Genomic DNA, 258592 nt, shown 5'->3' with positions numbered 1-258592 from the left:
GACATAAACATACACTTGGAGAAAAGATATCCTCAACAAATAGTGCAAAATTGACAAAAAACTGCAAAGCCATACGTAGTATATTGAAATGGAACCCCTATATCTCACCCTGCACAAAACTCAACTCAAAGTGGATCAAGGACCTTGGCATTAGACCAGAGACCCTGAGAAGAAAATGGAGCCCCTACTCTCTATCACATTGGCTTAGGAACCGAATTCCTCAACAAGACTCCTAAAGCGCAAGAAGTAAAACCAAGAATCCATAAGTTGGGGGACTGGAGTTGTGGCTCAGTGGTAGAGTGCCCACCTAGCATGTGTGAGGTGCTGGGTTTGATTCTCAGCACCACATATGAATGAATAAAATAAAGGTATTGTGTCCACCTACAACTAAAGAAATATGAAAAAGTCAATAAATGGGATTATATCAAACTAAAAAGCTTCTTCACAGCAAAAGAAACAAGAACATGAATAGTTTGCCTACAGATGGGAGAAAATCTTTACCACCTGCACCTCAGATTAATCCCCAGGATATACAAAGAACTGAAAACACTTAACACTAAAATAAACATATAAATAACCCAATCAATAAATGGGTAAAGGAACTGAACAGGCATTTCACAGAAAAATTACAAATGGTAAATAAATAAATAAATAAATAAATAAAATACATGAAAAAACGTTCAACATCTCCAGCAATTAGAGAAATACAAATCAAAACTGAAATTCCATACTGGGAAGTGGTATGGAAATTCCTCAGAAAACTTGGAATGGAACCTCCACTTGACCCAGTTATCCCACTCCTCAGCTTATACCCAAAGGACTTAAAATCAGCTTACTGCAGTGACACAGCCACATCCATGTTTATAGCAGCTTAATCCACGATAGCCAAGCTATGGAACCAACCTAGCAGCCCTTCAACAGATGAATGGATAAAGAAACTGTGGTCTATACCCAATGGAATACTGCTCAGCCAGAAAGAATTTATGGTATTTTCTAGTAAATGGATGGAACTGGAGACTATCATGCTAAGTGATAAGCCAGTCCCCAAAACCAAAGGCCGAATGAATGCTCTCTCTGAATGCAGACGCAAACACACAATGTGGGGGTGTGGGGTGTGGGAGGGGAGAATAGAAGTTCAGTGGATTAGATGAAGAAGAATGGAGGGAAGGGAGAAGGGAGAGTAACAGGAAAGTCAGTGGAATGAATCAGACATAACTTTCCTATGTTCATATATGAATACACACCAGTGAAACTCCACATCATGTACAGCCACAAAAATAGGAAGTCATACTCCATGGATGCATGATATGTCAAAATATAGTCTACTGTCATATAACTAAAAAGAACCAATAAAATTTTTATTAAACTACTATGGGAGTGATACCAAATTTTTAAGAATTTGGTATCACTCCCAAAATAGGACCGGGCTATAGCTCAGAGGTGGAGCACTTGCCAAGCCTGCACAAAGCCCTGAGTTCAATCCCCAGCACCACAAAACAAACAAAACCCACCAAAATATTTTTAAAGCTTTCTCTGGATGATGTGATTATGGATTTTTTTCTTTTTAAAACTTTTGAAAACACAGGCTCAATACTCGAACACAGGGGCACAGGCAAGAACTTTCTCTATAGGACTCTAAAGTTCAGGAAGCAATACCAAGAGTTAATAATGGGATGGCATCAAGTTTAAAAAGTTTCTACACAGCAAAGGAAACAAGAGTGAGAAGAGGAAGCCTATAGAACGGAAGATCCTTGCCAGCTGCCAACGGACAGAGGATTAGCAGCTCGGATATCCTTAAAAAAAAAAAAAACAACTCACCAACAAATAAACCAAATAGTCCAATCAATAAGTGGGCAAATGAACTAAATAGATATTTATTGAAAAAATAGTACAAATTGCCCAGAAATATCTTTAATAATTAAGGAAATGTAAATCAAAACTACCCTAAGATTTTATCTCCCTCTAGATAGAATGGTAGTGATCCAGAGTACAATAACAACAAATGCTGGAGAAAATATGGGAGGAAGCAAACAATTTTACACTGTTGGTGGGATAGTAAATCAGCACAACCACTATGGAAATCATTATGGAGTTTCCTTAAAAGACTAGAAATGGAACCACCGTATGACCCAGCCATGCCCCTCCTGGTATTTATCCTAAAGAGTTAAAGTCAGCACACTACAGTGATCCATGCATACCCATGTCTCAAGCAGCACAATTCACAGTAGCTGTACTGTGGAACCAGCCTAGTGTCTGTCAATGGGTGATTAAAGAAAATGTGGTACAGATACACAACGGAGTTTTATTCAGCCATAAAGAAGAATGAAATTATGTCACTTGCAGGAAAATGGATGGAATTGAGAATGTTGAGAGAAATAAGCAGAACTTGTATGTTTTCTCTCATATGTGAAACTAGAGAGGTAAAGGGGGAAAGGGTGTGTGGGGGGATCTCAGAGAAATCAGTAGAGGAGAGAAGATGGTCCAAGGGAGGAAAAGGGGGAGGGGAAATATCAGAGAATGGTTTTGGCCAAAGCATATTGTTATATTGGGTGCATGTATGAAGATATAAGAATAAATCTCACTATTATATGCTTATCACGCACTGATAAAAATTTCAAAAACTCCCGAACTGTCCAAATTTCCAACAATGAACGTGTCACATATAAATCGGTGTTTAAATTACATGATAATTGCTATTTTCCCAGCTAATAGCTCCCCATCTCAAATTAGTGTTTAATCATTATATCCAATCATTGAAAAAGAAAAGGTTTTGTTCTGCTTAGCAGTGAGCACCTAAAAAAACATCAGCAGATGAGAGAAAATCCTGTGTGGAAACGGAGCCTGATGGCACCTGCTGACCCTGGTGTAAGGAGGGATTGGGGAGCGGCCAGGGGGCCCAGGAGAGAATGTCCCGCACCATCTGTCTTGAGGCTCGTTATGTCGTCATCCTGCACAGGCTTCCGTGGGGGATTCCACATGACCTTTCCAGTCCTTCCCTCCCACCCGGCTGCTGGCTCGTCCTGTGGCTCAGCTCCTCAGCGGCTGGGCAGGAGTTCCAACTCCGCTTCCTCCACCCTCCATCCTCCCTGCTCCTCAGCCACTGCTCCTTACTCTCCAGGAAGGGTCAAGGCCTGGCCCTCAGCTCCTTGCCCTGCCTCCCATGGATCCCACTGTCCTCCATACTTTTTTTTGTTCAACGCACCCCAGTGGGCCCCGAGCATCTGCCCAGGACTGGTTCTGGGAACTCCTACCCTCATACCAAAATTCCAGGGTGCTTACATCCCTGTCGTAAAAGGATGCGGCATTTAAACATAACTGGCACACATTCCTGTGGGCTTTTAAAAGTCAAAATACATTTGCCAAAAATTCATTTTTCAACAGAGGAATTTTATCTATCACATGACTCATGAGCCTCCCTGCTGGTGCATGGGAGAATCATTACCCATCACTAGATTTTTTTTTAATTGCATGCTTTTTTTTTTAATTTTGGTAAAATATATGTAACATAAAATTTCCAGTTTTAACCATTTTTGGTGACCAGTTCAGTGACATGGAGTGCAGTCACTTGGCCGGACCACCATCACCACTATCTATCTACGGAACATTTCCATTGTCCCCCAGGAATACATGTTTAAAAGTGTCTAAATCCCTCCTGTTCCTCATTGTAGAGCTTTCTACTTAAATGTGTATGTGTAGAGGAGGCAGAGGTCGTAAACCCATGACTGTTTACTTCTATGACCCCCTGGAGATGCATATTGGAGCCGTGGTAAGTCCTGCCGCAGACCTGAACAGGACAGCCTCCCCAGCAGCAGCCCCGCCGGCTCCATTTATCTCTAGTCCCAGCTGCTCTGGGCGAAGAAGATATCCTATCTCCCTGAGGTATGTTTTCTGGCTTTTCCAAAAGGACTTTTATGAATGCCACATTTGAAGTCAGAGAATTCCAAACAGACCCTATGCATTTGCAAAAACTCCCAGCCGTTTTCCAGAAAGCCAGAACTTCCTTATAGGCATATGGATGATTCAGGTCTGGTACCTGGCACAGGGCAGGACCTCAACCAGCAGTCAGCATCAGCAAGGTTCACCAGGGAACCCAAAGCAGAACAGCTCTGAAATAATCAGGATTCAAACCTGTTTTGTGCTTGTCCAAATGTGGGACTAACTTTGGATACATCAACATAATTTCCATAGTGTTTAACTACCTGCACTTTTCAACTTGGCGTATTCTAAAGAGATGGACATTGCCCTTGGGTCTGAATCCTGAATCTGCCTGTTGGGACAGGCCCAAGATGTTATAGTTTCATAGCGTACAGTTAGGCTCCCTCGCCAAGGCTTCCGGTGCAATGTGCTCTCCTGGACTCAGGCTTCTCATTTATGAGATGGGGCCAGCCATTCCTCCCTCTCAAGGTGGTCAGAAAAATGAGATAAAGGGTGTGGAGCTAAATAGCAGGCAGGTGGCAGGTGGCTGATAAATGTGACTTCCTCTGCCTGCCCGTGAACGATTTATACAAATTCCAAATAACAAGCACACAACCAGGACTTACAGGATCTGAATCACTTGTGAGAAAAACAGAAGTTTCTTTCCCAGCAGGGTTCAGAAAATAAGTTGGGTGACCTCCAAGGCATGTTTGAGCGCAGGAGCCCCCTCCTCCAGGGTGTGGCCTTGAACTCCAGCACCAGGCACACGGTGCCCACGCCCCTGCACAGGTGTCTTTGAGGTCCCATGGACAAATAGCAAAATTGAACCAAGAAGTATGGACTTTGGTGGACTTGTTTGATAGATTATTTATAAATCAGAAGATTAAAGAATTTTTCAAGAACCAGAGGCAGGAAAAAAATGACTTTTAAATTGGGAAAACTTGCACAGATGCCACTCTGCTCTGAGAAACTCAATTACCAAACTGTATACACGGTTCTTGCAAGATGCATTTGGCTCATGATGGGACGAGGGAAATGCTATTAAGGAGGCAAGAAAAAGGAAATCACCGATTTCATAGTTTGGAGAGCAGACGAGTTTCAAGGTAGCAGATTGGCAAACACAGAAATCTCTTCCCCTTCTCACCAAATTCAAAGAAATCATAGTTCAAAATAGAAAAAATAGTTTAAAAGCCCTCCACCATTCCTAAAGCCACCCCTTCCCAGGCTGCGAACCCCTAGCCCACGGCTTCCTCAGTTCACCACATCACAAGCTCTAACCCCACCCCATACGTGCTGCTTGTGGGAGCAGAGAAGAGGGGAGACAGGGAAGCTCAGGGCCCTGTTAGGAGATTCTTTGTGCAGAAGCTGAACTCAAAATAAGAATGGCAGGATACACTTTAAAAATCCAACTGTTCAAAGAGATTCTCCCCATGCATTCGGGGAGGGCTGGGGGGCTGTGGAGGAAGTGGGGCTGGTCTTCTGCTGGGGGTGCTTCCTCATCGTCACTTCTGGTAATGGCCAGGCAAGGTTCCCGGGCAGAGCTGGAAGGAGAATCATTCTGCACTGAGGATGTGTCTATTTTCCCCTTTATTTATTTGACCACTTATTTATATCAGTGAGGACAAATAAATATGGATACTCTATTCTACTTCATTTTATTACTTAAAATGTTCCAGCTTTGGCCATTGGGAACCCTTTCAGTTGACTCCAGTACCCCTTTGACACACCCCCACCAGGGTAGGTTTTGGTTTTATTTTATTTTAGCACCTTTGGCTTTCATAGATTATAAAATACTTCAGGCTCACCTTGTACCTTTCCAGCCCCAGTCCTAGAATCAGCCCTGGTTTCTTTTACTGGAAATTTTGGTATTAGACACCAAGAACTGGGGTGGGGGGGCTGTGGCTGTGGCTCAGTGGTAGAGCGCTTGCCTGGCACGTGCGAGGCCCTGGATTCGATCCTTAGCACCACATGAAAATAAATAAATAAAATAAAAGGTGTTGTGTCCAACTACAACTAAAAAATAAATATTAAAAAAAAACTGGGGTGGGGGATGGTAAAGGGGAATGAAATGGATCAGTTTGTTATGTGCATGTGCAAACAGGAGACACGATTCCATTTTTGCATATAATTATAATGCACCAATTTGAAAAAAAAAGAACTGGGCATTAGATGTGTTTGCTGCTGTGTTGGTGTCATGACTTTTAGACCTTCTCAGCTGAGAGAGCAAAGAAATATTTATGCATATGTATGAATAGTTCTACAGGTAACCATCTACATATCAAGATCAACTCTGGTTCATGATGATGTCTCCAACTCTAACCCGTCACCACATGGGTCACCCCAGACTCTTTCTCTTCTTTTCTGTAACTTCCCATTCCAAACAGAGAGGCACCTGGCTCCCACCAGCAGCCATCTATTGACTTAATGGTTCAAGTCTGGCAGTTGCACTTGTCTACTGGGTATCTGTAAACTGTCCCCTATTGCATGCTGTGATGTCTTGCTCTGTTGTCTCGGTTTTCAGTGAAGAGACTGTGGCATGTGATAGTCTTAGGGTGGGAGAAGAGCGGTGCTTATGGGACAGGGGGAGAGGGGAAGGTAAAGTATGGACAGCAATCACAAAAGGCATTAAGAATTCAGCAGGAACAGGAAGAGGTCTAGGAAGACCAGAGTCCTCGTTGTCTTTGGAAATTTCAAGAAATGTTTCTAAAGGCTTGCGAATCATCCCAGGAGGTGGGATACGAATCATTTTTCAAGGTTGTATAGGGCAAACCCTGGAATCTCAGTAGTTTCATGCAGTCAATGCTCCACCCAATGTGGGTCATGAGGGTCCCTTCTCTACACGGCCACGTCCTCTCGGACACGTGGAGGAGAAAGAGCAAGCAAACTGGGGAATTCTGTGTCTTTAGGTACCAGGCTTGGAAGGGACTTGCCTCACTTCTACCCTCCACCCATCTTAGCTTTAAGGGAAGCTGGGGAATGTGGTCTCTCTGTCTGCCCCAAAGGGAAAGGAAATACAGTTTGGTTGAACACATAGTATTTGTCTCCACGTGGACTTAAGATTATTTACTTGGCTATTCAAGGAAAACATGACCCAGGAGACCAACAGGCTAGAGGCTTCAGGGAACATGGGAAAGGAGAAACGCCTACAGGGAACAGACTCAGCCCAGTCACCAGTTCCAACTACTCATGGCAGAAAGTCTAAGTGACTCATCTGGACTCTGGCTAAAATAGCCAGAGCCAAGTTAAGGGCAGAGATCCCCTGAGAATTAGATGACCTTCTCCAGCACGGAGTCTGCTCATGGGAGGAGGAAGCAGAGAGGGATGACGGGCACCTCTGGAGCACACACAGGCCAACCTGCAAACCAGAAAGGTGACCCGAGAGGCCATTTCTGAGCCCCTCAGAATAGACCAGAAACGGTTTAACACATCACTGTATCCAGGCACGATCGGGAGAAGGAATAGTTGCAAAATAAAATTACATAACATAAAAGATAATAAAAGCCTTAAAATAGCCTACACACACACACACACACACACACACACACACACACACACACACACAGTGGGGGCGGGGGGAATCTGCAGAGCAAATATGTGGAAAGTATTTCCTCAAACAAGCAATGATTTTAAAAATGGTAAATCGCCTCTAGATTGAATATCACCAGTCCCTTTGCCCCTCAGATCAAAATGATGCTGTCTGCAGGCCACGCCCAAAGACTGGGCCCAGCTCCAGGTCCTCTCATGGGAATGAGAAGTAGATGGAACCCGGGTGAAGGTGACTCTTATCCCACCAGGGACTCTGGCCCCAGGCTGGGCAGACAGCGGGATCCCACCCAGGTTCACTCTGCGTCAAGGCAATTGTGAAGTCCAGGTAGTAGTCAGGCAGCTTTGGGGTACCGGTCCCCTCTTTTTATTTTTTTTATTTGTAGATGGACACAAAACACTTTTTTTTTTACTTGTTTTTATTTTTATGTGGTACCGGGATCGAACCCAGTGCCTCACACATGCTGGGCAAGCGCTCCACCACTGAGCCCCAGTCCGGGTCATGCCGCTGTCTTGGTGATCTATTTCTCTTCACGAATCAGCACTGATGCTGACATCGTTGGAACATGGCTGTCACACATGTAATTATGTGTGGCCATCCACATGGACCTGATACTGTGCTTTGCACACAAGGGTGAGCGTGACATAAAGTGTGGCCTTGGATCTGTTACACAGTCCCCTTGAAGGGACATCCTCAGAGCAGGGGACTCAGGTGCTGTAGCTATAAATAAGTATGCAGGATACGTTGCAAAGTGTTTTTAAAAATTATTGCTTGTGTTTGCTTCTCTAGGACCTTAATGTTTGCTGCTAATAGGATTTCAGAACTGGAATATAACAAAATGTGAAATGCCTTTTTATAGAGAGTAGCTCATGATAGATGCTAATTGGATTTGGCACACCCTTGTAATTTCATATGGCTTAATATTAAAGAGACAGATTTTTGAGGGCCCCAGTGCAAGCTGATCTAGACCTTGAGTGAAGTTCATATTAAATACCATCTGTGAAACCATTTGTGTTCTTGATACTGAGAGGCGTTCCAAAGAATAAAACATGGGATTTCCAGTGTTAGTAACATAGGAGGGGGGTCAAAGACTTACAGATGAGAAAATTCACAACAGTTATCAATAAAGGTAAAAACCATAAGCAAATGAAACATCCAAAAATAGAGGAATCATTAAAAACAGGAAGGTATATAATTTGTAAAATATATTATCGTCATGCACAATCGTATTTTCCAAAAATAAGGCATGGGAAAATGCTCATGTCATAGGTGAAAAAAAGCAGGGCATATGTGCTTTTATCTTACTATAGATTGTCCTCCTCTGTCCCCCACCCACCCATCAGGGAGAAGAGAAGAAAAGCCACTTCAATGCAGAGAGAATGATAGAACTCGGGCAGGAGGAGGAAGCGCTGGAGGAACGGAACCCTCACGGAGGTCAGAAATATCGTTTCAGACCTTATTTTGTGGAAAATCACCCCAGATCTCACCCCGCCCCATCCTTCTCTCCCCAGTCCCCCAAGCCAGCGCCTGCAGCTCCCTGCTGCCCCACGGGCGGCCACAGAAACAGGACAGAAGGACCACAGCACCGAGCATCTCTGGCTGAGGCTGGGCTGCAGGACTTAATGAGCTGTTTCTGCAGATTGAGTGGCTGTGGGCTCAGGGGAACCAGAGGTGGGGAGCCCAGGGGGATGGGGGGATGCGGGGGAAACAGGGTTTAGGTGAGGCCCACCTGGCTCAGCCCCGCAGGCCTAGCCAGCCGAACACCTAAAGGAACCACATGCCTCCTGCCCACTTTAGACTGAGTCTGCCGTTGGCCGGGGGCCACCAGCAGGCCCTGGTGCAGAAATAGGTACAGCACAAGTGCCATCAGGAAGGGACGCGGCTCTTCAGCTTCTCCCCTCCCAACTCAGCAGGACTTGGTGCCAACCACTGAAGCATCCATCCAAGGATTTGCGCCTTTTGGGGGGAGCCAGGGACATATGCTTGGCTTGCACCTATTCAAGGGCTGGGGAGGCCCACCTCCTGCCCAACCCCGAGGGTCTCCCAGCATCCCTCCCCCATGGTAGGCCACTGAACATCAAGGGGTAGCCAGGACCAGTGGAGGCCCCAGCCTTCCTCTCCATAAACGTCACTGGAGATAAGCCCTGGGGACAAAAATAAGAAAGGCTAACACGGGTATCATATTGGCTTTCCATGGGAGACTCCGGTGAGGATGGAAGAAGTAAAGTAACATGCATTCTTCACAGTTTTTATTTTCTATATATTAGGAAGTCTGGACATCTTAAAAACCTTTCTGGATGGGGAGAGACTGTCCCTCCCAGGACAAAGGGCTCAGCTGGAGCATGCCTTAGATACATAAGAGCCACACCTCTCCTGGGGTTCCCCAAGGGACAGCATTCCTCGTCCTTCATGATCCCATAGTCAGGGGCCAGACAACCAGGAGCCACCTCTGTAGTTTAGCGCCCATCAAGATTGGTTTTGCAGATTAACCCATCCTAAATCGCTCACCCTGCCCTGCTGTCCCCAGGAAGCCCCACTGAAGGTCCTGGCGGGGTCTCCCCGGCCCCCCCCCCCGTCCCCCCCCCCTTCTTCTCTGACTCTTAACCTCCCTGAAGCGCCTCTACGTGGCCGGGAATGGCAGGCGATTCCCGTTTCCAGGGCCTGTGAGTAAAACAAACTTCTGTTTTCCTCTCCCGTGTCCTCCTATGGCCACATCTGGCTGACCATTACAGAACAAAATGCATGGGTAGTATTTATGCATTTTTAAAAAATCAAAAGAAAAAGAATTGGTGATGGTGAGATCTCAGATGATTTTTTTCTCTCCATGCTTCCCTACAGTTCTCAAACTTTCTGCAACACACACAAGTTGAGCATCCCCAATTCAAAAATCCTAAATATTCCCAAATCCAAGTCTTTCTGAGTGCTGACTTATTGCCATAAGTGGAAAATCCCACATCATGAAACTTTTTTTCATGCACAGAATTATTCAAAATACTGTATACAGTTACCTTCAGGTTATGTGTATAAGGCATACATGAAACATGAGTGGATTTCATGCTTATACTTGCATCCCAAGCCCAAGGTATCTTATGCATATGCAATATTACAAAATCAGAAAAGATCTGAAATCCGAAACACTTCTGAGCCCAAGCATTTTGGATAAGGGAATCTTCCACCTGTCTTATTTTTTTGCATTTTTCTTTTAAAAGTGGTATGTCCTATTTAAGAAATCCTCACCTTCCCAAAGAATGTTCTAATTGGAATTTTCAAATGAAACTGGCTGTCAGACCATTCACTTGGCTGGGGCGGGGGGGGGTATTACGATGGAGGGTGTCATGCCTGCATGTGGCCCCCTCTTCACCAGGATGCTGTCTGTCCCTCTCCTGGGTGGTAACACCAAGTTGGTCAGCATCATTGTAGGATCATGATGAGGGATTTCCTGCAGCCTTTCAAGCCAAGCATTCTTCATTGCATTTCCCAGGCTTCTAAACTTCTACCAGACATATACGGGGAAAAATATATTCTAACTTGCTCTATAGAGTGTTACCCACCTGGGTATACAGCCCCAAACCTGTGTGCAATGAAATACATTGAGTCCAATTTCAATGGCTGTGATAAGTCCTGCTGTTGGATTACACTAGGCTTCCGACCCCAACAAATAAACATCCATTGAAATGTTCAATCAGAAGTAAAGCAGTGTCCTCAACAGGTGCCTGTGAAAGTAAAGGGTTAAAATAAGCAGGAGTACTTTGAGCCCAGTTAACCCTGTGGTTGGGAATAAGCTGGTTAGCTGGGAAGGATCTAGACTCCTAAAACTACCAGCTCCAGTGATAAATGTCTGTCTTCAAGGACATTTGAAGGATAGAAGTCTATTCACCTAAATGTCTCTTTGGGCTAATTTTTTTTTGATAGAGAAACACCAATGAGATTGATTTTGAGACTGAATGCAAAGATACTACAAAGTGTTTCACATGAGGAAGAGTTTTAGACTTCTTAGTCATTTATCCAGAGGCTAAATTCAGATTAAGAAGCTTTATTAGGCCCCAACTATACATCTGGACAGAAGAAAATGTGGTTAGTGGCCTCGGAGGAATCCGCACATCAACCATCCCGCAGGAATTCAAAACCACTCTGTGTGGGTTAATGGGCACAATTAACACCAGAGTCAGACACCATATGTAAGTAATTGAGACTATTTAACATAGTTATTGACTATACAAACCTCTGGTCTGTGGATTAGGCAGCCTCACAATTCATTAGAGAACATAATTAGCAAGACTTTATTGGATTTCATTATTGGCTCCAGAGCAGATTTGTATGGGAAACACCTTGGTAGGGAGTTTTCTGGGATTGCCGAAGAGCCCATCATTTCAATGTTTGGTTTTAAGCAGATAAATATGTATTTTCAGATACAGAATCAGTTTACACATCCGACCTTTCATCCCGTCCTTCCCCATCCTCTCTGGTGCCCCCTTCCACCCCATTAAATGGACTCTCTGTCCCACTGACAAGATCCTTCCTTGTTCTTCCTATCACTCATGTCACTTTGATTTTTCTGGCATTAGGGCTGGCCTCCTCATTACCCACTTTTAACTCCCAGTTCCTCCATGGTCAGTCACTGGACAAAGAGTCACTTACAGGAAAAAAAGATCCCGAAATGGCTAAAGCCCAGAGGAGAGGGGAGAAGGGAAGACTGTTTGAATGTGTAAGGAGGCCAGTCATGGTGTTGCCATCTCCATTACTATACCAGATGCCTGAGATAAGCAACTTATAAAGAGTCCAGTTTTCAAAGAGTCCAGTCCACGATCCTCTTGCAAGGTACCAAGTCATGCAGGAGTTTGTGGCAGAGCAAAACCAGTCACCTCGTGGCCGTGATTCAGAAGAGAGAGAGACCGAAGTCCCACTATCCTAGCAAAGAGCCAAGACCAAGACTTCTCATCGGCCCCACCTTTTAAAGGCTCCAGCACTAAACACCACAGGTGTGAACCAAGCCTTTAGGACGCGGGGCTCTGGGAAATATTTAAGATCCAAACTATAGCACATGGTGAAAGTTCTCCTAAAATGTAATCCACCTTATCCTTTGAGCAATGGTCTTCACCTTTGGCTTCCCACCAACTAGGACGAGTTAAGCAGATCCACTGCCCAGGTTCACACCTGGAGATTCTGACTGCATGGCTTTCAGGTGGAACCCGGCAATCACAATCAAATGTCTTAAAAGTTCCTGGTCCAGTGGTCTGGGTGAGGCCTGAGAGCCTGTGTTTCTAAAAGGTTCTCAGGTGCTGCTGGTGCTGCTGGTCTGTGGACCACAAGGTGGGTAGTGCCGCAGTCTGGCTGGGCACAATTCAGGACCCACTTGTCAAAAGAAACGAACTTTATTTTTAGAACCACACATGCCAAACAAAACAGCTCCTCAGGAAAACCCCTCAGAGCCCAACTGCCACCACTGGCTTCCCACAAGCCTCTGCACCTCCCCTACTCCTCCTGCTCTTGAGGCGGATTGGCTGGGTTGCGTGGGCGGAGCCAAAAAAAGTCCCCCAATGAGCAGCTCCGTGGTCTGAAAGGGGGGGGGGAACAGCCCAATGAGCATCACCACAGAGGAGCCAATCAGTTGGCAGCTAGAAGTTTGCTGGGGCCCCTTGGCTGTGGCTCTCAACAGGGTAGCAAGGTGAGACTGACTGGTGAAGTTGGAATAGCATCATTTTGATCCCCGAAGAGGTTGAGATAGCGCTCAGCTGCTATTATACGAGTCTCTACACAATCAGGTCATAATGACAATTCTCTATCTGGATAATATAATTCAGGTTTGGTGACAATGTGTTTATGGTAATGTCTCAAACTTCTGCTCGTTGCTCTGTTGGCACATCACAGAAACTGGAGCTCCTTATCTTTAAGCCTCGTCTGATGATTCTGGGCATCTTTGGGATCTGACATCCGTTGGTTCAGCCAGATCCTCCCAAGCTCTGCAGCTCAGGGTCACCTTTGTTCATGCTCAGAGCCTCAACACCATTGCGGGAGGGTGGTACTGTGTCGGTGCCAGGATCTGTCCCACAACCCAGGGGCCCACTCTCAAGGTACCACGTCCCTCTTTTTCTGAGCACTGTCCCCGCCACTGTCCCTCCTCAGCAGGACTTTGTGAGAGCTGAGAGAAGCTGATACTTTATATTTTCCTACAGTTTCCATCACCATCTGCCCTTCTGCCCCCTTTCGTCCTTCGGATCTAGAAGATCCTGGAGGAAAGACGTCTCTCCTCTGTGTCTCCCTGTCCAGGATCTTACCCACCCAGGTCCCTTGGTCCTGCAGTCATCCTCAGAGATGCCCACTCCCTTTTCCATTCTCAGCAACTTGAACAATTTTACGACTTCATTTTCTTGAGCTCCTTTTTGCTCTCATTTTGATGGGTTTCCAGGAACAAGAGGTGGCAAACCCGAAGGCTCAGCATGCCACCCTCAGCCAGAAGACACTGTTGGATTTAATGCTTTCCGATGGCCTTTCTCACGAAGTGGTCATTTTATTTAGTACTTGCTTTTCTTTTCTTTACCAGAAGCTTGTTCCCGGTGTGATGGAATTGTGTATTGATAAACCTCTTGGCGTGGGCGTTTTTTATTCATTGTGCTGAGCACAAGCCCTTTGTCGACTTCTGGGAAAACTTCCCGGAGGTTTTGATAAACTCCTGGAATTCCTATTAGCTGAAAATTGTTCCTCCTGGGTAGACTCATCCCCGCTCCCATCTCTCTCTTCTATCCTGGTATTTTAAAAATCTTTCTGTGAGGTTTCTCCAATGTTATCTCCCTATCCTTAATTTGAACTTGTTGTGCCTAAGCTATTTTTAATTTCCAAGAGGGCTTTTTATTCTCTATTTGTTCCTCGTTCTTGGCAATTCTGGCTTTAGGTAATCAGCACCCTCTCTTACCTCTTGTCTTAATCTTCTCAAGTTCCTCTCGATTTATTTTCTCCTCTGCTGTGCTCATTCTCTGGCTTTGGCCGGCTTTTCCAAATATCTGGAGGTTGCTGTCTGTCTGTGTAGATTCAGGAGTAAGACCGTGTGCACGCTTCATTTGTTAGCTAATGGGTTTCCCTTTGGGAAAATTAGGCCACTTGGGCATTTCTGTAGTGGTCATTTCTCTGGGGCTCTGAGTGACGTGTATATTGCCGAGGTGCATCCCCACATGAGAAGGCAGGGAACAAGAGCCCGCCGTAGGACGGTGAATGTCAGCAATTACGTAGCATTATTTGACACCACTTCCCCAAGATGCAAAGCTATAAGCCCTTAAGTGTCCCCTCCAAAACTCAAGTGGAAAGTTAACTGCCATCACGTAACTGTGGTCCACTTTGTGCTTTGAATATAACCCTTGCTTCTCTGTCACTGCGACTTATATTGGAAATGGACATGTTTCTTTCTCCTCTCCCACTCCTCCCTACCTAACCTCCCCGGAACCCCACCCAATCCCAGGGCAAACAGGATCACCTTTCCTTTCCCTCCAGGACAGAGTTATCTGTCCTGGAGCACCCACCCACCGTAGGGACAAAGTCATCCAGACTTTGGGGATGGCACCAGAAGATCTCAGAAATGACTGTCTCTCAAATTAACAAGTGAATTACTCCTCCAACAGAGAGCACGTGGAGGGTGGCCTTTGAGTCACCTCCTTCAAAGCCCCTGCTCCTGCTGATGGGCAGAATCACAGCCTCTGGGACATCAGGCAGAGCCCTCGCAAATGGATTAATGCCATTAATCATAGAAATGGGTTAGTTATCATGGGAGTGGGTTAGTTATCATAGGGGTGGGTTAGTTATCATGGGAGTGGGTTAGTTATCATGGGAGTGGGTTAGTTCTCTTTGGATTGGGTTAGTTATTGTAGGCATGTGTTAGTTCTCGTGGGGGTGGACTAGTTCTTGTGGGAGCTGGGTCTTGACTGAAAGGATGGGTCCGGCCTGATGTCCGCTGGGTCACACACACTCACCTTTCCATCATGCGATGACACACGATGCCTTTGCCAGAGGCTGGCGCCATGCTCTTGGGCTCCAGAGCTTCAAGAACTGTGAACCAAACCAACTATTGTTTACAAATGACCCGGTCTGTGGCATTCTGCTATAGCTGCAGCAGTGGGCTAAGATGCCACATTTTGCTATCATTGTTTTATCTTGTACCTGTGAGGATCTCTTGAGGGCTGGGCGAGTGCCGTAGGTCTTCCTCCTGGCATTCCTCCACGTCTCAGTAAACTCCTGAGAATGAATGAACGAACCAGCCAAGCCTGGCGGGGTCTCCTTAGACGGCGCACCACAGTACCACCACCCTGAGAACCGTAGAGACCCTCCTGGTCCCTGAGCATCCCCTCCAAGTGAGGCCGCTCAGACCTCCCATGGCCGGGGCAGGAGGAGAATGGCTTCTGCCGTTCTCTGCTCCTCTCTGGGCCCTCGCTGTGAAGCTGACTGTGGAGATGAAGCCTTCCAATACGCAGCAGCCCCAGGCGCCCTGTGTCGCTCGTTTGCATATTTTCCCCCTTGTGATCTCCCCACTTAAGGCTACCAGTCTGTGTCAGCCCAGTCACTTTGCCATCTCACTGCCTCAAGAGCCATTTGTCTTGTGAAAATGTGTCCTCCTGGAGATCAAGAGCAAACACTGGGTGCCCTGCTGTGTCTAGGAACGGACTGTTGTCCCTGGGCTCTCCCTGCACAAATCAGGTTTGTGGAATCTCCCCCATGCCACATAATTGAAATTTCCAATAGGCGTTCTTAAGACTTTTGGGAAGTAAAAATAGGTGATGTGAGCATTCATTATTTGTTTGCATAACGCTAAGTACAATAATAGCTATGGGAAAAGTCCCTTTAGAGACTCGCAATTTAGTGGAGGAAAAACACACAAACATATACAAGCTTGGCAAATGCTATATTGGTACTAACACTTCAAAAATAGTGTTTAGGGGTGGAGAATAAACCAGTGGCTTCTCTGTGGCCTTAGCTGCCTATGTGTGGCGCTTCTCAGTGACCCTCAGCGACAGAAGTGAAATTTCCAGTGAGTAGACTTACCTTGGGCTTCGCTTTTGTCACTTCCCGTTCAGCTCTGTGAATTAACAAGTGGAAATCCGAGTGACAGGCAGGTGTGAAAGAGAACTCGGAGCAACAGCTGCTTCCAGGAATAATATTGAAAATATAGAAAAGCTGTTAATAAATAAAAAGAAGCCCATATGTGTATTTTCAAAATCCCAAACACTTCTTTCCTGGCTTCTTTACAATCCCTCAAGTGTAAATAGATTTTTAAAGTTAACCAATTCCTCCCAGATTCCCAAAGATCCTCAAGGAAGCGTCAGGGAAGATGTGGGTTAGTATGAAGGCTGGCACAATGGCAGCTATCATAAAGGAAAGTGGAGCGCGTGTGGACCATGGAAGGAAAGCTGGGGAGCGAGGCTGGGTTGAGAGGCTGATCTAAAGCCCAAGCAGCCTGAGAAAGACCCCCGGGGGAGCCCGTGGGTGCTCAGACTCCTCTGGGGTCTTGGGCATGGGGGTGGAACAGATGTCACCTCTGCTAGCAAAGACCAAAGCGGCCTAGGTGCCTCCTCTCAGACTGGACTTCTGCATAGGGTTTCATTTGAACCTAGTATTCAGAATTTCATGCAAAATTGAAATGAAGGTAGTGGCTGGGGCTGGGGCTCGGTGGTAGAGCACCCACCTTGCACAGGTGAGGCGCTGGGTTCCATCCTCAGCAGCACATAAAAAAATATTGTGTCCATCTAAAACTAAAAAATATTAAAAAAAAAATTGAAATGAAGGTCGTCATCTTGATACCAAGAGCCACTCAATAAGGTCGAAGGTGCCCCTGTTCCACAGCTGAAATCGAGACCTTGGCAGGCGCTGTAGTGCCAGACAAAGGACAGACCTCGGGGGTCCTGGCAGGAACTCCATACGCTGAACGAAGCAAGCAGATCCCAGCCCTATCCAGGGCTGGGGGGGTGGGGTGGGGGAAGGCAGGACCAACGGAAATCATTAAGGATCAATATTCTCACCTGAAAGGCAATCTCAGTTCCGTCACCCAGAGGGAAGGATAGCGATCCATACAAGAGCCGTGTTCAGAAAGACAACTCTGGTCGATGTTTTAAACATCAGAGAAAAGGACCTTCTAAGAAGAAAGGAAACATCAGAGAGATAAGAACTAGACAAATTTGGAGTTTGCCCTTTAAATGATAGAGGGTAAGAAAGGATGGTTTGGGAAAAGACTTAAACATCGCCAAGAAAGAGGGAGTTGTCACTGTTCCTGCCGCACTGGCCAGGTGGGCTTTGAAGGTTGGGTTGACCTTAGCCTGGCCTCTAGCCTGGACCAGGCGGACCTGGAATTTACCAGCCCTAGATCCCACAGCTGCAAGGACGGGCATGAGGCACACCGCGGGTTTGAATAGGACGGAGGCAATTCTGGAAAAGAAGTATCCAGTGGCCATGGATAAAATAGAAAATCAATGTTTGTAAACCAGACCGTACGTTAGGAGACGCACAAGACCCAGACTTGACTCTAGAGAGAGTTCAGATGGCTGGGTTAATCCACGTGCCTAGCTTCCCTTTCCTAGCAGGATCTCAACAGTTTTGCTGTTGTTGTTGTTGTTGTTGTTGGTACCAGGGATTGAACTCAGGGGCACTCAGCCCTGGAGCCACGTCCCCAGCCCTAATTTGTATTTTTTTTAGAGACAGCGTCTCACTGGGTTGCTTAGCACCTTGTTGTTGCTGAGGCTGGCTTTGAACTTGATCCTCCTTCTCAACCTCCCGAGGTGCTGGGATTACAGGTGTGTGCCACTGCGCCTGGCCTGTCAACACTTACTTTAAAATGACACATCAATGTGTCAGGCATGGTGCTAGGCACCAAGAAGATGGCAGGAGCAACTCTACGTGGTGTGCAAAACTCAAAGTCCAGGAGACAGAGAGTACAGAATGGAGGGCGTTCCAGATGTTAAGGGCTGTTGAGTCACAGGAGCAGCGTGCAATGTGCTGAGCAGGTGGCGAAGAATGCATGGGTCTCAGTTATATTTAAGTAAAAAAATGAAATCCTCTGGATAAGGAAGAGCCTCTGACAGAATCCAGAACCAAACCTAACAAACTATTGCTTAGAGAGACACTAAAAAACAATGAAAGTGATAGGTAAAATAAAAGAGAGGATCAGCCACGTGAAAACATGGCAGATAGATCTTACAGTCCTACAAGATGGAGATGAGGTCCTGCTGTATCAATGCCATGATTCCCCTTGATATGTCATCCAGGTTGATGAGCAGATAGTTTCTACAGAGGAAAATTCAGACATTTAATTATCAGATGGGAAAATGCACAATTTCCCTAGCAATCTAAGAAGAAAGAGAATAAATTGAACCGTTTTCTAGGCACCATTACTCATAGTTTCAACTAACGAAAATAAATTAAGATGATGAAGCCCAAAGCTAGCAATCAGGAGGAGTGTGGATTCTGTTCCTAGTGGCGACGTAAACCGGTTTTATCTTTCTGGAGACAATAACGAAGTGTTTTGCAATGAGCACTGGCAAATCAGCCCTCTCTGTTCTGGCAACTCTAAATCTGAAGGAGATATCCTCCAAAAGAAAACAAGAGCATTTTTTTATAATAATGGCCATATTGGCTTGCTATGTAATTTTTCAAAAAAATGAGAGAAGCCATTAGAAAACTACTATTTAAAATGATTTTTTTAAATTAGAGAAGTATAATTAAGCCCTTAGTGTCTTGGGATCAGCTCAGTAAACCACGGGAGGCGGGGGGTGGCTTCACTGTGGTTTTACAGGGGGACGGTTCCTGCTTCTAGCAGGAGAGTTGGAGTTGGGAGTTTAACTTTCCACCATAGAAACGAGGATAATGGGCAGAGTACAGTGAAAGACGTTTGCAGACGCTTCGTGACAGGCAGAAACTGGCCCTCAGTCCCCAAGAAAAGGGATCAAAGAGCAGGGCCTCCGGGCTGACCCTTCCTGTCTGGAGTTAGTTCCCCAACTGTGACCCCCGAGGGGTCCTGACCTTCTCTCTGAGACGAGATGACACACAGAAGCTCTGAAAGGCCCGGGTGGCTGGGGTCAGGGGCAGAGCCAAGACCCAAGCAAAGGAGCCATGCTAAGAAAGTTCCGGAAATTTGGAGAGAGATCCTTTTGCATCTCAGACTATAAAATCTCACGAGAAGAGATGAAAGCAACTTTCAAGGAAAGGACGTTTGCCGAGATGCTTTGTGTAAAAGTCCCCAGCGGCTGCACAGGGCTGGAGTTATCTGAGTTGCCTTCTACTGCAGTAAAAGACCTCATTAATATTCATGAAGTTAGGTGGAACCCCCCCAAAGGCCACACCTTCCACCTGGAGCTAAAGTCGCTCCAGAATAAAGGCTCCTCTAGGCCCATCCTAAGTGAGTTTAAAGACAAACCTCAGAGACCCATCGAACACACACGTTATGGAATTGCCAGAAAATGTCCAATAGCCCTCAGAGGACCACAGTGAGGTGCAGCACGCCACAGTGTGAAATGAAGTATTAGCATCAAATGAAAAGTTGCCAGGCATACCACACACAACGGCAAAAAATGTCAGGGCCTGGGGTGTGGTTTGGTGGGAGAGTACCGCTTAGGGTGCCTGAGGTCTGGATGCAACACCCAGCTCAAAAAAAGAAAAAAAAAAATATCTGGAGAAATAACAACACCAGGAGCACCGTCCACATCCTTGATGGGATAAGCAGCATCTACCAGAAAACAAACAAAAACCTGAAATGCTTTCTTCCCAGCCAGTTTTATTAAACCTGGTACTGTAAATCATGGCAGTGCCACGAATTAAAAATAAAAGCCTGGTGGAGGAATTATACCGCCTGATTTCAAGACTGAGTAGAAAGCTATTTAGTCATTAAGACAGCATCACATTGGCACGTAGATCAATAGAACATAAGAGCAAATCCGGAGGACACCCACATCTAGGTGATCTCCTGATTTTGACAAAGGAAACAACGTGGAAAAAGTATAGTTCTTTCCACAAATGGTATGGGAGGGAGGGACAGCCATATGCTCTGACCTCTACTTCATTTAACACACAACGTCAGCTCAATGGGCCTAGACTTAAGTGTACGAGCAAATCTTATAACAGTATAACACTTTATCAGAAAACTTTGGAGAAAATCTTGTTGGAGACTTTAGGTTGGACGAAGATTCTTTACATAGGACACGTGTTAGCTTTCCTTTACTGTGACAAAGTACCTGAGGTAAACAGAAAGAGGAAGGGTTTCTGTGGGCTTACAGTTTTGGAGGTTCCAGCCTCTGGTCAGTTGGTCTGTTGCTTTTTTGGCCTGTGCAGAGGTAACATATCAGTATGTGGAGGAAGCTGCCCAGCTCTGGCTGCTGGGAAACAAAGGTCAGATGGGAAGGGTCCAGGGTCTCCAGATCCTCTCCGAGTGACCTCACTTCCTTTCACTAGGCCCTACCCACTAAAGGTTCCACCACCTCCTAATGGCACCCATGGTCTGGGGACAAAGCCGGTAACACATTGGGCCTCTGGGGGACACTTTTCCAAAACACAGAAGGATACAAAAAACCCAACCATGGAAAAAAAAAAAAAGGATCAATTGTAATTCTTCAAAATTAAAAACGTTTGCTCTTTGAAAGAGATTGAAAAGAAAAATTAAAAGAAGCCACAGGCTGGGAGAAAATAGTCACCAAACACATCTCTGATAAAGGACTTAGGACTTAGATCTCAAATTGCCAAAGAATTCCTACAATGCAATAATAAGTCAAGCTGATTTTTTCAAATGGGCAAAGGGTTTGAAAAAACAGGTCCTCAAAGAAGATGTGGAAATGTGTATAAAAATATCTAAAGTGTAATAAATACAAGTAACTGTGTGACTCATGTCTACACAATGGAAAAAAATCAGAAATGAATCGCAGGACGGTTTGTGAGTTCAATATTCACTGGAATCCTTTTATAAATGAGTTTTTTTTTCAAATAGAAATATTTTTAGAAAAGCTTCACTTTATTTAAATGGATAATGGCAGATCATCGATTTTGGTGACAAGATGCTCAATTTCCAACCTTCACCTTGTAAGGGAAGAACACAGACAGGGGTGTAGCCCATGAGTATAATTTTAGAGTCTGCAGCATTTCAAAGACGAAGGCGCATGGACTTTTCTCTCACTGACGGTTCATCGCCCCAGGTTTATTTCTGGAAGGAGAAGAAAGCCTATTCTTTCCTGGCTGGAGCGGAGCAGCCGAGCCCCTCGGTTCTGAAGAGATGACAGGCGCGTGCTCTGAATGCCCTGTTCAGAGGAATCGGCCTTTGGATCCCGTTGCTCCTGGAGACTTGGGAGATGTCAATAGCCCGACGTGAGCGCTCTCCCTTTCATCCTTCCTAGGGTACCGCCCGGTTCTCTGCATCCGCGGGTGAGGCTGCTATTGATGGATGCTTCCCTCGAAGGGCGCCTGGCTTTAGGCTAAACCCTGTCAGCACGCACAGAGGCGGGTTTGGACAGGTGCATTTCAAGTGCAGGCCTGGCCTTCTGCAGTGAGAGCCACGAGGCAGAGGGCTCCGTGCTCCCTGGTCCCCTACCTGTGCTTCTGTCTGAAAATACACACCACTTGTGAGGGGAGGCCGAGGGGTTTCTACAGCAGCGTCTACCCCCATCTCATGCCAGCAGAGCACAGAGTTTCAGCCTGGGCTCCCTCCTGGACCATCTTTGCATGGACTGTCCCTCTGGGACTCGATTTTCTCATCTGTAAAATGGGGATATACAAGTTGACCGCTCTTACCTGATCCCTTAGGAGCAGGTGTGTTTTAGAATTCAGAATTTTTGGAATTAAAAAAAAATACACTGCATGTATCCCTAACACCCCAATAGAGTATGAGGCCCGTACTTTTCATCATAGAACACGTGAACGATTCTGCAGGAAAATGCATGGATCTTCACAGTCAGTGGGATAAATAAAGACTATAATTAGTCTCGAGTTAGCCAAGGTCAGGTTTCGCTGCCAAGTGAGCTTGCTGCAAATCTGTTAAATAGGTTTTGGTTTTTAGGGTTTTGTGGATTTCAGAACTGCAGATAATGAGTGCAGAGCTATTATATCCAGGACCTTTGCTAAAATCATAGGGCTTTTGTGCAAATTAGAACAATATACTTTCTAGGTGGTCACAGCTCCTAGCCCCTTAATTTGGCAAGCAGGGTTAAGAGAGAGAGAGAGAGAGAGAGAGAGAGAGAGAGAGAGAGAGAGAGAGAGAGATTCCAAATTCCTCTCCCCCTTTTATTTCAGGATAAATATCAAATGTCAGCCTCATCCTCAGCCTACTTTTGTGCAGTACACAACCTGTACAACCAGACATGGTGCCCTAATCATACACATCTCAGGGTTGCTGGAAGAATTAGCAAAAAATGTCAGATAAGTCCCTCCCCCAAAGCCACAGCTTTACCTCAGACTATTGTGTGCTCTGTTCCAGAGCTTCTCAAATGTGAGTGTGCAGATGAATCACCAGGGAAGCTTCTTAAAAGGAGGAGGGTTGGTGTAGTACCTGAAACAGCGCATTTCTGGCAACGCCCCAATAATACCCAGCTGCTGGTCTGCAGGCCGTACTGCAGGAGTGAAGTTCTGGAACCACTTATCCATCTCCCCTGGAGCTCCACCGAGGCCCAATTCAGCACACCCAACCCACTCGCCGGCTTCCTGCGACCCTGTTTCCACCTCTGGTTGATTACCTGGCCGTCATTCAAGGTGCCTGTCTCCAGCTGCGGTTTCCGAAGCCGGGAACAGGGCCACCATCACCTCCTTACTTCCTCTTCCTCACCTGTACATCCTTTTGGTTACGAAGAGCCGCAGATTCTACCCTAACCCTAGTCTTTCAGTTCAGGGATTCCCAACGGTGGCCTTGGTGACATTCGTCCTCTGGGGCAAACTCTTCCCTGGCTGAGAACCGCTGCTCGACCCTCCCCCTTCCCTCCACTTCTCCACCTACTGACCTGGGTGGCTTCTGTACCAAGGGGAACTTGGTGTCCTGTCTCTGTGTGGTTCATTCCACTGATTATCTCTCTCTCTCTCTCTCTCTCTCTCTCTCTCTCTCTTTCTCTCTCTTTTTGTACTGGGGAGTGAACCCAGGGGTGCTTAACCACTGAGCCACATCCCCTTTTTGTATTTGTTACAGACAGGGTCTCACTGAGTTACTTAGGGCCTCGATAAGTTGCTGAGGCTGGCCTTGAACTGGGGATCCTCCTGCCGCAGCCTCCCGAGCTGCTGGGATTACAGGTGTGCACCACCGCGCCCGGCCCATTGAGTATCTCTTAACATCTCTGCGTTCTTATTTGATTACGAGTCCTCAGAATTTTCGTATCCTAGGCATTTTGCACAGGGTCTGACAGGCAGATGGTGACGGATGTTTGAAGGGTGAGTGAATGAATGCCTGCCTCTCCTTTTCTGACAGTGCTGGGATGGAACCCAGGGCCACTCACGTGCTTATCAAGCTCTCTGCCATGGGCTAATCCCAACCCTTTAAAATTTGAAACAAGGTCTTACAAAGTTGCCCAGGTTGACCTCAGATTTGAGATCCTCCTGTATCAGCCTCCTCGGTGGGATTACTTGGGATCCTCCTGCCTCAGCCTCCTTGGTCACTGGGATTACAGGCGTGTGCCTGCCTTGAATGACTGCGCCTCTGGAAGGCTGCGATTTCCTGGGGGTGGGGTATGGAGGGGAAGCCCTCTGCTACTGACCTGCCCCAGGGCTAGAGTCCGCCATGGCTGGGGCCTGCTGCAGGGCGCCACCCCACGGGAAGCTCTGCAGACCTAGGCCCATGGGTATCCAAAGCCATTTCTGTCCCTGACCGTCCCACCTGCCAGTTAGGCCTTCTCTCTTGTCTGGTTCCCGTACACTGCTTGGAAAGGCCATCCATCCTAGCTGAATGGCTCTGTCCCACCACTGCTGCCCCCGCCCCAGGGCACACTGCTCAGAGGCACTGTTCTGGGTGAACGGCAGCTTGAACACCACCTCTTTGCTTTGCATCGTTGGTTTTTAATTTTTTTTTTTTTTTGAGGGTTTTGCTAAGTTGCTGAGGCTGGCTTTGAACTTGCGATGCTCCTGCCTGAGCCTCCCCTGAGTGGCTGGGATTTCTGGTGGGCCACCACACCAGGCTCTTGAAGCAGCGCGGGGCTGAGGCTGGAAGCCCAGGTGGCTCTTTTCCTCTAGAGGGTCACCCACTTACTCCTTCACCTGGGGTCTCCCGCCCTCCTGGACACGCCCCCGCCATCTGAATCCCACTTTGCCATCAGCTCGTAGGTGAAGTGGACCTTTCCCAATAGTTGGTGCCAATGTGATGGTCAGTGGTTTTGGAGAAGCTGTTCTAGGACGCACAAGGAGAAACGAATTACCTGGACGGGCTGCCCAGCCCTCTGAGGCTGTCTGAGCTGGCCTGGGCCCTCTGGTCTCTGGCTCTTCTCTTTTAACCTGTTAGTGTCTTCATCTGTGGGCGAGCTGTATTTGACCCTCTCTCTTGTCTTGGTGGCACCCTTGACTCCCAGGTGTAGGCTTCCGGCCTTCTCCTACCTTGGCCCACCAGGGACACTGGGAAGTCCCCAGGACCAGGGTTAGATCTGCAGGGACTTGGGCTAGTGTTGAATCTGACCTTCTACTTCCTCATCTGTGAAGGGTACAAGGCTTTACCATTTGGTTGTTACGAGGATCACGTTTAAAGTACTCCACATGCTGCGTGGCATATCCTGTACTTCATAAAAGCCACTTTCATGGTCAGTTTTCCCTATGAAAATGTTTGTTTTGCCAGATGCGGTGCTGCAAGCCTATGATCCTAGCAGCAATGGAGGCTGGGGCAGGAGGATCAAGAGTTCAAAGCCAGCCTCAGCCACTTAGCGAGGCTCTCAGCAAGTCAGCAAGACCCTGTCTCTAAATAAAAGACAAAACAGGGCCAGGGATGTGGCTCAGTGGCCAGGTGCCCTGAGTTCAATCTCCAGCACCTCCCTGCAGAAAGTGGATATTCATAAGCAAAAATTTCTGAGCCACCTGCAGTTGTGCTCCTGTATGGAGAAGCCCAGCCCCCTGAGGCCTCCTCCTGTGGTCAGAGTCCTTCCTTCAGGCCTTTCTTTCTCGGTACTGTGGCCACTTTGGTTCCAGCCTGCAGCAGTTTCTGGATTGACCTAGCAGGTACAGGTCCCAGGCTGCCCAGCCCTACAAGAGCCCCCTGTGGCTTCTGGCAGGTCCAACCCACGGTGAGTACAAAGCCCTCGCTGTTCTCCCCTCTCGAGATGCTCCAGTGTCTTAAAAAACAAACATTGAGCAATAAAAAAAAAAAAAAAAAGATTAATAGACTGTTTTTCATTCCAGTCTCTTGAATGTGGAACTGAGGGTGCTGGGGGTCTGTGCCTCCATTCTCCCGGAGACCATTGCAAGGAGGGGTCTACACTTTGCTTCCCATCTTCTTTTGGGTGGGAGGGGTGGGTACCGGGGATTGAACTCAGGGGCACTCAGCCACGGAGCCACACCCCCAGCCCTATTTGGTATTTTATTTGGAGACATCGTCTCACCAAGTGGCTTAGCGCCTCGCTCTTGCCAAGACTGGCTTTGAACTTGTGATCCTCCTGCCTCGGCCTCCCGAGCTGCTGGGATGACAGGCGAGTGCCACCGCGCCCCCGACTCTTCCTTCCATCCTGATCTCATTCAGTGCTGTCCCTGGAACTCCCTGGCTGAGGCTGGTCTGATTCCGTGGCTCCCTTGACTGGCCAAGCCAGCTCTCTGGTGTAAAGAGTGGGAGCCACAGAGGAGGCTCTGGGTGGACCCTCTGTCACAGCCAGGAGGACTCAGAGGCCACCTAATGAAGTGGGCCCGGGGAGGGCCACAGGAGTTTAGGGGCCTGCATGACCTGTCACAGCTTCCTACTGTGTCTGTTTTTCACGAACTGCACACGAATTTTTAAAAGATGCTCCTTAAAAAAAAAAAAATTAGAAGACCACAGATAGAGCCCCTGCCTTTTATTGTGCACAGGAGGAAACAGGACCTGGCACAGGACCTGGGCGGGAGGTGATCACGTCTGGGTCACCAGCAGCTCCAAGGTGGGCGGACTGGGGCTGGTCACCTCCAGGGTGCCCGCGGATCCCCCCTGCGGCGTGGTGTCCTCTATTCCTGTGTGTTCAGGAACCGTCCTTGGCCAGCATCGCGTTGCTTCACGCCCGTCCTCTGGCTGTCCTCTGGGCGGGTTGTCGCAGCTTGGGAAAGAGCTGGCCCTAACGAGGGCTGTGGTGGGGGAAGCTGGGCTTTCTCGCCCGCTTGTCTGTTTCTGGGTGGTGCCTGTCGTCGCAGACTAGACCTTTGTAAGTGGCAGTGAGTGCAGGCAAGACGCCTTCCACTTCCTGTGTGTCATCTGGGCTCCACTGGGGGCCCTGGTCACCGGCCAAGTGCGGGTCATGCTCAGACTGTGCGTCCAGAGGAATTTCTGCAGAATTCTGGCCTCTGGGAAGCCCTGCGGGTTTCCCCCCGACAGTTCATGCCCGAAATGCACTCCCGGCTCCCGGCTGGTGGTTCCTGGACTTTTCGGAGATCAGGACTTTTTCAAAAAAATGTTCACAGTGACTTTGGAGAATGACATGAAGTTGCCAATATTTTAATTACTTCCTAGTATCAATTAACGTCTAGCATCATAAAAGATCATTTATTTTATCACTGAAAGTGGAGGAAAGGCGTAACTTAGGGGAGCTCATGCCAAGAATGGGCACAGTGACATCTTGGCTTGCGTTTGGCCTCCTCCTGTTCTGTCCACTTGGTGAGGGATCATGACACTCTCACCCTCTGGCCATGTTCTGGGCCACAGCCTCCTCTGCCTCGGTCCTCTCTGCAGTGTCCGATGGGGGGCACCTGTGAAGCCTTCGGAAACTCCTGAGGATGAGCTGGCCACGGATAAGAGGCCATTCAGCCCTCTCCAAGCAGGTCACAGGGGGCTGGAGAGGGCCGAGTCCATCTTTGCTTCTCATGGACATTCAGTGTCCCAAGTGAGACAGGGACAGGTCACGGCTAAGTTACATCCACTCACTGATTAAAAAAAGAAGTGTTTTCTGTTAATGCAGGTGACTAAGTCCTGTGGTCTGGGCATGTCCCCCAGATAGGACCAGAGAGGAACAGTCACCGTGCAGGAACGAGTGGCAGCCAGACCACTGGGGGAGGGAGTGGCCAGTGAGTGGCCACATCAGAGACCATGTCTGGCACGGATGAGAAAAGCCATAGATCTCCGCACCCAGTGAGGTCGTGTTAAAGTGTTTAGTTAATGCATTTAAAGAAGTGAGAAGATAATGATGAACAACTGTGCGATTTCTTCTTTGAAAAAAATCTGACATTTGCCAACAGAGGTGAAAGATGCGTTCGTGTTGTGGATATAGCTGGGTGCACCCCCAAGGGTTTGTGTGCTAGAAGCTGGGTCCCCAGGGTGGTGGTGCTGAGGTGGTGAATCCTGAAGAGGGCACCGAGCACACCCCCTGAAGGGATTAATGTTCTGGTGGAACGCTGGTGAGCTCCCAGGAGGCAGGCTCCTGAACTTCCCTCGCTGCCTGCCTCACTACCTGCATGCGATTGGCCCCCTTTCCATTTCTCTGTCATGTGGTGGTGATCCAGACAAGGGGGTCCTTGCTAGGACACCAGTGCCATGACACTTGACCCTCCAGCCTCCAAAGCCATGAGCCAAGTAAAACTCTTTATTAAGTCCCTACCTCAGGCATTTGGTTATAGCAACAGAAAACGGCCTAAGGCAGCACCCATGTGTGGAGCTGGAAGGTCTGTGGGGGCACCAGAGAAGGAACAGAACATCGGGGCTTCACGTGCAGGGTGGCAACCCCCTTGTGTAGGACCATGGAGTCACTTAGAGAGGTGTGATGGTCAATGCCCAAAGCACAGGGTTGAAGACACATGGCCCTGGGTTTGAATACTGCGCCACTGAACCCTGGGAGTCTGCTGCTTTCTTTTCCATAGGAGTGCGGCACCACCCCATCGCAAGGCATCCCTCTCCAGGGAATTCATAGACAAATGGAATGAAGAAAAGCTTCCATTCATCCACCAACCAGGATTGGGGTCCACGATGCTCTCTACCGTGGCCGGGTAGAGACGGCTGGCATCCACGTCTCCATCCTTTGATGCACATGAGCCGGGCCCCCCACGTGCTGGGGAGCCCAGCCCAGCCCGCCCCTACAGTCTTTTGTTAACGACCCATGAACAAACTATACACAGAAAGACTTTTTTTTTCTTTCTTCAATTTAATTGAAGTTACTTAGAAAAATAATCAGGCTTGAATGGCTTTTCCTGGAGGAAGGTTCATGAACATTTCACGATTTTGTTGGCAATGTGGAATTCAGCTTTCTTTAACAGTACAGGAAGACACGGGAGCGTTTTCTACAACAGGCCCTCTACTGCATACAGATATGTAAAAGGAAAAAAATCACACCCCACAAAGATGTTAAATTATATGTCCATATGCCACACTGAGCATGCTCATAAAACAAATACAGGCAGCCCCTTCTGTACCTAACAAAGAATAGAGACTGAAATCTGCCTGTTCACAGCCAAGGGTCAAGCTGGTCCTGTTGGTTGTGCTGGGAAAGGCTGGGGGGTCTCTGGTGGTGGGGTTCAGGGAAGCAGAGTGTGGTCAGTCCTGCTGACATAGAGGTGGGGGAGGATGGGACCTGGTCACCAGGATTGCACAGGGCAGGGCAGGGCAGCTCAGCTTGTGTGTGTGTGTGTGTGTGTGTGTGTGTGTGTGCGCGCGCTCATGCACGCACGCAGGGAAGAACTGTCTAGGAAAGTTAGCCGAGACCCTCTGCTTTTTGCCGGGTTAGAAGAGGGACTTTTATAATCATGGTTCCTTGCACTCTAAGTGTGCTAGGGCCTTGCACTCTTTTTCTGGAGTTTTCTATAGCGTGGATTATACCACGTGCTGGCTCGCCTGTTTCCGGGAGGCCTGGTTCTGCTGAAGTTCCCACTACCCTGAACCAGCAGGAGGGGAGGCGAGGGTCACCCACTGGGCAGGGAGGGGGGGTCTCCTCTAAGACAGTCCGGGTTGTTGGGCTGCCCTTCTTCCCAGACCAGCTGGGGAGGGTAGTGGGGGGGTGTCTGGAGAGGCTGCAGGCACCAAACCCACTGCTGACAAAATCTCAAGTTCTCCAAGCAAAGGGACAGGTAAGCAGGAAGGTCCTCGTAAATACAGCCTTGATGACACCTGGGTCTTAAAGCACTGCAGCCCCTTTGAAAAGGGGCCTGGAGCTGGGACACCTGCCCATGCTTTTCTCCAGCTACGCATGCAGTAGGAAGCATCTTAACACATTTTTTTTCTTTAGGAAACACTGACTTTTGTTTCCCAGGCGCACTTCACCCATGGATTTCTTTAGCCAAGGACACAGAATACATTCTACATTCCGCAAAATGGTTGCATCAATTTTTGTTTAAAAAAAAAATTTGTTGTCGTTAGAAAACAAAACGTGAACACAAAACAGAACGCAGAGAAAGAATTTCTCATTTCAGACATGACACCTCGTCCCCTGAAGGACAATCTATCTCACTTAAGAGACAAAAGCCAGTGAAAAGCCATCTGCACACGGCACCAGGCGAGCTTGCACAGGAAGGAAAGACAGAGGGTGCCAACACGGAAACCAATGTGGATTTCCATGAAAACCAGGGGAAAAAAAGCACACAGTGAACAGCTGCAGGCTGTGGACTTGCAGAAGCCTCCGCCAGGGTCGTCTGTTCCCGTGGAGCGACTGGAGGCAGGGCAGTGGGGGCCCTCAGTGGCCTTATGCACTCAGTCCCACCCCTGCCCTTCCGTCCACACCACCCAAGACTTCCCTCCACTCTGGGGGTGGTGCTGGCTGTCCGTGGTGGTGTCCAGGATTAGATCCCTTGCACTGAAGTCAACATTTAATCCTCTGAGACTGGGAACCAGATGGAGACTGGTGCCATTTTGGTTTTGCTTGTTTGTTTTTGGAGCGGGGCAAAAGCAAAAGCAAGGATCAAGGGGGTTGATCCTTGCCGACCCTGGAGGGGCTGCCTGACCCTAACCGAAGCACTCTCTGCGGGACATCAGCTCTGGGAGTTAATATGCAAAATACAGCCTCCTGGTCATGCCAAGTGCAGGAAATGCCTGACTCCCAGATGGCCTTGGGGTTCACCATGCACTTGACACGCCTTCTCCACTCAGAAAAGAGACGCCTCAACTTGGTTTCCCAAGGACATCTGACCACCAGCCTCATCTGCATCACACCAACTCAATGTCCCAGAAAGCCCCTGTCGTGTAGAGCACGGGTTAGGACATGCAGCACGACCTGCTTCAACAGAAGCCCTATCTCTGAGGACACTGTCTTCTGCCTGGAAATAAAGTCCAGACTCTCAATTGCAGAGACAGCCAAGGTCTGTCTGTCACTCTACTTGCTCAAACACACTGCATAGATCTCTGTCCACGAAGGGCAAAGTTGCTGTGCCCGTCACAAAGAGGAGAGAGCCCAGAAGACATGTGATGTTTTATAAATAGCCTCAGCCACCTCCCTGGCACACCTCTCCCTCAAGTGAAACGAAATAATCTCCTCGTTGAGATGCTGCTGCTGCTGCTCACGGAGCTCGCTGTGAGCTTTACAGCACAACTTTAATAGTTTCTGAGAATAAATTATTCATTTCTGTTTAGAATATGCTCACCCCTTCACTCTATATTGCGTCAAAAACCAAAAGCAAAACTTACCCACACCCCATCCCACCCTCCCCTATTATTAGAACTATTATTATTATTTTTATTATTATTATTATTATATACAGTATCTGCTACCGACTCATTCACTAGCTGTAAGAGGGATGTGGCTCAAACTTCCACCGAGAAAGCGCTGGAAATGGCTGGAAATGAGAAGCAGGTTTGGATGTTAATGAGCAAAGAACAGGAGTGGCCAGCGGCCAGCCTTCCAGAGGAAAGGGGAGTGGATTAAGAGGGCGGGAGGCTGTCCTTGCCGCTCATGCTTGGCAGTCACAAAGGTTAGCCTCTGCAGGATGGGGAGGGTGGGCGGGTAAGCACGTGCCCACACACAGCCCACCTCTGATCTTCACAAGGGGCATAAATGCCAGGCTGCTGCAAATCCCCAAGTGTGTACCAGGGCAGCGTAGAAGACACCTCCACCCGGGGATCTGGATGTTGGACTGGACATGGTGGGAGGAGGCATTTGAGGACCTTCTCCTTTCCTTACCCAACCAGACCTCAGCCACAGCACTCTTCCACGCTGTGCCTGGAGAGTCCCTTCCGGGGCTTCAGGGCACAAAATAGGAAATATTTTTGCTATTTCTTGTGTTGGGTAATGACCTTAGATTACTCACTGAGTAGCCTGATCCAAGTGTGTGGTTTTCAAATTTGGGCCAGAGAAAAATGCAAATGTGTAGGGGTCACGGGCCTCCTAGAGTTACAAAGAGTCCAAACCCCACGGGAAGTCAGTGAGGATCAGGGGTCTGGTTAATTGTCGAGCTGGATGCTCTGTGTCCACGTAAAGCTTCTTGAGGGCTAAGTCTACTGGGTTTGTTCAATGCTCTGTCTGCAGGGCCTATACCTGAACCTAGAATAGTAGATGCTCAATAAATATTTGTTGGCTATAAAGCAACAGCTGCTTCACCTTCACCACAACCGGCACTGCCAGTTAAAATTTTCTGTTAAAAAAAAAAAAGCCTATTCTATCAGGCTGCTAATTTTGGTGAAAAAAAAAAATTGCTACAATCAGCTCTCTCCTTGGGTTTAAAAAAAAAGTCACATTTCTTTATTGCAAGGGACTTTGGGGTCAGTTGCATTGGGTTTGGAATTAGCCCCTTGGGAAGATGCCTCTGAGTGCAATAGTGACCTATTTCTCTCCAGCAGAACTTCAAGAACAGTGGCATCCATATGCATCACAAGGATTGTCACCAGACGACCCCATGAGAGATTAGTGGGGAGAACACCGTGCCCCCTCAACGAACTGTAGCAAGCAAAGCTGGAGCCATAGATTTCTTCAGGGGACCTCCTATTCTGCTGCCAACAAGAAATCTATACAGAGACCGTGTTTAAATAACGATAAATAATATTAATCAGAACTTATGGAATGCACAAGTCATCATGGAATTCACCAGGACACAAGGAAACCTCTGAGACAGTGTTGCAGTATTCACTTCTGAAAACAAGGACAAGCCACCCTCTTCCCCTGCTGAAGACGGCGGTCCCTTCGAAGGACTTTAAATAATTCTCACCATGCTGCTCGCAGCACGTTCCCCAAAGCAATATTAATTTACAAAATAACCCAATATCCATAGAATTCTTTTGACAAATAAAAATCTTAAATTAAAAAGCATGACTCTCTCCCTCTCCCCGCTCCCCTCCCCGGTGCCCACCCCACCCCCGCCCTCCCCACCCCCACCCCACCGGCCCCCTCATTCCAGTTTCAGGTAGCTTGGCACTGAGTAATTGAACATTAAAAAGTCGAGTTTGTAGACTTCGTAGAGCTGCGTCTGGTGCTCGGAGCTGATGTTCTGGAAGAACTCGGTGGTCATCTCGTCCGTAGTTCGGGTGGACTTGGCGTAGGTGGGGAACTTGAGCGAGCCGCCGACGCCCGCCAGCTGCAGCACGTAGTTGGAGTCCTCCTCCAGGGTCTCGTACTTGCCCACGAGGTCGTAGCGGATGTGGCACGGGTGGCAGAGCGAGTGCACCGTCTGCCAGTGCTCGTTGAAGGGCTCCTCGCGCTGCGTGTGCGGGTCGATGAGGTAGGCGACGAACTCCTCGAAGCGCACGTCGTGGCCGCGGCGCAGCGCCTCCTGCGTGGCGTTCCTGCGCTGGCGCCGGATGATCTTGGTGCCGTAGCGCTTGTGGAAGGACGTGTTGTACTTCTGCGTGAACTTGTTGCGGTAGGCGGACACCAGCCTCTCGAAGGGCTCGCGCACGAACAGGAACTTGAGGTAGCTCTTGAGGCGGTGGTTGATCTCGGGGATGCTGTACTGGTTGAGCGTCTTGAGGTTGGCCGCCACGTGCGCCTCGCTGGCCGGGATCGCCATGGGGTCGCTGTACTTGCCGCGGCCCGTCAGGACCATCATGAGCCGCTTCCAGTTGGTGCACGCCACCTTGGGCACGTAGCAGTAGATGAGCTCGTGGTCCTCGTCCACCACCAGGTGCTTCAGGTCGTTGGGGGTCAGCACCCGCCGCTTGCGGCTCAGGGCGCTGTGGGCTCGGCACGTGTCGGTCACCTGGTCCCGCCTCATCTGGTGCAGGACGGCCGTGTTGGAGAGTTCCAGCTGCAGAGGGGACACAAGAGGGGGGGGACACAGGTCAGGGGGCGACTGGAACATTTCCACTAGGCTACGTCCAGACACGCAGCTAGACCTCCCCAGGTGCGGGAAGGGTGTGGGGAGGCCCAACCTGTGTGGTCACAGTCTAGGACAAAGAGTCTTAATAGAGGGACAGGTCTGTGCTTGGGACACATCTGTGCTCCTCTAAATTCCAGGAACAAAGGTTTCTCCCCAAGGACTGTCCGGTCTGTGCCAGTTCTCTGGACTCCAAAGCAGGAGACCACCATGCCCTGTGCTCTGCCATCCTGGTCACCAGTACCTAGGGATTCAGGGACCTGCATGGAAGGATGACACCCTGTTGTAGGCTCAGAGCCATGACACCACCCCTGCTCTCCAAAGTGAGGGCTAGGCCCTTCTTTCAAACAGAAAAGGAGTTGTTCATTGTGCTTCAAGTTAGGGACAACACCAGGCTATGGAATGGCTGCAGGAGCTGCAGGTGACATGGTGTCCTGGTTTCTTCTTTGTCCCAAGAAGACTCTGCACCATACACGGGTCTGCTGACCTCCAGCTCCAGCACCAAGCTGCTTTTCCAGCCTCATTCCTACCCCTGCCCTTCATCCCCGAAGGGCGCTCCTGGGAACCCGGGACCCACTTCCCCCTTTGTCCCAAGGATTCCCGGGCTGGTCCAGGGGGGTTAACAGGTACACATTCTTTTAAGAGAGAAGGTCGGGAATCTCAAAGATCAATCTTGCCAGCTCTATAGTTTTGCCACAGGTCAGTCCCAGGTCACTGAATTCAATTAACATTTATTTTGAATAGAGAAACTCTGACCTTTGCAATTCCTGACTTGGTAGCAGATGTATCCATCACCGTAAGAGGAGCACTCACGGGCGACCTGGGCTGGTAGGCAATGCCATTAAGAAGAAAAAAGTCCTTCAAGGAAATGGAAAGAGCACGAGGAAAACAGGGCCCGTCAATTTTGCCGTTTGAATTACTCAGGATAATTTTGAAGGCAATGAAATTCCTAAGATGAGCGGAAGAATGAGGGGGTCCCCTCCCCCTTTTCTAGATCTCCAGGGAGCCTGTGCTCCAGCGTCGCGGCCACAGAGGAGGGAACATGGACTCCAGACATTGGAGTCACTTTCCCTCCAATCCCTCCGACGGCAGAAGTGGAAAATCATTCAGTGGGGCTTTGAAATGTGGCATTTGTGGGTTTTTTCTCTTCCACAGCAGAGAAGGAGGCAAGGAGAGCACCTGCCACAGCCAGGTCACATGACCTCCCTCAGGGAGGCCTGGGGCCAGAGAGCTTCTCAAACCTGAGCCGCGAAAAGAGGAAACTCACCTGTGTTCAAGTCTTTAAAAACATGTTTTAATTTGTTTTTATGCTTTTTAGTTTTCAAACAATTTCAGAATAGTGTTGACTGGATTGGTTAAAAATAGCGTCACTAAACTATGCACAAATACAAGACCAGGTATCCAGCTCCAAGACCAAAACAAAAGCAGACACTCAGATGAACACCTCAGCACAGCGGTGGGGGTGGGGGGGTATTTTATGGGAACGGAGGTCCTGCGGGATCCTGTGGAGCTCTCTGGGGGCTCTGGGCAGGCCCTTCCGGGCACAGAATCCCTGCTACTGTGCTGCGTGGCCACTCAGGGTTCCGGTTCTCATGGCCACTCAGGGTTCCGGTTCTCATTCCCACTTACTCCAGCACCCCACAGCTGTGACTCCAGTTGCTTTTTTACTTGGTACAAGTACACCGTCCACACATTTTGTTCTCCACCCACTTCGAATTAGCCGAAAACAATAAAATGGAGCCACCTGGTGCCACCAAACACCATCAGTGAACATGTGTGCCAGGGTATCCCATGGCAGGACTAGGATGTCAGGGGGTGAGGCTGATAACCCAGAAATGCTTGAGCTTTTTCAAAAGATTGTCATCAAAATAAAAAACACAAAATTCATAAAATCTTATACACAACTCCAGATCCCTAGAAATTCTGTGGATTCCTTGAAGCTTGGTTTAGGGAATCTTGGATGAAGGGGAGCCCTGGACAGGTCACAGGGAAGACAGGACTCCTCTGCCATCACACCAAGATGAGCCAGGACAATCTCCATGTTCCTTCCTGGATAACAACACGTTAGAATTTTTGATGAGGAAAACTGCAATGTCTAAGGTATGTTGCTTCCATGTCCCCTGTCTGTAGACCCCTTTCTATATACCTGTCAATTAAGGAGCCACTGAGACATCCCCAGAGACCACAGAGCCTACAAAAGGGCCTTTCCTTCTTTCCACACCTGCGTCATTCTCTCCTGGGTCAATAATAACTATCGACTGGTTCTCAAGCTTTCGCGTGCATGGAAGTCACATAAAGAAGTTTGCTGGATTCCATTCCCAGAACTGATGAGTCAGCAGGTTGGGGACAGGACCTGAGAATCTGCAATTCCAGCAGGTTCCCAGCGTGTGAGTCTGCTAGGGCAGCCGGACCCCAGATTGGAGGGCTTAAACGACAGAAGGCATTCTCCCACAGTTTCAGAGGCTGAAGTCCAAGATCAAGGTGCTGGGCAGGGCTGGTGTTCAGGGGGCTCCCTCTTTGGCTCAAGGATGACTACCCATCTTCCTGCCTCTTCACACACCCGCCCTTGATCAGGCCCCACCCGGGTCTCCTCTTTTTCTAAGGATTAGAGTGCTGTCTGGACATTTTGGTTTTAGACGATCACCTCTTTAAAGATACCATCTCCAACCACAGTTGCATTCTGAGGGACTTTGGGGTTGAGAATTTGACATGAACTTGGGGCCAGGGGACCCAGTTCAACCCCTAACCCCAGCTGGTGCTGATGGTCGGGTCAGCACACTTTGAGAACCACACTGAAACTCTGTGGAAATGACTCTAATCCTCCATCTCTCTCCAGTTCACAGCTCTTGTTAATTACAGCGCTCAGCATCCAGGTTCACCATCTGCCGCCGGGAGGCTCTTAGACGTACCCCGGCCCCAGTCTCCAGCTCCATTCAGGCCCCTCTGGTCTCCCCGAAGTACCCATTAGGTCAGGGGAGGCTGATTCTCGGAAACCGTGGACATGGCTCCCGGCTCTGGGCTGTGTCCTGTGATCTCCTTGCAATGTCTATTTTTAATTTGGACATTTAAAAAAGGCAACTATAATTACTTTAAGTACCAAATATAGAGGTTGTTGGACAAAGCCTCTAAAATTTTACTACCGTTTCCTCTTAAAGGAAGAAGAGCTGGTTTCCCTTAAGTTAAAACTCTCCCGTGATGTCTGCAACCTCCCTCGGATGCGAGACCCACGCAGAAGGAAGAAGCATTGCTCACCTCAATGCTCGGGTAGGGGGGATGCAGGGAAATGGAAATCCAGAGAAACAGGTAACTCTGGAAGCTTCCAGTGACTGGGACTGTCCGAATCTGCCTTTCACGAGTGTTAGCTCAGGCGCAGCCTCAGCTTCTCTGTTTGAAAAATCTGAATATTTCTGATGCATTCTTTCGTCTGTCATTGCAGAACTGGGGGGGAAGGAACAGAACCCGTTGAGCTGATTTGTTTGGAGTCTATTACATTTCCGTCTGGTCCAGCAGTTCTTAAACTCAGGGAAAGGGCTGGTCACCAGGACTTACGGTGGAAACCACAGCTTCAGCAAGAGAGAGGCACACCTTTCCACAGCTACCATTTTATTGAGCACCTACTATGTTCCAGCCATTGTTAATCCTCACACTCTGTGAGGCAGGTATCACTCATATTCCCAACTTAGAGATGTGGCAACTGAGGCGGGGTGGGGGGCATGCTGGGGATATAGCTCAGTTGGTAGAGTGCTTGCCTGGCATGCGCAAGGCCCTGGGTTCAATCCCCAACAAAACAAACAATCAAAAAACCAAAAAAATTGAGGCTGGGGTTCTAATCCAGGCAGACTGCACTCAGAGATCCTGCCCGAGGAGGTCTCCAGACCCAGCTGGGAGTTCCCGTCTCCAGGAGACCCATGGAGCTGGGGGCTCAACGCTGGTCGCTTACTGAGATCACAGGGGAACATTAAGCTCTTCTGAGGCTCGGGTCTCACCCAGAGCAGATGGACTTGCTCCAGCTGTGGCCACTTCTCTGGGATCCCAGGGCTGCCCTGGCAGGGAGGTCCAATGCCAGGGTGTAAAGTAGAGGCTTGGACTGAGCAGGACCCGTGTGTGATCCTGGGACGGTTTCATTGTACCTCACTGGGCTGGGATTGCCTGAGGGCCACCGCCTGCAGCCTCTCCCGGTCACTCCAGGATGGAAGGACTTCCCTGCTGGAGCCCCGGATGCCCCAAAGCCAGGTGCCCCTGCTCAGCTAAAGGACCCCAGAGCCAACTACAGATCAGCCAGGTGGAACCAGGGAGGCGCTGGCCACCCCCAAGTGCATCCAGAAAAACTCAGGGTCAGGGTGGCCATCAAGAGGAACCTCTGGTTGGTTGGGGTGGCCCACGCCTGTTAATCCCTGTGACTTGGGAGGCTGAGGCAGGAGGACCGCAAGTTCAAAGTCAGCCTCAGCAACTTATCAAGGCCCTAAGCAACTCAGAGACCCTGTCTCTAAATACAGTATTTAAAAAGGGCTGGGGATGTGGCTCAGTGATTAAGCGCTCCTGGGTTCAATCTCTTGTACCCCCCGCAAAAAAAAGAGAAACCTCTGGGGCCTCAGCTCTCCCCCTCCCCTTTCCTGACCTCAGCCCCCACCTGCTTCTGATCCACTTATCACAACTGACTTATTTTGCTGGTCGCTCCCTTCTGGATCTTGAAGAGGCCAGAGGGCAGATTTATTTTTAAACTGGGGCTTCCTGTAGGCTAAGCGCATGTCTACCACGGAGTCACACCCCGAGCTCTGGAGTAGATACTTTTCATTTTGGGGGTTCATTATTGTACTCCCAGTGCCTGGCACATAAAAGACACGGTAAGATTCGTCAAGGGAATGAAGGAAGGATCCAGTGCGGGGTGGCAGGTGTTGTGCAGGGTCCGCGGCTGCGAGGCTGCTGGGCTCTGGTGCCTATCCCTGCACCGGCCCTGCTCCCCCGCAGGCCTGGCACCCTGCCTGCAGCTGCAGCTTCGGGGCTCAGCACCAGCCCAGAGGTGGAGGCCGACGAGCAGCGGGGGCTCCTCAGGGTTAAGGATTGAGATCCCCGTGAGCGGCCAGTGCTGAGCCCCGAGTGACTGTGGCAGCCCTGGGGGAGGGGAGGACCCTGGCACCGCCCACCATCTGGGGAGGCCAGGAGGAAGGGAACCAAATGCTGGTCAGGGGCCCCCAGCGCTGCCCACGAGGGTGTGTGGCACGGGCTCCCTTCCGGCCGGCCAGGTGCAGCTGGAAGGGCCTGATTCACATCTCAGAGCCTCTGTTTGGGCTTCCGGAGGCCTGGGCAGGGTGCGGGAGGGGCGTCGGAACAGGAATGGGGCTGCTGCCAAGCTGGACTGGCTTCTGATGAATCGTGGCCTGCCACAGGGACAATGGCGGGGAAGGGACACTGCTCTTGTGCTGCTTGCTCGGGAGGCTGGATTTCCTGGGAAATCTGAAGGCAGCGGGGCCGGCGGGCTGTGCACCTGCCGGCCAGCTCTGGGCTCTGGGAAGTCACCGCTGGGCGGAGAGGGAGGAGGGCTTCCCCTCCCCCACGGAGATGGCCTCCCTGAGGGCGACACTCTGGGAAGATGGGCCCTCCAGGTTCTCCTGGAGCTTCCCCCTTGAACCAGCTGGCTTTGATGGCTCTGCTCCCAGCGTATTCTATGGATGTTTTGCCTGAGTCACTCGACCCCCTCAGGCCTTAGTTTCCCCATCTGTAAACTGGGCACAGTAAGAGTAGTACTCCTCAGGGTTGTTTTAAGGATTGAGAACCCACAGAGAAGGCACTTAGCACAGTACCCGGGACCCAGCGAGTGCTCAGGAAGTAGTAAGTGTCATAAACCTCACGGCGCGTCGTTTGTCAGTGGCTGGCAGGACAGCCAGCTGGTCACTCTGCCTTCTGCCTGGCAGCGGTTCTCAATCTGCAGCATAGGTAAGAAGCACAGCGGGCTGGGGGGACAGTGTGGATGCTCTGATGCCACCTGAGCAGGTCAGCTGGGTGGGGGCCAAGGTGCACGGCCTGGACCGCAGCCTGGTAGTGATCCCACCACTCCGATCGTGGGGCTGGTGGCCTCTGTTCCATGCTGAGGACTGCTGACTCAGCCCTGCGTTTTCCCGAGCAGGCTCTGCGGTTAATGTCAAATACATTTGTCATCCTACAAAACTCCTGGTTCACGGAGATTCAGTCTCTTGCTGATGGAGGAGACAGACAGATGTGACGGCAGGCCCTTGATGGGCAGCTGTTAAGGAGATGGCGGTCTAAGGAGCAGTGCTCCAGCCACGTAAAGATGAGCCACGGGACGGCGAAGCATGATGGGATTTAGGAGTAAGTGGGTTACGGGGTGAGAGCTACCCCAAAAGGCTGATTTATTTCTTAATAAAGGAGCAAGTTTCAATGACACCCCATTTCCCCACTGTCCTAAAGGGACATGGGAGCCACTCTCTGGGGCTTTCATTTTTGCGTGGTGTGCATTCCTGGTGAGGGGACGGGAGCCTTTTGCCGAGAGGAGAGGAGGTACCAGCTCTGAAGTTGGGGCTCTAAAGCCTCACGTTTCTCGAACCCCTCTTCTCCACCCTTGGCAGTCTCAACCTGGGCCCCGAGGGCCATCTGCCCACCATCACCCAGGCCCCTTTATCTCAGGCTCTCTGAGATGCCAGTCACCATCAACAGTGTGAGTTCAACTCACTTCCAGCCTCTGAGGCTGCTGGGGTGGGGGCCGGCATCTTCTGGGTTCCAGACAAAAGGTACCCAATACTGGCAGCATTCACAGGGCAGTTAGCTCTCTGCCTACACATGAATGTCTTTAGTACTAAGATTTGTCTGTCCATTCATGGCCTTTTTCCTTTTTCAAGAAGGACGGCCCATGTACGGTCCCAATGGCAGCGTGGCAGAAGGCCACCAACCATGGAGTGCTACAGGGACGAGCCCAACGGAAGGAGCCCAGGTTCTTAAGGCCAGGACGAGGACCTCTGGACGCACACACAGCACAGGCGAGGTCACAGACGTTGACCTGGGCCCACAGAGGGATAGGACACCACGAGTTCAGGACATCCGAGGTGTGAAGACCCCTCCCTCTGCCTGTATGGCCCGGAACACAGAGCTTCAGGTTGAAAATGCCTTTGCAACACCCATTCCCAGCCTGCTTCTTCAGATGGCCAACTGAGGCCCTGAGACGGGCACTCGCCCACTTGCGCCCGGGAGCCACAGGGCGAGGACTGGAGCCCAGGGCTTCTGCCTTTGTGTGGGTGCAGCTGCGAGGTACAGAGGGAAGAAGGGTCTTCTTGCTCCGTCTCCCCAGCAGGCCTAACAGTGGGGTGGGGATGGGTCCTCGGACAGAGCGAGGGCAGGCCGGCCTGGGACCTGCTCTACTGCCACTACAGAGCCATCAGTGTGGTGGTGCCAGGACCAGGCCGTGTGCTGGAAAGGACACCCTCCCGCCAACCAAGAGGAGCATCGTGACTGCATACACGAGGAGCCACAGTCGGTGGGAATTCTGAATCCAAGCAGGAGCAAGTGACCTAGTTTATCATCCAGAATAAGGAACAAGGGTGAGGCTCCCCTGTGCTGGCCCAATTTGGGGCGCTCATTTTAAAAAGTGAAGCAAGCACTGGGGAAAATCTTTTTTTTTTTTTTTTTTTTTTAAGCTCAACGACCCTGTTTGGGCAAGTGGGAGAAATGAATTGATTTCAAGATACAATTTTTACAGAGAATCAGCCTCTCCCCAACCCACGAAATCAATGCTGAACAAAACCCCAGAGTATCTGCTGGGAGGAGCTCAGGCCTGCTCCGCCCAGGACGCCTGGATTTGGTGGAAGCCCCCGTGGTGGTAACGGTGGTGATCACGCTGGGCGTCCCCAGTGAGTGGCCCAGGGAAGGCGCCGTGTCTTCTAGAAACTCAGGCCAGAGTGGTCATAAAAAGATGAAGAATTCCCCACGTCCACCCTGCCCAGTAGTCCTTTGTCCCAAGACACCAACAGGAGGGAAGACTGGCTGATGTTACTTGTCCTTGCACTTCCTCTGGCTCCTTGGGGTGGTGACTAACAAGTGGTAGGTTGGGGACTTCAAGGCAGAGAGAGGGACAGGGAGCCTCAGGCCTTCATGTGACCATATCGGCTTCCCCCTGGAGTGCCACTAGGGCTCCGTGGGCCCTCTGTGGGCTGTGGATGGGTCCACTCACCCTCTCCCCTGCCCAGCAGGTTGCCCACCGCCCACCCTGGGCTCCGTGCCAGGGAAGGACGAACTGGTCAGTTAAACACAGGCCCCGGGCTCAGGGGCTGAGGAAGCCCAATTCCAAGTTCGATAAGACGTGGGGAGAGAGGATGTGTCCCACAGGACCTGGAGGAGGAAGAGATGACGGCACAGGGGGGCCAGGGACAACCCAGGGACCGACAGGAGGCTGGCGTCGGGCTCCAGATCTGGCAGTTACCAGCGGCAAGGCCCGGGCTTTCGCCCAAGCCTCCACTTCCTCACCTGTACAATGGGCCAAACAATAACTCACCCCAGGTGGCCGTGGGGACAGGAGTAACGATGGCCCGTAAGTGTGTGCTCACAGCCACGGGGCGGGCGTGACGGTGACGTGAGGCAGCAGTGGCTTTCCCGAGGAGGGATCCGTGAGCCTCTGGCTCTCACTGGGCACAGGTGGCCGAGGCAGGGCCAGAGCGCTGGCCCAGTGGCAGGGAAGCCACTGCTTTTCCTCAGATAGGGTGTAGAGACCGGGAGGAGCGAGCTGGGCACAGAGAGAAGGCCACCCGAGGAGGGGACAGGGTGGGGCACAGAGTGCAGACCAAAGGCAAGGGAGCAGGGCACAGGTAGGACACCGTGGCTGGCCCTGCCTGGGCTGTACCCAGAGCCACAGGAACAGGCTGGACAGCAGGGACGGGGAGGTGTGGCCCCCTCCCCCACCAGGCTTCCAGAAAGGAAGCTTCGCAGACGTAATCACCCTGCGGAGCGGGGGCGGGGGCGGCACGGGGGCGGGGGCTTTTTTTATACATTAAGTGGTGCTTCAGAGCGGTGGCAGCGAACGGAGGGGTTCAGACAAGCAAGTGGGGTCAAGGCAGGCGGCGGCTGAAGGCATGGCGATTGTCATGAATGGATGCACTTCCAGAGCTAACTAGAGCCTCCTGGGGAGACCCCCAGTTCCAGGGAACAAGAGCATCTGGGGACAGTGGGGACAGGCCACCACAGCCTTCCCAGGGGAGCTGGCCTTGGGCCTCCCCATGGCTCATGTGTCACCTCCTGCCTGTCCCTCCAAGCAAAGCCACATGGGGGTGGAGGGGGGCTTTGTCTATTTGTTTTCTTCTGAAAAAACAAAAATCTAAAAAAAAAACAAAACAACAAAAAAAAAATCTACTGTTCCCCAAGAAATGGCCGGCGTACCTCCACTCAGGGTCTGCTCGCTGCCCTGAGGGAGGCACCCGGCAGAGGGGCTGCAGGAGGTTGAGAGAGAAACAGAATGAGCTGGAAAATTCTAGGCCAATGGGTCATTCATTAACAAGCCCGACCGAGAGCCTGTCCGGTGCCACCCCACCCTGCCCACCAACAGATCCACCTGCAGGTGACAGGCTGGTGGGTGGCTCAGGCCTGTGGGGACAAGCATGGCTTCTGGGTCCGAAGACCCTCTGACAGTGACCGTGAGACCCAACTCAGGAGAGAGGCCCTGGTGAACTCCCGTTTCTGAAGTTACAGAATCAGAATTCCCCGTGAGTACTTGCTCAGGCAGGACATTCCATAGAGATGGCCGAGGCTGGGGAAGGACAGTGAGGGTGATGGTTGGTCAGGAAGATGGGAATAAGATGGGAATAAGAGGAAATAAGACGCTAACGCTCCAGGGCGCTTCCTCTTCCCCTCCTGTTGCACGGTCACCTGCCTCCAGGGAATCAGCTGTCCTGCCTGGGGTCCCTCCACCTTCTGGTGATGGGAGAAGAGGGCAGAACAAAGGGACCTGAGATCTGAGAAGGGACAGGACAGCCCCCTCCCGGGGCACCCACTTGGACCCCCTCCTCTGTGGAGAGCCTCTCTGTTCTGTCCTTTCAATAAAAGGTTGTGCCCTTGCCTCGGTATTTCTGGGGTGACCCACCTCAACACGGGGGAACACGACCTGGAACACGGTGTCACCTGTGTACACCACAGGACGGGTCTTGCCCTCCTGTCTTCTCAGGGCCCACGACAAGGACCCTCACGGCCCAGGGAGGCGACCCCTCACCCCACCTCCGCTCTCCTAAGTCAGATTTTGGGTGGTGGCACAGGTTTCTAGCGAAGCCTACATCTCTGAGGTCCCGTCGTCCTTCCTTCCTGTGGTTCTGGGGACGAACCCAGGTCTTACACACGCGGGGCCAGTGCTGACCACTGCTTTTTATATTTTCTTTGAGGACAGTGTCTTTGCTCAGCTGCCCAGGCTGGCCTCCAGCTCGTGATCCTCCTGTTCCACTCTGGACCCTTGTCCTTCATGGACACGGGGCTGGAATTCAAAATCAAACCAGGGCTCTTCTCTGAGTCTCCATGGCCAGCCCTGGGCAGAGCAGAGCAGCCACAGGTGAGGCACCCAGATGTCCCCTGGGCTCCCGAGATGCCCTCGGGGTGGGCCCAGCCCCGGCCCACCCTGCTGCTCTGAAACTACAGCTGAATCCACCTGGGGCGCTCTTCACCCTGGGCCAGAATCCAGAAGGGCCAGGCATTTTCTCTGAATTTTCTTGGAACTTCTAACCAGAAACATCTGGAAATACATGGGACTAAGCTGGAAGCCACAGTGAGTCCCCAGCGCAGCCTGGCCGGGCATCTGTTGTGCCCGCCTGGGGCTCACGGCCTCTTTCCCAGCATCCTCCCCTCGGAGATGAGCCTCCTTTCTCTGTCCCTCTCTCCTCTCCTCTGCTCCCTCCCTGCCCTTCTCGCTCCCACTGGACAGGCCACGTCCTCTCCTTCTCAGGGCAGCTGAACTCCTGGTCCTCCCGGGGCAGTGCTCTCCTGCCACCCTCTAGGGCCCAGGAAGGACCAGGGAGGCAGGGAGCGCGTTCTCACTTCCTGGGGGTCTTCACCCTGGAGCGGCCTGCAGGGACCTCGAATAGAAGATGCCGGAAGGTGTCACTGCCTCTTCCTGTGTCCCGTCTCGGGGAGTGGTCTGCCCAGGTGCTCTGCCGGGCACTGGGCCATCCCCTCCCCACCCTGGCCACCTTGGTACCAGATGTGTCATCTCTAGGCTGGATGGTGGCTGACAAGCTGGGTCCCCTGCAGACCAGGTCCCTCCCATCACAGCTTTGACCCGGTTCTTCCTGAGCTCCAGACCCTCATCCGGGCTCCACCTGTAGCCCTGTGCCCTGCAGGGCTGCCTGGCGGGACGCTGACCCTGGCTGCTTCAGAAGTGGGGTGCTCTCTTACACCTTAGGGGCCCAGGCGGGCGAGTCCTCTGCCCTGGTCTCCCCCTCAGGTGTCTCCATGCCGACCCCCTTTCTTACCAACGGCTGTGGGCACCGGCCCTCACCTCACCTCTTCGGAAATGACTCTGTGATGGACCAGCCCTGTCCCCGGCTCCCATCAGCCAGTTGCTTCCTCCCTGGGAAGCTGCAAGATAGGGTGACTGTCACACCCCCTGCTACCTTACCGGTGCAGGGACCAGCACCACATGCTGCGTGCCCATCAGGGCTCTAAGCTCTTATCACCTGCCAACACCTCAGCTCCCACCCAACCCTGCGAGGCAGACACTGGCCGCTGCACATGAGGAACTGAGGCCCAGGGGGAGGAGTTGGAGCCTCAGCGCCAGCAGGTGTGGGGCTGGGCTGGGCTCAGTGGTGGAGCCCTTGCCTCCCACGTGTGAGGCACTGAGTTCGGATCTCAGCACCACATATAAATAAATGAATAAATAGAGGTCCATCAACAACTAATAAATAATAATAATAATAATAATAGAGCTAGCAGGTGGGGAGCAGGAATAGACCCAGGCAGCTAGACTCCACAGCCCACTGTCTCCCTTCTACGTACCACAGCCACCTGTTTACCTGTCTAGCCCCTGTCTCAGCTCCCTGGGGCTGGTGCTGCACGGAGCTCACCCGGGTTTCTCCACGTCTAGTGACAGCACTGCACCAGAGTAGGGGGCCGTAGTTTTCAGGACACAAGCGCTCCTGCCCTGATCAGGCCACGCAGTGCCAGGCAAGGCCCAAGTGCGAGCACAGTGCTGACACAGAATCACTATGTCACTTACTAGACACGTGACCTTCCTGCCAGAGCACCTCAAAACCTCCCCCGCGGAGGTCACTGACTCCACCTCAGATCACCTCGCTCTGTCCCTTGCCTTGACTCTGCCCTGAAGCTCTCCCAGGAGGCAGGGAGCCTGGCCTTCCGCGTCCTTCTCACCACAGGCCACACAACTAGGCACCTAGGGGAAGGCGGCAGGTGTCTGCAGAGTGAGCAGGGGTGGTGGCCTGAGGCCCTGCCCTTGCCCCTGGCAGAGTAGGAAATATGGGACTGGAGAACCGCCACCCACCCATTTCCACCTGTGACAATATGCAGAGCCAAAATAGGGAGGGACAGCAGGTGCTCAGGTTCTCATCTTAAGTTCTAATCCTGCCCTCCCTCGTTTGCTGTGTGACCTTAAGACAAGGCAACCTCTCTGTGTCTCCGTTTTGCATCTATAAGATGGGCCAAGGCGAGATCTAAATGAAGGCCATCTACCACATGCCTACCCAGGGCCTGGAACTGCTGGCCCTTCAGAGGGGACACTGTTCTGAGAGCAGAACCCACATGAGACCCTGACACGACCACGCTCTTTCTTTCAGATTCTGGGACTGGGTTTTCCTCAAGCAGCTCCAAATCTCCAACTACCTTGAAATAAAATTTTAAAACAATAAAACAGAAAGTCGTGTCCACAACTGCAAGAAGCCATCAGCTGGGCCTGAACAGGTTTCTTCCTGGGCTTATTCCACCAGCAGCGCCCACCAGGGGCCCCTGGGCCACCAGGTCTGCTGGCAGAAGCTGTGGCCTTGGAGCCATTGGCTCAGAACTGCTGGTGTTGGGAGCACCCGCTGCGCCCTCCAGAGGGGCAGGGCCTGCAAGGCTGGGCATGGGCCCCCGTTCCGGGGCAGCCTGTGGGGCCTGAATTCACCAGGGGTGGCTCACAAGGGCATGGCAGCCACTGTGGCCCGTGCCCTCTGTAACTCACTCTTCTAGCCCAAGAGCCAGCAGCAGCACAGCCTCGTGGGAAGGGCGCACACCTGTGGATGTAGGAGTGGAGGTGGGGGTGATTCTAGCTGCGTGACCTTGGACGGGTCTCGGGACAGGTCCGGGCCTCAGTTTCCCCATCTCTAATGGGGCTACTCACACCTACTACTCAAGAGCACACAGGGAGGATTAAAGGCAATCCATGTCAAGTTCAAGGGCCGTCTTTGTGGACTATGTGCCAGGAAATATGTGTTCAAATAATAGATACTTAGCGGCAGCGAGAAAGAAGGATTCTAATCCCTCTGTGCCCGCAGAATAAATCACTGTTTGTTTCACCATCTGGTCCCATAAATGATTAGAAAGCTGGGAAGGAAGAGGCCTAAGAGAGGCTCGAGATCCAGGGCACCGGCAGACGACGTCAGCTGTCCAGAGACAGCAGATACCCCCGGTCAGACACACAGACAGCTAAGCTCAGGTTCTGACCCTGCCACTCCAGTATGAGGGACTTTTGGACCAGTGCCTCAGGGGGCTGACCACCAAAAGGTGACTATTACCTAGTACTGAGCACAACAGGTAGTCCCACCTGGTACCCCCCCTGGACCCCATGGAGGGTGGGGCTGGAGAGAGGGGTGGGGGACTAGACAGGAAGGAGGTGTATTTCCAGAGTGATGAAAGGTGGAGTTTGAAAAATTGAATTCCAGTGATTTGGGTTTCCAGGCTGAGGTAGGATAAGAGGCATTAAAAACCAGAAAAGACATAAAAAGGCAGGGCAAGGACTTTGAATTAAAAATCCACAAACTTTTCCTCTATTCTGCCCACGCCTCCCCCATCCAGTTCCACTGAGCATCTCACCATGTGGCCGTCTGTACATCAGATGGTTCTACACACCCTGATTCTCATTTCTTCAGTGAGGTTCATAAACTAGACCTCAGGCGGCTGCTGGGGGTCACTCACTGGCCCCGGAACGACTATTCTTACACATTCCTGCCAGGATGCTGTTTGCTTTAAATGTCTGGATCTCAAACTCTTCAGAACACAAGCATCCAGGGGCACCTCTTGTCAGAATGCAGATTCCCAGGCTCCGATTGGGCAGCAGCCTCAGGGGTGGGCGCCTTGAACAAATCCTCCCCGTGAATCATCTGCAGAAACCTGGCTTGGACCCTCAGTGCCTAGGTACTAGGCCACCATAACCTCTACGCATACAGGTTTGCCAGGTCCCCTGTTCCCACTGTCCTGAGCGTCATGACAGCTGATCAGATGGTCAGGCCGGGAGGCCTCAGCACAACTTCACAGAATGAGGACTCGAAAGGTACAGGAGGAGTGTCACCTGCTGGGTCGCGGGTCTTTTTCTCCCAGCTCTTCTTAACTTCTTTGTCTCTTTTTCTCCCGTTTTTCTCTCTTGCTATAACCCTTAAGAACAGTCTAGAAATGAAATGTTAAATACCTGGAGGTAAATAGGAGGAGGAGGAGGGCTAGGGTGCAGCTCAGCAGCAGACACGTGCCTGGGTCCCACCCCAGCGCTGCCAAAGTAAACAAAAACCCCAAACAATCCAAACCCCCAAACTAACAAGAACAAACGACCCCAAACCCGTAAGAAGAAACTAAAAGATCCCCCCAAGTATGGAGCTCCCATTAACCAGAGACCATTATGATTCACGGACTGGGGTATTCTCCAAGATTTTTCTTAGGCCTTGGCTGGCGTCCTGCTGTTTGGTGGCCACATGACCCGGGCCCAGGATGAACCAGGGACGGGAGAAAGGCGCTGGCTACCAACCTGACCCCTGGCCTTCCTGCCCCTCTGCACCTGCTGCTCTGGGAAGAGGCTCTTTCCTCCAGCATATGGAAGCTGGGGGCACGCAGAAGGGCAGGGCAGGTGGGGACCAGCCTGCCTGGGCAGGGACAGTGGTCTCAGGATGATCAAAGCACAGAACTCGGGATGTTAAGGATCCCACAGTTTCCTTGAGTTGAAGCAGACGGACAAGAGGGACATTGGAGCCCATGAAACTGAAGCCTGTGCTTTCCAGAGGGGCCTGGCCAGAGGCAGAGCATTTCAATCAGGTCGGGCTCAGGACTCCGCCTAACCTCAGCCGAGCGTGGCCTGGGTCTGAGAGTCCTGGTCCAGCAGCGCATGCACAACGACCCCAAGCTTTCAGAAGAGGAGTCTGAAGGCGATCAGCATGATCTCTCCAGACGCGTGAGTTGAGAAGACGCGAGCTGTCCGCGGTGTGTCCACGGGCGTGGGCCGTCTGACTGGCTTTTTCCTTTTTGTCTGACTCCATCTCAGTTCCTCAGGGGCTTGCTTCCCCAGGAGTCACAGCTTTGGGGAAGGTCTAGGCCCAGACCCGAGGAGGTGGCGAATCAGTCCTTGTGAAGCCACGCGTCTGAATACGACTGATGACAACCTCTCACTACTTCTAAAGGAACCACTTAACCAATTAGAGGGCAGCCCAAGGGAGGGAAAGATGCTCCGGAGGAACAGCGGGAGAAACTGTAGCTATTATTATTATCACTGCTATTATTTAAAAGCTTGCTAGGTCTAGAAGCCACGGGCTCTTTCAATCCTGGGTTTAACCCCCACCCACGTTCCAGAAGGCGCAGCTGTGTGCCTGGCCCACTTCCCCCTCCCCTGGACCTGGCTGACTCCTGACTCGCTCATGGAGCTGGGAACACTGCTTGTCTGCCATTTCTGCCCCATCACTTCAACACCACTGGGGGCCTAGTAGATGCTCAATAAGTACCTGCTGAATGGCTGATCAGGATTGGTGAATAAAGCACTTCCTCTTTTAGTTCTGAATGTGGATTCCCCTCGAAACTTGAATGTAAAGCACTTGATGAACTCACTAAGGAGCGAACACCTAGGAGCACCTACAGTGCGCTGGGCAGTGGACTGGTTGGTGCAATCTTGTCACCACCCCTCTACCACCGAGGCACACCTCCAAGGGGGGGGTGAATCTGCCTCCCTTGAAGGGCAGCTTCAGGAGCACGATCCCGCCCCCTCTTGTCGGCTCCTTGGCCCACACCATCGGGCTCTGAGGAGTGAATTTCGGCTTGGATTACTGTCACTTCAGTCACCCGGGTGGAGGGACAGCTTCCCGGCCTTGCTGCCTGCTCTTGGCCAGGCCCATACATCTGATGCTCCTCAAAGGGCTGAACAGAGGGAGCCAGGAGATCAAAGGGTCCCTAACTGTAGGACCCTAAGGGGTCCAACCCCAAAGTTGAACTGTCACTATGCACTCCCAGGTGTTGGCCACGGGTAGGCATGATTCCTTCCAGAGCATTCTCATAATGTAACGTCACTGTCATGACTACACCATCAGGGAGAGACGTGGTCAGAAATGCCCATTTCCTTCTAGATCCTAGAGACCCACCTGTTCACAAATATGCTGGTGCCCTAAGACAGCTCGGTGGCCCAGAGGGAAAGATCATCGTCTCCACTGTAGCAACCACGTGACGCGTCCTCGACTTGCTCCTGATATTCTCTGGTTCTTCCCACGGGCACGTATCTGCCCCACGTCCTGCACCTTCAGAACCCTACATTCTGCCGGATGGTGGGATTGTTCAGGTGTGCTAAACACAGGTGGCAGTTCTAAGCACATCCTGTCACCCAGGCCAGCCCAGGGAAGACCCAGGTATCAGGCGATCCTTGGGGATGACACTCTAAATTCACCCTCAGACCCACGGCAGCCTACATACCCCGTGCGCCCCAGCCCAGCCCATCCCACCCTCCTGCCACGCTGGGACCTTCCAGAGGCCCCATCCTGGAGCATTCCTTTGTCTGGGGGGACAGACAGAGGGCAGATGTGGCCACCCCCATGGGGATGCTCCTTTGGTGGAAAGGGTTTATTTTTAGTCTGCGGTGCCAGGTGCCGTTCCAGCCTCTGGTTTACGCTGCAGCCTTTTAATTAGAAGCCCCCTCACTTTCCACTTCCGCCCACGGCCTCGGTTGTCTCTGGGATCACGCTGCGGGGCAGAGCCAGTGTCTGCTTCAAGCTTGGGCCCTGCACCTGGGGGGGACGTGTATGTGGCTTCGCTGGCCAGCAGGGACCACCCCGGAGCCAACTTCTAAGTGATCTGTCATAAAATGAAAGGCCAAAAGTTACCTTTGAACTCTGAAGCTGGACCCAGAGCCAAGGATGAAAGAGTCTCTGGTGACATATTTTGCTAAGGATTCTAGCTGAGGCCCTCGGAAGCCGGCAGTATGGAGCCCACTGCTCTGTCCCTCTGGGCAGGAAGGGGCCGAGTATTTGCTGTCTGTCCCAAACTGGCTCCAGAATGCCTGGGTTGACAGGGCCCTGTTCTTGCCAATCCTACTTCACTTCCAGGGTGGACACAGAAGGACTGATGCCTAAGGACCAAAGGACTCCCTGTTGTCCAGCTACCAGTGATCATCCAAGATGGTGGACACAGAGCGGGAGAATCCAGGCACCACTCCTGTGAGTCTCTGCGAACCCTGCAGTCCACCCCACCTTGTCTTGCTTGAGTCTGGGGAGGTGCACCTTCTCATGGAGAATCCACCAAGACAGACCTGAGGCTACGCTGTGAGACTGCCCACCCACCACCACCATCTCCAAATAACCCCACCCTGCGCTGCCGGAGGGTGACGGGAAGTCAATATGCAGAGGAGGACCAGGGTTGGAAGCTGGACTCTGCCACACAATCGCTGCGCGACCCTGAAGAACTCACCAAACTTTTCTGAACCCTGAGAGTCATTAGTCAAGTGGGGACAATGAATAATACTTCCTCCTGGTGTGAGGACACAGTGGGAAGTCACACCCCGGGCCCGTGCCGTGTGAGAACCGACTCGGATGAAATGATACCAGAACTGGGCTCTTGATGTCGACACTATGCCACCAACCTCCGTCCCTAATGCACCCAGGTACTGGGGAGAATGAGACCCCTGGGGTAGATTATGCAAAGGAAACAGAACACCAGTTAAGTTGGGATGTCCCATCATCTCAGCATAAGTACATCCCAAATGCTCTGTGGGATATACTTGTACTACACATTACTTATCGCCTCTCTGAGGTCCACTGAAATGTGGCTCGCAAAACCTTACCTGGGCAATACCTTAACTCCTTGTTTCCCTATTTATTAAACAGTCTTGATACTCTCTGAGAATTACTGAGGAATCAAAAGACTCATTTTTGGCGACGCTTTGGAAGTCATCCAATACCCTCTGGCCTCTCCTGCGTGAAAGCTGACAGCGAGTCCTCAAGGGACCAAACTCTCTTTGTTCCTCGGGCGCTGGCTGTGTTCTCTTTGAAGTGCTCGGAAGAGAGTTCGTCACATCACTCCTTGTCAGGGGGACACCGAATCCCGCAAAGGACGGTTGCCCCAGCTGCTGTTCTGAGCTCTAGTCATTCGGTGGAGTTGACGTGAATCAGGCCACTCTGTCCTGCTTCCCTCCCTTCCTGGGAGTGCCCAGGCCTGAACACAGAGCATTGGTATCCCTGTTGCACAGAGGGGAGAGCGAGGCACAGGGCCACACGGTCCAGTACGCCTGCCTGTCCCAGGAGGTGGCACTGGAGGGCAGAGATACAGGTGGGCACACAGTGGCGCCAGAAGGTTCCGGGTTGAGGTGCTGTTTTGGGGTGGCTCTGAGATGCACCAAGACGCAGCCAAGCAGCTGAGAGCACGGCCCAGCTCCCGGGGCCCTGAGGTCTGGTGATGCGGACAGAGTGGCCAGGCCCCCGCCCAACCCCTCCGTGCTCTGGGCTTGCCCTTCCTTCACACCCCCTCTACCTTGGCGGGACAGGGTGGCGGCTTTGTCCTTTGCAAGCAAACTCTGCCCAAGGGAGACAGGGACAGTCGGAGCAGTGAGGACGCCTGTGACCTGGAACAGGTGGCAGAGGGCACGTGGGGCTGCCCCAGGCCACTCAGCCCTGCTTTGACCCCCAGAATGACAAACCTGAGGACCCAGTCCATCACAGGCCCTCTCACCTGTCCCCTTTAAAAGCCACGGCAGCTGCGGTTGGTCCCCAGTAGTGTCCCACTTCCTCTCTGTGAGGACTTGGGCTGGGTGACAGCCAACGTAATGTGCCACCACTCCACCTCTTTATTTGGAAAGAGATGCTGGCCTCACTGTCCAGGGACGGGGACCCAGATCTCGGCCCAGCCCCCTGGGTGTGCATTCAAGCTGGGGCTCCCCACGCAGGGACCAGGAAGAGGAGGCCGGTTGGTGGCCATGCCATTCTGTAGCCTGGACCTCGGTGCAGGAAGGATGGGGGTCCCTGCACCCTGGAAAGTGGGAGGACCTCCCTGATGGACACTAAGCCCCGCAGCTGGCCTCCCAGCCGTCGGCAGCTCCTGCCTCGGTCCCCAGAGCCCCCTCGTCTGGTCCAGTTTGGACACAGGGTAACGAGAACTGTGTCCCCCGAGTCCTGCACACAGGACGGAGCTGTTCACTGAGGCGCCCCGGGGAGACCAGTACCCATCATGGTTCAGGCACAGTGTGGGCCCACGCGGTGCCATCTGCAGGCTCAGTGACAGTCTTGGTGGCAGGCAGGACATGCCATCTGACCAACGCTCTCAGAGAGGCGGTGGGGGGCAGGGGTGCTTTGGGGACTTAGAGAACAGTTCCCCAGTGGTAAGGTAGACCAGGAGTTCGCAGGGCGTTCATCGGCTGGGTGACACCCGGTCGCCTCAGCTTGGTGGAATGCAGCATGAGCAGTAGACAAGCAGGAGGGGGGATCAGGACCGAGCGGGATTCTGGGGTCCAGGTCCTGAGGTCAAATCCCAGCTGTGCCACTAGTGGCCCGTGTGACCTCAGGCAAGTCACTAAACTATTCCGTGCCACAGTTTTCTTGTCTGTTAAGGGGGAGTGGCAACTGAACACACTTCAAGGGGCCGCTGCGGGAATGGCATCTGGAGCCTGGTGGACTGCCTTTCACATAGTAATTGCTCAATAAAGACGGGCTCCGCCTAGTGGGCTTGCCGCTGGACACAGTGCAGGCACCTGGGGTGGCGGGGTCCGTCCAAGAGTCACTCACCCTTCACTACCCTGGCTCCTGTGGCCATCCCTGGAGAATGGCCGAGAACTGGCCACAAGGCACAGGGGCCGTGTGTTTTAGGAAGAGACAAAAAGACCAACGGGGGGGGGGGGGCAACGATGGTAAGTACCCCCCCCACCCGCTGAAAGGCTGGGGAGTTACAGAGGATGCTGCACTGCGTTCCCTGCTCCTGAAGACGCACAGTGCCCGTGGCCAGAGGTTTAGCCCCCCCCCTCCCCCCGCCACCAGATACCCATGTCCTCATCCTGGAAACCTGTGACCATGTGATGCTCTGTGGCGGGGGGCGGGGGTGGGGACAGTAAGGTGGCAGATGGAACGAAGGCTGTGTGCTGTCAGGTCTTAAAATACAGAGTTCCTTCTGGGTTATCTGGGTGGGCCCGAGGTCCTCACAGGGGACCTTCACGTGGAGGAGGGGCCGGGGGCAATGACCAGGCCCAGGGAGGCTCCGCTGGGGAACCACCAGCCAAAGAATGCAGGTGGCCCGGGAAGGGGACCTCGATCCAGCCACCAGGGGAGACCGCCATGGGATCCTGAGCTTGGGAGCTGCAGGGCGTGACTCTCTCTCTGTGTTAAGCCACTCAGTTTGTGGTCATTTGTCACAGCGACGACAGAAAACCCAGCCAGTCCAGATGTCCCCTTCCTCTTCTCAGGTCCAGGGGACCCCAAAGGGGCTCAGCTCTGCCCCACCCCCAGTCACACTTGGAGCCGTGTGCCCGCATTTCCTCACCCACCCACGCCCCTTTGTCAGGCCCACTCCAGTCCTGGGGACCCTCCAGTGAAGGAGAGATGCACGTTGGCAGTGTCCACCTGGGCGTGGCCCCGGGCCAGCCCCTCATAGGCACTCCAGAGGGAGGTGCCGTGAGCACCCCCATTTCACAGAGGAGGAAACCGAGGCACAGAGCATTTGAGTGCGGTGCCCAAGGTCCTGCGGCTGGCTGGGGTGGACTGTCCTTGGCCCCATCTAGAACTGCAGTGGGTGGGGCAGTCAGTCCTGGAGCAGAGGGAAGGCGTGACCGTGGCCTCGACACGGCAAGACCTGTTGAGAGCAGGTGCCTGTGACCCTGGCTCTGAGGGGTGACAGGGCACTGTCACTGTGTGTGACAGGGAAAGCTGGCAGTGGCCAGAGCCCCTGTGCAAAGGAAGCACCGCCAGGTCCACCTGGGCCCGGGCGTGGCTGGACTTCCCCGGGCTTGGCGCAGGCCCCGCACCTGTGCCAGTGCTGCGTCAACAGCCTCCATGGACCTGGGTTCCCGCGTCCGTTCAGAGGCTGCCCCACCACGGCTGCGTGAACACACTCCTTCGAGGACAGGCAGGTGCGACCCACACAAGCTCACGTCTCCCAGAAGCAGCTGCAGAGATCCCAGAACCCTTCGTTCCCAGCACTATTCCCCAGGGGTGGGGTGGCCAGCCCAGGAGCCCCAAGTGGGGTGCAGCTGGTGCCCACGTGGGCCCGCGGGAGCTGGCATGGCCCCGGCAGCCAGCGACCCCACTGCCATCTCCACCTGCACCTCGAGAGCTGGGTGACCTTGAGTTCTTCAACCTCGGGTGCCGTTTCCACGTCTGTAAAGCACAGAACAGGAACAGTGGCTGGCTCATGGGCGGAGGGGGGTTAAGTGAGGCGGTATGAAGGATCTCGCTTGGCGGCTGGCCTGATGGTCACATGGTGATGTCACCCAGTCTTTTTTTTTTTTTTTTCTTTTGGCACCAGGGATTGAACCCAGGGGCACTTAACCACTGAGCCACATCCCCAGCCCTTTTTGATATTTTATTAGAGACAGGGTCTTGCTAAGTTGCTGAGGTTGGCTTTGAACTTGCAATCCTCCTGCCTCAGCCTCCCGAGTCACTGGGATTATAGGTGTGCGCCACTGCGTCTGGCACTCTGTCTTATCTCAGAGCTTCACAGTGGCTCCGAGAGGAGGGATTGCCACTGTCCCTGTGTTATGGATGAGGAATCTGGGGCCTCCGGAGGGCCAGAGCCTCTCCCCCATCTTCTGGTGAGTCAGAGACTTGCACCCTGGTCAGGGCCAGTTCCTTCCCAGCTCCTCCTGGGCTCACCCCGGGGCCTGTGCCGGGACTGCATTTGGCCTTGAGTTCCAGCCCAGGGTCTTTGAGGTCAAGTACTCCATGAGGAGTGACTATTACACCCACTTTATAGATGAGGACACAGAGACACGAGAGCTGAAGTGACCTGCCCAGAGTCCCGCAGCTCGGGGGTGGGCCGAGATCAGGTGGCCTCTTAAGTGTCCGCACGATGAGCATGTCCAACGCCACGGGCACGCTGGGCGGGTTCCACACAGTGCAGGAAGCCCACTGTGGCAAAGGGCACTTCAGATGAGCCTGTGGACACTGTCAAGCCGCACGTGTCCGGCTAAGCTGGTGATCGTCACGGCCACCCTCAAAGCAGACCCCAACTCCTCGGGCTCACCAAGCACCTCTCACATTTTAAACCCTCCCCACGCACCCGCCCTCTGACCTTCTCCCTGCCCCCGACGGGCAGCAACTGTGGCAGAGAACCGCCCAGTCTGCAGCTGGGGAAACGCAGGCCCCGGGTGGTCCAACAGCAGGTGAGGTCTGCACGCGCCTCACGACCCCCCAAGGCTGGGGACTTTCTCCCCGGCCCCCGAAGGTCACATGCTTTGGCATTTGTGGGAAGGGGAGCAGGAAGCACCGTTTCCCCCAGAAACCAGGGGGGCCTCAGGGATGGGGGCCCCTCTGTGCCTCTTCTTCGTGAGCTGACTTTTAAATCATCCAAGTGTAGGCGCAAGCCGCCATGTCGGACGAGAAATGACGGGGTGTCGTGCTCATGCGAGGCGTGGGTGGAAGGCAGGGGTGACATGGCGGCCCACAGAGCGTCTTCCCAGCCCGCGACGGGAGGGGGTGGGCTGCTCTGACTTGGAAGCAGCTCTTTCTGCCCACTTCCCTGAGAGGATGGTGACCTGACCCCAAGGGGACCTCAGAGGTCCTGTAAGGTGGCTGGCAAACATGCAGCCAAAGTCCCCATTCCCTGGCCACTCCGGCTGCTCTGCCTGGCTTCCCAGGCAGCCTCTGTGCGTCCACGGGAGCTGTGTGCCAGCAAGCCCTGCCTGGGGACAGCCTGGACTGCGGCACGGTGGGCGGACCAGACCCCAGGGATCAGCCCCTGGGACAAAGAGGGAAGTGTCCCCTGCAGGGCTCCTGGGAGGAGACAAGTGGTAGCACCTGTTCCTGCCTCAGACCCTTCTTATGGGGTGAGCTCCACCCACGGAGCCAAGTGTAGGTTCTTTGCGTTTGGGCCATGTGCACCTGAAACAGGTGGTGCTGCCTGGGGTTCATGTGCACACCGTGATGCTCAGTGGGCACAGCCAGGGGCCCAGCCCCACTCACAAGACACTGTCTTCATGGGCTGAGTTCCACTGGGCAGCTCCGTCTCACCAACATACGCCTGTGCCTGCCCGCAGTCTCCTCCCGGCTCAGGTAGGAGAACGTCAAGCGACATCAAATCCCCCAACAGAACAAACGCAGCTCATCCTCGACACTAGCTGAATTGTGAGGCAGCCCTGGAGTGGATCTGGCCTGGCTCCACTACCTTCTACACTGTGTGGCCTTGGACATGTGACTTAACCTCTCTGGGTCCCAGCTTTCTCATCTGTAAAGAGGGAGTGGTACCAGGAGGCCAGACGGTGGAAGAGAGTTACGTCAGGCCCAGAATCAATGCACCTTCAGAATTCACCTTTTGCTTCCTGTCTCCCCACAGGAAATGAGGGTTCGAAGCTGGGTCCTGGAGGCCTGGTCCTACTTTCACCTGTCACAGGAACCCGGGGGAAGATGAGGTGCTTCTCAGCACCTCAATTTCCTCAGGTGTCCAGAGGGAGTCAGAGGACAGCACCCACCTCACAGAACCCCAACGGCACACTTGGGAAGACCACTCACCTGGCGCCTGGGCACCTCATCCTGGCGCAGGTGAGCTCTCTGCGTGACCCCCCTCACATCCAGCTCCTGACCTGCTGGTTCTCACCCAATCAGCACACTTCCAGCGGCACTCTGGAGAACATTCTAGAATATTCCCTTCCTTCCTAGACTGGTGCCCACCGCCCAGTCCCTCCTGCACAGACAGCTCTTTGTGGTTACAGAGGACAGCGAGTGGGCCAGGAGTAAACTGCAAGGACCTATGGTGGCCTCTCATTGTCCGTAAAGTGCGGAGCCCAGGTGGGCTACGGCCAAGGATGCACACCCCCACCCCCACCCCCCGCCCTTTGCGTTGGTTCTTTTCAGAACACTTTTTTTTTTTTTTTCACTTTGAGTTTCCAAAGCATCCCTCATCTCCAGAGGGTCTGGCTGTCACCTCCACGTCACCTTGTGAGATCCTTTCTAATTCAACAGGCGGGCGCTGCTTAAAATAATGTCACCGCACATGGCTGAGAAGAACTTCCATTCTCACTATTGTCACCCCTCAATTTGGACTTAATTATAAACTGGCCGACACTGTCTTTGGGTCCTTCCCAAGATTAATCGGGAAATCAACATGAAGGGCATTAAAAAGATGGAGGCTGGCTGCTTCTGCGGAGTGGGGAAAGAGGCCGTGGGGGGACCGTCTCTAAGATTGTTCTCTACCATCTCCAGGGACAGTCCCGCCAGGGGCTTCAGGACCGAGGTGCCAGAGCATAGATCACACCTCCCACGGGGCTCCCCAAATGCCAGCTCTCTTTTCCTTCTGGTTTTAAAGCAGTTGTTATTTATTTGGACCCTTAAGCTCTTCAAAGGGCATCTCCGTGCAGCGAGAAAGTGTGGGGGCCCTGGGATCTCATCCGTAAGAGGGGGATTCTGATCCGCAGGAGATGAGGACACGGTTTAAAAGGGACATTTTGCCTCCTGTCTTCGAGTCACCCTCTGATGCTCAGGTCCCTCACGGAAACTGCTGCTCCCTGCAGCTGACCTGTGCTCCTCCTTCCGTCCACTCAAGTCACCTCTAGATCACTTACAATATGGGTGCCAACGCTGTGGACACGGCGGTCACGGTCAGGGAATCAGGACGAGAACCGTGTCTGCCGCCTCTGGCCCAGATGCAGGTCCAGGGGGGTCTTTCTGACTTGCAGTGGGCCCAGTCTGTGACCGTGGAACCTGTGGGCCCAGGAGGGACGGCCCCGCGGGCCCTCTCCATGGCAGGACTCTGAGAGGTGCCTGGACTTGGCCCCACCGGTGTCCTGGGGTCCTCTGCAGGTCGCGGGGGTTCCTCCCTCAAAGGGACGTGGGAGGGACAGGATGAGATGTCCCTGGTCAACGGCTTCCCTCCACCCAGCTCACTCAGCTCCCGACTCCACCCAGAGCTGGCGGCAAAACCGTCTCCCACCTGCCCCGCCACGAGTGGCCGTCACCATGGGGGCTGCGTCTGTCCCTCCACCAGATGAGCGCTATGAGGGCTGTGTTGCCTGTTCCCTTCCTGTCCTGAGTCACCTGGTGCATGCCTGGCACCTGCCAGAGTGTCCATAAACACTCCCTTGTTGGCTGCCCAGGGCGGGAGGAGCGGGTGGAGGCCCTGAGCCTCCAGTGGGTGTGGCTGCGCGGGCTCCGGCCTCCAGCTGAGAGGCTGCTCAGGCGACAGGGCCCCTGTGGCAGCAGACTGTCACTTTCTGGTTGAGTCCCATGCACTTCTGCTTCCCGGCTCCTCTGTCCTGACATCTGCTGCCCTGCGCTGTCCCAGAAGCCAGTGTGAAGCAGAGGTGGCTTGGGTGCTGGGTCCCCCCTCCTGGGCACCTCCATCCTGGGCCCAGGACCGCTGTCCTGGCTTTCCGCCCTGTGACCTGCATTTGCCACGTGGCACCTCCTCTCCTTGTGGCCAGCCAGGAGACCACGGTGTGAAAGTGACACAGTCCTGTCAGCTGATGCACGTGAGCGTGCCCCAGGAGGACCCCAGGGCCTCCCCTGGACGTGGGCTTCGGGGAGCGCCCTGGGAGAGCAGGACTGAGAGGGGACCCACCCAGGAGATCTCAGGTGGAACTGTGAGGGGACCGGAAAGTGGGGAGAGCGGTTTCCAGGGAGAGCTGTCGTGAGAGGCCATGCAGTCCTGCTTCCATGTGGCTCCAGGGGTGATGGGGACAGCTCAGGGCCGGATGGCCGGGGAGGGGGAGATGCAGCCTTGGGGGCCGGAGCAGCGATGCCCACCGAGCACCTTCCAGCAGCGTCCACACACCCTGCAGAGAGCCTCCTCACGGACCCTGCCAGAGAGGGGACGTCCCCAGGATCAATGCCACACAGCCACCACACAAGGCCCAAGCGGGTCCCGTCCACATCCCTGCTCTCAGCCCACCTCCACAGCCACCCAGCCCCGGGAAGCCAGCAAGACCTCTGCCAGGACCGTGAACCGGAGCAGGCTGACCCTGGGGGCCTCAGGGCCACGCCTGTGCCCTGCCACCCCCCACGGCCAGCCTGGTCAGCAGAGAGGCTGGGCTCAGAGGCCCCCGTCCAGTGCAGACCCGAGTGACAGTGCACGGAAGGGAATGAGGATGTTCCTGTGTGATCACGTGTGCTGGCGTGTCTGCACATGTGTGCCCATTACAGTGCTGCTTGTGCATCTGTGTCCACACATGTTGTGAGTATCTTACGTGTGTCTATGGGCACAGGCGTGTGTTGGTGTGCCTGTGTGTGCATAAGTATGTATTCGTGTGCATGTTCCTATGTATTTGTGAGCATGTTCCTATGTGTGCTGGGTGTGGGTACAGCTGTGGCATCTGTATACATGTGCGTCTATAAGTGCAGTGTGCCAGTGGGTGTGTGATAATGTGTGTGTGCGCACATGTGTGTAAATAATCCCACGTAGGTGGGTGGGGAGGTGGGCGACAGGGTCACCTCTATGACAAGAAGATGTGCTTAGCTTGCTGAGATCTACAGCACACGGTTCTTGTGTTTGTTTGTTTAATGGGAAACAAAGGAATCTTTTCTTCGGGTTCTACTTCTGGGCCCCAGAAGGGAAAATTTAAGCAACGGGCTTTGAAGTCTCCGAGGGAAGAATGTTCCTTTTGAAGGTTTAGGCTAAGAAAACCTAGAATTCACTTTGAGTTTCACATTTTTTGACTACTCCGTAGTGAGAAATAGAGCCTATTATCCCACAAAGATGTTTCTTGAAGCAATACGTATCATACATGATGTTTTATTCTTTTCTATCTTGTTTTTAAAACGTAAGCTATGAGTCACAATCTGACGTCACAGCCTCCTAGCAGGACGTAACCTGTAGTATGAAAAAGAGTGGCTGGGGGAGCTACATTTGTCACCTGCTCCCGGGACAAATGAACACACAGCAGTATCCACTGTCCCTCCCCAAACACCCCATCCAAGGAGGGTATGTTCCAGCAAAACCACGATTAGTACTGAGCCCTGTAATTTAGTGCTTTTCCATCTGAACTAAGCACTTACAAACGGAGCCAGTAACTTTTGTAGTTTGAAGGGCGACAGCAAAACTAGCATGAATTCCTTTTTCCTTCTTCACAATTCCATAGACAGGAGATTCATTCTTACTGTGGATCTCAGCAAGCTAAGCCTGTGATTTTTCCTGTCCTTATTAAGCCAAGAACTTTCACATTTCCACTTACAGGAAGCACTTTACAGCTTCTTGTGATATCTGAATTGTCAGCGTCATTACTAAGTAAAATAAGGCTCACTTGAACAAGACCATTGAGATACTGTGATGATGTGTGATGACCAAGGTGGTTACTAAGTAACTAACGGGTGGGTGGTGTATACACCCTGGACACACTGGACAAGGGCATGCATGATTCATGTTTCAGGAGGGATGGAGTCAGACAGCACAGATTTCATCACACTTTTCAGAACGGCGTGAAATCCAAGCTTATGAAGTTTTTATTTCTGAAAATGTCCACTCAATGTTTTTGGCTATGGGTGAGCCCAACTAACTGAAATTGCTGAAAGTGAAGTGCTGAGGGGAGGATCCCATACTCTGTGCCAACTACTCTCCTAGGTTCTCGGGGGAACAAATTTCCTGCCCTTTGGCTTTTTCATTCTAAACAAGAAAACGAACCACAACCCCGGAAAGACTTCAGACAATTTCAGGTGCTGACAAGGTCCAGGAAGGAAACTTGGTGGTAGGGTCCAGGAAGTGACATTTGCATCGAGACCTGAACAGGGAGAAGTAGCCGAGGCAAGGCTGAGGTGAGGAGTCTCCTCTCTCCACTGCCCAGAGTGGCAGTAACCTTGACGCAGACCCTGGCAGCAGCTCCTCCCTCCTCCCTGCCCCATGTTCTCCATTAAACTTTGGCAACTCTACAGTGGCATACAATCATTTTTTTTTTTTTCCTGGAACACTGAAAAACAACATTTGGTGTGACTAATTCTGTTCTAAAGGCCAACTCCCCAAAGACAGCCCGTCTCGTGCAGGGTGATCCCGTTGGTCAATAAGGGTCAGAAATGTGAAGGCAGAGGTGGGGGCCAGGCGGGAGCAGGGAGAGCCCGTGTCAAAAGATGCACAGGCAGAGCAAGGAGAGGCACCCCTCCAAGTGGCTCCAGGCCGGGCCCAGGGGTCCTGGCTCACGTGCCAACTCAGCAGCCAGCCCTGGCCACACCATCTAAACGGACTCGCCATCTCCTTCACCTGTGGCCTGTTTATGTCTGGCTTCTCCTCCAGAGCATGAGCTCCACAGAGGCTGGGGATTTCTTTTATTTCCTGCCTAATACACAGTTGGTGCTCAATAAACGCTGCTGTGTGAGTCAATGAACACTTCCAATTTACTGAGTAGCTGGCCTGAGCTGAGGCCTATCAAATCCACCTCCTAGTCCTCCCAGGACCCCTGCAAGGGGTGGATGCCCATTTCAGAGACGGGGAAGGTCAAGGCAGAGGGCTGGTGATGGACCGGCAGCCGAAGCCTGGTCTCCCTCATTGCTAATGTCCCTGGCCACCACGCTTCCACTCACAGAAGAGGCACACAGTGAAACCACATCCCCAAACCAGGATCCTCAAAGCCAGCTCACAGTGTCCTCTTGTGTTGCTGGTCAGTGGGGGCTTCTCTGCCAACAGCTGGCTGGCCCCTTGGGGAAGGACGCACCCACATGTACAGCCTCCAAGAGAACTTTCCATCCCTTTTGTTTCTCAACACCCCAAGGCACACAGAAGGCTGCAGACTGTCCTCCTAACTGTCCTCTGCGAGGTCCCCTGGTGGCAGGAGGGTTCCTGGGGTCAAGGAACCTGCCATGCAAACGCGACAACCTTCCACTCCCCACCTGTCATGGGGACAAATGACCAGCTAGGGACAAACTCACCAGGCATCTCAGACCTCTGGGGCTTGGGGTTCTGGGACGCCACCAGAGTGCTTCTGCCTGGGGACAGCAGCTGCTTTGAGTTAGGAGCTGCTCTCAACAGAGAGCAGATTAACAGGGTTTTTCTGCCCTGGAAAGAGATCAAGAGATGCAGGCCCAGCCTTCATCCTCAGAGACCTCTGGCTCAGGCCTCCAGCTGAGAGGCAGAGAAAGGCAAGGTGGCCGGGGGCCAACCCCGCCCTGACCAGCAGTTCCCAGAATGCCTGGGCAGACCCCAAAGGAGTGCCTGGGCGGGAGGTAGACACAAAAGCCTTCCCTCGGCAGGACACTGCCCCTTCTCCCGGTCACCGGCGTCCCCATAAGCCAGGGTGAGTGCCCACTCCTCCGGGAGACTCATCCCTGGGCTTCCTGGGGCTCCCTGAGGGTGGGGCCAGGATCAGGGGTCAGGGCCCTGAGCTGTGACTCTGGCAGGGGCCGTGTGGGCTGGTGGCAGGGAAGGATGTGCCCGCAGGCGTGGATCGACGGCTCTGCTCTTTCTCAGACTGCGGAGTTCTTAGGCCGTCCACTCCAGGGGCCGGCCTCCTCTGGTCTTGAGCTGGGCACGCATTGGAGATGCCACTTGGAGCCAGGCGTCGGCTGGGCCTGACACACATCCCATTCAGCCAACCGAGGACCTGCTGGGAGTCGGTCCCCAGAGGCCCTCTCCAGGAGCACAGCCCCAGCTAACAGCCATCGAGCGAGGCTCTATCCTAGGCTTTCCCACTAACTCAGGAATCCCCAGAAGCAGGCCTGATGGAAGAAGGGGCACTCCCGTGAGGTGCCTGGGGCCGGCAGAGGGAGCAGTGAGGCAGAATGGGCCCCAGGAACCCCACAATGAGCCTGGGGGTGAACGCCAGTCCTCCCAGGCCACAGGGAGGCCTTGGAGGATGGCATGACCTGACCCATGCTCCCGTTCTGGCTCCAGCACGGAGCGTGCCTGGTGGGAGGCCGGTGAGGCTGGACGGGGCAGCAGCAGGGCGCAGAAGCAGGGGACTCCTGCTGAAGGCAGGGCTGGGAGGGACGGAGGGAGCTGGACCTGGGAGGAGGGCCCCGGGAGGGCCTGGGGGTTTCCCCTGAGAGCTGGAGAGGGGGTTGTTTGATAAGGTGGGAGCTGTGCACTGAGCAGCTTCCCGTGGTCTCCAGCCTGGAAGATCCACAACGGCAGGAGGCAGACGGGAGACGAGCTAGAGTTTAGGAGGTCTGGGCACGCGGCTGCAAGCTGGGGAGGTGCTCGTAATACAGCTCTCGGCCCCGGCTCTGCACCCACGGGCTGTGCACCCACCGGCTCCGCACTCATGGGCTCTGCACCCACGGCCTCTGCACCCAGGCACAGCCAACTGCAGATCAAGAATACTTGGGAAAATAATGTGTCTGCACTGAACACGTACAGACTTTTTCTCACTCGTTACTCCCTAAACAACGAGTATAGCAACTATTTGCACAGCATCTATATTCTATTAGGCATTATAAGTCATTTAGGACAATTTTAGTTTTATGGATTACTAAGCCATTCTATACCAGGGACGCAGCATCTGCAGATCTGGATATCTGAGGGGTCCTGCAAGCGGTCTCCCCAGGATGGGTGGACAACTGTATTCTATGACAGGAAACAGCAGGGAACAAGATGGACAGAGTCCTGATCCCAGTGAGTATAGGGACAGGGGGCCGTGGGAGGTCCAGAGGACAAGAGACTTTATTAACCCCAGAGGGGGAGGAGGGGAGCTGAGGCCAGGAGATCAGCGGCGTCTCCCATCTGCTGTCCCCTCCAGGCCACCGGGGATGCAAAGCCCTTCCCTGGAGGTAGTGGCCAGCAACTCCTGGAACCTGAGGAGGACCTGGACTCAGTCTGTGGGGGGCATCGGATCTGCACGGTGGCCAGTTGGCTGGACCCCAGCCATCACTGACTCCTGCTGACCCGCTGTCTGTCCGCTGCCCAGTGCTGCCTGGGCCAGGCTAAGACAAGCGCAGGGCCTCGTCAACGGCTCCAGTGTGCTCTCAGTCCTCTGGGGCAGGTGGGACTCAGGAAGGAAGGAAGGGCAGGAGGAGAGACGCTGCTCCCCAGGGGCTGAGGCATCCTTCAACCACTGGGACAAGGGCTGTCTGTTCCCTTTCCAGAGCTTCCTGAGGGTCACCTGGGCCCAGTCCTCCAACATCTCAAAGGTCTAGGATTTTGTGTGGAGCTTCAGAGCTGGGCCAGGGTGAACCTCCACAGCTGCGACCTTGGGCAAATGACCTAACTGTCTCAGTGTCCACGTCTTCAAATTAGGGCTACTGCGCTAGCTCCTGGAATTATGAAGGATTCCATGAAATAGCCCAGAGCTTAGAACAGCACCTGGCTTTCAGGAATTGCATTAATTGTTAGCTACTACTTTTTAAAAAAATATATTTACTTTATTTATTTTTATGTGGTGCTGAGGATCGAACCCAGGGCCTCACATGCACGAGGTAAGTGCTCTACCACTGAGCCCCAGCCCCAGCCCCAGCTACGACCTTTGAATTGAGTCTCTAGACTGTGGTGACGTCGGGGCTTCCTTGCAGTGGGCCCCTGATGGGCAGCTTGGTAAGTTGGTGGGGTGAGTGAATCCCTGTCACGTGTTACCTGAGGGGGAGACGCCCTCTCCAGGGGTCTCTGACAGTGGAATACCACAGCTCCTTGGCCACTGGCTGAGTGACTAAATGATAGGCTTCTAGAATCCATGTGGCCAGGGGCTGGGGGCAGGGCACTTGAACCTGCCTGCCCAGCCCCACTGACTGCCGGGAGTGACTGCTTCCAAGTCCCACCTGACCCCAAACCCCAGGTGAACTGGGCATGGTGAAATCCTGGGAAGTCATGACGGGAGGGAGGAGCTGTGGCCAGGGTCCCTGTGCCCCCTCCCACGTCCAGTGTCCCTGCCCGGCCCCATGAGCACTGACAGTGCAGGGCCTGCTTCCTGCCCAACTCCCCCTGGCTCGTCCCCTGTCTCCCACACCTGAGTGCCACCTGGGCACCTTGCTGGCCTGCTTGTCCCACATATTCCCGAACACGGTGGCTCTAGTCTCTGTCAAACTCCTGCAGTGACAGGCGGCCGCCCACGGCCCTGGCTTCAGTCACCACCCCCTGCTCACACTTCAAGGACAGTCCCCACGCAGCAGGCCCCAGGGGTGCGCTTCCAGCAGGGCCCCGGGAAGGCAGAGACCTTCCGCATTCACCTCCATCACTTATTTTTGCCTGGTTTCCAATAATGTCGGGGATGAAAAAATGTCTCATTATCGGAACAGACTTTCAGATACATCAAAAGGACAGGTTGCGTCACCTCCGTGGAGAGAACTGTGAGTCTCTGGAAAGGACAGAAACCTTTCTGGCAGAAAAGAGCCGGGTTTGGATTCAGCTGGGCCACTTAGGAGCAGGTCAACCTGGAACCGGCCACTCGGGCCTTCTAGAGAGCTCGGTCTGTCCACCCGTGTCAGGTGGAGTGGCCAGGAACAGGGGCGAGGCCGTGTGGAGTGCGTAATGTGGTCTCCACGGCTCCTGTGGCCGGACGTGTCTCCAGATCCTTTGACTTCTCCCTTTGGAATCTTAGGGCTGCTCATATCTCAATCCCGACTCTCTGTCATTGTCCCTAAAAGCTGCTAGAGAGGGGGAAGCTTCCCTTCTCCGGGACACTGGGTGACAACCAAATAACACGGGGACGTGGAGTGGGTGCAGGATGAAGCTTCTTTAAAAGGGCAATCGATAATGTAATGTAATCCATAATAACACCAATGCATGACCAGGTGCCAGGTACCCTGCTGTTTTATTGTTCTCATGTGACCCTCCCCATGAGTTCATTTCTGGTCCACAGAGTATCTCTCATACGAAATGCTTGGGACCAGAAGTTTTGATTTTTTTTTTTTTTGGTTTCTGGAATATTTGCACATACCTAAAGAGATATCTTAGGGATGAGACCTGGGTTTAAACATGGAATTCATTTTTGTTTCAGAGACACCTTCAACACGTGGGCTGAAGGTTATTTGGGGCCATATTTTAATAATCTTGCGCATGGAATAAAGTTCCCCCCTGGAGAACTTTCCACGTGTGGTATCCTGTCAGGGCCCAAAGGTTGTGGATTCTGGAGAATTCTGGATTTGGGATTTCCAGATGAGAGATGCTCAACTTGTACTATCTGTCTTACACACGAGGAAACTGAAGAATATAGTTAAACGACGAGGGAGAAACAGGGGTGGAATGTGAGCCAGACACTGAGCCTCGGGCACTGCCCACCCGTCTGCCTCATGAGCACGTCATTTCTGCAGCAATTTAAGCAAAAACCCTCCAGAATTTCCTGGGCCACAGTGAGGGAGAGACATTTCTGCATTCCAGGGTGTTGCATTCTGGAGTTTCGGCTGCGTTTATGGGATATTCTTTTGGTGGTTTTCTTTTTATTCTATCATTATTTTTAACAAATGTTTATTGCTGAATTCCCCCGTCCCTGTGCATTACCGGTTTACTGTCCTCGTAAATTTCATAGAATATAGTTGGGAGAATAAAACATTGACTTCTAATCTTCTTTTTTTTTTTTTTAAACATATGGGTAGGTTTTGAATAAAGCCAGAGTTTTACATGTTAAAAAGTGTTTAATCTGGTATTTCTCAAGTTGAGTCATAAATTACAGGCAGTGGGATAAAAGTTAAGTGAATTAAAGAAGCCGTGTGGGGACAGCTGTGAGCAAGATGGGAACCACGGCTGGCAAAGAGCAGGACTATTCCTGGTTCCCAGGGAAGCCCAGAGGAGATCAGAGGAAGGACCGTCCCGGGAGATAAAATTATAGAGCGTCCCCAGGAGGCATGTGACCTCACCACTCAGCGAGCCTGGGACAGCATCATTTCCTGCTCCCCCCACCCCCGTCCTCTAGAAGGGGACAACTAGGATCCTTCACTCTAGTCCTAGGGCCCCAAGGACACAACTGCAGCCAGGGAAGAGAGGCGGCTGGGTCCGTCCCTGTCACCTACCGACTCACCTAATGACCAACTGTCCTTCATTCACCCACAGACACCGAGTGACACTAAGTACCTGAAATTCTCTGGGAGAGAAGCAACGTGTCCTGAGACTCAACAACTGAGACCAGGGCTGTCCCACAGAGGGAGAGAGGGCAGGCCACACTTGGCAAATTTGAGCAGCCGCACTCGAAAGTGAAAAGAAACAGGTGGATGAGTGCTCACTCGTTAACGTACCCCAAATACTGATTCAACATGGTGTGGTCGATATTGAACAGATGTGCGTGAATGAAGTATTTGACTGTTTTTGGTGTGTGTGTGGGTGTGTGTGTGGAGATGTGTCTGAGATCTGCTGTGTTTTATGCTGAGAGCCCGTCTCAGCCCCAACTGGTTCCATCTCGAGAGTTCAACAACCACATGCAACCTTGGTGGCTACTGAGTTGGCACAGGTCCAGATGTCCAGATCTCAGGAATCACCTGGAAAGCTTGTCCAAAATACAGATTTCCAGGCCTCGCCCAGAGATTCGGTTCATCTGCTCTAAGGTCAGGCCCAACAATTTACATTTTAACCAGCGGGTCCAGGGGATTCGACGCAGCTGGTCATTTTGGAACTAGCAGGCTGAGAAAATGTGGCCCTGTCATTTCTTTGTGCTGAAGAGGAATTGGCCAGATCGCCAGTGAGGACTCTTCCCTAATTCATATCTATCAGGAAAAGCCTGATCTTAATTAGCAAAGTCTAAAAAAAAGACAGTATTTGGTCACGTTCTGCTGAATTACTTATAAACTCAAAAGCACTTCCAAGTAGACTGCGCTTCCTTCAGAGAACAGGTGAGACTTCCTGATTAAAAATCAGGAATATTCATTCGCACACACTATGTGGATCTCTTGAAAAGACAATTTATTTTCTTAAGATTAAGCAACCTGCAGTACTGTCGCCAATACTAATCGCTCAGCAGGAAGACCTTCTAACAGGGCGGCTGGCAGAAGCTCTGGTGAGCATGGCAAGAAGGGAGGAGGAGATGTTCACCCATCAGCTTTACTGAGCACCTTCTAGATGCCAGACCGACCCCAGCCTGAAAAGCACAGCGGTGAATGCAAACTCTGGAAAAGTCTGCTCCAGAGCCACGAGTTTGGGAACAACAGGGACAGCCCTGGGAAGCACAGGAGGACAGGGGTATTTCTGCCCTGGAGCACTGGAAAGTTCTACAGAGGAGATCTGAGCTGAGCCTCCAGCAACAACAAGGTGTTTGAGAAGCAGAGACGGGGACACTGGCTGAGGGAGCAGGAACGTTGTCACCAAGTGTTTGGAGACGATGCTGGAGAAATGGGCCAGGAGGAGGGAATGCCTGGCACGGCTGTGGCCCTGGGATTGGGTCCTACAGGAACAAGAGGCCACAACTGGGGTGACCTGCACACAGCTGCGCTTCAGTCAAGGGTGGGTGAATTCACGGCTTGAGGAGCAACTGCATCAAGTGAGTGGGTGTGTTCCACGGGGGGAGGCCGAGCTGTGAGGCCAGGAAGGATGCAGGACACCTGTCCCTGGAACTTGGACCAGGTGCTGATGGCAGCACAGATGTTTTCAGTGACCCAGAGTGCTACGGCTGGATACAGTTTAAATGTGTCATCCGGACGTTCATGTGGGGAAGGTTGGTCCCCGTATGGGTAGGTTGAAAGGTGATGGGGCCTCCAAGAGGTGAGGCCTAGTGCAAGGTCATCAGAAGAGACTAAAGTAAGCCTCCATGAGACCCAGAGTCTCATGGGACTCTGGCTTCCCAGCTCACCCTGGGAGCTCTTCTTCACATGCCCCTGGTCCTGTGATGTCATGTTCCATGAGGCTAAGGTCCTGTGGCTGCCCGATTTTGGACTTTGAGCATCCAAGACTATGAGCTAAACCTCTTTTCCTTTGAAGCATCTAGTCTCAGGTATTTTGTTACAGCAACAGAAAATGAGCTGATACATAGTAAGAAAGTCAAGACTTGTTAAAATTGCTGTCGGGAGTGTTAACACTCCCAGAAGTCACACTTTATGAACTGCGTGGGCCTCTCTTAACCGAGTTCACTTGAAACACAAAACTCACTACCATGATATGTCCAGGTAGGTGAAGTGACTGGGTGGTGCGGGAGGGCATGGGCCCTGGCCACCTCTGGTGGGTGTTCGAGTCCCACGCTAGAGTGTGGCCTTCTAGAAGGTCTGAAGCAAAGTTCCTTCAGGAAGGAAACTATGTCTATTACGTCACTTCCCGCCATCTTCAAAAAATTCCCAAATTTCTACGTGTAGAAATAATAAAAAAAGGTGGGGTGGGTGGTCATCAAACGGAAAGCTTGCAAACCATTTCCCACCTGGCCTCGCATAGCAGAAGGCGCGTGCAGACGGCTCTTGGACCCACCTGGGAGGCTCCCCAGGCTCCAAGGTGGCATTGTGTGCCTTCAGAATGGCCGCTCAGGTAAAGGCCAAATGAACAAGGCCCCGGGCTTCTCTTGCTCAGCCCCCTGCCCCTGCAAAGCAGGAGGGGGCCCCATTTATTTACACAAGGTCCTCTTTACAGGGCTGCCTGCTCTTCCCAGCAGACCAGAAGCATGACTTCACTGTGAAGTCACCTCTGCATGTGGCCGTGCCAGATGTGCACAGGAAAGAAGGATCCTAACAGGGTCAGCTGGGGCTGCTTCCGGGCAGTGGATTTCTCCCCCCATTTCTGGCAGGGAGCTCTGTGGTCACAGATAAGAAGCCCCGTTGGAGAGCAAGGGAAAGGCCCCGCGAGGGTGCTTCTTATCAGTAGCTCTGAAGCAAGATCAAAACGCCCGTCTGGAAGTTCCCTCCTCGTGGCCAAGAACTGTGCCTTAGTCATCTTTGGATCTCTGGGACTTTGCACACAGTAGGTGCTCAGCAAACACTGTTCACGAAGTCAGCCAGAAGTCATCCCCCCCCCACCCCTACACATACACACCACAGAACCTGTTTGCGTGGGCCTCACCTCTTACTGGGCAGAGTCTCTTGAAGGACAGACACTGATCTGGACTCAAACTGCCCAGCCTCTTGGAATCCAGACGGCCCTCTTATTGCCCCAGGACTGTCACCATGTAGGGTATGCAGAGGGGCTCAGGAGAAGCCAAGGACACAGTAACTGACACATGAGACGCTCTCACCAAACACTGGCCATTTTCAACCTGATACAGCAAATCAGCTGGACAGGTAACACCACGTCTGAGTTACAGGAGGGACAGCTGAGCCTTGAAGAAGTGCCGTTGACTTGCTCAAGCCACAGGTCACTGGCAAACCATGCCAGGACTCGGAGGCTGGCACCCAGGGATCCCAGGCTCCTCCGCTGCCCTTTCCTGAGGGCTCACAAGCGGCCGGCCTTCCAGATCCTTAAGAACTGTTGCCCACCCAGCGAAGGGTCTGCCAGGAGCCCCTGCAGCACAGGCTCCAGGAATGTGACCAGGCCCAGGGAACTGCCACTCCCGCAGCCAGGCCGCTCTGGCGAAGCACAGCGTCAGGCAGATGCTCGGAGACACAGGCCAGAGGCTCCGGGGCCTGGGCGGCTCCTCGTGGAGCCCGGCTCTGGGGCAGCTTGGCCTTTGAATTCCAGACCAGAGAACTTTCACCTGTTCACAAAGCCCAGCCCCTTCTGCAGCTCCTGGGCTGACCTTCCTGGCCTCTCTGTCACTCTCTTTATTGTCACTTATTAATGGATTTGTTGATTGGAAGTGAGCCCAGGCAGATGCAGGCAGGAGACCGGGTGGGGGCTCTCTCTCCACCAAACTCCTTCCCTCTGCTAACCTGGGGTCCTGCACGGGGCGGGTGGCACTCCTGACCGTGGCCTGGAGTTTTCAAGGAAACGGCCGTAAGAAAAGACATCAAAACATACCTGTGAACAGCCTCCTGGCCTCCCGAGAACCCCAGGGCCCGGAGCAGCACCGGGCACAGAGGGACCGTGATGAGCCTTGATAGGAGGAGTGGCCAGGCAGCTGGTGCCCGTGCTCCCTGGCCTTTGGGGCTGGGCAGGTGGCTGGAGCATCTCTGCAGCGACCTCACGGTTCATGAGGTTGCTCTGCCGGTGGGCGTTAAGCAGGGGTTCATCAGCGACCAGAGACTGAGGAACATGCGGGATTCACTGTCTTGCTCTCAATGTTCAAAAATCTTACAAGCATTGAAAAGGTGATGCTAACGTTCAAACAAGGAGGCTGCAGGAGGCCTGGTGTCCAAGAGGACAAAGAGAGTTTGCACGAGGCAGCCACTCCCCAGAGGCAGGCACTCATCACCTCGTCACACTCTCGGCCACCTGCAGGTACCCAGCGCCACACCCGGAGTTCATCTGGTCTGCACCAGGTGGGTTCCCATGCCTGGTGTCCCATAAAACAGTGCCTCTCTGGCACCTGTGAAGGATTTCTCTTTTCTTTTTTGGGTACTGGGGATTGACCAAGAGGCGCTAACCACTGAGACACAGTCTTGTCTTGCTAAGTTGCTTGGGGGCCTTGCTAAGTTGCTTGAGGCTGGCTTTGAACTCAAGTTCCTCCTGCCTCAGCTTCCCAAGCCACTGGGATTACAGGTGTGCACCGAGGTGCCCAGCACCTGTTAGGTTTTTAAATACTAACGGTACCCACTACTCTTTCAATTAGACGTGTTAACGTGAAGATAAAAACTGTTGGTCTGGAGACCACACTTTGGGGAACACTGACTTACACTCATCTGAAGGCTGGTGGCAGAGCTAAAGGTGCAGTTTTCATTTTTCAGTTCACCTCTCTAGGGACCCTTCCCTGGTGGAAGACCACAGGCCTTGCCACGGCTCATGCAGGGCTGGAGGAAGTCTGGATGAGCTGAGCCACCCGCTCCCCGCCCCGGTGCCTAGCTGGGCCCTGGTACGTTTTCCTAGGTGGGAACCTGAGGACCAGGGGACCTGTCCAAGGCCACCTGCTCCTCGGGGGAACTCTTGCTCCCAGAGAACTGGGAGAGGCCCTCAGTAGAGGTCCATGGGGTCCTTACCATCCTCACGGTGGCCAAGGATGGACTCTTTCAGACAATGGGAGATGGCGCTTTGGTGTTGGCCAAAGTCAACTCCAACCTGTAATAATCACGGTGAGCCACGCTGCCCTGGGTGTCCCTCTGTCAGCCCGTTGCTATTCTTTTGTCCCTCCCCCTTCTAATTCAGGCTGCTCCTCGGGGTGTTCTCTGTGACTGGCCAAAGGAAGGCCTGGGGTGTGGGATCAATCGCATCCATGTTTCACAGGGGCTGGAGCTGGGAATCAGCTCACCAAGGAACAAACACGTGAAGGAAATGTCAAAAAAATAGTTCTCGCAAATTGAAGAGAGAAATATGAATGCAAGGATCCGACCTCCAGATGCAGAGGCCTGGGGACGGGGGCAGGGTCAACGCTCAGGCCCCAGCAGGGTCTCTGGGATGCGGTCTCTCCTGTCGGCTTGCTCAGATGGGGAGCGATCAGCGGCGTTCTCACCTTATTTATAGGTGCTGTGTTATTTTAATGAAAACAAAATCTGCTTGCTCTTTCTTCCCAACCTTTCTTTGCCCAATTGATTTCCTGTGGCTACGGGGGAATCGGGGGAATTGTCTATTTCTAAGTCTCGCCCTAGTCACAGGACTCGGAGCCCACCCAGGTGGCAAATGGAACTGCATCAGGCAAATCAGAACTGCGCCTGGGAATGTCACTGGGGTCCCCCCAGCTCTCCAGGCTGAGTCGACCCAGTTCTGACCTAAATGACGATTTTTGCACGGTGGTTTTTAAAATAAAAATTATACCCTGGCGTTTCAGAGAAGAGGAGTGGGGGGAAGAGAAGGGAGGAGAGAGGAGAGAGAGCGGCCTCCCCGACTCAGCCTCTGATTCCAGGCAGGTACCTCGTCCATCTCGGGTGACCGCAGTGTCCCTGCAGCCTTGAAGAAGAGCGAGATTATGGCACTCGATGGCAAGTGAATGGAACTGGAGAGGGTCATGCTCGGGGAAAGAAGCAGTCCCAAGAACCAAGGCGGACGTTCTCTCTGATGAGTAGACGCTGCTTCACAGTGGGGTGGGGGTGGGGCAGAGATATTTTGGATTAAACAGAGGGGAGAAGGGAGGGAGGGGGCACGGGGGTAGGAAGGACAGGTAGAATGAACTGGACAAGATCACCCTGTGGGCACATATGATTTCAATACCTGGGTGACTCTACCTCATGCACAACCAGACGAACGAGAAGTTACCCTCCACTTATGCAAGATGTGTCCAAATGCGTCCGACTGTGGTGTATCACTCATTAGAACAAATAAAAAATATATTAGGAAAAAAAAAAAGAAATCCGAGGGCCCAGCTGAACATCTTCAAGGGGGTTCTACATTCAGTCTTTGCACCTGTCTGAAGGCGATCTTGAGAATATTCGAGAGGTTTTTAAATACACTTTTTAGGTTAAAGTTTTAGCATCAGTTTATGTTTCTAGCAAAACAAGTGAGAGGGAAAAGCAAATGGAACTTATTGGGAAGGGTTCTTAGGGCAGTCACCGTGCAGTACACAGGCTCCCAGGGACTTGAGACATGGGTCTGGGCCACCTCTCACGGTCCGTGGATCCAGGGGCTGGGGTGGTGGCCAAGGCCAGGCCCCGCACTGAAGTCTGTCCGCACTTCTCTAACTGCAAACTGCTCAGCCACAGCCACACCCGGCTGCTGCGGTCAGCCGGACGCACACGTCTCATGTGGAAACGGAGGAGGACCAGCGGGTGTCCACTGCTGCCCTCTGCCCACAGCCTGGGGTTGTTAAAGCGCACACCAGGACCCCAACTCGCAGTCACACAAATAAGCAGCCCACCTTTGTGTCTTCTGAGATCACAAGGCCCGCGGGATGCCTGGGGGGAAGTGACATGCAGAAAAGGCCACCACACTGTTGCCAAACTCAAGGGTGATCTCATGCCCTCCCCAAGAGGCCCAGGAAATGCAGAGTGACAGCTACCCCCCCCCCCCCGGGGTGAAATATGAGCACAAAGGCAGCAAGCAACCCACTCCTAAGAGTCCAGGGGTCACGTCCCCAGGAAATGCTGCAGCCGCTCACACCGGAGGCCGGCCGGCCGAGAAGGAAGCCATTTCTCTAAGACACGCTCATTCTGGGCAGAAAAGGCCATTTCTTTAAAAAGAATCTTGAGCCAAAGTGACTTGTGTGGTCCCATCTCAACCTGTAGCACCTGTCCCCATGCCGAAGGCTTTCTGAAGACCATCCCGGGATCAAATCCTTACCTCCTGCTTTGGAGCAATGGCTGTGGGCAAGCTCCTAAGTGCTTGGGCCTCAATTTCTTCTTCTGTAAAATGGGGACTGTCCCAGCATCTACATAATGAGGTGGGTGAAGGGTAAAGTGGGAAACCTGCAGGAAAGCAGTTAGCAAGGTGGCAGTGCTTAGTAAGTGCTCAACAAATGCCCACGCTTCTTATCGTGGTCACTGCCATGCTTCTGGGACTTACATGGACTTAGCACCTCTGATGTGCAAGAGGCATTTGAGAGTTTAGTCACCCAAGGGAGAAGCCAAGGTCTAAAGCACTTGGATTCTTGAGAAACAGCCCCCAGAGTGCTGGGTGGTGTCTCACACATCCCTGCTGCTGACTTCCTAAGGCAACTCCTGAATCCCAGGCCCTGTCACAGCCACTCTGAGTACCTGGCTATGCCAGGACGGTGGCTGCCTTAACTGGAGGTTTGTGGCAACTATACAGAGAAGGACTTCATCCTAATCCTTATAAAGACAGGGAAGCAGATTTCAAATATAAAACCTTTTTTTGGGAAGGTCTACTGGGGATTGAACCCAGGGGCACCGGACCACTGAGCCACATCCCCAGCCCGATTTTGTATTTTAGTTAGTGACAGGGTCACACTGAGTTGCTTAGCTCCAGGTTGCTGAGGCTGGCTTTGAACTCACAATCCTCCTGCCTCAGCCTCCCAAGCCACAGGGATTACAGGCATGCGCCACTATGTCCGGCCACATATAAAATCTTAAAACAAAATGACACAACCAACAACAGCAAAAACCCAAAAGGCTCTACTTAGCACCCACTTTCTTTTGGTACAGTTGTATCCTCAGTTGCAAACCCTGGTAACAAATCCTAAAGTTCTAAATCAAGAACCCCTCCCAGGCAAAGACACATCATATCTAGATTCCTGAGAGTCCAGTCCTGGAATCAAGGTTCTCATTCTTGATCACAGTAATCATCAACCAACGACCCAGTCCTGAGTGCCTCCTGCACCTGAGTGAGCAGCGAAATTCAGACGACTATCTCTCAGAGCACAGCTGACCCACAGTCTGGCACCTGGGGACAGTCAGCAAAGCCCCACATCATGGCCAGAGAAGTTGAGTGGCTACCTATTTGACTTTTAGGCAAAGTTAGGCCAACCTTATGAATCATTATGTGGAAATGTTTGGAATGAATTTCTGGAACCACCAGAGAACACCAGGGTGCTTTTCTGAGCAGTTCCCAAGCTGCCCAGGTCTGCCATCCAAGAGAGAAGGGGCCGCTCGGTGAAGCACCTCCAGGGACCGGGTCCTGCCTGCTCAGCCCATCACGGTCTCTGGAGCAGACTCTGGTCCCTTATGAGGCGTCCCCAATAAACCAAATGTCTGTCACTCTCTCTCTCTGGGCCTTTCAGCAGAAAGGCCACTGTTCTGGCACAGCCGAGATGCGGACATGACAGTCCCGCAAGAACAGTGACCCAGAGATGGAAACGGAGCTCAGACACGCCCCCCCCCCCCATGTCACACAGCTCATAAGACTCAAATCCCAGGTCATCCACTTACACATCACACCTAATGACTAATGTTTAAAAAAGGGAGGAAAGGTGTCAAACTGAATCATCAAGTAATAAATCACAGCTTAATTTTTCTCAATATAAACCAACTAAGTAACGCGAGACACGCATATGTATAAAAGTCATGAGTTTGGGTTTCTTACACCAAACAATCTAATTTGCTTATATATAAATATCAGGGGATAGAAACTAGCGGTTTTAAGCCAGATTGAATAAAAAGCGCACAGTAACACCACACCCAGCCCTCTCAGGAGGCTACGTATTAAGATTTTTTTTAGGCCTTGCACCTCATGCTTCTGGAGCAATAAGACAAATGAGGTTTTACAGATTTATTTCAGCATAAATTAATGCTAACCATCTGGATGGATAAGATAACCAAATAGCCATAAAATCTTGGCAACCTCTGCTGCAAGAAAGATTGCTTGGGAGCTGAGAGGGGAAAATCCGCGCAGGATTTGTTGGAGAGGTTCCAAGGTGATCACAGTTTACTGAGATTTTGACTTACTCTTGCACTTTAATCATGATATATTTTCAGCATGGGGGATCACGGGCAGGCTTTGGAGGGAAGAGGTTAGAGAGATAATAATTCCTTAAAACTGCACGGCACCCTCACTGAGCAAAGGGGCCTGGCTTTTCTTTTGAGCTTTCTATGGCCCTTAGAGTGACGAAGCTGCTGGGTTTATCATTCCCTTTTAAAGAGGCAGAGCTGGGATCAGAGGAGTAAGTAACTTCACCAGGTCTGCCATCCAAGTCCAATGCACGCTCCCCCACTCCACGTTGATGTCCCTTCAGCCACCTATCCATTCATCCACGAAACCTCCTATCCGTCCATCCATCTGTCCTCCACCCATTCATCCATTGATCCAACCCCTAAACGTCTGTTCACCAATATATCCAACTATCCATCTATCCATCCATCTATCGACCCATTCATCCACTCACCCATCCATCACCCATCTGTCCTTCTATCATCCATCCGTCAATCCACCCCCAATCATCTGTCCATGCATCTATCCACCACATCCATCCATCCACCCATCTATGCACCTATCCACTCACACACCCATCCATCCACCCATCTACCCATTCATCTACCCACTCATCTGTCCATCCATCCACCGTCCACCCATCCATACATTACCTATCCATGTATCCAACTATCCCTCTGTCTATCCACCCATCCATCCATCGACTCACCCCTCAACCATCTGTCCATCCATCTATCCACCAGATATCTACGCATCCACCATCTATCATCTATCTATCCACCCACTCATCCATCGGCCCATCCATCTATCACCCATCCATCCACCATCCATCCATCCACTTACCCATCCGCCCATTCATCCACCTTTCATGCCCATTCCTATTTATTCTGTAATTCTTCATGAAAGAAAGAAAGGTAAGGCTAATTCTTTGGGAAGGAGCCACATCCATATTGGGGGTGGGGGGCATCGATAATGCCACCAGCTTGGGGATCTGGGTCTTGTCCTCCTCCTGGTTCTGCTGGTACCTGCCTGGGCCTCCCTCCTTTCCACAGCCGACGGTCCCCGGCCAGCAGAGTGCTAACCATCATGGGAACGTCTTTCACCTCGCTGCCTCCTGATCCCCTAGCCTGGTGGGGTTCCGGGCCTCCCCTGCTTGGCTGACCTGGCTACCAAGGGCTGGCACGATGGGGCCGAGTCCAGAGGGACACTGACGCCGGGGAATCTCTCCAGGAGGTGACATACGCCCACTGCAGGCCTGCGCTCCTTCCTTATTTAACACTCACACGTTCCCCGTTCATCTAGTAAATGGCCGTGAGGCCTCTGCTCACTGCCCAGCCACGTGCTCATGGGAGGAAACACTGAACAAGAGTCAGATGTCGAACACAAATGCTCAAGTATTGATTTTCTTGAAAAAAAAAATTTCTTCTTGGAGGAAGTGACCTGGTGAAGTTAGATCAAGGGCCCAGGAGATAATAAGGCCTGGGGTGTCTGGTAGGGGAATCTCCCATCTTCCTAATTCCTGAGAAAAACGAATCCCTGTCCCAAGTCCTGACTGACTTACTGGGACTCCACGCGGTTGCTGCAGCAGTGACAGGGGACAGTGTGGTCACAGCTGGATTTAGACCTTTTGAGGCCAGAAGCCCTAAGGCAGGCACAGGGCCACCTGCCTATGGTACAGTTATCCCCATTAGACAAATTCAGAGATGGGGACAGGAATGTGTTGGGCATCCTCCTGGCAGTGCTGGGCACAGGGCCGCATCCGTGATTGGTTGCCATGGTCACAGGAGCTTGTTAGATGGCACCAGAAGCAGCATTGGAATCCAGCACCCAGCTGGGTGCTTTCCGCTCACCAGCACCACCACTGCTGGGAGTGCACATTTCTTACCACAGGGACAGTTTTCCTTCCCCACGGAGGTGGCTTCATGTGACAGATGCCATAAAGGTTCAGTCCTTAGACCACAGAGAAGACCCCACTGCTCCTGCTGGTCTCTCTCGAGGTCAGTTTGGGGGAATCCAAGACCATCAACTGCAGAGAGACAGACTTCAGCACCAAGATACACACCAAGGGATTAAAGTGGCCCAAACTGGGGCGACCGGCGGTCAACTGCTGTCGACAGCCATTTGTCCCTGTGTCTGGGGGTCTGCAGAGTTCTCGTCACCAAGGACAGAACTAACCGAGGCTTCGGGGGGGGGGGGGGAAGGCCGAGAGAGCAGCGGGTCTTGGGCACAGAGCAGTGGGGGCTGCTTCTCCCGGGACGCTCAGCCGCAGGACGGCCCGGGCTGGCTCTCGACGGCTTGCTCAGATGAGGCCTCCTACAGGGCACCCCGACCCCGTGCCCGGGCTCTCCCACCCAAAGGGAACTTCCTGCTCCTTAGTCAGACCAACCACATGTTAAGTCATCTCAGCATTTATCCAAGGATTCTGTGAGGGCCAGTTTCTCCAAAAACAATCTAAACAGGAAGGGGGGAAAAGGGGGCGTATGAGTGTTTCTGGGGTGATCAGGGGAGACACAGTGGGTGTGTAACAGTAAAGAGGTTTCCCTCTGCTGAAAGAGTATCTGGGCCTCTGGTTTTGATTGTGCACTTCAGATTTATAGGGCTTATAGGATGCAGGACTTTCCAATACTTCCAGGAACTCTGGATGAAGGGTGTCCACTGGACTGGGCCATGGGATGCTCAAGTATTTGTTCACTCACTGTTCTGGGGTGCCTGTGATGGTGTTCCTGGATGAGGTTGATAACTGGATTGAGTGTCCAAAGGAAAGCAAATTACCCTCCCTAAAGCGGGTGAGCCTTATCTAATCAGTTGAAGGACCAGACAGAACACACAAAGGCTGACTCTGTCATGAGTAATGGGAAGTTCTTCCTGCTTGCTGCCTTTGATTAGGAACATCTGTTTTTTCTGCCTTCAGATCTGAACAGAAACATCAGCTCTTCCTGGGTCTCCAGGCTGCCGTCCCTTGGCTAGTAGGATGCTACCTAGTGTCTGGCTTGCTGACTGCAGATTGCCGGACTCGTCAGCCCCCATGGTCACCCCAGCCAATTCCTTAGAACAAATCTCCCCAAGCCCACATCCGACTGGCCCTGTGTCGTTGGAGACCACTGGCTAGGGCAGTGGGGGGACATCCCGAGGGACGCCTTTGGGTGCGCTGCACAGGGTGAAGTCTCTGGGGGACAGCTACCTCGCCCGTCTGGCTCATGAGATTCCGTGTGTCATGGGGGATCCTTCCTCCTTTCTGTGAGTTCAGGCTCATCCTCTGAATGGCCTCGAAACCCAGCCCTGCCCCGATCCAGGGCCGCTCCACGGACTTCAATCCTCCACCTCTTCCTCCAAGGCTTCACGAGGGGGAGGAGGTGAACCTTAAGCATCGTCTCAGGTAAATGCGGCATTTTTTTGTATTAATACCTAGTCTGCCCTATCTTTAGATTATTTCTAAAAATAAACAAATGATATCTGTGTCTTCTGCGCAGCTTTATTGAGATATAATTTATAGACCATAAAATCCACCATTTACCCATAAACAATATAATGGTTTTTTTTTGGGGGGGGGGAATTTGCAGAGTTGTGAGCTCTTCACCGTCATCTAATTCTAGAGCATATTTTATGATCCCCCAAAGAAACTCCTTCTCCACTAGCCGTTTCCGTCCTGGATCCCCCCCCCCCCCAGACCCTGTGCCACCACCCATCTGCCCTCTGCTCTCTGCCTGTTCTGGGCATTGGACATTGGAGGAGGCAGACGGCCTGGACTTTGGGGCGCAGCGTCTTCACTTCGCACAGTGCTCTGGGTGACCGTCCACCCTGCTCCCATGGATGGTCACAGCAGGAAACAACCCCCCGAGAGGGGCTGGGGGCGTGGCCCAGTGATGAGCGCTTGCCCAACACACAGGAGGACTGGGTTTTGTCCCCAGCACCACACGAGACTGGGGAGAAGAGGGAATCTTCAGACAGATGAGGCATTTATGTAGCCCCAGGTGCTTTCATTTCCTGTCTAAATGCACCCCCCCCCACAGCCCTTTAAAGTAGACCTGATTACCCCAGTGGTTAGTCAAGTTCAGAGACTCCAAGAGACTTGTCTGAGATCACACAGCCATCCAGGGGCAGGATGGAGGTTCAAACACAGATGTGTCTGCCCCAGCGTCTCTGCCCTCTCCACCTGAGTCCGTCACCCCAAAAGGAACAGGGGGTTGAAGCGCCTGGACTGTGGACACAGCTGGCCAAATAGGGCCTGGCCCTGCCCACCAGCTGCCCTGTGGCCCTGCGCTCAGTAGGTCTGGCCACACTGCCTGTGGCTAGGGGTCTCGGAGCCACGGGCTTACCTGGGAGACCTTCGCACGTGCCCCTCCTCTATCTGAGCATGTCCCCCAGCATCCCCAGGATCCTCCCCCCTCTGGTTTGCACCCCACCCTCCCCGCCTGGCCAGGCCTCCCCAGCCGCCCTCCTGTGTCCCTGCTGCGCTTGACGACCTGCCCGCGTTTCTCACTCACCCACGGGCACTGCCTGTCCCCCGCCTGGACGCCCCTGAGACAGAGGAGCAGATGGCTGTGGACACTGCGCCATCTGGGGGGCTTGGCAGGAAGCTGGCCCGTGGCCGGAGCCCCCTCAGTGCTGGCCAACGACTGTGGAAGGAGGGCCAGGTCACTCGGGGCAGGAGCCGTGGTGGACTCGCCCCCGGGCGGCCCACGGCTGAGCCTGCTGCTGGGGCTGGGAACCAACCGACCATGGCCACCCGTGGCCCAGAGGGGCTCTGCCGAGGGGAGACTCTTCCTCGGCCCAAAGCCACCCCCACGGCACAGCCACCTCCAGAAGGAGCCGGCCATGACCCCGCAGCACCCCTGGGAGCGATTTCAGATTTTCCCCAGGGCGGCCTCCCTTTCAAAAGAGGAAGGTGAGTCGCCTCCCACTTGTAGGCGACGGTGTGGATGTCCAAGCCCACTCTGTCGCTGCACAGCCCTGGCTGAGCCATCAGGGGCAGGTGACTTTGATTCAAAGCTCTCTCCCTGCAACCCCTCCTGCCTCAACCAAGCAGAGGCCGGGGCAGAGGCCGGGGCAGAGGCTGAGGCTGAGGTGGAGGCAGAGGCTGGGGCAGAGGCTGAGGTGGAGGCTGGGGCAGAGGCCAGGGCAGAGGCCAAGGCAGAGCACTGACTTCAGAGCCCCGCTCCTTAGAGACCAGAAGGGCAGCAGGGCCACTTCTTAAGGACTTGCAAACCTGGGTATCCTCTGTCCCCCTCACCCGGCTCCTGGTGGGGGACCTAACCTGCAGAGGGGACATTCTGGGTCTCCAAGTCCTTGCTGCTGCCTCCCACCCCATACAGACGGCCCTGGCTTCAGGAGCTGGAACCATCTGGGCTGGACAGTGAAGGCTGTCCACTAGCTGGTGACCCTGGAGCCTCCTCCAGGACACTTTCCTCTTCTGTAACAGCCATGTCACCCCCACAGGGTGGCCCCTCCGCCTTCGTCCTTCAGCCCCATTTGCCGAGAGCCCACCACATCCACGCACTGTCCCACGGGGTGTGGCTTTTGCTGGGGAATCTCAGGAGAGGTCAACGGGGCACTGAGCCCGGTGACGGGGAGGGAGTCACTTCCCCTCCCCCAGTCTCTCTGCCAAACGGAGCCAGGTGGGGCCAAGGCTGACCGCCCACGCGGCTCGAGGTGCCCGAACACAGTGGAGTGGAGTCTGGCACGTGGTGCTGCTCACTTGATGCTCGTTGCCTCTGGAAATATTCCCCCCTCAAAGAGGAGGCATTTGAAAACCTGGTTCTTCTCCTCCTTTCCCACCTTTAGCCAAGTGCAGGGACGGACGGGTGTTCTGTTATGAGAACGGTCATGGTGATGGGTGGCGAGCGGGTGCCCCACGGCTGTTGGTGTGACTGTTCAGTCACCCAACGGTGCCTGGTGTCCAGCGGCCATTAACACCAGCGCTCACAGCCGGCCACGTGGCAGGGGGCGAGTTCACAGTCACCGAAGCCCCAGAGCAGCCCAAGGGAAGGGTAATGTCACAAACCCACCCACAGGAGACGGAGACGCAGGGAAGCCCCCACCCAAGGACCTCGGGCGGGAGGCTCTTCAACCTCCATGTGGAGGCAGGTCCGGGACAGGCCTGGCACGGGGCACAGCCGGCCTGGGGCAGGGAGCTGCTGCCCTGGTTAGGTGCCGCAGTCTGGCTGGGCACAAATCAGGAGCCACTGAAGCAGGAACAAACTTTATTTCTGAACTCCACCAGCACACTCCACACACGCTCCCTGGGAACCCTCCCGAACGCCACAAGGCTCCTCCAGGAACCACTAACCGGAAATCCCTCCTCCGGCACTTCCCCAACCAATGGGATCTCTCCGGGAATCCCCACGAGAGTAGCATGAGAACTGCAAAGTAGCGGCCTAGGCGGATAGTAATGCCTCGCCTGTCAATCAATACTATTGGCAAAATGCCAGGGGCCATTCCGACTCAGCTGTGGCTCTCAGCAGTTAGGTCCGTCTGTCCTTCCATCCTCTACTTATTTGGCATCTAACTTCTTGGATTTTGTGGATGAACATGGTCAGGTGTCCTCCTCCCTCCAGAGCTAAGAGAGAAGAAAGGACAAGAGGGCAGCTCAGGCTCCATCCCGCCCGGGGGGACGCCAGAGCTGCCTCTGGGTCCACGAGATGCCACTGTGCCTTGCCACGGACGGGGCACCAGATGCTGCCCACTCCACCCACCCAGACGGAGCTCAGGAGGGGGCGGAAACAGTGGGTGTCTGAAGGGGTCTCTTTCTGGCTCCATTTTAAGGAGACTTCTTCACGCACTGTGTCCATTTGGCCAGAACATGTCAACATAAATCTGACTCGACTGACCCCCGCAGAACACAGGTCTATATTAACCCAAGCAGCAAAATGAAAGGATAAAACGTACCTACGAGTCACGCCGCACTTTCTTCAGAAAAGCACAACATGTTTTATATTTTATTGCTCGAGTTACCGAGTACTGAGACCTGCTCTTCTGCCTGCACGTTCAACGTGTTAAAACCCCAGAAGACTAAGCCTCAGAGAGGTTATGTGACTTGCTCAGGTCACACAGCATCTGGCCTCTTCATACCAAGAAGACAGGTGCCTTATATCTTAGACACAGGAAAACCAGGGAGAGGAAATCTGCACTTGTCTTGAGCCAGGGGCCAAAGAAAATGTTTTAAACTGCTGCAAAGACAGACGAAGCTTCCTCTGTTAACAGGAAAAGCCATTCAACATTTAATTAATTCTATAAAACATTTATGGACCTCTTGCCCCAAGATGTTGAAGCAGGCATTTAATGAGGGACAGTCCTGTGGTGACTCAGAACACAGCTGGGGGACTGGCTTGGACTCCCAGCTCCTGGGCGGTACGAGGCAAGAAGCTACCAAACCTCTTCAGGCCTCCTTTATTTCTCCTCTGTGATCTGGGCTGCATCGGGCCTCCCTGGCTGCGCGAGGGGAATGGTGTGGAAGGCGGCTGGCACCACCGTGGCTCAGCCTCTGTGCACCTACCATCTGCCCACCCTGCTGGACCCTGAGGGTGGCGGGGACCATTCTAATAAAAGCTTAGGAGTTTTAAAATCATTATTTCTTTTTCTTGCAGTGCTGGGGACGGAACCCAGGGCCTCCTGCGTACGAGGCAGGAGCTCCACCGTGGAGCTAGGCCCTGGCCCAGGTTAGGGGCCTTCAACCCACCAAGTTAGAATTCACCCACTGAATGGCTCAGGTGTGAGTAGATCCAAACAAATGTCCCTAAACAGACCAGCAAAAAGCCGCTCTGGGCGGTGGTCTGGACCCCACGGCCTCATCTGTGTGGGGAAACAGGAGAAATCGGGCTCAGGGTTAGGGACAGTGGCTCAGTGCAAGTCCTTCAGGGTACGTCCAGGGCAGCTGCCAGTGGAGAGCGCCACACAGCCACAGACACCCGCGGGGAAGAGAGGTGCCATCGGCACTAAACAAGGGACACGTGCCGCCTTCTCCCCGCTCAGCCAGCGGACTGATGGAAACCCTGTTTCATGAGGCTGGTCACCCTGAATCCTTAAGCAGCCTTTCCAAGAGAAATTCTGGATGACTCACAGAGGTCAAGAGACTTGTCCAAGGTCACAGAGCAACAAATCCCAAGCCGTTTTCACCAAGCCAAAAAAGTCCAAGATGGTGTTAAATGAGTCAGGCAGAACGGTTTCAATGTCTGGGGCAGGTTCCAGCAACGATTATGGTGTCATGAAAAGAGTCACCATAAGAACGGGTGATATTTAGGGAGTACGTGCTCCGTGCCAGGTAGCACTGGAAACACAGACTTCATAGGAACTCTTGACCCTCACAACTGGCCTCCAGATAGATCCTGCTGTGGGTCCTATTTTACAGGTGAAGAAACTGAGGCCCAAGAAAGTTAAATAACTTGTCCAGGTCAAACAGGCAGAAACGGACACCGCCAGGTGTTTACCCTGATCCGCACCTGCCTTAGAAAACCTCCCTACGTCACCCTGGGGACACCCAGCTCAGGACTTCTGGCTTTTAGGGCCGTGAAAACACACATTTTTGATGTTTTATGTCACGCACTGTGTGGCCATCTGCACCGGCAGCCTCAAAGACCGGAGGTGTGTCCAGGGGCCAGGAGGTGGGGCCAGGGCCAGGAGGTGTGTCCAGGGGCCAGGAGGTGAGGTCAGGGACCAGGAGTTGGGGCCAGGGACTGGGAGGTGGCACCAGAGACCAGGAGGTATGGCCAGGGACCAGGAGGTCAGGCTGCCCCTCAGGCCTGGTGACGTGTGGTGGCCAAGGCACTTGAAGCGGTTTTCCAGCCAGGAGACCAGGGCCCAGCACGGCTTCCCACAGGGACTGGCTGTCCGTGGCGGGAAGTGACCCTGGGCTGTCCCCTCCCTCCGAGGCCTCTTCCGTGGTGGGACTGGCGGGCTGACGCCTGATGTCAGCCACATTCCCAGGCTCTGCTGCTGTAGGGGGCCAGGGGGCAGGAATCCGGGGCCAGGGGGCAGGACAGGTCATACAGGGGCTTCCTTCAAAGTCCTTCAGTTGCTCGGTCTTTCAGCAGAATCTCCCAGGAAGCAGACCTTGATGGCATGTGCCCTTCTCCCTGGCTGGACACCTACTCCTTCCTGCCCTCTCTGTGTGGACACCTGCAGGAGGACAGCAGGACAGCCAGGACCCTGCCAAGTGTCACTGGTGTCCCTCATGGGAGCCGCTACTCCACGACCTTGCAGACTGTCCCAGGCCCCCTTCATTCCCGAAGTGTCCTCGTGCAGACCGGGTGGGTCCTGGGGAGCCTGTTTCTAGAAAAATCTTCCTGCACATTTTCAAGTTCAAAGACAGGGAGCTCAGGCATCTGAACGGTATAAATGCCTCTGAAGTCGGAGCAGAAATCCCAGCGCTCCCTCTTCCAGGGCTGAGGGTCACCAGGCGTCCTGACCGGCAGGATGCAGTCGCTGACCAGGGAGAAGGGCAGGCTGGGCTCTCACCAAGTGCCAGGTCTCTCCCTCGGGCCCCCCTGCCGCCATCAGGGGGGAAACTGATGAGTTGCTGCTCAATTTGTCCCACAGGCTCATGCCCAGGGTGACACGGGGTTTCCGTCTGCCAAGGAACGGCTCTGCCAACCCAGAAGGAGAGAAGGTGGAGCGTGGGTGGAATGACAGGTCCATCCAGGGTTCGGAAAGTGAAGGGGTCTCTGGAAACAAAGTCTCAGGTCACTTGCAACAGTTGCTCTTCCTGCGCAACTGTCCTTTGTCCTCCAGCTTGAAGAGGACACGGCCCTGGCTCCCTGGCTGCCAGGGCTGACTGCGGTCTGGTCTCATGAGTGCTTCTCTGGGGAAGAGTGACAACGCTAGTGACAGCAATGATCCGTGGCCAGGCGTCCTCAGGGCTGGAGGGGCAGCTCTCATTGAAAGGTTTTTGATTGTTTTTTTATGGTCCGGGGGGTTGAACCCAGGGGCGCTTACCACTGAGCCCCATCCCCAGTCCCTTTTTTTGGTATTTTCTTAGAGACAGGGTCTCGCTGAGTTCCTTAGGGCCTGGCTAAGTTGCTGAGGCTGGCTTTGAACTTGCGATCCTCCTGCCTCAGTCTCCAGAGCCGCTGGGATGACAGGCGTGCGCCACCCGCCCAGCTCTTGACTGTTCTTGTCAACACCGTGATGTCACCTGTGAAGCGCGGCTCAGGCCACCCACACTCTGCAGATGAGCAGAGCTGACTCCAGAGTCAAGGCTCCGGCTGAGCAGTCTGGCCCCAGGGCCTGCTCCTCAGACAGGAGGTCAGAGGTCAGGGGGGCCTCCCGGAGAAGGGGGAGCCGGCCAGCAGGATGAGAGGAGCTACGGGAGAGAAAACCTGTCCTGCCCTGTGAGAATGAGAACAGTTGGAAATGGCCCCTCTCCAGTTTTACCTTAAGCCCTGCGACCTGTTGGCCGGGTGTGACCTGTGGTCTAGGGGTCTCATGTGCCCCTCACCCTCAGAGGGCAGGATGGGAAACTGGTTCTGGGTTTTGGGTACCACACATGGGCCTTGAATGAAGAGGGAGGAAGGACCTTTGCCCAGGGGGGTCTTGGGCAGATATTTCTGGTAGATGCTGGGAAGTGGGGAAGCCATGGTATTGAGGGCCGGCTCTTCTGCAGCCCTTTTAGCATCCCAAGGACGGAGAGAAGGCAGCAGGCCATGGGCCCTCCGTGGGCTGTTCTGGCTGAAGTGCATCTGGCCAGTGAAGACCCTTCCGTTCTCTCCCTGTGGGAACAGTAAGACCTCCAGCAAGCAGAGCACAGATCCTTTCCACTGTTTCTGGCAAGCCTCCGCTGTCCAGCTGTTGACTTGGGTTGGACTTTACAAACGGAGGGAGGGTGGAAGCAACTTGGATTCATCAAGGGCCTCTTCTGAGCCAGCAGCTGCTGGAGTGGAGACCGTTCTGTGGGTCAGACACTGGCCCTGTGTGTGCATTAACTCAGTCCCCTGGCTGATCAGAGCGTGAGGACACAGCACAGCCGGGCTCTGTAGCCCCAGGACAAGTGAGGTGAGAGTGGGGGCCACACCCATTGTGCAGACGGAACCTCAAGGCCTGCAGAACCCGACCACCAGGCCTCGGGGCCGCAGATCCCGGGCAGAGCATGGCTTGGTCTGGGGTCAGCCTGGGTCCAAAGCCGGGGCGCTCAGACCCACACTTTGCTCCTACAAGTGTCAGAAATGCTCTCAGGCCGGCACGGGAAGGGGGAGCTCCGGTCTCTGCCCAGTGGGGGCCTGGACCAGGGAGGTGGCCCGGGAATGGTGACGGCCATTCAGCCTGAATTCGGAACCACAGAGCCCAGCCCACGCACCCGGGTCTGCAGCCTGCACGATCCAGCCTGGGGGCAGCGGAAGGACCCAGAAGTATCCTTTTGAGAGAGGGGGAAAATCCCTCGCACCATTTCTAGAAGCTGGAGGGGCGGGCGGTCCCGGGCAGCAGCGCTCTCCAAGTAGCGATAAATACCTCAAATTATAGCCAGTTTAAAAGCTCCTCGCGGCTCCTTTTCCCAGCGCAGGAACAGGCTCCTGATTGTGGCTGGTGAGAAAGGGACATTCAGGAGGGTGTGGAGCCGGCGGGCAGGAGGGGGGAGCCGCGCTGCCCAGGACATTCGCCCAGCTGGCTGCCAGGGACACAGGGGGCGATTGTGCACGTCGGTGCCGTGAGGAGCGCAGGAGCCCGAGGGGGGACTTCCGCAGTCCCTGGGGTCCACGTTGGGAGCGGGCAGTGCTGGGGCTGAGATGCAAAGGGGCCGCCATGGCTGCCTGCAACCTCCCCAGGCTCTTCCAGGAGAACCGTCTTCAGGCCGCCCAGGGGACAGCTCACGAGGGCTGCAAATTCCCAGAATCCAAGTCCCCCCAAAAGCACGGGTTTGGGGGGTCTTCTGCTGTGACCCCATCTCCATGGGGACTACGAACCCACGGGTGTACATTCGTGCCGCCCACCTGGGGGACAGCAAACAGCAGAACCAGGAGCATGTTCACAGGTGACAGCTGGAAGGACAGGAACGTCCCTTCCCTTAGGTATCACAACTAGTTTGCAGCCCAGGAAGACCAACAGCGCTGACGGGAGTGGGCTCAGTCCCCCGCGGGTGTGGCCGGCTGCCGCCCGGGGAAGATCCCCAAGGCTCCTTTCTGGATGTCCCAAGCCACTGCATCCGGGGCTGTCACAGCGTCTCAGAAAGCGGGCTTACACCCCTGTGGTCGTAGAGAATGCTCCACACATGGAAACTGGCTAGTGACATGGCTGTCCCCCAGGGGAGTCATGACAATAAAATGAGGTAATATGTCCCCAGGGCTTACCCTGAACCGGGCCCTCTACACCACTCCAGGGGGACAAGCTCTCCCCTCCCTCTCTGGCCCCACGAGGGGTGCTGCTTTCTTATGGGAGAGCCGACTTCCAGGGACGTGCAGTCACGGGCTCGAGGTCACACAGCCAGTGGCTTCGCTGAGCCCCTTCCCAAGAAAGGGCAAAACCCTCTCCCTAGCTGAGATGCAGGGGAAGGGTGGCATGAACCCCGAGGGCCACGCTTCGCAAGAGCTCGGGGGTTACTAGAGGGTGACACTGAACTGCAGCCAGAATGGTGTCCAGCAACCCCATGGGGACAGCCACTGTGTCCTGTAAGATGGGCACCAAGTCTGTGGAAGGCTGAGGCCGGTCGACTTCCACATCCGACTGCAAAAGAAAGATGGGGAGGGGTCACCCGGAGGTCCCCTTGGCACCACGAGGCCACCACCACTGGGAAGAATCAGAGATGGAGCAACCGTGGACACCTGGGTTTCCAGAGCTTTTTGGATGAGGGTCCCAGCCTCCTGCTCCCCACCACTCCCGTCTTTCCCTCCTCCCCTCCCTCCCGTCTTTGGCAATCAGGATGCCTTTGTCGCCGTCCATTGTGTATCAGAGCAAGATCTGTATTTCGGGCATGTTGAGTCCCCAAGACTGAACCTGAATACCAATGTAGCAGGACACCCGGATCGTGTCATCCCATTTAATTCTCCAATAACCGCCTTCTAGAAGATTCAACGCACAGACAGATGCAAATGAGTTGAGGAAATTGGACAGCCTTGGCGAGGCAGAATTTAAGGCGGAGAGACCCGGGAAGTCCCCTGTGTCTCACAATAACCCTGCATTTCAGAAAAACAAACAGACACAATCTTCCTTTGATGAAATTTTGGTCTTTCTGCTTCCATTCAAAGAAGGACCGTTTAGAAAGTTTGAGGGAAATGGTTTCAGGTGTTTTTCACAAAGAAGGAGACTGCGTTTGTGACAATGTCAGAATACCGTCTGCCCAAACAGACTTGCAATCAGTAACGATTTAAATAATGAATTCCAGTCCTAATTCTACACGTGTTGGTCTAAAAGAGAGAGAGAGAAGAAAGGGGGGCGCGGGACTCTACAAAACATGGGCATTGCTCGGTTTTCAGAGAAAATTCCAGATGAAGAAATGGAGGCCCGCGGCTCCTCGCCAATACAGCGGTGATTTCCCGGCAGGCAGGTGACCCCGCACCCACACCACTGTCTACACCTTCACCGAGGCGGCACAGTTTAAAATAAGCCTTCCTAGCTTAGGATGGCTTTCCATATTTTAGAGGTACTATTATCCTCTTCCTTTCATCTTACTCTGTTCCTTGCTCCCACAAATTTCTACTTTCCCCAAAACCCTGAGATAAGGGTTGTTATGATGGCCTACCTTTTACTGAGGTAGAAGTAGGCCCAGAAGAGGACAGTAACCTAACCAAGGTCACACAGCTTCATATCTTTCCATCCCAGATTCTGAGCTTGTTCCTGTCCATCTGCTGTCAATGAGAGAGAGACACTAGGAAGGAGGGGACACCCCTCAAGGTGGAGGCACCAGCGCACTCATGCTGCGCCAGGAGCCACCGTCCCTCTCGAAGGGCGCGGGCGATGGCCTCATTCATGATTATAATTAATCTTCGGGGTTTGCCTCGGGGCTGAGGTTATTCAATATATTCTGGTCTCTTTAAAAACATGTGCACAGTGTAATTCCGTAAATGTAATAAACGGGCCTAAGCTGGTGACATGGAGCGTTTCCAGGAAACAGTCCTTCAGTTCCACCAACAGCTCATGTAAAGCTCAAGGATGTCACCGAGGCCGCGGGGAAATATTTCCTTATAACCCATGGTGGCCTGGGGAAGTGGGAAGGGCACCGTAAGAAGAAACAGGCCCAGTTCCGTGGAAAAGCGGAGCCGGGGAGGGGCCGGTTGTTCACACTCGCCCGCCACGCGGCCACCTCCCCGGCTGTCCCCGCTGCGGCTGCCTGGGCTTGCCCTCTAGTTCACTGTGTGCACAAAGCCGTGTTCTCCACGACGAACCAGGAGGGAGGGAAACACGGCTTAAATCTAAACAGAAGAGCCTGGCTGTCTATCCCGGCCCAGGAAGACCACCCGTGGAAAAACTAAACCTTAAATAATAAGACAAAAGTGTCACCATGATTTTTCTCTGAAATATGAGCTCCATCACTGCTGGGTTGAAAAACGGCTTTTGAAAAGTGCTGCTCTTCTCTCCCCTCGGCGCCTGGATGCCCTCATCTCGGGCGCTCCTGGAGTACCAGGCTCGGCAGGTGTGGTGGGCAGCAGGGATTATGGATCAGGGGACAGCGAGGTCCCACCCCTGAGATGCCCCCAGGAGGGGAGAGACGAGGTGCCAGGTCACCTGCGGGAAGGATCGTTTCGTGGTGGAGAGATAAGGTGGAGGCCACCATCGTGTGTCCAGGCAGGTGGACGTTCAGGGTGAGGACTGGGAGCCGCAGTAGATGGGGGCCAACTGCATGGGTCTCATCATCTTTAACACCAAGTGCAGGGACTGGCCTGGCCCTGTTGCTCCACACCCAGGACGCAGGGTGGATGAAGGAAGTGAGGACAGAAGCCTGGATGGACAGAAGGATGGACAGATGAATGGACAGATGGATGGGTGGAAGGGGGAGGGAGGGTAGGTGTGGTACCCTGAATGGGCGGAGAAAGGGGAGGGGCATCCACACCGACGTCAGCGTCCTGGAGGGAGCACGGAAGCACCCAGAGAGAAGCACCCGCTGCAGCCTCCTCGACACCCCCCACGGGCAGGGTGCACTTGGGGAAATCATCCCCAGGAAGACGCTTCTTACTAGGGTCCATCTGCAGCAGTCCCCCTGGACATCAGTCCAAGTCAGACCAGGAAAACAACCTGCTCGAAAAATAACTGCGTACAGCGACGACCCAGCAACACGAGCTATGGGTGTCCGCGTCTTAGGAAGCAAAACTGTTAACAGCCAGGCGCAGTGGCCCAGGCCTGTCATCCCAGCAGCTCAGGAGGCCGAGGCAGGAAGATCACAAGTTCAAAGCCAGCCTCAGCAATGGTGAGGCCCTAAGCAACTCAGACCCTGTCTTTAAATAAAATACAAAATAGGGCTGGGGATGTGGCTCAGTGGTCAAGTGCCCCTGAGTTCAATCCCTGGTACCCCTCCAAAAAAATTATTAATAATTATTCTCTCTGAGGGGCAGATTTGCTGGCGATTTCTACTTTATCTTTTGACTTTCTACATTTTTATATTTTGAATAATGAAAAAGAATATCTTTCAGACCAAAAAATATTTTTAAAATTGCAAGATATCTCCGTACCAAGGCAGAAGAGTACAGTCGGTCCCCCACCCACAAGTCCCATATCTGTGGATTCAATCAATGGTGGATCAAAAATATTTGGGAAAAAAAAAATCTCTCATCTGTGCTGAACAAGTGCCGATTCTTCCCTCGACATGAGTCCCTAAATAATACAGCGCAACTATTTGCACAGCATTTACACTGTATTAGGTATTACGAATGACCTAGAGATGGGTGAAAGGGCACAGACTGTGGGCAAATATTATGCCGTTTTATAGTGGGGTTTTTTTTTTTTGGGGGGGGGTGTTGCTGGGGACTGAACCCAGGGCCTTGTGCATGCAAGGCAAGCACTCTACCAACTGACCCATATCTCCAGTCTATTATGCCATTTTACACGAGGGGCTTGAGCTTCCCCAGAGTGGGCTGTCCTTGCAGAGGGTCTGGGAGCCCACCTCCTGCGGAGGCCGAGGGATGACTATAATGGCAAAACAAATCCACTAGAATGAGCCTTAGCAAAATGATAGATGGGTAGAGAACCACAGTCAGAAGGAGAGTGAGAGGCTCCATCCTGGGTGCCAGGTGAGGGGACATCTGTTTGCAGTGCCCACCTGTATGCAGATAAACCAGGGCTGATGCCCACAGGGCGGGGGCCGGGTCCGTCACAGGGCTCCCGAGGCCGTGGGTGGAGTCTGGCCAGGCCCCCCGACCTGGGCTCTCCCCTACCTGGAGCTGCTGGGAGGCTTTGCCCACCCCCTGGGCACCCCCCCGCCTGCTGGGGGAACAGTTGATGCTTGTTTTTCGTTTGGCGATGGCAAGGAACAGCTGTAGGCCCCCAATCACATTAAATAAACGAGGGGTTCCTGAGAGGGCTCCCTGGCCCCATTTCTGATTCACACAATGCCTCCAGTTTTGCGATCTCAACTAAATCATTTATCAGTCCCTTCTCGGATGTCGGTAAATCCCAGCCTCTGGGGTCCTGTAAACATTCAAATAAGACGCTGTAAAAAATATGAGTAAACCAATTAAAAGCTCAAGTAGCAATACCTGCAAGTGTGCTAAACCTAAAAACCAAAGACAGACACCCCTGCTCTAAACAAATAAACACTCCATCCTGGAAGTCTTTTGAAAAGAGCTTTTCCTTTCTTCTCAGAAGGGGTCCTCCTTACCTCCCATCTGGGACAGTGGGAAGCTGGGGCTCACGGACAGTTGGGACCCCACAAAGCAAAAGTGACCCGTATTTGGTAGCCAGGGTTGGAAAATGACCTAAAAATGACCATCAGGATCATCCTTTTTAAAAAATCTAATTTGAGTCACAAGTGGGAATTGACTAATATTTACCAAAATCAAATTTAAAAGAGGCATAATTATGAACTATAATAACGTGTACGGAGACTACCGCGCTAAGGAGTTTTGCAGTTACAGAGCCCTCTATAACAGCTTCAAAACCATCTGTGTAACCGAGAGAGTTGTAATTATTTCCAGTTTCTAAGATGAGAAATCTGGGGCTCAGAGAGGTTGAGTGACCTGCCTAAGGGGCCCAGCTGGTGAGCGACGGTGCTGACAGTAGACCCCAGGTCTTGGACTCCGCATCCATTCCTTGCTCTATGATCTGCTGCAGGCGTGACGTCAAGGCCAGGGCCCAACACACCCAGAGACGCAGCTGCATGCCAGGTACCTCGTTAGCCATATGGGTCCTCAACTTTGGTTAATACCATGATCATCCAAGCTGATATCTCTATTAAAAATGCCTTCTGCCCTGCTCCACCTCCGTCCATATGGGCTCACTGAGTCATCCCCAAAGCGGGAAAGGAGGCTCAGGAGGTTTAATGGAAAGTCACATCTCGTTTTGCCAAGATTCTGTGTTCTAATCCCGACGCAAATAGAGAGAGCAGGTGGTTTCTCAAAGAGCCAGGAAGCACAGACACTAGCTATGGCCACCTTTCAGGGACTCTCCGAGTTTCACATTCACCCTGGAAGAGCGCTCTTCACGGGGCTCCTGGCAATTGGTGTAAAAGCCACGTCCTGCCAAGAGGGACGGGGCCCGGCCTTCCTCCTGCCGTGGGAAAAGCCACCCCTGGAGACAGTGGAGGAGGGTGCCCCTGCTTTCCGTGATGCCACCCCTCTTCGCGGCACCCTTAGCTGATTTTGCAGACTGTCATTTGAACCTGGTGGCTTTAGTGAATCGTATGACCATCCGAGTTTGTATTTTCTACAAGTTACGAAGGAGTCCCTCCTCTCGTCTCCACGGATGAGGATTCTGGGTCCCAGGTGCTGTCACAGCTCAGACACAGCTGGTCAGGACGTGGGCTGCGGGGAACGGACCTCAGGTCCACTCAGATCCGTCACCGTGCCCCTCAGATGGGGGACGAGAAAGCCCAGGCTCATGGCCATCAGAAAGTGGAAGTGACAAGACAGTAGGGTGGGTCAGACTGTGGCCACCTGTGTGGCTTCTCCTGAGGACTCAGCCCTCCCTAGCAGCACAGAGGTCGTGGAAGGACAAGGGCCACAGACGTCCAAGATGGCAGGCCTGGCCCGAGACCTCTCTGAGACCCTCCCAGCCCCCTCCCCTGCCTGGACTCCTCCTCTGAGCCTCCTCTGGGGCTGGCCAACGTGGAGGTGGAGTGGCCTCGGTTTCCCTGAGGTGTGAGGTCACAGAAGGATGTCAGACACACACCCCCTTATGACACTGGGCTGGGACTCTGCTTCTGGGAAGAAGGGGGCGTGAAGAGGGAGGGGACAGAGGACCGCGCCTCCTCTCTTCCCCAGGTGCAGGCGAGAGGCTCAGGTGAGAAGAGGACCCCTCCCCGGTCCCTGCACAGAGCTCTCTTTCCCGGCCTCCTGGGGCAGGGAAGTGGCCTCCCTGTCCCCTGCAGAGCTGGCTTCTCCAACACTGACACAGAAGGAACTCCCAGAGCCGGTTTGCCCTCCAGAGAGCCGGTGGCGGCCCTCAAGCCCTGCCAGGCAGCAAGAGGCCCCCGCGCCAAGCCACAGGTACAGGGGGGGGGGGACCCGCGAGCTCAAAATGCCGGCTGCAGGGCTCCCTGGGCTTGGGGGGCCGGGTCCCCTGGGTGCTGGCTGGTTCCAGGAGACCTTCCTGTCTTGTCAAAACAGCTACCACCTGAGCACCACTGTGACGCCAGGGTCTGGGCTGGGCGCTGGGCGACGGCAGATGTGATTCCTGGAACTTCCTGTCTCTAGTCCAACCAGTGATTAAGGAATTTCTAACAGCCACATTACGAAAAAGTAAAAGGCAAAATAATTTAATGACATATCTTTTTTTTCAAGCACAGCGGGCTCAGGGTTATAGTCTGGACGGGGAGATGGGGGGGTGATCTCAATGGCCCCGTGGGGTGGGGGACCAATATTTCCACCAACAGTGATATTTATGCACCAGTTGCCATGTGCCAGCTACTCGTGTGACCCTCAAGTCCTAAGACATGGCCAACCCCACTTTGCAGATGAGCACAGAGAGGGTACACAGCTCCCCCAAAGCCACACAGCTGGCATAGAACCCAGTCTGTGGACTACTGCCTGGTCCCAGCTGTTGAGCAAGGAGCCAGACAGACCCAACTCAGAACCCAGGCCTCTTCAAGCCCTCCCACATGCCCATCATCATGGTGGTCAAAGAGAGGATGTGCTTGGAGACCTCAGTGAGCCTTCAAGGGACTTGTGGTGGATACAAAGTCTACTAAGTGAAGGGGAAGTGGTGTAGACTGTGCCCTTGGCAGCTGACAGCTTGGATTCCCATCCTGCTTCACCACTCACAAGCTGTGTGACCTATTGTGGGTTACTTAACCTCTCTGTGCCTCGCTTCCCTTGTCTGTCCAATGGGAATAATAATAGAACCTACCTCAAGGGTCGCCATGGGTTCATGAAAATCAAATGCCCAGCACTCTGCTTGTACCTAAGGAGCAGCCAGTAAGGAGCAGCTCTTGTTATTTCTGGTGTCAACAGGAGACAGATGCTGTGGGTTCTGAAGAGTGTGTCTGGGAGGAGGAGGGTGGCAGCCGAGAGCAGAAGGGCCAGAGTCCCGGGTCCCAGGGCTGCTTCCCAAGGCACATGCCATCCCGAGAGGCAGACCTCGAGCCCTCCTCCTGTCCTCCGGGAGACACAGGGCAGGCGGGTGACCGCAGAGGCACCCTCCCCAGCACCCGCCCAGTCTGCAGAGCCGCTTGTAAAACAGGCCCCGGGCCTGCCCCTGGTCTGTCGTCATGGTGGAAAAGTACTCGGGAGGCGAACACTGCTCACTCTGTCTCCTCTGCTACCTTCCAAACCCCGTCTTGAGCACAGAGGGAAATAAAGCCGTCTTTATTCGGGGCTGAGCTCCCTTGGACACCAGACTCCTGGAGGGGGGCAAGGCGGACACAGGGCTGAGTGAACAGGAGGCGTCTCTCGGCATGTGCCAGACCCATTACCTGGGGCCCCGGGCCCCTCCAAACTGCATCTGTGTCCTGAGGATGAAGGCGGCAGGCTGCTCAGGTAGCAGCCCAGGGTGACCTACTTATTCGAACACCCAGGCACTTGGAAATCTATAAAGCAAAGCCTCCCCCGATCCAAGCAATCTGAGACAATTATTGCTGATTTTCCAAGCTGTGAGATTCGATGTGCAGTATTTCTCACACGCTGCTTACAGAAGGAACAAGGGAGGGGATCCGCCTGTGAAACATTCCCAGGGATTTTTCTCATCTGCTGCAGAAGAAAGAAGGGGGTTGTGAGTCCCAGACCCAAATCCTGTTCCTGGAAACTGCTCCTGGAGAGGGGGCTCCTGAAGACCTCGCACTCTCCTCCACGCACAGTGTCTGAGTTCCTGATCCATCGTGCCTGCCACCAGCAGAACTGGCTAAACACAGCAAGTCCCTGCTTATCGCCAGTTTCACGTCAACCTGGGCTTGGAAAATACTAAATGGACAATTCCAGAAATAAACGATTTGTGAGTATTACATTGTGCACTGTTCTGAGTAGCATGAAGAGATCTTGCAACCTCCCCCCCTGACCTGCCTAGCACGTGAATCTTCCCTTCGTCCACAGTATCCACACTGTATATGCTGCCTGCCTGCCAGTCATCGGGTAGCCATCTTGCTTATTAGATCAACGGACTTACTATTGTAGTACTGTGTTCAACGTACCCTTATAGTACTTTGTAATGACACCACAGGGCCATCTTTTATTACAGCATATTGTTCCAATTGGTGCTACTGTTGCTCATCTCCCAAGATAACTAACTTACAAATTATGTAAAGGAAAAACATAGAACGCATAGGATTGAGTAGTAGCTACTATTCGGGCCACACACCTTGAGTCGTGGATCAAGGAGGATGACATTAAAATACTGCTGTACTTTAACACACAGATCACGGGCAGTGACTTCAAATGTGGGTAAATGGTCGTTTAGAGTGAAGGGCGGGAAATCTTGGAGCCTATTCTTTTTGTTTCTCTCCCAGAGATGATGCTTCCTAGACCAAGGGACGTGACTCCTGCAGGTTGTTATGTAACTTGAAGAGCCATCTAGGGCGGTCGCGTGGGCTTGTGCGGCAGCGTGGGCTTGTGCGGCAGCCCAGGGACCCAGGGCTGAGGCCAGATCCACTGTTGGCAAGACTGGTGGCCTGAGCCATCACTTGAGGTCCCTGGGTTATATTTTTCATTGATTAAAAAAAAAAGATGAAGTCTCATGAGGCAAACTCTCAAGGTCCTTTCCAGCGTGCCGAGGACTCTAGGTGTCAGAAACCCTGTGGCTACCCAAGTGTGAGCAGAGCAGGGTCCAGGCCTGGGGGCCCCCAGTCTCAGGCCCAGAAGGGCCAAGAAACGTCTCGGACAGACGGGAAAGGAGGACGCTCCCCTCCTGCTCCCCGTCTCCTGTGGTTGGAGGACGGTGTGGGGGTGCTGGATGCGGCCTCTATGGTGGGGCCAGTTCCAACACTCACCAGCAGGCCAGCAGGGCCACCGTGGGTCAGCTTAACCATCACAGTGAACAGGGACGGCCAGAGGCTGGAACTCTACCAAGGTCACCCTGACCTCCACGGCCCCCTACAGCTGGCCGCCTGGGGTGCCACCAAGATGATGGGGGCCACCCACACAGAGCAACGGTGGCTCCTTGAGACTGGAACTCCAGGCTGAGCAGGGTCCAAGGCCAGACCTTCAGGTATGAAAACAGACTGAGGCCCTCAGTCCCTGGCTGACCACTCCTGAAGTCCCTTACTGGGACAAGGGCAGGGGGTGGACAGGAGAAGAGAGGACAATTGGGGGGAGATACGAAAAAGGGATAGACTTTGATTTGATGCAAAGGAGGTGCACCCCGGGAGTGCCACCCACCCACTCACCTGGCATCTGGTCCCCTCTGCTCCTCCTCAGCAGAGCTTGGTTTGATCTGGGGTAGGCACTCAGTCCCAATATCCCTAGTGGTGGCCAGTTGACATAACTCTGTCCAGTAAATTATAACCAGAAACCTTTGGGGGGTTGCTCAGATACCTCTGCTTTTGTCTTTGCCCTTTCTCCTGTCTGCCACCTGGAATTCAGACATGATGACTGGTACTACAGCAGCCATCTTGTAACCACAAGGGAAAAAGTAAGAACACCGCAGGGACTTTGGCTCTGCGGTTTGGCTCTGGATTTACCACTGCATGTAAGATGGAGATGTGACCCCCTCACTTAATCCGAATGGTCCTACTTTGGCTTACCACATGAGTATAGCATGCCCATCAGACTCTGGATCTTTCTAATCCAAACGTACTCCTTAGGTTCAAGATGATCACATTTCCACTCCTTTTTTGACCCAAATCACTTACCCACTGCACGTAACCCTTTCCCCATCACACGGACTCTCGGGTACCTTCTGAGTGATGGGAGGGGAGCAAGGCAGCGGCCTCTGCTAGTGAACTCCAGCCACAAAGAGGGAGAGGAGGCTGACCCTGCCTCCCGCACACAGGGGCAGGTCAGGGGAGTCACAGGAACAAGGACCAGCACCTCCCCTCCTCCGGCCTGGTCCTCCTGCCCTGTGTCCTCCAGCAGGGGGTCTCCAGGGAAGGGGTCTCGCCCTCAGCCCTGCGCTTCACAGAACTCCACTGGGAAGGGCGGATGGAGGAGTCTTTGGGGTCCACCCGCTGCTGGATGCTCTCGAGCACCTGGGGTGATGTGGGCAAGGCTCCAGGGACTGAAAGCCAGCCAGCGCCCCGTCCAGCTTCCCCGGCTGGACCTTCAGAGTCCCCTCTCCCTGAGGCGGGGCCTTGCCTTCTAGATCTCTCTGAGCCCCAGACTCTAGCAAGGGAAAAGTAGGTGCTCAATTAATTCCTGTGGCAGTCACGTCACAAGGCGGCTCCCTTACCTCACCACGTGAGGGCACAGCCTGCTGACGTGCCTGGCCCCAACGTCACCCCTCACACCTGCCACTGGGAAACCAAGCACAAGCCCGTGATGTGCTCTGGGCCACAGGAGGGTGTCCTCCCCGGGAGCAGCAGCTTGGTGCCCTGCAGGTGCAAAGGCACTGAGATGTAAACAGCTCTCCAAGGCCCCCACCCCCGTCTGGCGTAGGGACAGCAGGCCCAAGGGCCACACTCCCCGAGTTGGAATCCTGGTTCTGCCACTGCCCGCTACGTCACCATGGCATGTCACCCTGCATGTCACCCTGCGCCCCCTCCTTGCTGGAGGCACCGGCTGTGAGTGGTTGCCATGACAGATGAGATTATGTAAAACTGCAAACCCACTACAGATCAGAGACGAGCGCCTGTCACCCGCGAGGACCCCGCAGGTGTGGGTGGCCACATCACAGGGTTCACCTCAGCTCTCACGGGTTCTCGGGCTCACACGGTGCACACTCTAGTCCTCGAGAGCAGGATGCTGGGGGCTGCCTGCCACACAGTAGGTGCTCAGGAAACATTCAAGAAGGGCAGAAGATGGTGCCACCTGAGCGCCCCAGACAGAGGAAGGTCATGAAGATGGTGCGTGCACGCAGTGGCATCTCCTTCAGCTTTGAAATCAAAGGAAATCCTGTCCCATGCTTCCCCCCTGGACGGACCATGGAGGGCATCAGGCTAAAGTCACCAAAGACAGACATCGTAAGACTCCATAAGGGATCGATCAAACTCACAGAAACGGAGTACTCTCTGGGCTGGGGGAGGAGAAACGGGGAATTTAATGATGGATTTTCAGTTGTGCAAGAAGAGGAAGTGTCGGAGGTCTACTGCAGGACAACGGGGACCGGTTAAGGCGACTTGGAACACTCAGAAATGGTTAAGATGGTCAATTGTACGTTATGTGTTTTTGTTTTGTTTTGGTTTTGGTGCTGGAGATTGAACCCAGGGGCTCCTAAACACTCTGAGCCATGTCCCCAGTCCTTTCTATTTTTTTTTATTTTCAAGTGGGGTCTTGCTAAGTTGTTGAGGCTGGCCTCCAAGTTGTGATCCTCCTGCTTCAGCCTCCCCAGCTGCTGAGATCATGGGTGTGTGCTGCCCTGCCTGGCTACATTGTTTTTTTTTTTTTTTTTTTAAACAGTTTTTGTTGTTGTTGTTGTTTGTTGGTTTTAAAGAAAACCACTTTCCTGGATGGAATGGTGGTCACCAGGCCCGGGGCAAAGCAGATCAACTCAGATGAAGAAAGGGGCTGATTCCCCACAGCTCGGGTAGGGAGCCCAGGCCGAGCCGGGAGCAGCCTCCTCACCAGCTACCACGGGGCCCGGAGCAGAGCCAGCAGCCCTCCGGGTCTGCTTCCAGTGGGGGACAGGGCTCAGGGTCCAAGCCCACAAGACCGTCACTCAGAAGCCTCGGGGCACCTTGGAGTGTCGGTTGCTTCTTTCCCAAGATGCACGGCGTAGCCCTTCTCAGGCTGCATTTGAAGGCATGGTCCTCGTCCCCGGGTCTTGGGATGTGACAGTTTCCCTGCTGCGGCTGAGCAAGTGAACAGGAAACACAGCGCTTGTAAATTATTTCCTAACTGATCCCAAATATGCGCTCTGATCCCAGAGGGACCAGGCAAAATATACATCGGTGACCACTGGCGGGCACACTGGCCGAATGAGCCGCTGAAGACAGGCTGCCTCCCTCCCAGGTGGTGGCCTGCGACCCCGGGGACACATCATCAGCTGCTGCCTGCAGGAGCCAACAGGCTGCGCTCCTCAGGGGGCTGCTTTGTGAAGCTAGATCAATGGTCCCGCTGCCAACCATTGCTGCCACCGCCCGGTGCCATTTTTAGTTTATTTGGCAGTTATTCTCATCTACATCAAACCACCGGTTTGATTGCTCAGAAAATGGGAGTGACCGTTAAACAACACGAAAATCTCCACGGTTTGCACGAATCTCTAAAGAGTGGCGGGCAGCCAGGAGGATGGAACCCACCGCGGACTGGGCACCGGGTTGGGTACAGTCACCCATGCCACCTCCTTTAAGCCTCATGAACTGCTAAGTGGATTCACTTATCTCTGCTCTACAGATAAGGACACCGAGGGTCAGGGTGACCACCTTCCTTGTCTAGTGTCACCTGCCCAGTGAACCTGGGTTTTGGTAGCCCTGCTGGTACAGGGACACACACAGAGGGAGGGAGACAGGGGAGGAAATCTTAACTTTGCATGAGATGAATGCAAAGGGGGTACCCCCAAACAGGCCTACCAAGAAAGATTGGGGGAGCAAGAATCCACGCAGAAGAAAAGAAAGTGGGTCAAGTTTGGGAGAGCAGGGATCAGGAAGGATCAGGAGACAGTAAGTGAAATAGTTCATGTTTCAGTGAGGAGCAAAGAAAGGCTCTCGGGATGTTTCCTCAGAACCTTCCAGAATGGCCTTGGATGGGTCACTTCTGGTCAGGAGCGAACAGTGGCCAAGGTCGGTTAATCCCAAACAGGACTGGAGAAAGGACAGGCTGAACAGGGGAGGGGGCTCTTCCACTCCTCAATCTGGAACTTGGGGGTTTCAAGGAAGTACTTTGAGTGTCTTTCTTCTCAGTTAACAGCGGCGGGAGCGGCAGCGAGCTGCAGGGAGCATTGACCAACTGCCTGGCCCTGAGCAGAGAAGATGCTCACGGCAGGCACATGGAACCCCGCGCCTCCAGACACCCTCCGTTTCAGCATGGAAGAGCAGGTGCCGCGCTCTTGGCCAGGGTCCACTTTTGCAGGGAGAACCCACAGATCCTCTTCACGTGAAAGGGTGCCGAATTGCACATCAGGTCTCTGCCACCCAGTATTATTTTTTAAAATACAAATCAGCGAGGAGCACAAAGCTTTAAATTAATTTAGAAATCGATCTATGGTGGTAAGGCTGGATGGCTTTGAGCTAGGTGATTGGCAATGGGGCCACCAGATCAAGGCTCTGGGAAAACCCTCACATCCGAGGTCAGATGAGCAATTTGAAAACAGATCTAAAAATCAGGAGTGATAATAATGACTAATAAATACTAGGCGCTGAGCTCATTCCAGATTCAGTTTGTGTACCCTTTATCCAGAATGCCTAGGACGGGAAGTGTTTCAGATCTACATTTCTTTTTTTTAAGATTCTGGAACATTTGCTCATACATCATGAAACATCTTGGGGCTGGGACCAAGCTAAACACCAGATTCATTCATATTTCTTATCTACTTTACACACTCAGCTCGAGGGTGATTTTACACAACATTTTTAGCGCACCTGCATGTTGGACCATGATCCATCACATCTGGTCAGTTGTGGAACTTTCCACTCATGGCGTCATGACAAGCTCAGAAAGGTTCAGACTTTGGAGCATTCTCGATTTTGGATTTTCGGATGAGGTAAGACGATTATTGCCCGTGACTTACCCAGAGTCACAGAATGCAAACCAGACCCCCAGCTGAACTAGCCTGGCAGTGCTGTCCGGGTGTCCACCTACTGTGTGCAGGACCTGGAGTCAAAGCTCACAAGTGCTACTGCAGTTCTTACATTTTAGGGTCAGCTCCAATTCCGTTTCAAATTCCAGGGCACGTGGAATTGTCCCGTTGGCTACAAAAAACTTAGCTAGGTGCCCGGTCTCCTCTGTGCCCTGGAGTCTTTGTGAACACCCAGCTGCCCACCCCAACACCAGGCCTCCCTCCCCGTCCACGTCCCCACCCCTGTAGGGAGCTTTACCCCAAAAGAATAAGCAGCGTGTGCCCCCCATATACAGACTGGGTTCCAACCAGCGAGATGAACTTAGTGGGCATCTGGGCATCGAGCCGTTGACTGGATATTTTAATCCAGTCTATCTGCAGCCCTTGACCAGTGCTTTCCAGAGATCCTCCTCCACCCAGGTGACGTCCCCAGCAGTGTCATCAAGGTTACTCCCCCACTTCAGGAAGAATCCCAGGGATGTAAATGGAAGCCGGAGAGGTGCCTATATATATCTTTTTCTTTTTGAACCACATGCCCAGCACAGAAGACAGACATCACTACACCTCACTCCCAGCCATCTGCAGCATGGGCAGGTTTTCTTCTAGAACCAGGTATTGATGGGTGCCTCTGGGTGCCCAGGGCTGGCAGGACACTGTGCTCAGGGGAGTGGGTAATCTGAGTGGCGCGTTTGGCCAGCTGTGCAGCCTCTGCTGAGCCGTGACTGAGATCTCGAGGGGACTCCGTCAAGGGAGATCACCCAGATAAGTCCCGGCCTCCCCAGTCCCTGCGTCAGGGGATCTTGCCCATTTTGGATGCATGAACCCAACGCATTTGCCAGACACTAACTCCTGGGCAACTGTTCAGATGGGCTCATGTGTTAAAGATGATTTTATTCAAAAACCAGATCGCCCCATTGTTGAAGTCCCTGAAGGAAACCACATGACATGGATTTACCATTCAGGGTGGGTCTCCATGGCATTTAGAGGAAAGTACTTGGAGTTTAGAGTCAGTTCGTCTCCTCGGACCCCTGCTGCTAATTGTGTGACCTCAGGCAGGTGACTGAGCCTTTCCGAATTCATTTTTCCCTGCCTGCAACAGACTCATAATAACATGTGCCTAACACATTGGCTATAAAAATTAGAAATACTAACTGTAAAATGCCCTGTAATGTAACACGTTGCCCTGGACACGGGAAATACTTAACCCAGGAAGCTAACGCTGCCGACAGGATTAGCATCAATAATAAAACCACCCCGCGAGCAAGGCAGAGCAGGGGCTGATGACCTGGCTCTGTGCCCTGCTGGTGTTCCAAAGGACAAGGACAGGGGAATGTGCTGGGAATCCTCTGTCCCCTCCCCCTCTCTGCCCGTCGGTCTCCGTCCTCTTCTGTTCTGCTTTGTCGGCCAGGAGGTGGACTCTCAGTTCCACTCTCTCAGCAGCCAAGTTCTGTTCCTGTTTGGCCAACAGGAGGATTCGGAGAGCACGGAGGCCAGAGGGGAGCTGGGGACCGACTGGGGTGGGGTATATTTTCCCGCTTCCCCTGTAGTCAGTGACTCTGTTGCCCTGTCCCTTCAAGGTTCAGAAGGCCATGGCTCATCTCTGTGCTAGCCTCAAGACACCTCCATCCCCATACAAACCCCATCAGTGGTCTTGTTTCCCATGGGACCATGCTCACCCCCTGAATCCCCAGGACAATTCCCCAAGCGTTTATCTGAGCAAATGCTTAAAGGGGATGGTCCAAAGGGGAGGCAGCGAGGGGTAGGCCCCCCATAACTTTGCTGTACTCTGAACCCATGGCTGGATGGGGTGAAGCCAAGTGTAAATCAGACACTTTGGATGTCCCCATGGTGTGCAAGGCTTTGAAGAACATACATTCCCTCTAACAGCAAAACAGGAAATAATAATAGATGCCCAACGACGGGGGATCAACTGCTACAGAAACAGGATGGTGTGGTGGTCTAGCCCTCCAGGCGGCTTCAGATGACCTTCACCTGCTCCTATGCCCTGGGTCACCCCTTCCCATACTCAATAGGGCTGCCCTGTGTGCTGGCAGAACACTGCCTGAAAGACAGCGTGTGATCTCCATGACTTCCAAGGACAGGTCATAGAAAAGGTGAGTTCCCACTGGCTCTCTCCTCTCTGTTCACACTGGGGAAGGCAGCTGCCATCTTGTGAGGATGCTCAAGCAGCCCAGTGGGACAACCATGCCCCTGGTGCCCCTGAGTGTTACATGGGGGTGCCACCTTGGAGTGGCTGCTCCAGCACTGGTCCAGCCTTCAGAGTGCTGTGGCCCCAGCCAACATCAGAGGGCAGCCAGATCCCCAGTGCCCAGCCCCTCTCCAGCTCTTGGCCCCAGAAAGTGTGGGCGGTGTGGGCATAATGACTATAAGTGCTTTAAGCTACTAAATTTTGAGGGTGATTTATTATATAAACAGATAATATGAATGGCAACATCACATAGTAGGTAATTTTTTAAAGATTTTTTTGTTTTGTTTTGTTTTTTTGTGCTGAGGATTGAACTCAGGGGCCCTTAATCACTGATCCGCATCCCCAGACCTTTTTCATATTTTGGTTAGAGGCAGGGTCTCACTGAGTTGCTGAGGCCCTCACTAAATTGCTGAGGCTGGCTTTGAACTCATGATCCTCCTGCCTCAGCCTCCAGAGCCTCTGGGATTACAGGCATGTGCCACTGTGCATGGCTGGTAAAAAAAATCTTACTCTGGAACAATATTTAGCAAAGCAAAATATTTAGCAACTGTGATCTATTAAGAGAAAAGAACAAAGTACAAGATATGATCCCATTTTTATAAAAATGCATGTTTTTGTATACTCATCATAAAGACTGCAAGAAGATTTAAATGTTGACGATAATTATGTTTGGGTAAAGGAGTTTCAGTCCTCATTTTCTTTCAGTCCTGCTATATTTTCCCCAAATGATCATTTTATAATCTGGGAAAAACTATGCTTATCGCTTGCTTGGCATATATTTTTTCAAATACAAAGTCATTTTACATGGAGTGGAAATATTGAGCTGCAGTCTTCAAGAGGAGCCTGTTGACTTCCATCAGGAAAGCACAAAGCTGCCATGTCCCTTGCGGGCCACCTCCCACTTCACTGATCTCTTGCTTCCCTTGTTAGGTCCAGCCTGACTGGACAGTAGACAGTGGCCAGCTCAGGCGGTCCCCAGATGTGGAGGGACCTTGCAGCATCCCCGCAATGTGCTCTTGATCCCGGGTCTTACTGACCCCTTCTTGGGAGGGCCTCGCTCCCAGGGAGGCAGCCAGTCCAATGCTGGGGACTGTCACTATTAGAAAACTCCCAGTAAGAAGGACAGACATTCTGCTACCGCTGGCCACTGGCCACGCACACATGGAAGAGCGCTGGACGGCCAACGCTGCGGCACCGGGCGTTCTGCGCTGTGCCTCGAAGGCTGTGTCCCCAGCCCAGAACTGGTGCTCAAGAAGCACCTGAGTAGAGGATGGAAGAGATGGACGGGTAAAGGAGCTGACCGCCTTTGCCAGGCACCTTCAGCTCTGGGGACATGAGCCTGACCCTCAGCCTGGCTCCAGCCCTGGTCTTCACTGAGCGTAGAGTCAGGCGGGGAGATGAGCCCTTCCTCCCACCCTCCCCTCCTCCTCCCTCCCTCCCTCCCCTCCTCCTCCTCCTCCTCCTCCTCCTCCTCCTTCTCTCTCTCTCTCTCTCTCTCTCTCTCTCTCTCTCTCTCTCTCGCAGGGCCCATAGGCAAGGGCTCAACCGCTGAGCTACCCCCAGCCCTGACGGGGCGATGAACGTGAAGGCATAACTGTTGGCCATGTGATGGAGGCGGGTGCCCAGGTACCACGGACACCCAGTTCCAGGTGCCCTGTCGATTGTGTCTTCCAAAAGCTCAGGTATTGGAAGCCAAATTCCCCAATTCACATCAGTGGTGTTCGGAGGTAGCTGGGACTAGACCAGGTCACAAGGTGGGACCCCACCATGGCATGGTGCCTCTGTAAGAGGAAGAAACCCCAGCTGGCCCACGTGCTCCCTCTCACCCTCTCCCGCCCTCTGCCCTGTCACAATGCAGCAAGAAGCCCTCGCCAACGCCGGGCAGATGCTGGCACCCTGCTCCCGGACTTCCCAGCCTCCAGAACCACCAGCCCAACCAACCTCTCTCCTTTCTCAACCCCCAGTCCTTGGTGTATTTTGGTACAGCCACAGAAAATGGACTATGCCACAAGGAAAGCTCCCTATAAAAAGTGACATTTAACACAAGATCTGAAGAACAGCAGGGGACTGCTCAGTGGGGAGGGGCTGGGGGAAGGGCCTGGCAGTGGCTGAGAGCAGGTGAGGCCACCAGGGGCCCAAGGCGATGGCAGAACAGGAGATGAGGAGAGGCAAGAGGGCAGAGCAGAAGGGTGGAGAGTGCAGCTAAGGAGGCGGGGGCAGGGGCCACGAGGGCCTTGGAAAGCAATAGACAGAGGAGCCAGAGACCAGCTTTGCCCTGCAGGGAAGGTGCTGGATGCTCACTGGCTCCACTCACCAGGGAGCAGGGGCCAAGCTGGTGGCATCCTGCTCCTGAGAGTCACAGAGGATTAAGGACACCCTGGCATGGCAAGCTGGAGAGGACAGTGCCACCAGCCAGGCCCCATGAACAGCCTGCTGCGGTCACTGTGCCGGCCAGCTTGACCAGGGCAGTGGGCAGAGCTGGTGACGGGCAGCAGGACGGGGGAGCCTGTTGGGCACTGCTCAGGTGGGGGCAGACATGGCCCCTTTAGGATAAAGGACAGGAGCTGCAAGCTCATCTGCCCGGGCTGGTGTTTTTTCTCGTCCGGGTTTGTTTATCCTTTCATTTCCTAGTTTAATTTCCTTTTAATAAAGGTCTAATCTCGTCCTGGCTACCTAATGGGAAAACGGATTAGTCCACAGCTTGGTCAGGAGGAGGGGAGGCTGGGCCCCGGGTGGGGGCAGGGGGTGTGTGGGCGCCTCCCGCGCTCAGGCAGACAGAAGGCAAACCCGGGAGGGGCCAAGGTAAAGACACCCCACCTGTGGGTCACCCGCCCAGGCTACGTCTCCAACACTAATACCTCTTCCCCAGCAGATGCTGGAGGCTGGGCGCTGGCCCTGGCCCAGCCCTCTGACTGTGCTGGGCAAGTTCATGGACTTCCCTGAGCCTCAGTTTCCTCACCTGGATTGCGGGGTGAGAATCAGAGATGCAGCCCCAGAAGGCCACCCCGCACCTGGCCCAGGTGGGCGTGCCAAGCCAGGTAACTGTGCTCCTTAATTTAAAATAGAGTCGGTCTCGAATCGGGGGATCTGGCCTCAGGTTTCCACAAGGATGAGCCATGGTCTACCCTTGTACCTAGGGACAGTCCTTGCTACCATTCCCATCTGTGTCCCCAAACTCTCTCCCAGATTTGGGGCTTCAGGGGGTTTACCCTTGACCCCACTTCAGGGGACAGATCTGAGCTGCAGGTCTGGCCACGCCACCCACCCTCCGCTGGTCTGTCCTGCTGCTCTGAGACACAGCCAACCCACTGGGTGTCCAGTGCCAAGGCCACCTCGGCTGGCTAACAGCAGGTCTGGGATTCGGCTCCAGATCCGAAGGCCGGCCTCTCTCCCTCCCCCAGAGCTGCTTCCAGGACCTTCAAAACTTGAAACAGAAAAGAGTATCCAAAAGGAGGGTCCCCTGGTTTGGCAGGATGCCCGGGCGGTGCCACACCAGCTGCAGAGAGCCCAGGTGGGTCCCTCCGCAGACGGGAGCAGAGCCACGCTGCCTTTGAAGGGGGGAGCTGGCCACGGCCAGAGCTGCAGGCCAGAAGTCGAATATGGCCATCCCGAAGGATGGAGCTAAGGACCCTGTAAAAGATGATGCAGGAGGGACGTCCCCAGGGGGTCACTGCATGCCATCGCACGGGGGATGGGAGAGTCAAAGGTCAATCTGGGACAAAACGCACCAGAAGCTTGCCCCAGTGGTGAAAGGTGGCTGGTGTCTAGAAACTTCCACAGGCAGATATAGACTCCACCCTCCTCCCTTGGTTCACACGGAGGCCAGTGAGGTCAGCCAAACCTGGGTTTTGTTTTTAAATTAAATTAACACACCACTTATTGAGCAGGAAGTCGAGAGCCCCGCGGACTCGGTCACCCTCTCCCGCCACCTCCCTGCTCTCCTGCTGCCCACATCTGGCGTTGGTGGGGGGTGTCTGTCATATCGAATTAGCTGGTGTCCAGATACTGACATCAGCTCCAGTCCACAGTGTACCCTGGGCTCACTGTGCAATGCCACCCGTCTGCCATGACAGCACCTCTGCCCTGAAGGTCCCCTGCTCTCCTCCTACCCGTCCCTGACCCCTCCCCTGGCAACCACTGACATTTCTGAGTCAATCCTAAGACCCAGCCATTGCCGGGTCCCCTGGCAAGAGGGCACCTGGTTTTGTAAGAAACTGCCCAACTGTCTTCCCAAGTGGCTGGACACTCGCAAGGCCACCAGCAGTTCTGGGGCTCCGGACCTCACCAGCATCTTAATCTTAATCTGCGACTCCCGGAAGACACACGGTGGGGGTCCTTCCACATGCAAGGCTGCCACCTGCATCCGTCCTTACGTGAGGTGTCTGTCCACACCTCTCACCCATTTTATAACCAGGTCATTTTTATAATTATAAATTTTTTTTTAATATTTATTTTTTAGTTCTCGGCGGACACAACATCTTTGTTGGTATGTGGTGCTGAGGATCGAACCCGGGCCGCCCGCATGCCAGGTGAGCGCGCTACGGCTTGAGCCACATCCCCAGCCCCTATAATTATAAAATTTTAAGAGTTCTCTGCGTGTCTGGGACACGGGTCCTCCAGCAGCCATGTGTTTTGCGGATACTTTATTCCTGCATCAGGATGGGCTCTTCACTCTCTTAAACAGCGTTTTTGGAAGACTAGGCATTTTTAATCTTAATAAGTCTAAGTTTATCAATTTTTTCCTGCATGAATTTTGCACTTGGCTTTGTGTCTAAAAAAGTCTCTCTAGACCCAAGGTCACCTCGATTTTCCGGAATGGTATCTGGTAGGAGTTTTATGGTTCTTCATTTTACATACAGGTGATGGTCCATTTTTAGTTGATTCTGTGAAATATGCAAGATCTGTTTCTAGATTCATTTTTAAATTTTCCATTAAAAAAGTTACTAGTGGGTTGGGCATCTTCTCTTAATTGGCATTTGTACTCTCTCCAAAGTTGCCTAGCTGTGCCCTTTGTTAAAAAATTTTTTTTTAAATAATATTGCTTATGACCAGTTAAGGGCATGGGGTTTTGATTTGTTTTGGTCATTTAAAATCTGTTTTTATCCATTTGTTGAGGCATAATTTACATAATGACAAATTTTACCCTTTTTAAGTGCACAGTTTGATGGAGTTTCAGTAAATATAAGGTAAATTACATTATAATTGCAACAATGCTGCTGAGATTCATCCTTATTGTTGATGATATCTGGAATTATTCCTTTTAAACTGCTGCATAGTACTCTGCTATGTGAATACACTAAGGTTCACAAGTCTTTGAACGCACAAGTTGTTTCCAGTTTGGGGATTTTATAAATAAAGTGAGGAACATTTATGTTCAGTCTTTGTGCTTTGACCAGCTGTTTTAAAGAATGTTGCCATGTTAGTCTTCAACCAATAATATATAAATGTGTCCCGTTATAGCTCAAACCTTGTGCACTGATACCAGAAATGTCCATATGGGGTATGTGACTCCAGACCTGTATCTCAAAGCCCTTTGGTCACAGTTACTGACTCATGCCCTGTAGACTCAGGAGGACATCCGTTCTCTCAAAGGTCATGGAAAGATGTGTGATTCTGAGAACACGGGTCCCCAAAAGCCGGTGCACCCCGGAGCAACGAGACCAGGAAACGTGCCTTACAATGACATTTTCCAACTACCAGATCTCAGACTGACATTTCTAGAAAAGATATTCTCAGCTTGAGTGTCAGGGGGAAGGCTGTATGTGCCACTTTTTGGATCTGTGCCTGCTGCTGGTATCTGGGATTTGTGACACTCAAAGCCACTGTTCCCTGAAGACTGCCTGGACCTTGCAGGTTTTAGGGAGCAGGAAAAAAAAAGCCCAGCAGGAAACTAAAGTTAATGCCCATGAAAAGAGTGGCAGGACCCGGAATGACCAGAAAAAGAAACCCTTCCCACCAGTGAGTTGCAGGGGTTCCCTGTCACCTAGACAACGCCCACACACTCAACGTGACCTGGCTAAAGTCAGGGTTCTTGGAGGAATGCAAGCTGTTTTTTTTGCTAGCCCAACCTTGACCTTGCCCGCACCCCCTGCCCACTCCCCCCAATATTCCTTCCTCGTGGGAGTGGGGGGTACTGCGGGTGGCTGTGCTTTCCCACCCACCTGCACAGGAGGGTCATTCAGGCTAGGAAAAGGGTTGCTCCAACTCCACACCAGCTGCTGCTGTCACACTGCCGTCAGGTGACTTTACCGAGTTGAAAACTTGCACCTGCAGTGCGAGCTCACTGGACGCGGCCCTCCGCACCTGTGGACCCCGCACCTGTGAATCCAGCTGGCAGCGGAGCAAAAGCACCGGGGGACTGTCTGTCTGCACTGAACATACGCAGGTTTTCTTTCTCTTGTGAGTATCCCCTAAACAAATCAGTGTCCTCACTCCTTACACTGAGCTCACGACGCATGGTGTGGCATCGTCTGGAGCTGGTTAGAGCCTTCAGGAGCCAGTACCTCGCCGCCTCCTGTGGGGACTTGGGGATCCTCTGATGTGGGGGCTGGGCAGGGCCCTGGAACCTGCAGATACTGTACGTCACACTTACACACTCACACACACACATTCTTACACACATACACAACCACACTCGTACACACTCACTCTCGCACATGCACACACACTCAACACTCTTACATCCTGACACACACATGCACACACACTCAAAAACACTCGCACTCTTACACACGCGCTCTCTCTCTCTCTCTCTCTCTCTCTCTCTCTCTCTCTCACACACACACACACACACACACACAGGGAGGCAGAGGCTTTCTGGGACGCCCCTGCACTCTGTCCCCGGGTCGTGGCCTGCTGTCTCTCTCTTGCTCCCATCCTTTCCTCCAGCTCTCATTCCTCCCCTCCCTTCCACCTTCCTCCTCTCCTGTCCCTTCCTTCAAAGTTGCTGTGACCCACTAGGTGACTAAGCCACCACCTGGAGCCTGCTACAGGCCAGGCCCTGGGCTGGGCACCCAGGAGATGGCGGTGGAGCCCGTGAGGAGGCCGGGTCCTCAGGGAGCGTCTGGCCGGCCAGGGCCAGGGCAGGAGATGCACAGAGCGCTCACTGGGGGACACCTGATGGGGGAGGGTGGCATGGAGAGAAAGGGGAAAGGAGGGGGACAGCTCTGGGAGCCTGCTGGGCAGGGGCCAGGCAGACAAAGCCCAGGGCTGACCAAGGGGAAGGTCAGAGGGAAATGGTTCCCTCCAAAGGGACAGCAGGTGCGAGGCCTGTGAGCCCCGGAGGGCAGAAGGGAGGAGGGCAGAGGGAGGAGGGCGGGCAGGGCTGGACGGGCCCCACAGACTGGTCAGGGTTTCGCTCTCAGGGCTGCGCAGCGGGTACCACGGAAGGCCTTACACAGATTTCAATGTGGACACGGTTTGGACATCTGGTAGCCAAGGGACTCTTAAAAGCAGGTTTCACAGATAAAGGTTGTCACCAAGTAATTATTCTTACAGATGATGACAGTGTCCCTTATAGGAATCAGGCCAAGATCGTCTGTTCTAGGACAGCACACAAAAGTAAGTTTTAAGAAGACATGACAGTCGTGACAGGAGCTGTAGGAAATGGGGCCCTGAGACTCTCCTGGTACTGGTCACGTGCTAAGTGCTTTATGTTGACTAGCTGATGTGGTTCTCACGACAATTTTATAAGCCAGATACATGCCCACTTAACATAAAGAAAGCGAGACACAGAGGGTTAAGTGACTTGCCCAAGGTCGCTCAGCTAGTCAGCGGCAGAACTAAAATTTACATTCAGGCTCTTCAACACCAGGAGCTGCAGATGTTCCCCAAGGACAGGAGGGGAGGACGGAGGGACTGGGAGAGGTAAGCAGGGGCTGGGTCCTGTCCTGCCTCTCATCCCTTCAGCTGAGCACTCCCCTGCAGAGTTCCTAAGCTGGTTGTATCTGGGGGGTGGGAACTTGGCCTTTCCAGCTCAAGTTTCTGCCCTGAGCACACAGTCGGCACCTACTGAGTACCTCAGATCCAGCCTCTCACCTTGGCTCACTCTGTGCCCTCTGAGTCTCTTCCCCTCCCCCGTAACGCCAACCCAACTCTCTGTCCATCACTGGGGGCACAAGAAGGAATCCTGGCCTAGAGCCTTCTCGTGCTCCCAGGCAGCACCCCCTCCCCTCACCGCCCTCCAGGTACCAGGGCTGGGGCTCTGCTGGTGGCCTGATGTGTGATGGACTAGAGATCTTTCCTGCTAAGGAGTCACCTCCAGGAGGGGTGGACTGGTGCTGTTTTCATCTTAGGACCCCTTCCGTGGCTCTGTGCCTGGGCAGCTCCAGCCGTAGGGCTCATTAGAGCAGAGAACACAAGACTAGAATTCACATGCCAGGAGTTTAATCAGGGAGAGCTCCTGGGAAAGCTGGAGAGCACGTGGGGCCGGCTTCATCAGTGTGCAACCTGGGCAGCTGCACATGGTCCTGCAATTGAAAGGGTCTCCCGGTTGGTTTAATACTCTACTGTCACCGGCTTGAAACGCTGAGTCATCTTATCACAAGGGGTTCTGCATTTTCAGTGGGCACCGGGCCCAAGTGTGTAGTTAATCCTGCAAGTGCTCAGAGGGAGGTGAAGGAGCCCGGCAAGGATGTCATTTCAGGCTTCATGCCAGCCTTCAGCCTGATCCCGCAGGAGCTCTGGGTAGGGCTCCGCTGAGCACGTGTCCTGCCCCAGGGAGCGGGGATGACGGCTGCAGCTCTGCCCATCCCTGGGCGGGGGAGGAAGCCTGCGAGTCGCAGGTGCAGCCATTAGACGCCAAGCACGGAGGCTCTGGGGAGTGAGACCCAGAGATTCTGAAAGGGATGCGCGGGGTCTGGGCGGAGCGCCAACTGTATCCACCACCGGCGTCAATAAAATCGTCCAGCTGGATCATCGGGTGCCAAATAGGAGCTCTTAGAAGAGTGAACGGCCCGCCGGGGGCGGCTGAAATGGACTTCGGTGGAGCGAGTCCTTCCCTCCTGCCGGCCGCCAGCGCAGCGGCCACCCAACTTGCTCCAGAGACCCCTGTGCCGGTGGCTGTCCACATGGCATGCCCTGGGCCGCTGCGGCCCGGCCTCCCGCACCGCCGCACCCTCTCCGTGAACTCCTGGGTCAGGGGCCTTGCCAACTCCGCAGGTGGGGACGCAGGTGGGGACGAGGCTCGGTGACCCAGCCCAGGCCCTCGCGCACGTGTGCCTGGGTGACGCCCCTCTTCCACCTGCCCTGAGGAGTGGGCAGCCGCCTGTCCTCTCCCGGTGGCCAGTTTCCCAAGCTCCTGGAGAGGCCCAGGCCTCCCCGCCCTTGCAGCCTGCCTTCTCAGGTTCCCTTTTCCAGACAGTTGGTGTTCCTAAGCTCAGTCCCCCTGGCCGCTGGGGATCTCTAGGGCTGTAACAATGACATTTATGGAGAGCTCGTCACCCGCCGGTATTCGTCCTAAGGACTTCCCGTGACCCCCGCACTGGACCTTGGCGACTAACTGTGGGAAGTGAGTACTACTAGGGACCTAGTTTACAGACAGGGCACAGAGCGGTGAAGCCAAAGCCACCAGCCCGGGTGGAGGGAGAATTCTCCAGGACGAGCCCCGTGATTCATGCCGGGCGTCTGTGCCCCTCCTGGTCCTCTCATGATGGGTGTATGGCAAAGGCAAAGGCGTCCTGCAGGTGACCCAGCTCCTAAAGCAGATGACCGTGTGAATCAAAAGGACGACTGTCCTGCACAGTCCAGCCTGATCAGGTAAGAAGCACTTTAAAGAGGGCCTAACTTTCTCAGAATTCAGAGACTCCACTCCAGGCCTTGAGAAGCAAGTGGCCGTGAGTGCGGCGGCGATGACCATGTGAGCTTGGAGCCCCCCCAGGCTTCACTTCAGAGGGTAGCCTAGAAACCCCAAGCAGAGGACACAGCTAAACTGTGCCCAGACTCCAGGCTTGTCTTAGTCCATTTTCTGTTGCTATAACAGAGTACCTGAGGCAGAGTAATTTATAAAGAATCAAGGTTGAGCCGGAAATGATGTTGACACCCGTAATCCCTGGGACTCAGGAGGCTGAGGCAGGCAGAGGATTAGTCTGAGGCCAACCTAGGCAATTTAGCAAGACCCCCTCTCAAACTATAGAGGGCCACAGCTCCGCTCAGTGGTGGAGCACTCACCTAGCACGCATGAGGCCCAGGGTAGGACAAGTCGGATGAGTCACAGAGGCAGGACAGAAGGGTGTCCTTAGCAGGCACTCAGGAAGAAGGCATTCATCTGTTCACAAGGCTCCGCCCTCCTTATCCAAACCCGTCTCTGAAGCTCCGCCCTCCTCGCCAAACACGCCCCTCAGGCTCCACCCTCCTCACCAAACACGCCCCTCAGGCTCCACCCTCCTCACCAAACACGCCCCTCAGGCTCCACCCTCCTCACCATGCACGCCCCTGAGCCTCGGTCCTCCTCATTCAAACAAGCCCCTGAGCCTCCGCCCTCCTCACCAAACACGCCCCTCAGGCTCCACCCTCCTCACCAAACACGCCCCTCAGGCTCCGCCCTCCTCATTCAAACACGCCCCTCAGGCTCCGCCCTCCTCATTCAAACACGCCCCTTAGGCTCCACCCTCCTCACCAAATACTCCCCTCAGGCTCCGCCCTCCTCAAACAAGCCCCTCAGGCTCCGCCCTCCTCATTCAAACACGCCCCTCAGGCTCCGCCCTCCTCATTCAAACACACCCCTTAGGCTCCACCCTCCTCACCAAATACTCCCCTCAGGCTCTGCCCTCCTTACCACACACAAGCTCCTGAGGCCCCACCCTCTTCACTCAAACAGGCACCAGAGGCTCCACCCTCCTCACCAAACAGACCCCTCAGGCCCCGCCCTCCTCACCAAACACGACCCTGAGGCTCTGCCCTCCACACAAACACACCCCAGAGGCTCCGCCCTCCTCACCAAACACGCCCCTCAGGCTCCATCCTCCTCACTAAACACGCCCCTCAGGCTCTGCCCTCCACGCCAGACACGCCCCTCAGGCTCCACCCTCCACACCAGACACGCCCCTCAGGCTCCGCCCTCCTCACTAGACACGCCCCCGAGGCTCCGCCCTCCATGCCAGAATGCCCTCAGGCTCCGCCCTCCACGCCGGACACGCCCCTCAGGCCCCGCCCTCCACACCAGACACGCCCCCGAGGCTCCGCCCTCCCCACTGAAAGCCCGCCAGGAACCTCCTCAGCCCTGGCTCCCAGAGGACCGGGCTTCCTTCGACACGGGTTTGCGTGGGGACAAAACATTCAAACCCCCACAGCAGGGCTCATGGCAGCTGCGGGATTAAAAGTCAGTCAGTGCGAGTTGCTGTAAGTCGCTAGGTCCAGGTCATTTGTCAGTGAGCCACGGAAACAGGTTGCTAGTGAGAGGGAGCGGCCTGATGGGAGTCTCGCTGTCACCCGCTGTGCGACTGGGACGAGGGGAGCGGACTGGAAGCTGGAGTGCTGCATCCTTCCCCCTAGGCTTTCTGCTGGGTCATTCATCTGGCTCCCCTAAGTTTTAGGGCACAAAGGAGATGCAGAAGCTGCTGGCGTGGACCATCACACCCACTGGGGGAGATGGCAGGAAACAATGACCAAAAAGCAATAGATCATTATAACAAAGGGCTGGAAAGGAGAGTGAAGGTATGGGGAACATGGAACCGGCCCTAGGAAACCCTTAGCCCGGAACTGAGTCAGCCAAGGAGGGGTGAGGCAGGGGAAATAGCACGTGCAAAGGCCCCATGGCAGGAAAGGCAGGTGCAGCAGACTAACTCAGCCAAACCCCACGGGCTGCAAGGGACTGAGGGGCCAGAGATGAAGCTGCAGAGGGAGGGAGGAGCCTGCTGTATGGAGATGCTGTGCCTCTTCCCTCAGGAGGCCAGCCCATGGTACCATGTTACCCCAGACAACAGGAACATGCTTCACTGAGCATCAGTGGCCCAGAGTCAAAATTCCTGCATTCTGAGAAGGAAACTGGAAACGCTTCCAAACCAACTCGGCTCCATAGGCTCGTGTTGTGCCTGACAGCTCAAAATAGAAATCCTTTGCCCTTTTTCTTTTCTCAAATGTAAAAAACAACCCTAAATAGACAGTCTGGGCCCATGTGGTCAGCCGCCCTGTGGGGCCAGGGGCCACCTGTCAGTGTGGGTGATGCTGGAGGTAAATCCCCAAAGGGACACCCAGGAAGAACAGGACGGCTGGGATTAAAGCAGGACAATTGCCATCTCCCCACTCCTGACTTCGGGGTTCTTATGCCAGGAGCCCCGAGACACAGCACTCTGGGTATCCCCTGCCTCCTAAGCGCCTTGGCAGATGGGAACATGGAACACGGTGCCAGTCAGCAGGCAAGAGAGTCTGGCCATTAGAGGGCAGGGGGTTGCCTCTTGTTGCTGTCCTGTGCCAGCCGTGTGATCCAAGACAAGTTACCAACCTCTCTGAGCCCTGGGATCATCACCTGCCTAATGGAGTTTCTACCTTACAGGGTTGTGATTGAAGTAATGCACACGACGCTCCAAGACAGCACCTGGCACAGAGCGAGTGTTCAAGGACTGTCAACATCAATCACTGTTCTCACTAGTACTGCAGCTACCAACAGCACTGCCACCTCCCCAACTGCCAAGTCCACCACCACCACCACCACCGTCACAGGCTACTCATTTGGGTTTGTTTTATTTTAAGTGAACATTCTCCTTCCATCTGGTCCGGTAATCGTGCTCCTTGGAACTTACCCAAAGGAGCTAAAAACTGATATTCACACCAAAACCTGCACATGGAGGTTGACAGCAATTTTTTTTTCATAATTTCATAAACCTGGGAGTATCTAAGACGTCCTTCAGCAGGTGAGCAGATGGGTGGACTGCGGCTCCTCCAGACACTGGAGTACTATTCAGCCCTGACAAGAAAAGTGCATCATTCAAGCCATGGAAAGGGATGAGGGTACTCAGATGCATGTCCCAAAGTAAGGGAAGCCCATCTGGAAAGGCCACGCCCTGTGTGATTCCAACAGAGTGTTCTAGAAAAGCCAAAGTGTTGGGCACAGTAAACAGATCCAGGATGGGCAGGAAGGGGAGGCCAGGAAAGGATGCGCAGGTGGTGCACAGTTCAGGGGAGTGAGACGTCTCTGTGCCACGTGGCCACCCACATCCACGTCACTGCACGTTTCTCCAAACACACAAGACACAGGAGACCCAGAGCGAGCCCTAGGCAGCAGTGGACCTTGGCTGATTCCCGTGGGGTCTCTGCGCGTCCACCCATCGTGACAAGCTGACCTGGAGGCTGCGCATGTGCAGAGACAGAAGGCTAATGCAAAACCTGTACCTGGGCTCCACGTGCCCCGAATCCACACCTGCTCTTAAAAATGGTCTGTTGCAAAACAAATGGCGTTGAGAACAGGTCGTTCCTGGGGATCTCCAGGAAGGGCTGCATTGGCGTCCACAGGTATAGTCTGACTCCCGCTGGGGGCTGCCCGGAGCCAGAGGGACGATGAAGAGAAACGTGGAGCCCCGCGCTGCCCCCCCCCACACTGCAGGGCTCTCACGCAGGGTTGCCCAGAAAGTGCCACAGTCCGCCTCGTTTCTCAGGGGCTCGGTGAATGCTGCTTTTAAGGTTCTCATGAATAGACAAAAGTTCTGGTTTTTGAGAAAAGACTTGTTAGTGACATAATTGTAGGAGGGAGTGTGGGTCAGGATGAATTGTACAGAGGTTTTATGAGGTTTTAAGAAAGTTTTTTTTTTTTTTAATTAAATCACTATAAAATCTGCCCCAAATAGCTCCAGCTAACTTGGGAGAAGGCCAGTCATAATTAGTGGGAAACCTGAAAGACAGAATATTTCTTAAAAAATGTATCTTTTTCATACTTGAAGTTCACATAGTAAAAGGAACCCGCAGCTAATAAGAGCCTGTGTTTTTCACAAACAAGACTCCGTGTATTCAGCTGGTGTCCTGAAGGAGGTTCAGCAGCTCTGCGGTGTGATCTTGGAGAAGTCACTTAACCTCTCTGTTCTCAGTTTCTTCCTTTGAAAGGAAACAAGCCAAGAGAAAGGATTGGGTCATCTCCAGGTACCTCCCAGCTCGGCGCGACTCTTCTTTCCGAATTATGTTCCCACTATTAATCAGTTTCACAGATTCCTTCTTCCTGGTGAACTTGGAGGAAATGTTACATCTTTCAAATTAGCAAGGTTCAAATTAATGAGCTTTTACTGTCTTCCCAGAAGCTTTGGAGATGAAAAAGAAGATAGAAAAATAAATGAGATCGCGGAGAGCTCCCTGAGACCACATCACCGGTTCACACGGTCAATTTCAATCCCGGGGGCACCCGCTGCAAGGAATCCCCTGGAAGACAGTGCAGGTATTTTCTTTTTCTTTCATTAGCAAGTCACCTGATAGTAGAGAGAATAAGGGTGGCCATGAGGGCAGAGCTGGGCACTGATACACAGAGGGACACGGGGACAGGAGCTCATCCTGTGTTCCAGAACACAGAGGCGTCCTTGGCTTCTCACCCCAGGAAAAGCTTATCCCAATGGCTGGAGTCTGTGCAGGCCTTTAGTGACCGGCCTCGTGGCTCCAAAAGCAAAGCCAGATTCTTCACCTGGTGTTAGGGACCAAGCTGTGTCTCCCCTAATTCTATCCCCCAGGGTGACTGTGTCTGGAGACACGGCCTTTAAGGAGGGGACCCAGGGTAAATGAGGGCATAAAGGTAGGGACCTCGTCCCAGGGGACTGATGATCTTACAAGAGACACCAGTAGCACGCTCAGGCCAAGGAAAGCCACCCAGCAAGAGGGTGGCCACCTGCAAGGCAGAGAGGGACCCATACAGCGGCCCTGCTGGCCCCTTGGTCTTGGACTTTCAGCCTCCAGAACTGTGAGAAAATAAACGTCTGCTCTTTTCGCCCCTCAGTCTGATGGACAGTCCTGGGGAAAATGTCAGCAGCACTGGCCAAGCGGGTGCCAGGCTCTGAGCGACTGGTTTCAAGCGCATTGTCCCACTCAACGCTCACACCAGCCATCTGAGGCCTGGATGGCCGTCCTCTCAGGTTCCTGTCCGTCCATTCTGTCCTTCCTTCCTTCCTTCCGCAAAAAAAAACACGTGACAAGCCCCGATCGCACCTTCATTCCACAAACGCGTCCCAAGTACCATACTTGAAACTGGCTCCAGAGCCAATCCCTTTGATTCCAAGATGCAAATGCAAAAGGGTCCCAAGTACCATGTCCAGGAGGCCCAGGGGACTTGGAGACCATGCACATGGTGTCTCTGGTGAAGGCCAGGATGCCGGCTCCTCCCAAGTCTTTCTTGCTGCGACGACCACCTCTCTCATTTCCATCCACCTCCTTCTCTTTCTTCTCCTGCCGATTATGCACTGACCCCTCTTCAAACCTCAGGAATGAGGTCTGTACATAACAGTAGTGACCGTCCCTGGGTGCTGGGGAGGGGGCGCAACTGTGGCTTCTGCTCACACCCACTCTGGACTCTGCCAGGGGAGTCACTGTCTTCCCTAGATAAAGGCCCCAGGTTCCGCCGTCGGCCCACAGTACAGAGACGAGCAGCCTCGGTCACAACCATCAGGGTCACTTGCCACTTTCACATGGAGTGAACTTGGCCTAAACCAAGGCGCTGTTCCTGGAGAAGCTTCTCAGTGTGCAAAGGGATGCTCTGGGGGGCCGATGTGTGCCTCACACCCTCCCCTAAGATGGAAACAAATGAAGTGACCCTTTCATGATTCCATAATGCAGCTGCAGCAGCAGGGCCACCCAGCCAGCGCCCAAGATTTGATACCATGTGAATGTCACAGGAGGCTGGGCCCTGAGAGCACCTCAGAAATAAGACACCAGTAACCACACTCAGCACCGCACTCTAGGGCTTATGGACAGCCCCGCCGTCTCGCCATCTCTCAAGGGAGGCAAGGCTGCCTCTGGTTTTAGAGGCGAGGGCCCTGAGTCCAGAGAACGTTCTTGATTTGCTCCAGAACCCTTGGAGTGGGAGAGGCTGGGACTTGAACTCAGGACTTCTGGCTCCCAGCACGTCCAGAGCACAGACCCTGTGGGCCAATCCAGCCACGCCCACTCAGTTGCATATAGCCTTTGGCTGCTTTCACCAGAGGATAGAGTTGGGGAGCCGCCAAGGAGACCCCAGGACATCCACTGTCTGGCCCTTTATAGAAGACACGGCTGACCCGGGTCTAGAGATGAACACACGGGTAGCTGTGTGCTCTGCTCCAGGGTGGGATGGCCAGGGGGAGCCCTGGCTCTGGGTGATCTTGACCTGACATTGAACCCGGAGCCTACTGACCCTCAGCCATGGTTGCTGAGGCTGCTGCTGCTGCTACTAGACGTCTACACACTCTTGCTTTGTGCCTGGCACTGCCCGGGGCCTTCTCTCACAACAAGCCCATAAGGCAGGTGCCATTGACATTCTTACATTGACGGATGGGGAAACTGAGGCACGGGGGGGTTAAGGAACTTGCCCGAGGTCACCCAGCTAGGAACGGGCGTGGCCATCTGCTCTGAGCCAGGATGCTCTTCTCCCCTCCATAGTCTCCATGGTCAGGTCCAGCCTCACGGGTCGCTCACTGAGAGCTTGCCTTAGGAGAGTTATCTAGTATTTTGGAGCTTCCTTTTCTTTGAATGTGTAAAATGGGGAGATGACCCCCACTCTCCACGTGGCTATAACTAAACACCTGAGGCTGGGCAACTAACTTATAAAGAAAATAAGTTCATTCAGCTCACCGTTTGGGAGGCAGAAAGTCCCAACAGCATGGCGTCAGCTCTGGCAAGGGACTCACAGCAAAGAGCAGTGTGCAGGAGGGAGGGGACCACGGAGGGTCAGGGAGCCGGAGAGTGGGGAGGGGGCTGCTCTCTTAAAGCAATCCTCTGTTGCTATAAGAGAGCACAATTCCTTCTGAGGACAGGGTCCCCAGTGACCTAGTCACTTCCCACTAGGCTCCACCTCTTAAAGGTGCCACCATCCCCATTGTCACCACACTGGGGACCAAGTTTCCAACACATAAACCCACGGGGGACACAAGGCACACCATATCCAAACCGTAGCAAATAGTTTTTTCGAAGTGACGGTACCTTGAAAACACCGTGAGCGTTACAAAGTCACGAAGGAAAATCTCCACCAATCTAACACCATCAACTCCAAATATGTGCTTAATCCCTCAAAAAAAAAATGTTTGATGTACTGACTCAATCCAGTGGTAAGCCTCCCACCTACAGGAACGAAACCCCGATCCGATGCAGGTTTCAGGTGGGCTGTGTGGCTGCCAGAGAGCGCTTACCAGCCCAGGAAGGACAGAGGCTGTGTGTCTGGGCCTGGTTCCTGGAGGTCTGTCTGTGAGCTCCCATAAGCCAGTGGGGTCCACAGTGGTGCTGGTTTACACTGAGGTTTGTTCGGTCTTCTTCTTCTTTCCTTTTTTGGTACTGGGATTGGACCCAGGAGTGCTTAACCACTGAGCCACCTCCCAGTCCTTTTGCTTTCACTAAGTTGCTGAAGCTGGTCTTGACCTTGCAGTCCTCCTGCCTCAGCCTCCCAAGTTGCTGGCATTCCAGGCCTGCACCACCATGCCCGGCTTTGTTAGGCCTTTTCATAGCAATAGTGCCCGAGGAGACAGTACCCCCTCCACTGACACCACACAGACAGTCCCCGACTTTCAATGATCCCACTTAGGATGTCCACCTTCACCATGGGCTTATCAGGAGGTGACCCCATCATACACCAAGGAGCACCTCTATTTTCATTTTCCAGGCTCATCTCGCTGCTGTGGGATTCTACTCACCACAGACCCAGCATCTCCCAGGCTCTGCATGGAGCTTGGATATAGGCGAGGGATGCTTAGGGCCGACTAAAACAACGGGCGTGTGTATTAGTGTCTTACTGCTGCTGTAACAAATCTCCACTAACTCAGCAGCTCAAGACCACACAGATCTACTCTTGCAGTTCTGGAGGTCACGCGTATTAAATCCAGACGTTGGCAGGGTTGGGGGCCTTCTGGTGACTCCCAGGGGAGATCCCTTCTGCAGAGCACTGTGGCTACACACCTGTCATCCCAGCAACCAAGGCAGGAAGATGGCAGAAGCAGGAAGATGGTGGGTTTGAGGCCAGCTCAAGCAACTTAGCAAGACCCTGTCTCAAGCTTAAAAAAATTAAAAGGGCTGGGAATGGGAGCGCAGCTCAGAGGCAGAACGCCCTTGAGTTCAATCCACGGTACCACAAAAAAGGAAAACCTGTCCTGTGCCTTTTCCATCCTCCGTCCACTTAACACTCCTCAGCTCACAGCCCCCTCCTCACATCCCTCCAAGCTCTGCTTCCAGGCTCACCCCTCCTTTTCCGGCTCTGATACTCCTCCCTCTAGAAACCCCAGGATAATCTACCGTCTTCCACCTCTGACTGACCTCTGCGAGGTTCCTCTTGTCACACAGGTATCCCACAGGCTCTGGGGATTAGGATGTAGATGTGACCAATTGCAGACCTTGGGTTTTGAACTACCTTAAGTCAGGGTCAAGGTCAGGATCAAGGTCAAGATCAAGGACTATACCAGAAAGAAAGAAGAGAGATCTGCTTACCATTCCTTTAACTGGCCTAACCACCTGTGTCACACTAGTTCACTTTGAGGCTGGGGTAGTTTTTATTCCCCCAAGGATCCTTTGCCCAGGTGCCCCCACAACAGGTGCCGGTGGCCCGCAGGATTCCCAGGATCCCACCCTGCTGGCGCCCGAGGTGTGCGCTGGATTTGGTCCACGATACTTAGCAAGTTGTATTTGCACAATGAACCGATGGAGGCAAACGGGGGTTTCCTGGGCTCAAAACAGACTGCTCCCTGCACACTAATCGATGACAAATGGCTGCCATTTGCCATGGGCTGTTTTTGGCAAGGCCTTATCTTTTTTTTTTTAAATATTTATTTTTTAGTTTTCAGGGGACACAACATCTTTGTTGGTATGTGGTGCTGAGGATCGAACCCAGGCCGCACGCATGCCAGGCGAGCGTGCTACCGCTTGAGCCACATCCCCAGCCCGCAAGGGCCTTATCTTAAGGAGATACTCATCGCTTCTTCCTCTCTGACTTGTTACATCATAATATCCTGGGGGGGGGGGCAATTATCAATCCCAGCCACTCTCCTCTCAGCTCCCGGTTTTTATTTAACATGATGTGGGCCTGAATCCCGATCAAGTGCGGATTGGCTTTTTTTTTTTTCCTTTGGCTTAAAGAAAATCACCACGTCCTATACTGTCCCCTGAGGTGACAACAAGGAAACAACCAACCCACAAAAGAAGCTCCATTTGGACACTTGCTCAAGAAAAATGGACACTGTACTCCAGAAGAGGAAGAAAAATAAACACACAAATAAATAAGCCGGGGGTGGGGATTTCTGTTCATCCCGGTCCCTCCTGACACTTCTCATTAGATGAGGGCTGGCAGGTGAACTTGACCGGCTGCCCTCTCAGGAGCTCGGCCCGTGTCCTGGTGCCGTTGGAGGACGTTGGCCGGGAGGCGATCGATGAACGCAACACAGGGAGCCTGTGTGTGGACCTCGGTTCCTCGTTCAGTTCCTGTCCCTGGTGACCATGAATAATTGGACGTCAGCCCCTCCCAGCTCTCCTCCTAGCTGCGGATTCCTTAAAGAAGTCACCCTGGGTTTTAGGCAGCAGCTCATTTCTCCTGTCAAACGAAAGAAAACCGGCCACCCGCGAGCTGAGCCGGGGATGGGATCTGGGACTGAGATGAACTATTCTGCGGATGACAGTCCCCGGTGTCACCAACAGAGAACACAGGAAGGGGGCGACACCATTGGCCAGCTAGTCTGTGGTGACAGAATGCCTCTGAGAGACGCATCTCAAGGCAGCCTTGGGGCCTCCTCCTTTTCCAAAGGCCACTCTGGCCCCGCGACTTCCCTATAAAATGCAATGGGATGTTCAAGAAGTCCCCATCAGGCTCGGAACGGGAGTTTGCTGGAATGACAATGACAAATAACACAGCCTCAGTGCTGGGCAGTTGGCGGGGTTCGCTCAGTAGCTAAGAGATAGTCTTTCTCCAATTCAAATTTGTCCCTCTGCAAAGATCCTAAGCTGCTGCTTGCTAACAGACGTTCAGGGCACTCTTGGATCAAAAGGATACACCAGAATGTTCCATCTACAAATCCCGTGGGCTGTAACTCACTACCTCCAGTTCCCTCGGTGGACTTGACTGAGGCTGGGGAGTCAGCGCTTGGCCGGGCACCTCCTCCAGCCTTTCCCAGCTGCCTGTCTGGGGCCATCAGGGCTTTGGACTTCCTGCTGGTTGGGAACAAGACCCGGGACCATCTGGACTCCCCTCTGAATACCAGTCCTTCACTAGGCCCCACAAGTGCATTAAAGACGGTCGCTGGAGTGTCCACTGAGCTCAAAACAAGAACTCGGCGGAGTGACTGAAATAGGCTCCTTTGGACAAGAAGAGTGAATCAGGAAGAAAATCACACGTGGTGACTCTGCCCACAGGGAAAACTCAAAAGAGGAGGATCTAAAAACAGCCTGCGAACATTTCCTTTTTTTTTTTTTTTTGGTGGAAATAAAAGTTCCAAATCCACAGAAGAACCTCTGGCTCCCTCCCTGTGTCAGGCACTGTCTCTGGCCTGAGCAACGCCGTTCCCCGCTCAAGGATGCTGGGCCTGACTCGGGGCGGGGCTGGGTTTCTGGGAGAGGGGACCAGCCAGGAAGGGGGAAGAAGCTTCCGGCACAGGATGTGGTAGCCCCGCATTCCATCATGCCCTGTGTCCACCCCGGGAATCCTGCCTGCTGGAACAGGAGGCACCCCCAGACCCTCCGCCCAGGCACGTGGGAGCAGCACTGGTCTTCCTCTGCCCGAGGGCCAGCTGGCCACCTGCTCCAGCAGGTGCCAGGCGGTCCATTTACCAGCCCAGTGTACACCTCCCAGAAGCCACCGGAGATGGAGGGGACCCATCTCTACCTAAGACCAGTAACAGAACCAGAGGAGTCCAGATCACTCATCCAGCCGGAGTCTCTACCCCAGCTAAGCTGGTGGGGCCTGGCCTGGTCTCAAGAGCCTGAACGGAACCAGGCTGCGCAATTCCCCAAACAGGCAGGACGACCTGGCGTCTCAACAGCAGCAAAAGCCCCTCAGGCCTCGGTTTCCTCATCTGTAAAGTCGGGAACACTGAGAAGCGGCAGCAGGGTGCCGGTGACAGCCTCCTGCACAGACCACTGGGCTCCCTTAGAGGCAGCGCCTCAGACCCAAACTGGGATTATAATTTGGGGGGAAGAAGAACATTGGGAAGTTTAAAGGATGAACATGAAGCCATAATAACAGCAACGCCAACCCTCACTGACATGTCCCAGCCACTGTTCTAGATTTCACACAAGTCAACTTGAGCTGGATCCGTTATCATCCCCATTGAACAGATAGAGGAAACTGAGGCACAGAGAGATTAGGGAGCAGATGCCGAGTCACTCTGCCAGTAAGTAGGGGTTTCCCAGGCTGCCTGACTCTGAGCACCTCTGGTTTTAACCTCGGTACCCATGTGGCCTCATCAGCTGAAATAAGTTATTCCTGTTTTCCAGATGATTGGTCAAGATCTCATGGCTAGGAAGTGGGACAGGCAGAATCCGAACTCGGGACACAGGTGGGGGGCAGGGAGGTAGGGAGGGGTCGGGAGGGGAAGATGAGGCTTCAAATGTCCCTTGGAGGTGAAGGCTGGGTGTGGGGGCAGGTGTGGTCAGAAATACCCCAACCCATGGCCGTCCAAGGGCCTCTGCTCCCCAACCCACCCACCCCCTTCATCCCAGGCCCACAACCCCCAGGAGGCCAGGGCTGCCCTCTGAGGTTTACAGTGACCTCTGCTTCCAGGGCACCCATCAGTGCCCCTCCCTCTTCTCCGCAAGATGAACCATGGTCACCTCTGAACAGGTGACACCGACCTCTGGACAGAGGAACCCAGGGGCTGCCGTCCATGTGGCCCACCCTGGGCTCCAGCTCCCGGCCACGGACGGGCACCCAGGGCTGCCCGAGCACAGCTTGTCCCCCAAGGGTCCTGCCTTCCTGCCAGGGGAAAGCAGAAGCTCGCGGTGCCCGGGGAGCGGCCAGGGCTCTTCTCGCTTCCCAGTTTCAGCAACGCAGACTTTGGTACCTCGTTTTAAAATTTCCTTCTTTCCTCTCTCCCTCCCTCCCTCCTTCCTTCCTTCCCTCCTTCCTTCCCTCCCTCCTTCCTTCCCTCTGTCCCTCCTTCCTTCCTTCCTTCCCTCCTTCCTTCCCTCTGTCCCTCCTTCCTTCCTTCCTTCCCTCCTTCCTTCCCTCTGTCCCTCCTTCCTTCCTTCCTTCCCTCCTTCCTTCCCTCTGTCCCTCCTTCCTTCCCTCTCTCCCTCCCTCCTTCCTTCCTTCCTTCCCTCCTTCCTTCCCTCCTTCCTTCCCTCCCTCCCTCCTTCCTTCCATATATATATATATATATATATATATATATTTTTTTTTTTTTTTTTTTTTTCCTATTCTAAAGTGCAACCCCTGATCTAGAGATGGTGTTTCCCTTCAGCAGGAGCAAGACAACCCGACTAGGCCACATTGAACCTCCGTCTTCCAAATCGCCTTGATCTTGGCTGAATCACAACTGCAACGGCCCTCGCCCCTGGCCTGGCACCCTCCCAGCCCCTGAGCTGGATGCACTGAGTTTTCACAAGGACTTGAGGTAGGTAAGGTGGCTGTCCTCCTTCCCCAAGAGAGGATGCTGGGGCCCAGAGTGGGCAAGAAGCTCACCTACACACACAGCAGGTGGCACAGGAATCCCAGCCCAGGTGGCTGGTTCCAGGGCCTGTGCCCATGGCCACTTTTAGACCGAATGGCTTCAGAACTCTCCCCCAACACTGGGGCGGGACCCAGGGCCGGAACCCAAGCGTGCCAAGCCACGTCCCTGGGCTGGCCATCTGCTTCATCCGAGGCTGGATCTGTGGGCATCCTGGTGCTGGAGGAGGCCAGAGGGCTTCTCGGTGCTCAGCGGGACTGCCAGGCCTGCGGATTGGCCATTTTGTGGCTTTAAATCCCTGAGTTAAGCAAGGCTGCCACAGGCCATTTTAGGCAGCCCTGGAGTTGGCTGGCCATCACGCCCTGTGGCGTGTCCCGGGAGGGCCAGCTTCCTTCCAGGCCACCCACTGCCTGCCAAGCTGCCGGTGTCCCCTTGGGGGGGTGTAGACAGAGATCAGCAGAGCAGCTCTTAGAAACTGCGGAGGCTGCTGTCCTAGAAGTCAGGCGCTCCCGGGCTCGGCCTCAGATAAACAAACGATTGTTCTCTTTCTACTTTTCACTCTGACTAGCAGAAAGTTTCAGCTTTTATGTGTGACTGACCTACACTGCTGGTGGACAGCACCGTTCTAGAAGACGTTTAACCTGAGCTTGGAGTGGGGAGAAATCAAGGAGAGCTTCTAGGAGGAGGTTCCATCTGAGCGAATTGAAAAATTCAGCAGGGTCTGGGCAGCTTGCATGTGTATGGCACCCGCCATGTTTTCCATGGATCCTTCCTAACTGTCCTCCTGGTGTTTATTCCTGTGGTACACACAGGGTCACCAGTGCTGGTGGAGGTGGGGTGGGCGGTGGCTCCTCCAGACCCCGGCTCCTGCCATCGCTGCCCCCAGTGTCTCTCCTACAAGGAGCCTGACGATGAGCACAGGCTTTGTTTCAGCTCCATCCATCCGATTAGGTTGAAATCGAGTTGGCCAAGAAGCCACCTGAGTTGGTCATTTACAGAAAAATCAAATTATGTGGAAGCCTCGTATAATTGAGGGTAATTCAGGAAATAACTTTCAGGACAATGGCATCTCGTACAGCTGTATTGCCATTTGGCAATTGCTGAGGTCATTTTGTCACCCGAATACCCTTCTCGCGCTGAAGTATGTCAGATTATATTTCTGCAGACTGACCCGGGAAGACCCCATCGAGCAGCGTGCTGCTTCTCCAGGTCAGAAAGCACCAGGGAAAGGGAAGCTCGTTCTTGAAGCTTCCGTTTCTGGAACAGAACAACTATCTGTAGAGAAAGCCCCAGTTAAATGTGGACCCCTCTGTGGGGTCCATGGCGCGGCCTCGGGATCAGCATCTGCTACTGAGGGGCTCAGCTAGGTACCGAGACTGGCACACACAGCCACGGGGGTCTTTTGAACCACCCACGCGGGGTCTGCCCGTTTTCCAGGGCGCATGGCCCCACGCATCCACACACGCACACACGTACCCACAGAAGCAAGCGCGGCCTCGAGCTGCTCCATTAAGCTCCCTGATCAGCAGAGTCTGCGAGACCCACGACATAAATCAAGACGGTAGGATGTGCTCCTAATGACTCTAGCTGGGAGTCTCAGGCAGGAGCAAATCATTTATCTTCTGATTATTCAACACAATCCCCAATGTGCCTGCAGAATGTCTGCGCCTGTCACGCAGGGGCCTAGGAAAGGCCCAGACTCCCTAAGAGTTGGCCCCAGTCACCCAACTCCATCCAGACAATGCAAGACCACCAATTCCACCAACTCTTCACCTGGGCACTGTCCTGGGTACCTCTGATACATGACGTGGACTCTCACCAACCTGCAGGACTGGTGCTGGGCCCTTATGTTATAGACAAGGAAACCAAGGTTTGGGACAGTTGGGTAACGGCCCCAGGCCCTACACTGGGCAAGGACTCCCCGGTTCCCTCAAGCACCCAATCCTCTCCTTTGACTCAAGTCGCATCTAAGTCTAGCGTCCCCATCTGTCCTGCCTTGATTGGAAATCTGACCAGGGCAGCTTCACTGACCAGGGGATAATGGATCCACTAACCAAGGCAAAAAGCAGGCAGCTCTCTGTCCCTGGCTTCCGCCGTGAGCCTGGCCAGGCCATTGTAATTTGCAATTAATAATGGAGCACGCTCCTGAGCGCCGTGTGTGAGACCAGGTGAACGGCCCAGCTTGTCACTGCCCGCCAGCTGCCGTTCTGGTGGCCTGACAGTAAGTAATCACCCCGCACACGGAGCCAGTCTACGCCTAAATCAATTAATCCTGCTTCGGCTGGTAGACAGCTGTTGGGTCAAAGCAAGATAATCAGATGGCCCCATCATTTACCAGGTGGTTGGCAATGAAGCATTAGGGACTGTCCCTTGGTGCTCCTTCTTGCCCACCCCAGTATGCACCACCAGTCAGGATCCTTCTTCCCAAACAGCAGTGGAAAGACAGACAGCCCTCGGCCACTTGCTGATCTGTGAGATGGCATCTGATCCTTCAGGGACCCCCACCTGATGCCTGGCCTGGAACGAGTCTGGGATCAAGGTGTGGGGGGGTCCAGGGTGCTTATATGGGCTTGTCCCAACACTTTCCCTGGAGGTTTGGCTTCTGGATTTATCTACGTGGTGCTGGTCAAGTGTCCAACCTCAAGACAGCAGACCCACAACTATTCCATTGAGCAGATGAGGGACAGTTGCCCCTTGTCTTGATGGCAGAGTAGACTTGGGCCTTCATATGGAAAGAGAGTGGGAACTTAATGAACACTCCCCACGCACACAACTGGAGTGGCTTTCAAGCGGCAGGTCATGTTAGAATCAAGGAATCAAAGATATTTGAAGCCAAGGGCCCCAGTCCCCAAAGACCCTCCGACCCAGTGCTATTGAGTTCGGCCGCCCCTGAGCCTCAGGAGGCAGCTCTGGAATATCAACACCCCGGCCGCATCCCAGACAGACAAGACCAGGGTCTCCAGGGAGGAGCCCTGGGCACGGGTCAGTTTTTAGAAGCCCCCGAGTGGATCCAATGATCTAATCCATTTAATCCGTGATGGGCAGCCGCCAGGAGCCAAGCTGGTTCCTAAGTTGCACACTCGCTCCTGTGAGCCCTGGTGACACCAGCCCTGACCACTGACCCCTCCAGAATGGTGGGTGAGACCCATCTCCTGGCACCAGCCTCTCCTGCCCCCTCTCCAGCCAGCTCCCAGCCTCACCCTGACTCTGGCCACAAACTCCTCCTGGGTCTCCTAATGTGCCCCAGCTCCGGCTGCTCTGTCTGCACCGCCATCCCCTCTCCTTGTCACATGAAGTCTGCTGTGACCCACGCACGTGCCAGCTCCTTGTGGAGCTCCTCCACGTGCACCCTGCCAGGAGAGGTTGCTACTCACAACCAAAGTCCCCATAACTTTGCAAAAACTTGTCATCCAGCACTCAGATGCTAAGGGGACCTCTTCCTGTGCCTTTCCCTGTTTATTCTAGAAATGTCTGCAGAAGAGGCAAATTTTGTCAAGCAATGACAAAGCTCCTTGGGTGGGGGCTGGGAGCATGCCCACCCCGGGCTCGACCCTGGGCAGACTTTCACCAACCCACACTTGCAATTGAATCAGCGTGCCCAGCATCCACCTGTCACCAGAGTGTGCCATCCCACAGCAGAGTTCCTGCAGTGACTCCTGCTTAGCCTGGCTCAGCCAGGAGAAGGAGGAGCCTTCTCTGCAGAGCCCAATATAAGGTTCGGTACACAACATACGAATCCGCAGTTGCCTAGCGGGACACCTCCTGCGCCTTCCCTCCAGCCCATACGTCCTGTCTCCTGCCTTTGGTCCAGAGCATACCCCAGGCCTCAGCTTGAGCAGCTAGGAAGGAGACCCTGCAGGGAACATTGCTCCTGGGGGAGACAGCGTGCTGCTTCCCCTCTCCTGCGGTCTAGCCGGGCCAGATGGGCCCATTCTGTCATTCAGGAGCTGTGTGATCTTGGCAAACCGCTTGACCTCTCTGAGCTTCCGTTAACTGATCAGGGAAATGGGGTCGTCAGAGACCTTCCTCTGGGTTGTTGTGAAGACTCATTGAGGGGCTGGGGATGTTGGGCTTCAGGGGACCCACGGGCGGGCGGACCAGGCGGCAGGCGGACCAGGGAGCTGGCGAGGCAGAAGGATGGGTGCGCCTACCCCGCGGGCAGGAGGGGCAATTATGCCCTATTCATGGTGACAGCACAGCCCTACCTTGGGCACAGCTGAGCCCTGCGGCCCACAGATGGCTGGGCCCACAAATATGCACTTGGCAGCCCCTGAACTTTGGGTGACTTGACGCCAGTTGATCTGATGGGCAATTATGACTTATTTTGGGGCCAGGGAGGCAGCAGAGAACCAGGAAAATTACAAGACATCAGAGTGCAGCTGTGCTAAGAATACCACCGACTACACGGGTTTGTTTTTTTTTTTTTTTAAGCAATTGTTATCTTAATGGTTAGGGGTTTGCAGGGCACTAAAATAAGAAAACCCTGAAGCCAAAATCAGATAACAGCCAGTTCTCCCAAGGGAGGTATAAACCTTGGTCCAGTGACACTCTGGGTTTATACTTCTTTGGGAGAAGTATCAAGGGAGGCAATTCCTGCCAGGAGAACTTTGCTAGCCACAGTGAGCACAGCATAGAGGTATTTGCAGTTTGTTCTGGGTTGTCTTTAGTAGTTCCTACTGTCTTTAGTAGTTCTTGCTGAGTTGTTGAGGGTGGCCTCGAACCTGCAATCCTCCTGCCTCAGCCTCTGGAGTTGCTGGGATCACAGGCAAGCGCCACCACACCCAGGTCTAATGTTGAGATTTTTGTCATATAAAATAAATGGTCCTCCTGTCATCATCCCATGTCAAACCCAAATAACTTGTCAGCACAGCCTCCCCCAGGGCCACTTGGAGGCTTCACGTGGGAACGGAACACAGTTACAACCCATCGAGGAAGCCAGCCTCAGAGAAAACATCCCGAGGAAACAGGGCCATCTTCCTGCAGGGACGTCTCCCTGCTGCCAGCTGAAGGGGCCGAGGACATGCCGAGCCATCCTTGAAGAAGGACAATGACTCACCCATGTACGTCCTCACCAATGACGTCCCGCCCACGTTCCAGGCCAGGGCTAAACGAACTTCCCATCTGGAGGACACTCACACCCCACCCTAAAGACAAGATGCCGTCCACCCAGAGGGTCGCCGCTCCTCTGACCGATTTACGAGGCACCAAGCGGGTCCGCCCTGGCCGTCGATCACGCGTGGCAATCCTGATAACCAGGGACACCTCAGAGGAGCCGAGCCTGCAGCCTCACCACCTTCCTGCCCCTGGCCCCGAGCTCCATGAGGAGGCTCACACTCCGGAGGACAGAAGCCACCAAGTCAGGAGCAAGTGGACCCGGCAGTGGACACCCACGGGGGCCCCTGAGCAGGACACGCACCTCGGGTGGCCCTGCAGGGTGGGCGTGACTCACCCCGTATTATAGATCAGGGAAGGCATCTCAGAGGGGCTCCTCCCTGCAGATAGTCACCTGCCCGTGGTCACTCCATGGGGGAATGAGGACACCAGGCTCTGAACCCAGTCTGACCGTGAGCACTTGTAATACCGAAGCCACCCTTGTGACCTCACCGATGACAGGCCATGCCGCCTCTGACACGTCAGAACAATCGAATTCTCCCAACTTCCCAGAGAGATGATCAGGTGGGAACAATCTGCAGGGGTCCCCTGTGGCTGCAGGTCACACAACGAGTGAGAGGGGAGCCGAAGCCCAGACGTCCACTCTTTCAACCACAGATATCGGGGCACCTGCCCTCAGCCAGACCCCGTGTTAGGGGGTCTGTGTGGGGGGCCCAGGACACGGACATGGACCTCCCACTCAGAGGGGACTCCACCAGAAACAGTCTGCCCGGGACATCCTGTGTCCCCCGTCACCACCAGATGTCCACCAAAAGACAGGAGACCCCAGGAGCAGCCAAAGCCTGGTCCCCTCTTCCAGGAGACAGCAGTGTCGATGGGCTGGGATGCCGGCCAGTCATGGTCAGGTCATGGGCCACCAAAGGAAAGGGCAAGATCACATCCCCCGCGGGGTCACCCGAACCCAGCAGAGAGGCTCTGGCAGGACTGGGTTTGTGGTCGGCGGGTTCATCTGGCCGAGTTGCACCCAGAGCCCCGAGGTGGGGTGGCAGGGCCCGGGCCAGCCGGATCAGGCCACCAAGCTGCTCAGACACGGAGCCCACGCGCTCAGAAGGGAGTGGAGGAGGGAGGCCGGAGACATGGGGACGAGACACTTCCTGGCCTCATGCCCTTGAGTCCAGCATCCTGGAAGGCCGAGCCACACCCCGTCCCTTCCCCCAGCTCTTCAACCTCAGCCAGGGTTGTCCCTGTCCCCAGGTAAGGATTAACGCTCCTCCAGAGGGCCAGCCAGGGATTTCCACATCAGGACCCCACACCACGGGCCATCGCCATGGTGACCGGCCACCCCAACTCCACTCCTCTCTCCCCCAGCCACACGACTCTTTGATGGGAGCTTTTTGTTGTTGTTGTTCTTTTTTGTTTTTATTTTGCTCCAAAAGCAGCTCATTTCATAACCGACCCCAGAGGCCACGTTTGCTGCCTCATTCAATGAACGCGTCAGACTGACGGGACCCTCTTTAGCAGGAGGTCCCCACACACAAGGGACGTGGGAGAGAGGGCCTGCCCACCCCGAGCCTGGGGGAGGCTCCTCAAGCCCTCAGTGCGGGGCTACCCCTGCGCACCCTGAAGGTCTGAGAGCAGAGCCCCCCCCCCCCTAGGCCAGCACCCCGGGGCCTCTGTTCATTGTCAACATTTCTTACCAGGTTCCCAAGTGTCCCGCAGGTTGAGCGTCCCCTCTTCAAATGCCTGGGGCCAGAGCATTTCAGATTGGGGATTTTTTCAGATTTTGGAACACCTTGCATAGACCTCACAGGTAACCTGGGGCTGGGACTCAATTCTAAACACGACCTTCATTTGCACTTCAAATGCTCCTCAGACCCAGAGCCTGAAGGGACAATCTTTCCAATGCACCTGCATTGTGACCAGGAGGTCGGGAGTAGAATATTCCCATTTGTGGCACCATGGCCATGTTGGGCTCTCAAAGTTTTCAACTGCAGAGCACTTTGGATGTCAGACATTCAGATGAGGGTGCTCAACCTGTGCTGGGGACCCGGACCACTGCAGGGCAAGGGAGGGCGGTTTCAAGTCTCCCCAGTCCATCCTTTGGCAGTTTTTCTGTCCCACTTCCCCCACCCCAAACCGCCACATGCTGACCGTCAGGAGAGCACAGAGGCACCCCAGGCTTACCTGGATCGGGTTGTAGAGCTCCTGCAGGGGACTCCGTGACCCCTTTCGACAGCAGATGTCCACACCAAAGGGATTCCTCCGCATGACTGAGGAGAGAAAGCGAAGCTGGTCAGGAAGCTGGTCAGGAAGGAGGCAGAGGGCTGACCGAGCAGAAGGCATCCAGGAGCAGGGAGAGACTGGGGTGCAGGCAGCTCCGAGCAAGGAGAGCTCCTCATGCTGTCCCTGGACCCCAAAAAAGAAAAGGGACGCGGCTGCCGTGTCCCAGGCAGAGGGTCTCCTGGCCAAGTCGGCGGGCAGAAGCGGTTTGCTTGGAAATAACCAGAGCTGTGCAGAGCCCTCTGCGACAGGCGGGGCCGCAAGGTGGCCCCAGCATCACCCAAACATGCACGCAACAGGCGCACAACCCTTCGGTGACAGTGACGTCACCAGGCAGTAGGCACTCTTAGCTCTGTCAAGACCTCCCATGGCCTGACGCTGACCTGGACATCATCGTGCAGCCTAAGGCCACTCACAACTCTGTGGACGGTCCCCCTGTGGATGGTCCCTCCGCACTCGGTGACCTGGACCTCTCGCGCCTGGTGTCTGGAAATGCCCCATGATTCTCCTCCCACCCCCAGCGCGGCCCGGAGGCCTGGCCTTTCCTAAGCCTCTTGTTATGATGTTATGTTTTCTTTAAAATATCAACTCAAGGCAGAGAGAGGGAGGGAGGGAGTTTGGTCCTGGATGGGCAGAGACGACTCAGGGGGTCAAAGGGAGGAACGAAGAGAACTCGAAACCCACCAGCATCCAGGCCACCCAGACAGGGTTTTTAAACAGAAATGGATTCTTGCTCACAGACACCCTGGCTCTGTGCCGTCCCTCACCAGGGCCTAACGCATAGACAGGCCTGATCATTAATTGTGGCAGAGGAGGAAAGGAGAGGGGGAAAGAAGGAAAGATGGGCCGGGCACAATGGTGCACGCCCATGATCCCAACAGCTCTGGAGGCTGAGGCAGGAGGATCACAAGTTCAAAGCTTCAGCAATGGTGAGATGCTAAGCAACTCAGTGAGACCCTGTCTCTAAATAAAATACAAAATAGGGCTGGGGAAGTGGCTCATGGTCTAGTGCCCCTGAGTTCAATCCCTGGTACCCCCCCAAAAAAACAGGAACAGGGAAGTTGAGGGGGGAATATTGAATAAGTGCTTTCTTCCAAAATAGGAGGCAACTTTCTAATGCAATCAAATAATAGGGGCCAGAGTGGAACAAGGAAAATAGTCCCTTTCCTAAGCCTAAAGGATTCACCCGCTATACAGTGACAGCAGAGTACACAGTGGGACATCCCCTCGTTCCTTGGAACAGTCTGGACTTGAATCCTGGCTCTACCATATATTGGCTGTTTAACGTTGAGCAAATTGCCTAGCCTCTCTGTGCCTCAGTTTCTATGGGGAATGGCCAGGGCCGAGCGCCAATCAAAGTGAGTTTGTTTATTTTTTAATATTTATTTTGGTTTTAGGTGGACACAATATTTTATTTTTACGTGCTGCTGAGAATCGAACCCAGTGCCTCACACATGCCAGGCCAGTGCGCTACCACTTGAGCCACATCCCCAGCCCTTAAGTGCATTTATGGCTGTGCATGGTGGCGTATGCCTGTAATCCCAGCCACTGAGGAGGCTAAGGCAGGAGGATCCAGAGTTTGAGGCCAGCCTCACCGACACAGCAAGACCCTGTCTCAAAATAAAAAATGAAATGGGCTGAGGATGTGGCTCAGTGGTAAAGTGCCTCTGGGTTCAATCCCCAGTACCAAAAAAATAAAATAAAATAAAAATTTAAGGACAGTAGCATCTGAATTTCAGGTACTTTTCACATGTCAGGAAATATCATTCTTTTGATTTATTTCAACTGCTTAACAAACACCGGCAGGGGGCTGCATTTGGCCCCCAGGCCCCAGTGCACCAACCCCTGCCCTGCAGAACCACCCCAAGTATTCCGGGGTCACAGCTCCACACACGCCCTGCCTGGCCGGCAGCCTTCCCAGGATCCGCAGGCAAATGTCAATACATAAAAGCCGCTGGAACGTGACCAGGCTGACCAGGGGAACACTGGCTCTTTGTTCCTCCACGGCTGCCCCAAGAAGAGGCAGGGGAAAGTCTACCTTGTGTTTTTCTTCATTTATGACTTCATTTTTCATTTCCACCAAAGAGGAGGTAAGCTGTTAAACGCACGCCAGTCACCCTTGGTGCACAACGACACAGCAACACTTCGGAGGAGAAAAAACAGCCATAAAACTTGTAAAATTATGCCCACGCCATGCAAGATTAAGTTCTCCCTGTGGCGACAGACTGGCTCATCGGGGCCCCGGGCTGCGGGACGGCCACCGTGAAACCCTACCGTGGAATCCATTAAAAGTCTGCTTTTTATGGAAGGCAGTATTATTTAATTGGTTTATTTTTCTAATGCAAAGGCCTTTAAAATGCTTTGACCGTGTGGGGCCTGCGACTCGGGGCCTCCGCCTGCAGCCCTGCCTGTGACTCCATGGGGCGCCTGTGAGCTGGCTTTGGCACCCCAGGTCTCAGAAGCCGGAGGGGCCCTGAGTGCTGTTTATTAGGATGATAACAATCCTGCTGTCGACAGAGTGGGGTGCTCTGGGCACCTGGGAAGAGGAGTCCTCCCAGGGCACAGGGAGGATTTCACAGTTAGGTGACGTCACGGATCTCCTCCCTGAGCCTCTGTGCACTTCAGGCCCCTGAGTAAGGTCAAGGCCTCGTCTGCCCAAAGCCACGTGTACCTGGTGGACGCAGCCCAACCTGTGAGCTCAGCGTGGCTGGGGGTGTGGCTCAGTGGTGACGCACCCCTGGGTTCAATCCCTGGTACCCCAAAAATAATCCCTGTACCTCTGCAGCATACATGTGAAATTTTTTGCTATTTTCCATCCTTGGTGGGTAGGGTCCCTGGTTGTGGCCTACAGAACTTGCTGGAGTCTGAGATTTTACGCTGTGTGTGACTTAGGACAAGGAGCATCAGGGCAGATCCAGAGGCCGACCAGCAGGCGGTGGCCGTCAACGTAGAGAGCACTCGAGTTCGGCTCATTGACCCTCACAAAGGTTCTACGGGGCGGGTGCCACTGATGTCTCCTTTTTACTGTCCCCTCTTTACTGAGGGGCGGGCTGGGGCACGGCAGGGTTAGCTCAGTCACCCAGGGTCAGGCACCACGCTGGACCACAAGTGAGGGCCATGGAAACGTCTCCACGGTTCCCTCCTGGCCTGAGGCCTGCTGGCTGGCCACGTCTAGAACAGGTGGTCCCCTAGGCAACCTGGGGCTGCAGGACGCATGGGCAGGACAGGCAGGACGGGATGGCCAGACCACGGATGGCCACGGTGGCAAAATCATTCACTTAATAGATGTTCATCGAGAGCCTGCGAGAGGCTGGGCTGGGGATGCAGGCCGTCCCCATGTCACTCAGCTTGCCTGGTACCCAGCAGGTCCTCCAGAGGCCCCCGAATGTTCCAGGCCCTCAGCACCCGTCAGGGCACCGTGCGGGACGGTCGTGCTAGACGTGGAGGGAGCTGCTGGGAGTTATTTTTCCCCCTTTGAAAGTGTAAGGCCTGATGACCAAAGGAAACGAGTCCCTGAGGACAACTGATGGTCACCACTGGGTGACCTCCTGCCGTCCACCCACCCCAGGGTTTTATTGAGCTCCGACAGTCCTCTTCACAGAAGGAGAGGCCCAGGAACCTCACTGTTCCCGTGCTCAGCGTGGCTTCTGGGACCCAAGGACCCCCACGTCTTCCCAAAGCTAAAGTGTGACCCCAGCTGCGGGTTTGTGGCACCAGGATGAAGAGGGCAGCGTCTCCGGGTGAAGCTCTGTCCCCGCCTCCACCCGCGCAGGGTGCGGGAGCCAGCTCGGGGCAGAGGAATCTGCCGTCCAGGTCTCGGTGGCTCCTGTGGCCCGGTCAGCACTGCTGGCACCAGGGAGGGCGGCTGGGCTGTTAGTTCGGGTCAGACGTAGAATGGAAGTCCTGGGAGCCCGGCAGAACCCGCCTCCATGCACGTCGCAAAACCAAGTCATCAGAATCCAAGGGACGAGGACACAGCCCAAACCCCGCAATTCACAGGAACCTCAGAAAGTGACATGATTATCTCAAATCCCCTGTGTAGTCGGCTGCAGAGCCAGGGCTGGAAGTCAGGTCTTAGAAAATACAGTAAGAGTTCATAATAATCACGGCGGCCAGGTGTTAGGATTACCACGTGTCCCGTACAGGCACAGGGCTGAGCCCTTTCCTCACATGGCTTCAGTTAATCCTCATAAAAACCCTTCAAGTTAGATAATAGTAATAACAGCATCTAATCCCATCTTACAGTTGAGGAAACTGAAGCCCAGAGAGGTTCTGTAATTTGCTTGAGATCACACAGCCAGCAAATGGAAGGGCAAGGAGCACATTCCAATCCTGGTCTCTTTCTAAAGGCAGGGAAAGAGGGCTTCGCACTCATATCGCCACCATCTGTGTGCTGCCAGTTCATTCAGCCTTCAGAGTGAAGCACTTATGTACTAAATTACCAAGTCCAGTGGGGCTCCGTCCTCCCTCCGGCAAGACCACCCTAACATCCAGCTGACCTGGGACCGTTCCAAAGCCCCTGACCTGCTCACAGCCTGACGTGGTTCCTCACCAGTTCCAGGCTCCCCGAGCGCAAAGCAGCTCTCTCCCCAGTGCCCGACTCACACTCGCGCCCAGCACAGTGCATCCGGCCAGACGGGACAGGTCTGATCCACCCTCAGCATCCGGCCCCGGGGCACCCACAGCACCCCCCAGGAGGACAGTACGTCACAGCTGACCCCCCTCCCCCAGGTCATTGTGCTGAAAGCAGAACAACCAACTGACCTGGTTCCCAAGGGACTGAGACCCTGGGAGCTCGGGACCTGTGGTCCAGACCAGGCCTGGGTTCACCCACGGGACAGCCTTGAGGGCCACCTTCCTGTCTCCCACGCTCAGCTCCAGGACATCCACAGTAACAATGCCGAGGGCCTCGTGACGCGTGGCAACGGAACCAGCGTGGGAAACAGCCTGGCTCTGGCCCTGAAAAACCATCCGTGGGACAGGTCACAGGACTGGACCCGCCCCGGCTCTGCCACGGAGCCAGCAGCCTCGCTAGGAACGAGATCTTGTGGGGACAGACTGAGCGTCCCTGAGGCCAGACCCTAAATCTGGAACTCTGGGAGTGTCACAGTACTCAGAGGAAGTTTCAGGTTTGGGATTTGGGGATTAGGAGGCATCAGCTAATGAAGTCTAGGCAAACATTCCCGATGCAGACCCTCTGCAATCCGGAACACTTCCAAAGGCCCCAAGCATTAGTGCTACCCAATCAGTGTCCCCTCAACTGTAGAGCAGAACAGCGAGGTGCCAGGCATTGGGTGTTGTGAGTAATCTCGCGATGATTTAATGGGGACAGGGGATGTGGGGGTTCTATGCAAATACTGTAATATTTTATATTATATGAAGGACCTGAGAGCCCGTGGATTCTGGTATCTACAGGGCAGGGGGGTCCTGGCACCAATTCCCTACTCTAATACTACAAAAATGGGAATTCCTGGTCCCCCAAATCTCAGACAGCTGGAGGTCTAGGCCTGGGCCACAGGGCGGCTCTTAGAACAAAGCCTTGTCTTAGGGACCAGCTCTGGCCTGAAGCCTTCCCGGGAGAGGGTGGGGCCGGGAGCCCCAGCCTCCACCCCTGCTCAGTTTGTTCTGCATCCAGTGCTGCCCTTTGGGGACACCCCCCCATTCCACTCTTTTAAATCAAAGACGGGGAGACTCAGGACAGAGGAAAAAGCCACAGCAAGACCCAAACTACATCTGAGCCGGGCGTGGTGGGGCACACTAGTAATCCTAGCAGCTCAGGAGGCCAAGACAGGAGGATGGCGAGTTCAAAGCCAGCCTCAGCAAAAGTGAGGTGCTAAGCAATTCAGTGAGACCCTGTCTCTATATAAAATACGAACTAGGGCTGGGGATGTGGCTCAGTGGTCGAGTGCCCCTGAGTTCAATCCCCGGTACCAAAAATAAATAAATAAAGTACATCTGTAGCTAGTCCATTCAAAACTTGTAAAAACCTGTATCGCCATGAGATTTCATTTTATTTCAAACAATCTTTGGCAGATTGAATCCAAACTCATTTCTGGAGCCTGAGAGGTTCTGGACTGGCCACATCTGGCTGCTTCTCGTTTTCAGAGGAGAAAACCGGCTCAGAGAGGGGACAGAAGGGCCAGAGGTCCCACAGCTGTACTGCAGGGCCAGCCGAGGCTGGCACACCCCCTGCAGTGCCAAGCCCCACAGGGCCCACAGCTGCCCTCTCATCACACCTGCTGCCTGACTGAGTGCTTTACGCACAGTAGGTACATAGCACATATGTTTCAATTGACTGAAACTAAAACTAGAGGCCAAGCAACCCCAAAGTTACCACAGACACTGACTGTACCAACAGGGACCAGGCCAAAGCCCCTCCTCGCAGCAGAACAAAGAGGAGCGAGCAAGCTCTGTCCTCACACGACTTCTCCTGGTGCAGTGCGCCCTCGGGATGGTTCAATTCGCCTCCTTAGCCAAAGTCGTGAAAATCAACCAAAGCAAGCAGCAAAATTAATATGCTGTGCTCCTCCTGGGCTCTGAGGTGCCTTAAATGAGCTCTCTGTGCACCCCACAAACACTGACACTTACCCCCTCAGCTCCTTGGGGCTCCTTAACCCCCTTGCAAGCAGGTGGTCTCGTGCCCATTTTAAAGACGAGGAAACTGAGGCTCAGAGGAGCCGAAGAATTTACCCAATGACACGGCTACAATGTGGCAGAACCGAGATCCAAACCCGGCACCTACAATGAGATGTGTCACCAATTACAGATGTCAGCAGCTGGAAGAGATGTGCACAAAGGCCGTCCCAGAAGCCAGGGCCTTCGGGTGCTCTACAAAACATTCAGCATGCCTGTGTTTGTAGGTGACTTCTCAGGAGCCCCAGAACATTATCTAACTTCACCATCTGATTCTCATTGCTCTCTGCACGCAGAGCCTCCCACAGGGACAACCCAGAGCGCTTCAAAACCACCGCCAGATCCCATCCAACACATTAGAGACCTACAAACAAATTCAATAAAGAAAACTGAGGGTCAGCCGGGTGGTGCACACCTGTGATACTAGTGACTTGGGAGGCCGAGGCTGGAGGATCGCAAGTTTGAGGCCAGCCCCTGCGACTTAGCAAGACTCTCAGTAACTTAGTGAAACCCTATCTCAAAATAAAAAAACTTAAATGCTGGGGTTTAGCACCGTGATTGAGTGCCCTTGGGTTCACTCTCCATGAAAAAAAAAAAAAAAAATCTCAGGGATTTGGCCTTGATTTGGCTGGGGAGTAACCTGAACCCTATCACAGCCAGGTCCTGGCCCTCTCCCCTACGACTGTAAGCTCCTTGAGGCAGGAAGCCCCTCCTGTGGGAGGTGGTTGCAGAACCAAAGTGAATTGAACTTTTGGTGAATAAAGGTCAAGGGTGTGAAACCAAGAATTTGGTGGATGCTCTCGGTATAACTCGGGAAGGGAAGAGACTCGGCTTCACCTACAGGCCACGAGGCTTCCGGACACCGAAGCCTCCCTGGGGGCTCCACTACGCAGCCTGGAAGAATATTCGGTGCCCATTAAAACACTACCTGCCAAGACAATGGCCCCCGACGGATTCACCAACACCAGCGGCCATGTGATCCACCCGTTGTTTCTTTTAGAGGATTTTGGTCATCTGCAGAGCAGGGAGCCGTGCTTAATTCCAGAGGCACAAGGTCCCTGCCCCAGCTCAAACCATTTGTCCACCTGGCAGGTGAGTGTAGAATGAGCCAATCCACATCAAGAAGGGCCTCTTAGGGACCATCTGGTCATGTGACTTTCACACAAAAAGAGGTTCTGGATGGCTCTATGGGGCTGAGGGAAAGTGGCTTCAGAGCTGGTTGACTGCACAGATGAAGAGCAGGGGGCAGATCCTAGGTGCTGATTGTGCGCTCCCGCTTCCTGCGCTGAGACCCCGTGGCGCTTTGGTGGGTGGGCAGTCATGAGGGCATGGCCTTCCTGGCCGGGATCAGTGCCTGTGTGAGGGACCCTAGAGAGCCCCTTGCCCCTTCTCCCGGGGAGGGCACAGCGAGAAGGCATCGCCTACGAACCGACAGCCTCTTGATCCAGCAGCACCTTGAGGTGGACCTCACAAACTTCAAACTGTGAGAAAACACTTCTGTTGCTGAGAAGTCACCTGGTCTGTAGCATTTTGTTACAGCAGCTGGAACGGACAGATACCAAGCTCAAAAATGATCCTCCAGGCCAGAGGGTTCAGCCTGCAACCCACTGGGAGAAATGGGAGCAGGCAGAGGGGAGAGAGGAAGGGGAGGGGGCAGGGCGGGGAGAGGGGGCCCATCCAGCCGCCCGAGCCCCAGGTCCAGGGGAGAGGACTTGACTTGTCAAGGTCACATGGCTGCTTGCCACAGAACTGCGGCTAGAGCGAGGGGCTCCTGAGGCCTGCCTTCCCCCTGCACACACGCAGCCGTGGCTCTGAGCCGGTGCCTAGTCTCACCATGTGTGACGAGCTGATATTTTTATTCTCTTCTTTTTTTAACACGAGTCACGATTCATGAAATCAATTTCACAACAACCAACAGACCATGATGGGTGGTGGCAGAGCCCTGGCGTGGGTCTCCTGAAAGACGTCAGGGGTGAGGGTCGGGCTGAGGAGGTTGTGTAGGACTTGAACTTGAGGAAGACTGACCAGCAGGACTCGTGGCTCCCAGGCCGAAGACTTCCTCCCACAGGCCCGTCCCCGCAGCATGGGCCATGGTGTCCCCAAGGCTGTGCCCACCCACCCCAGGAGCCTGCTGGCTCCTCCTGCCCATCTGCTAATGCCCCTGTCAGCTCGTCTCCCGTCACCAGCCAAGGACAAGCCACCGCCTCTCCTTTTTCTGTGATCGGAGACCTCCTCACTGGTCAGCACTGGTGTCCCTGCTCCCAACTCGACCTCCCAACACAGTCCCCACCAGCGGTCAGAATCCTCTAAGAATGTGAATCACATCGCGATGTCCTCCCTGGCCCCAAAGACCTGCCACGACCTAGAACAAGATCCCAAGTCCCATGTGTGGCCTAGGGAGCCGCATAGGACCGTGGCCTTCCCCGGCCACGCAGCCTCTCGCTCAGAGCCAGAGCCTCGGCCTCAGGACCTTGGCCTCAGGACCTTGCTCCACCAGCCTGGGACACCTCACCCGGTCGCTCTTTTCTTCCTTCTGGTCTCTGGACATCTGGCCAGGGCCCCAGAAAAGCTGCCCAGGACACACGTCCCCACTCTTTTCCTCCCTCTCCGCCTCGCTCTGCCCTTCTGCCCTGCACTCACCACCTGTTCCCCTATTTGAAATGCTCCCCTGGCCGCTGCTTGGTGGGTCCCTTGAGACTAAATGCTCCCGGAGGAGGGGGCACAGTCTCACCTCCCAGGTGTCCTTGGTACCCGAGAGGCCCTAGAGCGAGGCCTTGGTGACCGAGTGCACGCAAGACAGCTCCTTTCCAAGACGGGAAACTGGACGCGTTTTGAAGCATGGTCACCTCGACCCCTGTCCCCTAATCTTTCCTGAGAAGAGCAGACCTAAGGACTTACAAGAGGACACCCCCGCCCGTCTGAGCACCTCCAGAGGGGCCTGGGGGGCTGCAGGCATCTCTGGGTCCCGAGGGGCTCCACCTCAGGAAGGTCTGAAGAACGGGGCAGCCGGACCGGGGACCAGTGCCCAGCAGGCACGCAGGGCATCCGCAGGGGCAGAGAAGCTGGGGTCAGCGGGGGCCAGGCCTGGCTGCAGGGGCCCTCGGGTCCCGTGGGCCTGGCTGTCGGGCCACGCCAGCTAGGCCCAGGCGCCTCCCTTCTTCAGGTTCACCCCCAATTACTGCGAAAACATGTTAGAGGGAGACCAGACATGGCACCTGTGACCGCGTGTGAAGCGGGGCCTGGGCCTGAGGCACTCACGGCGGAGAATGGACTGGGGTTTGCTTTATTATGGCAAAAAAAAAAAAAAAGAAAGAAAGAAAAGAAAAGAAAACCACAAGCTAAAATACTGCATCCTAACTACGTCTTAGGCATGCAGCTCAGTGGTGTGTGGTGCATTCAGGGTGCTGTGCGAGATCTCGGCGGCCCACTCCAGTACGTCCCCAACGTCCCGTACTGAGGCCCTGTCCCCACCACTGTCCTTCCTGCTCCTTGCTGTGATGCTGCTGCTCCCCTTCCTTCCTCTGCACCATGTAAGTGGAATCCCGCAGGATCTGTCCCCTGATTGTTTCCCTTTGCACAACGTCGTCGAGGTTCCTGACGTGGCAGGACGTGGCAGACTCCGCTCTCCTCGGGGCTGGAGCAGGGCATTGTGTTCAGGTTGCACGTGGCCCCTCGTCCTCCCGTCAACAGACCCTGGCTGCTCCCGCCCTTCCCTGCTATGAATGTGTGCGTGCAAATGTCTGTTCAATCTCTGCTGGGGTTTTCCTGAGACCCGGGGCATGACCCTGAAGTGGGGCTCAGAGGCTGGCAGTCGAGGTGGTCAGCTGGTGGCCTTGGACCAGAGCTGTAGGGACAGTGGCTCTCTTGAACAGAACCTCAGGACGGAGCCTCGGGGTCTGATGCCCTGGAGGGGACCTGTCGGCTGTCTCAGCTGATCCTAGCGCTGGAGGCCTGGGGAGGAGGCGAGGAAGGGGATGAAGAAAGGCAGCCCAGAGGCTGTGAAGGATGGGTCGGGGGCTGCAGGAGCTGCCTTCAGACAGAGGAGAACATCAGGCCACCGAAGCTGCGACCGTGAAATGCGTGGAGAAGGTGACCCCAGAATCGTGGGAGATGCCAAAATTCTTACCTTAAAACCCCAGGATGGCACCGGGGTGCAGAGAACGGCCCAGCACGGGGGAGCCCCGAGTTCCCTCCCAGCACCACCAGCCCCAAAAAGAAGGAGAAAGGAATAAAGAAGAAAACCAGGATGATTTCAAATTAAGTGGAGAAAATGTACAAAACAGACAAATCTATAGACACAGAAAGTGGACTGGCGGCCACCCAAGGCCAGGGCCAGGAATGGGAGCGACAGGACACAGACAAGGGGCTCTTTCTAGGGGATGGAAATGTTCTAAAATTAGGCTGCGGTGATATTTGTACAACTCTGTAAATACCCCCACTTCCTAGAGGGCTAACTCTTAAAATGGGTGAATTTCATACAAGAAATAAAGTCTCAATGCAGCTATTTTTAAAAAATAATTACAGAAGTGTTTTCAGAATCAAATCCATAATGTGAACATTTCTGAGATTTTGGCCAGTGGAGTGCAAGAACGACGTGGCAATGCCGACATGAAAGAGTAAACCGGACAAACTGTTCCACGTGAGATCGTCAGTTGAAATCTTCTATATTTGTATATAATTCTGTAACATTAAGAAACTTGAGATCCATCATCTTCACAAGTTGGAAGTATTAGATTTATATTATTTAGATACTTGTCAGGCAGCTGAAGTAATCAAAAAGGACTTTAAATCATTATTATTATTATTATTATTATTACTAAACTGGGAATTGAACTCAGGGGTACTTAACCACTGAGCCACATCCCTAGCCCATTTTTATATTTTTTTTTAGAGACAGGGTCTCAGTGAGTTGTTTAGGGCCTCATTAAGTTGCTGAGGCTGGCTTTGAACTCACAGTCCTCCTGCCTCAGCCTCCTGGGTCAGTGGGATTACAGGTGTGCGCCATTGCACCCAGCAAATACATTAAATTTCAAATGCCATTTGAGTTATCCAAAGGTAGTTAAGTTGGTTAAAAGCTAAATATGAACCCAAGGCCACCCTAATGTAACCGGTGAAATCAATTGGGTTTATAAACAGAAATTAAGATCTGAAATTTAAAGGTAGGGTCTGAGATTTGGGACTTTAATTCTTTTTAGATTTGTCCACAACTGTCACCCTCAAAGGTGTGAACAACCTCCACTGATAGAGTATTAAGAGGACTTGGGACCCGCTCCAAGCTCCAGCACAGATTTCCTCCTTCAAAACCTCTGCATGGGTAGAAGGATTTTATTCTCAAGAAACTTCAGATCTTGTGGAGAAACAGTTCGAGAAGCTGAAATTGGCGGTTCACGTAGGGCAGCCCTTATAAATTACATTTTATGCTCACTTTGATAAAACAAGAGAGCAGCGCGATAGAGATCCCATTAATTACATTTTATACCTTAAATGAGCAACGATGAGTGTGGCCCAGCCTCCACCCGCCCCCTCCCTCCCTGCAGTTTCCTTGCAGGGCTTATAAATTTCTTTTGCAGATAAGCAGAAGACGATGTGCCAAAAGACTTTCTTCCCGGCGCCAGGGGCCCCAAGTCTGACTTCCCAACTTGGATGCACCGATGTCTGCCTCTGAGGTCCCCCACACTTACAGACCTGGAGCACCACCTCCACAGGTCACCTCTCCTGAAGCTTCTGGAACATGCAGGGCAACAACTCCAGGCCTCCCCCTCTGGAGCACACAGGGCCACTCAGCTCTGCCCACAATGGAGCCCCTGGCTCAGCTCAGCTGTGCTGGGCAGCCCTGCCTCGCCCACTCAGGCAGGCTGCTCAGGGGTCCAGCCCCTCATGGCCACCAGGCTCTTTGGAGGTCAAGGAGATTGTCACCCATCCTTTGTGTCTCTCAAGGCTATCTGGGGAAACCCTGAGCTTCCCTAGGTTTTGCTTTCTGCCTCTCTGTAGAAGGTGGGAAGGGGCCCTGGAGGAGACCAGGGTGTACTGGGTTGAAGAGTGTCCACTGCCCCACCTTCCAGAACTGTGTATGGGAGGACAAATGGGAGGGGTTGTAAGCCACCCGGTTTATGGAGGTTTGTTACAGCAGCCGTAGGTAACTAATACAGACAGGTTCACATCAATTTTGGCCTCAGTTACCTCATCTCTAAGATGCCTACCTAGTGGGGCTGTGGCGAAGACCTAGTTAACCCTGGTGGCCCAAGGTAAGTGCACAGTAAGACATCACTAGTGACCACTCCTGATGGCCACTATGTTGCTTTTCTAATTCTTCCCCAACAGAGCACCTCAAAATTGTCTTCTGACCCAACCCCAAATCTCTCTGATGTGTACCTATGTAGACATATTCATCTGTGGGTACTAAAGTATTTCACAAATCAAAGAGAAGTTCTTGAACTGTTCGTGGTCAGCAGGGGCTGGTGACGTGCTATGGCAGGCGAAGCATTTGGCTTTGCTCACCTGAGAACGCAGTAACTCAGGATGCTGAGAGGGGCTGCAGGCCCGAGTCTCTCTTTTCTCCCACAGCAAGAGAGAGAGAGTCTTTCTCTTTAGCTAGAGAGTCTTCCCACAAGGAAAGACACCCACAGCCACACCAAGATGAGCCTTCCAAGGCGGGCGCTCACCGACCCAAGCCCACATTTCCATTTCCATATGTCTAGGGGAGTGGGAGGGGGGAGCTCTCTCTGTGTTTGTTCATTTGTATTATTTTCTTCTGACTTGTCTGTGGCACAAGATGCTGACAGAGAGAACACTGATTTTAAAAAACATGCTCACGTGCACTACGTCACGGAGACAGGAAGATGTTTACACCCTCCAGATCCAGTCACCTCCCTCCTGGGGAAATTACACCCAGGGACGGTTCAACAGAAAGGGGAAAAAAAGTTACATCGCAAAGATGTTGACCAGAGCCTTTCCCTCCTGAGGGGCACACACTGGAAACACTCCAAGGTGCCCAAGGTAATCGGAGTTCACTTAGGTACATGGTACGTTGAATTAAAAAAAATAAAACACTACTGACATTAAATATCATTATGTAAAGACACGGAAATGGGGTTTAAGGCCACAGAATTCCAGAGATAAAGATGGGGGCTGCGTCTGCACAGACACACACGTGCAGAAGAGCAGAGAGCAACAAGCACCCTCCGTGGAGTCTGCGTTTCCCTCGGCGTCGTACATCACTTAAACAGGGTGACTTCAACCAGCCACTGGATCCAAGTCGACTCCGAGCGCTCCAGATGCCGCTGCAAACCAGGCACGTGCTGAACAGACAGCTGGACTCTCCCCAAAGAAAACTGAAAGCTGTCTGCAGCCACGGGTGTGGGTTTTCTCCCCACGGAATTGTGTATGTGTGTGTGTGTGTGTGTGTGTGTGTGTGTGTGTGTGCGCGCGCACATGCAGGTGCCAGGATGGCTCCAGGGCCTCATGCGTGCTAAGCAGGTGCTCATCCACTGAGCTGCCCCCAACCCCAAGAGATCTGATGCTCAGTGAGCCCATCTCTTCGTGTCTCAGGGAGGTCTCGGAGATGCTCGGGGTCACCTGAGTTGCTGCCTTCAAGAAGTGCTGAAAGGGGGAGAGACATGAAAGTGGGTGACAGAGGATAGCCAAAAATGGATGGGGGGAGGACAGGACGGGGGCCGAGGACGCACCCACAGCTGTGGGGGAAGCTTCGAATCTTCTTCTCCTTGAAATGTGGCCAGGGGACAGGCCCCTGCAGCTGCACCCTGTCACACACGCCCACGCTCCCTCTCTCCCTTCCCTTCCTGGGATCTGAGCTGCAAAGCGGAGCCCGCGCCACAGTCCCCTGAAGCCAGCTTAGGAAGGGAACGAACCCAGCCAAAGATCCAAAGCTGCTCTCGTGAGCTCCCCCAGGGAAACGTGCACCGTTTTTCCCCTTAAAATAAAATAGCATCGTGACAAAAGAGACAGTCTCATCTTTCCCTAGAAGGTAAGAAAACCTTGCCACAGCATTGTTGCTATGAAGAGCAGGACGCCGTGACCTCTTGGTGTGCAGCACTCGCACAGACAGACGGTGCTTGGGCATCAAATCCCGCCCCCCAGTCGGCCAGGCAGGGTCTGTGTGTGCAGCCAGATTCAGACAACAGGGGGTTTGCAAATGGGTGGGGCCCAAGAGGAGGCAAGAGCCCCGTGTGTCTGTACCTGTGGGAAGTGCCAGAATTCTCTCTTAGATCCTGGCCCGGCCACTCTCCAGCAAGAACTCTTCTGCAAACTTCTTAACCCCTCGGTGTCCCAGTTTTGTCACCAGTAAGACGGGAATCATGAGAGAACTTGCCTGATCGGGTTGCTAAGGGGGTGACAGGAGATCAAAGTGCTGAACCCGCTGGCTGCCAGGCTCTCGGGGACACAGACTATTTTCATGTCTTAACTCCTCTGAAACCAGGATGCAACTCAGGCTCGAAGCATTTCATAGACTTGATGAGACCATCGATGGTGGTGACGACGGTGACCAAGGTACAGGGCGTCCCTGGCTTCCTTCCCAGACTCCTCTACCTCCCTCCATCCGTCTTCTTGTCTCAAAGCCCCAACTCCTGGATACACTGTGTTCATTCTCGCCCACCCACTCCTTCTCCCTGTTTTAATAAAGTTTAACGCTTTATTTTCCAAGCCGAGACAAGTGTCCTCAAGTCCAAGGGTCAAGGTGCCACAGCATCCAAGTGCCCCAGGCCCTCTGAGGGTGAACCAAAGATGGGGCTCACTCAGTACAGGCAGCCAGATCTGGAGCACCAGGCCCTCTGGGGCAGCGTGTGTGCAAGCCGTTCACCACAACATCCCTTCCCTGATGTCATGAGCCACAGGGAATCTCTGTCACCCAATCAAGGGAGGGGTCTTAGCAGTATCAGGAAAGATCCTCCAGCACAAACCACTCTTCCAAATAATTGCCCAGCCCTGCGGGAGCCAAACCACCCCCCCACACACACAGTGCTCCTTTAAGTCAAGTTTCTAGTATCTCTAATGTTTGCTCGATCAAATAATCACCAGCTTGCTCAAAACTTGAAAAACTACATCAACGCCAAATAGGGACAGGATTTTTCTCAATTCTCAGCTGTTCTGTCATAAAATATCGTCAAGTAGTTTGACAGAGTTATACCTGAATCATATGCAAACAGAATTATATATAGTAGACAAAAAGATCATTTCAACAAATACCGTTATCTCGTCTAAGTTTGTTTCTGTGGCTACACCTGAATGCCACCACAGACTGGGTGATATACCCATCAAAAGCAGAGTTGACTTATTCGGCTCAAGGTTCTAGAGGCTGGATGTCCAGGAGCATGGTGACAGCAGGGTGTGGCTTCTGGCCAGAGCCTTCTTGCTGCATCGTAAGATGGCGGAAGGTGGCGCACAGAGAGCTGGTGCAGGCATGCTAGCTCAAGTCTCACCTCCGCTTCTGACGAAGCCACTAATGCCGTCACGGGGCCCACCCTCACCACGTCATCTAACCCTAATCACTTCCCCAAAGGCCTCACCTCCAAATGCCGTTAACCTAGGAGTCTGGGCAAAACCATGACACATCGCCATGGCCTCCAGACGACCTACCACCTGACCAGGTTTGAGGCTTTTCCTCCAGGGGAGCTAAAGGAGGTAGCACCCTTGGGAGCAGGATCAAGGTCCCTTAGAGTGAGGACGCAGGACTCATCCACTTGTCAGAGGGTCTGCCCAGAAGGGGATGCTGTGGGAGGAAGTCTCCTGACCAAGGTCAAGGTCAAGGGTCCCAGTGAGGACGTCAACAGAGAACAGGAGGGACAGGGGAACACCAGGGAAGGTTAAAAGGCACCCGAACTTTCGCCTTTCATTTCCAATTTTTGCTTCCTTTCCACACAGAGTACAGGGGGAAAAACTCTTAAGTTATTTGTTCAAGTAGGTTAAGCAAAGACAGCTACAAGAAACAGGAAAATCCCCCTGGCTTCCAACTGGCTCCTGAGGACTGGGTACCACTGACCAAGTCTAGAAGCCAGCTGTCACCAGTGCCAGGGAAGAACCGCGGCCCCTAAGCTCCCAGGAAGCCCTTGTTGAGGCGCAGAGGCCAAGGCTCGGTACATCTTGCTCTCTGTGTCTGATTCACCAAGTGTTCACTTACCCCTTCCTTGATTTATCCACAATCCACAGATCTACACTGCATGAGGACTTAAATACCAACTGAAAATAAGCCCCTGAGTCCCAGGGTATTTGGAAACAGGAAGGTTAAGATCTCATCTCAGTGACTCAAAGGAGGCTCTCTTGTCTGTTTGAGGAGCAGCCTGGAGTACAGTCAGGGTTCTGCGTGGCAGAAGAGTGGAAGAAACTTGATGTCATCAAGCTCAGAAGCCAATCTTGAGTGTCAGTTTGCTTCATATTCTGGCTTTGGCCTGGAATCTTCTTTCTTGTTAACAGAAACTGCGAAAGATATTTTACCCCTCAAATCTACAACGTGGGGGAAATATCCCGGATGATTTCTGGCTTCAGTGCCTGATGAGATAACTGAAGGGACTCGGGAGCAAAAGGGAACGATTTTATTAAAAGTTCGGGCCTTTTTCTTCAAATCCACAGGAATAAAAGGGACCGGTCACTCCGGGGGGGGTCTCATATGATCCCCGTGTGTGGTCTGCGTTATCAATGACGGTGCCACGTTCCTGGGGGGGGGGGACAGTGAGATGTGAGATCCAGACGAGCCAGGAGCAGCAGGTGACCCGGGACAGCTCCTCTGTCCGCCTGGCCCTACTGGACGGGGTCCTCAAACACCTGGCCTCACCTTCAATGACCTCAGAGATGTCCAAGTGCCCGGGAAGCTCTGGGGCCCCGGGCAGCTGGGAGAATCAGACAGCAGGCATACGTAGGTAGGGCTAGGAGCCTGGGCACCAGCCCAGGGGGACACCTGGCAGGGACCCTGGTCGGGATGGGCTCAATCTCTGGAATCTTCATTTGAGATAGAAACGTCGAGACAGCTCGATGCTGAGGCAGGCAAGGTAAAGGGACCACCTGTCACAGCGCTGGCCCAGTCCGATGTGCCCCCACCCCCTCTCACTGCCACACACCAGGAAGAGCAGAAACCCAAGGTCAGAGAGGTCAAGCGATGTACCAAGGTCACAGGACGGATCACTGGCATCTCTGCTCTATCACTGCCAAAATGGAGGCTGGGGGACATAGAGTGACCTGTCCAGGGACAAGAGCTCAGCGAAGGAGCAGGAGGAGCAGAGACAAGGCCCAGTGGGACACAAGCCTGGTCTCATTTGGTCTACACAGCAGTTGCCTCTTGTATGGGTGGGTGGGGGTGGTGGTTGTGCATTACAAAACCTCCACTGAGCATCCACAGTGCCGTGGGAGGAGGAGGAAGGGGAGGAGCAGACACAGCCCTGCTGGGCTCAAAGGGCAGGCTGTGCCTCACCCCTTCTAGATCTCGCTCTCATTCTTTGAGGGTAACAAGGAGACTGCAATACGTAATGAAGCCCCTGCACAGGAACCTGGGTGCTTCCTCATTACCACCTCGTTGTGCCAGAGATGGCCTCCAATTCCTCTCTGTATCTCCTACTTTGAGTAGAGTCAGGCACAACATAGACCCTCAATTAACACCACGTAGTGAATCCTTCATCCAGCTCTGCAGGGGAGGCAACTGCACAGCCCAGGAGCCTGGAGCCCTCCTGGACTTCACCCGGGAGAGAGAGGGTCCTGCGCTCACACAGGCTCCATCTGCAGTAACCAGACAGCTTTTCAGTGCCCTCTCCAGCGATGGGATTCCAGAGAGCTCTGCCGAGCTCATTCCCTGTCCTTCATCCCAGCGGTTTCCCTGAGTAAGTAACAACAGCGACTTCGAATCAGCTGGCACTTGGGAATTCAGCTGAGGACTCCACTTCCCACCCTGCTGGGAGACAGAGCAAGCAAAGCACCCAGGACTCCGCTCAGAGCCAAGGCAGGGGCTCCCCTCCGTGTAACAGGAAGACAGGGACCCAGCAGGGACCCCAGACTGGAAAGGTCTCTCAGGCAACGACAAGAAAAATGGAGAAGTCACGAAACGCATCAAGGAAATCTGGAAGGAACCCTGGCTCAGGAAAAGCTGTCCCTGGGCTTATTGTACGACAGGCTATCGGCCGATCGCAGAGACGGGAAGGTCTCACGTCCTGGAATGTGGAGGGGAGCCGAAAGCCAGTGATCGGCCACGTGTGACCTGGGGTGAGGCCCCACCTGTCCTGTCGGGACGCCACGTGCTTATCTGTGAATGAGACAGATGGTCTGCCTGCGATCCCTGCGAGTCCAGGGCTCCAACTCTCCACTGGCTGCTCTAACGTCTGCCCTCGGTCGCCAGGAAGCTCACCGACACTGGCTGGCAATGCTCCGCCGCCAACAGGCCAGCTTTTGTGCACCCCCCACGCCCCCGGGCACCTGGAAACCACAGCCACACACCCACACACACCCCGCGTGGTAGCTCCCGACCTCACAGAATCAGCAGGGTGGCACGCAGAACAAGGCCGTCTGTGGATCTCTAGTGGACACACGGTTTGGAAGAAAAAAAACCCAACTCTTCTTAAACATAAAAAGGCCCATTTGTTTGGGTCTCCCCCAAGTCGGTCTTGACCGTGACCCAGCACGCGCGGGAGAGAACGGACCCATCCACAGAGACCTCCTCTCCGCTGTCCAGGAGAGCCAGGGGAGCGGGGAGGTTGCCCTTGGCACCTGCCAGACAATGAACTAACTCATCTGCTTCCCCCAGAAACAGATATGGGGCTTTAAACCTCTGCTCACGGCGCTTCCTCCACCTGCACAGACCGAGGCTAGGTTGAGAATGCAGGTGCCTGCTTAGTGCATCACTTACCTTGTCACCCATCAATCCCACCCTTCCACTGTCATCTGAAAGCAGGTATTAAGTGCCTAATGTATGCACAGCCCCGCTTTTCTAGAGTGTTCCAAAAGTAGAGTGTTCTTCCACACTGGGGTGCGCATACCTAAAGGTGATCAATGCCCAAGAGCTGCACCCCTAAAAATGGCTAAAATGGTCCATTTTATGTTATGTAAATCTTATCATGATTTTTTTAAGTATAAAAGAGGGGTCCCTGGATACACCCAATCCCACCGATGCAAAGTTGCACTCGGGCAGTGAGATAGTCAGTCCCAGCACTGCCCCAGAGCTTCGGGCACATTGATAATGACCCTCCCCTGGACCAAGATAACCAGGTTTTTGTTATTGTTGGAACATCACATCCTGAACCTCAGAGTGACCCTCAGCCATCTGGCCCCTCTAGCTGAGGCCTAGACCCGTGGTCCCCAACCTGATGCCCCTCGGGCTGGCTTGGGATGATGTCACTGCCGGTTCCCAGGCCCTGAGGTCAAGATGCTGATTCATCAGATGTACCCCGAGGTCAGGAGTCTGCCATTTAAGGTATCCCGAGGGGTGGGGGGTGGGGTGTTTTAAGGCACGGGGAGCTGTGGGCTGCACAGAGAGGGGAGGAGCCACGGTCCCCGAGTGGGCCTTGGACGTGGCCACAGGACGTGGCCGCAGGATGCTTCTGGTTCCCAGTCCTCGCTTTAGGTGGCCAGAGCCCTTTCCAACTTCAGGGAGGCCCTTGACCGAGTCCTGGACACACAGGCCTGTCGCTGTGGCTCGCGGCCTCCCCTGGCCCAGCAGGCCATGGAGGGCACCAGGACGGCCCGACTCTGGGTCCCCTCTCCTCCAGCTCTGCCTCTGCAAGGTGGCCTGGGGACCCTGCCTGGCTGCCCTGGGGCCGCACACCAGGGACTCCAGCCCTCGTCCCCACCACAGGACCTGTTCGAGCTTCTCCTCTCCGGGCCTCAACCTCCCCATCTTCAAAGTGGGAAAGAAACCTGCGCGTAGGACCCTGAGCTCCGGCGAGGGCCCAGGGACCCTTGCGAGTCCAGCACCAGAGCACACAGTAGGGACCTCTAAGGTGCTGCCACCCACTGCCACACCTGTCAGTGGCCGCGTGTGCACAGATCCCAGCACGGCAGTCCCCACAGTCACTGAAGACCAGACGTGCGCAGGACATCGTCCACCTGTGGTCGTGAATCACGGCCTTCGCCTTCCAGAGACGAGAAGGGGTTTCAGAGAGGCCGGCGCTGAGCTTCTCCACCTCCCAGGCAGGAGGCCGAGGGGTGCCTCCTAGATGACCCGGATGCTGCAGGACGGGAGGGCAGGCGACCCGCTGGCCAGGGAGCGGCCACGAGCAGCCTCCACGCAGCCTCTCCTGCCGAGGGGAGCCGTGGGCTCAGACTCCGACCCACAGAGGCCTCCCGCCAGCCCAGAACACGCCAGGGGTTTCTGTCCCTCCATAGTCCAGCTGGTGCCCCTTCCTGGTGTGTGTCTGCCTTTCCAGCTGCCTCAGCCAAGTCCCGAGACCCCACCTGCTGCACCTCACCCCCACCTGCCCCCCTCCACAGGCTAGGACCCCCTCCTGCCCACTGCAGGGACCCCGCCTGGCCCGCAGCTGACACTACCATGCTTCCCGTTTAAGGGGCACACAAACCCGGCCATCCTGGGTCCTCTCGGTGTAGGCCTGGGGTCCTGGAGCACTTCTCATAGCTCCTCTGTAAGTAACGGGGCTGGGGATAAATCTGGCACTGTTTTGACAAAAGGTGAGACACAGCACAGGGGTTAGGGGCCGGGAAGTTCTCTACCTCTGGAGGAGGGGCTGAGGTGGCAGAAGGGACTTCCCCCGGGCGCCCTGCCATCTGAGCGGTGTCGGGTGCTGGTTTCTGTGCGCTCTGCTACATTGCTAAACCCACACAGAAGCAGGTGACCGTCCCGATGGCTGCAGCCTGCGGAACCCACCGCCCCAGGTGGTCTCCCACAGGAAGCTGTCTCTTCCTACTGTGTGATCCTCAGCAAGCCACGACCCCTCCCTGATCCAACCATCTGAATGGAGACTGAATGTGAGCACTTGATACGCGGCACACAGTATCAAGGATCATTTCATAAACACTAATAATAAAATTATTTGTCTTCTGAAACATGGCTCCTGGGCTCACCACCTGATCATGCCCACTCACCTACCTTCTCTGCCACCCCCTCTAGGACAAGGTTCCAGAGGTCATAGGAGGACAAAACAGCACGACACAGATTCAGCAAGGGCCCAGCACTGCCACCTGAGCACCCAGTGAGTGGCAATGACTTATCGATGGATCAACTGACTGATGGATGCCGGGGGTTGGACCCAGGGCCTCCTGCACACGAGGATGTGCTCTGCCACCGAGCTGCCCGAAGCCCGACACCAGCCATGACTCAGGTCCACAATCTCGCCATCCCTCCTAGATTCATGAGTCACCCGAAGGCAGGAACTGCGCAGTCACTTCTGTACCCCTAACGCCACAGGCCACCGCTGTCTCCTCCGCGGACGGGCTTGTGCTTGAGGTACCCACGCTTACCACCACCCAGCTCCACTTCTGATTCGGGAGAGGACACGTAGGTGGAACACAGAGAGGGCGTGTGGCTGGGGTTGGCTGCACAGCACCCCAAAGGCAGGAAGAGAACGTGCTGGGAGCAAGGAGGGCTGACAGATGGCCAAGTCCCCAGCAGCTCACCACCTCCTGGCGGGAGGGGGAGGCTGGTGAGGCATCGGGATGAGTCAACTTTGTCTTAGAACAACCAGAGGCCAGGCTGGGGAGGGGGGTGGGCAGAGGACAGAAGGGCCACCTGAGCCTGGCCCTCCGGACCCAGAGGGTGGGGAGGGCATGGGATTTAATCCAGCTCCTTCAGGGACCCCACATACTCACGGGCACCAGCACCCTGACACCAGCATTCACACACCAGCACTCGGACACCAGCACCCTGACACAAGCACCCTGAAACTAGCACTCAGATACAAGCACCCAGACACAAGCACCCTGAAGCCAGCACCCCGACATCAGCACCTGGACTCCAGCACCCTGACACCAGCACCCCCACACCAGCACTCGGACACCAGCACCCCGACACCAGCACTCGGACACCAACACCCCAACACCAGCACTCGGACACCAGCACCCCGACACCAGCACTCGGACACCAGCACCCCGACACCAGCACTCGGACACCAGCACCCAGACACCAGCACCCCCACACAGCACCCTGACACCATGTGGGAGACCACACGGGGCGGTGGGTTCCGCAGGCCGCAGCCTTTGGGACGGTCGCCTGCTTCTGTGTGAGTTTAGCAATGTAGCAGAGCGCACAGAAACCAGCACCCGACACCGCTCAGATGGCAGGGCGCCCGGGGGAAGTCCCTTCTGCCACCTCAGCCCCTCCTCCAAAGGTAGAGTGAGGTGGGAGGAGACCCGGGAGGCTACACCGCCTGCCGACCCACCTGCCGACCCGGGAAGGCAAAGCCCGGGCTGGGGGCTCCACAGCCCGCCCCACCTGCACCCTTCACCTCAACGCCATGACCTGTCCTCAGCAGCCCCGAGCTGGGGCAGGTGGATGGTGGGTGCAACCCAGGAAACCTGGAGGCATCCCATAACATGGACCCCAAACTCCTCGCTCAGAACCCTCCTCTGTTACGCTCTCATCCTGGGAAATGAGATCCAGGGTCCCCACGTCCCGGAGCGCCTTAGGGAGTCTCAGGGGAGCCGGATGTCCTCTGAGCCCCTCCTCTGTTCTGAGAAGGAGAGAGAGGACCTCAGAGGCACAGGCCGCTCCTCTTAGCAAACTCAATGGGTCGCTCTGGCTGGGAGTCTTTTTTTTTTCCTTCTTTTTTCTTTTGGTATCAGGGATTGAGCCCAGGGGTGCTTCCCACTGAGCCACACCCCAGCCCTTTTTGTTTATAGGGTATTGTTAAGTTGCTGACAGCCTCCCTAAATTGCTGAGGCTGGCTTTGAACTCCTCAGCCTCAGCCTCCGGAGCTGCTGGGATGACAAGTGTGCGCCACCTGCCCGGCTGCTGAGTTTTTTTTGTTTGTTTGTTTGTTTTGTTTTGTTTTGTTTTGTTCTTAATTTAAATGCAGAGTATAAGATGTTAGAAAAAAAAAAAAACGCACGTCTCGTAAACTGAGCTCTAGCAATTAATGCAGAAGGTCCAGGAGGGCTTTCTATACCTAGTTTCTTCCACCAAATTAACAGAAGAGAAGTCTGTCTAAATTTGTTTTATGACACAGTCTTCCCTCCCAGCTCGGTGGCATCCTGGATCTGTGCCCCGGGGCCCATGCCTCAGTTTCCTCACCTGTAAAATGGAGGTGACAATAATAATGCTTCCCTCTCTCTGAAGAGCACCTGGGACAGCCAGGTGGTTATTCACTGACTGAATACACGTAGCCACACCCCCAAGGTAGCTCTGCGTACTTTAAAGACCTCCAAGAGTAGGTTTCAACTTTTACTTTAGAAGGACAGAGGCAGCATAAAATGGTTAAGAGCACAGACCATAAGACCACATTGTCTGGGACTGGATCCCAGCTCTTTTTCACTGTGTGACTTTGGGCAAGTTGCTTAACGTCTCTGAGCTTTCGTTTCCTTCTCTATAAAATGGAGATGGTACTGCCTTCATGCTTAAGTGGGTCAATAAAAGTAAACAACATAGTTAATAATAGCAAAGTGCGACCTTTTGCTGCTGTCACTGGATTTCTAGGTCCCACTAACAGCTTCCATTGTCATGGCTCACTGCCCAGTCTCCTGAGTCCCCCATCCTGTGGCCCAGGGTCAAGGGAGCACAGAGGGGACTACTGCAAGGACAGGAGGAGGGAGGCCACCCACGGTGCACAGCTGCCTGCCAGAGGAGAGTGACCCGCCCAGCAGGAGGCAGGAGTGGCAGCCCTGCCCCGCAGCATGGCCATGGCTCCCAGCCAACCCTAACTCCCAGCTGGAAAGGCAACAGGTACCCGGTCCTTCTCCACGGTCACTGCCCTGGGAAGCCACAAACACAGCGACAAGTTTCACCCCTTCCTTAGGCCACTCAAGCAGCTATAACAAAATGCCTTAGGATGGGTGATTTATAAACAACAGGAGTCGCTCACAGTCCAGGGTGCCTGGGACTCTGTGTCTAGTGACAGCCTGCTCCTCACAGATGGCACCGCCTCTATTCTCACGTGGAGAAAAGGCAGCTGGCTCCCTCAGGCCTCTTATAAGGGTAGCAGACCAGGACCTCATCCCTTCCCCAGGATGCCACCTCTCAATGCCATCACATGGCAGGAGGGATTCCGACACAGGAATGCAGGGGTGGGGGGCCGGCACCAGCATCCAGGCCCCAGGAGCCCCTGAGCCTTCCACTCCACTCCCAGAGCGCACCAGGCCCCGTGGGTCCGACCCGCTCCACAGAGTCTCGGGAGCCCAGGTGAGAAGATGGGGGTCTTGGCAGCAGGGGAAGCAGGAGAGGCGCCCTGCAGGGGGGAGCTGTGCCTTAAAGAACAGGAAATGGGGGAGGGCTGGGGGAGGGGACAATGACACAAGCCCCTCCACCCAGGAACACCTTTCTCTACCAAAACCCGTGAATTATTTAAACCCATCTCTCTCTGCCCTCCAAGGAAAGGTGCGTGTCCTGCCAGCTCTGACTGAATCCGGAAGGTCCTCGCAGCTGCCCCTTGTCGCCTGTCCTGGCCTGTCCCTCTTCCTCGGTCTCAGACTCATTTTGCCTGTTCCAGGTGATCTGGCCCTGCTGACCCCTGCAGCCCAACTTCCCAAAGATCCTTGGCCTCAGTGGCTGTATGTCACCAGTCATAGTGGATTCCATTCTTTAGAGACATCAGCAAGATCTGCAAATCCATCCCCATGGACAAGCTCAGATTAACCTTCTGGGGGAGGGGAAGGTGGGAAACTTCAAATACATAGGAACTCATGAAATCTCCCCCTCCATCAGGAGAAACCCACAACACTCGTTGCCCAGGCTTTACGTGTCCTTGCGTGTGGATGGACACGGGTATGGGAGTATACAGATGGACCCACCCAACAAGATCTGGGCGAGCTACACGCTTGAGGTTCTGGGTCTCAATTTCTGTAAATGCAGAAAATAAACCTTTTCACTTTGGGGAAAGGATCTGAAGATCCCATTTGGTTCACCATGGAGATCCACGAGTGCTGGGATCCATTGGTGATGTCTGCTGTGGTCACAGGAGGGGAAAGGGGAGGTGGGCGTCTGCTGGTTCCTGGATCAGCTCAAAGGACCTACTGATAGTCTGGGAGCCTGAGTAATGGGCGGGCAACTCAGGATGCTGAAGGCCTACGGGGTGTTCGGACGTCCTGGGGACCAGGTGCTGGAGGGTTCCCAGGGCCTCTCTGCTGAGTCTGGAGGGAAGCTGCTGTTGTGCGGAGACCCCTGCAGACCCCACTCCCCAGGGCCCCCGCGCAGGCCCCGGGCCCCCAGGTGCTAGGCCCAGAAGTTCTCCTCCGCCGGCTCCCGGTCGGCGGTGAGGAATGCTTTCCCAGCAGAGGAACCCGACATTTCTGGGCAGCTGTTGAGTCACAGTAGCGTCTGTGAGAGTCTAAAACTGTTTCCGTTATGAGCAGTTCTAGTTTTATAGACAAATCCCCTCCACGCAGCTTAAAAGAAGAGAAAGACAAAGGAGAATGTCACCCACGGGACAGAGATGACTTCTACAGCCTTGGAGACGGGGCTTAGGGGAGGGAGCGGGGAAAGTCACGGATGGGGATTGGGAAGCCTCCTCAAACCTGTCTGGAAGAATATTCTAGACTCCCCCCGAGGCAGGGCACTGCGGCTTGGCGTCCTGAGGTCAGAGGACCAGGCAGTGGCTTCCCAGCTCTTGATCTGTCCACGCAGACGAGGGCTCAGCACCTCTGGAGTGTGGTCAGGCCCAGGAAGTGGTGTCCATCCAGAACCAAGCCCGGCCTCCACCCCACCCTTCAGAGCACCCCAAGAACAGGGGCCACCCAGTCTCAAGGGACCACTGAGCAGAACAACAAGTGACACTGCAGTGTGCCCCAACAGCCACAGGACTGTGCCTCCACTCTGTCCCCACCCACTGCAGACCCTCAGTGCCACCCATATAAGGTCCTGCTCCCCAGGGCTGCTTGAGGCACAGGTGACGAGCTACAAAAGTCCTAGAACACTTGGAGGCAGCAAGGTGACCTCGAGGGTCCCTTCCAGATGGAGATTCCAAGACATCTGCCACTGGCTTCTGTTTCTACCACCAGGAAGCCCGTCCGTCCCCCCAGAGTGGCCGCTCGGGACAGAAGGCAAACATCTCATTGGAGAAATTAGTATGTGGGCGTCTTGGACAACCCCACACCCAGAAGGAGATCAGTAAACAGGGGGACTCCACAGGGCTTAGCACGCAAGGAGGGCTGGGCTTCAAAAGCCGCTCTGTCAAGGTCAACAGGAGCCACCATAACAGTGGAGGTTAAGTTTTTCGCACACCTGCTATACCCTGGGCACCTCATTTAACCTCTCAACAACACGATGGGATAGGTACTGCTATCCCTGGTCTGTAGATAAGAGGCCCACGACAGATGGACTGTCCAGGGCAGCACGCTGACCGTTCATCCGCTCAGCCTACATTTATTTCCCATGTGGTCCAGCCCGGTCCCAGATGGGGAGCCACAGAGCGGCAGAGCTGGGGTCCACACACATGCATTTGGACTCCAGGGTCTGTGTGGTCTTTGGAATGCCCCAGATGGCTGGTCCCCAAGAGGACATGGGAAGTGTTTGCTGAACTCTGAAGACACACATAGGAGGCCCCCCAGGAAAGGCCAGGCCCCTGCTGGCTTTGGGCTGTGCCTGTCCCCAGGGCCGCAGGAAGCAGGGAAAGCAGAGCAAGGCCGGCCCCGACCGTGTCTGGAGTCCACCTGGCCCAGGAAGCCTCCTCAGGGTCTCCCCCAAGATGTCAAATAGCACCTTCCAGAACGGCTCCCGCCAAGGCCAACCAAGAGCCCGCTGGGAAGTCAATAACCACTTGGTGCCCTATAGAAACGGTCACCGTGGACACATCCAGAGCCCGGCAGAGCCAGCCCCCACCCCTCCCAACCCACGGTCCCCAGCACAGCCACAGGTCGAGGGGCCCCAGTGATGTGCACTGACAACCGCCAAGAGCACAAACCCACAGCCGCCTCCACCAAACCCAAGGCACCATTTCCTACCAGACTACGCCATGCCCCCATGCCCGAGAGGGTCGGTTCATTTACAACCCCGTAACCATGGAGTGAGTCACCCCCGCACAGCGGGACAGACTGAGATGGGACAGACTGAAACGTGACAGCGGGAAAGGGGTTTCAATCACTGAAGAGAAACCTTAAGCAACCAAGAGAGTCACAGTAAACCAAAGGTCTTCAGCTGATGGTTCGACCCAGGAAACACCAAGATGAACCAGAAAGGTCACGAGCCCTGGCCTCTCTCAGGAGCAGAGTCCCATGGGGCGTGGAAAGGATGTCACGGAAGAGAGAGGAGCTGATCCTTCGTTGTGCACTGGACTTGATTTAGTATGTCGCACGCTGTCGACTCACCAAAGCCACACATGGTTCTCTTACAAGAACACCCGTTTCCCAGATGGGCGAACCGAGGCACCAGGCCAAACAAGGACACAGCAGAGAGGCTAAGGGCTTGCCCAGCCCTTTCTGTGCTCCAGGAAGGTGCCCAGAGGTGGGCAAATGCTCAGTCACCACGAGTGGCCCTCTCTGCTGCCCACTGGAGGTGGGAGACTTTACAAAGCAATGTCCGTCCTCAGGCTCAGGTGGGCACCCAAGACCCGGCCCTGACGCACCTTAGCTGCCTGACTGTGGACAGGCAGGCTGACCTCGGTGACCCTCCCTGAGGTAGGGACTGGACTCAATTATGCCGAAGTGTCCTTGAGCTTTCAGGCCGTGTGACTAAAGTAGGACAGGCCTTTCACTGAATAATGCCCCAGATGTCACTGAGAAATAGACCAAAGTCCCTGACTCTCTGCAGAGATATAGGAAAGCAGTCACTCAGGCCTGAGGAGGCTGTGGAGTCTGCTCTGGGCTGGGAGGACCCTCAGGCTCTGGCCTCAGGCGCAGGCCCTGTGCAGTTTGCTGGCCGATGGCGCCATTTCCTTTGTCTTCACAGTGCTGCAGGTGACCCCTGAGGGCAGCCAGGAGTCTCAACACCACCCCCCCCCCCAGGGCGCTGCTTGTTTCTGAACCACATCCATCTCCTGAGGCCCTGCCCCTCGCCCTCTGTGGACCCAAGGCCTCTCGCACAGCCTGAGCAGCCACCAGGCCCAAAGCTCGCTCCTGCCAGCAGATGCCATTCTGTGTGACGATGACATCGCCAGGAACCCAGAGTACCAGGGCCACCAGAGCACCAGGGCCACCAGAGCACCAGGGCCACCCTCTACCTTCCCTGAAACAAGGCCTCAGCCATGGAGAGGGCAGAGGGGGACCAGATAGCTCCAGTACAGAGGAAGCGCCAGACAGAGCAGCATGTGGTCGGAGTGAGATGAACCTCCACCTTCTGTACAGCCACTGTGACAGGGGGCCACAGAGTAAAACTAATATGCTCCTGCTGTTTCCACCTGCTCCTCACAGGACCCAGGGAGGCTGGTAAAGCCACCTCAATCATCTCACAGATGGGGAAAAGGACCACAGGGAGGTTAGTGACCAAGGGCTGAGCTAGGATTCTGGCTCCAATTTTAGACTTTCCTCCCAAGGTTGTGTGATGCTTCTGTGCCAGACTCTGCCCCCAGGGCACACACTAAAACTAAACAGCACAATCCAGCTCACAACACATCGGTGAGCACAGGGGTGTTCTGCTCAGTCCAAGAGACACAAGGATGTGGGCCCTGTCTTCACGGACCTCGCTGTCAAACGTGGTGCTTACAGTGCTGGACAGAGTGGTGACAGTGTCCAAGAGGTCTTCAGATTCACTGTGGATAATCGGAACAAGGATATCAGCTGCAGAAATCAAGCTTGTAAAGCAGTTAAATGCCTAACCCAAGAACACTCAGGTAAGGGGGAGAACCGGAACCAGAAACCTTTTCTTTCAAGTTCAAGAAGGGGGGCCTTCTCCACTCCCCAAGTATAAAGTGCCGTTAGGTATGGGTGTTGTCAGCCCCCTCCCTAGCTCCATGTCAGGAACCTTCCTGGTGTTGATCCATGATTCTGAGTCTCATCTGTATCCATCAAACTCATCCTACTCCAGAATGAATTCCTAGAAGGCGCAGGAGCTCTGCTAACGGCTCAACCACACCTTCCCATTGCTCCACCATATTGATTCTCAGGTCGACTATAAAGCTCTATCTCTCTGGATCTGAGCAGAGGGTAAACAGGAAATAAGGCTGAGGAGAATACTACTAAAACAACTGCCCTGTCCTTCTCCGGTCTCTGTAGGCCCTCACTGTGCATCCAGATCAACCCTAACCTGGTTCATAAATCGATTAACACCCAACCTTGACCATTAAGACCCTACATGATCAACCCTTGCCTGCATCCCCAGATGGGTCCAGACCCACCATTCCTGACATGCCAAGTTCATTCCCACCTCTGGGGCTGTGCCCTTGACATTTCTTCCACCTCTTACCACTTCACATGGCTCACCCCCTCACAACTGAAGTGCTCAAAAGCCACCTCTTCAGAGACCTTCTGCAGTCGTCCCTTTCAAAGCAGCCTTCCCGCCCTGCCATTCTCTGTTACCTAATCCTGCTTTAAATGGAGTTCCCCATCACCCCAAATTCCATTAACTGCCCGGAATGTGTTTGCTTATTGATGCTCCCTGCCCCCCACTCCTAGAACGGAAGCTCCGTGGGAGCAGGGGCTTGGTCTGTTTGGCTCTCCACTAACTCCATAGGGTCTGGAATGGAGCCCGGCTCCTAGCAGGTGCTCAGTAAGTATCAGGGAAGTGAGCAGGTAAATAAATCTGTAGAACTTCACTATGTGCCAAGTACAGTGCCCAGCCCTGAGGGTCAGAGATTGAAAAACAAAAGCAGAAACCCGAAGACCCAACTGAAGTTCCTGTCCTTGAGTCTGCCACTAGGGAATACCCAGAGAGGTACCCAGGGCCCAGGTTTCCATGGTGTTCTGGAAGCAAAGGAGAGGGAGTACTGCCCCACACCCACCCCCCTGCCTGATCTGGGGACCACAAGCTCCCGCCTCCAGATGAGGACACGCTCTGCCCTCGGAGCCTGCGCCAGACACGGCCCCCTGCCAGCCCGTTGGAGGCCATAACCGCCCTGATGACGAGTTAGTGACTAACCTGCTTTTTGAAGGAGTCACCCACACAGAAGCTCAAATCAATTCTGAACAATCTCTCTGAGAGATGCCCCTGGTGCCTGAGGGCTCAGAACCGGGGGTTTCTGTCTAAAGAGAGAATGAAAACGCAGAGAGCGGATCCCACACACTTTAGCAGGGAGCCCCAGTTTGAGGATCTGGCACAATTCAGGCTAGAAGAGGAGCCCTTGACCCCTCCCCTTCTTCTCCTTAAAACAAAGCACCATGGCAGGAGCTAGGGAGGGGACAGGGGGGTGGGGGGGGCCTTGGGAAGCCAGAGAGGGCTGGGGGCTCAGTCTCAAAGTCCCACATGGCAAAGAGAAGCCAAAACATGCGGAGGCCCCGCCCAGGCAGGCCCCTGGCTGGGGGGCCTCAGTCCTCCCCTTTATTGAGCGAGGCTGCTGGCGAGGGGAAGGGCCAAGGCTGCTCTGTGCCCACTGAGGGTGAAACAGTGATGAAGGAACCATCACATATCTCCAAGGGCCCTGGGCAGCAGCTGCCACCGCCACGGCCACCAGGGAAGGCAACCCAGGCACATCAAAGCCCGTCCTGCGGTGGCTGCGGATGCACCAGCTCTCACACCAGCTCTGGCCCTCTGCCCAGGCTGCCCCCACCCCTGAAACGCCCTCTCTACCTTCCTGCCTCCCCACTGAGTCCTCCAAGTCAACCTCCCCCATGACCCTCCTCTGACTGCTGCAGGGTCCCTGGATCCCAGGACAGACCTAGGAGCCCTGGAATCGCAGAGCCAGGGGAGGCTGCGGGAGAAACTGGTCCGGAGCCCACATTCCGTGGGAGAAGAACCAAGAGTCTGCGAGGTGCCAGGACCTGGCTTCCGAGCTCTCCCACAGGGCTCTGGGCTCTACCTAGGGAAGACCTGCGAAGCCCAGACCCCTCCCTTCAGGAAGAAGCCCCGCCCACTTGGCCACCTAAATTCCCCTCCTTCCCCCTCCCTCTCATCTCTCCCCTGAGCAGTTACCAAAGACTCACAGAAGCCCCCAACCGTTCTGTCCCTGCCCCATGGATCCTCCTGTCAGCACCCACCTTGCACAACCGACCTGTACCCCCATTTCAGGTCCTTGGATTTCTCCCCACTGCCTAATCTAGGATCCAGTCCCCAGGCCTTTAAGGACTCTGTGACCTGGCCTTGCCAGTCTTAGGGGGTCCCAGTGAGTAATGAGCAGTGAAGAAGCCGGAGAATCAGAAAGAGGTGCATGTTGGTCTACTTCCTTCCTGCCCACCCCCACCCAGTCCCACCTGACAGCCACCCGCTGCTGGGGGTTGAACTGTGAGCCCAAGAAGGTCTGTGCCAATCCTGCCTGACTGGCACCCGTGAATGGGACCCAATGTAGAAGCAGTGTCCCTGCGGATGGAATCAAGTGAAGACAAGGTCACGCTAGGGCCGGGTGGGCCCTAACTTAATGACTGGCGTCCTTTGAGAGGAGGGCAGTCTGGACACAGACACAGCAGGAAGACAGGACACACTGGCAGAGGCTGCGTGAGCTCAGAGGACACAGGACATGTCAGCAAGCCAAGGCACACCAAGGACTGCCAGAAACCAGCAGAGACAAGGGAGGAGTCTCCCTCATGGCTTCCAGAAGGAGCCCACTCTTGGTCTCGACCTCTGGCCTCCAGAACTGCGAGAGCCACATTCTGCTGTTCAGTCTCTTAGTTGCATGCCATGGGAAAGGGAGGCTTTGAATGGTAGCTCCCCAGCTTCCCACCTGAGTCACCTGGAATAGGCACCCTGAGGTCTCAGAGCCTCCCTTTCTCCCGGGTAAAACAGGGCTCTGCGCGACGAACTTACACAGACCAGAAGACAGACCCGGGCCAGCTACTGCTATTGGTGTGCCAGCTCCTGGGAGATCTGTCTGGTCCTTCCAAAGCCCATCTTGGAATATCCTGCACACTGCACCGATGAGACCCCGGAGAGCAGAGCTGCCTCAGCTAAGTGCTCCAGTTTCCCACTTTGAGACAGTGTCCCCACCCCCACCCAGCCAGGAGTCCCCTCTCCCTCTGGCCAGCCCAGGCACCTTCCTTTCCCACCCACCTGGACCCCCTGCCCAGTGAGCACCCAGGGCCAGGCTCCCCCAGACGACCTCTGTGAGCTGCCAACTCTCAACCTGTTGTGTAGGGACAGGCCCCTCGCTGCTCCATCTGCCTCGGGGACAAGCTGTTTAATGGAGCGAGAGTTGGCTCCAGGGAAGACAGAGAATGTTAATGCCTCGGGACACAGCAGTTAGTCGGATCGCAGGCTCCCAGGCATGATGCCAAGACTCAGGAACGATGGGCCGGATTCTCTCCCCGACACCTGGGCTCGTGTGGGTGGGTGACTCTCCCAAGGTCCCACAGCTAGGTGGCAGCTGGTTCCCAAACCAGTTGCCTCTCCAAGGCTTTTAGGAGAGTTAAAAATATGCAGACAGGAAGATGGGGAGAGAGGGGCAAAGAGGAAACAGGAGAGGAGCAGTGAAAGATTTCTCCCGGGTCATCCAGATTGGGGAAATTTAACCCACAAATCTTAAAAGTGAAGCCCTCTCCCATGAGTGCATCTTCCTTAACCTTCTTGTCTTCACTCCCCACTCCTAGAATACTCTCTTCTGTGGTGTCCCCAAATCAGGGACAAAGGCCCTGACGGGGTGCCAGCCACAAGGTACACCACCTGCCTCCCTGGGATCAGAGTTCCCCGTCCAAGACTTTGTGGGTGAACGTGGCAATACCCCAGGATAACACTGAACACCGTGTGCCTAACACAGCACTGAATAAACAAAGGAACGAATGAATGAGTGAATGAGACAGGGGATTCTGACCATGAGTTCAGAAACTGGATTTTCCAATAACTCGGTTATCATCCTCCCTGCCAACCCCAGGGCAGCCTCAAGTCCCTCTTTCTCCTGATTCTGAGAAATCAGTGCCAATGTAGTTGACGGGCTCAGGGTCAGCAATAGTATGTTTACAGTTGCTATAACAAAATATCAGAAGCCAAGCTGAGTAGTTTGTAAAGGAAAAAAGGTTTATTTTGCTCACAGCTGTGGAGGCTGAAAGTCCAAGATGGGGTGGCCCCACGGGTCTGGCCTCTGGTAGGTCCTCACGGCAGATGTGCCTGCATCAGCCAGCACACTTGCTCCGTCTCACCCTGGGCTGCCATCCACCATGTTATGATGCAACACAAAGGCCCTCACCAGAAGCCGTGCATGTGCCAGTACCATGCTCCTGGATGCCCCAGCCTCCAGAACCACAAGCCAAATAAATTCCTATCACCCACTCTCAGGTGTTTTATTATAGTAACAGAAAACTAATAGAAAGGAAATATATCACCAGATAATCTCAGAGATTATCTTCTAAGAGCTCAAACAAGGACTGGGGAAGCTATTTTATATCGAACAAGACAAACTCTAAGGTGGTGGTGACACGTCTGCTGAGACTCAAAAATGATAAAAAGGAGGTAGCCAATCAAAGAGCCAGAGGAAGGTCATCAGGGAGAGGAAAGCCCTGGGGCAGGGACAAGCTTGATCTGTTCATCTTGTCACAACAAAGAACCTGGCTGTCCTGGGCCTGTGACTTGGGGTGTGGCCCCTGGGGCAGCAGCATTAGTACCCTAAGAGGCTTGTGAGAAATGCAAAATCTCAGCCTGACTGGGGACCCCCAACTCAGGATCTGCCCCCAGCCGGGCTGCCTGGTGATGCACACACCAAAGTTAGACGCTGTCTATTCCTCAAAACGCTTGTGGAATGAACAAACGAAAAAATGAACAAATGCTCGGCGGATCAGGTTTCCAATGCCAACTGCACCCCTCGTAGCATCCAGACGGCTCCCTATCCCAGGCAGCAGGGGAAATGTCCACTCGACACCCTGACTGAAGCTGGCTGACTGACAGCTGTCAGAAGGGGGAGGAGAGACCCCCCCCTGCACATTTCAGGATCAAATCTCCCCACAGCTGCCCACAGCCCGTCTCCCCCAGCTTCGTCTCTTCCCCCTTGAACTGCTTCCCTGCAGACTTATAAGGAGCTTCAGATTCAATTACTAGTCCCCAAATGGCCATCAAACCCACACAGCCCGGTTAAAAATACTCTTCACACTTGTGAGGCCTCCCCACCATTAGATCACTTCGAGGAATCTGACAGCTGTAATTAGCAAATATGTAAATCCTACCTCTGCACAGAGCCCGTGCCCGGCTCCAAGGGTGGCACCGCACAAACCAACCAGCGGGGAGGAGGGTGCTGATCGCGTTTCTTCTTGAACGGCCTCAAAGTGATTGAAACTGGGTGATCCTGGCCAGGTGAGCAGGACCGTCCACCCCCAGGGCTGAACTACTCCCCACAACCTGCTCCCACAGCACACTGAAGAAAGCAGACCAGGGTGCACTCTGAACGCGGCCTCCTCGCTGCACTGGCCCCACAGGCAGAGTTTGACTTGAGCTGTGCCCTGACCCCACCCCTCCTGGCTGGCGACCTGAAAACAGGTTCCTCGTGCCAGGTGCAGCTGCGGGCTCATTTTCTCTGCCTGGCGTCCGCAGGGAAATCTCAACGTTTGTAAAACTGGAAGCCGCCGTTCTTTCCTAATAGAGCCGCTTGCAGTCTGCGAACAGGCGAGTGAATCCCCACCCACACTCCAAGACGGCAGAGTAGGTGGCCTTTAAAATAGGACCAGGCCCGGGAAGTGCTGAGAAATAATGGGCTGGGGCCACAACACTCACCTTCTTTCCTTTTTTTTTCTCCAGACTATCCGAAAGAAATAGGAGCAGTGAGACCCATAGCCCTGGGGGGCAGATCGGCGGTGGCCAGCGGCTAACACAAAGGACGGTGACAAGGGCCACTTGGGAAGTCCCAGGGCTGCACCATCTACAGTGGCCCCAAGACCTTCTCTGCCTCCTTCATCTGGATGAGCTCATCACCCCCAAGAGAAGAGGGGCTATCCTCTAGCAAAGTAACTCGCTGAGTCTTCGATGCACTGTGACCTGCCTGGGCCCGACAGACGTTTCCAGAGAACCCGAGGTCCCTTCCCTCTGCCTGTCTGTGTCAGTAGTTTTGTTGGCCAATGGCCACGCTATTTATTTAGCTCTGCCTGTGGCTGCCCTCACTCTGTAACTGCACAGGTGACACTGTGACAGAGAGTGTAGGGCCTGCGACGTCTACAACGTCTGCCCGCCGGCCCTTCAGGAAAGGTTACGCCTGCCTTTGAGGAGCAAGGCCATGCATGGGTGGTCAGGCATCCTCCAGCACTCTCCCTTCTGCTCAGAGAGACCAACATGCCCGGATGAAGACAGACGCACCAGACCCTGACCTCTAACTTGAAGCCATCCTGCCTGGGCTGCGTGGGGAAATGCCGCAGCCCCAGGAAGGGACCTGATACGCTCTGGTGCTGTGGGGTCTGAGTTCTAGACTGGACAGGCCAGAGGAACTGTCACCTCCAACCAGTGTTCCCTGGAGGTCCCCTCAGCATGGCCACGGGGTGCCTGTGACTGGGACTTTACCATCGGCCCGGGGCTGATAGGGCTGGACTGAGGCCTGTGTCCACTGCAGCCCTGAGGACCTCGCCTCTCAGCTGGGGTTGCTCCGGGCTGCACCTCCAGCTGGAGAGTCCTGGGGCCTTCCTGAGTCATCCTCAGGGCTCAGCTGTCCACCACGAAGAGCCCCGGAGCAGAAGGGCCATCATCTCAGAGCAGTCCCCACCTCCCATGTCTTCTGATGGGTGGAATCCATGAATCACCCGCAACCAGTTTCTATTATTTTTTTTTTATTATTTTCAGAAATGGACACGAGGCTATAAAGTCCTGCAGGCGACTCTGAGACCTCAGTGATGCTCCTTAGGAACACTGTGAGTCCCCTTCCCCAAATTACGGCTCCAGTTTCAGCCTTGGCTTCCACTCTGCGTTTTCCGCCTCCCGGGAGACAGTGGGAACCCTGGTCTCTGACAGGAGCCCAGTGGCCCAGCAGCGCACATCTGGAGAGGTGCCCACAGGAGCGCAAGAGGACAGGGAGAGGTTCGTAGTCTGGATAGCAATGGGGCCCACTAGCTTTGCCAAAAAGCTTTGCGGTTTTGAGTTTGAAAAAAAAAAAAAAAAAGATCCAATCTATTGAAAAGTCTTTAGCTTTTTGAGACCCTCTCGATGGCCCACCCGACAGCTGCTTCCTCAGCTGGCAGGCTGCGGCCTACGTTCAGGGAGGCCAGGCACGCTGCTCCAAGGAATGACACGTGAGTGGCCTGATAAGTCACAGCGAGGTCACTCCCCTTTTGCAAACTTGGCCTGGCTCTCTTGCAGCTAGGAAAGGCCATGTGACACGCGTCCACAGGGAGAAGTCCACTGGAGGGACTCGGAGCAGAATTTTCAGAATTATCCTTTGCCACGCTCATCATCATCTTTGCTGTTATTAATTTTAAGGGAACGTGTCCTTTCCTCTGCTCTCTCCCTTCCTTCTCACCTCCGCCCCTCTCGTGGTGAGCTGGAGCTGACCTGTCCCAGCTCACGAGAGCTGACTGCACAACTCTGCCCCGCGCCAAGTTCAGGACTGTCACACTGGCCGCTTGACACCACAGGAACGAGCACATGCAGGATGGTTTCCCCCTATAGGGTTAACTGTGAAACACAGAACTTCTCCTACCTTCTTTCCCTCTTTCCAACCATCTTCCTGTCAAAAACCATCCGAGTACCAACTGTGTGCAGTGCAATGTCAGGTTCTCCTTGAGAGTTCAAAGGTGAATACCACACAGCTTTGCCTGCAAAGACCTGACAATCCAGCCACAAAGCTGGGTCCTTAAAATATTTGGGTTGTCATAGGAAACTCAATCATAAGTGAATCGCTTAAGAAAGCAGGGAAGGAGGAGGTCTGGCTTGGCCGCCCCAAAGAGTCAGCAAGAATCCCTGCAGCCGCACCCTTCATGCTTTTTACCTTCATGTACAAAAAGAGCTGCCACCAGTCCGGGTTTCGAGACTGCATTCAAAAAGCAAGAAGCAGAAGCAAGAGGTCCTTCTCTTTTTCTCCAGGAAGCAACTAATTTAATCCTCCTAGCAAAATCATGAGACAGACACTATAACTATTCTCATTTTATAGACAACACAATTAAAGCTCCAACAAGATTCAACGACTGGCTTAAGGCCACAGAGCTTAAGCCGTCGGAATATAAACCCAAGCATAGAGATGCCGGAGCCTGAGCTCTATGTTAGGTAGGCCACTAACCTAGAGGGCCCGCACGCGGGGCCAAACCACGCCGTCTGCTCTAACTGCCCTGCCTTGTACCACTGAGGTCTCTGCAACATTCACCCGTCACTCAGGCTTCTTGGTGCTCAGGAAGCCCCAGCTGCCCAGTGGCCTGTTCCTGCTTCACCCCACGACGGTCACAGGCCAATGGGCAGCTACCCGGTCACAGCTACCCACAGGGCTGGTGTTCGTTAGCCGGCAGGTAGAAGCTCCCATGTGCCTATCTCAGCTCTCCGACTGCCCAACCGGAACAGAAAATCATTGCTCCTGGCACCAGCAGCCTGCGCTTGGCTCCTTCCTGCTCTAATTACCAACTGGAAGACCTGGAGACGTGGGCTCCAGGCCACTTGGCCCCTCTGCCTGTAACTGCACACCCCCCGTCCTGGGCCGCATCCCGCTCTGCTGCATCCGCTCATCTGGAAGATCTTACAATTTGTACCTGTCCCAGCTGTGCCCCCAATCCCAGGAAATTCCGACCTGTGGGCACCCCACTATAAACCGGTATTCTTCACAGAACCAGCTAGAGACAAATACCTGCTAGAGCGGACAAAGGATCTGAATACTTTATCATTAATACTTTTTAACAGAAAAAGTGAGTTCTCTATTTGGATTTGCTTGTCCCTATGAAATATGCAGGAACCAGGGATCCTGCTCTGCACAGAAGTCATCTGATTTGGAAATTGAAGTCCCAGGGAACTAGAACTAGAAGCACATGGTTCCAGAAGGCTCAGTCCGGGCTGTATCTGTCCTGGCAAGCTTGGGCTCACGCCCTGAGCATGCGCCAGTAATCCAAGGGCACACACCCCACCCCCCGCACCTTGTCCTCTGGGTTTGGTTTCTGACTTCTGGTTTTGTCCGAGAGAGAAAAGACATGGTTGGACCAAAACAGCTGCAGGAACCTACAGGAATGATATGATGGACCTCTGCCCCACCTTGAGGAAAACTGCCCGTCTTCGCACGCCCCTCCTGAGCTACCTGCGCTTTTCGATTTCTTCTTTCAGTCTTTTTTGCAGTAAAGACTGCAAAACCCAGAGCTCTCCTGAGGAGCACTCGGGCGGCTCAGGATACCCCTGTTATTCTAGCGAAGGGCTTGGGAAGGGAAGGGAGATCTTTTATTTGCCTGGATCCCTCAGATACAATAAGAAATTAAATCGATCACTTACAGTTCCATGACCTTGGGCAGGTTGCTTAACCTTGGGGCTTCTCACCTGTCTTGGGCTGTGGCCCCCCAAATTCCTAGGTGGGTATTAGGAAGTGGAGCCTCTGGGAGGTGATCAGGGAACGAGGGCAGAGCCATCCTGAGTGGGATGAGTGCCCTTGTAAGAGACCCCAGAGGGCTCTGTAGCCCCCACTCGGCCTCCTGAGTGGACAGTGAGGTTGTCATCTACACCCAAGACAGCCCTCGCCACAGCCCACCAGGCTGACCCATGCCAACCTGCTCCCAGAACTCCAGCCTCCAGGACCGTGTGACCTGTGGTAAGGGAGAGTCCAGGAACGTGGACATCCACTCATTCTGTGTGTCCGCCCGGGCTTGTGCGTGTCAATCACTCAGCCTGGCATGAGACCAGCTGAGAAAGACAGGACGGTGGCTCTCAAAACCCCGTGCAGCAGCAGCAGCAGCTGGACCCCCTGAGCATGGTCCACATGCACGTGCCCCCCCAGACTCCACAAAGGGACACTGAGGTGACCGATCCAACCCAGAAGTCAACCAAGCCCAGCTGTCCCTGGCTCGGCGGAAGCCCCAGGGCAGCTCATGGCACTGTGCCCTGCCAGGAGCCGGGCAGGGAGGCCTCGCCACCCCCGAGAGCCGCTGGTGGGGGTCCTGCAGCCTTCCGGGGTGGAGAAGCCCAGCAGGCGTGAGCAGGCTGCAATCTGTTGGTTCGTCGTTTGCTTTTCAATCTGTAACAGAACCCACCGGGTTGGGTTGGGACTTTTTCTCCGTCTCCGTCTACCAGGTAAGAACAGGGATCCTCAGCCAAGATCCGTCCCTGGCTCTGGGATCCCTGCCTTCCACGGGGACCAGGGGTACCACTCCCGCTTCTCAGGACAAGAAGCAGAACCACCCCTGCCCGGGTTCCAGCCTCGGGGCACACCAATGGCTCTGCTCAGCCACACAGTTGCCAGGGCGAGGCCAACGCCCAGCCCAACGTGCCCAGTCACTCGGAGAGAGGCGAGAAGGACTTCATTATTATTTTGAGAAACTAAAAGAGAAAGCAACTCTCCCAGCAGAGAGAGCCGCTCCCACCACAGTCATCGCCTATGACTCCAATTTCTGATTTCTACAAGAGCAAAGCGCACGGTCCCCAGGGCCCTCCTCCCTCCCCATCAGTCCCAGGGTTGGAGGAAGGACGGGGACTTGGGGGGAATACGACATTTCTTGGCAGAAAAAAGGTTAAAAGGACTGGAGAGATGGCCGGCCCCTCCCCCAGTCAGGAACAAAAGGGACCTACAGATCACCATGTGCTGCCCCAATCCTTGCCCTGTTAAAAGTCCACTGGACCACCTCCCTGCCTGTCCCGTTCCTGACCACCAGGCCTCGCCTCAGAAGGACCACTCGGAGATGGAGTGTGATCCTGGACAAGGAACTCTGCTTTTGTGGCACTAACGGGCTCTCGGGAGAGTTGGTGACCCTCTTTACTGTCTCGACTGCCGTCAGATCTAAAGTGTCCTTTGAATCAGAGATGAAGCTGCATTGGCACAAAAACCAAAAGGCACAAGGGATACGACGGTGAGAACTGCATCTTCCTCCTGCCTCCCCACTCCACCCGGACAACCATTGTCATTCCCAAGTATTTCTAGAACATTCTCTGTGCTAGAACACCGTGGCTCTCGGCCCTGGACTGTTTTCCATAATCGTGGTCACTAGTTTCGCGTGTGTCTTTCTTGAAGCAGTCCATGCTTACACAAGTGTGTGGGTGCAATTGTCAGTGGGGGGGGCGGTTCTTTAAGCATATACTGGTGATAGAATAAACATGACCTATAACCTGCCATTTGAACCACCTTGAAGTGTAACCAGCACCAACATCCATCTCTGGGATTTTTTTTTCCCCTTCCCAAACTGAAACTCCATCTTATTTAATGAACAATTAAACAAGATGGAGTTTCAGTTTCCCAACTTTTACTCATTCCCTGGTAACAACTGTTCTGCTTTCTGTGTCTACAAACTTAAATGTGCCAGGGATCTTATATCAGTGGAATCCCACATTATGTGTCCTTCTATGTCTGGCTTATTTCACTTAGCACAATATCTTCAAAGTCCATCCATGTTGTAGCATGGGTCTGAATTTCCCTCCTTTTCAAGACTGTATAATATTTCACTGTGAATCTACACCACACTTTGTTGGTACATTTCTCTATCGGTGGACACTTAGATTGCTTCTGCCTTTTGGCTACTGTAAAAAAAACACAACTATGAAAGTGGGTATGCAAATATAACTTCAAGTCCCTGCTTTGGGGTCCACACCCAGTTTTGAGGAGTATATACCTGAGTTGAATGCTAGACCATGTGATAATTCTATGCTTTATCTTTTGAGGCATCTGCCATACTATTTCCCATGGTGGCACGTGTGTACTATTTTTTTAAAATAAATAGCATATTCTCCACAATGATCAGCACTAGTGTTTAATAGCATGCTTCACTTTTCTCAATTGGGAGACCAAATTAGCCACCCTCCCCACATGGCCCTGTGCATCCAAGTTACTGAAAATGAAATGGTACAGTAAAATGCGGTGGTATTATTACCCAAGGGTCACACATGGCCACCAAGAGGTGACTGACGGTCTATTCCTAAGACACTTCTTCCCCCTCCAGATCAGCTGACCTGAAATAACTTCCCTGTCCTTTCTGCCATTTTTCCCCCTACTAAGCACCTTAGCAAGACCCTGTTTCAAAATAAAAAATAAAAAGAGCTGGGGATGTGGCTCGGTGGTAAAGCACCCCTGGGGTTAATCCCCAGCACCAGAAAAAGAGAAAGTTAGGACCTGACTTCCTTAACAAGACCCCTAAAGCACAAGAAGTAAGATCAAGAGTCAATAAATGGGATGGATTCAAATTAAAAAGCTTCTTCTCAGTAAAGGAAATAATTAATAATGTTAGGAGACAACCTACAAATTGGGAGAAAATCTTTACCACATGCACCTCCAAGAAAGCATTAATCACGAGGATGTATAAAGAACTGAAAAAATTTTAACACCAAAAAACCAATAATCCAACTAATAAATGGGCCAAGGAACTGAACAGACACTTCACCGAAGAAACACAATTGATCAACAAATATAGGAAAAAGTGTTCAACATCTCTAGCAATTACAGAAATGCAAATCAAAACTACACAAAGAGGGCTGGGATTGTGGCTCAGTGGTAAAATCCAGTGAGGCACTGGATTCGATTCTCAGCACCACATACAAATAAGTAAATAAATAAAGGTCCATCAACAACTAAAACCAAATATTTAAGAACATTAAAAAAAAAACTACACTAAGATTTCGCCTCACTCCAGTCAGAATGGCAATTACCAAGAATACAGGCAACAATAAATGTTGGGGAGGATGTGGGGACAAAGGCACACTCACACATTGCTGGTGGGACTGCAAATTGGTGCAACCGCTATGGAAAGCATTATGGAGATTCCTTTGAAAACTGGGAATGGAATCACCATTTGACCCAGGTATCACTCTCCTCGGCTTATACCCAAAGGACTTAAAATGAGCATATGATAGTGATGCAGCCACATCAGTGTTTACAGCAACTCAATTCACAATGGTTAAACTATCAAACCAACCTAGGTATCCTTCAATGGATGAATAGATAAAGAAAATGTGGTATATATTCACAATGAACTATTACTCAGCTTTTAGAAGAATGAAATTATGGCATTTGCCAGTAAATGGCTGGAGTTGGAGACTATCATGCTAAGCGAAATAAGCCAATCCCACAAAGCCAAAGGCTGAATGTTTTCTCTAATATGCAGATGCTAATTCACAATAAGGCGGGGGGGGGGGGGGGGGGCACTAGGGAAGAATAGTGTTACCTTAGATTAGGTAGAGGGAAGTGATGGGAGGGGAGGGGAGGGGATGTGGGGACAGGAAAGACAGTAGAATGAAACAGACATTATTACTGTATGTACATATGTGACTGCATGACCAATGTGATTCTGCCACATGCACACTCAGAAAAATGAGAAATTAGATCCCATCTGAGTTTGATATATCAAAGTACATGAATGCATTCTACTGTCAGGTATAACTAATCAAAACAAATTTACAAAAAAAAATTTTAAAGTATCGAGCCATATTATAAACATCAGGCCAGGTAGCTGAAAAAAAAAAATTAAAGAGAACAACATCAATAATATTGTTATAGCAAAAAGAAAAAAAAGTTCACGGCAATTGCACATAAGCTGAGCAGAGACCAAGTTTCATGAAAAGAGTCTCGCAGTCTCTAGGAAGATCCCTCCCCACAGGGACATGGATCAGGCTGCCATTTAAGATGTTAACTTCCCAGGCACTGGGATGAGTCACTCGGCATTGACTCCACAAGAGAGATCTTCCCGTCTCCAGGGCAAAGCCAGCAACTGCCAATCAATCAGCAGAGGAGGGAGGACAACAGGAACCCGGGCTGTGTGTGTGTGTGTGTGTGTGTGTGTGTGTGTGTATGTGTGTGTTTTTAAAAAGGCTGCAGGTCAAATCCCAGAGACTCTTCTTGCTCTGAAAGCATCCTGTGGAATAAGAAATCTGGGTCACATTTTGACCCTCTTCTTGTAAACGCCAGTGTCTGGATCCTTCCGGCTGCTGGGTCTTCCTTCTAAAAGTCACTCCAAAGTGCAGACACTGGCTCTTCAGCTTTTTCTGTTAAAACGCCGCAGGTGGAAGCAAGCGTCTCCGACCCGTTTCCAGCCTTAACTCAGGAATAACCTCCTGGGGGAGGGAACGCTCCGGGCACGCTGCTCCCTCGTGTTGCACACACACACAGTCAGGGGTAGATAAGGCCGGTTTCCAGGACAAACACGCACACCACGTCAGGACATTGCTTGCTCCCGGCCCCCGCGGGCCACCTGGAACTCTGGCCCCAGCTCTCACTAGCCCGTGATTAGGGAGGACGAAGCCGTGACATCCCCAAGGCCAGCACCACGGATTCCCATGTGCAGGTTCCCCGTGGAAAGCGCGGTCGATCGGTTCTGATTTTGCTGAGGACTCGGAGTCAAGATCACCCAGGTGAGAGCCGAGGCGGGCAGGAGAGGGGCCCTGGTGACCAGCCATCTGCCCTCATGGCTAGTTGGCTGGGCTCCCATCTCTTACCCACATTCAAATTCTCTCTACTTTCACTCATCCCTTGCAAAAAAAGTAATAATAATACAAATAAAAATACAGCTCTCCCCAGACCACTGCCTGTCAGCAGGATTGAAAGAACATAAAATTTTTTAAAAGCCCTTGGCAGTTCTTAGCAAAAATCAAAAACAAAAAACACAGAACGGTGATATCAGTGATTTTCCTTAAATTCAATATGCTGCCCATATTCTTTCATGGCTTTTAAATTACAGCTAAAATTGTAGGGCCTAAGTCCATTAAATGGCAGGCTTCATCTGTTGATTTCATTTATGTCTCTGCGTCTTCTATTAAGGCAACTGTTAAAAGTCAGAAAGGATAACTCAGGCTTTCCAGCTTGCTTTGCCAGGGACGATGCCATCGTGGTGGGCAGTTCTGGGGGTGTGAGACGCAGCCCTCTGAACACCAGGGTCCTGGCTTTCTCAGTCCCTCCCATGATTAGCAACTGCCTCTTCTTCCCGAGCCTGCTAAAACCCATCCCACTGCACAGACACTTAGGAAAGAGTGTCCCTACTTTAAACATTTCATCTTAGTGTCCCCACTTTGACACCTGTAGCTCTTCATCATCCCAGTTTTAGTTCAGGACCCATGGCAGTTATCTTTGTAAGATAAACCAACTCTTAGGTTTGGCACTTTACAGGCATTATCTGATCAAAACCTCCCAGGGAAGTGCCAATATTCTCATTACCCTCATTTTACAGACTCGGAGACAGAGACGTAAAGGAACCTGCCCAAGGTCTCCCAGCAGGCGGGGATCAATGCAGGGTTATCATGCTCTAAAACCTGGACTCTTGTACACAGAGTGATAAGATGGGGTTATCCGCTATGTGTGGGCAGCAGCAAAGAACGGTGGGAAAAAATATACAGATGACTCCTGGCTTTCAAAATGCTCTCGCCCAGCTCTGCAATTTACTAGCTGTGCATCCCTAGGCGAGGCTGCTCTGGGCACCCCAGTTCTCTTCCCCTCTGAGTCTGCCTCCGTCAAACCAGGGTCACAGCAGTAGCCACTCACAGGGCTGCCGTGTGATTCCATGAGTAAGCAGAGGCCTGACACAGAAGAGCCCATGGAGCCTCCACGGTCATTACTGCTTGAACTTTCGAGGCCCCAATTACTCAAAAGACAGCACTTCTCCAAATACAGATAGAAAATGTTCCCCAGTGACGGACACTGTAATACTGAGTGAGAGGATGCCCTGGAAATGGGGGGAGCCCATCCCAAATAATGTGGCCCATTAACCCACATGGGCTGACACAGACATGCCATGGTTGTGTCCACAAAGGGAATCATAATCCAGTGGTGGAAAGAAACATGGCGGACCTCCATTGCTGAGAGCCATAGCCAAGTATAAATGATGCATGGCATTTTGGGTTGTAGGGTGATGCCAGCAAGCCATTGAGTTGATATGATTATGTTAAGATCTGCATTCAATTGGATATTAGTCCCCTGCTGTCCACCTGGCCTGCTACGGGACTCCTGGAGAGTTCCCATTGGCTGGGGAAGTGCGGTAGGAGGAAATTCCGGAGGAGGGATTTCCTGTTGGTGTGTGCATCCGGGAGAACGCCCGCCACTTGTGTGGTTGGGCATATTTCCCGGGAGAGTGCGTGGCATTGGCGGGAGTTTCAGAAATAAAGTTTGCTCCTGCTTGAGTGGCTGGTGATTTTGTGCCCAGCCAGACTGCGGCATTCCATATGCTCTGAGATGTGGAAAGCGCTGAATTAAAGATCTGGGCAAAGTTTTTAAAAAATAGTTCTCCTTGAGGGTGGGCTGCTTACAACGACTTCCTCCCAAAGAATATGGTACGGAAAGGGGAGAAAGCACGAGTTTACAATGGGGACACTCTAGAAGCACCCCCACCAAACCACCTAGGTCCCCAGAAGCAACCCACATGGAGGGAATGCACCCTCGAGATCACATGACAAGAATCCCTCCTTGCCTCTCTGGTCCTCCTCCCTCAGTCCCCAAACCACAGCCAACTCCTGGAGGGACAACCTCCAAAATACCTGCCCAAGACCAAGAACGAGGGACATCAGAGAAACCGTCACAGCCACATGCCTAACGAGCACAGCAACTAAAGGCAATGGAGTTCACGGACAGGAGAAGCAGAGCAGGTGAAAACTAAGGAAATCTGAAGGAAGCATGGACTTCAGCTAATAACGATGCATCGACGTTGGTTCATCAGTTATGACAAATGACCAACCCTAGTCAACATAGGACACTAACCACGAAGAAGCTGGCAGCTGGGTCCAGGGGATCTCTGGACCATCTTCACTATCCTCTAAATCTACACCACCTTTCTAAAATTAAGAATGCACTAAAAATATTCTAAAAAATTCTATTGAATAGCCAACTCAAAACCTCAGGGACCAGGCAGGACATAAATTCACCCAGTTTTCTTGGGGGTGGGGGTGGGAGAGTGAGGTTAAGGAACTTTCGAGATCCTGCTGCCAGAAGGAGGCAGGGCTGAGACGCCAACCCAGCTCCCCGGACCTCAGAGTCCACCTGCCTCACACCCCCAGTGTGATGGGAAGCCACACCTGGGCATCTCAGGGCCGGAGCCCCCTTATGCTGGGCACCCACCAGGTGGAGGACTTGCTCTTTTAGCTCTTCTGTTTCTTACAGCCACGTCCCAACCCAAGATGGTGCCATCCCACCTGGATGGACAGTGAGGACTGTTTTCTGCACTCTTCTTTCTCCATCTCATTCCAAGGTGACATGGTGGAGGGACCCCTGGGCTGGTGTGTTCTCAGCCACAAGCCCTCTTGTCCCCACCCCTGTGTACAGTGTGGTATGCAACCAAAGAGCAGCGCAGTCTGCGGCACCAGACTTGCCTGAACCTGAGAGTGAGACAGCTTCTCCCCACAGACTTCTGGAACGCTCCTTGGGGAGCTCAAGTTATTAGCACGGCTGCCTCAGACTCTAAGTGGATTTTCCAGATAGAAGGACTTTAAGCTACAGATGCAACTGCTACCCAACGACCCCAGCAGCTCTAGGCACGGAGAAGGGAGTGCGGAAGAACACAGAGAGGAGCCGGCCAGGAGGCTCCTGCAAAGGAATATCAATCAGCCAGGGAGGCGGGACGGGAGCATCCCATCGTCACCATAACAACCAGCATCTTCTGTCCGCCTGGCTCTGGGAAGTGCGCTTTATAAATATTCTCTGCTGGTATCTGGACTTCATAGAGGAGGAAAGCAAGGCAGAGCCAAAGTGGGGACAGCCCTCTCACCATCCCCCAAACCTGGACTCTTCCCTGCCAAAGAAAGAAAGTGAGACCTGGTGTCACGGATTAATGTGAATACCTGCAAGAACAGGTGGTGAACACGTGGACAGTTCATATGAACATGTTATAAAGCGAGAGGGGTCTGGGGCTCTGCGTCTCTAACACCCACCTGCATCGGGGCTGATGTTACTGGTCCGGAGACCACACACTGTATAGGAAGCCTTTCCCAAGCATCAGAGGGCATAAATCACAGGAGGCAGAGGCCGGCCTCATCAGGCTAAAATCGTGGGTCTAAGGATACCAAACCAGACTCAAAATAAATGAAGAGGCCGTACTCTGCTCTCAAAGGGGTGTGAGAAAACGCTATTTCTCATTGGCTCCAGGCCTCAGGGCTCAGCCTGCAGAACCCTCCCCAAGAAGTGGTCCCATAACTCTGCATATCCCTACCAGGAATCCTGGCCAGCTTTCCTGGCTTAGCTTTGTATAGGAAAAAAAAAAAAGCAAATTGAATTGATAGACGTTTTCCTATTACAGTCTCTCTCTTTCTCTGCCATTTCTTATGCATACCCCTCCATGATGTGGCTGACCCAGCACTGAAAAGAGTCAAACTAATAGACATCATAAAGGAGAGTTAATGTGATATAATAAAAAGGATTGTCCCTCACAGTCTAGCTGTGTTCAGGACCCTGGAATGAATGTGCCTATTATTAACATTGAATCCAGAGCTATGATCCCTTTCACATGTTTATGTATAAATATATGTATGAATTACATTTTCTATAGCACCGTAAATGAATGCATGATACTGTTTAGGAAATAATGGACTGGTTTATACTCTGAGGTTACCTCTGGCTCACAGAATGTCCTAACAACACACAAGGCAGTGTACTTTCTGACCCCTCCAGCCCTTCCCATCTGTAAGCTGTGCCCATACGGATTTAATTTTGGTAGACATGGAGCCACCCTGGCCAGAGGAGAGCAGAAGATATTTTCAAACGTGTCGGGTCCACAAGGTAAGGTTTATGATCCCTGAGGTTAGCAACATTCCACCCTGTTTCTGGAATGCAGTGCACTCAAAAGGAGTCATTCTGAGATCTGGCCCTGAGGTCTGAGGTCAGGTTGACCTTGTAGGGATGCCCAGATCAGAACTCCCAGACATGGAGACTCAGCGACCCTAAGAGAATTTGCAGCTAAGACCAGTACACAGTGATCATGGCGCACCCAGGCTGAACGCTGTGCTGGAGCAGCCTAGAGACACACTCCAGCTGACCAAGGGCTGAAAGGACTCCCAGGGCTTCGGAACCCTCCGTCACTCCACCTCCATTCCTCCCCCAAATCCAGGAGGATGGAGGAGCCTCTATAAGAATCATCAAGGACAGAGCCCTGGAAGTGTAACAGCTCACGAACAGCAAAGGGAAGAAAACCGAAGGGAAGAGTGAGCATCTCTTCCCAAACATAAAGAAACAGTCCCCACCAGGAGTGATTTTTACAACCCAATATGTTCCCGAAATGCAAACATGTCAGGTTTTACCATAATGAGCCGCCTTTTTAAAAATGCATAATTCACATCTTCAATTGCCTAATAAAGACAGGGTGGTGCAGCTCATCAGAAACTTGGCTGCCGTGAAAGAAGAATAATTGAGCTCCCTAATAAAATAAAATAAATTTCAGCCCTTATATTTTGGAGCTTAGTAACTGAGTATGCAAATGAAAATGATCAAAATGAAAGCTCCCAACCATTCAACCTACACGCCCACAGCTGTTTTTTTCTCCTTTGCAGTTGCGCGCTGGGCAACGGCCCTATCGCTGAGCCACACTCCCAGCCCCTCTGCATCCTTCAGCCTGACAAACTGGAGATCAGCAAACTCCAGGCACTGTTCACGCGGGAAACCACGCAGAGCAGAGCTGGATTATCTGTGCACCGAATCCTTCCTTCCCAGAGCAGACATCGAGGGGACAGAGACTTGGCCCAGCCTCTCCTCGGGACCCACTGAAGTGCCTCCCCCCAGCAACCTGCAGGACTGTGCTTCCAAGTCGAAAAGTACCTGAACGACATCTTTCAGCAGGAACCCCCCCCCCTCCCCAGCAGCAAGTGACTCACCACGACTTGGAAAAAATGTCCCTGGAAATGTGTTCTGGCTCTCTCCCTCCAGCTCTGAGGGAAGAAGAGAGCCCTGCCAGGGGAACCACAGACTGCTCCGGGCTCAGGTCTTCATTGATGGCTTGTGTTAGGCCATCAAAGCAAACTGAAAAGGCAGGGTCCCCCTGTCCACTCCCTCGCGATCGCTCCTTCCTGATCAAAGCTACACGCTGAACCGAGAAGCTGAATTCATTACAGAAATCCTTAATAAGTTAGTTTGTTACATTAACTTCTCCTTAAAACTTTACATCACGATTACATTAATAATGTTGAAGGTCGGGGGGAGAAGAATTCAATTAGAGCCTGGCCTAAGAAACCACATTGGAGTTTCTTCTCTCTCTTAAAAAATGTGTGTTTATTAACCCAAGACCTTCCTTTCAGGACGCGCCAACTACGTTCTCTGTGAAAGGTTTTGAGGCCAGGGGGTCAATTTTGGTTTCATTTAAAGATGTGTCTTCAATCTGACAGTCCTAGCGGGACCCAGTGAAGGCTTGAGTGATAACTCAAAAGACACAGTCCAGAAACACTGCCAGGACCCGCACACCCAAGGACTCAGGGGACATTTTGGGGTCCTGATGACTGGTCCTGAATTCCAGTTCTCCCCAACCCATGATGACAATCTCCCACCTGAGCATCTTGGGGGAGCACAATTTGGAGGTCACTGTGCCGAGAATTCTTGCCGGGTGATAATGTTCCCCGTCGTCACCGCGTCTATTCATTTTTGAGCGTCAAGTCCAGGTTCAGGAAGGTGGCCGGAAACACCACCATCAAATCGAGGCGTGGAAAGTGTCCTCAGTTTTAGTCACCTTCTCCCCCAGCACATTTCCCCTGGTCACGGTTACAGACTCAGAAAATGAAATGCCCCGAGTCCTTTCCCAGATGCCTCACAGAATGCCAGTGCTTTGCCCTTGGTACCAGAGTCACCAGGAGGAAGTCGCCCAGTGCAAACCATCAGGTGACTCCCGCTGGGGAGCGTGACCGTGCACTCAGGTTCCTGCCCTTCTTGCAATGCTTCCCAATCCAGGGCTCCCGAGGGTTGTGGCGATCAAGTCCACGCCAGGCTGTGGCGAGTCCGGCTCAGGGCCAAATTCAGAAGAGGACGGGACCTTGTAAAAGCATGTGCTCCAAACTGCTAGGGGCTCAGGGGCTCAACGTTGTCCCTCCCAGGAGCTCAAAGTCAAGAACAACTGTAAAGTCCCACCGGCACCTGGAGCGAACACAGCGGATTTAAAATTCTCTCTGGACACCAAAGGAGAAATGGCCCAAGTTCTGCAGAGCTCGACTCACTTTTTCTATGACATGAAAAAGTGTCAGAAGACTTTCCTGGACCCCGCGTTCCATATCTAGGAGTGACGGGTGGAGGAACAGCCTGCTCCCAGGCCCAAGCTGCAAGGGCCCCAGGAAGGCCAGAGAGTTCCTTGAGAGCGTGGCTGACAGCAGTTGCTCTCCGCGATTCTAACGAGGAGCCGGAGGAGCGCACGCTTTCTCGCCAGCCTCATTGAAATTTCATTATGTGAGTGGGTGTCTAGGACAAATCTGCTTTGGAGTGTCACAGGCTGCCAGAAAGGATCTGGAGGGAGGGGGCCACTTGTGCGTCCTCGTGGTCACAGCCAGGGCTCCGTCCCCTCCCAGGGAAAGCTGGCTGAGGTTCACCTTCAGGTAAGATGTGCTCACCTGAAAAGGTACCGTGGCAGTGTACTGGGATGCCTGCTGGTGCGTGATTAGTAACAGCCAGAATCACTACTATTGTCGCTGTCACAAACACTGTCATCAAGGGACAAACCTGTGTGCCGCTGTGAACACCCCATGGAGAATCCAGGTATATCAACATTCCTCCCAACCAAGAGCTACCCAGGCCAGAGGCTGCTCAGTTTCCGAGATCAGATACGGTCAAGGAACGGCCCCTCTTCACAGAGTACCAAGTGGGAACATCCCAAGGACGCAGAACCCAGTCAGTACATACTGATTAACTCCCAGGCTCAAGGCCAGGTGCTGGGGAGCAAAGTTAAACCAAGCCTGGCCCTCGAGGCACTCAGAAGCATCCATAGGAAGATGCACATCAGTGGGGAGGGGAGGGGAGGATGGGCTCAGAGGCCCCCAGAGCAGGTGCCCTTGAACTTAGCCTTGAAAGATCTGTAGTTCATCGGGCCAGCGAGAAGATTTCTGCCCAAAGTCAGGGAAGGAGAGGGCAGCTGGGGACAAAGGGCCCCATGGCATTCCAGAGGACTGGACTTTAACCCATTGGTGGACATCGGCTAGGACCCCTAATACAGGCTGGGTAGCTAGAACAGGAAGCTATTTTCTCACAGTCTGGGAGGCTAAGGTACCAGCAGGTTGGATTCCCCAAATGCTCTCTGCTTGGCTTGCAGATGGCCACCTCTCTCTGTGCCCTCCCCTGGCCTGTCCTCTGTGCATGGCCAGCCCGTGTCCTCATCTCCCCTCCTCACAAGAACGGCAGCCATGCTGGATGAGGGTCACCCTAACGACCTCGTCCTACCTAAGCTACCTCTTTAAGGGCCCTGTTTCCAGAGACCATCACATGCCAAGGCACTGGGATCGGGACACCTGTCAGGATGCTGAGGGGGACACAACTCAGCCCAAAACCCCATGAAAGGATCTGACAGAGGGAGGGCATGAGCAGAGCATGAAGAAGAGCACACGGTGCCGAGGGCATGGAAGGTAGAGGGGAGAGATGAGGGGCAGACAGGCCCTGGGCACCCGGTGAAGGTAGAGGCCTCGCCAAGCAGCAGAGGAGGGAGGAGACGATGCCTTCGGCTGAGCATGGCCCTTCTGCCCAAGACCAAGCCCTGGTTTCCACCGCGACATGCCCTTCGGGGAGGGGCCTCCAGTTCTCTGGGGAGTGTCAGAGCTCCCTTCCAGCATCCTCCTCAGACAGGCCTGCTGGTCCACACCCAGGACCCTGCCAGGGTCTCCCAATCCCCAGAAGCTTCACAGCAGGGTGTGCGGAGCAGGCATAACATCAATGCTGCAGTGGACAGCAGACACCAGCAGGGGACTGACCCTCAGGGTGGAGGAATGAACGCTCCGGTGCCCCTAAGCGCCCATCAAACCCGCTAAAGAGCCCCCCTCACCAATAAAGCCAGAGCGAGAAGCCCATTAACACTTCACAGGGCCAACCTCAGACCCCTGAGGAACTTCAAAAGGCACCCCAGTAGCACAAACTGCCACAGGGCCACCATCAAGGCCACCATCCCAGGAAGCAGCCAGCTGAATTCAGGAAAGGAGTCTCGCGCCCATAAATCCCACATCCCTCGACCCCCATGTGCTTCTCAATTTACGACCTCAGAGGCCAACGGCACCCCTTAGGTTTAAAAAGGATCAAGGCCTCTATAAACAGTATCCGGAACTCCCTTCCGTGGGGGAAAGAACACAAGAGAAATTCTCCCTTCTGTCTTGTTTTGCTTTCGGAAAACAAAGCATTTGTGAGGAAAATTCCTGCATGGAACTCTTTGCCTCAAGGGTTTTATAAAATTCAACTCTCTAGTCCACTCCTTGGGGAAAAAAAAAAATCATAATAACGTCAAACACAACGACCACTCTGCCTTCTTGATTAGTTGAAATGCATTTCAGAAGTGGATTTTCTCCTGGGTTGGTGGCCTGATGAAAAGACGCGGTAACTCATGTCAGCGGATTCTTTTCCCACCAGACACACACACAGGCTCCCACCAGCCCTAAGGTCCGTAAGAGAAGCATTCACCACGCTCAGATTATCAGTGTGGTGGCACCAGAAGGGACCCGGCACCTTATTTCCACTGAACACCCTCAAATGGCCAGTACTGGTTGCATATCCTTGATCCAAAATGCTTGGGACTGGAAGTGTCTCAGATTTAGGATTTTTCTGGATGTGGGAATAAGTGCATATTCATAATGAGGTACCTTAGGGTGGGGTCCAGGCCCAAACACAAACTTCTTTTAGGTTTCATACACACTTTACACACACAGTCTGGAGATCATTCTACACCATATTTTTACTGCACCTGTTAAAACAGTGACCCATGGTATGAGGTCAGGTATGGGATTTCCACTGTGACATGGAGATTGCACTTCAGAAGTTTCACAGTTGGGAGCATTTTGGATTTAGGATTTCTGGATGAGAGTTGCTCAACATGTATTTGATTTTCCTTTTTTTTTTTTTCTTTTTCTGTTACTTTTGACCATCCACCCTCTTTGCCCTAATAAAACAAAATGGCTAGACCAAAGTGTACCTACTACCAACCCCACCAAGCTCTCCGCAGGCTGCACCACCATGCCCAGCCCCCGCTGCACAAATTTGAAAGATGGAACACTGTGCTTCCCAACTGGCCTCCCAATATTTAGAAGGCACTTGGAAGTCCAGTTTTCCCAAAGTTCAAAAAGAAATTTCGAACCTCATATATTATGAAGCTTAAAAGTTTTAAGAATTCCAACGGATGCTCTGATACATTTTTACAATCACAGGATTTGAAACGTTCTCTGTCCTTTCTTCCACCTTTTTGTTTGTTTGTTTGATTCTACAACCACTTACTCTGTGCTTGGGGTTATGCAAAACATGAAACCCGACTCCAGAACTTGGGTTTATAAAAACAAATGTCACACGATGGTTACATGTCTCTGCTTTCCCAGATTCAAAAGGGATGAGAACCAAAACAAAATAAAAATGTGACGTGTCAAGTAAGAATTTGATTTAAATTCTAGGAAAACATCCCTCACCCCAGACTATGAGCTCCTTGAGGACCTTGTGCTATTGGACGTTTTCATCCCCAGAGCTGGGCACAGACCTGGCACACAGTGGGTGCTTCATAACCATTTGCCAGAATGGAGGGTGGAAGGATGGATGGATGGATGGATGGATGGAAATAAGGAAGAATAGATGGACAGATGGGTGGAAGGAAGGGAGGAAGGATGGAAAATTGGAGGACAGTGGGTGAAATGACTGGAAGAAGATCTCATGCTACCAGTGACACACGGGGTCCTCCTCTATGCATTGCTATGTCCGAGTCGCTTTTCTCTCCAGATCTATGTTTTTAACAGTCCGTCCTGGGCTCTGGTGAAAGCATGAACCAGCTGCAGACCCTACGGGCCCTGTGACGACAGGGTCCCATCTGCTGCGGTGTCACGCTGCTAGTGAACTATGACCTTCCCCAAGGACAGGCAGACAGATGCCAGCAACTGTACCCTGAATCATTGCCCATCCAACGAGCACATGCTGAATGCAAATGATTTTTCTGGAAGGCAGCCCTGAGTGTTGGCACCAAAACATATTTGTAATCCTCTCCATGTGTCCTTCCCATTCCCGAGCCACTCTGGTGGGAAGCCACATTGATTTTTCAAGAAAGACACTGTGGGTCAGGGATGACTCCAGAACCCAGGTCTTGCCGCAGCAGCGTATGACTTCGGGAAGCAAGAAAGAAGAAGAAAAAATTCTCTGGCTTTGGTGGACACTGCGGGTGGGGACAGCCCCGTGTGGTCATCTATGTTCCTGTCCAGCCAACACTGGCACGAGATGGACTTCTAAAGATGGCCCATGTGGATGAGGTGCGGAAAAAGCCTCGAGATATTCCAGAACACCCTTCCTCAATGGGCCCGGGCACTGCAGGGTGCCCAGAGGACTAACTAAAAAGCAAAAGAGAAACGTAACTACAGATAATTGAGCCCATGTGACACAGAGAGGAGAGGTCCACAGCCAGCACATGCTGGAGTCCATCCCAGTGTCCTAAGGAACAATTCAATGTTCCATTCCCAGGAAGGGTGATGGGGCTCTGTGGCCTTACAAAGCAATTTCATATAAAATAATTTTTCATTTGAGAAAACTAAAGAAGTCCGGTGAATGCCTCATTTAGCAAATGCAGGAACCAAAGCTCCCTATGAAGTTCAAGGACTTGTTGAAGGTCACAGAACCGGGGAGTGGAAATGGGCTCCTTTCCTGCTTCAGGGCTTCTGGCTTCCTGCTCCACTGCCCTCCTGATAGAACCTGCGGGCCGCACACTGCTGCGTGCCAGCTTGCACCCAGGGGACTCAACTGGGGGTCAGACTCGTCTTCAGGGAAGTTCCAGCCTGGCCAGGGTTGAAGCCAGAATGTAAGTGGATTCCCTGACTCCAAAGCAAATGGGTCTTCCAGGAAGAGCTCTCCCGGTGAGTAAGCAGGAAACAGATAAGGAGCCACCCACACACACTACAGAAGACACAGTCTCTCTCCCTCCTGGCAAAGTCGCCAAACTTTTTTTTTTTTTTTTGTTCCAGGGATTGAATCCAGGGGTGCTTAACCACTGAGCCACATCCCTGGCCCTTTTTACATTTTATTTTGAGACAGGGTCTCACTCAGTTGCTTATTAGGGCCTTGCTAAATCACCAAGGCTGGCTTTGAACTCGAGGTCCTCCTGTCTCAGCCTCCTGAGTCACTGGGATTACAAGCATGCACACAGGGTTAAATCCTCAAACCTTTTTTTCCACACCACCATTTGGCCTCTATTGAGGATGATGAGAAAAAATACAACGTAACCTGCAAAGGTTCCCAGGCGTGGCTGAGCATGAGGAAGCCTTTTCAAATGACAGAAGGCAGGGCCCACCTTTGTAGACTGGGACAAGTGGGCAGACTGGGGGTCCCAGGGATCTGGCCCAGCTGGGGTGCAGCCTGCTTGAGGGTCCTTGCAACACACCTGCCTGGATCAAGGTAGGACAAGGGCTCTCTGCAAGCCCCCAACTCCTGTGCAGACCTGTCACATATATCTCTTGTAATCTTTACAACATCCCCAAGTCTGGCACGCTTATGCCCATTTACTGATTCCAAGAGAGAGAGAGAGAGAGAGAGAGAGAGAGAGAGAGAGAAACCAGGCTCAGTGAGTTATGCTGATTGGCTTAAGATCATAGGTTTATGGGGGTCTGAATTCCAAGCTTTCCCAGGAGAGTCTGCTCTGTGCGCCTAAACTGCACAGAAAAACCCCTTCTGAGTTAAAGAGCCAAAGCTGATACGTGAACCCAGAGATCAATGAATCAGAGAGGCTGGCAGTGGGACAAGCAGTGTTTTGATTTAATTTCATATTATTCATTAACATAACTGGGAAGGGAACAAACATCCCAATGATCTAGAAAAGCCCCAGCAGGGCCACATTTTCTGGGCACAGGGAGAGATCCTGCCTGAGATTTCCCCACTTAGATGGAACTAGGCCAGACAAGCTCAGGAGCCCACAGCTCAGGCCGCTCAGGCCTGGTGCCCCGTCCCACAGCAGGAGGACGGGGGTAAAGGCAGGAAAACAAGACCCAGCCAGCCTCCTGGGGAAGGACGAGGCCCATTTCAATCAGACAGTGGAGCAGACTGATCCATTTTCCCCAGAGTGTCCAAAGAATCAGGAATCACCTGGGGCCGCCCAGGGGGGCGAGTGAGGTGTGAGGTACTTGATTTCCTTCTGCCTCCGTCCAGCCCTTGATCTGCTTTGAGGCAGAGCCATCGTCACAGTCCTGGAATTAGGCCAGAACCAGGAGTCGGGAGAGCTGATGTCTCTGTGGCTACCCCACAGGTCAGGGTGCCCTGGGGCAGGCTGCTTGGCTGTGGCCCTGAGTTTCATACAGAGAAGAGGTGGAACGGGCTCCCACTGAATTCCCTGCCTTCCCTGACAACGTATGAAACCCAGGTCCAAGGCAGCCAACAGGCCAGCAGGAACAAGTCTGCAGGGGAGTTTAATCCTGAGATGCTGATCAGAGGACAACTGCAGAAGAGAAGAAGATCAACCTGCTCGGGTCCTATCTGCCAGGGCTCCCCTGCCAGAAACGCATTGCAGAAATGCTTGCAGATAGGAGAAAGTGATTAGATGGCTACAGCAGGGCTGGGGACCCCAGGAGGGATGTGTGAAGGCCCTGCCTCGGCAGCCTCGAATGCAGCGGTACATCTCCACGACTTCCTCTGTCCACCTCCAACTCATTCTTCTACTGCCCGAATAAATATGCATTAAGCCACGGTACCGGGAGCCAGGGACACTGAGGTCAGCTATTATCCTATCGTCATCATGGCTCTTATTTGATCAAGGCAGCTGGGGAAACAAGGACATGTCTAATTAAATGAGGCCAGGATCCCCTTAATAGAGGAAGAAAACCATTCACCAGCAAGACTCAGGATGAGCTCAATCCTTTGCCTCTCAACTTAGATATTCTTAGGAGCGTTTTGCAGTCGACTTCAAAACAAAGGGCCACAGGCCTCCGAGGCCAGAGAACAGAAGGGGCAGACACACGCACCACTGGTCACAGACTGTCTGACTTCCTGAGCAGATATGAGCAAAGGCCAAGGTTCTGAGGGAATTCAAAAGCCTCCCCCTCCCACCCCCTCCAACGCCTGAAGCCTGGGGCAGATTTAGTTCAGAGCCCTGGCCCCACGGGCAAGGTCTATCCTGCATGCTGCCTGGTCGTGCCCCCCAAAAAGAAGATCCTGTCGCTGGGACGAAATTCATATATCCAAAGAATCCCCAAGAGTTTCAGAACTGCAGGCAACAGAACCATCTGTCCCGTAGTAAACTCAGACTTAGGAGGGAGGGGGGAAAAAACAGTTACACAACCAGCTAAGTAGCAGACAGCAGTTCTCCTCCAACCACCCGACCACGTACTAACTCATCCTCCTTACTCCACCAACTACTCCAGCTCCTACTCAGCTAACCAGTCACTAACCACCAGGCTACCCCGCCTCTCCGTGAGTGCATGCACACCCACTCCTTCCTGGTTTGCACGACATTTCCTTCTCGGCTACGGTTGGTGATGTGAAGACCCTGGGTGATAAGCAGAGCGATGGTCATGATTGTCATCAGTCCCGTTGGACAGATAAAGAAACTGGTGCTCAGCACTTCAGTGACTCCCTGAGGGCTTCCAGCGGATGACTTCCTTGTGACCTCATCCCTTCCTGCCTACAGCATCCCTGGGCAGAGGGACCACTGACCCTGATGCCAGTCCTGCACCCTGTTCAGTTCTGATGCCAGAAGCTAAGGCAGAAGGGCCAGAGCTCTGGGACCCCACGCCTGATGGAATCCCAGTGCCATCCACAGCTGGGCCTCCCAAAGTAGAGACACGCGTGCGCATGCGTGCACATACACATAGACCCGTAAAATGAGCAGCTTCTGGGGAAACCAGCCCCGCACCTGCAAAATATCGTCAAAGCCACCAACGTCGAAGGCTTCCCCGAGATGGTTCTCAAAACAGCTGCCCGGGTCCTGCCAGGCACAGGGCTCTTCCCATCTTGGCAAACCCCGCTCAACCACGTCTCCACGCTGCAGCTGGAGATGAATGAAAGCATCCGCTCGAGCCAAGCAAATCCAAGAGGCTGTCATGCAAAGCGCTGGTGTCGAATCAAACCTCAGACCCAGTCATTACCCATCAACCAGGGCCATAATAAAGGACTCCTTGGGGTCACTTTGCTGAAAGGCAGGGAGCTGGTGACGGTAGAGGGAGGGGGGCTCGGCCAAGTCCAGGGACTGCCATGAGAGAAAGACATTCTACTCACTCTTCCGCAGACAGCCTCAGCTGAGCCCCCCAAAGCAGAATGCAACGGTACATCTCCACGTCTTCCTCTGTCCATCTCCAACTTATTCATCTACTCCCTGAGCCAGGCCCGAGGCACAGATGATTTTTTAAATATATTTTTAGTTGTAGAGGGACACAATACCTCTATTTTATTTGTTTATATGCGGTGCTGATGGAACTCAGTGCATCACACATGCTAAGCAAGAGGTCTACCACTGAGCCCCAGCCCCAGCCCGGCACAGATGATTTTTGAAGGCACTTAGGATTTTGAAAGCTCTGGGGCAGATTTCCATCAAGGACACCCGTCCCCCCTCTCTCCTCTCATTTTAAAGGAAGTGAGCTTTAGATAATGGTCTGAAAGGTGCTTCCTTTCAAAACTGCTGTCGTTGAACTAGAAAAACAGAAATTTGTACCCTTCTGGCAAGGGGGTTTCCTGGAAATTCCTTCAGGGAAGTTTATAACTGAGAGGGTGATAAACATCACACACGCAGAACAAAAACCTGAATCCAGAACAATTCGCGAAGGCTCAAATCCCCTGGCAGACAAACGGCACTTTTGTTCACCAAAAGCACCATGCCACGGCTCTGTGCCAGGGGCAGGAAAGGAGACCCGAACACCACTCCCGACTCCAGCTCTGGGCCTCCGGCTCCTCCTGACATCAGTGGCAACGCAGTAACCTGACGACAGAGAGGAAGGGGACTCCGAAAGACAAGATTCCAGAAAAACCATCATTGCTACTCCAACACACGGCACCCTCTTCCAAAGGATGAAAGGACTTAGCCAAACACCATGGATCTCAGAATCACACCGTAAATTGCTTCTTTTGTTTAAGGCAAATTGATATCGGATCACAGATTAGAAACACAGCCCCCCGCCCCCCCCACGTGGCCAGCTGACAGGAGGCTGCGCTCATCACACAGCAGCTGGGGAGGCCGTGTGGGGACTATTTTGTAGGAAAGGAATGGTTGGTGACAGTCACCTTCCCACTCAAATTCTCAAATCCCATCTCATTACTTGAAGTGTCTTTCCAGCAGTGACACACAAGAGATTTTCTTCACATAAAGCCACCGTATGCAGAGCTGGGGAAGAAAGCCCAGGGTGTGTTAACCGGGGTGGGGCCTCTGCCCAGGACCCTGCAGAGTGTCCATGAACATGGTACACAAATGTCAGGTGACCTTGGCCTCAAGTGAAGCCCTTCCCAGACCCTTCCTGAGAGTCACCTGGTCCTGGCACAGAAGCAGTTAGTAAAGCCCTGACGGTCTCTCACTGGGCCTCCAAGAGGGAGCCCACTCCCTCAGAACCCAAACAGCTAATGAGGAAAATAAGGGACAGAAACACATTAGTCACTCAATCTTCCCACACACACCCAGGGGCTCCCGGTAGGCAGAGGCTGACAGGTTTGCTGACTCAAAGGCATCTGTTCTCAAATGAGGGCACCTCTTACTGCCAGAGTGACTTTAGCACCTGAGAGATCCAGTGCACCAGCCTGGTCAGTGGACGGCAGCTTCAGCATCACCTTGGAGCTGGTGGCAAACACAAACACCCGCCCCAAACCAGGCCTGGGGGGAAATAGTATTCTTCTTCTGATCCCCCCCCCCTCCACTTTAAAATGCAAACACAATTCTCAGTGTAAAAGCAGGAGACAGGCTAAATTCTACTCTTGGACCACGATCTGCTCCCTCCATTCCAGATCGCCAAGATTTATTCCATAATCCGACACCACGTTAGGATGGCCCACGTCTTCTATTCATCCTCATGACAACCACGGGAGGCTGGTTCCTCATATCCTCCTACATCTCAGTTCACCTCTGAGAACACTGAGGCCTAAAGTGACTGATCCAAGGTCACCAAGCCTTGGCCTCCTGACTCCACTGCTGGAATTCCTTCTGCGCCGAACAGGGTTGGCCTTGCAGAGATGGATGCAGCAGCTTCAGTCCATCATTGACTCAAGGAACTAGCGGGGAGGAGTGTCCCAGTGAGCTGAGCACCCCACCAGCAAAACTCCCTGGAGGAAAACACAAATACCAAAGCAGCAGAGGGCAGTGACGCCTCGCCCACAGTACACGCCCTGGAGGAGGAAAACATGGCGTCCAGCTCCCTCCCGCCCCTTGGTGTTACAGGAAAAAGAAGTTAATGACACAGAAAATTGGTTGTGCAGCTGCTTAGGGTTGCAAATGGGATCCTAAAGGTAAAGGCCCCATTATCAACACACAGGAGTTATATTTTAACACCTCAGCCAGGACTGACTCTTTTTCCACCTTCACGTCCCAAATGTTTCCTGAATGGTAATTGAGATCCTCAACACAAATGCAAACACTCGAGGGAGGAGGGAGCTATCTTCTCTCAGCACATGGGAGTCATGGCACAGAAAAGCACAGGAAGCCCTAAATGTCACACACTCGATCAAAGAAGGGTTAACTACTCCAGCCCCCCTCCCCACAGGGACAGGTAATTTCCAAGCGCTGAGAGAAATGCAAAAGTCACCCTGAACTTCACTCCTAAGACTGCGCACCTAGAATCAAAGGAAATAGCCATAAAAACCAATGACCTGGCTTGATGTGCAAGAAACAGGCCCCTCCCTCACCCCTAATCCTAACATCCTTCTGCTGGGGAATTTTTAAGGCAAACATTAAACTCGAAAAGTCAGGTTCTCAATGGAAACACCTGAGACGTGTGGACTGGGGAACCTAACCCAAATTGCCTGGGCACTGAGGCTGGTTCTTCACGCTCTGGAATTCAAGATGGTGCCTCCAGTTGGGCCTCCCAAGCCAATGAAATTCATTCCCTGTCATCGACCAGAAAATTCACTTACCAGAACATTTCATGACTGAGGACAAGCTGGTATAACATTCAGTCAACCACACAGAGCAGTACAATTGGCCATGCGTGGTCCAACCGTACCACTGACCATCAACTACACCTACTGTTTCACTATGTGGATTCACACGAAATGAATGAGAAAGACTCAGAAGAAAGCCAACAGGACACTAGGAGTACACCCAGCGCAGCCCTTTCTGAGGGGAAGCACGAAGGCAGAAACTGGGCACCTTGGTGTCCAAGTTCCAAAAGGTTTTGCTGACCACTCTACAAGGTGGACCACAAAATTTCCTACACAATTGGAAGAAATAAGCCCCTGAAAGGAGGTGAGGGAAAGTGCAGGGAAGAAGAAGAGATGCTACCACTAGACAAGACCAAGGAAAACTGCCTCTCAAAAAGGAAAGGAGCAGGCCTAGTGGCCCACGCCTGTAATCCCAGCAACTGAGGAGGCTGAGGCAGGAGGATCGCGAGTTCAAAGCCAGCCTCAGCAACTTAGCGAGGCCTTAAGCAACTCAGCAAGACCCTGTCTCTAAATAAAATATTTTTTAAAAGGGTTGGGGATGTGGCTCAGTAGTACAGTGCCCCTAGGTTCAATCCCCAGTACCAAAAAAGGCGGGGGGTGGGGGGGCGAAGGGATTAGGTATAAACTCCCTGAGAATGGAGACAGTTCAACTAAGGGGGCACCCAACTTCTCTTGCATCATGCCCAACTTCTTGCTCTCAGTGAAATTCTGCACATAAAGTCTAGAAAATGTATCTCCAGGATGCGTCCATGCATGGTACTTCCAAGAAAAAGGTTTCTGGGTTTTTTTAAAAATTGAGCTGTACATGTTTCAAGTCCCCCCTCCAAGCCACCCCCTTGAAAGAATGTACAAATTTCTCAAATCCATAAAATGAGGACGCTCATGAGTGCATTCCTCCAATCACAAGCTACCCAAATACTTTGCGATCACACGATGGGTTGTTGACTCCAGAAAAGAGAAAAAAACAATCCAAGAAGAATCTGACATCCGCTTACAAGAATCGCGAACCAGCTTCTCCCAGGCAGCTAACGGAGCATGTCAACCCCACGGAGGGAGGCTTTGTCTGCCAGACAGAGATTCCCTGGGTGGCTGTCTCCGCTGTATTGATTACGAAGACATGCCGTATCAACAAGCCTCCAGAATGAGGAGGAAGAAGCAACGTTTTGCCGCAGTCACTGAATTCAATAGTCCCCAATTCCCTGCAGATTAAATTCTGCTCCTGAAAGCACTCTCTGCCGTCATTGATCTCAAAGGTTTTCAACCAAGCAAGATGGGCCCGTGTTCCCTGCAGCCGCCAGCCACTCAGTGGGAGAATGAACTGGGTCCTAAGAACAGCAGAAGAGCATTCCCAGCTTCCCCCCACCCCCCCACCCCGTGCACAGACTAAAAGTGGCAGCTCACTTTCCGGTTCAAAGATCCCCAGTGAGTCCCAGGGCTGCAGACTAGGACCCAAGGTTGTATGAAGTGGAAAGAGATTTTAGTTAAGATTGGCTCAATGGTGGAAAATGAGATGGAGCGCACAAAACTAGGATGCACAGCCTGGGACACGAGGAGTGACTAGACAAAGTGAACCGAGAGCTGAATATGGCTCTCAGCCCTCTAAGACAAAGCAGTGGCCAGTGGAATAGGAGCAGAAGTCCTGGGTCTCTTTTGGGCCTGGCTTGATAGGTTCAATGTCCTTGTGCCCCTAGAGCTGGCTGCTGAAAAAGAAGATGACCCTCAGGGTGGCCTTGATGGCAGGTCCATGTGATAGAATGAGCCTGGGTTCCTGAGGCTCATTCTATCACATGGACCTGCCATGTTGGAGGAGAGTTCCTGCATTAGCTAGCTTTCCCTTACTGTAACAAATACATGAGGTGGTCAACTTAAAAAGCCAAAAGGTTTATTTTGGCTCGCAGTTTTTCAGTCCTGTTGCCTTGAGTGAGGGGGCACATCCTGGTAGGAGCACATGGCAGAACACAACTGCTCATCTCATAGCAGGTGGGGGAAAAGAAGAAGATGCCTGGGGCCCAGCATCCCCTTTGAGAACACACCCCGCCATGACTTAAAGACCTCCCACTAGGTCCCGCCTCTTAAAGGTACCACTGTCGACCAGTAGCACCTCTCTGGGGAGCAAGCCTTTATCACAGGAGCCCCTGGGGATCCAAACCACAGCAGCTGCTCAACAGGAAACCTCCTCTCAACTAGTACATAAATGAGAAATGAAAACTTTACTCATTTTCATTCGCCTAGATTTCAGGGTTTTAGTTGCTCGTGTTACCTTCACACATTGTACGGGCTGGATGGAAAGTCCATGGATAAGTATCTAGATTAGAGGCCCCGCTGGATCTGGGGCTTGTGGACAGGGGCCCACAGGAGACCCACACACACTTGCTCACGTGACCACTATATCCACCGAAGACGATCACATCACTACCACCGAGGAAGGTGCAAGGTCGTCTGTGGACAGTTCAGGCTTGTGGAACATGCCCAAGGTTCCACTCACTCAGGGGACCAGAGTGGGACAGGGTGACCCTGTTATGGCCGACACATCTCAAGGTAAAAGGGCTCATTTCTCCTAACATGCTCTTCACCTTTGCTGCTGCAGGGGCAGGACAGGGTGGGGACCCTGCTCACAGGAGCAACCTCTGCTGAGCATGTACTGCTGCCTGCAGACCCCGAGGTGTGCTTTCCCTCCGCAAGATAGGGGGTGTCCCCCCAAAGCTCGTGATCATTTCACCTCTGAGCAAAAATGCTCAGAGGTGAAATGATCAGATTAAGAGAGGTGCAACCTGTGGATTAATCCACTTGAAGGATTAACTGGGTTGGTGACAGTAGGCAGGTAGGGCGTGGTTGCAGGAGGCAGGGGCTGTGCCTTTAGGGTTTGAATCTTGTCCCTGGTGAGCAGAGCTCTCTCCTCCTCTCCGCCCTCCTGCCTTGATGTTCTGCCTCATCTCTGGCGAGAGCCATGGACTCGGCCATCTATCAACTGAGACTTGGAAACCATGAGCACCAATTACAATTTTCCTCCTCTGTGTAGCTCTTGTCTGGTCTTTTGGTTACAACAATGGAAAAACTAACTAAAATGCCCTCTCACCTTATTGAATCCACTCACCAGTGCCAGGAGGGAGGGAGGGAGGGAGGGAGGCTGGATGTGACACTAACTGCACCATCGCAGCAACTGAAACCTAGAGAGGTTGAGAAACTTGCCAGGGCCACAAAGCTTTAAGCAGCAGAAAGTAGCTTCAAACCCAGACTTCTGACTCCAGAGCGAAGTTGATCCAACTGACCAAACAAAGGGCCAGTGGAACTCCAGGTGACAGGGAGGGAGGGCAAAGCTGGACAGGACTATGGGACAGAGAGGTGCCTAGGGGGAACCAGGAGTCACAGGGAAGCAGGTTTTAATCTGGGAGTGGCAAGGACTGGAGTCCAGTGAGGGCCCCCACCCTGAGAATGACAAGTGGCAAGGGTTCGAGGGTTCGCTGGGTGCCACAGTGTGGGGTAGGTGCCAAGCTGGCCCCAGGGCCTCACCCCTCCCACGCACTCCTCGGGCCATTTAAAACAGCAGTGCCGTCCTCGGCAGGGTGTTCTGCTCTTGCATGGCTCTGGGCTCAGCCACAGACCACTGGGAAGTCAGTGGCACAGAGGACTTGAAAGCCCGTGCAAGGGTAGCTAGCTTCCTGGCACTTGCGTTTTTGCATATCTGTGGCTGGAGGATGTGGATCAGCCGTCCTAGGTGAGCAGCCCTCAGACCTGTGAGCAAGGTCAGCAGAGACCTCTGCCCACCCAGATGTGTGTCCCAGAAGCACTTACCACGGTGTGCTACCCGGGATGCAGAGGTGGCTCACAAGTGATGGAGCCTCAGGGCCCCACTTTGCAGACAAAATAACTAAGGCACAGAGAGGTGAAGTAACACGGTTAAGTTACACAGCAGGCAAAAGCTGGCGATCTGAAAGCGAGCAGCTGGCTCCATCCACAGCCTCTGCTCTGGTCAGGTCCTCAGTCTTGCCTTCCCTCACTAAAGCAGCCAGAGCAGAGTCTGTCTCTGCAGGAGGCACAGCTCCTGCTGGGCTCCCAGGTGGGCGGGAGGTGCTCCGGGTATCCTGTTAATTGGCTGCATTCGCACTCCCTCCCTCCTCACCATTGATCAAAGTTGGCAGTGAAGAAGGCCATCTGCCAGCACTCCCATCTGGAGAGCCTGCAGCCTGGAGGACACCACACACCTCAACTGTCCCCGCGAAGGCTGTCACTGCTCAGCCTGTTACTCCACAGATGCCTCCTGGGGACACACCTGCAGCCAGCACGGCTTCCTCCCCAGCTGCGCCCCTGCTCCCCCAGGTCCTTCCAGCCCCGCAGCAACTTCTCTGAGCATCACCGGGGCCTCCGGGCACCTGCCTCTGATCTCCCCTCCACTACCAGCATCCGGGTTGCTTAAACCTGGCCTTGCGGTTATCCCATTTGAAGATCAACCGTTCGGCAGCCAGCTGCAGAAGTCCTCTCTCCCCTCCCACGACCCCTCCCTCCTCTACCAAGTTTTGTACGGAGAGCACTAGCCCCTGCCAAAATAAAAGATCTGTCAGCACATCCACTGGCCCACCCCACCAGGCCAGGCTCCTGTGCAATTTCCATTTCGGGTCCCACGGGCTACACTCAGCACCAGGACTGGGCTTCTCTGCGTGGCCCATAGGGCCAGAACCCCCTGGTGTGCTGGTGTGAAATGGAGAGTCCTGAGCCTCTTCCTGGCCCCAGTGAATTAGGAGTCTCTGAAGGAGGCCTCAGAAGCTGGACAGGGAATGGGTTTCCTGTGTGATTCTTAGGTACTAATGCTTGAACACAGCCTGCCAATTTGCAGGACTAGAACCCAATGAACTGGCCAACAGACATCAAGTAATTTACATACATTAATCCCAATTCTGGAAGTAGATATGGCAGCCTCCCTTCTATAAAACCTCAGGGGATGTTTTAAGACCCCCCAGTAGGCGACAGAAACCACAGCTAGTGCTGAACATATCTACACTGTCTTTTCTCTGGTCGCACATACCTACAACAAAGTTGAGAACTTTCACGTTTTCACTTAAAGAAAGCCCTTCATGGCTCCTCTTTGGTATATCCAAATCACCAGCATCCGTTTTGGAATTTTGGACCATCATTAAGCAAAACAAGTGTTACTCGGACACAAGCTCTACAATATCTTGACAACCACTCTAATAACCCAGTTAGCTACTCAATGACTAACGGGCAGGTAGCACATACAGCCTGGATACTCTGGACAAAGGGATGATTCGTGTTCCAGACAGGAATGCATTAAAATGGTATCATCACGCTATTTTGGAAGAGTGCACAATTTAAAACAAATTGTTTCTGGAATTTCCTAATCATGGTTGACGTCAGATAACTGAAACCATGGAAAGTAAAACCACCAATAAGGAAGGACTACTGTGCTGTTTTCTCCCATTTTAAAGACCAGGAAACTGCTGCTTTGTGATAGATATACATAATCCCCAGGTCACAAGGCTGGTATGTGGCAACACAAGGCTTTGAACAAGGACGGGTCCTGTGCTCTGAAATTACCACTATGCCAAATACACTTGAGAGTTCAGGATGCTGATGAAACTAGACTCCACATTTGGTTGTCATGTCTCTCTATTATCCATAAAATATTATGAATGAAAACCCCCAAATCAGACACTTTGTTTTGGGGAAATTATCTCCATTCCCACTTCAGTTGAGCAGGTATAAAACGACCACCCCATTTTCAGGATGTGAAGAACCACAGGGTGACGCCCCCACTTCCCCCAAATGCTTCCTTGAGAATTCACTTTAGTCCCTACTCCAGCCTCTGTCCCCTCCTAGAAAGTGGGGTGACTTATGAGTAAAAACGACACCATCACAGAGTGACACTTTGTGTCTACTGACTCTGGCCTCAGCTTATTTTAGAAAAGCATTAGACACAGGTAAGCAAATGATGAAAAACTGGACAAATAAAGTTGAACTTCCAGCCAAATAATAATAATGGCCAGCAGCATGATAAACTCTTTACAACTATGACCTCATTGGGCCCTAGGTGACCTTATCTCCATTTCACAGATGAAGAAATTTAAGTTTGGAGAGGTCAAAGTAACTTGCCCGAGGCCACAGCACTTGGTACGTGGTAGAGCTGTGATGCCAACCCAGCTTTGAGTCCCTCTGAAACTGAATGCTCTAAAAACCCTCTCCCCAGGGACAGAACCAGCATCACCCAGGGCTTGCTGGAGAGGCAGGATCTCAGGCTGCAGCCCAGACAGACTAAATGGGGAAGGAGGGAGTGAACCGCGAAGACTGGGAAGACTTTTCTGCACTAGGCTTTCTCAGCGCGGTTGGCATTTGGGCTGGATAATGCTCCAGCACCCTGTGCAGTATGGGAGGGTTAGTAGCATCCCTGCCCTCTGTCCACTGGATGCCAGTAGCCACTCCCACCCCTCCCCAAGCTGTCAGAGCCAAAAATGTTCCTGGCATTGTCCGATGTCCCCCTGGGACTACAAAACAGCCCCCCAGATTGCATAGAACCTCTGGACTGGACCAGACCATTCTTCCCCCTGGCTGAGCGTCCGGCATGGATTAGAAGTTTTTGTGCAAAAATTACAGAGTTATTTCATAGGGGTCTGTGAACCAAAAAGAACTTTTGAGCTCTCAGGACTGGGTTTGGCTCTCGTCCTGTCATGGACGTGCCCTGGGAAGCAGGGTGTGGGGGACAACAGAATCACATCCATCACACCAAAAACAAACTGGAGCAAGGCTTCACCAGAACTGGCTGCCTGCCAGTCACCTGGGGGCCGTTTTCAAATTACAGAGGGAGCACAGATTCCCACACTTCCACCACCCAGTTAAATAGAACCTGGGGTGGGGGCGGGGCAGACTCTTCTTTTTCAACAAGCCCAAGAGATCCTGACACACTTCAGCCAGGGCCAGGTTCATACCAGAACATTCCAAGGGCCCCTGAACTCACTCCCTTTGCCGCAGGTCCCCTCCCCACGCAGATATGTGACAGCTGGCTTCACACATCTGACTTCAAGGCTTCCAGGACTGCAGTCCAGCCCAGCGCCCTCCCCAGCAGGTGCCCGGCACCCACCCCAGTGTGCGACATCCTGAGGGAAGGGACTCAGCAGGACTGAGGGTCCATCCCTCCAACTTTATTAAGCACACGTGCCATGGCCCCTGGGAGGAGCAGTGCGCTAATGACATTAGCAGCGTGGTGGTGACAGGTGAGGTGGCTGCTGCAGCCAGGAGCAGTCTGAGAAGGGGAGTTTTCCACAGCTGCAAAACCGCATGAGACAATGAAGTGAGCCTGGAGGAGCCCCATCCTTCCAAGCCACCAACTGTCCCCAAATCAGGATGCTAATTACCCTTATGCTGCCTGGGGTGAAATGACACCCCCCAGGGAGGTCAGCTAGAGAGGCAGAACCATTCCCAGATTGCAGCTGATGCAGCCGGGTGTTCTCTGCAGAGCCAGAAAGAAAAGTTAACATTGGCTGAATGCCTCTGACAGGAGAGGCCCTTCCTATCTCATTTCATGAGCTTCCGGAGCTCAAAACCACCAGGTTGAATCCAAAAAGCAAGCCACCGTTTTGTAGAATCCACTCCATGATTTTTTCCCCCTCTCCTCACAAAATGTTCTTTCTCTCCTCCTGGTTAAGTCTTCACCCACTGATCCACAGCCTCCTGCCCCAGGTCACAGAGGAGGGAAAGGGTCCTGTGTCCCATGCTGGTCAGAACAGTCAGTGGTGGTGGCCAGAACCCGCAGAAGGATCAAGGGAGAACTGTCATGAACCTGGATTGCAGAGGACAGGTCCCAAGTGTTAGAGGGTCTGCGGGTCACCATGCCACCAAACTGAAGGTGTCACTTGGTCCACCGCAAGTACCTAGAGACGTTCTCAGCTGAGACAGGAAAGACCTTATCGTTGGCCACTTTAGATGTGCCAAGAGCTGATCCAAACATTTATGAGAACTGGCTTTTCTTCTTCTTCTTCTTTTTTAAAAATATTTTTTAGTTGTCAATGGATATTTTTTGATTTTGTTTAAATATTTATATGTGGTGCTGAGGATTGAACCCAGAGCCTCACACATGGCAGGCAAGTGCTCTACCACTGAGCCCCAGCCCCAGCCCCAGCCCCAGCCCCAGCCCACGGCTTTTATTCTTAAACACGCACACACTTTTGAAGGTGGGTCTTCATTGCCCTCCCCAGTTTGCAAGTGGGCAACAAGGCTCTGAGAGAGTTAATGACTTGTTTGAGGTCACACGACCAGGAAGTGGACGGTTTGTGGTTTGAACACAAACACGTAATGCCACCCAGATAATGTATGGAGGGGCCTATCTGTCCCTGACAGTTACTGACAGTTCCTCCTCTCTTCTGACCAACACCTTTAACCGCTTCATCTGAAGATCGATATTTAACCCTCATCCAGCGTAGGGATGGAGGGGGCCTGAAGGAGCCAAGGGTTTGCAGACTGTGACCCATGCAGCCCATGACCCCAAGCTCACTTTCTCCAGCTGACATCCCTGCATCAGGCTCTGGGCAGGTGACTTCGCCTGCATCATCCGGGTGCCAACCTGGCTACCCAAGCTGGGCCCTGAGACACCAGCAGCAGCAGCACCCACATTCACCAGGAAAGGCAGAGCCCCATCCAGCCCAGAGACAGAATCCAGATCTGCACCTGACCCAGAAGGCCAAGTGACTCCCTTGCAAGTTCAGGTTTGCAAAGCGCTGACTCAGGGAAGGACCTGCCCCTGAATTTTCCTCCCTGGACTCCAGGCCTTGGCAGCTTTGGGATTCTAACTAAAGATGGATTGATCCCCACGGGTTACATTGCCATAAACTCTTTCCTGGTGACTCCCAGCATTGGACTCTCTCTTTTCTAACTCAATTCACACTCAGTGGTCTAAGCGGCATGTGAGCACCTCGGAATGTAAATCTGCTTCCCGATTTAGCACCCAGAGCTGTCTCCAGCTAGCTCCCACCTAGTTTCCCACGGGCAGGGGACGGGTGGAAAAGTTAAAAGACTAATTGCAGGAGGGGTGCAGCTCCATTATCACTCACAGATCAGATATCTCAATCCAGCTCACCCGCAGGCAATCTGCAGAGAAAACGGTTTATTGTTTGGGATTTTTTTTAACGTGTCCCCCCTCCCTGAACACACAGAGCAACCACCAGGTCCAACAACAGGGGTGCATTTTCATGAGCTGAACCATGTGCCCAGCCATTCTCTGGACTGTTTCAAAAAGGGAGGGCAGTGGAGATCACCACGCGCTGACCTGGGTGCCTGGTCCTGCCCTCGTCAGGGCAAGGGAAAGAGGAGGGACATCTGCCCACAGCCAAGCCAGCAGGGGCCTGGGGTCTGATTAACAGTGTCCACCGAGACTGCCACCAGGGTTTATTGGAAGGCAAGTCAGAATCTCCAACTACCTTCTGCAAAGGCTCTCAGCCTGCTGCTCTGCTAAAGAGAAGCCTCTCCCTCATCCAACGACGGGATGGAGGGGGCCTGAAGACTGTGACCCATGCAGCCCATGACCCTAAGCTCACTTTCTCCGGGTGACATCCCTGCATCAGGCTCTGGGCAGGTGACTTTGCCTGCATCATCAGGGAGCCCATTCTGAAGATCAGCTGAGCACCTGCTTCGTGATTTGCCCAAAGTCAAGAATCCAGCAAGTGGCCGGGGCAGGATCTGACCACCAAACACGAGACCATGAAGGAGGAAAGTACTCGGGCTCCAGCCCCCTCCTGGATCTCGCCCCCCAAAACTACCCGCCAAAAGCAGGGTGCTGCCGTCAGGGACTCAGAGGGTCCTCTTGTCACTTTCTAGATCCCAGGACACAGGTCCATCCAGGACATACTCTAAAACCTGTCCCTCCAGGTCACTCCAGGGGACAGTCACGCTTTATATTCAAGGGCAAAAGACAGAGCTGGGCTCATGGTCCCTCTGCAGACACAGGAGAGGATCCGTTCTTGAGCATCTTTCTATTCTATCCGTCTTATCTCTGATTCCAGAATATTCTGAAAAGATCTCCACCTCTTTCTATAAGGCTGAAAAACTTGGAGACCCTGTGGTCCTCGAGGCTGGGGGTATAATGAAGTGTCCTTAACAGCAGGCTCTGTTTGCACCAACGCTGCGTCTGAGCTGAAGATGGAAATCTCCACAAGGCTCCATCCAGCCCCCCAGCAACAAGGACAGCCATCAAGCCTACCTAGATTGGGGGGAGGGGCGTCCTCCCAGTTCAATGTCTAAAGTCACAGACCCGGCTGCTCCCTGCTGCTCTCCACTCCTTCCCTGCTCTATCAGAGATCAGATTCACGAGAAGCTAGAACCCCACGATCCCAGGCAGATGCTGGGCTTCGCAGCTAACCCTCCCTGGCCAGGGCACGGTCCTGCTGAGGTCAGTTTGGGGAGGGAAGGGACACGCGCATGACTTCAGCAGCTCCAGCGTCACCATCCACCATCGCTGGGGCACATGGTGCCCAGTCCCCTGCCTGTTTGTGCCTTTCTTAACTCCTTTCATCCTTTCTACCCATTTCACGGAGAAGCCCCAAGCCAAATGCAACTCAGCCTGGGGCTGGTAAAACACCAAAGGGCAGAAGCTCCCCCTCGACTGGGTTGCTTCTGTCTTCTTGGCTCACTTGGCAACACTCAGGTGGCTTAAAACCATTTAAAATTCTCCACGTGCTCCTCAACTGGCAAGAGTTAAATCTGATCTCCTTCCTCCCAAGGTAAAAATATGAGCGGCCAGCAAACCTTGGCCAGCACCAAGCCCTCCAAAGGAGTGGCCTGATATCATGACTTTACGGAAATCAAAGGAGCTGGGCTGTAAGCAGCCAGATACGAATGCAGAGTCATAAAACAGGAAAAGCCCAACAGCGACTTCCATGCAGACAAAACACTCCCCACCCCTGCCCGTGGAGGGGGAGGGGGAGGCCCAGAACGGAGCCTCTCATCTAATAAATCAAAGGGGAAAACAAACCATTAACAAGGCCAGGCAAGGGGATCTCAGAAGACACCTACCGGGAGAACAGAGCTTCAGGGTCACCTGGGTGCCAGATTAAAAGTCCACAATCAAAACACCGCAGAGCTGTATGAATCTTATTTAGCACCGTCAAATAATATTTATGGAGCACTTTCCTGGCTGAGCCCTGGGCTGCCTGTCACTTGTACGGGGTGGGGCTCAGAGGGAGCCACCCAGACCCCATTAAGGCTGGGGCAAGGGGAGAAGGTAGCACTGAGGACCCAGGCAGCCGGCAGGAGGCTTGGGGCACCCATGCAGATTTTGATCCTGACCCTTCTGGTTTTTTCTTCCCCTCCACTTTTGGTCTGAATTCTTGCAGCTCGGAGTCCCTCTGATTTAATAAATAATCACTTATTTAGACTCAGAAGGCTCATGACCCACCAGGACGGATGTGTGTCCATTTATCAGGGCACATTTTCTCCACATCTGCCCCTTCATTGAAGTCAAGGTTAAAGAAGGCACAGTCTGGCCCCCAACAACAGAAGGCCTGATACCGACTGCTGCTCCAGGCTTGGGCAACAAGGGAACAGCCACCTACCTGGAATGGGGTCCTTTCCACTCTGGGAGGCCACAAGCGCCTCGATTCTTGTGGTCCTGACAGCTGGTCACAGGCCTCACCCGACCCAGCTATGCCCACCACCCAGACACCCCCACCCCTTGGCCTCGACAAGTGCGACAAGTGCGTGGGTATGGAGCAGTAAATCAAAACTCAGCCCACCTTCTAACAGCCTCTAGGAAAAGGGTGGAAGCCACCACCCCTCCTTTACCCTAAAAAAGTCCAACCAAGAAGGTTGGCTGCCTGCCAGCTCTATACCTGGGGATCTATTAGTATCGAAAAACAAGAACCAGGGTCCCCTGCCCACAAAGATATCACATTCCTGAAGGGAGACTTAGGTTAAGTTAGTCTTGGGAGGAAAAGACACGGCAAAAAAAAAGTAGCACTAGTGAGCCACTGAAGGTTGTAGAGCTGCATAGTAGTGGCCATGTTGAAATGGAATCAAAAGTATCAGGAAAAGATCACAGGAAATTCTCAACAGAACAGCCTCTCTTCTGACTGCTTAAAAAGAATATAAGACAAAAATAACTCCTCCCGGCCATCACTTAAAAAATTCCTGTCGTAGGGATTAAGCATCCCCAATCCACAATCTGAAATCAGACATGCTCCAAAATCCGAAATTTTGTGAGCACCAATATGACCCAGGTGGAAAGTTCCACATCATGAAATTTGGTAGCATGTACAAAACTATGTAGGTGAAAATATGACAAAACCGGAAAGACAAAAAAAAATCCAAGATCAGAAATACTGGTCCAGAGTATTTGAAAGGAGGGATACTCAGCCGGTAAGAAGTTCCTAAAGGAAACTTGAACAGTGTCACCAGCTGCAAAAGATTGTTACAATCAATGGCTAACTCCAGCGGCCATCTCCCAGCTGAAGCCCCACCTCTGGTGAAGTGGGCTCTCAGAAATCATTCAGGGTTGCACAAATAACCAAGACCCTTCCCCTCAGATAGCCTAGACCTGAAATGTTCTGAAACCTTCAGCGAAAGGTGGCTTTTAGGGGACGGTTCCAACAAGAGCAGGCTCAGCCTTCCCGTGAACGCCACAGTCGACTGGCCCAGGCATGAGGGGCTGCCCCAGCCCCAGCCTTCAAACACACACCCCTTTACTCTCCAGACTTTTTTTTTTACTAGTCTGAAGTGAAGCCCACCCTGGCGGTTTAAGATTCCCCTAGATCTTGTCACTTCCCATCCTCTCTGCCTTGAGAATAAAATGGACCCAGGGGCTTTGGGATGTGGAGCCTCACATCACAGCCCGAGAGGGGGAAGAGCACCAGAGACGGAGACTGTGGCTGAGACAACCCGCGGAGCCCCACAGCTAGGGGTTGGAGAAGAGAACGGGAAAGGGGAGATGGACCGGGGAGAGGGGGACCTGGGCAAGGCCCCTGTGCACTTGCTGCATGTGGACAGCTTATAAGGGAGCAGATGGCTTATCGCCCCCGTGACCAGGCGGCCCTCAGCTTCTCGATCACATCTCACCCGCCGTCATGGATCCGAGTCCTCAAAAGAAGTCAGAAATGAACACAGGGTGGAAATGAAAAAGAAATCTTCAAAGAATGCATTTGTAGAGAAAATGGATATGGACTTTTTTATTTTTTTCTTTAACTATACAAGGGACTCAAGAAGTGGCTAAAAGTATCATTGGAGTTATGCAAAGTATCAGTTTGCTAGAGCTGCTGTAACAAAATGCTTCATAGATGGCAGCGGGGGGCGGGGCTTAAACAGAAGTTTATGGTCTCACAGTTCTGGAGGCTGGATGTACAAGATCAAGGTGTTGGCAGGTTAGTTTCTCCTTTCTCTCTCTCTCTCTTTGGCTTGCAGGTGGCCACCTCTGGCCTTTCCTCTGTGTGTGCACCCTGCTGGTGTCTCTGTGGGTCTAAATTTCCTCTGCTTACGAGGACACCCGTCAGATTGGATTAGACTGGATCAGGCCCATTCTAATAGCTTCATTTATTCAATTTATTCACCTCTTTAAAGACCTAATCTCCAAGTACAGTCACGTCCTGAGGTCTTGGGGGTTAAGGCTTCAAAATATGAATTTGAATTTGCTGCCAACAAAGGAAAATGGCAGTATCTGTCCTTTTGGGCGAACCATCTTTGAAGTGACAATCATAATGGACCAGATGGTTGGTCCAGTAGCAGGCGGGTAATCCAATCTGGTCCACGAGCCACAGAGGGGGCTCCATGGGCCCCCTCACCACAAGGTGGCTGAACCCCTCACAACCCTGAGCCCGCGGTGGGCTGGCCCAGCAGGACCTCTCTCCCCCACACCCAGGAGAAAGACTTTCTGATGGTAAATTCCTGCCGACCCTCAGACCCACAATCCTCAGAACACTCCATAAAAGATCCTACAAACTCTGTCTAGGATTCTGACAGGAAACAACATATCATGTTTTGTTTAAAAAAAAAAAAACACATTTCAAGGATTAGTCTGTGAGTTGAGCTCTTAATGGAGACTTCATTTGATGGTACCAAAATAAGAAAAATGTTAACAAAACATATCAAAGAACAGGGAGTGGGCCCACAGTCTTACAGTCCTGTTAGAATGGCCCTGTGCCATTATTTACTGATAGGATTAACAGATGTGAAGGCGGAATTGGTCCCCCGACTTGAAATAATGTCCTGTGTTTTTTCCTCCTGTAATTTGAAGCATTTGTTAATACAATAATCCAACCACAAACATCAGAACAGCTGAGGGAACCGTGGCCAGCAGTCATTTCCACAGTGCCTGAAGGAGGTGACTAGGCCTCATCAAAAAGTAAAAATGATATATAATAAACATGAACAACAATCAAGCCAATCATTTCATGTTAATTTTTCATGTGACGAGCTCTCCATAACTTCTATGGCTCTGCAGAAAACCTAAGAATGAACTCTCTAGAATGGTAACAGCTCACACACACACACACACACACACACACACACACACACACACAAGTGCACACACACGAGTTCAAAATAGAAACCAAACCCAGGCCAGGCCTGCTGGCACTCGGGAGGCTGAGGCAGGAGGATGGCGAGTTCAAAGCCAGCCTCAGCAAAAGCGAGGCGCTAAGCAACTCAGTGAGACCCTGTCTCTAAATAAAATACAAAATAGAGCTGGGGATGTGGCTCAGTGGTCGAGTGCCCCTGAGTTCAATCCCTGGTTCTAAAAACAAAACAAGAAAAAAGGAAACCAAATCGAAAGGAGTTGAATGGTGTGAAATACACTCAAAATCTTGTCTCTGCTCATATTCTCTATTATTCATTTACTTACGAGTTGAGGGCAATTCAAACCAAAAGAGCACAGACAGCATCCTCTCCAGGCCAAGGTCGGCAGAGTTTGGGCCACTCTGCAAAGCCCTGGCTTTGGGTCCCACCTGTGGCTTCAGTGATGACATCCTTCTGGGGCCACCCCCCAAGTGTCCCAGTCCCCAAGCCCCTCACTCCGGAAGGCCCTCATGGTCCACCTGTGGCTGAGGGTCAGCTCAAGATGTGCGTTGTCAACAGTCGGCTAGGAAAAGGAAGTCGGAGGATTCCTGGGAAGTCAGCCATTTGGCTCAAACCCAGGCCCGGGTCTGTCCTAGGTGTGTGATCCAGACTTGAATTCCCTACGTCTCGATGACGTCCTCTGTAACGTGGAGTGAAGTCACGAGCATCAAGGCCCTCGGAATGCTTCCGGCACCCTCTGGGAGCAGGGCTGCTGGTTCTCCCTGGTGCTGATGATGTTTTTGTGACCATGTGAAGTGGAAAGAAATAAAACCTTATCGACTGAGCCCAGCGCGACATCCCCGCACAGCCCTGGGCTGGGACTGTGCAAAGAGAGTCAGAGAAGAGCGAGTGTGGGGGAGGGCGTGGACCCCTGAGCTGCTGGCAGGAACGTCGGGTGGAACAGCCCTCGGAACCCGTCGTCTGGTGGCTCCTAAGAAGTAATTAGAGCTACCTGTCACCCAGCAGCCCGGCTCCAGGTACTGGGCTCCCAGACTCTCCACGCAGCGAGATTCAGGGAACCACCCCAACGTCCTCACCCACGAACACAGAAGCCCGAGGTGCAGACGCATGGCAAGTTGTCCAGTCTTGAAAGCTGTCACCGGCTACAGGTGATCCTCAGGGACTGAGGCTGGTGAAGCGAGCCAGACACAGGGAGAGGAATACGCAACGATCCCACTCAAACCAGGGGCCCAAAGTCATGGAGAGGGGACCCAGAATGTCAGTGGCCAGAGGCAAGGTGACAGGTGTGGCCCGGGGAGCCACTGTTCAGCGGGTGCAAAGTTTCAGCTTTGCAAGACGGAAGGGCTCTGGAGAGCTCCGGCACCACTATGTTGACCCTACCAAACCGACACTTCTAAATATTTTAAATGATGAGTTTTAGGTTGTATTTTTTTTTTACCACCATGTAAAAAATTGTTCACTATTTTTAAACACACACACACACACACACACACACACGCCCCTACATGTGTGGAAGCAGGAACTCTATGCTGCCCTCTGGGTCCACCAGCTCACTCCCCACCCCAGCCCTCGGGCATGGTCCCAATCCATGGTGACCTGGAGTCTCCACCGCCCACGGACTCTCCTCTCCCAGTCAGCGGGGCAGGATGGGGACGGAGGGGCTCGAGGCTCACTCCACAGAAGGCTCTGACTTCAGTGGGTTCTGTTTTAATGCTCGGAGGCAGAAACCCTTCCCCAGGAACGGCCTCCGCCGCTCGTCACAGCCTCCACAGTGCAGACCCCGTTTGTCATTTCTGATGGATTATCCCTGAGCCACTTGGTGACAAGGAGTGTTCAGGGGACGTGATGGCTGCAGGGCAGTGGTGACATATGGACACAAAGGAGGTCACCACCACAGGGCCAGCCTGCGGGCCGCCGAGCTCGGCTCCTCACCGTGTGGTACGGACGCTCTCTCCCCCTCCATGGAGTCTCCCCGAGGGACCCCCTGGGAGATTTGGGGAAATGAGCCCCAATCAGTCGCCCAGTCTGGAGTCCCAGGTCCCAGTGGACGTGGGTGGGTTCACACACAAAAGGCTTCTTGCTGCTCACGTCATCCTGCGGGAAGGGTCCCGCCAACTGACTAAGGCTTCTGATGGGATTTGTGATGGTGTGACTCTGTCACCAAGGAGGACGTGTTGGGGACTTAATCCCAATGCCACCATATTGGAAAGAGGTGCCTAATGGTAGGCCTTCAGGTCAGGAGAGCTCTAGCCTCACAAATGAACTAATGCAGACCACACAGGGCATGAAGCGCACCTTTCCTATCTCAGTGTCTGTCTGTCCATCTGTCTGTCTCTCTCCCTCCCTCCCTCTCTTGCAGGAGTGCCTTCTCTATTTGCCCTTCAGCCATGATGCAGCAAGAAGGTCCTTACCAGACACCATCTTGATCATGGACTTCCCAGCCTCCAGAACCACGTGCCAATAAACTTTTGTGCATTGTAAATGACCCAGTCTCGGGTATGACCCATGACAGTTCCACAAAACAGCCCAGCACAGGCCCTTCCTCCACGGCCCTTAAACATGACTTCCCACACAGAGGGCTCTCTGACCTCCTGCTTCCACCAGAGGGAATCGCTCTGAGCCTGAGCCTGAGCCTGAGCCTGAGCTGGGGGAAGGGAGGAGGGGCTGGGGAGAAGAGAGGCAGAAGGAGGGAAGCTTTGATGTCTCCCTGCACCTGAGCTCTCAACCCCTTCTCCTTGCTGTCTCTCCCAGCACACCGCCTATGGAATTCCATAATGCCTTGACTCTCGACCCTCAGCCCCGGGGTAAGATCAAGTGTAGGTAGCCCCTCCACCACCCAGGAGTCCCTTCAACCCAGGTGGCTGAGCAGGTCCACTCTCACGGTCCGGTCATTTCACCTCTGGATCGTCCCGCCTAAAGCAGGAGCTCCTGGGGACAGCTCACACCAAACCCTAACCACCAGCCACCAGCTCCAACGCTCACGTGGGTGGGAGGCTCTGCGTCAGTGTGGGGGTTCAGGCCAGCGTGGCCAGTGCCACCGCCACACCCCGCCACACAGCGACACGCCATTTCGATAGTCTTGTTTCCCTCTCACCTGGCTGAGGCAGGAAACAGAGTCATAGGTAAGAGTGCGTGACTTCAACCCCGGTTCTCCTCAGCTACATCCTGGGCTCAGACCAGCCCCAATCACCACGATGTCAGGTGCCGTGGGCCATCTCAGAGCTGCGCCAAATTCCCGAAGCACAGATCAAAAGCCAAAAGTGGAGTTTTCCAAAGGAACCCTAGACGGGCACAGTGGGCACCGGCAGTCCTGGGTACTTAGGAGGCTGAGGCAGGAGGATCCCTGGAACCCAGGAGTTCAAAGCCAGCCTGGGCAACACAGTGAGACCCTACCTTTAAAAATATAACTAAACAGGGGCTGGGGCTGGGGCTCAGGGGTAGAGCACTTGCCTGGCATGTGTGAAGCACTGGGTTCGAGGCTCAGCACCACATTAAAAAAATAAATAAAGGTCTTGTGTCCACCTACAACTAAAACAATTTCTTAAATATAACTAAACAAGCAAATAACAAAATAAAAGGAACCCCATTCCTTATTGCAAAGTCATTACAAGGGATCTATTCGCTCAGTCAACAGGAGCATTTACGGAGAACAGCACCAGGATAGGAGTCAGAGATCCAGAGGCAGGATGAACAGAAAAGTTCCTCTGGCCTCTGGCAGCTTCTATTCTGCTGAGGGCCAATAAGTAATAATAAGGGAAAAAAAAAGAAGAAGAAAGCCAATTTCATGGAGTGATACATACTTGGAAGAAAATAAAACAGGGTGATGTCATAAGATGGGCGGTCAAGGAAGATGTCCCCGAGGGGCGATATAGGAGGAGAGACCGGCTGACAAGCATCTTCCTGCTGCCTCTGGGAAGAATAGCATCCCAGGAGGAGGGAACAGCAGGTGCAAAGATCCTGAGGTGGTTCTGGAGAACATGGAGGAGCACAGCCAGAAGGGCTGCAGGAGCAGGAGACAGCTCAGCGGGGTGTGCGTTTCCCCCGGGGCAGAGGGGAAGCACAGGAGGGCTTTAAGCAGGGGCTGAAGGGAAATTGGTTTCTATTTTTAAAAATCTCATTCGGAATAAAGCATTGGCCCTGTAATACCAGCAACTAGAGGCTGAGGCAGGAGGATCACAAATTCAAGGCCAGCCTCAGCAATTTATCAAGGCTCTAAGCCACTTAGCCAGACCCCATCTCAAAAAATAAAAAGGGATGGGGATGTCCTCAGTGGTAAAGAGCCCTGGGCTCAATTCCCAGTACAGCCAGGGCGCGGGGCAACTCTGCCAGGTAGATCTTCACCTGTGTGCTCTTACCAAATTCTCCATCCCTTCCCATCCCAGCCTACTCTCAGAAAACTCCAGACCAAATGAGGTGGATTGGGCTGGCAATGACGGGGTCCTCCCAGGGTCAGGAGGGGAGAGGCCAGGGAGACCCAGCAGGACGCTCACTAACACGGGAGAGCCCAGCCCCCTGCCTGAAAGGGCCAGGGCCTTGGAAATCGTTGCCAAATAACAGGGCAAACGACTAAATTCACGGGCTCTGGTTCTGCCTGATGCTAAGACAGGGATCAAAAGAGGTCAGACCTCCCTCAAGGCCAGCAGGTCACCTGCCCCCCAGCAGGAGCCGGGGGAGCTGGAGAAGCCAGAGAACAGAAGCCACAGGACAGGCCAGAGAGGGACCTGAGTTTTTCTCTTTGAACGATGGTCACTATTTTATTATCTCCCAAGTCCTGGAGTTTAAGAAATGGCTTGAGGACAGGCACTCCGGAGATCCACATCTGTCCCTCTGGACTCCCCCCACACACTGAAACGTGATGTTTTAAAAGAGCAGGTTCTTGGAGGAATCCCTCCCCTCTCCAAAGGGCGAGAGAAACCCCCTTTCCATGTCCCCAGGTCCCCTGACAGACGCTCAGTAAAAACAGGCTCAGGGGAAGCAGAGAGGGGCTGAACTTTTCTGACCAACTCTCACTGTTGACCACTTTCCTAAAACACCTTGGCCCCGCCTGTGTGACTCGGCAGGGGTCCACTTTCATCTTGGTGCAGTTGGGTGTTCCCGAGGTCCCCAAAGAGAAAATGCAAACATGCCAGAGGCCGTGGCTATGCACACCGGTGCTCAAGGACCCGGACTCCCCCCCACACCCAAGAACGCAGGGCTTGGCCATTTCCCAGTTGGGCAAACATCACTCCACGTGGCCTCTGGATGCCATCAAGGCATGCGATGAACGTCTGAGGCCACTGCTGACGTCACAGGGCAGACTGTTTGACGGTGAACTAGTTCTTAGGAGCAGAGGAGAACACTCTAAACTAATGATCTAAAAGCGTAGCCTGACGAAGGCAAAACTAGGAAGTCGTCATCATCACTGCCAGGTGCTCTGCACCGTGTCCAACGGTACGTGCCACGTGCTCCGTCACCCGTGGTGCAGTGGGTCTGTTGAGACGCGCATGGCCCCAGGCCCGAGAGCAATGCATGGCGCCAGGATGTTGTGACAGGTACCTCACCAGGCAATAGGGACTTCTCAACGCCCTTGTAATCTTATGGCCTCCAATGTACATGCACTCTCACTGACCAAAATGTCATTACGCAGCTCATGACTACCTGAGGCCGCTGGGAGTCTAACTGCTCGTCCGCCATCTTTACCTCCTACAGACACCAAAGAGGGGGAAAGTCTGTCTGGTGAGCAGGGAGTCAGATGTGCGGCTGGGCCAGAGGAGCTCGGCTTTCCTTAGCAAACGCGGGCCCACATTCTCCAGGGTGCGCCGGCTACAGCACCACTGCCCTGTGAGCAGACCTTTCACAGGATTCTGTTCTTTCTCTTCTGTTGGGAGGGAGACTTCAAGGCCAAGAGCTAGGAGAGGGCCAAGTGGACAAACAACTCAGAAGTCCCCAGGCTCCGAGTGCAAGCCATGTGGGTATGTGCACACCTCCTTGCTGAAAACATATATGAGGTCCACCTTGGCCAGGGGCTCGTTCTCATCGTAGCATTCCCACAAGGGGGAGATTTATGGAGAGACCAACGGCCCCAGCTCCTCTCAAATCCTGTCGGCTGCAGGCCTGTGCCAAAATAAGCCTGCGGTGACTGTTGCAGACTCTAACAGAATTGGGTTCTGCACCCTAAATTCATACAGTGAAGTCCTCGCCCCCAGTACCTCAGGATGTGACTGCCTTTGGAGGTGGAGACTTTAGAGGTAATCAAATCAAAACAGGCTGTGGTAAGTACGTGAAAACCAGGGATGCACACACTCACGGGAGGCCACGGGAGGCCACGGCATGAAGGAGGCCAGAGCAAGCCAGAGGCAGAGAGACAGGAGCAGAACCTGACCAGCCAGTGCTCAGACCTAGGGCTTCTGGCCTCCAGAACCCAGAGCCACCTACTCTGGGGCATTTTGTTACAGCAACCCTGGCAAGTACAGGAGCGAAAACCAAACAGGGCACGTGCACACACACACACACACACACACACACACACACACACACGCATGCACACTTCTCTACTCAGCACCCCCGAATCCCTGGGCCCCTGCTGCCCATGCTGGTAGGGCCTGGCCTCACCCCCTTCCCTGGGGTCCTGATGGGCAACCAGGCAACAGGAAGCTTCCTCTCCCCCTCCTTCCATCAAGTACCCCCCAACATGCAAAGTCCAGTTCCCTGAAGTCCCAGGTCCCCGGCTGGCGAGGCAAGTTATAGAGAAAAAACAGTCACCTAACAGACACAGTCACCATGTAATATGTAGCTCTCTGAAAAAGGTACCTGTATTTTAACCATCGAGAATACACACAAGAGCCAGGTGTGGCGGCCCACACCTGTAATTCCAGTGGCTCAGGAGGCTGAGGCAGGAGGATGGCGAGTTCAAAACCAGCCTCAGCAATGGCGAGGCCCTAAGCAACTCAGTGAGACCCTGTCTCTAAAAAAACACAAAATAGGGCTGGGGATGTGGCTCAGTGGTTCAGTGCCCCTGGGTTCAATCTCCGGTACCCTCCCCTCCCCCCCAAAAAAAGAAGACATACAGAACTCCACCTCCACACAGTGAGAACCAGGTTTTTGTTTTTGTTTTTTAAAAAATGGCTGCATGCTCTCCCCGGTGCATTTTCACAGGACTCTTCTCCTAACCTGCTGGAGCCCACAGGCTAAGCTGCCCAGTGAGCTCCGACAGCCCCTCGGCATCTGCAGCCTCCTCTGCCCCGAGCAGACGAGCAGACGCGCAGGCACTGAGGGGCGCAACTGTGTCCCACACCCCTTCTTTCTCAAGGCGCAACACCGACAGGGAAGGTGCACAGGGAGAGGCGGTCCTCACCGTCAGTCTGGTAACCGTTAACGACAACAGGGTCGTTACAAGCAAGATTTCCAACAGTCCTGGGCAGAGAGAAGGCTATTTCCATAGGCAGAAGAAACTAGAACCACCGCAGCCTGCGCTCTTCATTGAGACCACCAAGGGACTCACCAGACACCAGGACTTTGAACGGTCCCCACCAACGCATGCTCCACCCAGGCTGCCTCTCACAGAGACCCCACTCTAGGGGACTCGGGTTTATTGGCAGAACCAGGGAAGAGACCTGGTGAGCCCCTCCCCCAGGGCCACCAGACAGGCTCCTCGGCCAGGCCACCAGGTCACAGGATGGAGGAGGGGCTCCACAGGTCTTCCCACTTGGGGGAAGTCCCCCTCCGGGGGCCGGTTTGCTCAGGGGCTCTTCCAGCTCTGAGACTCCAGGACTCTGTGATGCAGTCTGTCCCAGGGAGCAGCCCTGGCAAGGGGGCCTTTCATGTGTGGTCATCAACACCGCGGTGAGGCCTGACTCCAAAGTTCCAGGGACACACCCTCAGACCAGTCACCAGGCGGACGACTCACAGGCCTGGCCACGAAGCCCAGGGTCACGCTCTGGCTAGCAGGACCCACAATCCAGCCATGCTGTGTCACCAACAGGCAAAAAGCCAGACCCCCCTCCCCAAAATGAAGGGACTCGTCATTCCTGAAAGCTGCGAGCACCCAGCTCCATCCGACTCCTGTCCATCAGCATCATCAAGAAAGTGGTCTTCTCCTCTAATACCCCTTCTCCATATTAAAAACTAGCACAACGAACTGAAGTCATTCCTCCCATGGATGTGAAGGGAGGGAGGCGAGAAGCCGGCCTTGACCGGTACCCAGGGGCCCGAGAACACAGACGAAGGATCATATTTTCCCTAAAGAGAAAAATGTAAAGGTCAAACAAGAATGACCAGCAGGGCCGAGCACTGGACACAGCCCAGCCAGGGCACTCACAGCGTGGGAAGCTGAGGAAGTGGGCGGAGGAGACAGACAGACAGACAGACACAGAGACAGAGGAAGACAAGCATCAAGCCAAAAACGGCTACGCAAAGGCACATAGTCAGGCTCCTTAGGTCACCTGCACCTTTAGATCACCTGCACCTTAGATCACCTGCTCCTTAGATCAACTGCTCCTTAGATCACCTCCTCCTTAGATCACCTGCACCTTAGATCACCTCTCCTTAGATCACCTCCTCCTTAGATCACCTGCTCCTTAGATCACCTGCACCTTAGATCACCTGCACCTTAGATCACCTCTCCTTAGATCACCTCCTCCTTAGATCACCTCCTCCTTAGATCACCTGCTCCTTAGATCACCTGCACCTTAGATCACCTGCTCCTTAGATCACCTCCTCCTTAGATCACCTGCACCTTAGATCACCTCTCCTTAGATCACCTGCACCTTAGATCACCTGCTCCTTAGATCACCTCCTCCTTAGATCACCTTCTCCTTAGATCACCTTCTCCTTAGATCACCTTCTCCTTAGATCACCTCCTCCTTAGATCACCTCTCCTTAGATCACCTTCTCCTTAGATCACCTGCACCTTAGATCACCTTCTCCTTAGATCACCTGCACCTTAGATCACCTCTCCTTAGATCACCTCCTCCTTAGATCACCTCCTCCTTAGATCACCTGCTCCTTAGATCACCTGCTCCTTAGATCACCTTCTCCTTAGATCACCTCTCCTTAGATCACCTTCTCCTTAGATCACCTGCACCTTAGATCACCTCTCCTTAGATCACCTGCACCTTAGATCACCTGCACCTTAGATCACCTCTCCTTAGATCACCTGCACCTTAGATCACCTCTCCTTAGATCACCTCTCCTTAGATCACCTTCTCCTTAGATCACCTGCACCTTAGATCACCTTCACCTTAGATCACCTGCACCTTAGATCACCTGCTCCTTAGATCACCTCTCCTTAGATCACCTTCTCCTTAGATCACCTGCACCTTAGATCACCTCTCCTTAGATCACCTGCACCTTAGATCACCTCTCCTTAGATCACCTCCTCCTTAGATCACCTCTCCTTAGATCACCTCCTCCTTAGATCACCTGCTCCTTAGATCACCTCCTCCTTAGATCACCTTCTCCTTAGATCACCTCCTCCTTAGATCACCTCTCCTTAGATCACCTTCACCTTAGATCACCTGCTCCTTAGATCACCTTCACCTTAGATCACCTCCTCCTTAGATCACCTCCTCCTTAGATCACCTCCTCCTTAGATCACCTCTCCTTAGATCACCTCCTCCTTAGATCACCTGCACCTTAGATCACCTTCACCTTAGATCACCTGCACCTTAGATCACCTGCACCTTAGATCACCTCTCCTTAGATCACCTGCACCTTAGATCACCTGCTCCTTAGATCACCTCTCCTTAGATCACCTGCACCTTAGATCACCTTCACCTTAGATCACCTCCTCCTTAGATCACCTCCTCCTTAGATCACCTGCTCCTTAGATCACCTGCACCTTAGATCACCTGCTCCTTAGATCACCTGCTCCTTAGATCACCTGCACCTTAGATCACCTGCACCTTAGATAACCTGCACCTTAGATCACCTCTCCTTAGATCACCTGCACCTTAGATCACCTCTCCTTAGATCACCTGCACCTTAGATCACCTGCACCTTAGATCACCTCTCCTTAGATCACCTGCACCTTAGATCACCTCTCCTTAGATCACCTCTCCTTAGATCACCTTCTCCTTAGATCACCTGCACCTTAGATCACCTTCACCTTAGATCACCTGCACCTTAGATCACCTGCTCCTTAGATCACCTCTCCTTAGATCACCTCTCCTTAGATCACCTTCTCCTTAGATCACCTGCACCTTAGATCACCTTCACCTTAGATCACCTGCACCTTAGATCACCTGCACCTTAGATCACCTCTCCTTAGATCACCTCTCCTTAGATCACCTTCTCCTTAGATCACCTGCACCTTAGATCACCTTCACCTTAGATCACCTGCACCTTAGATCACCTGCTCCTTAGATCACCTCTCCTTAGATCACCTGCACCTTAGATCACCTCTCCTTAGATCACCTCTCCTTAGATCACCTTCACCTTAGATCACCTGCACCTTAGATCACCTGCACCTTAGATCACCTCTCCTTAGATCACCTGCACCTTAGATCACCTCTCCTTAGATCACCTCTCCTTAGATCACCTGCTCCTTAGATCACCTGCTCCTTAGATCACCTGCACCTTAGATCACCTGCACCTTAGATCACCTGCTCCTTAGATCACCTGCACCTTAGATCACCTGCACCTTAGATAACCTGCACCTTAGATCACCTCTCCTTAGATCACCTGCACCTTAGATCACCTCTCCTTAGATCACCTGCACCTTAGATCACCTGCACCTTAGATCACCTCTCCTTAGATCACCTCTCCTTAGATCACCTCTCCTTAGATCACCTCTCCTTAGATCACCTGCTCCTTAGATCACCTTCACCTTAGATCACCTGCACCTTAGATCACCTGCTCCTTAGATCACCTCTCCTTAGATCACCTGCACCTTAGATCACCTCTCCTTAGATCACCTCTCCTTAGATCACCTCTCCTTAGATCACCTGCTCCTTAGATCACCTCTCCTTAGATCACCTGCACCTTAGATCACCTGCACCTTAGATCACCTTCACCTTAGATCACCTGCACCTTAGATCACCTGCACCTTAGATCACCTCTCCTTAGATCACCTCTCCTTAGATCACCTGCTCCTTAGATCACCTTCTCCTTAGATCACCTGCACCTTAGATCACCTTCACCTTAGATCACCTGCACCTTAGATCACCTCTCCTTAGATCACCTCTCCTTAGATCACCTGCTCCTTAGATCACCTTCTCCTTAGATCACCTGCTCCTTAGATCACCTGCTCCTTAGATCACCTCCTCCTTAGATCACCTGCACCTTAGATCACCTCTCCTTAGATCACCTCTCCTTAGATCACCTTCTCCTTAGATCACCTGCACCTTAGATCACCTTCACCTTAGATCACCTGCACCTTAGATCACCTGCTCCTTAGATCACCTCTCCTTAGATCACCTTCTCCTTAGATCACCTGCACCTTAGATCACCTCTCCTTAGATCACCTGCACCTTAGATCACCTCTCCTTAGATCACCTCCTCCTTAGATCACCTCTCCTTAGATCACCTCCTCCTTAGATCACCTGCTCCTTAGATCACCTCCTCCTTAGATCACCTTCTCCTTAGATCACCTCCTCCTTAGATCACCTCTCCTTAGATCACCTTCACCTTAGATCACCTGCTCCTTAGATCACCTTCACCTTAGATCACCTCCTCCTTAGATCACCTCCTCCTTAGATCACCTCCTCCTTAGATCACCTCTCCTTAGATCACCTCCTCCTTAGATCACCTGCACCTTAGATCACCTTCACCTTAGATCACCTGCACCTTAGATCACCTGCACCTTAGATCACCTCTCCTTAGATCACCTGCACCTTAGATCACCTGCTCCTTAGATCACCTCTCCTTAGATCACCTGCACCTTAGATCACCTTCACCTTAGATCACCTCCTCCTTAGATCACCTCCTCCTTAGATCACCTGCTCCTTAGATCACCTGCACCTTAGATCACCTGCTCCTTAGATCACCTGCTCCTTAGATCACCTGCACCTTAGATCACCTGCACCTTAGATAACCTGCACCTTAGATCACCTCTCCTTAGATCACCTGCACCTTAGATCACCTCTCCTTAGATCACCTGCACCTTAGATCACCTGCACCTTAGATCACCTCTCCTTAGATCACCTGCACCTTAGATCACCTCTCCTTAGATCACCTCTCCTTAGATCACCTTCTCCTTAGATCACCTGCACCTTAGATCACCTTCACCTTAGATCACCTGCACCTTAGATCACCTGCTCCTTAGATCACCTCTCCTTAGATCACCTCTCCTTAGATCACCTTCTCCTTAGATCACCTGCACCTTAGATCACCTTCACCTTAGATCACCTGCACCTTAGATCACCTGCACCTTAGATCACCTCTCCTTAGATCACCTCTCCTTAGATCACCTTCTCCTTAGATCACCTGCACCTTAGATCACCTTCACCTTAGATCACCTGCACCTTAGATCACCTGCTCCTTAGATCACCTCTCCTTAGATCACCTGCACCTTAGATCACCTCTCCTTAGATCACCTCTCCTTAGATCACCTTCACCTTAGATCACCTGCACCTTAGATCACCTGCACCTTAGATCACCTCTCCTTAGATCACCTGCACCTTAGATCACCTCTCCTTAGATCACCTCTCCTTAGATCACCTGCTCCTTAGATCACCTGCTCCTTAGATCACCTGCACCTTAGATCACCTGCACCTTAGATCACCTGCTCCTTAGATCACCTGCACCTTAGATCACCTGCACCTTAGATAACCTGCACCTTAGATCACCTCTCCTTAGATCACCTGCACCTTAGATCACCTCTCCTTAGATCACCTGCACCTTAGATCACCTGCACCTTAGATCACCTCTCCTTAGATCACCTCTCCTTAGATCACCTCTCCTTAGATCACCTCTCCTTAGATCACCTGCTCCTTAGATCACCTTCACCTTAGATCACCTGCACCTTAGATCACCTGCTCCTTAGATCACCTCTCCTTAGATCACCTGCACCTTAGATCACCTCTCCTTAGATCACCTCTCCTTAGATCACCTCTCCTTAGATCACCTGCTCCTTAGATCACCTCTCCTTAGATCACCTGCACCTTAGATCACCTGCACCTTAGATCACCTTCACCTTAGATCACCTGCACCTTAGATCACCTGCACCTTAGATCACCTCTCCTTAGATCACCTCTCCTTAGATCACCTGCTCCTTAGATCACCTGCTCCTTAGATCACCTGCACCTTAGATCACCTGCACCTTAGATCACCTGCTCCTTAGATCACCTGCACCTTAGATCACCTGCACCTTAGATCACCTGCACCTTAGATCACCTGCTCCTTAGATCACCTGCACCTTAGATCACCTTCACCTTAGATCACCTGCACCTTTCTCGACTATGGGACTTCTCAGGGCATTTAATATGTTCATGCAGTCATGGACCAGCAAGGTGGGGATGCCCCTTTGTTATCTTGAGCCAGGGACCATGACTGTCCCCAGGCACCTGCACACTTCCCTGACAAGGACCCACTGAAAGACGGTTTGTCCCTGACATCTCACTCCAACCACCATCAGAAGGGGAACAGGAACGGGGCCACTCTGACCACGAAGCCATCTACCATCCTCCCATCTTGCCCCAATTCCCAGCGGCAGGATGGCCTGGGTGCAGGAGGGGCGGCAGACTCTGGCGGCTGGTAGTGGACAAACAGGGACTGCAGAGTCGGGTGGGCCAGGTTCAACCGTCCAGTCTCCTCCAGGCAGGACTCTGCGCCTGCGGAAGCTACAGAGCGTCCATCTAGCCCCTGCCTCCTCAACCGGGCCACCTTCATCCCCAAGAAGGGCAGCCATGAAGCCCTCCCCGGCTCCACACCTCCCCCACCACCGCTCGCTCGTCCCTCATCTGTCCTTTCAGCCACTCAGTGGACTCTGCCTGAGCATCTACTCAGCAAGAGGCCACACCCAGGAACACATGCTCATGGAGCCTACGGAACAGAAGATGCAGAGAGACATGGAAAACTCTCAGGGATCCCCGTCCACACCCAGGAGGCACACTTTTGGACAGACCCCTCTGGACGAACTTCCTTCTCTTACTCTCCAAAACTGGGGGCAACTGAATGGTTTGGACGCTGAGGCTGACAGTATGCAGAAATGAAGGGCAGCAAAGGAAGCCAACGCGCATGGGAAGAGGCGGGAACGGAGGACCCAGAGCGAGAAGGCCAATCGAGGAAGCAAGGGGGGGGCTGAAGATTGAGCTGCTGACCAGCCAAAAAAGCAGTTCAGAGTGTTGATGGAGAGCCTTCCGTGGACTGTGTGTGGACCAAAACGGCATGGAAGCCCAGTGAGTAGGAAAACAGGGTACCAGGGAACTTCCAGGGACAACCCCAGGGGTTAAGACCCCCCAGACACATGTGAATTTTAGCTCCGCCAGGTCCCGCACAGCACCGGAGACGGGGTGCCCTGCTGTAGCCACCCAGCTTCTCTGAGATGGGAGGAGCCTGCCAAGATGCCCATCAACCATCAACTGCAAGACATCAGGAAGCAAGACTCCACCCCCCTGAAACCTTCTCCCTGCCTTTGATGGACCCCCTTAAATAAACCACCAAAGAGCCAGTTTTTAATTGTTCTGTTCCAGCTCCTACCAGGACTGGAAGACTCTATCAGACCCTCTCTTTAAACTATAATTCTGACTTTGTCTTTTATTTCTTCACTAATTATTTCAGACTCTTATTTCCTCAGGTGGCTTATCCCGTCCTGAACAGGAAAAATTCCCCTCGCGAGGCACTGGCCCCCCTCACGATGGCAGGAAGAGCTTGGGGATTGTAAGAAACTGAAAGAAGCTGGTGATAGACGCACGCCTGTAATCCCAGTGGCTCAGGAGGCTGAGGCAGGAGGACTCAGGGTTCAAAGCCAGCCTCCGCAACAGTGAGGTGCTAAGCAACTTAAATAAATAGAGTACAAAATAGGGCTGGGGATGTGGCTCCGTGGCCAAGTGTCCCCGAGTTCAATCTCCGGCACCTCCCCACCACCAAAAAAAAAAAGAAAGAAAGAAAGAAAGAAAATGAAACTGCAAGAAGACAGAGTGGCCGGGAGTCCAGTTGAAAGGGAAACAGTGAAGTCGCAGGAAGCTCGACCAGATCATGTGGGTTCCCGAGGCCAGATGAAGGATGTAGAGAAAAGTCAGGGGAGGGTACTGAGTGGGCCTGAGAGACTCTAGGCAGATAGCTTGGGCGAAGGTATGAGCCACGGATGGGGTGTGAAGGGCAGGCAAAGGTGGAAGCCAAAGTCCAGCTTCACCAATACCAAGGGAGGGACCGTGATGGCATGGCTGGTAGGAGGACAACCAGGGTAAAGCACTGAGGGTGAATCTAAGAGAATTTGGAGCTAGTTCACCAGAAGATGTTGTAGATAGCAATGAAACACACAAGAAGACGACCCGGCTGTTCTGAAGTCTAGCTGAAGTTAGAAACCACCAACCTATAGTGGGCCCAGGGCTGGGGGTGTAGCTCAGGGGGAGAGCACCTGTCCAGGATGCTCCAGGCCCCGGGGTCCCTCCCCAGAACCAGATGCGCGTACACACGCACCGATGCACACAGATACTTTACAACAAGGCCTCTCCCATTTCTGCCTCACTCACTAGGACGGGCCCTGTTCCAGGCAGCACCAGAGACTTCAGAATGGAAACCACCCAGGAGATGGGGAAAGTGGGCGCCTCGGAGACACGGAACTGAATGGGATGGGGGCACGCAGATTCTGGAGTGAGTGGGACCTCAGCCGAAATCTGCATCTAGGGTCAGTGGAGGGATTTCTCTGAGTCTGCCCTCCTGTCCACACGGTGAGGACAGCATGTATGTCATTAGGTCCCGGGGAGAACCCGAGGGCCCACAGGCAAAGCTCCTGACGCACCAGCGCCCAATACCTGGGCGCTCTTACTCCAGCAGCTCCACCTCCTCCGAGGACCAAAATCCTGTCTTTCTGTCTTAGTGAAATGGCCTTGGAGCTCCTGGACTTTCCTCTCAGTAAAGGCTGACATTAGACTGCGGGAAGGGTCCAAGGAAGGGAAGCAGTGGCCGCTTGGTATGGTCCTACGGGACAAAGGGGACTCAGGGACAAAAGGGCATGCCAGAATTTAACAGAGCTCAACATACTTGCCATCTCTCACTGCTCCCCCCATGTCCTTGGGCTCCCTACTGAACGTGGCTCTGGGTCCACTGCCTCAAGAGGCCCTGCCCAGGGGGCTGGGGATGTGGCTCAAGCGGTAGCGCGCTCGCCTGGCATGCGGGCGGCCCGGGTTCGATCCTCAGCACCACATACCAACAAAGATGTTGTGTCCGCCGAGAACTAAAAAATAAACATTAAAAATTCTCTCTCTCTCTCTCTCTCTCTCTCTCTCTCTCTCTCTGTCCCCCTCTCTCTCACTCTCTCTTTAAAAAAAAAAAAAAAAAAAGAGGCCCTGCCCAGCAGGTCAGCAGCCTCCACCAGATCCTATGTTCCCGGAGCCAACAATGACCACACACAGGGCAGGACAGGGGAGGGCAAGAGGGAGACAGGAGTCGGAACAGAATATGAGACAAAGATCAGAACCATCTTTACACCAACAACATCTTCTGAGAAGAAAATCAAGAGAGCCATCCCATATGCCACCGCAGCAAAAAGAACGCCATGTCTTCTCAACTCGCTGTGACGGTTCTGTTCAGATGGGACAGCTATGGACCAGGAGCAGCAGAGGCCTTTCCAAAGCCCTTCCCCTGTCTCAGCCCATTTTGCAATTTCTGACATGTTGTCCCACTGAAGTACCAGAGAAGCCACGGAAGGTCCCCATAGAAAGAAGCCAGAGCTGGAGCAGGGGACCTCGGTGACTGGCTGTTGGGGTTTGAGACCTTTTCTTTCAAGCACCTAAAAAGAACTGATCCCTGCTCCACAAATGTTAGCGTATGATGGTGGATCTTTTTTTTTTTTTTTTTTTTAAATGATGGCTTCTCTCGGTGCAAACTGACAATAACTTCTCCCTTGAGGTCACACAGAGCTGAAAAGCAGCCTCCTATTTCCCATCTCATCGCTGAAAACTGGGGCACAGAGAGGTGGCATGGTCTCCACAGAGTCCCAGCCGGGCACAGGAGCAAAGCTGAGAAGCCACAGCCCCCGAGTCCAGCATCTCTGGATGGGTCCCTGCTGGGTCAGGGCAAGACTGTTCTTCAGACCACACTGGTTTTCTGGGGCTGCCATAACAGAGCCCCACAAACCTGGGGACTTAAAACAATAGAAAGTGACTCCCTCCCAGCTCTGGAGACCGAAAGTCTGAATCAAAGCATCAGCCAGGGCCATGCTCCCTCCCAGACACTAGGAAAGGATCCTTCCTTGCTTCTTCCGCTCCTAGAGGTGGCTCCTGCCACCCCTTGGCTTGCAGTAGCAACACTCCAACGTCATCTCTATCACCCCAGGGCCTCTTCCTGTGCATGTGTGTCTCTTCTCTTATCAGAAAGACGACAGCCATATAGAATTCAGGGCCCAAGTTTGTGGAAACTGCTGGAAGACAGAAACACTCCTTCTTTCTATTGGGATTGCTCTGGAGCTGGGATGGAGGCTGGATGGAGCCACTCTGGCACCATGAGGAGCGAGCCAGAGCACGAGAGGTCAGATCTGGAGTCCCCAGGACCCTGCCACACTGACTTTCTCGTTCTCTGAGGGGAAAGGGCAGGGAGGAGCCCCTTTTCACTTACAGCAATTTGGGGTGGAAGAAGTTGCATTGCCTGAAAGACTCCTGACCACACTCCAAGACTTCTTTAGGAAGTGGTTAAGACAAGTTCAGGAACCCAAGTAATGCCAGCTAACTACACCGAAAGTGACACTTGTCTTAGGTGTCCCTCACTCAGGCACTTTTAAAGGTTCCTCTGCTGTCGTCATTTCCAGCTCTAAAAAGAGCCCTCCCACGATAGGGTAAGGGGCTCATTGCCTCACCCACAGCTCGAGAACTAAACCAAGTCATGACACCCCCTGCAAAACCAGAGACCAGACAGTCACTGCCGATGGCCACGGGTAACATCTCTGTTTCCCAAAGGGCTAAGCCTCCCTGGCTCTCTCAAGGTGGTCCCTGGGTGTCCAGGACTCTGACCACTGCCCTCCATCCGGGCAGGCAGCCCACACTCTGGGGCACCCGGCACACGCGGCTGTGAACACAGCGTCTGAGCAGACTCACAGATAACCCAGGCTAATTGACCACATCCTACCTAACAGGAAGCCTAATAGCCGGCTATTTTCGACCCTTTCTCACTTCCCCTCATCCGCCTTACCACAGGGCTAAGCTGCTGGGGAGTCAGGCTGGACACATCAGGGCCTGTGGGAGGAAACAATGGCCACTCCAGAACTCAGATATAAAAAGCCAAGCCTGGGAAGAGCAGCGCCGGGCAGCACTTGCAAAGCCAACCTCCCGTCGGGGGACCTGGTGTGGGGTGGTGGAAACTGGGAGGGACTCAAGTTCACTTCAAGCCACCCTGGGGGCCATCTGGGGGGGGGCTCCCTTTTAATATCAAGAAGCGACTTTCCATCATTATTTCAAAGAAATAACATGCAACTTCAAGGTTTATGGATAAAAATGTTTATCCTAGCTTTTTATTTAAAGGGTGAAGTGTTTCTTAACTGTTCAAGGGAATGATGAAATCCAGGCCTCCCCCTGGAAGTGCAGGTGACGGAGATGTGACTCGGGGTCCCATCAGCTCTGTGTGTCGTGTGTGTGTGAGTGTGTGTGAGTGTGACTGAGTTAAGGGTTGGTTGTTTTTCTCTCCCTACTCTCACCCCCACTTCCTGCTTAGTGGGGTCTGTCCCCCCAAGCCTGAGAGCGTCACCAACACACAGCTTCCTGGGGAGGCCTCGCTGTCGGGGCGCTCATATGGTACATGTCTTGAGAGGTGAGCAGGGGCTCCTGGCCTTGTCCCTGGAAGCGCTCCCACATGTCTGAGTTCCTTCCTCCATCACCTGGGGACGCGGGGTGCGCAGTGCCTCCTGACTCTGCCCTTGTGTCTTATCAGTCGTCCATTGGCCTTGCCACCCAGGGGCCACATCTTGTCTGGGGGCCTTACGCTGGAAGTTGATAAATCACAAAAATCTACCGCTCAGTTCTGAAGCCTGGGAAGTCCAAGACCAGGGGACAGGCAGACGTGGTGTCTGGTGAGGACCCATTTCCAGGTTTTCACTGCGCCCTCAGAGGGCAATTCCTCTTTACAGCTTTCCTCCCAGGTCACAGGAGGAAGTTTTTCCTACACACATTAGCCCCACACTTTGCAGAAAGAAGAAGGCTCTGGGCCATGGAGTCCTGGACCTGGAAATCCCAGTTCTACCACTTAGGAGCTGTGTCACCTGAACTACAAACCTTCTCTGGGTTCCCCCCAAAAATGAGGTTGAGGACAGTCCTCCCTCACCAGGCTGCTGAGAAGCCTGGCTGATTCAGCACAGGGGAGGGACACGTAGCACGAAAGCAGTCAAGACACACATTTTTGTAGCATTTCTATGCTGAGGACCATCCACAGGCCTCTCGATCATGCACTGAGATTGTGGGGGTGGCCTAGGACAACCCACCACGCTGAAGCGCTCCCCTTTCCTGGAAAAACCTGTGGGTAGAGTAGTTTGTGACATTGAAGAAAGTTCTAGATTTTTCCCAGTTGTCTAGCAAAACCTCTCCTGACCCTTCTTGGCTCATTCAGCCAGACATGCAAATCATACGCACTCAACCTTCGCTTTACTTCAAGTCTGTGACAGGTCAGCAACTGGGGACACAGTCTGCCCTCCAGACACCTGGGACCTTGCATGGACCAAAATCTAAATAAGCATCCGTGCTGAGACCAAGGGAGGCTCTGGCAGGAGTCTGGATAAGACATTTCCATACACCGCGGGCTGCGGTATAGACAGATACAACCTCCTAGAGAGCAACTTGGCTACACCCACCAGGAGCCTCGGAAAGTTTATCTATCCTGTGACTTTCCCTCCTGAATATTTATTTGAAAGAAGCATTAAGAAAACTCAGACAAAGATGTAAATACAAAAGGTATATCATGGCAGTTCTTAAAAGAAAAAAAAATCCTTTCCAAAACTGCTGAACAAAAGAAAATGACTAAATGAAAACACATCCATATGATGGGACGTTATGGGGTTTAAAATTGACATGAGAAAAGGCCCACGTCTCAGTCCTGAGTGGCAAAAGCAAGACCTACCATAATACGCAGGTTGATGTCGTCTCTGTAAACACACACACACACACACACACACACACACAGCTTTACTCTGAGGCCCTGTGGGGTAGGCAAGAAGGAAATGGCAGAAAAGGAGCTCAGTGGGGTTACCAGACCTGATACATTTTATGCCAACAAGGTGGACACCATTGAGACACAGATCTTGCCTGTTTTTTCCCCAGCACTCAGAAGTGAGCATCCGTGCCCATGGTGAGCAATTCAATAAATGCTTGTGAAGGACTGAATGAAGGACCAGGCTCAGCTCCCCTGTTTCTTCCTCTTCGAGGTTCCCTGACCTCCCCTAAACCAATCACACTTTTTTTTTTCCCCAGCCACCCTCAGCCGTTATTACGAAGCATCACAGCCAACAATTACGGGTCTGTCAGCACTTGCTAAATTGCAAGTTACTCCGCTGCAGGAACCAAGCCTTATTTAGGTTTGTCTCCTTAGCCAGATAAACGTTTGGTCAATAAACGTTTGCGTGATGGATGGAGGGGTGGACGGATCTGAGTCTCTTCATACTAGAGTAACAGTGATTATTCATTTTAATTACAATCCCACTCTCCTGGAAATGTGCATCAATTTGGAGAACCACTAAGAGAATGAGATCAAGGCTGCAAAGAGGCCTTAGAACTTGTCTAAGCGGTGAAAGGCAAGATTGTTAGTGGGTTTAGCCTTGAAAGGCTTCCTTCTAACAGAATCTTGCTCAGAACCCCCAAACATGAAACAGGCACGCAGCCAGTCTGATGGGAGTGAGGTTATGGGTGCCTCCGGGCCCTCCCATTTTCTCTCTGACCCTGAGTTGTCTGTCTTGACCCTCTGGGCTCCAAGGGGTAGTCTGAAAACTGCCATTTGCTGAACGTGGGGTTTTCCCAGACGGGAGAAGCAGCGGACAAGAACAAGTTCCCTAATGTCGCCACACCCTCTGCCCTTTCCACTGAAGGGCAGGCCCTTCCTGCCGGGGTTTTATGACAGCGGCTGGCCAGTTGAACTCCTTACTCCATTTATTGCTGCTTCCTATGAAAACAGAAGAGGAATGTCGTTGTGACTCTCCAATGACAACATCCCTCACATCCCTCGGATTTCACTTGTAGGAAGGCACTTATGATCAGACCCTGTATTTATTTTTTAAATCTCAATTTGCTTTTCCAGGCACAGGAGACAGCATATGTCCCCAAAGGATTCTCTGCAGAGTCCCGCAGGGAAGAGCCCAGGCCGCTCCCCAGAGTGACATGGATTATCCTATAAGGCAGAGGCCCGCATTCCCAGCCTAGCAACACCCCAACCCCCTGGCTAAGATTTTTAGGCGCATAATTGTCTTTGGGATGGGGGTTCACACTCTCCCAAGGAAAGCTCTTCTATGGCGAGCAACAAACAGATGACCTGTTGGATTTCTGGTTGCAAACCTGGACTTCCATTTTTGAACAGCAAAATTATGCCGAGAGCCGTACACACAAGAATGCTCAGCTCTTAAAGGATTTCACTAATTCCTCCATTTTCAAAATAATCTCCATTCCAATATGTCCCATAGGCTCCCAAAATTAAGCCCTGCTTTAATTAGACTTTCCGATCCCGAATCTCGGATCCTTCCAAGTTGTGGGCACAAACCCAGCTCGCCGGTCCACACACCCCCTTTAAAAACAAGCTGCCGTCGGTGAAGACACTGTGACTTCTGTGATTATTATGCTTTGGGATGGGTCTCCTGGTGATGGGGGGTTAGTGGGAAAATGGGGGAGGGGGCCTAAGGTAATGAGGACCCCCCCCCCCGCAACAGAAAACCAACTCAGCGCCAAGTGCCGCTGTCTAGCAGAGAAAAGGAAGGGAGCCCCCAGAAGGGGCCTTGAACACAATCCTGAAAGTTCGGGGTGCCTTTCTGTGTGGAGTATGAGCTGGACCATGCACCCCTCTTCTTCCCCACAGCTGCCTACAAGGAGTTCTGATAGGAAGAGGGCAGAGCACGGTATCTTCCCAGGGGACAATGAGCTCAGGCCCCACACACCCTGTGCCTGGGTCTCGGTTCCCAGGAGGAAGGGTGGACTTGGGCCTTCATCTGCAGGGTGCACCCCGTGGCAGCCCCCAGCTGCAACCCGACCCCAGATCCACCCTGAGCTCACAAGGAAACCAGAAATTCTCCTCCCTGGGAGGAGCGACACACTCTCCCTTTCTCCTGCCACTTCTTTCAGGGCCCCTGGAGGGCGAACCTGGGGGCACCATTAGCAACCAAGAGACTGAAACTCAACCTCCGGCCTAAAACTTTGGCATGAGCAATGCAAACAGCGGAGTTTCAAATCCCACCCTAGAGTGCTCTGAAACCCCGTCTTACTTTGCACTCGGTACATTCATGAATAATCTCAGCTCCCGCTAAATGATAACAGAAACTATTCCAAAATGTCCCCGAGTTCATTTTGAGAAAGTGAGTTTGAAACTTCTGCATTTCCACTGAAACAGGAACATTCAAATCAAGCTTAAATGTCACTTCTGAAAAACAAGAGACCCTGAATCTTCTATGGCTCCCTAGTCCCAAGAATAAGATTCAAACTTGAGAGCAGCACTCAGCGGCCTCGGGTCTCCTGCAACGTCCCCTCCACCCCTGGGCCCCCAGTGTTCCCAGACATCCCTGCTAACGGCCTCCCTCCCCGATGAGCAGGCAGCTCACCAGGGCTGTTTCCTGTTCCTTCCCACATGCCCCCAGCAACTGCTACTCATCCTTCAGGGCCCAGGGCAGATGTCACCTGTCCCTTGAAGCCTTTCTCGACACCCCCCAGTGGAAATCCTCTTCCCCCTCCCTGCTTCTTCCCCTTCAGTCAGTCTCTCTCTTTAAATCCCCAGACTCCTGTGCACTTCTGTCCATCCAGAGGATTAACCCCTCCTTAGCTGGGGCGTGGCCCTCCCACCTTCGCATCAGAACCACTGCAAAGCAGACGCAGGCAGTTCCCTGATCGATGGCTTTCACCCCCAGGCCTCATCTGTGGATGGAGCTCTAGTATCTCAAGGGAGAGCCACGCCTCAGAGGGCCACTGAGGAGCCACCCAGGCTTAGAAGCCTGTCATGACCTCAGACGGCTTCCCCACCAAATCTCCCCTTTAACACACTGAGTCCCAGGAGAGTCAAACTCTTTCTTCTCAAGGGATAGAGTCCAAAAGGAAAGACCAGGTCCCTTTTAAAAAAGTGGGGGAGGGGAAGGGAAAAACACAATCCTAGTCCACAGCACCCAGAGTGCTCCAGTCCGTTGGTGCCACCTGCCATGCTAGCAGCCACCAGTCACATGTGGTTGCTGTGTGTGTAAACCGTGGCTAGTCCAAACAAAGTAGGTGTCAAATACACAATGGATTTCTGAAGGCTTGATATCAAAAAAAAGAAAGAATAAATGCCACGTTTTTCTTTATCCACTCATCCACTGAAGGACATCTAGGTTGGCTCCACAGTTTAGCTACTGTGAATTGTGCGGAATATTATTCAACACTAAAAAATAATAAGATCATGGAATTTGCAGGGAAATGGATGGCATTAGAGAAAATTATGCTAAGTGAAGTTAGCCAATCCCCCAAAAAACAAATGCCGAATGTTTTCTCTGATATAAGGTCGGTGATTCAAAGTGGGGTAGGGAGGGAGAGCATGGGTGGAAAAATTACCTCTAGATAGGGAATAGGGGTGGGAGGGAGAATGGGAATATAAGGATAGTGGAAGGAGACGGTCATCATTATACAAAATTCATGTATGAAGATGTGAATTTGGTGTCAACATACCTTACATACAAACAGAGATTTGATACACTGTGGTATAAAGGTGTATTAAGAATTGTAATGCAAAAAAATTATGAATGTAATGCACCCCTCTATCATGATGTATGTAAGAAATAATAAAAAAGAAGATTATTATAATAATTTTAACACTGGTTAGTTCAGATATCAATCCCACCCGTTTCTTCTTACTTCTTCCTCTGTGGTCACCAGAAGATTTAGTTACGTATGTGGTGGGCCACATGCTTCTACTGGCCAGTGACGCCCTAAAAGGGTCCTATGTGAGACCCTTACCCTGCAACCTGAATCAACAGATGGCTTCCTGGGACATACTCATGACTCTGGTGATGCAATCACCACAGTTTTGACACTGTCCCTTCACTTGGGGACCATGGTTATCAAAAGGGTCGCTGCTTGGTTCTTTCCAACAGCGGCTCATTGTAGAATCAAACTGTAAATCAAGTTTGTAATGAGAAGTGCACACCTGCCCCTCCCAAGCAGGAGGAACCCTGGGCGGCCTGCAACAGACCCTTCCCGAGTGAGGACGAGGCACCAGATGTGGAGACGCTGTGGGGAACAAAGCATGGCCCCTGTCCTGAAGGAGCCAGTCACCAGTGCATGTAGGATCAGAGAGGGCCCAGCACTAAGTACTCTGGGACGCAGAGAAAGGCCATCATTCCCAGACTCTGAGCAAGAGAAGGGGACAGAGGAATCACATGGGAGGTATCCTAGGAACTGGACTCTGACCTCAGGACACAGCCAAGCTGAAGAGAGATGAGGGTCACATGCACACAGATGACAGCCCTGGTCCCCAGAGGGGATGAGCTCACCGGGGATAGAGTGTAGGTAAGAAGAGAAGAGGCTATCACTGAATGGCCCAGGCACCGAGTCCACAGCTGAGCTTCGGGGCCCTAATGAAATAATTACCTCTTGACCTAATTAGTTGAAACCCAGAACAAGTTGACAGAGTCTACCAGTGACTGTCACAGTCCTTGGTGTCATCATCCCGGAGCCAGGGTCCTGTTCCAATCTCCCAGGTAGGCAAGCTCCTGGCCTCTCAAAACCTCAGTCTCCTCATCTGGACAATGGGAGGCCAACCTCAAGAGGCTGCAGGAGAGATCAAATGGGATAGTCCAAGGACTGCAGCTGACTATCATCTGGGAGTAAGTACTTAGTAAGTGACCATTGTTGCTAGTATTATTTTTAAGGAAAGCCTCGGATAAACACTGAATCTAAATAAAGGTTTCCCAACTGTTGATATTTTGAGCTGGGTTGGTCTTTGTGGGGGGAAGGAGGATCCTGTGCTGTGCAGGAAGTCCAGCAGCACCCCGACCTCCACCCACTAGACACTAGTTGCAATCTCTCACCAGAGGAGACGACCACAAATCTCTCCAGACATTGTCACATGTCCCTTGGAGGAGAAGGCAAACCAGCCCCAGTTGAGAGCCGATGGTCTAACGCATGGTCAGGTGCATGGACATGGCGGGCCGCTTCAGCCCATGAGGAAGTGTTAGGCACAAAGGCCCAAAGAGATTGCCTTGAGCATGCCCTTTGCCTCCGGCCGAGGAAGAGAAGGCCCCACCTGAAACAGGGTCACAGAACCTTTGCCCCAAATGTCAGCATCTGATGACATGGGGGGGGGGGGGGACTAGCCAGTTAGGAAGGCCCTCCATGCGGAAGCTCCATGACACCTGCAGTCAAGGAGTGAGTGACAGACCCCTGAGCAAGAACCCACAAGGTCCTCCACCGCACGCAACAGGCCCAGATGTGGAGAAGGCCCGGGCAGCTCTGTCCTGTGCAAGGAGCCGTGCAAACCACCTGACCACTGCTTGTGCCCCTGAGGGCTGCCATCGCACAAGAGGTCTCTCCCAAATGACTGCTCTCCACCCTCCTCAGAGCTCAGCTTCAGAAATGGCGTTGACTGGTGCCCTGCGCTGTTATGTTTTCCAAGTGTCACTTTTTAAAGTTAATGGGAACCTGAGGGGTAATGATGTGCATAATTGGGGGGGAAAAGCTTATGGTCTTTGCACTCGGCATGAAACCACAAAGCTGATTTTTTCCCCACCAAATATAAACTCTGCTTGCACAAAAATGCTGCCTGGAGGCAGCTAGACTTTGGCGATGACGGTGGGGTGGCCATTTAGCACAGTAGACGAGGCCTGAAGCACCCGGGGCAGGGCTTCCTAGGAGTCTGGGTAAAGACTGGCTCCAGAATGAGAACAACAGGGTTGCTGAACAAGCAAAGGTCAAAATCTCAGAAAGAGGGACCGCATGTGGCCATTCTAACTACCACCTGTGTACAGGGTCCCAACGTCCACCACGAAGGCACTCTCACGTCCCCTGTCACATTTGGTGCTCACCTGCCACCCACAGGAGAGGTGGGCATTATTCTACCCTCCCTTGGCACCTGAGGGCCAAATCTGTGAGTCCATCACTTGCCCTCAGTCTCAGCCCATCCATTATTAAGCTCCTATCATGTGCTGGGCACCTGTCCAAGTCATGGGTGCAGCAGGTCTGAGGCCAGATGCTGTTTACGCAGAGATCTGAGGGTTTTCTCAAGATTGTGGCCTTTGGGAGTTGACTCTGATGGTCAGAAAGGTCCCACCCTGGCACTGAGTTCCAATGGCTGTCATCAATCCTTGGGGTGAGTGCAAAGAGGACCTCCAATTGACAGGCCCTACTAGATGTTCAGAGCAATAGACACAAGGTCAGACCACCTTGGTTAGTTTTGATTCCATCAATCCCAATCCTTGTGACGAGATTCTCTAATAAACTGGTGATAACAATTGTGTGGACCTCAGAAAGGTCCTGTGAGGAATAATATATATTAAATGCCAGACGCCAGGCCATCTTTATTGAATAATAGCCAATAAAGAGCCTTACTACATCATAGGAGTATCCTCTATATATCTTCTCCTTCAATCTTTAAAACCCTCTTTTCCCAGAGACCTCCCCTGACCCTCTATTTAAAATTGGCCAGGTGTAGTGGTGTACACCTGTAATGCCAGCGACTCAGGGAGGCTGAGGTAGGAGGATCACAAGTTCAAAGCCAGCCTCAGCAACTCAGTGAGGTCCTAAGCAATTCAGCGAGATCGTGTCTCTAAATAAAATATTTTTAAAAGGGACGGGGATATGGCCCAGGGGGTTAGGCATCCCGGAGTTCAATCCCTGGTACCAAACTAATGAATAAATAATAAATAATAAAATGGCAACAGCCTCCCATGGCACTGCCACCTCACAGCCCCGTCCTTGGTTCATCATGCTCTGCAGAACACTGGTCACCACAAGCTACAACTTCAGCATCCGTCACTGAGACTCCCCCACTAGACCGTGCTCCACAGGGGCACGGAGTTTTGTGTCTTTTGTCCCCAGCACCTAGAACAGAGCCCAGTGCCAAGTGAACATTCACTGAGAACGTCTTGAAGGGGGTCAGATGCGCACAGTGGGCAGCACAGCCTGGAAACTGGTCTCTGGCCTCAGATTCATGGTGGCCGGCGACCACATACAATGACGCTACCACATGTCAACCATTAAGGTATGTCAAGGGGGCCTCTGTGCTCTCCCACTTTGGGGATTCTTTGAAGTTAGCAGCTCCAACAGCAACCCGGTCACTAGCCCGTCCCCCTTGAGTTGACTTTGTGGGTTTTGTTCCCCCAGAGCTTTTAAGAAAACTACTCGAGTCGGGGACTGATAAGAGCTCAAACACTTCAGCTGCCAGGTTTCTTTCTCTCTGTCCATATCTACCTGAGATAGCAGCCCTTCCCCTGCTGCTTATCAGAACCTCTCAGCTCAGCGGTGCTGGGTTAAAGCTGTACTTCTGCCTGACGTTGGCCAGGGTGGGTCTGAGGGTAACGGATTACATCAAGATGAGTCTAGACCTGGAGTTCCAAAGTCCGGGGACGGTGGACCTCAAAGGAGTCTGGGAAGGACCACTAAGACTCCTGGTTTTACTTAATCTAAATAAAAGTGAAACTTAAGTAATGTTACTTATACAGTCAGAAGCACCCCATCTCACCTGTCACCTCAAGTCACGTGACATTTACAACATGCAGGCAGGCCACCTGAGGGGCAAGATGGGCAACCGCAGACCACAGACAACAGTGGCCACCTGCGCTCAGTGGATCAGGAGAGGGAGGAGCCGCCACCAGCTGCTGGTGACCCAACAGCTTCTGCTGTGGTCCGGTCTACAGCCGTGAGACCTGCTTTAACTATCCTAAAACTCACAAAATGTAACAGAGGCTCAAAGGGACCCAGCCAGGAAGCCAGAGTTGGGAGATAATGGTCACAATGCAGGCCGCGAGAAAGCAATGAGCCTCTCTTTCTGGGTCACACTACACGGTAAAAAAGACCACAGAGAAAGAATGAAACCCACAGAATTATCCAGAAGATAACAAACACGTGGAATTCCACTCACCGTGGCAGACAGGGTCCCATGAAGTTAGATAATGATGGTGGGGATGTGTTTAGATTATTCATAAACAAAACATATTGGAGAGAGCTCTTCGGGTGTGTTTTACCAACAGGGCACGTTGGTGCTCATTACCCATTCTACTCTCTTTCTAGAATGCTTTCCACGCTGCAGACCTGGCCACTGGAAAGTGCATTTCCCATGCTCGTTGGAAGCGAAGGTTCTGGATAGGAACTTGGTCCCCCTGCAAGGAGCACTCATTTGAAATGCAGAAAGCAGCCGGGAAGCAGAGGCCACCTTCCTGCCTGCGGGGCTATTTTGCTACTGGTCAGCACAGTGATGGGACACCAGGATTTTGTAAACGGCCTTACAGGACCCACTCTCCAGCTCTGTCACTGGTTTTATCTAGAACTTAATAAATAGCCCCAGACCCAGTGTGAGAGGCAGCAGCACCCCTGGTGCGTCAGGTGTTTGGAGAAGTCATGCCAATACACACCCACTCATGAATTACTACAGGCCCTGCTCCCGGTAGCCGCAAGCACAAAATTCCCTTCGGTCAGTTCCTTTCTGCTTCAAATACCTGGGCTGCTTCCTATTACCTGCCTGCACTAGAGCAGAACAGGAGCAGGGAGGTTGGGGAGAAAGCTGTTGGGTTACCAGCAGCCGGAGGCGGCTCCTCCCTCTCCATCAGTGGAGATGGCTGGAAGGGGTGGTTTTGACATTCACTTAGTCACTCTATAAGCGTTCCTCAGACCCCCTGGCTAGGCCCAGGGGTAGGAAGGATGATCAGGACAGGATGCATACCCTGCTGAGCCAAAGGGGAAGGGGTACAAGTAAGAACTACAACACTTTTCTGAAAAGACTAGAGAAATACTAAAGCCCGTCAACAGCTCGGAGGCCTTGGGGGAAAAAAATGAAAAGATTTCACATGTCTGGATTTTTTTTTCTCCAGGAAATTTCTGCGTCTACTTCTATTTGAACTTCCAGGTTGAAGGCCCGAGTAAATAACTTATTTCCTTCCCTTCCCTTCCTGACTCTAAACCAACCTCACCATTCATCAAAGAGAGATACTAACTGCAAGCTCCCGGCTCTGCAAAGGGGCCAGCCCCGTGGAGAGGGCCCCCGGCAGCCCGCCTGCTTAAGAAGCGGTGACCAGGCCAACCAGGGGAGCCCTGGCAGGAGAGTCTTTTTTTTTTAAATCACCTGCCTGAGGTTACTAAGTATGCCCCGGGTGACAAAAGGTACCTTCACAATCTATAGTAGCGGCCTTGGAATGCACCAACTGGTCAGGCACACTGCTATTGGAAGTCCCACTAAGAGAGAAATGCCTGCTCATTAAAGGTCAGCACCCTGCAAAGATGCCACCAACCAGGACACATATTCAAATGTCAGTATTAAAATATGTGTCATAAAACAGGCACTCAGAGGACAGGTAGTCGGGGACACAGACTAGCACCCAGGCCTTTCCCTCCCAAATCCCAGGCCCATTTTACCCCTCTGTGCTCACGGAGTGACAACGTGCGCCCAATGCTGTTTAGGGCTGATTTGATTCCACCCATTGGACCTTGAAGAGCTTAAGATGCCCCCCAACAAACTCAGCTCAATCTCTTTTTCTGGTTTGTATGTTACTGCTTTAAAAACTGAAAATGGAGCCCGTCTAGTTTGCAGGTGGGGGAGCTTCACAGGGTGACACTTCAACCAAGTGCACGGTGGGCGCCCGAGACTGCAGGAGCAGGAGGCCTCATCTGAGTGTGCAAGCAGGAGACCTGAGATTCCAGCCCTGCTCCAAGCCACCTCTGCTCCATGCTTCTGGGCACGAAGCCTCCTGGGCTTGGCCTTCCTGCCACAGCCAGGGACAAGGCCCACACGGTCATCCACCCCTCCTCATGGTCTCCCTGCCTCCCTCTGCTCCAGGTACGCTGACCTCCTTGCCAAGGATGTTTTCTGTCTTTTTTTTTTTTAATATTTATTTTTTAGTTTTCAGCGGGCACAACATCTTTGTTTGTATGCGGTGCTGAGGATCGAACCTGGGCCGCACGCATGCCAGGTGAGCACGCTACCGCTTGAGCCACATCCCCAGCCCAAGGATGTTTTCTTTCACTCTGGGACCAAGACTTGGCCCCGGGGGCTCCCCGCCTGAAACATGCTTCCCAGAGTGGACACATGTCCTGCCCCTTCACTTCTGCAGGTCTCTGCTCTCCCATGTCATCTTATCAATGACATTCCTAATTACCTCTCTGTGACATCACAGCCCCTGGACTCTCCTCCCTGCTTAGTGTTTCCTTAGACCATAAACACGTCTGACCTCTCCACTGGCAGCCCAGCATCTGTCTGCCCCAGGAGAGTGCATGTTCCATGAGGGACAGATGCTCATGGTGCGTCCCCAGGACCTAGAACCTGAGAGGAACTCTGCAAGTTTCAATCCACCACATCCGATCTAAGGTGCATCCGATTACAAGCTCCAGGAAATTCTAATTGACGGATCAGCTTGCTCAATGACCTCATACGAAGAACTGCCCGCCCTTTGATTTCTTCTAAAGATGGGGTCCCCTGATTCAAAAGCAAAACTCAAAAGAAAGAAAAATGTGTCAGCCAGACTTCTGGGTTTTCTGTATCAACGCTTTAAAAAGAAGCCTGCTGGCCCTGGCTTTCGTGACAACCTTTGTCACTTGACCTCCAGAATAAGACCGGGTCTGTCCCTCAGTGGGGTTTAGAAGGGAAAGGGTGGCGCCTGAGCTTCTGAGCCTTTGATTTCCTGTTTTTAAATGATTGTGCTAAGCCAGTCCTAGGCAAAATGATCTTCCACCAGAACCTAGAAACGGGGCTGCCTCTGCTAGGGGAGGGATCCCCTGGCCCCTCACTCCCCACCCCACACAAACCCCCAGCCTCCCTTTCGGAGGTGCCTGATCACCCGGCTTATTTCACAAGACAATGAGTTGGAACCAACAGTGGTTCTAACTGTCAAAGGAAATTGCGTAAGAGAGTCTATCTCATCTCAGCCGCTGCTGTAAGGAAACCGTGCTGTGAAGGCACCACCCAGGGGAGACCCCCAACAGAGGATGTCTTGTCTTTCAGTTGTTTAATGCTGTTTCCAGGGTTCATAAAGAAGGGCTTCATATGGAACACTGTCTTGACACTTTTCCCAAGGAAGTTTCAGATAGGTGACACAAAAACAGTCACTATGTCTCTATGACCCCAAACTCATTCTGTGCCTAAGCAAAAAGATTCTCTCATGTAAAACAAATTTGTGCAAGAACAATAACAAAAAAGAAAAAAAGAAATGAAACAATTCTGGCCTGATATCCTGCAAAGGGGTAGGTGGGGACAGAGACACACGCAGGTCTATGAATTTAAGAGGTTGTGACTAAACATACTGTCTTCAAACTTAATAACTAGTCACCATAGTGATTCGTTTATCTAAAATAATATTTTATCAGTCAAGGTAAAAAAATGCATGATGTCACTTCAAAAATTTTTTTTAATACATATAGGTAATATATCCCTCATTTGAAATGTGTAGGGCCGGAAGTGTTTCAGATTTAGGACGTTTTTTCAGATTTTTGGAATATGTGCATATGCATAATAAGATATCTTGGGGAGTCAGACCCATATATAAATGTGAAATCCATTTATGTCTCATACACCTTGCACACACAGCCTGAGGGTAGCTTAATACAATATTTTTAGTGCATCTGTGTTTTGAATGTGATCCATCACATGAAGTCAGGTGTGGAATTTTCCACATCGACTCTCAAAAAGTTTCAGATTTTGCAGCATTTTTATGAGGCCTGTTCATTTGCATATATGTTTTAGCAAGTAGAGAAAAACTAGCAGTTTGCCGTTGAGTGATCAAACAACGGATAATTGTTTATCTTCAGGCACCCCAACTTTCAAAGACCATTATGTTTATAATTAGATTAAAAGTTCAATACCAACTGCATTTTATATTCAACCTGGTCCAATGAAACTACATGGAGGTAACCGGAGAAGTCTTTAAAGAAAGACTCTACATTCAACCAGGGCAAAGAAATCCCAGGTGACATTGAAAGTCAACATAATGCAAAAGGAAGAGAGAAGAGGGAGAGAAGAAAAGCCTTTCTCCTGGCAGGCAGGTCTCTCTTCTACAAACCTTAGCCTTCAAACAAAAACCACAATCCTACCCCACAGCACAAAAGGAGGTGGGAGGTTCAGCACAGAGGCAGCCCAGAGGCCTCCCCAGTCCTCACCCCACTTGCTCCATCAAAGCCGGGCCTGCTGCAGGTATGCAAGACATTTTAATGTAAGGGGATGAACTTCCACAAGTTCACAGAGGGCCTGAAAAGAGTGCAGAAACCACAGGTATGTGCCTCCAATTGCACTGCTTTGGGGAGTGGTTCACATCTCTGCGGTGCCTGTCCTGAGGACAGGTTCTTCAAGTCCATGGCTAAAAGGGGCCAGCCTTCCTCAGCATCCAGGACACACTCTGCCTGACACCTCAGGGGCCGAAAATTGAGGCCCCGGTGAGAGCTCCTTTCTGGTATCAGATCAGCTTAAAATGGGTCTAGGTCTCAGAGGAACTCAGGAAGGCAAGGACATGCCCCCACCGACAGAGCCAGAGTCACCAGTGAGACATTCTTGGCAAGGCCTGAAGTCACCTTCCTGGAAACTGGCGACAGGGGTCTGTTTCCAGACTCCTAGACGTCACAAGCATTCAGGCAGCGAAGACTTTACAGAGACTCTACCGCGTGTCGGGCACTGGGTAAAACATCAGGATGAGAACGGAGCTTGAAATGTAGGGCCTGCCTCAAAAAGTATTCTTAATAAAGATTATTAACTCAGAGGGTCAAAGACTCCTAAAGAAAACTGCCTGACAAGGCCCATTTCTCTAAACCCTCCACTAATTGATGGCTGATTACTCAAATTCATGAATTACTCAAGCTTATGAATTAGAAAAGTACAAAAGACAATGGCCCCGGATTAGAACAGGAGGGAAAGACAGTCAGGCCCCTGACAGCTGTCTTCTTTTATGATCCTCTCCCCTTCACACCCTCCAGCCACTAGTGAAGCCTGAAGTCCATTTTTTTTTTTTTTTTTGGAACATTATTTTTCTAACTCACATCTAGAACTCCTGCCAGAGGGCTCCAAATTTTTAGCAAGACAATCTGTACCATGCTGTGGTCCCTACTGCCTCTCCCAGAGTGACCTGGAGAAACCGAAATTGCAAAGCCAGGCTACCAGTATCAGCTATCCTCATCCTAAGATTCTTCAGAGATGCAAAAATCAAATCACATTTAAAGAAATTCAAGGCAGGCACAGTGACACGCGTATATAATCCCAGGCACTAGGGAGGCTGAGGTAGGAGGATGGCAAGTTGGAGGCCAGCCTGAGCAACTTAGCCAGACTCTGTCTCAAAATAAAATAAAAAGGGCCAGGGATGTAGCTCAGTGACAGAGCCCTTGCCTAGCATGCAGGAAGTCCTGGGTTCAATCCCCAGCACCACAAAACTCAAAGCCATAGGAAAAAAGATGTAGCACAGGTTGTCATCAAAAGTATACTCTAACAAAATGAACCCCACCGCCCCCCCCCCCAAAAAAAAAGTTTTAAATGGATTCCAAACCATTTTTGCATTTGGCATGCCCCAGGTAATAATAAAGTGTTGATGCAGAATTTTTTGCTGAACTACATGTAATTTCAAACAAGGAAGACCTTTCAAATTAACTGTCTATAGTTCCACATTCAAAAGAGTGTTTTGAAAGCCGTATTTGCTGTGCACTAGGGGGATATAGCTGAAAAGCATCCTCATAGAAATATGAATTTTAAAAAATGCCAAATAAATACATAGATAAACAAACATTATTTCTGGTGTGGAAAGGGGACCAGAAAGCGAAGCAAAGGGCAGGGCAGATCAGAGACAGAGGATCCTGACCAGCTCAAGCTTAGTAAAGGCTGTGCTGCTAGTTCCAACAGGCTAGACGGAAAAGAGCTCCATCTTCTTCCAAGCCGGCTAAATATTCTGACTAGAGCTGGAAATTTTAGCAAAGAGCCAATTACAAGTTGAAAGTTTCTTCCCACTATCTTTAGCTAGAAAGTTATGTCCCAATTCTCTCATGGGATCTGTGAAAACGGATTTTGGCTGGACAATTCACAGGTACAGGGAAGCCAATGTGCATTCCCGCTGGGGGCTGACACTGATCCCTGTTGAGGCATTTCTGCAAAGCATTACCTGGCATGCTCAGTTCCAGCAAAACTTGAATGGGCCTGAACACATCTCTCGAGTCTAGACCAGATCATCAGGCCCTTTGTTCAAACTGTTTGAGCTCCATTATATCCGAACACGGCCCTGTCCTCTAACCCTCTGGGGAGAGTCTGGCCTGGTCTCCAGCAGCCCCAGAAGTTTGGCACTCTCTGATGCCTGCTGCAACCGCGGCCTGGCTAGGGGAATGTGAGCAAGGTCCATTTTTAAATTCCCTTAGAAGTTTCACAACCACAGGTTTGGGTGAGGAGACAAACGCCGCTCTAGTTTGCTGACATTAAACTAAAAATACCCAGCTGCAAACAAAAGCCATCTTTTACAAGGGCTGGCTGGGATGTTCTGAGGTTCCATAGGGTAGTGTGGGACCATATCCCTGGCAGCCAGGCTGCCTTAAGGACTGGTCCAGGCCCCGCAGGGCAGTGGGGCCCTCTGTGCCCTCGCTGTCAAGGAATCCCAGAGCCGGCAGCCCTGCCTGTAATGCAGAGAACAGCTTTATTCCTCTGCCCTCCACCAAGGCGCAGGCTTGATGAATTCGGGGCTGCGTCTGCTGCAAGTGTTAGATACACACTGAGGGGAGAAGGGGGGGGGTGCAAAATGAAAACCACCAACCCCATTTCCCTGGAAGGAAATGTGTTTCCATCTCCCTACTCCTTGCAATTCGAACAGCAAATCATTGTTGTGACTACACGGGGAAAGGCAACTCTGAGACATTAAAAATGCATTTCAGAGCCAAGGTGGCCTGGCAGGGATCTGTTAAGAGGTGACAAATGAGGAGGTGGCGTGGGGACTAAGGCTTGGCGGGGAGAGACTCATAACCCCAGGCGGCTTCTGGGAAGGTTCTACCTGTTGGAGACCAGCAGCAAAGTCCGGGGCCACAGCGCAGGAGGGCACCCACCCACCTCCCCCTGGTCTCAAACTTTCCTCTGGCTCCTCCGAAGCAGCAGCGAGCCCTGTTCCTCCCTGTCCTAGTCTAGATTTCAGATCTGGAACTTTGCCTAAGCCAGGGGGGAGAACCGAGAAAAGGGTCTTTCCCCCCACACACACACACCAAGGAGGGGACTCCTATGCTTGGAACCCAGGAAGAGGGAGATGCAACCTGACGATCCGCCCAAGACCTGGCCAAAGTTTCCTCCAAAACTGTGGCCAAGGGTGACCCAAGAGCTCTGGGTCCCCAGTTTAGGGCCTGGGAGTAGGTTGGGTGTGTAGTAGGGGTGGGCCAGGACCCAGGGTACTGGCCGCAAGATCAACTCCGAGCAGGACCCTCGGGTGTTTTGCAAAAGGCCAGTGCCTGATGGAGGGCAGCTCCAGGAACCCAGTCTCTCCCCGCGACCTGCGCAGCGCTGCCGAGCCCTGGACACGTGGGAGCTGAGCATGGGGCTGCCTAGTTCGCTGCAGGGACTAGCAACCTCGCTGGGGCTTGCTCCGTTCGCCCCCAGGGCCCCCAACCAGGAAGAGGCAGCGCGCCCGGCTCAGAGCGGCCAGCTCCGGGCGCCTTTTCATCCTCAGATCTCGGCAGGATCAGGAACCGAGTTTTTTCCTTTTCAAACTAGCCCCCACCCCTGGCAGCTCCCCACAACCTCTACCTTTCCCTGCTACCTCGCAGACAGGCAAGAGACACAAAGAAAAAGAAAAGAAAGAAGGAGGGGAAACCTCTACCACCCTTCCTGGTCCCATCCTCCAGTCTGGGGCTGGGATGAAGAAGAGGAAGAATCACACCTTCTCTCTTCCTCCCCATCCTAATTCGGTGACCCGGGCGGATCCCGGCGGCAGGATTCCCGAAGAAGAGGCCGAGGGGAAAGAGGTAAGGTTGGAAGAGGCAGAAACCAGGCGAGGCGAGCTAGCGAGAGCGCGAGAGAGAAGAAAATATCCAACAAAACCACGCTAACGCGCCCCCTACCTGGGTGCAACATACTTTGGAAATAGAAGATGACCAGGATAAAGGATCCCAAGCAAGTGGCCAGCACCATCCGGCAAATTCTGTTCATCCTCATCACTTCCAGCAGCGCCGGCTTCATGGCTTTTGTCCTGGCTGCAGGGACCGGGGAGTCCGGGAGGCGCGCCCGGGGCGCAGGAGTGGGGACCCCGCCGCGCGGACCGGAGCCCGGGAGGCGCAGGGCAGGGCTGGGCAGCGATCGGGGAAGGATCGGGTGGCTTCGCGGCGGTTCTCGGAGCCCCCAGCCCGGGGCCGAGGTGTGGAAGGCGCCGGAGTTGGTCTGGAAGTGCCGAGATGCGTGGACCAGCGTCCGCGCGCCCCTGCTGCTGCTCCTCCCCGCCTCTCCGCGCGCTCCGCCACCTCCTCCGCTCGCTCCGGCGGTCGCCGCTGCCTCCTCGCGGGCCGGGCGGCTGGGGTGCGAGCGGCGATGGTGCTGCCGCCGCTGCTACCGCTGCGCTGCACTGGCCGCTGTAGCTGTCGGACGGCCCCCTCCCTCCTCTCCAAAGGCTACTTCATTGCGCTCCAATGATCTATATATTCCGAGGCTGGGTTTTACCAAATGCAACTCGCAGCCCCCGGCGAGGGGAGGGAGCCTGCGGAGCGGCGAGGAGGGCGGGGCCGCGCCGGGGCGGAGCGTCGCCTCCCCCCGCCCCTGCCCGGGACATGGTCGCGTCCAGCTGTTTCCCGGGGAGTCCGGAGTGCGCCGCGCTCCCGCAGGGTCCCAAAAGCCCTCAGTCCCCGGCCGAGCTCGGCCGCCGTCTGGAGGTTGTGTCAGCGTTTCCATGACAAAACCCGGAGGAAAAAAATACGAATAAAATCGCCTCGGTGCTGCCACCCACCCCCGCCAGCGTTTGGAGAGGGAAGTGGCAGCGAGCGGGTTGGGCGTCTGAGCGGGAAGGGGGGCTTCTGGTGGCACGCGATTATTTAAATCCCTGAACGACGTAGCGAGCAAATTGCCCCAATCCCCCCCGGGAGCGAGTGCCCTTTTCGCGACGATCAAACCTCGGCGGTTTCGTTTTTTTCAAACGACAGCCCAGCTGGAGCGTTGTTTTGGAAAGAGGTTAAAGAGGGCCGACTTAAAGTCAAGGTTAGGGGAAACCGCAGGGGGGCGGGGGGGCAGGCGACCATGGAGTTTTCCCCGGGACTTTGCAGTCTCTGACACCCTCACCCCAGCCCCTCAAGGCAAAAGGGGTTAGTGGATTTTAAAACTGTTTTCCCTGAGGGTAGAGCTGTCTCCAAATTATCCAAAGTGCACAAAAATCTTCTGGGGTGGATGTGAGAAGAAGCCCCTAGGCTGAAGCCACCCTCATCCCAGTCCAACAAACTGTTGAAAAAAACCCAAGCCAGCCCTAGCACGGGTAGGTAAATGGAAAGATGGCGATGCTTTCTTGTATAAAGTGATTGGAAATGTTCAGTTCCATGCATTTAGGTTGTTTGGCAATCAATAGAGGGAAACCAAGGAAATGGTGCTGAGATCCCTTTTACACCAGGAAAAAAAAAAAAAAAAAAAAAGCTGTTATTGTGAAAACTTTCAGTGCCTTATTATCAAGTCATTATTGATAGTACTGTTAATTCAATAATAATATAAGACAAAGTGTCTTTCAATGACTATCACAAAAATAGACATTTGGTACTTTCTTATTGAATCTGAATGTAAATTAGGGCCTTATCCCCCCCATCCCACCTTGATTTGACAGAGACCCAACTTGCAGTCTGGTACACACAGGGACCACAGTTCCCTTCCCCCAGAGTCCTTCTCCAGCCATCAGAAGTAACAAAGTCAGCAGCCTTGCCTTTGATTAGGGAAGACAGTCAATTACAGCACAATATTTATGTAGCCAGTTTGTACTGTATTAATTTGTACTCACTTGTGAATGAGTTGCTTGCTAAAGGCTGCTGAGCTGAATAAGCTCCAGGAAAAGTCACTCTCCAGTGATTCCCCCAAAGGAGGGTGGAGATGGGAGCTACACCTACCTCCATCACCCTTGCAAGGGCACGGCTGGGTGAGCACGTGCAGGAAGACTTAACCCAAAATGCCAGGTTTAACTTCTGGTTTGACAGAGCAGAGGGGGAGGGGGGCTGCCAGGTCACTCAGATGGTCTTTCACTTCCCAGGGCATGAGACCACAGTGGCAGGCATACAGCACCTAGACACGCAGGTCACAGGGCCAAGGGAGAGGTCAGAGTGGAAGTCCTGTGCAGAGTGGAGAGCTGTGCTGGCCCGTGCTCAGAGAGGATGGGGGGGCCACTGGCAGAATCCGTTTTTGCAATCTCACAATCTAGAATTGGCCCTTACCTACAGGGAAGGGAAGGTTCTTCCAAAAGCCTCCTCTGATTTCTACCCTGAAATGGTCTCTTTCCTCCTCTGGGTTGTGAGCACTAGTCCAAACTCCCCCCGGGGCCACTACTGTACCCATTGTGCTGAGCTCTTTTCTGAGGACCAGTTTTTCTTCATCTCTCTGTGTCTCTAATGCCCAGCATAATGACTGGCTTATGGTGAGCAGAAGAAAATCAGAGATGGAGGGGCAATGCCCTCTTGGGCTAGAAAGGTCAGTTAGACCAACCACCTCTGAAGGGTATAATGGCCATTGATAGTGACCTGGGACCCTATTGTCCTTGGCCCATTCAGAGGAGGAAGAGGGAAAAGTTTCTTATCTCCCTCCTGGAGACTGGCCAATTAGAAGCAAGGTCATTGCTTTGTTTCCATGGCTAGGCTAACAAAACTTTATTACACCTTTTATTCACGCCACATAATAAATATGGACAAGATAAAGGACAGTGTGAGCTGATAAGACTGAGCAGAAAAGAGATGTTTATATTCTGAACACTGAGGAGATGTAAGGGTCTCTAAATCAGGCTTTTGATTTTCCCTGAGCACTGCTCCGGACAGGCAAAGTCAAGGCTGTCCGTAACAAGCCCCAATTTCAGTGGCCTAAAGCACCCAGGTGTGGTCTCCCTCCACAATGTGTCCACTGTGGGTGGCCAAGGGGTGGCATCTGAGGCATTCTTCACAGGTATGGAAAAGCAGCTGTTGAGAAGACGCTGATTGCAATGCTAGTGGCAAAGCAGGTGCTAGGAGGTCTCACCCAAACCCATGAGCCATCCCTCAAGAGGTGCATGTGGTCTCTGCTCAGCCAGGACCTGTCCCAGGGCTGCTCAGCTCCCAAACTCCACCAGGAAATACAGAGCTGTCTTGAGTGTGAAGTCCTTGGGAAGCAGTGTCTCTGACTGCATCCCCTGCTTTAAATCCTCAAATTCCATTTTCTTTGCCCTGAGAGCTTCTGCAACCCATGCTGTGCTCACAGTGGGCGCTGGCTTGATCAGTTCACTCTCCAAAGCCAACACCATGCCAAAGAAGCTGGGGCCTGCCTAGGTCAAGGCTGGAGTGGCCCTGAAAAGTTTGTGGAAGAGAGAGGCCTATGATGTGGATGATCTTCTCAATCTGGTAAATACGAGGGGAAGAAATAGATGGAAAAATCAGAATTCCAGCTCATGGGCCATCAGCAGTGGAAGGACAGATATTTTCAGAGCCCCTTGGATCCCTGCAGGCTGAATTTGACCTCCTCCCTGTAGACTGCACCTACAATGTACTGTCTTGTTAAGATCTTGCAAAATTGGCAGCGACGCCCCTTCCTGAACTTCGTATGAGAGAGAAATGGGCCCAGGGCTCTTGGTGGACAGAGAGTTCTCTAGCATCCTTGGGGAGGAGGGGGGGTACATCTTGTGCCAACACCAGCCAGGGGCCCCTCGCCGGCTCCTCTGAGGACTGGCTGGGCCCATTTGCATCTCTGTGACACCTCTAGCACAAAGTACACTCAGTTAACCAGAGCACAGTCAATATTTGTGGAGTTGAATTAAAAACCATTTGCCTACAGCATGCGGAGATCCTGGGCACAGATTTTCTCCAGGTAGGTAAACCGCAGATACACAGTGGGTCACTCATGACATGGCCCTGAGAGCAGGCCTTTCAGAACAGGCAGGGGAGGAAGGGATAGAAACCGGGGCAGAGAGAGGGAGGAAGGGAAAAGAGAAAAGGAGAGGGAGATGCAGGGGAGAGGGAAGCCAGGCGAGGAAGGGAACGGAGGGGCAGATGGAGGGAGGAGGAGATGAGGCAGAAATCCTTATTGGTCCTCCTTTTCTGATGCTGCCTTCTCTCCTCCCCTGTGTAAGCCCCCAGAGTCCCCTCTCCCTCCCTGGCTGAGGACGGAGTCTGTTGGGCCCCAGGCCCTGCCTAGCTGCCCCATGTCCACACACAGCCCAGAAACCAGGTCCCCAGCTGCTCACCCTCCCAGATGCTCTGAAGTTGGCCCTGGTCAGCCCTTAAACTCTGGCTCGAGACTCCAGAGCTCTCTGGGTCCCATCTGATGACCTCAGACCCTGCCCACCCCAGTGCCCCCTCTCTTGGTGCCATCCTAGTGGGTGCCACCTCTGTCCCGTCAGGGTGTGAAATCTCCCTTCGCCACTGGCCTCCTGGTGGAGGCCATCCTTGTCCTCCTTTTACAGAAACGGAGGTAAAGAAAGGTGGTGACGTCACCGTCCAGGAAGCACTCTGCTGCGGTTGGCCTACCCAAAGTCCCAAAGCCAGGCGCCAGGCAGTGGCTCCTGCTCGCCACCTCCTGTCCAGACTGTCTGCTGGTGGGCACCGACAGACCAGTGGGCCCGTGGGTCTCCGAGGCAGGTCACCTCGCCTCTCTGAGCCCCACTTTCTGCACCTATAAAACGAAGATGGTCAGAGCTGCCTCCTGGACACCAGGGAGGGTGACGTGGCACTCGGTGGCTGTCCGGTGCTCTCGTTGCGTTTTCTTCTTTCCACGCATGCTGCCATGCCCTGTGGCCTCTGACCAGCCCCCTGCCTGACCACCTTTCCAGGACCCTGGCTGCGCCCGCCACTCCTCCTGGACACAGGCACCTTGGAGCGCCCTGGGACCTTCCTGGCAGCAGCGTTCACTAGCATTTGTCCTCCTCCTATTTGTCCTCCTCCACTCTCCCTCCATTCAGGGCAGCTGGGTGACACCTTGCCTGAGGGATTCCAAAAAGGCTTTTGGGGACAAACATTTTAAACTACAGAAGAGACCATACCAGGAAAAGGACGCGGGCTCTGGGGAGGGAGGCACGAGTGTCTTCCTGCCCTTTGCCCTGGCAAGCAGATATTGCTCTGTGGGTCCCAGCCTCCCCTGGCACAGGGACCCTGGTGTCACCAGAGATTCCAGTTTCTTAAACAGAGTACAAAAGTTGCAGAACCACTGACCTGAGACAGCTTTCACGACAGAGATAACTAGACGCCTTGGGGTGTGACCATGTGACTGACACAAGACCAAGACGGCCTCCCATGACCCAGTCCATGCCAGGGCCGAAGCGAGGCTCTGAGAAGCCCTGAGTACCTGAAGTCTTGTGATGCTGCACCCCATATGTACTTCCATGGATAAATAATACAAAAACAGGAAGTTCATATCGAAAACGCCAACGAAGGTCAGAGTGTTTTTCTTTTTCTTCTTTTTTGGGTACTGGGGACTGAACTGAGGGGTGCTTTACCACTAAGCTATACCTCTACTCTATTTTTTGTTTCAAGACAGGATCTTGCCAAGTGGCCAAGGTTGGCCTCCAACTTGCGATCCTCCTGCCTCAGCCTCCCAAGTAGCTGGGGTTACAGAGTGCTCTACTGTGCCCAGTTCAAAGTTCAGATGTTTTTCTAATGCTTTTTCTTCTAGCAAATCTCCTTGTCCTAAATATGAAGTTTGCTGAGTTTTGACAACTGAATACAGTTTTGTACAACCCCCATCCGTACAATCAAGATACAGAGCGTGTTCATCATCCAGAAAGTTCTCTCCTGCCCCTTTGCTGTTCACCTCCCAACCCAGACCCTGTTCCTAGGCAATCAGTGATTGCGTTGCTTTGGCTAGAGTTTCGCCTTTTCTAAAGCATTGCATATAAATGGAATCACACTGTATAAAGCCTCCCATGTCTGGCTTCTTAGACTTGGCAACATCGTTTTGAAATGAATTCATCTTGTCACGTGTATTAATGTCATATTCCTTTCTGTTTCTGAGCTGTGCTCCGTAGCACGCATTTGCTCCTGTGTGTCAGGTGCCACTAAGCATGTTACGTACACGCCACTGATCCTCACACTCCATCATTCAGGGACGGCACGTGTATCCAAAATGACAAACTCAGCCTCAGAAAGATCAAGGGATCATCTCACATTTACACAGCCAGAGGTGGGATTTGAACCAAGAAATTGGGCACCAAGGCCCATGCTTCAGAACCTCTCAACCATATTCGTGTTCTCCAGCACGTGGCACATACCATCTCTAGATTCTTATCAAGATCGGGTCCAGGCTGGGTGCAGTGGTGCACACCTGTAATCTCAGCAGCTCAGGAGGCTGAGGCAGGAAGATTGCAAGTTCAAAGCCAGCCTCAACAACCTAGTGAAGCCCTAAGCAACTCAGTGAGACCCTGTCCCAAAATAAAATACAAAAAAAAAGGGGCTGGGGATATGGTTCAGTGGTTAAGTGCCCCAGATTTCAATCCACAGTACAAAAAAAAAAAAAAAAAAAAAAAAAGAAAAGAGAGAAAAAAAAAATCATGTCCTATCAACATTAACCTTTCTAGCGGCTTGAGACCAAGTTCAGAGGGGTGGGCAACAAGGAGTTAAAGGAGGACTTTTCTCCAGTCCTCTGGCTTCCGCCTTACACACTTGCTCATGTCCAGAGACCGTCCTCCATGCAGGTCAAACCTGCCAAGTCTGGGCCCTCTGCCCTCCTCTCCTCCTGCCCTGCAAGTGGCTGTTTAGAAGAGAGGATATGATGAATCTTTGCAAATGAGTGACGCAAACAGTCTTCACCTTTGTTCGGGTTGCCCTGGGGTGTAATGAAAAAGCCTCTTTGAGTTGTTTATGATATGAAAGGACTCTCTGTAAACCTGCTGACCCCAGAGCATTGTGAAGTGAAGGAAGTCCAAGAGAAGAACTGGGGGAGGATTCAGAGCCTGCGATGTTTTCCCCTAAAACAATCCCTGGTGTTCGGTTGGCAGCCTCAGAAATGGCTGTTAAATGTTTGCCCCTGTGATAGAGAACTCCTGGATATCAAAGGAAATGAGCAAAGTTAAATTCTTTGCTGTATCGAAAGAGTGGATACGGAGAACGAAGATGAGCCCACCCAAACCCCAGTAGACACAGGAACAAAGAACACACAGAACTCTTCACACACACAGAGGAAGGGTGACTGGGTAATAAAATACGGGGAAACATTCGACCCCAACGATTAAAAAGAGGCGAGCCAAAGCAAGACACCACTTTGGTGCACCAAAGTAGCCAAGGCTTTCATTAAAGGATACATTTTCCCCTGGTGACGGAAAGAACAGAATGGAAGGAGGCCCCCAGGTGGTGCTGGGAGAAGCAACTGGGCAACCCTTTAAAGTTCACTCTGAAAGTCCCATCTTCCCCCAGGGGGCTGAGCTCCACTTCCCAGGCCACCGTCTCTGGGAATGGGCTTTGGAGTCAGCCCAATCTGAATGTGCCTTTAGGGAGTCAGCCACAGGACATCTTTAAGCCTCAGTGTCCTCACCCGTCAAATGGGAATAATGACTCCTCAAGTCAGGCTGATCAGAGATGCCCACTGCAGCAGCTGAGTCAGGGGCTGGGACACACAGGAGCCTCGCTGGACTGGTGCAGTTTTGACTACCACAGGCCTCCCTTCTCCCCGACACGGGAGCTAGCCCTCCTCAAGTCCTCCAAGTCACCCGACGTCCTCCCAATACCCCTCTCTTCTGCCTGCATGGTGGTCTCTGTTGCTTGCAGCTCAGGCCTCGGGCCCCACAGATCACAGGTGGGAGTGGAGAGGCAGACCCTGTTCTAATCAGCTTTTTTGCCACTGTGACCAAAAGACCTGACAAGGTCAATTGAAGGAGGGGAAGTTTATTTGGGGGCTTATGGTTTCAGAGTCTCAGTCCCTAGACAGCCAGCTCCGTTCCTCTGGGCTCCAGGTGAGGTGCAGCAACCTGGCGGAAGGGTGTCGCAGAGGGAAGCAGTCGGGGACATGTAGCAGGAAGCGGAGAGAGATTACACTCCTGAGGGACAAATATACACCCCAAAGGCTGCCCCCAATGCCCACCTCCTCCAACCGAACCTCACCTGCCTTTAGTCACCACCCAGTTAATCCCATCAGGGGTTCATCCCCAGCCCCTTTTTGATGGGGTCAAGGTACTCATAACCCAAACATTTCACTCCAAACCTTCTATTGTCTCACATGTGAGCATTTGGGGGACACCTAGTATTTAAACCATGACAGACCTTACAGCTGACTGCCATGTCTAAGGGGATTTGGCCCATTCCTTCCCTTTTTATAACTCCTTCTAAGCATTCACCTAAAACGGTCAGGCGAGGAATCATTTTGAATCCTCTCGATCTCCCTTGGATTTTCTCCATGTGCTGGGACCAGCATGCCCAATTCTGATGTCGGCTGAGCTAAGAGGTGACTTGGGAGTCAGGAGGCCCCTGCCCAGGTCTCAGCACACCCCAAACTAGCCATGCTACTGTTATGGACTGAACTGTGTCGCCCACAAGCCATATATCTAGGTCCCAGCCCCCAATGTAACTGTATTTGGGGGACAAGACCTTTAAGGTGATAATCAGCATTAAACAAGGTCATGAAGATGGGCCCCTAATCCAACAGGACTGGTGTCCCCATAAGAAGAGGAAGAGAAGCAGAGATCTCTCTCTGCACATGCACAGAGGAAAGGCAACACGAGGACCCAGGGAGAAGGCAGCCAGTGACAATCCTCACCAGAAACCATCCTGCCAGCAACCCCATCTTGAACTTCCAGTTTCCAAAGCTGTGAGGAAATTAAGGTCTGTCATTTAAGCTCCCGGGCTGGGTGGTAGTTTGTCCTGGTGGGCCAAGCAGACCAACATGGTAACCCAGCTGAAGGCACTCTGCAGAGGACATCGTGATGTTGGGGGCTCCCCAGCTCCTGTAGCATCCTACCTGCTGAGTGCCACCCACCGAATTTCTTGCAGCTCAGGTGCACAGGGCCTGCAACCCAGGCTCTGCCACCCAAATGCACACCTGTGTGACAGGGGTGGTGGCAGAGGTGTCTGGCTTTAGAGAAGCTGTGAAGAGTCCGCAGGAACCAGTCCCAGGTTCCTCCAGGTGAGCCATGGCGTCTGTGCCAAGTGCTAGCTATTCCTTTACTGTGGCTTGAAACAGTAGAAGTGTGTCCTCTCCTGAGTCCTGGAGGCCAGGAGTCTGGCATCACGGCGCTGGCAGGGCAGGCTCCTTGCAAATCCTCCAGGGGGGTCTCTCTGGGCCTCTTGCAGCCTCGGTGGCTCCAGGGGTCTCTGGCTCATAGATCACAGCTCTAGTCTCTGCCTCCATCATCACATGGCTTTCCTGGCACCTGCAACTTCTTTTCTGACTTTTACAAGGACAGTTATTGGGTTTAGAGCCCATCTAGGCATCCAGAACAATCTCATCTCAAGACCTTTTTTTCTTTTTTAATACTGGAGATTTAACCCAGGGTGCTTTACCACTG

At 53.0% G+C, this 258592-nt stretch overlaps 1 protein-coding gene across 2 annotated transcripts; it reads right to left on the bottom strand.

Annotated features, from left to right (window-relative positions):
• Nucleotides 1-31619: 31619 nt before the first annotated feature.
• On the bottom strand, nt 31620-249708 carry CHST11 (carbohydrate sulfotransferase 11). Of its 2 annotated transcripts, none has more exons than XM_081310756.1 (3): nt 249030-249708; nt 136004-136089; nt 31620-33691 (listed from the first exon to the last, which is right to left on the bottom strand). In XM_081310756.1, exons 1-3 carry the CDS (start codon nt 249145-249147, stop codon nt 32837-32839), a joined length of 1059 nt encoding a protein of 352 aa, XP_081166882.1. In that variant the 5' UTR covers nt 249148-249708; the 3' UTR covers nt 31620-32836. The 2 variants fall into 2 exon arrangements, with proteins under 2 accessions (XP_081166882.1, XP_081166883.1); XM_081310757.1 differs by having other exon boundaries at nt 249045-249708.
• Between the last annotated feature and the right edge of the window lie 8884 nt (nt 249709-258592).

Source organism: Spermophilus citellus (assembly GCF_964194105.1).
Source record: "Spermophilus citellus genome assembly, chromosome: 10".
Taxonomy (NCBI): domain Eukaryota; kingdom Metazoa; phylum Chordata; class Mammalia; order Rodentia; family Sciuridae; genus Spermophilus; species Spermophilus citellus.
The sequence above is the reverse complement of the archived record's forward strand: the minus strand, read 5'-3'. Positions and strand labels throughout refer to the sequence as shown.

Bases quoted from the DNA above. Each gene is read 5' to 3' on its own strand.
- CHST11 (XM_081310756.1), bottom strand. From the start codon at position 249,147: ATGAAGCCGGCGCTGCTGGAAGTGATGAGGATGAACAGAATTTGCCGG. The intron at 136,090-249,029 runs GTAGGGGGCGCG...TTCTCTCCTCAG, and splicing joins CCAAAGTATGTTGCACCCAG to TCATGCGGAGGAATCCCTTT. The intron at 33,692-136,003 runs GTAAGCCTGGGG...TCCCCTCTGCAG, and splicing joins AGCTCTACAACCCGATCCAG to CTGGAACTCTCCAACACGGC.